The sequence below is a fragment of the Micromys minutus genome (genome assembly GCF_963924665.1).
Source record: "Micromys minutus genome assembly, chromosome: 15".
Classification (NCBI taxonomy): Eukaryota; Metazoa; Chordata; class Mammalia; order Rodentia; family Muridae; genus Micromys; species Micromys minutus.
This window is the reverse complement of record NC_137984.1, coordinates 35225682-35514039: the sequence shown is the minus strand read 5'-3', so window position 1 is coordinate 35514039 and position 288358 is coordinate 35225682. Positions and strand designations below refer to the sequence as shown.

Genomic DNA, 288358 nt, shown 5'->3' with positions numbered 1-288358 from the left:
ATTCAGAAAGGACTTGTGAGAGAGAAGTGTGCCAACTCACAGTCCCCCAGGGGACAGGATCCCTCAGTCCCTCAGACAGAATTCCCCCTCTGTCTCTGAGTATGGAGGGTTCTGAATAAAAATGAGTTGGGGACTTCCTAACCAATAAGCAAGAGTTGGCTAATGGAGAGGCTCCGCGAGTGTTGAAACCAGCGACAAGGCAGGAAGTACAGCCCCCGTCGTGACACTCACATAATAGCATGGCTGTTCCCTCTCCGTGTGTCTGTAAGGCTTATGGTTCATAAAGTTTAGAAACAGGTTCAACAGCTGGACAGTGAGCACCTGATGCTCCAGGGCCGGTCTTACAAAGAGGATCAGGATCCTTAGTTCCTTTTGGACACTCCATCATGCACAAATGCTTGCCTGCCATTGCTGGCCACATAAAGTAGCCACATGGCGTGAGGGAACAAGAAAAGATTCTACTGGTTTTTAAATAGTGAAGTCAACGCATGGTTGTCCTTACCCTGGCTTAAAACTCTGGAGAAGCAAAAGTCATGAAGTTTATTTGCCCTGTAATTTGGGTTGAAATACAGGGACTGGTGGGGAAAAACTACACAACAAAACAACACCCAAATTTCTTCGTATGGCCTTCAAAACTGTGAGCGGCTCCCAGCCCCCTGGCCTTCTACCTGCTTACTGCGGCCTTTTGTATTGTAACCAACACAAAAGGGCTGAGATGGCCAGAAAAGATGGTGCCAGTGGTTAATAGTGCTTGCTGTGTACTCTTGAGGACTGGAGTTTGGATCCCAGCACCCATTCTCACACGTGCTTGTAACCCTAGCTCCAAGTGTGTGGTGGGGCACAGAAACAGAAAGATCCCTGGCCTTGATAGCTTCCAGGCAAACTGAGAAAACTGGAGCCTCGGGTTCGGCAGGAGACTCCGCCTCAAGGAAAAATAGAAGAGTATAAACGAGTCCATCGGACACTCTCATCTGCCATCGGACACCCTCATCTGCCATCGGACACCCTCATCTGCCATCGGACACCCTCATCTGCCATCGGACACCCTCATCTGCCATCGGACACCCTCATCTGCCCTCTGCACTCAGGAGCTGCACACATGCTCCTACACTCATACAGATGTATACACATAGATGAGGGGGAATAGCAATGCGCAGAGTCATCAGAGTACGGTGGAGCTTATCTATAGACAGGAGGAGAAAATTACTGTAAGCCAAATAACGTGGACTGGTCACGGATATGGTGGAAATTCCACCAGTGTTGCTCTGAGTCTTGCCCTTCCTTAAACAAATGCCATAAAATCGGGTGAGGGGTGTGACTGCTTCTGTCAAGTACCAGTGGGTTTAGTCAACAGGAGCAGAAGAGAAAACAACCGTCTGTAAATGCACATTCCTTATTTTGGCACCGCTTGTCACAATGGTAAACACATGCGTGGAGCCTCAGAGCACTGGAGAAGTGGAGCATCCTTGGCAGTGCAAATTCCTACCAAAATATGGGGTTCAATCTAAAAACATTTTATACTCACAGGAGACAGGCTGAAAAGCAGATGTGTCCAGGTCTTAGCCTCCCAGCGGTGATGGTCAGGGGTCTCTCTGTCTCACAAGTTCCTAGGTCTGCCCTGAATCCCCTTTCCTTTAATTTCTGTTTAATAACGTTCTCCGGGTAACTACAGTAATGCTACTTTGCTTATTCTTGGGTTCTTAAAGGCCATTCTGGGCAGCGCGGCCAGTCAACATCACTCTGCTGGACTGGAGTAGATGGTGACAGGGTGACTGACCAGGGATTTAAGAGGCAGCAACCGAGACCGTGACAGCCAACATAATGTAGATCATATTCTGCTTTTACTCCCAGCCCCGGAGAGGCCACCGAGTGTCACCCTTGACATCTGCACTCCTTTCCTGTCCTCATGACCAGAAGTGAGGTTTATTATAGCGATGTTGCCGGAGAGCTTTAGACTACGCTGTACCAGTTTTCTGAGGCAAAAACCATTTTTAGAAAGGTTTTGCCTCTGAGTTTTGAGTATATTTAGAACCATACAGATGCCTTACATAGACATAGCATAAAGACAGGCTCACAGATGGTATTGACGATTCCCATTTGTAAGGGGTTTGGGGAGACTGTCCTCTGCCTGCTGGTTTGTCTTCAGTATTTACAATTTTCATATTGGTATTTGAATATTTCTCTTCCATTCTCTACAAGAGGTTCCTTTTGGTGAGGAGCGTGGTTTTCATTTTTTTTTTTTTTTTTTTTTTTTTTTTTTGGTCATACTCCATCCTACTTAGCTATGAATGTTGGTAGTTCTTTGCATCTAAATAATTTTAGGATTCTTTATTACACGTTTCTATTTCGTATCCCAGGGTATGTGTGCAGCTTACTTTTGAAGCTGCAGAAACATTTTTGCTTTAAAACATTTATCATAGATAATATATGTGTAGAGACAGCATTTATTCACAGAATAATAGAGTTTTATGCTATTAACTGAAGTGATTCCCTTCACTTCAAAGGCTAAGAGTAAAATTCAGTTAGCATCATGCTGGGTTCAATGCCCTGCATGAAAGGGAAAATAAGATTGTTTTTCATTCCATTGTATTTTCACTGCTAAGTGTGTGAACACACGTGTCGTGTGAGGAGGAGAAGGAAGCCTCTACTAGTGAAGAGAGTGCTGTTCAGAATAAAGACAATGCTTGCTTCTGAAAGAGTCCCATGGAGAGAGTAGATAGACCTCTAAGACAGTGGTCTCCTGGCTAAAAGGGCTGCAAGCAGCATACCTCATATGTCAAGACAGCATATGTTTCTGTTTCCTCCAACTGTGTTCTAGTCTGACCTAGCAACCAAAGAACTGTGGGGTACCCAAAGGGCCTCCACATCCTTGTGCATGGCTAAGCACCCATATGTGCCCTGCTAGTCTTACAGATCCTTGGTCCCTGTGCTGAGTCACATCCTTGTGTGCTGTGCTAGTCTCAAACATCCTTGGGTGCTAAGCTAAGCTTCTCACAATCACTAGAACTAAAAAGAGGCAGGGTAACTGATTGCAACGCTAGTGGTCAGTCAGGTTAGGACCTGGATATGGGCTGCCTTACTCCACAGTACTCCTCAGCCTGACCTTAGTCCTATACAGGGATCACATGTTTAAATAACACTATATATGAGAACAGTTCTTAGACATGTGATTTCACAGACTAGATGCACCTCGGAGGGAGAATGCTTGCCAACTCAGTCCCCGGCATGCACACAAGAGAAAAGTATACCTACCTCACCTATATCAGATAACAGGCCTAATATTACCTGGTGGAACGTAGAACACACAGTGCCTTAGGCATTCGTCTCTATCAGCTCTCCAGGACACATGCCTTCCTAGAGCAGGGATTGATCACATCGTGTTGCAACTTGAAACCGGCTATGGCAGCAGTGCAGCAATGCCAGTCACAGAGGTCAGCAAGCACTGTGACGGTGTCTCTTTGATTTCTCAAGGAAGAATGTTCCAGAGATCCGGTTGTCCATTGCCGTCATTAGATGTAGGTCACCAGACCTATATCTGCTCCTGTCTCAAGGTGTATTCCTCATACTGAGAATGTGGGGCACGTTCACCACACCGCATGCACAAGACCCTGTGTTCAATTCCATCACCACAGCTTATGTGATAAATGTATAAATACATACTTATAAATACACACATAAAGAGTATGTATTTTACATAAAAATGTACATACTGTCATTCATTTTTAAACCCTGAAAATCTAAGTGGTAAAGCCAGTTTAATGTTGATATTGGTGTCAGATCACAGCCACTGTTCTATTTGTTTGCTTCAGGACTATTGTGTGTGTTTCATGTGTATATGTGTTTGTGCATGTCTGTGTGTGCATGTCTATATGTGCATGTCTATGTGTGCATGTCTATGTGTGCATGTCTATGTGTGCATGTCTGTGTGTGCATGTCTATGTGTGCATGTCTATGTGTGCATGTCTATATGTGCATGTCTATATGTGCATGTCTGTGTGTGCATGTCTGTGTGTGCATGTCTGTGTGTGCATGTCTGTGTGTGCATGTCTGTGTGTGCATGTCTATGTGTGCATGTCTATGTGTGCATGTCTGTGTGTGCATGTCTATGTGTGCATGTCTATGTGTGCATGTCTATATGTGCATGTCTATGTGTGCATGTCTATATGTGTGCATGTCTATGTGTGCATGACTATATGTGTGCATGTCTGTGTGTGCATGTCTGTGTGTGCATGTCTGTGTGTGCATGTCTATGTGTGCATGTCTATGTGTGCATATCTATATGTGCATGTCTATGTGTGCATGTCTATGTGTGCATATCTATGTGTGCATGTTTATATGTGCATGTCTATATGTGTACATGTCTGTGTGTGCATGTCTATGTGTGCATGTCTATATGTGCATGTCTATGTGTGCATGTTTATATGTGCATGTCTATGTGTGCATGTCTATATGTGCATGTCTATATGTGCATGTCTGTGTGTGCATGTCTGTGTGTGCATGTCTATGTGTGCATGTCTATGTGTGCATGTCTATGGTACATTTACTGATGTGGTTTCTCACCAACCTAGAACTCACCAGCTGCTCAGGAAACTTTAGGGATCCATCTGTATCTTCCCAGCACTAAGATAACACAGGCATGTGTCACCATGCTCAGCTTTTCTGTGTTGCAGTGGGGATCTGAACTTAGGTCCTGTCAGTCTTGCATGGCGAGCACCTTACGAACTTGGTCCCTCAGGATCGCACTTGGCTTATACAGGTTCAATGTCGTTAAGGAGATGATGGCACTAGATTTTCTTTATTTTTCTTTTTTTCCCCTTTCCTTTCTTTTTTCTCAAATAGCTTAGGAAGCTCCTACACCATCTTATTTCCTGGCACCACCTCTCCATATTTACTGCCAGCTGGGCCCAACACAGGACCATTATACCAACTCTTGAGTTAGCATCTTCTATTCACCAATCAGGGATGTAAGAGCATTTACCAATATGCCGTAATGACTCGTCAATATTTTTACCTCAGGAAGAAAGATGACAGAGCTAAAGAGTTTGCACCATGAATTCACAGTATAGAATAGACATTGCAAGACTTACACAGCTTCTAAGTATTATTGATTTAGTAGAAAAATTGAGTAGAATGATTCATAATAAAATATGTACCTTAAAAAAGAACCACCCACCTAACAAAGAGAAAGGAATTTAGATGGGTAAAAAATGTCAGATAGGTTCCTAAAAGTTAAAAATGCACCTTAATTTGTTCAGAGAGGAATTGGTTCATGGTTGCTGAACAGACCAATTTATTTAACCATTTATAAGTACATTACTATTTAAAAATAGCCATTGCTTATTGTGAACAAAAAACAGAAGGGCGCTTTATCCTTACCCTGCAGTTTCATAGAATTTCAGTCACTTTTTAGATATTTAAAGATATTTTAAAAGTTTATATACAACATATTCTGATCATTTACTCCCTCCTTCCCCAAGTCCTCCCAAATCCTCTCCCCTTCCCTGTCCTCTTATCTCATGTTCTTTTGTTCCCTCTTTTTTGCAAAACAAACTAAAAACAAAGAAATAAAATAAAACAAACCCTTCAAAGACAAAAGCCACCAAACTATAACCAAAACAAAGTTCCCCCAAATCGTGCACCTACTTTGTATTAATCCTGAGCGTGAAGCCTGCTCTGGGGTGTGGTTGATAGACCCAGTGTCATTCCCACTGGGGAAAACTGATTTTTCCTCCACCAGCAAATGGCTTCTTGTTTAGGGGTGGGACCTTGTGCCCACTTCCCCTTCTCTGGGATTTTGTCTGGCTTGGATTTGCACAGGCCTTGTACATATGTTGGCTGTGTGAGCTCCTATGTGTCTTATTGTTTGGATGACATTGCCTCCTTGGAGCCATCCACTACCTCTGACTCTTAACAGTGTTGCTCAAATTCAAGAATTGTGTGTTCTGAACAGGGCAACAGACAACCAAGTGACCCAGCAGTAATCCTGAGACCCAATTACCTGTAGAGATATTCATGGCTTCCCGCAGCTCTTGCTCCTCAAGGAGCTGACATTTAAGAAGAAAATATAACTGTATTTAACTTCTTTAGACAAGAAAATACTTAGTATATGCTTTAAAATTTGACCCAGAAACAATTAAGCTAACATTGGTGGTGCTGTAGAATCGGAACAAGATGCAGAAATAGAGAGAGAGGGTAGGGGGAGGAAAAAAGGGACCGAGAGAGGAAAGGAGGGAGGGAGAGAGGGGGGAGAGATATCTGTGTGGGAGTGGGTGAAGGGCACGCCTCCAGGGTGTGAACTGTTGTCTTTAGAACCTCTGTTCTTTCTCATGACCTCTCTGAGAACACACGGCTGTACATCCGTACACCCAGCAACTCCCTGGGTACTTGATGTTAAATAACGAAACTGATGTTCAGAATATGCCGGAAGCTTCCATACTACAGACAAGGAAATAAGTGTGGAAAATAAAGAAACTTTTCTCAGGTCTGCCAGTGTTTAGCTGGGCTGGCTTATGTCACTGAACCTGTGTGATCTGGATTCAGGGTCTGTGCAGCCTCAAATGATACTGGCTCTGCAAGCTAGGCTTCAGAATTGCAGCTGCGCCTAGATCACAACTGTGTTCCTTTGCCCGGCACAAATGGGAAGCCTCGTGCTTGTGAACCTCACTCCACTTGTGTTTGAACAGTCTCTGTTGGATCTTTTCCAGTAATGGGGGAATTTCTGCTCCACGGAGTAGTTAATCGTCTAGTTGGGATGTTTTTAATGATTAGAAAACTCGTTGCTTTAAATAAAAGCCACCTGCCTCCCTACACAAGTTAGCGGCTACGTTCTCTGAACCATGTGTTAGTCTAGAAGAGTCTGCCAGTGGAGACAGAGGTCACATCTGCCCGTGGTCACGTACTTTATAAGATAAGCATCTCCAGTAGCTGTGCACTTTTTTTTTTATATTGCATTAAGACCTTTTATCAGTACCCAGAATCCCTTGTAAAATGCAGGTCCTTAAACAGTATTGGATTTGTTCAGGGAGACCTCCCTTCCTTTGAGTACTGTGTTTCTACCATGCAGCCTAACATATGGATTACATCCCATTTTAACACACAGTTTATTTACATTAAGACCACAAATAGTTTTGTGTTTTGTTTTTATTTTTTATGTAAGATATCATAGAACTGGATCTCTATCATAGGTGAATGCTACATCATTATTCCTGTTAAAATTCATTTTAATAGTTTTTTATTGGCACTGTGCTCTCTAATGGTTACTTTTGATTGTAAGTTAATAGGATATAAAACCACCTAAGAGACTGTGTGGGATAGTTTTATATCAACTTGATGCAAGTTAAAGCCATCTAAGAGGAGAAAACCTCAATTAAGAAAATGCCTTCAGTTGCCTCTCCTCTAGATGTAGGCCACCCCAGTGCACTGGGCTAATAACCCTCTTGATTTTGCATCGATCACTGATCTCTCATCTCATTCATGGGAGCCTCAAATAGATAAGACTCAATTTGGGTCTTACATTCAGTGTGTTGTCTGGGAAATGAGACTCCCTGAAGGGACATGGGAGGCCGGTGAATGGAGGACATAAGCCTCAACAGGCCTCAGGGTCAGGTACCATCCAGTTGTCTTGTCTGATTGTCTATCTCTTGTTCCTTGTTCTTGGTTTTGATTTACTCAAGAGCACCTGTAAGTTGTGACCATGGGGAGTTGTCTGTCTGACTCTGTGTCAGAGTTTGCTGGCAGGGCAGCCTGTTTACCTGTTTTCTGTGCCTATGGCAGGGACAATGTCTATATGTTTGATTGTCTTAGTCTATGTTGATTGTAAGTGTTGACAAGAGCCGACTGAGTCTTGTTCTGTACCTTTGGGGTGAACTGGCTTTGTGTTGCTTGTCTGTGTCGTTCTGTTCACTTTTGGCTTGTTTGAGAACGTCTGTGAATCCTGTGACCTGTCTGTTTGTAGCCAGTAGTGGTGGGCAGACGTGCCTTAACATTGAGGCCACAGAGTATCTGGGGGATGCCTCAGACTTTCGTTAAGTAGGCGTTAACTGTTTGCCATGCCAGAAGGTAAATGCACACCTTTTCTACCTAGGAAAAGGAAAGAGGCCAAGGGGGGAGATAGACATGGTATCTATTGGGAAGTGGACTTTATGGATATTAAGCCAGGAAGATATGGATATAATTATCCATTATTCTTTGTAGATCTTTTTTTTTTCTGGATGGGTAGAAGCCTTCCTAACAAAGAGAGAAACAGTGGTGGTGGTGGCTAAGAAGATTCTAGAAGAGATCATCCCTAGGTTTGGCACCCAGCTTTTGCTGGGTTTGCCCACATAAGTCAGAAATTAACTCGTTTCTTGGGGACCAATAGGAAACTTCATTGTGCTTATCATCCCCTAAGTTCAGGGCAGGTGGAAAGAATGAACAGAACTTTTAAAAAGACCTTAACTAAATTGACCTTGGAGACTGGTGCTGACCACGTGGTGCTCCTTCCCCTGGCCCTGTTCCGAGCCTGGAATACCCCCTACCATTTTAACCTGACCCCTTTTGAGATCCTGTTTGGTACACCAACTCTCTTGATGCTTGCTGGGCCCTCCCTGGAGGTATCCCAACTCATGATTAAAACCTCTTCTTGAGGCTCCAAAGCCTTTCAGTCAATACAACATGAGAATTGGCTCAAATTGTCTGCCTTATATGCTCCAGGAACATCAGAAACCCCTCACTGTTTTCAGACTGGTGACTGGGTCTACGTCTGGAGGCATCTCGCACAGTTTCTGGAACCCTGGTGGAAGGGACCCTTCCTGATGCTGTTAACCACTCCCACAGACCTCAAGGTAGACTCATCCCATGTGAAAACTGCAGATGCCCGCTTCCCAGGAACCTCTGCTTTCCCCATGTGTCCAACCGTCAAACCTAGACTAGGTGTTCACTGTAACTAGAGATGAAATAACCTCCTTCCAAACCCCTCAACACCTGGTGGCCAACCTCAGTTTTGACCTTTGCCAGCTGGTGGCAGGACTTGACATGTGTGACATCCCACCCATGGTGGGAGCTCTGATGGAAGCAAACTGCTCACATGGGAAAAAGAGGGCTCTGGGCTGGGGGTTGGTGATAAAAGGTAAAACCTGTGGGGGACCCCCATATACATTTGCCCTCAAGATGGAAGAAGCCAGCCAGAAATTCACCAAGGGGGAGGGGTCCAGACCAGTTTTAGTGTGCCACCTGGGAGTGTGAGACTACAGGAGACAGGTACTGGAACCCTTCCTCCTCTTGAGACTTGATTATGGTAAAAAGGAAATTACATTACTGGGAGGGAGCTACTAGGGGAACCAAGGGTATTGGGACACCCCCTACGCAAAAGCGACCTGTAACCCGATAATAATCAGATTCACTCAGAAAGGCAAAGAAGCAACAGGATGGCTAAAGGGAAAAACTTGGGGACTCGGGTTGAACAAATTGGGGTACGATGGTGGTCAAGGTGACAGAAGGATGAGCCAAACATTGTTCTGCTATGGTTGACCTTTGGACCTTGCATATTGAACAAGGTTATAGCCTTCATAAAAGAGAGACTAGGTGCAGTACAGCTGATGGTCCTGTGCCAACAATATGAGGCCCTGAGGACAGGACCTAAAGAATATGAGTTAGTCACAAGAGACTCCAAGATTGGAGCTTGTACAAAAAAAGGAGGAAATGAAGGACCCTAGGGGATTTCACCAGCCTTACATTCACCGCCTCAGGCCAAGGCTAGGCCAAGTTCCATTCTCCACCTACAGTCATGGAAGGAGCAGGAACTTTCTTGAAAAACCACAGAACGTACTGACTATTAGTCACCTGACTCTCTGGTTCCAGATAGTGTTCGAATGCCTGTCACATGCTTGTTAGACAATAAATTCAAGGGACAATACACTTTGCCAATAAGTTTAAACTGTAACCTTGGTGATGTAACTTGTATCCCTAAAAAGTATAAAAACTGCTTGTAACAGCCTTTTGGGGTCACCTCTCCTTTGGATGTAGGCCACCCCAGTGAAGTGGACTAATAAACCTCTTGCTTTTGCGTCAAAAAAGAAGAAGAAGAAGAAGAGGAAGAAGAAGAAGAAGAAGAAGAAGAAGAAGAAGAAGAAGAAGAAGAAGAAGAAGAAGAAGAAGAAGAAGAAGAAGAAGAAGAAGAAGAAGAAAAAGAAGAAGAAGAAGAAGAAGAAGAAGAAGAAGAAGAAGAAGAAGAAGAAGAAGAAGAAGAAGAGGAAAGAAAGAAAGAAAAAAAAGACAATGTCTTTATAAGGTCCAACTGTAGGTCATTTCTTAAGTAGTGATTAATGGTGCAGGGTCCAACGCACTGTGGGTGGTGATCCTGGATCCTATAAGAAAACGGATGAGTAAACTTCAAGAATAAGACAGTAAGCATCACCCTTCCATGGAACTCTGCATCAGTTTCTGCTTCCAGGTCCCTGCCCTGTGTGAGTTCCTGTCCTGACTTCCTTCAGTGCTGAACAGTGGTATGGAAGTGTAAGCCAATAAGCCCTTCCCTCCAAGGTTGTTTTAGTCATGGTATCCCATCACAGTAAGGGAAATCCCGACTAGACAGAGTCAAGCATCTGAGCACATCTGACTTTCTAGACGGGGCTAATTGAGTCCATCTTCCTCTGCTCCTGACTGTGTCATGCCGTGTCACCAGCTGCGTTACAGCCCTGAGACTGTTGCTTTCACACCATGATTGATGGCATCATCAAATCCTGAGTCAAGGTAACAACCTCCACTCCCTTAATTGCTTTTGTCAGGCACTTTATTTAGCACAGCAGTAAAAATGTATCGAATGTGGGCATTGTTCTTAATAGTCACTTAAACTAATAATTTAATGGTTTTTAACTTTATTTTTATACATGTGGGTGTTTGTCTCCATGTATACATGTATATCCGAGTGTGCCTGGGAAGGCCACAAGAGGGCTTCGGATCCTCTGGAACTGGAGTTACAGATGCCTGTGAGTTGCTGCCCTGTGGGTGCTGGGTCCTTTGAAAGAGTAGCCAGTGCTCTTAACCACTGAGTCATCTCTCCAGACCCAACTTAATGATGATTAATAATATTTACAATGTTCGAGAATTTCCTGATGTCTCAGAGTTAAGTTTAAAGTTTATTTGCTGGTTTTATGAAACCAGAGTTAGTGAGGTGTGCATGGCATGACAAGTGAAAAATACCTTCATGGATGTGGCTAATTCTCCAGGGGCGTGGTTACTTCCCCAGGGGGTGTGGCTAATTCCCCAGGGGTGTGGTTACATCCCCAGGGGGTGTGGCTAATTTCCCAGGGGTGTGGTTACTTCCCCAGGGGGTGTGGTTACTTCCCCAGGGGGTGTGGTTACTTCCCCAGGGGGCGTGGTTCTTCCAAAGGAGCATTTTCTTAGGTTTTGGTACATGGCTGGAACTCTTGGGAAGAGTCAAAACTGAAGCATCATTATTTCTAAAGGCCTTCACTGAAGGGAGGGAGGGGTAACTTGGGGAACAGGAAGTCGGAACAGGCCTAGTCTGTTTTTTTTTTCATTTTGATAAGAAATTCGGGTGTTAAAGGAAGCCATCCCACACTAGAAAAATATACCTTGTTCTGTGCCATCCCTTTTAACTTCTATTTGAATCTTAGAGAGGTTCTTTTCTGTTTTGTGTGCCATGGGTCACATCAGGAAGAGCTATCAGCCTACATGCTTACTCCTCTTCAGGGCTTTGCAACAAAAGGTAATAATCTGCATTTACACTGGTGTCTGGGTGTGGTATATGGCTGATACTTCTTGGTATAGTCTTTTTCCTTTTGAGAGACACACATTTCACGAAGTAAAAAGAAAATAATTTGATCAATGGTGTCGAAGTCCCTTACTAAAGCACATATATCGTCTATGAACACAGATAGTTAGGACAGACTTCCTAAGATGCTAAGATCTCTGCCTGTGTGTCTGTTCTAGCTGCCTCTTCCTGAGCCTTTCCTGGGACTCCTGCAGAGCCCCTTGACACTCAAAACTGAAGGGTAATGAGTTTAGAAAAAAAGCGAAGAATGGTCTTACTCATTCCCAATGCACTGTGACTTAAATCGTTTTACACCTATTAGGATGATTCATACCGCAGAGTTGACTCAGTAATTCAGAAATGGTGCCTTCTCAACAGCAGTTCAATAATTAATTTCCTACTGCTGAGAATAAATGTTAAAGAATCAATTCCTATTTCCATCTGCTTCTCCAACCAGATTAATCTTGCAGTGCCAGAAGTTTAAGGAAGATACGGTAGCAATGGTAGAAGAACATTTCATGATGTTGGGGTGCAAAAGACCTCTGAGATGATCTAGGGCAGGTCCCTCCCATGGCAGAGAGAGAAGAGGCCAGGAAAGGTGGCAACTGGCCGAGAGAAACCAAAGGTACGCTTGCCACTTTTCCAGAAGTCAGCAAGAATCACAGAGTCAATGCTTATTGTTTCTAGACTAAAAATGTTTATTGTTTAAGACTCTGTCTTAAGAACAGCATATTTATTTACAGTATTTAGGTAAAGTCTGGAACAAATCAGAAAATTCAATTTAACTTTTTTGAAGCTGTTAGGGATTTGATTTAATGGATTCCCAAATTACATGGGGATTCCCATGTCTGCAAGGATGCTGCAGGCCCCTGTCCCTCCAATTGGTTTTGATTGGGAAAAAAAAGTTGCCAGCAGCCAATGGCTCAGGGAGACAGAGGTGGGACTTTTAGGGTTCCTGTGCAAGACATACAGGAAAGGGAGAAGGATTCCGAGTCATGACGGGTTAGGACAGACCATCCTGGAAAGGAGCAGGAGGGAAGGATGGCCAAAATGAAGGTTCAAAGGGGAAATGGGAAGGGTCTAGGACAGCAAAGAAAAATATAAATGTAGTGTCAACTCAGGAATACTGGAGGGGAGTGTGTGCTAGCTGTGGGGAGGTTCGGAAGAGCCCAGCCATTGCACTCATTAAGATATATTAAAATATAAAGGATGTGTTTGTGTGTGTGTGTGTGTGTGTGTGTGTGTGTGTGTGTGTGTGTGTGTGTGTTTCCATCTGGGATCCAGAACATTGGGGCTAGTGTAGAGGACACACATGTAAGAAGAGCCGTATACACACCAGCCTGGAGTACAGAGCAGATTTTTAACTATCACCTCAACATGAAGCTTGGACTATGACTTCATGAGCGATGAATGATGGATTGCTTTCTTATTTCTTGTCATCAGCCTACTTTTGTTACTTTTCTTGTGGCTGTGATGAAAGACCATGAGCAAGGCCACTTACAGAAGGAAATGTTTAAGGGAGCTAACAGTTCCAGAGGGATACAAATCCAGCATGGTGAGAAAGCAAAGCAGCAAGCTACAGGGACGGTGCTGGACCAGAGACGGAGAGATCAAGTTTTACTCTGCACATGAAGCAGAAAAAACGAAAAACAAAACAAAACAAAACAAAACCGGAAATAGGTAGAGACTATAATTTCAAAGCCTCCCCACACACATACTTCCTCCAGCAAGGCTGTGCCTCCTAAGCAGCCCTAAAGAGCATCACCAACTGGGGACCTCATTTTCAAATTCCAGAACCTATGGCAGCATTTCTCATTTAAATTCCCGCAATGTTCATCTGATTTATAATGGATATTCATATGAGTACCGTGCTGTCTAAATACGAGCTGGCCTTTGTGGTCTTCTGTTCGCTACATCCCTACCCAACCTATCTGCAAAACAGTAAATGGAAATGTGCTGTGGGTCTGAGGAGATCCTGAGGACCTAAGGCATGCCCCAGGTTGAGCTTCCCAGAGAAGTCCTCTGAAGCCCAGGACAGCACCTGAGTGAGGGATTGGTAGCCCCACCCCCACCCTCCCTTCTTTTCACCTTCATTTCCTCTTTTGCTCTGATTTCTCTTAGACAGGGTCTCGCTATGTAACTAAGGGTGACCCTGGACTTGTGTCATACCTCAGGCTGCCCTCAGACTTGCAGGAGTCCTTCTGCCTCATCATGCAAGATTCTGGGATTCAGTGTGCTCCATGATGCACAGCTAAACACCTTCTATTGGCCCGTGAAGCCAGTAGGAGAGCAAAGCCTCTCTAGATCAAAGAGGTTGACAGTCCTCATTTCAGACCACCACACATTAGAGAGTCACAGGCAGACGTGGTGTTTTAACTCTCCAGATGTTTTGCGCTTGGCACTCTTGCTTGCTTAAAATTTTTATTTTATTCTTAGCTATGTGTTGGGGGGATATGTGCGTGAAAGTTTCCATACCCGTGGAGGCCAGAAGGGTCCCTGGAGGGCACTGGGTCTCTGGAGCAGGAGTTTTAGGTGGTCATGGTGCTAGATGTGGGTGCTCGGAACTAAAGGCAGAGTCTTTGCGAGAGCAGAAGGCACTCTTAACCTTCTCTCCAGCCCGTTTGACAATCTGTGTCACAACTTCTGAGAGTGGGAAATCTTACCTGTTTATTAATCAATGGAGAACATCTTCCCTTACCCTTGGCTTCTTGTAACATTTTATAGAAATTAAATAAGGCCAAATCATTTTGAACAGAGAGCTAGCAAATAAAAAGTTGTTTATGGGCAACCTCAGATGCTTGGAATAAAATGGGATGTTTCTTTTATTTGCTTGAATTCTAAGGACAATATAAAGAAGCCATAAAATGTCTGAAGATGCCCACAGATGTGCTGAGGTTGAAGCTGGACCCTTGGTACTCCATAATTAGTGCATTTCTCGGCTTGAGTAGACTGGCTCTACAGGACTTCTTTGGGACAAGTAGAGAAATGTTCTCACCTTCCTAAGCTGTGACAATAAAAGAGTGGGCTCTTCTTGGAAACTTTCAACCTTTGTTTCTGAGATATGACCTCTCACTGAGCCTGAAGCTTGTGAGTTCAGATGGGCTGGGTGGCCAGTGAGTTTCTGCCTGACTACCCCAGGCCATAAGCCTAGGGTTCCAGGCACCAGCTGCCATGCCTGGCTTTGTAATTGATTCTAGGGACTTGAACTCAGGTCCTAATGCATGAGTATCAGTCACTTAACTGCCTGAGTCATATCTCTAGCCACCAAGTTATTTTTTTTAAACATCTGATATCTGCAGTGTAACTATGTGTCAATAATTAGATTTGTCTCTCTGTGATTTATTTGGTTTTTGAGACAGAGTCTCATTATAGCTGAACTCCATAAGTACTCAAGGCTGGCTTCAAATTCAGGGAACTGTCTCATGAGTGTAAGGTAAAAAAATATGCTCCACAGTGGCCCACAGAGTAAGAGCTGTTTGCTACATACAGGTGATAAGGCAATTGTTTCTTATTCTATGCTCTCTGCTTGGTCTATGTGTTCTTTTTTTTTTTTTTTTTTTTCAGAATAAAAACGAGGCCCCCTCTGAAAGGACACATCTTTTGTCTATGTGAGTATGCTTTTCCTTCAGGAAACAAGATGGAGGGACTGGAACACGCCGTGAATTGTATGTCTAAAATCGTATGTTATTTCTCAAGTAAACAGCTACTCTGCATGACGAGCTATAAAGCTTTGCACCAAAAGGGCCTTTCCGCCAGGTGTTGCTTGCCTGCTTTAATTCCCAGCTGTCGGGGAGTGAAGAGACCAGTGTGAGCAACATGACAGAATCCGGTCTGAGACAGTGAGGAAGGCAGAGAGAGGCAGGGGAGAGAGATCAATTTCTAATTCTAATTAAATTCCCTGTGTTATTTTCTAACCACTGTCCACAGACAAACTTGAAGCAATCAAAATCATTTTGTTATTGCTAAGATCTGAACCCAAACAAGCGGAAGATTAAAACTTTATTTTACTTAATTTGATGAATTCTAAATGCGTGCCCTTACATTAGGCTGGGATTTAGGGGGAGATGAAGGGGCTGGCAGGGCCCTCTGAAGGAGGCTCTCTCTGAATAATTGAAGTCGGCTAATAGGATTTCCAGCAGGGGGTGATTTCCCTGAGTCTGCGATCTGATTTCCTTTGATGTTTGCATTACAGTAATAACATTAGCAGCATCCCAAACAACACTAATGAAATCTTGGATTTGCCCTACAGCGCTGAGGACACCTCTGTGATCCAACGTGGATATCTTCTGCAGTTTCTCTTAGGTATGCTAGTTCAATGTTGGGAGGAAACCTGAGAGCCAAGTTCAGATTTCATCTGCAAACTCTGGGCCAGTGTTCCTGCTTCCTTTCTTATTCCTGTGTATTTTCCCTACTCAGACAGCAAGAGAAGCCGAGGTGATAAAATGGGGAGCAGATGGGATGAAGACGGTGGAGAACTTAGGTGGGTCCTCATAATGGTGTGGAGTGATGGCCCTTAATGTATAAATGGTCCATGGTCACATTTCCCGAAAACTGCCTAAGAGCAATTTAGAACTAAAACAGTGCCGTCGAGATGAGTCAGGGGCTCCAAACGCTAACTGCAATTCTATCAACAGCAAGTCACTAAGGAAATATTAAACTGTGTCTTTAAAAAGCTTTTCAATGAATAATTAACACCTAGAAGGAGAGAAAGGGAGCGCCATCACCCTGTCTTCAGTGTCATATAAATTTGGAATCTGAAATTTTCATCTCTCCCCAGAAATATTTGAAACATGGGAAGACAGGCTTTGGCTCCCCGTTGATTCATGCCTGGCTTCGACAGCGAGCCTACCGGAGTGGACGGCATGTGAGTACCCCGGTTAAAATCCCGGTCTGAAAGCTACTGTTCGGCCAGGAATGGATTATTCTCAGTGCGTGTCTGGGCTTTGTTTCTAGATCCGATGAGACCATGGGAGGATGGGGAGGACCTGTGTCCAAATGGTGGCCCAAAAGTGCTTTAACTAAGTCTACAACTAAGAAAAGTGCCAGTGAGGCAGGGCAGTTACTGACAACAGCCAATCAAAATAAGGAAGGCTTTGCACCTTGCCGGGTCCTACCAATGGAGTGACAATTCACTCACTGGGCCAGCCCACAGCCTTTCCAAAGCAAGCCAATAAGCGTGCCGTCTTATGGTACTTGTCGCTGCTTACAAGTGTTATTAAAAGTACTTCCAAAAGTACACGGAATAAAAATCAGAGAAATGTTGATGACCCATTGTGGCTGAATGACTTTGAGGTTCAGCAACAGGATTGGAGGTTTCAAAAGACCTAAAGTATTCACGGCAACAGGCCTTTGAAGGGCAGGGTTCCCAGAGCCAATTACAGTGAAGCGGTTCATTTGAAACGTAAAGTTCCGAAAAACATTTTTTCTTTTCCTTCTGTTGAGGTCAATTACCATCTTGTTTTAAAAATGACATTTCTACCTGGATTTGATGGCTGACTCAAAGCGGGAATACAACAGAGATTATGAGAGTTTCAAGTAGAAATCAGCGGATGTAAAGCCTGCTCAGAATTTTCCTATAAAATGTCACACATCTTGGTTAATGTTTGTTGAACTCCTCCTGCCTGTGCTCATGAAGTGTACCTGAAAAGTGTGTTCTCTCTCTCTCTCTCTCTCTCTCTCTCTCTCTCTCTCTCTCTCTCTCTCTCTCTCTGTGTGTGTGTGTGTGTGTGTGTGTGTAAATCACAAAAGAGAGGAAAGCAGATTTTGCCTGCTCCATGATTTTAAGAACTCAGCTTGCTGTTGATTTGCAAATCTGAAAGTATATTACATTAGCAATTTACTATTTTTGCTGAGTCAAGACACATTAATTCTTTAATAAAATTTATTATGTCTTGGAAGAGAAGAAATAGATTTTAACAAGGGATAAAACACAAGAAAACAGACATGGCTCAGGAAGGGAACGCTCCTGGACAGCAGGAGGGGCCAGAACTGAGGGCTTTAATTTGACTTTCAGTTTCTGGCAGCTTAAAAAAGGACAGGAAAAACAAGGAGAGAAACTTAGCTTATTTCTTGTTTTCCTGAGAGAGAGGAGATGCTTATGTTCAACTGCAATGGCAGTGCTGTTGCCAAAGCGAACCCCAATAATCATGGAAAATTTAGTGACAACATCAATTCAACAAAGAGACATTTTACCCTCCCTAACACGAGATGGATTTGGTTCTCCATAATATGCGTATTAACAACAGATTGGGTCCAAGAGTTACCATGTAGAGCAAAGATGATTTTTGTTCTGTCTTATTGTGTAAGCACAGCGCCTAAATCCAGAGTGTTAGAGCTTTCATTAGTTCCAAATCTCTTCCTCTTTCATTATTCTAATCGCTTCCAAACTTATAAAGTAAAGGGATAGAGAAGGGTCTAGGTCGTGGAAAGATGGCTCAGTAGTTAAGAGTGCTTGCTCTGTAAGTATGAGGATCCAAGTTCAAATCTCTGCCACCTACATAAAAAGCTGAGCACAGCCTCCTGTGACCCCACCCAGCATTCTTGCAATAAGGAATGCCCAGAGCGCTGGCCAGCCTTCTCAGCTGAAGAGGAAGCTTTTAGTCAGAACTGCTGTCTCACTGGAATAGAGGGAAAGGAATGGAGGGTTGTACATGCCAGTGTTCATGTGTGGTCACCTACATACTCACGTACACACAATCAAAGGAAAAAGATCCACTTTTCTAAGAGTGAGCTACTGTAACATAGATTCACAAGGAAATATTTTGCAACTACTGATTGCAATATGTTCAAAAAATACCCAGATTTAGTATTGTTAAAAAGTTTCATAAATCAGTTTATTAGCTTTATTTGGTTAGCCACAGAATGACTCACTTGTTTTCCCCTTTATTAAGGGTGTGCTTTAGTGGCTTTTTAGGAGACACCTTTTTCCATATAAGTTATAGTGAAGATAATTTTCTCATTGACAAACTCCTGTGAGCAGCACAAACTGGCATTTTCTTTCCCAGGCTAGCATGGATGATCAGAGCTGTCCCGTGACATGGAGAACATCAGAGGAGAAGCAGGTCTGAGAAGGATGACTAGAACTCAGCTTTGAACATGTTGGCACAGGGGTTCTTTGCGGCATGCAAGTAGTCCTGTCAAGGACACATGCACCTAGAGGGCAGGTCAGGGCTGAACATGCAGGCTAAGGAACAGCAGTGAAGAGTGAGTTGGGTGGCTAAAGGCACCGGTCTGAATGAGACTGGTTGAAAATGGAAGTCTCTTTGCTGACGCAATTTTTAAATGTGTGTTATATTACTCTAGTATAAGAACAATGATTAAACTGTACCATTAAGATGCCATTTTATATGGCCATTTAAAAATTTGATTTGTATTATTTGATTCATTTAATGTAAAAATACAATATCTCATGTTCCTCTTACAGTAGAATTTCCAGTGTGTTCCAGTTCACTTGCATTAGATGGACTAATTGGCAATTCCTGGCTATTTTATTTAAGAATATAATTATTCCACAATCAATAACAGGTTATTGAGGGCCCAAACTTGCAGTTCTTCTCAAGGTTTGAGAAGATGGTCTTGACTAGACTACAACTCTCAAAAATCAGATGTCACCCTTTGCTAAAAGATAGGTACATGAAAGATGTGGCTGAGTATGAAATCCAAAATTCTAATCTTAATCTGTATCTATTTTCAATTAAGGAGCTTTTATTTTTTTCTGAATTATACCCTACCTAGATCTCTAAGAAAATACCAATATCTGATTTGTAGTAGATTTATAAAAAAATCTGATGAAATCTTAGTAGATAAGTTATTAAGGAAAGGAAGGCATTAAGTGCGTAATAGAAGAGACAAAGAAAATACAGGAACATGCAAAAGGTGGGCATCACAAAATCTGATAGAGGGACCGTCACATTCAATATGAGCATGCAGCCTGGTTTAAGGCAGTCTGAATGAAGGAAAGACTGAATGAAGGGAACGCTGGTGCCCTCAGCTTGAGAACACAGCATCTGGTTCAGCAATCAGGAAAAATTAGTGTTGTGTCACGTGACAGAGCACATCTGGAATCCTGCACTTAACCCAGAATTCCCAGGGAGCAACATTTAAACATGTGGTTTAAAGTAGTTTTGCAAAAATAGAGCCTATTACTTTGTTGTCATAATACTAAAGGAAGAAGCAAAAAAAAAGCTGAGGAGAAAGAAAAAAACAAAACAGAATACCATGGGAATAACTTAAAGATGGCAAAGCAAAAAATCCGATGGAACACAAGAAACTAATTTTATTGGCTGAGAGGAGTTGCAGACGCAATCACATCTCTCTCAGAATCCAAAGGTGACAGAGCTTGGGTCAGGCAAAACTGAGCCAAGTAAGAAGAAAAGACGGTTCTTAATGTAGTTTTCAAGTTAAATTTCAGGTCAGTGCGCAGAGTAGTGGGTTTCACTGTGGCGTTTTACACATAATTTTCCTTGCTCCATTCCCATTGGTGTCTCGGGCCCTCGGCTGCCCTCATCCCGTAGTATCCCCTAGCAGCCTCCTCTCCTCCGGTTCTCAGACCACATGCATCCTATTGCCCTTTCTTTCCCCCAAAGATTTCCTCCTACTCATGATTCTTTTTCTCACAAAGACACCCACAGACATACACACACCCACACACACACACTCACACGCACACACACACACACACACACACACACACACACACGCGCGCACACACACCCAATTTTAGAGCTGAGATCCATGTGTAAAATAAATTATGTGGTATTTGTCTTTCTGAGTTTGGCTTACTTTACTTATCACGATACCCAACTCAATCCATTTTTCTGCATGGTTTCACTTTTCTTTATGGTCAAAAAAAAACCTCAATTGTGTATATGTACCACATTTATGCGTTTGTTTGGTTGATCATTGGTTCATTGGAAGCTGGTTTCACTCCTCGCTATTATGAGTAGAGCAATAATAAGCAAGGACCAGCAGGTATCTCTGTGTATGTCGATTCTAAATCAGGTGTTTACTCGGGTGGCCTAGCCAGGTTACATAGTCGTTTTATTTTTCATTTTCTAAAGACCCCCCAGACTGATTTTCATAATGGTGTATCAGTTTATTTTTCTAATAGCCATGAACAAATATGTTCCTGTTGATACTGGAGAGATAGCTCAGTTTTCTTAGTACGTACAATAACCTTGATTTGCTCTTGAGGACCAGATAAGCCAGGCCTGGTGATGGAGGGGGGGTGGAGGTGGAGAGATTCCATTGATGTGGGTGCAGATGCAAATCTCGAATACTATCATTCAAGAGGTAAAAGCAGAAGGACCAGGATTTCAAGGCCATCCTTGGTTGCATATCAGGTTTAAGGCTAGCCTTAATAATAAACATTTTTAATGGGTTTCACTTTCCCTCATCCTTGCTAATGTGTTTTCTTGATTATAACCACTTTGACTGGAGTGACATAGAGTTTCAAGGCAGTTTTAATTTGTAGTAAGCTAAATTTGATGGCTGACCATGTTAAACACTTTTTTTGGTGTTGTTGTAATTTTTTTATTGGATATTTTATGTATTTACATTTCAAATGCTATCCCCTTTCCCTGTCTCCCATGCCCCCTCCCCCTGCTTCTATGAAGACGCTTCCCCTCCCACCCCATTCACTTCCATCTCAACACCCTGGCATTCCCCTACACAGGGGAAATGAGCCTTCACAGGACCAAGGGCTTCTTCTCCTACTGATGGCAGACAAGGTCAATTCCTGCTACATATACGGCTGGAGCCATTGGTCCCCCCATGTGTATATACTCTTTGGTTAGTGGTTTAGTCCCTGGGAGCTCTGTATTTTCTAGATACTTGCATTTCTCTTTTGAGAAATATCTACCCAGTTTATTAAAGACTATTTTTTAATTTCTAAAATATTGTATTACATTACTCTTTGGCTACTGGCACTGGTTTGATTGGTTGATGGATTGATTGATTGATTGATTGATTGTCATTCCTGTATGTTTGGGATATCTGTGTACTGGTGGAAGGTGACAGGCAGGCCATGTCATGCCACACACATTGAGATCAGAGGACAGCTCTGTACCATTGGTTCTTACCCTCTACCTTTGCATGGTCCTGGGGAAATTGAATTCTGATCACCAGGCTTGGGTTGCAAACACTTTACTGCTGATTTATAAAACCACCCACTCGTGAGACGGAGTTGGATTTGTATCCCAGAATGACCCTAAACTTGAGAACTTCCTGTCTCTGCCTCCTGAGTATTGAGTTTACAGGCAGGCACCCAAGCCCAGGTTAAATTTTATTATAACATTTTGTTTGGGTAGGGGGAGCCATGGGAATGGGGACATCTACTATTCTTTGAGATGTTTTAAGTTTCTCATAGAGCCAAACAGAAAATCTGGAAGAGTGGAATGAGGATTCTGAAAGGACATCAGAAAATAGTTAGTGGGCTTCATAGCTCACCCATGTCTATTTTGAAGGGTGCAGAGTGGTCCAGCATGTCCCAAGTGGCTGGAGAGAGAGGATAGCCACTATGTGTCATTTGATACACTATTTCTCAATCCAGCTTCCTTCTGCAGTATTGGGGCTCAAGCTCAAGGTTCAATCACGCTGGGTAATCACTCTACCTTGAACTTTAAACTAGATTTTCCTATTTACTGGATAGCTTTGTGCCAATTTGACACAACTAAAGTCATTTGAGAGGGAGGAACCTCAGTTTCGAAAAGTGAGGTTGGGCTGTAGGCAAGCCTCGAGGACGTTATCTTGAGTAGTGATAGAAGAGGAGCGCCCAGCCCATTGTGGGTGGTACAACCCTGGGCTGGTGGTCCTGGGTTCTAAAAGCAGACTGCACAAGCCAGGTGGAACAGCCCAGTAGGCATCACCTTTCCACGGCCTCTGCATCAGCTCCTGCCTTGTTGAGTTCTTGACTTTCTTCAATGAGGAACAGTGATAGAAAAATAAAAGCCTCTCTAAGTTTCTTTAGTCATGGTGTTTTATCACAGCAATAGTAGCCCAAACCAACATACTCTGTAACCCTCGAATTTGGCCTTGAATTCGCCATCTTGGCCTCAACATTCTGAATAGCTACAATTACGGATGTGTGTCTTAGCAGAACAAGCTTGAAAACTAACCTCGGATAACTGGTGTGTGACATTTGCTCAGTGGATGCCACCTGGGAGGCCTCTGTGGTGGCCTGGGTTTTAATGCAGCTAATCTAGGCTACCTTTGTGTAGGAAGGAGCCAATAAAGTGCACTCCCTCCAGGAATACTGCATTCCAGCAATTCTGCAAAATACGCAACCATTTGATGTTGTTTTCCTATTTCTTTTATTTGATGAGTGCCTGTAGGGTGCTGACTGTATTGTGTGGAGGGCACTGAAGAAACAAGGAATGTTTTCTGTGCGCTTTTGTGCTCAGTAGTGTTTGCTGGGGTGCTATTTAATACCACGAGTTGCTAATGGAGTGCTGTAGACTACAGGCAAAGGCACAGCCCTGCTTCCCGGCTCTCTCTCCCTCTCCTCCAACACCAGCTTGCCATGATTATTATATTTGATTCACTTCCCTTTTCCTGACTACAGGTATCCAGCATGGGCAATTGCTGTGCCCTTTATTCTTTCCTACCTCCGTGATTAGAACAGTAGTCTGTAATTCAGGAGCCCTGCGGCGTTCTATACCTTTGTCCAAGTGCACACTGGTTTTGCTGCCGTCATTTAGAGCAGGGAGAGAGGTCTGGAATACAGTAGCTGACAAACACCGTGATGCCACTGACTTCATTCCACGCTGGCCAGCATTGTGATTTAAGCAGTTCACTTCCCTAGGAAACAAGGTGAAACGTTTCCCTCTGCTACCTAATTCACACTTTGGTTCAGGCTGCTAATATTTTTCTACAAATACCCAGACTGTAAGTTTAACAAGTAAGTTACAGTTCTAAGGAGAAAGAACACATTACAATTCTGTCACTGGCCAGAGTTAAGGGGACTTGACATCTATGAGTCTGCAAAAATGGCTTCAGGATACAAGCACCCAGGGAAGAGGATGGAAGGCCTGAGAGGAGAACTCCAAGGAAAAGGAGTCTTCTAGACACTAGGGGATTAATATGCATATGAACATACAGAGACTATGAGCGGCACACAAAAGACCTTAAAGCAGACAAAATCCCAGCTCTGTGAGAGGGAAGTGGGCACAAATTCCCACCTATAACAAAGGATGAATCTATTTGCAATGGAGCCCTGCTGTGTAAAAGGAAAACCAGATTTCTCCCACATAGTCAGTGGTTATGTCAGCCACATGCCCAGGAGTTGGCCAACACAAGAACTCTGAATTTTTTGTGCACTTCTTTTTGTATTATCAATTAATTTTAGTTTGTTTTGATTTTCTTGCCTCCCTCTCACTCCCTCTTTTCTTTCTCCCCCTCCCTCTCCCCTCCCCCTCCCCCTCCCCCCCTCTCATGAGGTAAAGTAGGTGGGGGAAATGATGCAGACCTGGTAGGAGTTAGGAGAAAAAAACCTTGAAAATACACTGTATATAAAAAAATTAACAAAAAAATTGAAAGAGCCTGTCTCCCTTTTCATGCCCTGTGGAGGCCTCCCATCCAGGAATCAGACCATCTGGCCTCCTGTCCTCCTCTCTGGGTGTTGTGTGCTGAAGCCAGCTTTGCCGACTCACAGATGGCCATGGTCCTTCAACTCAGTGGCCAGTGACAGACATGGTGCAAGGATTTATGCCAAGGAAACTGTCCAACACTCCAAATCAGGCTTTGTCTGCCCATTAGCTTTTATTCTTTAGGCTGTGTGAGTTACTAGCTCAGCACTGCACAGAAGCACACGGAAAGACACCCCACTGTGTGTCCTTAAAGAGCTTTCATAAACCAGTTTGAAATGTGAGCTCTGCAGGCAATGTCAGGGACAGAACTGCATCGGGGGAGTTTTTATTTGCTTCTCTTATTTATTCATGTTTTTTTCTGAAACTGGATCTCCCTGTGTATCTCAGTCTTCCTGCTTCAGCCTCCTGAGTAAAGTGGTTTCTTTAATCTCCTGAGTGTTGCATGCTGTGTGCATTTAATAAGCACTTTCCCCCCACTTTAAGGGAGGGTGTTGACTTGCCTTCTTGCCACAGTGATTCTTTAATGGCATCTACTTGGCCTGTGGAATTTGTGTCTTGCATTTTGAAATACTATTTGAACTTGCTCTGATAGGTAATATCCTCCACCCACCCTCCGTATCAAGCAATTTCATAAGTATTAAAATACTAATGTGTTCTCAGACAACAAAGACCCATCCCAGTGCATGATGGTCTCCTGGGGCCTGTATACTTTTTGGCATTGCCGAGCTCTATGACACAACCCGCCAGCTCATGCTCCCCCACCGGTGAGCCTCTTTTGGAACTTTAGCTTGATGACTTCTATCGTTGAATAAAAGCAAACATTATCCTACTCTGTAAGTAGCCAGCCTAACCCAGAAAGAACGATGTAGTTAAGGATGACCATGGATGTCTGATCCTCTTGTCTGTGTGTCCTAATGCTGTGTGTACCACTGTGCCTGTCTCTGTTGCTGAGAATATTGAGGAAGGACAGGCGGTGCTAGTAAGGAGGCCCATCAAAGTGAAATAAACTCAGACAAGATCAGTAGCAGATTTGAACATGCGTCTCAGCGTTGTAACCTTTTCATATCATTTCTGTAGTTCACCTGTCTGCAGACCATGGTCACTCTTCTTTTAAGTTCTTAGCCTAAAACAAAACTTTCTCTCCTCCCTTTTATCTTCTTCTCCTCCTCCTCTCCAAGGCACTGAGGACCAAACCCAATATATTGTGTTTGATAGGCAGGTAATCTATGAGTAAGCTACAACCCCAGCCCCAGTTTGAGACAGGGTCACTTTACGCAGACCAAGTTTGCCATGAATTCCATCCCCCTGTTTCCACACGTGCTGGGATTATGGTCAAGTACCATCATGCCATGTTTTTGAACCATTTGTTTTATATAAAGTTTGAGCAGACTCTGGTCACAAAACAAGGGCCGCACAACCCTCATTTGATCTCATATATATTCAACAGATTATCTGAGATACAGAATACATGTCTTAGATATAATGTATCCTCCCTTCAGCCCTTAACAGGCTAAAGCTGAGCATGTCAACCCAGAATTGGGAGGCAAGGGCAGAAGGATTTAAATATGAAGCCAGAGTGGACTGACTACCCAGCAAGATCCTGTTTCAAGACTGAAAACAAGCAAGCAAAGGAGGTATGGGAGAAACAGAAATATGTAATTTATTCACCCCCACTTGCCTTCTTTATCTCAACAAGCCATTCCAATAATGCCCAATAGCTTTGCCTATTTTTAATTTTTAAAAATAAAGTTCTCCTTTATTCTAGTAAATAAAAAACAGAAGGTAAATTGTGCCTTTCTCTCTATCCTGGGATGTTTAAAGTCACTCATTGGCCTTCTTTTCTGTCAATCATTTTGGAGGGGGGGGAGACACGGGGTCCTTGCTGATATCCCTGTCCATTGTGTTTCATAGACCATTAAGAAGAAAGACACACTCGTTTCCTGTTGCTGCCTAATCAAAATTCTCCAAACTCAAACCACTTGGCTTGCTTTCATTCTGAAAAGTTCCCTTGAGTTCATTCACTGCCCTCTGCCCTTCCCACTCCCTGGGATGAGGAAGCAATCAAATTTATCCCAATTTTCTTATCCTGTGATTTTAAATTCTCACTCTCAAAGGCGCTGCACAAGTAACATCTTTCTCACTGTGCTGCAGACAGTAAAGATGCCGACAATAAAGACAATAAATAACACCGTGGTGGGCACTCTGCAGGGTCTCACCATGTCTTTTTCTAGATCCAACTTCTGTGCACCTAACAGATCACTTGTATCTGCCTTTCTGCAACTCAAGTTCATGCTGGCTTCTGAGGCATGGTAACTGTCTTAGGACGTAATGTACATATTTTGTATAGTGTACATAATGTGCATAGTGTGTATGGTGTAGATATTTTACATAGTATGCATAGTGTATGTATTATGAATAATGTGTAGTGTGTATAGTGTTCATAGATAGATATTTTACACAGTGTGCACAGTGCATAGTATCTGAAGATACTCTAATACAGCAATTCTACAAGAAACCACATAATAGATATAGGCTCAGCCTATAATCTCTACGCTCAGAGGACTGAGACAGGAAGATCCCGAATTCAAGCCCAGTCTAGACTAACAAGTAAGACAAGTCTCAAGAAACACACAGTTTTAATTAGAACGACTCTGGCAATATGAAACATCATTTGTTCCTATAATGTCATAATTCTTGGCAAAACAAATGAGGAAAGGAAAAAGCAAAAGAACAAAAAGAGCAGAAGAGAAAAATGTCCTCATAAGATTATGAGCTTTAAAAATTCTCTATATAGTCCTGTTCAGTGTGTAACAAATTCTGAGACCTCAGGGTCAGATGAAAACTTTAAAACTACTCACCTCATCCCACTGCCCTGTTCTGAAAACATCCCTGAGCCCATATCCCAAGACATGAATGGCGTCCTCGGGATATGGGTGTGGGAATGTTTTTAGAACAGGGCAGTGGGATGAGGTGAGTAGTACTAAAGTTTAGGAGTATCAGTCCTTGTTGATCCCTGGAACAACAGCGTCACGCTATTGCTCTGAATAAAGATAGGTGGGTTCCACTTCTAGGTCATGGCTCAAATAGTTCTGCCATGGCTTGCCCAACACATCAGTTACTTTTCTCATGGCTATAATAAAATACTTGGCAGATAAAACATAAGGGAAGGAGTTTCTTCTGGCTCAGGGTTTAAGAAGGGATATGGTCCATTATGGTAGAAAGGTACAGCAACATTGGAAGTGTGGGGAGGCTGTTTACTATTTATGGTGGATTGTCCCTCCCTAGTTAAACTTCTCTGGAAACACTCATACAGACATCCACAGAAGGTAATTCCCTAAGAGATTCCAAACCTAGCTAAGGGGACTTTGGAGATTAACCATCACACCTGATGTCAATAGCGACTGCTACCAACCACAATGAGGGAAATTGGTAGCTAGTGTGGTACAGTAACTCAGGAATAGAGGAATAACTGTTAGTGTTGAAAAGTCATGATTGACAGCTGACGTTTAGGACAGCGACTACTACAGAGACAAAGGTGCTCTGGAACATAGGTACATATTAATTAATGATTAATTCATATCATTAATTGTTAAACTTAACAACTAGTAACACAGATGACACAGTTGCTAGTGTTGAACCAACTCTGTAAAGATGCACAGGAAAAAGAAACTAATTTTGACACAGAGCCACATTTAGTCTGAGATAGTCCAACAAGCACAGGACCTAATTTCAGATCAGCACCCACATACAAAGCTGGATGTACTATGTGCCTATTGTCACAGTTCTGGAAGGTAGAGACAAGAGGATTCCTGAGACTCACTGACTGACCATCTAGCTGAATTGATGAACCACAGGTTCTTCAAGAGACCCTGTCTCAAAAGCTAAGGTAGAGAGCAATGGAGGTAGATGCCCAATATAGACTTTTGGCCTCCACATAAATGCACATTTAAGTGCACTTGCACAGAACACGTGCACACATACATACCTTCTAAATTAATTACTTGATAAATGTCAAAGAACAAACATCCTTTTATATGGGGAAAAATCAACAACCAGGACCCTGATTTATTACCAGTTTGCATTACCAGATGGCTTGTCAACCTTTAGCTCTTTCCAAATAGCTAATTCTAAGTGTGAGGTTCCATGACTGACCCCTCCTCACATCTAGCTAAATCTCTCCATCAGCCTCATCACATGACCTATTCCAGCCCCCTCCCAGTCCCTAACCTCAAGAGCATTACATGATCTTCACATGAAATTTCTCAATAAACTGACATCACATCTACATGTTTCATTTGGCTTGTAACCAAGCTTTCAACACTCCATATATGCTAGGATCATTTTGACTACTTTTAGAGAGATATTTTCTAGTTTTTCAAAAACTTCAAGCTCTTTAGATTCTTTTGGTTAAGTCTTTAAGAGGCATATTATTGTTATTTTTGTATGTGCTAATCATCAGTAGCTAACACCATTCATTCTCAGCTGATATCAAAACCACCTTTGCTAAGTAAGTAAAATTGAGGAAATTGACCATTCACCAAATGGCAATCTGTCTTTCAGAGCATCAGTTTGGGGTGCATTGATCTATAGAAGGCAGCTGTAAGTGAGGTTCACGCTACATTGAACAACTACAGAATATAAACATGTATTGATGGTTTTGAAGTATTTTGGATACAAAATGGAAAACATACACATTAGGACATGTCATCTGTGATGTCAGTGATACAGCATAGACCCTTGAAGGATTTAGATGGGAGATGTGTCCTCATCAGGCTCTTATAGAGAACTTATAAATAGCAGAGACAGACCACATGCTGCAAATAGATGCTTTTTCTGTGCTGTTGGGTCTTTACTTTTGCTTCCTTTTCTATGCCATATCATAAGACCTTTGAACCTATGGTCTTAGGTATAGGATTTCTATTGATTATAAGATATAATAGTCATAATTGTTGGGTTTTGGTTTTTGCTTAGTTTGATTTTGTTTTGTTTTGTAGACAAAGTCTCATGTAGTCAGGCTGGCTCTGAACTCGGTTTGTACTAAAGATGACCTTGAACTTTTGATCGTACTGCCTTCACCTCCCAAATGCTGAAATGATAGGCATAAGGCACCACTGTCAGGGTCCAAAAGACTGAGCATAGGTTCAAGCCTCATGTGTGCGAGATGAGGCATTCTACCACTGAGCTACACCCACAGCTATCATAAGAAATTACCATTCATATAATAAATGATACTCCCCAGAACAACACTATATTAATGAGGCCATACGCTAGTCATGGCAGTAGTAAATTTTTAATCAAAAGGAGAATTCTGTAACATAATATAAAAAATATTTAAACACTTGACCTAAAGTTTCTATATATTTCCACATAGATTGTTCAGTCAAGTCAGGAATCTGTGAGAAATTAGCTTGCTACTCAGATTGAGAGTCTCCTGGCCCAGGCCGGTTCCCCAGAGACCTGTGTTCTCACCTCTGGTCCGCTGCCACTGTGCTGTAGCCTCTTCTGAAGCATGGAACAGCAAACTCAGCACAGATGATGTACTTAGCCTTCGATGACAGTCTGATATATCAGAATTTAAACTGACAGCGCCTATGAAATCAAAACATCAGTAACTCCCTTGACAATAAAAAGCAACACCAAAGCTTGCTGGCTACAATGCCAAGTAATAGCATGGCACAGACAGGATCTTCTGTGGAGTATTCATTTAACACTAAATGCCAGACAAGCTTTCCCAACAAGGCTCCATTCTAGTCTAGTGCTAGAAACAATGTAGAGCCATTAACCAATCTTGAGTTAGACTGACCCTGGCGACCAGTGGAGATTCCTATGCTTTGTGAATTGTAGTAACTCCCTTTGGGTTGAACTGCACTTGAAAGGTCATGGTTTATAACAAATCTACAGCTGAAAAAGCAAACTCTTTGGACATTGAAAACAAATATAGCATCTTAACTTCTCTTTCATCTCCCAAAATATAACTCACTACCAGAAATATTATAATAAAACCAATCTCTTGTTTCTGTTGAAATAATTTGAACTATGTTCTGAGAAAAGAAGAATATGAGTTCTAACCTTTGATTTTCATTGCTGATGTCATTTCTCAAACATAAACGATGTCTTATTTTGCATAGATTTAATCCAGCTGTGAGTGTATGACCCAGTGATCATCTGCTTGGACAGTATCAAATACTTAACTCCTCACTTCTCCACTTTGTAATAGGGGATCTTTGTCACACTATACAATTCATAATTGATAGCTATAATTACTTCTGTTTTAACTGTGGAAATATGCCTACACAGGAAGCAGAGATTATACAGTTAAGGCACACTGTTCAGGACTACAGAAATCAATAGCCAAATCCGAGGTGTTAGCAATTTTGCAAAATAAGGATTCTATTAAAACAAATGCTGTTCACATTTCCTTTCTATCTTGTGTTTTGATATTGTCTCTACCTTATCATTGGAAAGCCAGTTCAGAATGTACTGTTTATTGATGAGATTTGGGGCTCTTGTCAATAGAGGAATGATCAAAGACATTGCAAAGACAGCTGGAGAGGTGGAGGAAGATGGATGTAGCAAGATGGATATGTTATGATGCCAAGTAAGGAGAGATATGATTAGGTAGATATGGTGTGATGCTAAGTAAGGAGAAATATGATTGATAGGAATGAACTGTTCTGATTGGCAGTAGCAAGGCTTCCTCATTTCATGAACAGTTGACACAAACTATTCTGTCTGCCAAGGATAAATTGAAGTGGGAGAGAAGGGCCAGCTCAAGAACTATTTGAATGGGGACATGGTTGCTGTGGTAACTGTAGAGTGAGACAGACATAAACAGGAAGGATTGAAGGAATTGAAACAGCTGACTAAGGGGAAAGGTTGAGAACAGGACAAAGTAACTAAAACGGACTCAGGGTTAAGATCCTGAAGTCCCATGGGAATGATAAAACGTGATTAAACAGACCACAAATACACAGAACCCAGATTATTCTTAGAAATACCGAAATAACACACTGCATGACTTCACTTGTGAACAAAGTTGACACACTGGTGACATGAGCCCATGGTGTGACCAGAGAGGGTTTTCCTGAGCTGTGTGTTGAGGTGCTGAGAGGGTGGGAGTCTAGTGGGCTTTGGAGGTGTTGTTTATGTTGTGTCCAGATGCAGAACCTGTGATGGGGCATTCCAAGCCCGTGAAACCTTAACTGTGTGCTAACTGTCCAGGAGCTTCTCTCTCTGTGAACCTTCTACTTTAATACAAAGTGAAATAAAGCTTCAAATGATGGTCACGGGTTAGTCATTGTAGAGTGTAAGCTAAGAGGACAGGATGAAAGGACATTGTCTCTTTGTTTCTCTCCTGCATGTGTGCTGGAAGTTGGCTGCTGGAGGGTCCACTCTCTCCCTTCAAAAAAAAATAAGTAAATGTAAGTGTTCTAATATCTAGGACATCAGAATGGAATATTACTTAAAAGTAGCATTTTGTGGACAAGGTTCTGGGTAACTCTAATCCTATGGAAGACATAGGCACTAGGAACCTGAGTGAGGATGGGGGACCAGGGTGACTCGTAACACCCCAGGAAATGACAGGCTCCCTGAAAGCAACCAGAGTGCAGTACCAGCATCCAGATCTCCCTTCCCATTTTATACAGGGGACATGGCTCTTTTGTGTGTCTCATCTCTATATAGTATACTAAACCTCTGTTGTTTCAAACCACCAAGGCAGTGGTACTTTGTTGGAGCAAACCAGCCCTTACAGATGCTTTAGTGAGAAGCAGCACTAGGAGGCATCACAGCCTGAGCGTAGAGGAGCAACAGATTCACGGATGCTGCAACCATGCCCAGGCCTCTAACTCTCCATCCACATTCTTGAGCTGCTGTCCTTTGTTGCCTCTCAGGCTGGATTTTCTATTTTTCTTTCTGCATGAAGCATGTAGTTGGGACGAAGAAAGAAAGAGTCCCAGCCCTCCATAGTGCATGCTCTGCCTGGTTTGGTGCCAACCTGATATAAGCCAGAGTCATTTTGGAAGAGAAAACCTCAAGTAAAAAAATGTCCCTACCAGGCTAGCCTGTAGGCAGGCCCATGGAGCCTTCTCTTGATTAATAGTTGTTGTAGGAGGGCCCAGATCCCTGTGAGTGGTGCCACCGCTGGGTTGATGGTCCTAGGTGTTAAAAGAATGCAGGCTGAGCAAGCTACAAAGAACAAGAGGGTAAGCAGCACCCCTCCATAGCTTCTGGTTCAGTTCTTGACTTCCAGTTCCTCTCCTGATTAAATTCCTGTGCTGACTTCCCTTGGTTATGGACTGTTACCTGGGAGTGTAGGGTGAAATTAACCCTTTCCTCACCAAGTAGCTTTTGATCATGGTGTTCTATCACAGCAATGTTAAGCCTGAGTCAAACAGTATATGAGAGCTTGGGGGTGTGGTTCTCTTTTACAGAAAGGGAAACTGAGGTAAACTCTGCTACTCTTCTGCAGCAATGAACAACTTAACAGATGTCCAGGTGCTCCTTACCATCATCAACATCATCATCATCACCCAGGACAGTTATAAAGGCCAAAGACTTTCTGATTATAAAGGAAAGAGCACGAAGTTGGAGTCTGAGCACTGCAGCTCCCCTCTGGGCCCATAGTTCAATCCGTGCGATGAACAAATTATTTTTCCCCAAAAAGTTGCTCCAGGGACCTATGACAGAAAGAATGGAACGTCACATGTTACAAGCTGAGAAACACTGAGAGGTCATGGTTACACTACAGCAGTGGATCCGATGTGACCAAGGGGCCTGGTGGCATTTCAGAGCAAAGTGGGAGGTGATAGGAAAAGACAGGCATCTTCAAAAAATAGAAACAGACTTCTGAAAACATATATTTCATACCTCCAGTGATCAATGGAAAATGCTGGCATTGGTGTTGCTTAAAAGACAAAATTAATTGTTGGGGTTTGAAAAATAATATAAAAACAAAAGTGAGTTATCAACAAGCAAGAGAAGAGATGACATGTCAAGTCTTACAATAGAGGGGTCATTGGCAGATGGGCTGGGATGGCTGTGGGTGTGGAACTGCCCTACTCTAAGCAGATATATTGCTCATTTCAATTCTTGGGCATGGGCAGTTTCTAGGTCAGTGATATCCATACCTTAACTTTCAAATACTTGTGGCTCTTGGTAGGTGGACTATTTAACCACACCTTGGTCCTTTGACTAACAGAATTTCAGCTTTAAATATCCAGTCCACTGAAGCAGAAAATTTTGATTTCTTTGGAGACTCGGTTGTGAGTGGATGTTTTGCTGAGGCAGACATGTGGGAAGATGTTTTGTTGAGAACAGACAGGTAGTGGTTTTCTGGAAGGAGCCTGGGAAAGGGTCATGTGATGTTTTGCTAGAGCAGATGCTTGAGAGCACACATGATGTTTGGAAAGGGTATAAATATAACCCAACGTTCAGTGGATGACTCTGTGTGGCATCGGTTCACATTGCCACTCTTTGCGGCTCTTTGTTGGGCTTTGCTGACACTGGTCTTCACTGATGACTCTGTTGCATTGGTGCACCTTGATGTCCTTTGCTGATCATCACGTTTTGTGAGTTTGTAGAGAGAAATGCACCAAAGGACATCTCATGATATTCCAGCAGCTCCTCACTGCTACTGTAGACTTGGGCTGATTGGCAGAGCCTTGCAGAGTCTCCTGCATTGAACAGCTGTTGCTGATTTGTGTGAATTGAATTGCTGCTATCCTGACAATGAAGATTGGAATCACCCCCCCTTTGCCCTATTAACCTTTCTTTTCCACTATCTCTGGTAGGTGCTGGGCTAGAAGGGAGGTTAAAATGTTTAAGAACCCCTATTGAAATAGGCTTTGAAAAATATAAGCCTACAGTCCATGATGAAGACCATGCTGGCCAAGGATTGCAATAATGCACTTGAAGCAACTTGAAGCAACCTTTATAGCCAAACCCAAAACAATTAAGGTTAAATTGCAATGACATAAGGGCTACTCTAACTTGGATTATCAACCATAATCTACAGGAATGAAAACAGGGTCACTAGCCCACAACCTGTGCTTAGGAGAATGTGCACATTATAGAGCTGGAATGTGTGGATGCTGCTTATAGAAAGCAAGATATGCATATCCATGACTTTCCTAAGTCATAAAAAGGCAAACCATGGTGAAGCCTGCATAGAAATGTATTGCCAGTGCAGATGCCTTGTAACCTGGGCCATGTCATCATCCACCTAGGACACAGCTAGGTAGTTCAAGGCAATTACAGAGTTGATGTAGAAGAATAAAGAACTGGTAAGAAATGCTTAATGTTAGTGATATATTACTTCTGTTAGTCTTCTATTTTATATTTCAGAAGGAAGCTCTGTCTTCTATGAGTTTTTGGGTCTCCAGCAGATCTGCTTAGCATGTAGCCTCCTGACCTGCATGCTGTTTTGTGTGAGTGAAGGCATGTGGCCAGGCTGCAGTAGGGCTCCCACTTGAGCCCCATCACAGATGTCACTGGGAAGTGTATGCACTGCACACTTGTGCTTAGTAATCTTGCTTCATGTAATAAACATGTTTCCAGTATGTGTAAACTAGATGCGGGGAACTCACTGTAACTTGTGGTTTCGTGAGTTGTCAGAAGAGTGTTTTACACTCTGACATCAAATAGTTGCAGCAGTTCCATGATATGTTTGCGTAAGGTGCAGTATTATTTTCTGATCGGTCCTAGAAGTTAGTCATTGAAAGCCATCTTATAGTAATTGTTATAGGATAACGTATAAGCATCAGTTGCTTCTTCCATGCATGATAACAAAGAACCTCCTCCTACATCCCTAAGTTCTTAGTAACAAAACTTGTATGACTAGCTGTTCTGTTGAAATATGGAGAATCACAGGAAAAGTCCTTACTGCTGTCTAGTAGAAAAGGTTTGTTGCAGGATAGAAGTCTACAGTTCATAAAGGAGAAAAAGGAGAGGGGGGCAAAATGTTTTTCTCTGCTGTATCTCTTCTCAACACTATTTTCCCATTCAGGACTACTAAGTCTATGCTTGCAGAAGAGAACCACAGGCTGGGCAAGTGGCACACGCCTGTCGCTCTTGTAATCCCAAGGAGGCAGCAGGGTCATGGGCTACATGGTGATATACTGGGCATGTTAGTATCTACCTCTTCTATTAGCACTTTGTAGATAGAGGCGAAAGGATCAGGAGTCCAAGGTCACGTTCTAATATATAGTCAGTCTGAGGATAGCCTGAATTCTATGGCATTGTTTCATAAAACAATATCTCAGGAGAAAGGTGGACTTGATGTGTTAGGACATTTATAAACTCACTGTCTTGGACAGAATGATTGGGACATGAAATAATTGACCTGGCTAGAACTGGTCGGATGAATCAAGATCAAGAGCAGAACAGAGCCCTGAGAATGCGTTGATCCCTAGTCCTACACTCACCTCTTACTTTCTCTCTGTCTCTGCTCCCAATCTGTCTTTCCATGATTTCTATATGCTGCTCAGCCCATCTGCTCCGGGAAGCAGGGGCAGTCCCTATTATGAAACAAATCTCTCACCTCCCCACCAGAGGGAGCCAACCTAGATTCCTAGCCTCTGACAGCAAAGGAGATTATCTCTGGCAGGCCTTGCTTTTCTTGACCCTTCTAGGCCCAAACCTCTTCCAATCAGCTCTTAACAGTATATGCAGGTTAGTTTTAACTGTTAACTTGATGAAACCTGGAGTCACCTGGGAAGAGAATCTCAATGCAAAATTACATCAATCAGGTTGGCTTGTGAACATGCTCACAGAAGATTGTTCTGATGTAGGAAGACCCAGCCTATGTGGGTAGCACCATTCCCTAGGCAAGCAGGACTTGCAGGGTATAAGAACAAAGAAAATGAGCTTAGCATAAGCAAGCAAACATGGGCACATTTACTCTCTTTTCTCACTACTGGATGTGATCTAATTATTTGTTTGAGTTCCTGCCTTGACACAGATGCTGTGGTCCATCGAGGGCCAAAGCTTTATTTTGTGCTGGAAGACAAACTTGGGTGTGGGCTTTGAGACCCTCATAGCTGCCAGAGTGTAGCCTTTTCCTGGTGGCCTTTAAAATAAGGTGTAGAACTTTCAGATCCTCCAGCACCATGCCTGCCTGGATGCTGCCATACTTCCCTCCATGATGATGATGGACTGAACCTCTAAGAGCCAGCCCCAATGAAATGTCTTTTATAAGAGTTGCCTTGGGCGTGGTGTCTCTTTACAGCACTGGGAAATGTAAGACTGTCATGGTGTTATATTACAGCAAGAGAAATCTAAGATAGTTGGGATAAGAATATAGTGCTCTGTGTGTTCCAGAACACGTCTAATGTAATGTCATTTGGCTAAAGTGCCCATCGAAGGAGAACTTGGGCTCTGAGTTGACAAACATGACTTCAGTTCTCAGCTTCACTGTTTATAACCTAAGCAATCTTGGGAAGTTATTTAACCTTGCTTAGTCTCAGTTGTTGTTATATTTAAAGCACTTTACCAAAGAGCATGGTGCACAGTAAGCATTAGACAAATGAAAGGTGTTGTTATTAACAAAACTCACTGAGAAGGTCATATTGTCCTTATCGCATTCATAAAATAATGAAGTGCTTTGGTAGAGGTCTAGTCAGATACATAATATTTTATTTAGGTAAGCTATGATGACAGTCACTTACAGTTGTCCCTGTTCTACCAAACGTTCATCATCTCAGGATGATTTTCTCAGTTTACTGTCACCTTGACCTAAATTTCTGTGTGTCTGGATGCTGTGTCTCTCCCTGTGGTCCCTCTTGTCTCTAGCTCTCTCTGCATTTTCTTCTGACAGGTGTTCTGGACTCTCCTTACTTGCACACTATTACTGAGGTGACCTACTGTGGAGAGTCAGAAGCACGTAGGAAATCGACAGCCATATGACAGAGTGAAACAGAACCTAGGGTGGGGGCCACAGAAAGCCCTTAGAAAAAGAGATGTTTCTCAAGGGTTGGTACACAGTTGCCACAAAGCAGCCTAGTGTTTAGTCCAGCAAAGAGAATAAAGCAGGAAAATGAAGGCATGTACAGGGGAGGAAGGCTGACAGGGTTCACTGGACTGCAAGGCTCAAGGACCAGGCTTGGCAATGGACAGCCAGGTGGATGGCTCAGGGAAGCAGAAAAGTCCTCTGACTAGCTATGGCACCACTGATGGAGTTATAAAGCTTCAGGGTCGTTTATGGTGTACCAAGCCCTGGGAAGATGAAACACAGCTGACTGTCCAATTCTGGGGATCAAAGAGGACATGGCTGTGATTTCCATCACGGAAGCAGGTCTTCCCCTGCCACTAGCATTGCACTTGGTGTGAGACAATTCTCCCTTAGACAGAGGGACTGTTAGAAAAGGGTGACTCTAAGCAGACACACCAGAATAAGTGTCCCGGTGGCATTTTGGTTCTTTCGATGCAGGAAAAACTGAGTTGTGTTGATCGTACTGATGAAGTAAAATGAAGCCTGCATAGACTGGTTCTACCCTTTGGGAGCTCTCTTTCTCTTCCTGTTCTCTCCTCTTCCCTCTCCTCTCTCCTCTTTCATTTCCTTCTCCTCGCTTCTCCCTCCCTTTCTTCTCTCTCCATTTCTTTTCTTCCTCCCTATCTCTCTCAACAAAATCTATTTTAAAGGCGATAAATTGTCTGTAGATATTTTTGAAAGATTTAAAAAAAAATAGCAACTACTGTGTTGGAAGGGGCAGGGGTTAGGCCTCTCATTCTGCCACACGTTTGGCAGCTCTGACATACTTAACCACACGACACTCGTGACTTTGAGAAACACGGCTTGAAAACCTTTGCTGAAGGCTCTCAGGGGTGGCTATTTTTAATAAACTCCAACCACATATCAAAAGGTATTTCTCACTATAGAATTTTCAGGGTGGAAATATATGAAGCAGAATATTTATGTCCTGTCCTGTCCTCTATTCTTGTCAGCCAGAAGTTAAGTTATGGCTTAGTGCCCAAAATAGAAGAAAGACAGGCTCTTCCTGCAATGGTTCCTTGCTTCTCAGATACTTGTGCTGTGCTACGATGTCATTTCAAGTTGTTCTTAAAAGGCTGGAAAATTTACTCTTCATCATTAGTCCATTGTACCGGGAACTTGAAAAGGACAAGACTGAATACTGTGAGTGTTAAAGCCGCTGTTGGAATCAGCAGGGACTGATCCCCATACAAGTGGCCTCAATAAAGAAGAAGCTACAGATTAGGGTGCGTGAACTCTGCAGTTGTAGAAGTACTTTTTTCCCACAGCTCAAAATGAACGTGCAACGGACAGAGAAGCAAACTGTCTGCCCAGAGGTCTCCTGAATGAGCCTAAAGGCACAACGAAGTTGAAGCTGGCTCACTGTGGCAGCAGCAAAAGTCACAGTTTTTCCAGTTCTGCATAATCTCCTGTGTCTCTGAAGAGTAATGCATAAAAATATTAGATCCTGTACTTGAGATCTGATAGTTCTTCAGTCCATCCAAATCCATTTGCTTAATTACAAATTTAGTAGTAAGTATCTAGAGACTGAAAGAAAAACCTTGGCAGGGCCAGTCTTCTATAAAAGGTCAAAAAGAATAGACCTGGGCTATAATGACACATTTTCCATTGTTGTTATCTAAAAAGTGAAGGAAGAAAGAATTGTGCTGAACTTTTAGGCTCCACAAACTAAATGTTGACGAGAGATATATATATCTGCAATATAAGGAATTTTCAAAAAGATCTCACTCTAAATCTTTCCTTTCAGAACTGGGACTTTGTTCACCATGCATTTCTGGGAGATCTACACAAAGCAGTAGCATTAATTAGCCCTTAAGGAAATAAAGCGAATCGAATGTGTTTCTGAGCAACTCATTTATATATAGAAATTAACTTCATCCTCAGAGAATTCCTTGATGTACCTGTGAGCCAGAATTACGGGGGTCAACTTCTTATATTTAGTCCACATTAAAGTCCTGCTATTTTTAGGACATTTAGAAACTTGACTTCTGACTTTCCATTCCTGGTGTGACACCTACACAGGTTGGCGATAATTGCTTTGGGGACTTAATAATAATAATCTTTTCCTGTGGGGGATTTATAATCTAGTTAGACAAATAAACACGTACGTATGCAGGGCACGTGTAAAGTATGAACGGGATGTGGAACAGTTGCCTCTGGAAATGGGAGACGAGGAAGGTCATTATCAGAGATGGTCATCACTGAAAAGCCTAGGATCAAAGATGGCAGCCGGATCCTTAGACACCGGTAGGATTTGGATCACCAAAATCCTAGGGAAAAAAAATTATCCATTTAGGGAAAGAATATTTCCAGACACAATATGAAGGGTGAATTGGGAGTTACCATAACAACCCCCACATCTGTGAGGATTAAAACACGAAGGCTTTGTTCTCTCAGGTCCCTGTGGTACGGCAGCAGTAACAGTAATGGGACAATGAGGGGTTCATTCTTTTGGGTGCTTGCCTCCCCCTCCCAGAGCCCTTTGATGATGTGGTCATTATCTTCAGGTGGTTTCCCAGGTTACCACAGGAGGGAGGGAGTGGATTAGACATGGGAGCAAAGCCTAGCTTCATAGTGGTGCGAATCACTTCTGTCCACTATCCAGACACAGCCTGGCACCCAGCCTGACCACAAGGAAGCTGTTGAGTGGTGTTTATGTGAGAGCAAACTCACACAGTTGGACTCAGCTTTGCTTTTGTTGATGTGATCATATGAGGGACATTATAAGAGGATGTCACAGTGGCAGACTAGGGACTGTTGCTGGTCACTTCACCCAGACTCCAACTCCTCTATAACCCTTTGTCTTTTATTATTATACCTTTTTTTTCACTGCAAGCAATATTGCTTTAAAGACAGCTTTAAAGCACCTTTAAAGAGTTGATCCAAAGGTTTAGACTAGCTTTCATAGGTATTGAGTTGGAAAACATGGTTTTTCATTTTGTTTTGTTCTATAGGTAAATGACATGTTGAAATAGAATCAGTCAGTTAAACAAAGATTGGAAAGAGAGGAGAGACCTGAGAAGAAATACTTTTATGATATTTTAAGTATACACTCATGACTGCTTACTATTACCCGACCGTGAAATTCTTGATTATTGTCCTAGAAAGAAGGAAGGCAAATACTGGCCTAGGGGACAACATGCTAGCATGAAACTTAAGTGCCTGAGATTTTGAATGATTCCCAGGGGAAACTGCATAAAAGTAGGAAGGAAACATTCACAACAGTACATTTAAGTGGTAGGGAGATGGAGAGCCTTCTTAACAGCAAGAACAAAGGTTTGGAAACCTTGCAAAGACTAGTCAGCCCAGATCAGCAGAATGTGCCTTTCTGGTAGGTGTTGGACACATGGATCTGAGTCTCAGTGCTCATGGTTTTGGATGGTGCCACGGGTCTCAAGCAACAGTGATACCCAACTGGATCCCACACCGGTTCATTGATATGTTCGTTGGTTAAGATCGATTTTCAAAAATGAAACCATTGCCAAGGAAAGAATCGTGTGCTTTAATAAGTAATGTGGCTGAAATGTTTTTTAAAGCTACATTCTCCATCACCGCATTTAGTTGTGAAGACGTGTTGGCCTGATGTCCCCAGAACACAGAGAATTGAGACAGAGTTTGCATCCGGGCCATTCATTTTGCGCATCTGTGGCAATCATAGCATGGGGAACCCAGTGAGTAAACCTCTGAGGGAGGAGGAGGTCAACACCACAGTGTGTCATCAGTTGTGCAGCATTATGAGTAGCCAGAGTTGGTGCCAGAGGCACTGTCTTCAGACCATGTGGAATGAGCCTCAGATAGTACGGAAGAGAGGTACATCTTAGTGCCCTGCAGATATACCAGGCTGCAAACCAAAGACCCAGTAGGTTCCCTGGGATTCCATATGGAGGCGCTGGTAACTGGGAAGTCTCTAAGCAGTCAGAGCTACTTGGGTCAACATTGCTGCAAGGTGGCCCTGTGAGGAACAGAGAGAGCAGCTAAGGGTGGAGGTAATGGGTGAGAGGGATGTCAGGAACTCGGGGGTAGTATGATCCAGTCACAGAACGCTGAGCAGGCAGGCTAAAGCACAGCCACAATTGAAGCTGAGGCTTAGGTGTGGCCAATTGGGTAGAGTGCTTACCTAGCATATACAAGGCCTTGGGTTCAAACCTCAGCTGTGGTGGTACACACTTGTAATCCCAGCACTCGAAGGTAGAACCTGGAGAATCAGAAATCCAGAATCACCCTCAGCTACATACTGAGTCCAACGCCAGGCTGGGCTATGTGAGGCCAAGAAAAGAATGGGAGTTGGGACAAGGAGAAAAGTGATGTACCACTGACCTTTTATTGCAGGTCCTTTTAAATAGAGTACGCACCCAGACTTTGAAGGGGAGTGCTACAGTTTTCTCATAAATTTTAATAACATAGACCTCTAAAGAGAAGTAGGAGAAAAGGGCAAAAGCTACCAGTTCCCCTGTTCAAAGAATAAATCTCACTGATAACAAAAGCCAACCAGTTTGTGTGTGAGGCTACCAGCTTCCCTACACAATCTGCCGTGTGTTGTCTTGTCCCAGGGCCTGAGTCCTTGGCTAGTATATTCCATTCAAACTTTCTGGGCAGCCATGTGATGTTTATTTGCCTCTACTGGGAAGAAGAAAAAAAGTCATCTTAAATAGTTTTGCCCCTCACTGGCCTCTTCCACACCGACCACTATAAATACAATGTGTCTGTGCTCATGGTCAGGCAAATGTTTTTTGCCAGATATTGGCCTCTGGGTGCTGGATTTCCTCCCTTTTCAGACCGAGACACTTCCTTTTCCTCTCCCCCCTTTCCTGGCAGCCCTTTTCTGTGTTTTTGTTGTCCTGCTGTGAGTGACAGCACTAAAGCCCATGGCTGATGGAGTTCCAGCTTTACTGCAGGTCCCAAGGGAGAGGAGCCTAGGTGGAATTTTCCCATTAATCATGGCAGGCTCCCATTTTCCTAAGCAAGAGGAAAATTTAGTTAGTGACACCTCTTCTACATGATTACAACTTCAGTTATCCTGATTGAAAGAATCTCCATGCTGAGTACCGGTGGCAGAAAATTACAGCAGGCTGCTTTCCTGGGTTGTATTGCTAATGTAGTCATCTTCAAAGCCCCAGGAGTACAGGGAACTTGGACGTTGGTTTAGATTCGTCTAGCCTTTGATGTTTATTGAGAAGACATATGTACTGGATTGCCAAGGATGCAGATTTGAGGAAGTCCCTTCCCCCAGGAGTTTACAATCTAGCAGGAACGCTTGGGGAATCAACAATTATGTGGCTGTGGAAAATGCTCTAAGAGGAACTTAGAGACAATGTGATTGAGAAGGGGGGTGAGTCTTTAACTTAACTCCGAGTGTGGTGTAGGAGCAGATGGGAAAGAGGTTTCTATAGGGACGTGTCTTAAAAGATGGGTGAAAACTGCTCAGATGAACAAAGATGTGTAGCCTGGTCCATGGTACGGCAGTGGCACTGGTCATGGCCTAGTTGACGAGTTGTATAAGAGTTAACCTGGTCTGTAAGGCACAGCTGGGGGCTTGTGGAGAAGTAAAAGCTAGTTGTGACGGATTCTGGTGTTCTTAAACATCGGACCTCGCACAGAGTGGAAAGATGATCTAGGACTCAAAGCTGACAAGCGACACAATTACATTTGCATTTTAGAAGGCAAACCGTACTACTGGGTGTCCGGAAAGGGGACTTTGGAGGCTAACAGAAAGCTCAGTCAAGAGGTAATGGGGGCCTGATATAGGCAGCAAGGATGGCATGAAGACAAGGGTTTCCTTCTGTGTGGCAGGGGAAGGAGGGATCTGGTTCCATCTAATCAGAGGGCAGAATCCAAGCTGACCACGTTTCTCCTTCTCTTTCCTCAGTCACACCCATTCCTCTTGTCATACTTGCTGCCCACACTCCTACCAGCAAGTCTCCTAACGTGAAAAGAAAGTAAGAGATTAGAAGTAGTGTTCCCTGGGCTGAAATATGACTTGCTAGTAGAGTGCTTGCCCTAGCTTGCACAGAGCCCTAAATTTGATCCCAGCACTGTATAAATCTGGGCATGGTGGCACAAGTCTAGATTCTTAGTCGTCAGGAACTGGAGGCAGAGGGATCAGAAGTTCAAGGTCATCCTGGCTATAGGGAGTTGGAGGCCAGACTGGGCTACAGGAGACCTTCTTTTAAACAGAAATACTAAAACACAGATTCTTTGTTTGAATATGTTCATTGTAGCCTTGCCTTCTTGTACTTAATCTTAGATGCGGGCCATTTTTAAATATCAAGAAGACAGTGATGTTTGCAGTATAACTCCAGAACAAATAACCAGAGTTTATATAAGTCTTGGAGGTTTATAAAACAATTTTACTTTTATCCATCATACTTGGGCTCATAGCAAGGGTACACCAAGTAAAACACAGTGTAACAGAGAGCTCAGTTCACGCTCCACATCCCAGGAAGCAAGAATCTCCTCTCTTTTTCCATAGCGTTACACCACACTTCCTGAGCCTTAAGCTTCAGCTCAGAATCTCATACATTGCCATTGGTTCTAGTTTAATACTATTTGTGTTTGTTAATTAAGTTTGGTGATGATTCTCATGGGGCTAGGAACTGGATGTTCGTGCCTCTGTTACCTCTCTCACACAACAACCAGAAAACCATCAATCAATGGTTATCCGTAAGAATGACTTCTTTCAAAACTGAAGAAAGGCCTAAACCTTTGGGCTATCATTTAAAAATCAGTATTTATACTAAAGGGAAGGGACATGTATGAAGTGTCAGCTGAAATGATGGAGTGATGGAACCATGGAAACGTAGGAACAGAGGCCCACCCCAGCTGTGGAGTCAGCCAGGGATCAAGCATGCTTCTTAACATTTCATCTGGACTGAATATGTGTACAGTTTCTGTAGTTATCCATAAATAACTGTAGTTATCCAGTGATTTATGCAGCATCAGCCTCAGACGTGGTGCCACTCAGGAGACTGGGGAAGGTCGTGTGAGGTCAGGCCAGCCCTACGTAGAAAGACTCTGTCTTTAAAGCACAGCACATAGTTTTTGTGCTGTAGTATGCTAAGTAGAGATTGACAGATAGTTGAGCTTATCTGCCAGTGGGGGGTATACACACCCATACTCGAGGGCACATGGGCTTTGGGCATCACCATTCAGCTTCAGCTTTGACAAGTTACTTGGTGTCTATGTGCATCTACGGTCAGAGAGTACACATGCCCTAGATCTTTTAGTATGTGCCAGTTATTATCACTGCTAATAATGCAGGCATCTGGGGATGTAGCTCAGTTGGCTGAGCACTGACCTAGCATATATGGAGGTCTAGACTCCAACCCCAGTACTGCTTAAACTAAGTGTGGCAGCCTGTATCTATAATATCTGCACTGGCCTAGGGGAGACAGAAGGAACAGACGTTCAAGACCAGGTCCTGTCTCAAACAGAGAAACAAACAAAAACCAACCTACAGTTACTAAGGTCAGAATTTCAGAGCCAATCTTGAGATACACACCTGAGTCAAGTCTTACTCTTCAGAATTCTTGTCTCATGATGTCTTATCTCCATAGCTCTAGTCTGAACTTCCTTGAATGTGGAATTTCCAGGAAGAATTATGCAATTACATTCTTATATGTGGCACACTGTTACTACAATTCCAATGGATGGCAAGAAGGTAGCGTGATATTATTTCTGGGGCCGAAAGTTTAAATGCATCGAGCCCTTCTTATCTGTGGTTTTTACTTTCTCTGGCTTCAGTTATCACTGGTTAATTGTGCTTCAAAAATAGTAAGTGGGAAGTTCCACAGATAATTTGTAAGTATTAGACAGCACACTTTGTGTGGCAAGAGTCTCTGCCCTTCTGCACTATGCACTCGAGATAGAGGCAGTTCCCTGATCAGATCTACACTTAATCCACTGCCTCTGCCAACGTCACCAAATGACTGTTTAGCTCAACATCCTCCATGAGAGCCAATAACATCTCAGCCCTTTTATTCAGGTTTGGTCGTTGCTGCAATTTCACACATGTGTTGGGGGCCTTGTTACCTGTCTCTTGGGCAACAGGAGAATATTGTGCTTGCTGAGCTGCTCTTGAAGAGTCTTGACTACTTCTTCATATGGCTTCCTGCTGTTACTTGGCTCCCACTCTGCCTCCTTTTGCTGCCACAATACCTAGTCTTAATAACAGCTCTTCCTGTTCTTGACAGGACAGAGCACAATCTCTCTGCCCAATCATTATCTCCCAATAAGTGATCTAGCCCTTCTTTTAAAAAGAAAAAAAATGTTATGGGACAAGGTTTAACTCATGCACTTGAGCTAGGTTTGAACTTGTTTTGTAGATTGGGATCTTCTCTCTTCAGCACGGAGCACTATTCTTGGCAGATGCTCCTGCTCCTTAGAATGGCCAGAGACCCTGAGCTATGCTCCTACCCCAGTTCTCACTCTGCCCTTCTCACAAAGCAGTGTTGAGATTTACTTCTCTGCTGACGTGAAATTATGATGTTTCTTCCTTACCAGGGAAAAATATCTGTAGTCAACTTTAGTTTCATAGTGTTGATATTTTCCCCTCTGAGTTAAGTAATACATTACTGTACATCGTGATGACGGATGGGATGTTGGCTCATTAATAAAATGTGAAAAGATGATATTGAATCTTAGAAAACTTAGAGGAGGTTTTGTTGTTGTTTTGTTTTGTTTTGATGTGTCATTGTTTGGTCAAGACCTTAACTCCCATCCCAGACCTAGCTTTGTGCACTTCCTACATTGCATGGTTCATCAAGTGACAACTTAAAATGGACTTTGGTTTACATGAGATGCAAGAAAACTCCCTGAAAAGCCGTTCCATAGTTTTGAATCAGATAAACCACCTCTTACATAGCTAATTTTTCTTCAGCCTTTGGAATAACATGATGTCTCACAATTACATGGTATCTATAAATTACCTCGATGTTTTCAAGGTGCCTCTATTTGAAAGAAAGAATGTCTTGTTATTTTGGGACAAGAAAGTAATGTCTTTGTCTTTGTGCCAGTGAAAATGAGGCATCCTCTAATTCATTCAGAGGGCTGGTTCTTTAAAAGGCAAATCCCTAAATACACATTGCATGAAAGGTCTGTTGGAAATTTAAAGTATGCCTCCTACTTTATGGGAACTCCTTTCAGGACTTTTGCCCAACACTGCAGATCAGTGTCTTGAGACAGGGAGGGTTTGATACATGCTGTGTAACAGAAAGGATGGGGCCCGCACCGTCTAATAATGTGTGATATCAACTCACTGACTAAATCGTCTTTTCTGGAGGCAATCAAAGGCTGGTGTGAACCAAGTCATCGCCGACACCGCCAAAGCTCCTTAGTTGTTGCTTTGATGGGTATAATATGTGTTTGCACCCGGGAGTCCTGCCTTGTCACCAGCTGTCACCTTTGTGACTGGAAACAGTTCAGTGTCTCCAGTTTCAATTTCATCTCCTTTCAATTTATATTTGAGATTTAGACATGTGTGTCTTCATAAATCTCCTTCCATTTAGGAACAAAATTTGCTTTTGAAAATGATAAAAGACCAAGTCTTAAGCCAATTTCCCAAACTCAGCTGTTACAGTATTTTAAAAATCAAAATAAATTTCCACTGATTCAAAATTCTCTGACTTTTGGATAGCATTTGCCTTTTCCTGTAATAGCTGATGTTAATAAAATAAAACATCAGCTCTAATTCATGTTGCTATTTCTCAGTTGTGTCTGTCCAAACTCACCTTCTTGAGAACCTGTGCCTTCTTCCATCTCAGCCCAAGTGTCTGGGGCAGGTTTTTATATCCTGGTACTAGCATGGGCACTGGGGGGAGACCTGCCCCAGAATCAAAAATCTATACTTCTCAGGAATAGAGAGATCCAAGAGAAAAGGGGTTTAATTATTTGGAGCCAGTATCTATCCATCTCAGAACCCAGTTCACCTTAGAGTTTCTGATAAGGTGAGCTTCAGCCAAAATGGTTTTCTACAGTAGAAAAGCCCTGCCCACAACAAATAGTGTCAGGGAATATTTATTTGGTGATCTCCCTTTTTGCTACTAAATTCTTGAACTTGGATGCAAGTCACTCACAGGGTCATTTAAAAGGTAACATGCCAAAGCACATTCAAGGTCTCCTCCTGTTTTCTGGGTTTGGAGGTCTCACTTATATGTGAGCTTTCTGCATTAGTTGGAAGCACTGACAGGTGACCATCAGGGGACTCACTCTGAAACCAGCATTTCTACTACTGAGAACTATTAGAGGAATCATGTCTTCATTTTCCTTACTATGTCTGTTACTTGGCGTCCTATATATAAATTCCACATATCTGCCTTAGCATCTCATAAGAGAGACAAGAGAAAGGAAGTGAACAGTAGGAGCCAGGTTCCTTAGGGGTTGAGGATGGATTCCAGAAGATTCCCCTACCTCCCTTTGCTTCACTTTTGTACCAGCATCTTCTCCTCCTCTTCCTCTTCCTTTTCCTCTTCCTTCTCTCCTCTTCCTCCTCTCCTCCTTCTTGCCTCCTCCTCTCCATTTCTTCTCTTCCTCTCCTCCTTCTCTTCCTCCGTTTCCTCATTTTCTTTCCTTCCTTTTTCCTTCTTTCTTCTTTTCTCCTCTTCCTCCTCCTCATTCATTCCCTCCTCCTTCTCCTCCTCTTCCTCTACCTCTTCCTTCTCCTTACTTATTCTTCTCCCTCTTCCTCCTTCTTCCTTCCTCTTTTTTTCTTCATGTGAGAAATATTCTTACATAAGAGAAATTCTTTGACTACTATAATTACTATAATGTATTAACCTACTTTGAGCTGTAAGTGAAAAAAGAAACCTAAACAAATCTCAACAATAACAAATTCATATACCAAGAATCCTAAGTAGGAGGACTTCAAGGCCAATTAATTCAAGAACTAGTTGGTGTGTGTGTGTGTTTTTTTTTCTTTCCTGTACTGTCTTTAAAGAAAGCATTTTATTTATGTGGTTGGAAATCCAGGCATCATCTCATATAAATAGTGTCCAGGGAAACAAAGGTGTTTCTCCTTGTGTCTCTTTTCATCAATGAAAAAATTCAGTCATATGAGCCATGTGTTCAAAGTAAGAACGGGGTGTGCTCTGTCAGCTTCAGCCTTCTTCTCCAGTTTGGAGATACTGCCAACATCTCCTCAAAGGAAAGGACAGTGTAGAGGAAGGAATGTGTAGGAGGAAGATGAGGAAGGTGGACAAGAACCTTGGCCAGAGCTAGGTCCACTGTTGACTTGTGAAGCTGCACAGAGCCCAGCCCCTTGCTCAGCTGTCATGAAACTCCTCAACTGTGGATGATATGTAAACAGTGTGTCAGTTACCTCCACCAGAGCACTGGAGGTGTGTCATCAGCACCTTCCCCCTTTCCGTCTTTGGAGAAAGGCAAGATAGGACTTAGCTTTGCAGACATGAGGGAAAAAAAAACAAGGAAAGGTGGAGATAGGAAAGGAGCCACCCACACAGGTGTGAGCAGTGGAAGAAATTGGGAGACAGAACAGAGCACAGGGATGGGACAAAGAAAGCAAGAAGGAGGTGTCACATGCCTGAGAGGAGGTGAACCAAGGCAACATTTGTCTCATCACCAGAGGAGTCTGTCCTCCACAGGAGATGGCCCACCAAACACAGTTGGCCTCGCAGCTGCTGAACAACCCTTTCATTCGCTTATAGCTATTTTTGGTTTGAAGTTAGAAAAATAGGGAATTGAAAATAAAACCTATCCTTGGGATGGTGCCCTCTGACTGTTCAGGATTAGGCACAACAGGTGGAGTCAATTCATAAGAACTGTTGGACCCTGGTCATCAGATGACAAGAAGGGAGGTGGCCGCTGGCCATTGTAAGTCAGCAAAACGTGTGGAGACAACGTAGTGAAAGTAAGATGACAACCCATCTTCCCAAGCCAGAAAGGTTTGTTTCCTAAATTTAGGACCTACATATCTGAAGTGCTAAGAATTTAGTAATACTAATATAGTAGATACAATTTATAAACATTTTAACTATTAATATAAATATGAATCTACTCAAAATCATTAGCTACAGACATGGCAGAAATTATTGCAATCAGTGGAAAAGATGAAAAGGCATAGAGAATTTTAATCAGGTTACAAAAATAAAATCTTGATAAGGAGGCAAATTAGAAGACTTGAACTTCTAACTTGGACTGGTGCATACCCTGTACTTAACCTGGCCTCTTCCTGTGAGAATATGTTACCTTGGGACAGAGACAAAGAGCTACCATTATTAATCACCAATGAGGCTAAAGCTTGTGTTTTCACAATGAAAGTTGTGCCCACATCACAGAATCTAAGATTTCTTTTGATAAAGATCTATGTGTTATAAGTAGAAAGAATATAAGTTTTATGTTGCTCTGGACCAACTATAGTCACTGAAACCTTTCCTAAAGGTAGTGATTGCTTGTCTACTAGAAGGCAATTAACCAGGGCTTGGGGTGACTTTCCCCAACATTGCAAGGGAATTTGCTTTGGAAACTGAGCTACATCAGCATCGGCAGGCAGAGCCTTTCTGAAGACAAGCCCAGTATCACATGGAACATGAACCACATTCATCTGAGATTCTGAATCAAGAGGTAGCAGATGAACTTTCTAATTCCAAAAGACAGACCTGCAGAATCAGCCTCTGCCAGAAAACAGTCACAGGCAGCCATGTTTTCAGTTTCGTCCTTTCACTGTCCCTGAATAGGGTTCTTAATGCATCAGTTCCATCAAAGGACTGTCATGTACAAAACCATGTACTAAACACCCTGGCCCACTGCCGATGAAGTCATAGCTCCACCAAAGAGTCTGTAGTCATGGTAAATGATAAAAGACAGAGATGCCAGGAAGATAGGCACATGGAGATAGATGTTAAAAGAAGAGGCTTGAACAAATAAATTTTAGTCTTTTGATAATTAAAAGTACCTGTTAAACCACAGAAATAGTATGTTCTACATCCAAATGATTTTGCAACTTATTCCCTGACCCTTCTTGGATTGAGATGATTTTTTAAATGCACCCTTTTAAACATCAAAGTGCTATTGAATAGACTTTAGATTGTTTATTTCTTCACATAACCTTGTCTGTGATCAATTCATGAATTACTGCCATTGATGTTATATTATGTTTTTATGATGCAAATTTGAATAAATTAATGAGCTCGGCTAAAATGGTAGTTTAACTTACAGTGGAAAAGGAAAATGTTGAGCTTATGTTCTATGAGAAAAGTAAAGGACAATGAAAAACAAGATGATTTTCAAAGTTGGTGCTATGCAGGAAATAATTATTGCGTGATGACAATTATATAGCTAATAATTAGCCAGTCCTTCCACAGGTTGGCACTGTTACATGCCATCCTATAAGGTAGACAATATCATGTGTCTGTGTGTGGGGAGGGGGTGTTCATGTGTGCAGATACTGACATACGAAGGTCACAGAACAAATTCAGGTGTTGGTTCTCTGGCTCCTTCTACCTTTTGTTTGAGACAGGCTCTCTCCGTGACTTGGAGCTTCACCAAGTAAACTAAGCTACTGGGTCACTGAGCTTCCAGAGATCCGTCTGTCATGTCTTCATGCCCACCATGGAATTACAGTCTCCCACCACCGTGCCTGGCTTTTCACGGGAGTTCTGGGAATCCAAACTTACACTCGTAAGGCAGGCAACTTTCCCACTTAGCCATCTATCTCCTCAGTCTATGTGAGTCCTAGCATTACCCTTTCTTTATGAAGGGGAAACTGAGGACAACTTGCCCAAAGCCATGCAGGTTAGTAAAATGTGGACTTGAAGTGAAGCTGTTTCCTCTGTATTTGAATCAATGCCTTTGCTAAATAGTGAAAATATATAATATAAGAAAATAGATATCTTGTGTTTTATAAAAATAAAGAGAGAAGGAATATGTTTGGTGAAGGTGCAGCCAGGTGTGGGGATAGAGGTGTGTCTGCAGGCCCATGCTGAGGCATCCCCCCCCCCCCCCCGGGAGACCAGCCACACAACCCTATAGTACAGAATAGAGTTTATTCAAGGCATGGGGAGGGGGGTTGAAGGAGGAGGGGGAAATAAGGGGTGATAAGGGGCAAGAGGACAGAGCAAGAGCAAAAGAGCAAGAGAGAGGGGGGAAGGGGTAAGCAGCTCCTTTTATGGTGAATCAGGCACACCTGGCTATTGCCAGGTAACTGTGGGGTGGAGCCTAGACTAAATGCCAGTTATATATATATGTATATATATATATATATATATATATATATATATATATATATATATATATATATATATATGAAGTATGTCCAGGACAGCATGACCAGAAGTGAAATACTGAAGAAAATTAAACCTTGGGTTTAATTGCTAGCTCAAGACTTACCCTTAGTTTAAAGTAGAAGCTCAGCAGAAGCAAAAAGCAAACAAAAAGTGAATGTTTTTCATCTTTATGCCTCAGATTGTTTCCCCTAACAAATCTTCAAATGCACGTCTGAGATAAAGAGAACCAGGAACAGGGCCCCCTGCAGAAACAAGAAATGATCAGACCCCAAAAGGTGTCAAAGCAAGCAACAAGAGAAAGCTGAGTTAGACGCAGTAACTGATGTTCCTAGTTCAGGTATAGAAAGAGGCAGGCAGGAGGCCTCTCCAGCCTGGAACAAGGCCAGGTTGGGGGTTGGGGAGGCAATGACCTAGTGTTGAATAAGAAACAAACTAGCAAGAAACTGCTCTGATTCTGTTGCAGAGAGTAAAGATAGTCTTGCAGGCATCTATAGGAAGCAACAAACCTTGAAGCTTGACAAAGTTGATTTTAAAAATACAACTTGTAGAACATATAATAAAGATAACAAAATTGAACAATAACCAATGCACGAATCTGATACCAGATTAAACTGAAAAGTGAATTAATGGTAATAAAGAATACGGGTTTGGGAGAAATTAGAGGATTATATAGGTACACACTAGGCTGAAAAATGCAAAGGAAAAAATGATTCTAACAAGTGTTAAAAAGCAATCCCAAACTACCAGTGAATACCCAGAAACCCGCTTCTAGACAAATCAGAGCAAAACATCAGAATAAAACAAACTTCCGGGCCACGCACCTGGCATACGCCAGTAATTCCAGCACTTGGGAAGCTGAGGCAGTAGGATTATGAGTTCACCACAACAAAAAGTAAAGTAACTTTAAAGTGAAACATAGTAAACTTTAAAATGAAGCAAAGAAGAAAAATCCTTAAAAGTCCACCAGCGGGAACAGCCAAATTATCTTCAAAGAAGTAACACCCCTTCATGTGAACTCCTAGCTGTTAGTCAGCAGCTGCTCCTCTGGTGCTGGGAGGAGGGTGCAGCCCTGCAAGCCGTGATAAGAAAATGTCATTCCAATGAATCAAAGCCATTAAAAAATTGTAAGTAGAGGGATGGCACCCTGTGATTTACGTTTTACAAACGTAAACAGCTCTGGCAGCTTTGGAATGGAGGAACTTAAAAGGAAAACGGGAGGCAGTAGTTAACAAGTCATTTCTGTAATCTATGCAAAGGGTGATACTTAAGACGTATTAGTATACGAATGGACTGCAACTGGGTTTGTCTTAGCTCATTTCCAGTTTTAGGGAAAAAATATTGAAATTTACATATATCAATATAATGTTTGATCAACTCACACCTTATTCTCTCCTCTCCAACTCCTATCCCCTAACTACTTTGCCCTTTCAACCTCACATACTTAAAAAAAAAGCACATTGAGTGTACTGTGTTACCTGTGTGTGCGTGTGTGTGGCCAGCTGCACACAGGAGCCTGTCAGGGGCCTTGTAAGAAAGAAACTGACTCTCCCCGCTGTAACACCCATCAAATGTCCATAGCCCCCCAGCTAGGGGTGGGACTTGTGGACTCCTGTACCATCCACACTGGGGTTTTGGCTGGCTTTGGATGTATGTGGGTCTTGTGCATGCAGTCACATCCATTGTGAGTTTGTGTGTTCAGCATCCCTGTCATACCTGGAAGAGGATGCGCTTCCACTTCTGGCTCTCTACAGCATTTTTACCCCTCTTCCCCAGTGATCCTTGAAACCGTGGAGGAGATGTGACGGACATGTCCTGCTTAGAACCAGGCTGAGCGACAGTCTCCTATTCTCTGTACTGTGATCAGTTGGGAGCCTCTGTCAACTGGTGCAAAAAAGAAACTTCTCATATTTAAGGTGCAGTTTAATACTATGTCCGTTTAGCCAAGTAATACATTGTATGAAATCCTTAATGTCATTATTTTTATAGTTCAGCTATGAAATGTCCTTATTAGGCTTCTAGTTTGAATGCTTACTCTCCTGGTGGTGGCACAGTTTCAAAGGTTCTGAAGGCTTGAGGAGGAGGGGTCAGTGGGAGGAAGTAGACCAGTAGGAGCAACCCTTTATCTCTACCTTGTCTTGGGTTTCCTCCTTCTGGCAACCACCACAATGTAAACTGTCATTTCTTCCCCAACATGGTGGGCTCAAACTGCAAATCAAAGGAAACCATCCTCCTTTAATTTGTTCCCATCAGGTAGCTGGTTGTAACAATAAAAGTAGCTAATGCAAGGATCTAAGACATAGACACATCATATACACCTTATTTGAGATACAATCTAATCAGGGCCCAGAGAGATGGCTCAGCAGTTAAGAGGACTGGCTGCTATGCCAGAGGACTCAGATTCAAGTCCCGGCACCCACGATTCTACAATTCATCTACAATTCTAGTTCCAGGGAATCCAGTGCCCTCCTCTGGCCTCCACGAGTACCAGGCACACATGCAATGCATAGATGTACACCCAGGCGAAACACCTAGACACACAGAAAAAACTAAAAATAATATTAAAGTCTTATCAAATCTGTACATCGTGTGCAGTTGGGAGCAAGAGACATGACTTTAGGTGATAAAAATGAGCACCCCAAAAGACCTTAGCTTTTCTGGTACAGGAAGCATTGAACAGTTTGAGCAGGATAAATTTAACATGGGAAGGGTAGGACTTAGTACAGTGTGCATAAAAAAAAAAAAATAAGGATTTCGTGACAAGGAACTTTAGGTGAGTAAACAGTGATTTCAATTGTGCGCTTTCTAGTTATCCTAACAGTACACGGCTATTTGTGTTGTGTAAGCTGAACCTTGTTAAGGCCATATCTTGGTATTTTGACAAGAAAGTAGGAATGAGAGTGATGAGGAGATCTTAAGATCATAGGAAGTAAGGGACTGAGGAGGACTAGGAAAGTCTAATAATGGAACATCATTTTTATTTCAACAAAAGTTTCTAAACAGTTCTTTATCAAGCTTTCATAAGTAATCAGCATAGTATGACAAATTATACAGATATGTGTGTATGTGTGTACATATGTGTGTGTATGTGTGTGTGTGTGTGTGTTATGTGGTTTCCATTCTCATTCATAATAAACATAACTATCATCAAATAATTTCAGGTTTGTTATTTGAAGGAAGAAGGTATTTTACCCAGATATATCTAGGTAAAAATAATGAGTTGTGAAAATTATAAAATATTATAGCATTTAGTATAATTATTAAATATTTAACTTGAGTGAACCTCCATCTAAAAACTTTAATGCACCCAACAATGTCTTTTTCTTGTATTAATGAATTTCCCATCATTTGAGACAGCTCACATTAGAACAGGAAGTTAAATTATGTGGATATCTTGGGTTCTTCTAATCCTGATATTCTTCACTTTGAAGTATATTGGTTATTCGTGACAAAGTAAGAAACTGTCCCTAGGTCAGTGGCCTGGAACAATAAACAAAGAATAACCAGGGCAGGGGTGTCATCTGGAAGCTGGAAAGGAAGGTATTGACTGGTGGAATTCCAATTCTTTGAGTTCCTGGAGGCTGGGTACTGACTCTCAGCCACTCTGGCTCCTGAGCCATGTCTGTCTCTCTGGTATGGCAATGCCATTCATCCACAGTTCCAAGAATCAGAATTTGTTGATAACACAGAAGTCACTCTCATATCAATCCTAAGTCACAAAAGTATATTCCTTTATTTTTCCATATTCTGATAAAAACAAGTTACAAGTGAGTCCTATCGTCCTCCCTCCCTCCCTTCCTTCTTTCCTTCCTACTTTTATTTCATTTTTAAGGCAAGATCTCACCATATATCTCTAGCTGGCCTTGAACTCACAGAGATCCACCCACCTCTGTATTCCCAGTGCAAAGATTAAAGACATGTGGCACCATGGCCTTGAATGTCACGCCTTAATATTAGATAGCATTATGGATCAACCCTACTATAGATCAGGTGTCTCTGCCAACTAAGAGTCATATTCAAGGTAAGGGATTGCCCAGAGTCATAAGGAAAAGGATGCAGGGTCATTTGGTATCATGTCAAAAGCTTCTTGATACTCTATAGCTGTTTTAAAAGATGTGCTTAGAATCTTAAAAGAGTTGGAAGAAGAGAATCAGGCTGGGCCTAGTGAATAGTAAGGGGATTATAAAACAGAATTTTGAACGTAGCGTGGTATTAGGGAACTGAAGTATAATGTCCTTTGAGAAAGCATCTATTTTATCAGAAAATTTGCCCTGAAGGAGAATTATAACTCTAATAACAAAATCCCACAAATGTAGCATAAAAAGAACTGCCAACCGGTTACAAAGTGATTTTAAAAATTTAATACTAGCAGAGATATTAGTCAGTGCAGAACAGGATTCACCAAGGTGAGGTGAGGATCTATTCAGACATGTATATAGGTCCAATCTCAGTAATATGTCAGGAGAAAATGCTACTCCCTGCCATCTTGTGCAGGCCAAAATAGACAATAAAATTTAATGCTCACCTATTCCTGGATAAAAAGTCTTAAATAGAGGTGAGGGGAAAAGTACTTTTTAACGGCTGTTTCCAAGCGTTAGAAAAGTCTGGCATGTGGCAGCTGACCAGTCAACATTCCAGTTAACAGGATCCTTATCTTTAAGACTTAAAAATAGCCCCCAACCAAGAGGGAGGGTCCATTTCTCGAGGTCTTGAATCTGAGCTAGCTTGATTGCTTGCTTTGGCTAATATCAGGCAACTGGTGTGAACCTTGTGCCAATTTTAAATCTAGCTCTCAAGCACCCTATAACCTTCCTTTTCTGCCTTGGACTCCTGCCTCCACCAAAGAAAGCTCTAGAAGGCAGGCTGGTAAGTAATGGGAGACCTGGCGGAGAGCCAAGTAACCTGGGCGAACAACCAGCCAGGCAGGCCCCAGGAGCAGAGCTACCCAGAAATCACAGAGCTAGGACTAGACCCCTGAGTCCAGTTCAGGCTAGTCTCAACCACCAACTGTTTGCTGTGTGCCCAGCTAAATAAATGGCTGTTTTAAACTATTAACGTGGGATTCTTTGTTATGCAGCAGTAACAGACGGCCAGCACATCCTCGAGCCTCCCCAGTCAATTTCTACAAATGATAACTTCTGATTTCGGTTACTCCTGATTCTCTGTTAAAGCGTTGCACACGACTACTATTAATTGTTAAGTAAAGTACAAAATAATGATTCCCTTCACCTAGGTAAAAGATTTTATCATTGTTTTAGATAAGTGATAAGCTGCTATTCTTCTCATAAGAAAGCTGTTCTTAAGAATGCTTTGATGCATTTAAAAGACAATTGTCAGCCAAGTTCAGCGGTGTGAGCTTGTAGAACATTACCCAAACAGCTGAGGCAGAGTGTGTGAGCCCAGGAATCCCAGGCTAGCCTGGACAACATAATGATACCCCATTTAAAAAAGTCAGTTAATGGATTTTGTAAAAGACAATTTTCTGATTAAGAATTTTAGCTGGTTTGTCTTTTCCCCTTACACCTTGAAACATAGATTTATAGTAATTCCTTGTATGTTTTGCTGACACGTTTGTTGTATGCTGCACCCTGGATCACAGCGGAGACACTGAATTTCTAGAGGTGGAGCACACCAACCACAAGATGCTTCTCACCCAGAGGAGATGGAGCTCAGCAGCTCACTGCCACCTGAGGCTTTGCATCTAACACCCCTTGTCCTTTATTTGTTTCTATTCAGAATTTTATGAGAGAAAAACTATAGCTCAAACATTCTGGATCGGACTTTGGGAATTAATGGTTATTCTGATTACCCTCTTCCCTAAAAACAGAGCCCTGGATTACTTTACACAAAGCATTGTGACTCTGGGTAAATAGACTGTCTGCGGAATAGCTAACATCACAGTTAGGAAGCTGGGACGATCCCTAGACTCTGGAATGAATTTGGGCTCCTTGGAATACCCAATGCTTCTTTAGCCAACATCTCCGAAGCAGCTCAAGAGTGTCAAACCCACTTATCTCTGGAACTGAGGGTTTCGTCCCAAATCTTGCAATGAGTGAACCAATAATCTGGATTAGAAATTTTTTTTTATTTTAGTTTTTCTCTCCTGAAATATCTACTAATTTTTCAATTTACAGAAAGTAACGTGGGGTTTCTTAGAATTATGCTAATGAGAGGTTTTCCTCCTTGGACCTTTTTATTAGAAAAGTTTTTCCTGACATCTATCTTCTAGATGCTTATAGGGCAACTAAAATGGTCAGGACACTATACCCATGAGAAAGAGTGTATGGTTTTTCTCTAGGAGGAAAAGATACCGAATTACTCTCCTTTAATCTCAATACTCTACCTAGGGGACAGAGGCAAATGGACTCTGTGTTCAAGGACAGCATGGGCTACAAATTGAGTTATAATCCAGCCAGGGCTACCTAGTGAGATCCTATCTCGAAATCTACAAAACTACCTTGAAAGATATAATTGCCCATGTCATCAAGAATATCTAGGGCATCTGGAATAAAGGACACATTCACAACACCTTTTCTTGAACACTATAGACAATTACATGGCAGAGAGAAGTTCCAGGCCCATTTTTTGCTGCTTAGGTTGGAAAAATGAATTCCCTCTGATTGATAAGCTGCATCCTGGAAACCATCCCAGGCTGCCTGGCTGCACCCCAGTCCTGGCAGCTCTGATACAAAACTGGGGGGTGGTGATGGAAAATGAGGTCCACGCAGGCCTTGCTTTGCATCCCAATCTCGAGGATGTACAGCTTTCCCCCTGCCCGAGCTGCGCTGCTGTGAACCCCATGAGAGAAAGGAGTGGGTTCCAGGCCACCCCACCCACTCCCTCCTTTTCTTTTACATGTCATAGCTTTTTTGCTCTTTGCTTCATTTTCCTACATATATTATTCTCTAAACAGCCTGCAAATTGGAAATCACTTCACTACCAGGATGATTGTGTAGAAAATGTAACATGATGTGAAAATTATGGAGCTCCGGAACTGGATTCTGTGACGTTGATTTTAATCACAGCAGACTGGCATCCAGCCTGGTGTCAAGTCTGAATCAGGCTCATGTCTAGAAATTCTATCTCCCCGGGCTGTGTACAGCCCTGACTCCAGCCTCACAGTTTCTTCTGTTCTAGGCCTTTCCCTCTGGCTTGCTCTCCCTACTTTTTGTCTCTTGGTTCCTGTTCAAGTTGATGCTAATTTTAACCATCTTGGGGCAGCTGCAGTCACCCCCCCCCACATGCTTCAGATCCTTTCCTTTCTCTGTGTCCTGCAGGATAACTGATGCCTACAGCGCTCGCCTGACTGATAAAATGTCTTCCAACAATTTCTCTCTTCCTCATGCCTCTCGTGCATCCTGTGCCAAACCGAGTGTACCTTTCCCGTGCCCTCTGCCCTTTCCACCTCTTCAGCCTCTGTACTTTTAGCTACTTAGTGTTAGCACCCTCCCCTTCACCCCTCCCCCGTCCTGCACAGATCAAGTCAGATGCCATCCTCCGATGCCTCCCTACAACACAAACTGCAAAGGAGCCGTTTTTCCTCCAGATCCACCAGGTAGTTTCAGTTTCTCACTCACAAGATGCAGAATGGCTTTTCTGCCAGGAGCGTTCTCATGAAGGCAACCCCAGTGCTCTGAGCATGCCTCCTCAACCCCAGTGGGCAAAGCAATTAGTCATGACCAGGAAGAGGGAGGGAGGGAAGGAGGAAGGGAAGAGCCAGAGTGGGAGTGACATACCCACAGGTACCCACTGTACCTCATGGCCCCTTCCTCCCATTAGCCCATAATTCTCATTGTCACTCCATTTCGAGCAAATGCCTCTAGTCTGGCTGTCCCTGTGCAGTGCTTCATGTCCATTACTTTAGAACCTTTGTCACCCTGTACCCACCATCAAAATCCAGTCACCTGCTGTGCTGTGCCATCCTTGTCCTCTGAAGAAAATGCCCAGGGCCAACCATGTTGCTGGATCCTCTCTTCCCCCGGGGAACAAGAGGCACGGTGTCTTTCTCACTGGTCCAGCTGAAGTCTTCACTCCAAACCCCACTTCCTCGCAACCTGCTCTTGGGTTGTTGGGAGCCAAGTGACGCAGGTGGCTCTCCCATCCACACTCCTTCCTTCCCTGCCCCATCTAAACCTCATCCAAAACCCAAGTATCGTGCCTTCCTGCTTTCTGGTATCTGCCACTGTGGGGGGAGGGAGGCCACCTCAACAAAGTGGCCCTGGCAAGAGTGAGAGGTAGTCACCATATCCACTGGAAGAGAGCTTCACTCATGCCGTACACTAGCTGCTCTCTCTGAACCGATGATATGGAAACATCTCATATACATTGATTAGGATCTCAGACAGAGCTGCAGCGTTGCTCGTTCTGTGAATAGCTTTCAAAGCTCACAAACACAATACCCAGCAGAAGCAGCTGCCACAAAAGAGGGCATATATTGCATGATCCCATTTATATAAAGTTCAAAAATACTCTATTGTATTAAAGATAGGAGGAGTAAGGACTGGAAAGGCGTAGACAGGGATTCTGGGGCAAGGTTCTGTTCCTTGATGCATGCAATTCACAAAAGCTCTGCTTGACGAAGCTCATAGATTCATACACATGTATGATCCACACACCGTTGAGGATGTATGTCCTGCTTTGATTAAAAATATGAAAATAAAAATGAGTATGGAGTATTCTGTCAGTTGCCCAGTTACTAAGATAAAGGACACACGGTCCTTTTTGATTCAAGGTACTTTTAGCATGAGTAGAATTATCAGCCTGGTGATTATCGGCTAAGTTAATAACCCTCTGCTATACTGTACCTACATAGGTGCACCAGGATACGAGGTGGAGCATCCAACCAAAGGTGGGCCTGTGCCTGGTAGTGCACTCCCATAGCCCAGCACTTGGGTGAATGAAGCAGGAAAACTGGTTTGGAGACAAGCCTGGCTTCCACAGTGACCTGTATAAAGAACAAACAACAAAACTCGGGTGGAGTGAGCTGCCCCTGCAGTCTGGCTTTGCTTGGGAAGGAAATCCAGTGAAGTGTCAGACCTGAGAGCAGTTCCCTATGGCCAAGTGCCGAAGAGATGCCTGGTAGTCTCTAAGCCCTTCCACATGGTTTCTTTAGATTATGCTCAGGATCGGCAAAGAATAGCACAGACTGCCCACAGCCAAGGTGCTTCTCTGTGTCAAGACACTTGAAACAGCATCTTTGAAGACACTGAGGCAGCTAGGCCTGGTTGAGAGAGACCAGAGAGCAGCTAACTGTCACCCAAGGTGAACATCCACCTCCTCCTCTGACCCACTGAAGATATCAAAAGCCCTGCCTCTCCAGGGTTTGACTTTCCTCACTTAGGTAGTGAAGGGATTGTTCTGGAATCTGCCAAGGTCCCCTCGAGCTCCTTCCAAGAACCTATGCTATAATTAGGGCCCAAATCCTTCATGTGGAGATTAAATGGGGAAAAATACTTTTGTTGTAGTCATTTGTAAATTGAACCGTAAGTTATAAACTGCCTTCACTGATTTTTATACATGAAAGGACAGCCTTTCTGAGTTTTGTTTCTAACTTTTACAGGAAAACTGAACATTATTTAATTATGGAGTAGTAATTATGGAGACCAGGGGTTGTTTTTCTTTCAAATTCAGACCTCTGCATGCTTTTTAAGCACTAATATTAATTTCCATAGAATATCAGTAAAATCGTTGTCACCTGACAGAATAGTGTCTCTAAACACATTAGTATGATGCAGTGCTGTGGTTTGGGTCATTAGGATAGCCATTGTTTTCTCATTCTTTCCTGACTCTTGTGAACTGCACAAGCCCATCCCATCATGCTCCATTTCAGTGAAAATTGAAACCACTACTGGAGGTCCCGGCATCCGGGTGGGTGGGACGGGACTTGGCTTTCTTGTTTTTTGATGGTGACATCGAATGAATACTCAATGACAGTATAATGGCTATTTTTGGTTGTCAACCTGACTATATCTGGAATGAATTCTACAATCCAGAATTAGAGGGCTCACCTGTGATCCAGACCTTGAGGCTGGAAGACACATGTTTCTGACCTGGATCTTGGCATGGAGATCTTGAGGCATAGTGGCCATGAAAAGATTAGGCACAGGCAAGGTAGTACACACATTTAAACCCAGGAGACTAAGCCAAGGAAATCTCTGAGTTCAAAGTCAGCCTAGGACAAAACAAGTCCTAGATTCAGGTGTCATGGTACACACTTTTAATCTGGGCAACACCTTCTGCTAGAGACCTACATAAGGACATTGGAAGAAGGACAATTCACTCTTCTTTACCTGTTTGCATTGACTTGCCAGCACATCTGTTGAAACCTACTTCTACAGAAGACCATCTGAAATAACTAGCCTTGTGGGACTGAGCAACTACTAGATCCTTGGACTTCTCATTCTCAGCTGCCCATTGTTGTGGTAGTTGGACCATAGACTGTGAGTCATCACAATAAGTTCCCTCAATATAGAGAGACATTCCATAAGTTCTGTGACTTCAAAGAGACTAATACAGACAGAAAGCAGAAAGGTTCCTGTGACCTGACTTTCCTGAGAAATGGAATGACTTTGTGACTTACTAGCCCCACCTATGTCTGCCTCCTTTATACTTGAATTCTAGGTACTAAATCTTAAGCATGGTGCTCATGAGGAGGGAGACAGGCTCTGGGGAATGCAATGAGAAGGGAACCTTCACCTTCTCTTGAGATGCTTTGGTGTTGTTAGAGAATGGTTTAAGGGCTGGAAAGATGGTTCAAAGGCTAAGTGCACTACGAATGAAGGATATATTTGAAAGTAAAAAGTGCACCTTTATTTATTTACTGTTGACTGATTTACTATTGATTTGTTTATTTTGGGACTTAGTATATTACCCAAGCTAGACTCAAGCTTGCAATTCTCCTGCCTCGGTCTTAGGGGGTGCTGGGATTACAATATGAATCACGAGCCACCATGCTCAGCAAAAGACAAAAACTTTCAAAAGACAGTTAGATTCATTTTATTTTTTTAACTTGTTTATTTGCTGTGTATGTGAGCACCTGTGCTTGTGTGTATCACTGCACGAGTGGAGATTAAAGAGCAAACTGTGGGAGCCGAGTCTCTCCTCCTACTGTGTGGCTTCCGGGGACAGAACTCAGGTTGTCAAGCTGAAGCGAGTGCGTGTGTTGTCAATGAGCCGTTGTGTAGGCCTAAAAAACATGAACAAAAAAATTTTAAATTAATCACATAGGACATTCACAAAGAAAAGGACTACCTTTCTCTACTTTTTACCTTTTTAATTGCTTTTTCTTTTCTACGCCCTTTTCTCATTTATTCTATGTACATGCATATACACAGACATATTCATGAATATAAATTTATTGTCTATTTCCCCATTTTGACTCTTTAAATGGAAGTACCTCCTCAAGAGGGTAGACTTTTTTTCAAATTATTATTCAGAAATCCAAGAACCTGAAACAACACTGGCCACCCAGTGAAACCCTGAATAATGGCACATAAATGAATGGGACTATACCACAGAGATATGAAGAGGCGAAATATGAAAGATGTTTAGGAACGTGGAGGCTGCCACTTGGAGCCCAAGAAGAACTGAGAGAGGGTGCTCTAACACCAACCTGGCTGGTGGCTCCATCAAGCCTTGCACTTTGAACAGATATTTGTGCACAGGTGAGCAATGGGGTTCCATTCATTCTCATGAGTGTGAGTCCAGTGCCCAGTACCATGTGTTAAAGAGACTGTCTTTTTTCCAGGGTGTATTTTTGACAGCTTTGTCAATGAGCAGGTAGCTACAACTCTGTTGGTGTATTTCTGAGTCCTCTCTTCTTCCAATCCAGTGGTCTACAATCTGCTTTTGTGCAAGTACCACGCTGCTCAACAAACTAGAATTCTGCAAGTGCATCTGAGATCGGAGGTTGTGGTCCCCCACCGTTGTTCTGTCTGCTAAGAACTGCTTTGAGCTATCCCAGGCCTTGTGTGTTTCCATGGGAACTTTAGGATTAAACAGGGTCACTGGGATTTTTATGGGAATGGCACTGAATCTATAGATTGAGTTTGATGACACAGCCATTCCTACAACATTAATTCTACCTACCCATGAGCATGGAAAGTTTCTGTGGACGACTCCTAACAACATGTGGCATGGGGACAGGGAGGACTCAAGTCACAGAAGATTTGACACCAATGCATAAAGCTGAAAAGCAAATCAAGATGTGAGGAACCTTCTATGAAGCAGCAAGGCTGAGGCGCATGGCAGGCAGCGTCTGCTCTGAGGTGGAAGTTCAAATACAGAGCCCATGTGACTTTGACGGGGGAACACATCAACATCGTGTCATCTGTCATTGTGGGTCAACTTGGCCAGCTCGGGGAGGGGGGGATAAAGACATTCTAGTGTGTGGACAGGATGTGAGTTCAAACTAGTGACTTCTTAAAATACCATCCTCCCAGTGAGGTGAGCACTGAAGGCCTGGGGAGCTCAGGAGAAGGGAGCCTCCTTCCCGCTCTGCTGATGAGGACTCCCCATCTCAGCCTCAGACCAGAGCTCACACCCGCAGCTCATCTGACTCTCAGGCTTTGAACCGGAACTGGATTATTCCTTAAGATTTTCCTGTCTTCCGCCTGACTCTCAGCCGTCATAAGTGGATTGAGCCAATCCCTTAAAATAAATTTTTCTAAATGAATGAATTTTTCTCAGTACATATACACACATACACGTCTCCCTTGTTCTGTTTCTCTGGAGAATTTCAACACAAGGGAGAAGGTAAAGGCTCTGTTCTATGATTATTATAACCTATGTACGTTATATATCTACTTTTAATTTATTTTACATTTATATTTATTTTGCTTTGTGTTTACACACAGGGTCTAGTTATGTATCCCAGACTGACCTGAAACTCAAAATCCCTGTTGCAGACGTGTTCACACACTCAGAATCACATTCATTTTTTAAATACAAAATACAGCACAGGTGTTGAGCTGTATCTTGTGAACAGAGTGTTAGCCCACCATACCAAAAGCCCTGGGTTTGATTCTTAGCACCCTCTAGTTCAGGGGAATGGCCCACAGAAGTTCAAGATCATCTTTGGATTTATTTGGAAACAAACTATTTAGGCTACATGAAAATCTATCTCTAATATATAATACAAAAGGGGAAAAAAACCATGGCCTTAATTTTTGCAAGTATGGAGTATATGTATACAGAAGAGCATATAAACTCATCTAACATGATCAATCTAAAATCATTACAGATCCCATAAAGATCATTATTTTTCAAATTTTTTCATTTTCTTAAGAGTGCCATGAGCTTTTTGGCACAAGAAACTTCACATTGCATATGAGATACACTGAAGCACATTCTTCCTGGAATTGAATTAAAATGAAAGAAGAGTAACTTGGACTTTAACCAAGGGACAGCAGACATGCCATCCTGGGGCTCATGGGGGTAATAGCATGTAATGTGGGTGTAAAGATGATACTGGCGGCAGACAATGCACTGAGATAGCAGTTGAAAAGATCTAAAACCTGGGTATCAGAACAATCCAGAACCACAGCAGTAATGAGTCCCGGATCTGTGGGAGGCTGTGAGAGAGGAGAGCAGCTAGGAACCCGGAGGCAGCTCGGAGCCACAGCTGATGGGAGCCTGTGGTGACTGGGGAGGGTCAGGGTGACCTGCTCTCTCACTCAGACAAGTAGGAGGAGAGGAGGCAGGTCAGCGAGGGACATTGAGAGATCCCTCTTTCCTATCTTTCTCCTGACCCTCCTCTGGAACAGAGGTTGCATAAGAAACTCCCTAATAAGCCAGTTCCTCTGTGACTCCAAAGCCTCAGAGACATCCCTTCAAGCCCCCAGCTGTAGCATGGAACCCTCTTTTTCAGATCTGTGTGAGGTGCAAAGACCCCTGCTCACATCATAGACCCCTTTAATCTCACAAGGTTATTTAGGACATCACATTTTTTTTTCAGATTAAAAAAAAAGACAACTTTAAATACTATTCAGTTGGTCAACAATAACAAAGAACAAACAGCTAATATCTCAATAAAAATCTTTAATTCACCTCAGAGCCCTGACTGTGTGTAATACGGTGCACAAGAACAAGTTTGACTGTAAGTATGCAATGTGGTGCATAGGAACAAGTCTGACTGTAAGTGTGTAATACAGTGCACAGGAGTGACTCTGACTATAAGTGTGTAATACAATGCATAGGAACAAGTCTGACTATAAGTGTGTAATACAGTGCACAGAAGTGAGTCTGACTGTAAGTGTGTAATACAATGCATAGGAACAAGTCTGAGTGTAAGTGTGTAATATAGTGCATAGGAACAAGTCTGACTGTAAGTGTGTAATACAGTGCACAGGAGTGAGTCTGACTATAAGTGTGTAATACAGTGCACAGGAACAAGTCTGACTGTAAGTGTGTAATACAGTGCATAGGAACAAGTCTAACTGTAAGTGTGTAATATAATACATAGGAACAAGTCTGACTGTAAGTGTGTAATACAGTGCACAGGAGTGAGTCTGACTGTAAGTGTGTAATACAGTGAGTGCATAGGAACAAGTCTGACTATAAGTGTGTAATACAGTGCACAGGAACAAGTCTGACTGTAAGTGTGTAATACAGTGCACAGGAGTGAGTCTGACTGTAAGTGTGTAATACAGTGAGTGCATAGGAACAAGTCTGACTATAAGTGTGTAATACAGTGCACAGGAACAAGTCTGACTGTAAGTGTGTAATACAGTGCACAGGAGTGAGTCTGACTGTAAGTGTGTAATACAGTGAGTGCATAGGAACAAGTCTGACTATAAGTGTGTAATACAGTGCACAGGAACAAGTCTGACTGTAAGTGTGTAATACAGTGCACAGGAGTGAGTCTGACTGTAAGTGTGTAATACAGTGAGTGCATAGGAACAAGTCTGACTATAAGTGTGTAATACAGTGCACAGGAACAAGTCTGACTGTAAGTGTGTAATACAGTGCACAGGAGTGAGTCTGACTGTAAGTGTGTAATACAGTGAGTGCATAGGAACAAGTCTGACTATAAGTGTGTAATACAGTGCACAGGAACAAGTCTGACTGTAAGTGTGTAATACAGTGCACAGGAGTGAGTCTGACTGTAAGTGTGTAATACAGTGAGTGCATAGGAACAAGTCTGACTATAAGTGTGTAATACAGTGCACAGGAACAAGTCTGACTGTAAGTGTGTAATACAGTGCACAGGAGTGAGTCTGACTGTAAGTGTGTAATACAATGCATAGGAACAAGTCTGATTGTAAGTGTGTAATACAGTGCACAGGAGTGAGTCTGACTATAAGTGTGTAATACAGTGCACAGGAACAAGTCTGACTGTAAGTGTGTAATACAGTGCATAGGAACAAGACTGACTGTAAGTGTGTAATACAATGCATAGGAACAAGTCTGACTATAAGTGTGTAATACAGTGCACAGGAACAAGTCTGACTGTAAGTGTGTAATTTGGCACACAGGAACAACTAGGAGGCAAGAAAGGAGGCATGTCTCATGGAATATTTATCTTTATTCTATCAGTAAATCGAGGAGTAGAATTTCTAGCTTTAAGAACATTTTTATTTTAACTTTATATACTTTATTACTAAAAGACTTGCATATAAATATAAATATCAACACACCATAAACTAGACCCCGAGTCTGTGTAGCTCAATCGATCTCTATACAGTTAGAATGAGCATTTGAAAAGAAGGTGTAGAGTTTCACATTAAGTTTTACACTTTCATTGTTGAATATGTTTATGCACTTATCCACCAACAAAATCAAATCTGTGTCAAAACTAGAACTAGGAAGACAATTAGCCTTACATCCTCTTTCCTAACTTGTGTCATGTAAATTTAGCAGACTCATAATTATTTAGGGCAGAGTATGATATTATAAAGGTATCCTTTCAGATTTTGTTTCAATAGATTGTGAGAGAAAAAAACGCGATCTGGATTATTTTTCACAAAAATATTGCCTGACAAAATCATTCATTGGTTATATTTATATTTATTTTTAATAAAAAAGCTGCATGAGGAACAGAGTCTCGGTTGGCAGGGTGCTTGCTTTGTATGTACAAAGTCCTGAGACTGGTCTCCAGCACCACATAAAACTAGGTGTGGTGCTCATATCTGTATCACAGCACTCAGGAGATGTAACTAGGAGAACCAGGTCATCCTCAGCTACATAGAGAGTGTGAGGCCAGCCTGGGCTCATGAGACTCGGTCTTATAATAGATTTAGTATGTAGCACAGGCTGGCTTTGAACTCACAATCTTTAAACTCTGAGTGCTGAGATGACCAGAGGACTACACCACCCTGCCTGGCTTTCATATAAATTACCTTTATGCTTTCTGGAGGAGCTGGTGTTGGGTGTGGTGTGCATGTGCTGTATGCGTATGCATGTGGTTGTGCTTGCCTGTGCACATATAGAGGCCAGTGGAGAACATCAGGTCCCCTGCTCTATCATTGTCTGCCTCCCTGAACCTGTGGGTCGGCTTATGGGTAGCAAACCCCAGTGATTATCCTAAGCCCTTAGCCTCATCCCCATAGCCTCTGCATCTCAGGCCCTGTAGGTTCTGGGATCCGTCCTAATGCTTGTGCAATAAGGGATTTTACCTGATATTTTGACACAAGCAAGAGTTGTCTGAAAAGAGACACCCTCAATTAAGAAAATGTCCTCCCTAAAACTTGGCTAAAAGACAATACCTGAAAGGGACCAATCCATTGTGGGTAGTACCATCCCTGGGATGGTGGTCCTGGGTTCTATAAGGAAGTAGATTGAGCAAGCCATGGGGAGCAAGCCATAAAGCAGCACCCTTCCATGGCCTCTGCATCAGTTCCTGCCTCCAGGTTCCTGTCCTGAGTTCTTGCCCTGACTCTTTCAGGACTATGATGTGGACTATGATATGGAAATGCAAGCCAAATAAATTTTTCCTCCCCAACTTGCTTTTTGGTCATAATGTTTCTCCACAGATAAAGAACCCTAAGTCATCCACCAAGCCATCTCTCTAGACCCATTTGTAGTGATTTCTTAAAAACTGATTTTTTTTTTTTGTTTTAGTGTACAGCTGCTACTGTTTTTCTTTGAGCAACTTTGTTTCTCTTCATAAATAATGCTTTGTAACTTTTTGGTTAAATCAATGAGAGAAGACACACTTCAGCAGTCTTTGTAGGAATCTAGTTTCTCATATGGATATGTCATTTACTAAAAGAAACAGAGGCAGGAGTGAGTCAATAGAAAAGAGGAAAAATAAAATTTTCATCAAAATTCACATTCTCCACAGCCCTTGTAAATTAAATAAGTATGTGGGGAAATATTTACCCTGCCTCATTCTCACTTCTGGCCCGAGGAAGCATCACAAAGACCCTGTTATCACTTTTACTGAACCATTTTTAAATTTATCCTGTGCTTAAGTCACCACTGGGGGGAAATGCATATTTTCACATGTGGTTTTGAAAATCATTTTGAAGGAATTGTGTGAAAAATCTATATAACATAATGAGGTAAGATGACTCAATAATTATTCTGTTACCTACCCAAAGATGAGACTTAGGGAAAATTAAGTCATCCTTTTCTGATATTAAATGTAATAAACACTGCTTTTTCATTATTGTTGACTCAGTGAACAAATGTTATTAAATTGAGGGAGAGATCAATGATTGTCCTTATTTAAATTTAGGGGATACCCCCCTTATGTGCCATATTCTTTATTTTGCCCCTTCATGGGCTCCCTGTAGCATTGTACTCTGATACCCATGCGTATCTGTGTAGCTCTTGAGAAATACCCATGGGCAAAATGAATTTACTTTACTCCCGTCCATAGCTGAGCTGTAAATGAAAAAGACTTCTCTTCTCCCATCATTCAGCCCCGTGAGGAATCAGGTAGAGAAGGGAGCTTTACAACCTATGACTATAATAAAGTCTTAGGATTTAAAAAGCCAAGGCACTATGAAAATCACTTATGTGTTAGTCGGGTGGTTTGTCATCAAAGCCAGGAAGCTCCAAAACTGGTGATTTACTAAGATACTGACACTGAGCCCAAGAATGGAGTTATCCAAAAATGATGAGGTCATTAAAGAGACAGGGTTTAGTATAAACAGGAAAGAAAAACATGGGCCTCTTAGGGTCCTTCTGGATAAGATTAAAAGTGACCCCCCGGGAAAGCTGTCTATTAAATTAATTGCTCTTTGCAGCTCCTCCTTTGCACTCCTTGTGTTATTGCCTTTTTGATGTTTTAACTTTTTTTTTTCCTTTTCTTTTCCCCTCTTGTTTTTTAAAATACCGGGTCTTGTGCAGCCCAGGCCCAATACATAGATGCAGACGGCCTTAAGGTTCTGATTCTCCTGCCTTCATTCCAGACTTCTGGGATTATAGGCATACTCCGGTATGTCCAGTTTTAGGCAATTCTGGGGAGCATAGCTGGGGACTCATGCAGGGCAGGCGAGCACTCTGCCAACTAAGCACATACATCCTGGAGCTTGTTCTTAACATTTTATTAAAAGACTTTATTTTGTACTTGTGTGTGGGGTGGGGGTGGGAGCTATGTACTTGTGGAAGCCAGAGGAAGGCACCTGACCCTGTAGAAATGAGGTTATAGGGAGTTATGAGCCTCCACATAGGAGGGCTAGGAACTGAACCAATGTTCTGCAAGGAGCAGGGCATGCTGTTAACTGCTGAGCCAACTCCTCAATCATTAACATTTTTTAGTTATATATATATATATATATCTTTTCTAAAATGTAGCTGGAAGCCCCTTGATAGGAAACATTGCTGCTTTAAAATATCTTTCTGGAGGCTGGTGAGATTGCTCAGTCAATAGCGTGCTTGCTTGACCACCAAGTGGACCGGAGTTCAATTTCCAGAGTCTGTGTAAAATAGCCAAGCACGGAAGCAAGCATTGGTAATGTACATGCTGAGGAGCTGAGGAGCCTGCTGCCTAGCCTGCCTGTGAGCTTCTGACCAGCGAGAGACCCTGTCTTAAAGAGCAAGATAGACAGCACCCTGAGGAGACAGTTGAGGCTGCTATCCTCTGGCCCCCATACTTACAAACATGCATTTGATCAGGCACACACGGGAACATGGGCACATAAAATTAAAAAAAAAATAAGCTATGTTCCTATATATCTCTCGCTGGGTTACTATCAGATAAATACTGATTGATCTGGGTAACAAAAATCAAATGAAAGCTAATTGTAATTTGAGACACAGAGCTTCAAAAGTGTTCTATTTACAGAAACAACAGATGACCAGTGTAAAAACTTCGTAAACAACAGAAAATCTATAGGGAGCTTCAGTAAGTCTTCAAAAACCCTAACATCTCTCCTCTTTCCGGATCCGAGAAGTACATACATGTTCTTTTGCTTGTTTGTTTACAGAAGTTCTCAATCCATGGGTCCCGACCCCACAGGGGTTACATGTCAGACATCGTTTTTTACAGATGTTTACAGTACAATCCACAACAGTAGCAAAATTACAGTTATGAAGTAACAACAAAATGATGTTATGGTTGGGGGTCCTCACAACACGAGGAGCTGTATTAACCGGTCATAGCATCAGGACAGTTGACAACCAATGGTTTATAGGGAAAACGACAAAGCTGTTTATGAAACCCATACTGCTGTGCTTACTGACATCACGACCTCCCCACATCAAGGACTATCCCTCTGTAGTGTGGTTTCTCTGTCAGCAGAACATCCCATTGTGTGGGAACACCATGAACCCCTCTAACCACCACCATACCGCCTCCATTCCCCTACTGTAAATTATTCTGCTGTGAATACCGATGGCTGTGTCATATCCAATACACATCACAATTAATAATTCATCAAGTATTTTCTCTGCTAATAGAAGATATTTGATTAACAGGAAACAGAAACTAGAACTAATATTTCTTACAACTGTGTATCGCGTACGTTACACTTTCTCATAGAAAAATTACTCGCCCCCTCAGCTGTGAAGTGGGGCTGAGAAATAAGATACTGAAGTTTTATGGGACAAATAAATGCATTAGTCAACTGACTGATTTATTTTCTGAGCGCATAACACTGTTGTAGAAAAATCACAGTCTTAAGTCACTTCACGATGGAGTAAACAAAAAACTTAGCATTTATTATCTGTGTAACTTAACATATCTTACTAAGTTACTAGCAAGAAGTATGGGAAGAAATTTTGGTGGCTCCGGAAGGTGTACAAGGGCATTCTAGGCATCGTATAAATGCTTGATCCTCCAGTGCATAATCATTGATGAGCTTCAATCTCAGATCTGCCTTATGCAGAGGTCTAGGTGGCTTTTCAAGCTCAAGTGACACAGAGCGTGGTTATATACTTAATTGGGAAGTTCAAGACTATGACATCTGTCACGGGCCAGCATCAATCTTTTACTAAATCCACCACCAAAGCAAAAAGTGAAAAGTTCCAAAACTATCTCAGAATCTGCCATTAAATGAATCGGGTCATGGGCTAATTGTTTCTACTCCCTTTCATTGATGAGGCGTTTTCAGTATCGATATACTTTGTGAACACCAAATGTTTTATAGGTGGTAATATGTGTGGATTGCTGTCTGTAAGCAGGTAAGGTCGGGTGAAATCTTAATTCGTCAGATAAGGCTAGAGCCTGTAATTGGGCAATGGAAAAAGAATGTGGAGCTGCTAGTTTTCGAGAGGGGACAGAGAGACAGAGAGATGGAGAAGGAACAGAGAGAAGATGGAAGAAGAAGATGAACGATATTCTTGTGACCTAAAATAGCCACAGGTAGCTATGGATATCACAGAGGGACAATAGAGTAATGTCAGGCACATTTGTCAATCTAGGTGTGCAGCCTGCATCAATATCAATTGAGGTTTGAGTTCTTCCTGTGGGCGTTTTGGGGGTTGAGGATTTACTGAAATAAATCTGGCTGATAAATTACAAGCCTCTGGATTTTTCTTCATGGGGATAGGAGTTTAGAGGCAGCAGGCTAGCCACAGGGGACCAGTGGCTTGGGAAATGTGAGCGGTGGCAGGCTAACCACTGAAAACTGGGCAGACCACCGCTTTGGGAGCCGTGGGGGCAGGCGAGACAGCAGTTGCAGGCGTGTAGCTGGCATCAGTGTAGATTATTTTTTATTAATTTACATCAAAAGATCAATAAAGAAAGGCTGGGGAGGGCAGCCAACAGCATCATCTGCCTTTCCCAATCTGATCCCCAGCTTCCAGAGCAGCTTTGCAGGGCACAGGGAGAAACATATGGATAATTAAGAAAATAGTCAAAGAAATAAGGTGGATTTAGGCTATGGGGTGGAGAGATTGACAAGGCATCTGAGACTTCTGCTCTAAAGAAAATCACCGTGTTCTCAGAATTTAAAGCTGTAATCCAGACCATGCCTGTGGTAAATGCCTTTAAGTGGATCTCCATGAGTTCAAAGCCTGACCTACATAGTGACTTCCAGGCTGCCTAGTACTTCACAGTCAGACCCCGTCCCAAAAAGAAGCAAATAAAAAACAACTCTAATAAGTCTGTCTATAAATGCATCCAGCTATTGCTTTACAAGGCCACAAAGACTATCTGTCCAAAAGGATGCTGTTTAAATACAAGGCATTTAAGAAATACAAAAGTCCATGACAGTAACATCCGTCCACTACAGCATTTACCAGTTTATCCCAGTACCAATAGTGGAGCAGCATTTTAAATTAGTTCTCAAGTAAGTTTTGAATACTAGTTTTTTTATCCTCAAAAGATGATGTGTGAAAGAAAAACTATTCTGTAAAAACTTGGTGGTTGCCTATAAAGAACACACTCACTTGCACATGTCCTTCTGTAAACTTATAGAGCTAACCTGCTTACGACCCCTCCCCCTTCACGGTATCCACTGTGTCACACGGGTCAGGCAGCACAAAGCTACTTGCTATATTGGTCCTACTGTACTCTTAGATGAAGCAATATCATCCTGGGTTTTCCTCTGGGCCCAGCTGTGCACAGAAAGCAAGGTACAGTGAAATTAATTTTGTTAGGTGAATATAAAGAGAAGGAGACTCAAGAGGGGCCATATTATTGAGAGAACAGTTGTGATGATTTGGAATTTGATCTGGGGAAGAACATGTAGAACAGAAGGGCAAAGCACAGTTTGGAGGGTCTGGGAAGGTGGAGCCATTGCTAGAATTATGGTACCAGAGGGAGTGAATGTTTGTGGCCGTGGGAGGTGGTGAGGTCACATCATAGTCCCAGGCTATGATCAGAAACTACTTCAGTGCAGCACAGGAAGAGGTGAAGGGAAAGGATTCAGGACACAAAGCTGGGGGTATTGGAAAAGCGTCTGCATTTGGAAGCATCAGGGGCTGTCTGCACAAAGACCAAGTCTTCCTCGGTGAGCAACAATGTAACGAGATGGACAGAGTCAGCGGTTAACATCAGAGAGAGTGAAAATACTCTGGAGATGAACAGATAATGGCAATGGCGACAAAGACCAGTGTGTGAGGCCAGTGGGCGCTGACATCAAAGCTGGAGACAAAGGAAAGGGAGCCCAAAGCAAAAAGAGCAAGAAGGTGCCAGGAATTTTCAGAGAAGACGGGAGGCCAGGCAGGTTTGCTGAAAATGGATGTTGAGCTCCAGGGGAGACCACTGCAGAGATCCAGATGTTTTTATAAGACCATGGGGGAGGTAGAAGGCAGGATGGTTAATCCTCACTGTCAATTTGATCGGGTGAGAGGTGTCTAGGAGCTAAATAACCAGCATCCCTGGGCATGTTTACGGTGGTGTCTTATTTCTACAGGTGACTGGTGTAATGAACGATTAGTCTTTTGATGGGGTCACAGTCTGTAATTGTTCAGCATGTCAAGAGGTAAGAGGAAGGAGACAATCACACTGGTTTGTGTGGATTCCTAGTCCATCATCCTAATCCACATTCAATAGTAAGCAATGGTAGAAGAGTATCTGGTGTTGCCGGTGATGGTGATGATGATGATGATGGTAGAAAGGATGACTTAATGTTAGTGGTGGGCAATGATGATGCTGCTTCTGCTGCTGCTACTTCTGATAAAGATGAAAATAATGGTTGTTTGAGGGTCTGGAAAACAGAACACACAGACTCAGATCATCTCTTCCTAGAACGATACACTAGGCTTAGACTTCTTGTTGTCAGATCTTTTAAATCTTCTTAAATTAAGAATGTTTAGATTTTTATTGGATATTTTTAATTTACATTTCAAATGTTATCCCCTTTCCCAGTTTCCTCTTCAGAAATCCCCTATTTCATCCCCTCCCCCTCCTTCTATGAGGGTGTTCCCCTACCTACCCACCCTTCCCCTCCCACCTCCCTGCCCTGACATTCCCCTACACTGGGGCATCAAGACTTGGTAGGACCGAGGTCTTCTCCCACTGATGCCCAACAAGGCCATCTTCTATTACTTACACATCTGGAGCCATGGGTCTGTCCATATGTACTCTTTGGATGGTGGTTTAGTGCCTGGAAGTTCTGGTTGGTTCTTACTGTTTTTCTTATGAGGTTGCAAATACCTTAAGCTCCTTTAGGTTTTTCTCTAACTCCTCCATTAAACTAGGTACACTGAAACTAATAGAAAAGAAAGTGGGGAAGAGCCTTGAACACATGGGCACTGGGGAAATTTTCCTGAACAGAACACCAATAGTTTATGCTCTAAGATCATAAATAGACAAATGGGACCTCATGAAATCACACAGCTTCTGTAAGGCAAAGGGCATTGTCAGTAAGTCAAAATGGAAACCAATAGAATGGAAAAAGATCTTTACCAATCCTACATCTAATAGAGGGCTAATATTCAATATATACAAAGAAATCAAGAAGTTAGACTCCAGAGAATCAAATAATCCTATTAAAATGAGGTACAGAGCTAAACAATTAATTCTCAACTGAGGACTATCAAATGGCTGAGAAGCACCTAAAGAAATGTTCAACATCCTTAGTCATCAGGGAAATGCAAATTAAAACCACTCTGATATTCCACCTCACAGCAGTTAAAATGGCTAAGATCAAAAAACTCAGGTGACAACTGACGCTGGAAAGGATGTAGAGAAAGATGAACTACTGTTGATGGGGTTGTAAGCTGGTACAACCACTCTGGAAATCAGTTTGGAGATTCCTAAAAATATTGCACATAATACTACCTGCAGACCCACCTATACCACTCCTGGGCATATACCCAAAAGATGCTCCAACATATAACAAGGACACATGCTCCACCATGTTCATAGCAGCCTTATTTATAATAGCCAGAAACTGGAAACAACCCAGATGTCCTTCAAAAGAGGAATGGATACAGAAGATGTGGTACATTTATACAATAGAGTACTACTCAGATATTAAAAACAATAACTACATGAAATTCTTAGGCGAATGAATGAATCTAGAAAATATCATCCTGAGTGAGGTAACCCAGTCACAAAACAAACAAACAAACAAACAAACAAAATCCATACATGGCATGCACTCTCTGACAAGTAGATATCAGCCCAAAAACTCATATTACCCAAGATGCAAGTCACAGACCACATGAAGCTCAATTTGTGTGGATGCTTCAGTCCTTCTTAGAAGAGGGGAACAACAATATTCACAGGAAGAAATAGAAAGAGAAAATTTGGAGCAGAGACTGAAGGAAAGGCCATTCAGACACTGCCCCACCTGGGGATCCATCCCATATGCAGCCACCAAACCCAGGAAATATTGCTGATGCCAAGAAGTGCTTGCTGACAGGAGCCTGATATAGCTGTCTCCTGAGAGGCTCTGCCAGACCATGACAAATACAGAGGCAGATGCTCGCAGCCAACCATTGAACTGAGAACAGTGTCCCCAATGGAGACCTCTTAATTTTTGACCACATTTACTGTCTCGGGATTTTTAATTCCTATAGGTACTGATAATGTTTTTCTCGCTCTGCTTAAGTCATTTTATAATTTGCATCTATAGAAAATGGGTTCTGAATGCAGGTCTAAATTTATGAATAAAATTTAATCATAAGTTGTCCCAAGAACTTCCTCCAACTAAACTCCCTCAGGTTTCTTTTTGTCTGTCCCATTCCATAAATCTTCAGCCAACGCTGCTATTCATGGCTCACTTTTATTATTCCTTCCACGTCAAATCACATCAAGATCTTGGCTTGTTGCTGAGTTAGCTCCAGGGCTGTCTAGGTTTTAATGTATTTGGCCAGAGTATGCATCATGTTTCTAGCCAAGGATGAGCTGATTGTTTTGAATGAGGGATTATTGGTGGCAGAGGTTCTTGAATTTGCTTTTTGGTTAAAATCCACCTGTGATTCACTAATCTGTCTTTGCATGAAAATTGGAGCCATTTACGACTTGGGTGCTTGCCACCTTCTTGCAGTTGTGCACGGATGAAGCTTCTCTCCCCTTTGGGGTGTTGGAGCTGTAAGCTTCTGGCTAAAGAGATGAGGGGGAGGATCTTCCTAAAGCAAACAGAAACACCTTACTGAAATGATGGGTTTGGTTGCTGCCCAGAGCCAACGCTGATGCAGCTTTGGTAAGAAATGCTATGGCGTGTGAGAACTGCTGAGTGACTTGGGTTCCCAGGTTCCCGTTGTTCCTGGCTCTGCAGAAGGGCCGTCTTCCCTGGTGTCAACAGAGTACACCAGACACACCTCCATCTCCATGATAAATCACGGAACTAAGGCTCAACACCTCTACTTTCCAGGTACAATTTAGACTATTCTCCTGTTTCGTAGGCAAAGATGAATCTATTGCATGTGTAAATATATATCCTGTCTCCTTTCTGGTTTACTGGAACAGACCCTTATTAATGGCTCTCATTTCCCTCCATACTCGTAAATGCAATGACATCTCTGATGGAGGTATAGAAAAAGCTCGAGTTTAAGGAGCACAGGCTTCTGTGAGGACTGGGGTGTTTACTAAACCGGCTCCTTGTGCCTCCAGTTGCAGGGCCCCAGTTCTCATGCCTACAAGTGGCACTGCAGCTTTCCAGGGATATACAAAGATGTCACTGAAAGTTCCCTTAATCACTGATTCCACCAAGAACAGACACCACAACTCTTTTAAAAAGGCAGTTACAGACTACCCATGACTTATCATGGATGCCTCCCTGAGAATTTTCATTCTGGCATTGAAACCCCTTCTAAGAAAGTATTTAATGTGTTGTATAGCTTAAAGAGTAAAATTATTTATTTATTTCGTATTTATATTTACCTTGTGCAAACACGGTGACACACTGGCAGAGGTCAGGAGGTTACTCCGGTCTTTCCTTCCACGTGTAGATTCCAAGCATTAAATTAAATTTAAGTTGAACTTGGTGGCAAGCCCTTTTTTACCTAAGACCTTTAAGTGGCCTAAACTCAGTGCATTTTAAAAGATATGTAGAGGCAAGCAAAGTCACAATTTAAAAATACTATAAGATGAACACGTGTATGTGTGAATATGAAACCAGACCAGCAGAGATTCAAACACTCACACTCAGATGAGACTGAACGTCCTTTAAAAAAACACTTCAGCCTTACACAATTTATAATTTTCTGTATTTGATCATCTTGTTTTCTTTTATCTGTAAGACCTTTAAAGGCATCATAACTTCATGATAGAAGTATTAACAACTGAGTAGCATCTTTGTATGTTGTGTGAAACGTGACTTCCGTAAGCTTTGTTTGCTTTTTAATTACATGGGTGGTGTCATACCTGTGTGAGGGAGCCCTTGGTTATCAGAAGAGAACATTAGATCAGTCTCTTGGATCTGGAATTCCAGGTGGTCGTAAGCTGCCCAATGGAAGCTTTGGGAAGTGAATTCTGGTCTTCAAGAGGAGTGTGCTCCTAATCACTCCATCATCTCTCCGGTCCTGTGACTTTAATTTTTTAACAAAATTGGCATTAAAAGAACCACTGAGATTCGGTGTGGGTGTATAACTTTAAGATAATTTATGCCATGTAAGTACAGAGAGAAGTAGAAAATGGTTTGTTTGTTTGTTTGTTTGTTTCTGTCCCATTTGTCCTTTGCTTTACTTTGCCCTCAGGTTAAGAGTTACAGGGTAAAGGAGTAACCTAGGAAGATCACCAGTTGTGGGAAGGAAACGCTGTCCTTGTGTGTCCTAAGTGAGGCTGGCTCCACCCACTTCCCAAATCTGTACTGCAGAGACTGGTTACTGCAGTCAAGCACAGGAAGATAACTGTTGAGTCACTTACCTGGCCACATAGAGACAGCAGTGCCACCAGATCCTGTGATGGAGCAATCGAGGGCTAAGACCATGCTTGTGCTGTTTGGGGGTTGTAAGAGGCACCCGTGGGACACAGAATGAATGTGACGCAAAGGAGCTGCATAGGATATGAAACGAATTGCACGTGGATTTTCCAGTGGAATTTCTAATATTCGGAGAATTGGGCTTGAATAAGCTAAACAACTATTCCACAGGACTGAAAAGACCAAGCCCATCTGTGTTCACAGCCTCTCCTCCCAACAGGTGACTTACAGGACCTGCCTCCACCAGTTCCCTGGGTGTAAGCGATTGGAAGACTCATTCGCCCTCAAGGAAGGACAAATATAACTTTGAGGAACGTATCTTTAAATAGCTTTTGGGAGAAGGTCGGCAGGGATCGCAGGGATTAGGATAGAGTAGAGTTGTTTTTAACCTTTCCAAAAATAAGGGCTGGCAAGATTACTTTCCAAATGTTCACGCTGAGTGAGGTCAAGAAATGAATGCAAAGGCTTTACCCACTTTTCCTCACGTCTCTGAGCACAACAGCTTTGGAACGCCGGACTTAGTGACTGGCTTTTTGGTTGGACTGCTTCAGATCATCAGTGAAACACTGGGCTAGTAACAGGTCTCTCTTTTCAGGGGGGAAGCGTTGATTCCTTTGAGCACTAGCTTCACATTTTAAAGGAATGTATTACTAAGTATGTGTGTGGAGAAATGGATTAACAATGGACCTAGCCATGTGGGAAGCTCATGGCAAAGCCCCCTATGAACCTCAGTTATTCTTGCACATTCCGCTCTGTGGAGAGCGTGTTTGTTTGTTTGTTTTAATATGTAGCTATAAAATTCAATAATCCTCCAAAGCGATGAATCATCTCTATTCCCCTTGCTCGCAAGCTAATGAGGGAAAAGCGCACAGTTTCTCAGATGGTGGCACACAGATCAAAGCTCCCAGGCCAGAGATGAAGGACAATTGCCACGGCAACAGCATCAGCCAGGACAGCCGAGGACCAGAGGATCTCTGCACATAAATTGGATGACCCTTTACTTCCTTTGTCACAGAGCTGGGATTTCTACGCTACAGAGGAAAAATGTAAAGCCTTTAGGCATGCATCCATGTGGGCGAGCATCCGTGTGAGCGCGCATCTGTGGAAGATGACTTCCATTTAACCGCTAAGACAGGCCTGCATCCATGGGGCTGCAGAAGCCACCACAAAGCATGAAGCTTCCATGGGACAGAGTTGGCCTGAGACGCAACTCTATGGGAGGATGTAAGTAATATGACATGAGGGAAAGTGGTTAAGAGAGATGGAGAGGAAGAGTGGAGACACACCCTGGAGAAGACTCTGCCCCATTCTCAGATACCAGCTGTGGATGGCTCCATGCCATCTTGCCCTAGTCAGGGAAGGACTGGCTTCCCCCTGCTCCCCAACTTCTAGATCTCTTCTCTCTGCACACTTTGACCAAGTATCTACCGTTCCCGTGGTTATTTGCCACCACTTTTGAACCCTTACCAGCAGCATCTTTCTGAATATACCAGTGTGATATGGTCCAACGGGACATCTGACACCCTGGGTCTCCTTTGGCCTGCAAGAACTTAGAACCTAGTGTGGACCACAGACAAGTGGATGGTGAGCCAACATGGAAATGCATGGAGCTGGGGCTGTAGCTCAGTCTGAAAGCACCTGTCTAGCACACACAATGACCTCTCAGCTTTGTTCCCAGATAAACGGAGTGTATAAACTGAGCCAGCACAAGCCAAAATATATTATGTGAGATATTTGGGGATTTTAATCTTTGTTTTTTGAAACGACATTTTACTGTACTCCTGGCTTGCCTGGAACTTCCTATGTAGACCAGGCTGGCCTCAAACTCACAAAGTTCCACCTGTCTCTGCCTCCCAAATTCTCGGATAAAAGGTAGGCACTACCACACAGCCTGGTGTTGGTTGTTGTTTTTAAGCTGTACATGACAGCACATATAAATAACGCGCTGTGTAAGAAACGTCGGCAGGAGAGTCAGGTATTCAGCATCATTCTTGTTTCCACGGTGAGTGTGAAGCCAACCCGAGCAGCAAACTACAGGGTAGCATTTAAACTCCACAGGGTGGGTCCCGGCTTTAGAACCCACGCTTCAAAACTCTGTTGTTCGGCAGGCCACGGCAGCGGATGGATGGTAGCTAAAGTGTACGTAGTGTGTGCCAGGCAAAATTGGAGGCACAGTCAATACAATATTCTCACTGTGCCTACTGCAAGAACCACTCCTGGGACAGAGGCTTCCTGAGATTCCATAGTCCTCCCCAAGCCCACTGAGTCCTCCCCAAGCCCACTGAGTCCTCCCCAAGCCCACTGAGCCTTGGAATGGTGGAGGTAGAATTTTATTCCAGATCTCTGGCCTATTCTACGTGCTCTTCTATAGTTTCTTTATACAATTATGAGGAAAAGTAAAGTAAGCTAAGTGCCCTGCAGTATAACCGTCATTCATAACTCACTTCTAGAACAAGGTGAATTTTAAGCTCCAGACTTCTGGCTCATGAAGAAATTTGTGAAACACATTTTGAGTGTGCACCTGGTGAGCATCTGGTTGACTTGTCAGAATCGTAAGTATTAGTGACACGCAGTTTACAAGGCCGTAACTTCCACGTAAAGGGCAGTGGGAGAGCAGCTAGTGTCTTAGTCAAGGTTTCTGTTGCTCAACCGAAGCACCATGACCAAGAAGCAAGCAGGGAAGGAAAGCGTTTATTTGGCTTTTGTTTCTTTTTCTTTTTTCTCAACTTAAAGTTTTTTATTTAGAATATAATCTTGTTGGAAGGTTAAAAATTTCTTAACTTTTTAATTCCTGGTACCACTACCACAATGTACAGGGAAATCTACCTGATGTAATGAAAAGGAAAAGAAAAAGACAAAGCTACAATAAATAAAAGACTTAAGTACCCTCTCCCTGCCCCCCAAAAACAGCTCAGAATACCCAAGAAACTATCCACAGAACATATGAAGCTCAAAAAGAAGGAAGACTCAAAAAGAATGTGGATTCCTCAGTCCTTCTTAGAAGAGAACAAAATAGGGGAGGAAATACAAGGTCAAATAGAGGAGCAGAGATTAATGAAAAGATCTACAGAGACTGCCTCACCTGGAGAAACACCCCATATGCAGCCACCAAACCCAAGCACTATTGCTGATGCCAAGAAGTGTTTACTGGCAGGAACCAGACATGGATGTCTCCTCAGAGGCTCTCCCAGAGTCATACAGATTCAGATGAGGATGCTTGCAGCTAATCATCAGACTGAACACGGGGACCCCAATAAAAGAGCCAGAAAAGGGACTGAAAGAGCTGAAGGGCTTGCACCCTCATGGGAAGAACAACATCATCAACAGCCAAGGCACTGAGGTAGAGAGGGTGTTGGGAGAGGGAGCACCTTCATGGAAACAAGTTGAGGGGAAGGAGGGAGGGGAGTGGGAGGGAGGATATAATGTTTGAAATGTAAATACAGAGAATATCCAACAAATTTTTTTAAAGATAAAAAAGAAGGTCACAAAAACAAAAACTATTAACATGTGTGTGTTTAAAGGGCATAAATAAATAAATAAATAAATAAATAAATAAATAAATAAATTGCCTCAGGAATGTCCATCTAACCGACACTACATTGCATTAATCAATAGCTGCAAACTGTGGCTGTGACTGTCCTGAACAAGACAAGTTTCCTGTTTGAGCTGCAGTAACTTTTCTGACTGTGGATCATCGTTCCTCCTGTGGCAGATCGTTACACTTCCTCTAATGCATGTAGGGTGACTGTCTCAGAGTAACCTGCAACTGTCCTAACAATTCCTCACTGTCTCTCCTGCTAAAATATGTAGCCGTTTCTGTTTTATTTTAAACTGTCTGCTTCCATATCCACCACTTCCACCTCCAGATCCATGGCCACCTCCACAGGGACTGCCTGAGCTTCTGCCACCAAAACTGTACCTTTCATGGGTTCATAATTTGATTGTTGCTGTCCACCATAATTTCCAAAGTCATTATAGTTCCCACCACCACCACAGTTACCTCCACCAAACTTTCCTCCTTCACTGTAACCATCATCTCCTCCTCCCCCACCAGATCCACTGCCTTGGTTTCCATGTCCTGGCCCACCACCTCCATAGCCTCCTCTACTGCTGTGACCAGGACAACCACCATAGTTACCACCATCACCTCCAAATCCATTATATCCACCATCACCTCCAAATCCATTATATCCACATCACCACTTCCATAAGCACCTCTGCTGCCACCACCTCCACCACAGCCTCCTCTTCCAACAACGTTTCCTCCATGACCAACGTTTCCTCCACGACCCATAAAGTTGCCAGATCTACCTCCATGACCTCTCTGTGACCCAGCAGACTGCATCTCTTGTTTAGAAAGAAACCTTTTCACTTCACAATTATGCCCATTAACAGTGTGGTATTTCTGAACAACATTGTTATCAACTGTCATAATCATCAAAAGTTACAAAAGCAAATCCTCTCTTTTTCCCACACTGCCTGTCTTCCATAACTTCTATGGTTTCAATCTTGCCAGACTTTTGAAAGTAGTCTCTCAGATTATAGTCTTCCGCATCCTCTTGTTTTCTTCACCGTTAAATGGGCACCTGGCTTCACAGAATCCTCTCAAGAAACAGCTCTCTTTGGTTCCACCACACGCCCATCAACATTACAGCATCCACCTCTTCAATACAAGAGTAGGTCACAAAACCAAAGCCTCTGGAACGTTTTGTTTGAGAATCTCTCATAAACACACAGTTCATAAGTGTGCCCCACTTCTCAAAATGTTCTCTTAGCCTGTCTTCTGTGGTTTCGAAGCTCAGACCACCAATGAACAGCTTCTTCAGCTGCTCTGGTTCCTTTGGATCGTGCCCCCTCCCAATCCCCGGTGGTGGCAGTGATGAGGACAGCTGGAGTCAGGAGTTAGGTTGGGGTCAGCCAGGCACTGGTTTTACCTCCATTTTGAGACCAGACTCCTCTCTTCCAACTCAATTCAATATGGGACTGAGAGGATCTAGAATATAATTTTTAAGACAAAAAGTAGCTCATTTTATTCAGCAAAATAAATTTAACAAGTTCATTACATAAGTTAAACCCTAGACTCTGTAACTTTTTTTTTAAAGCTAATATATATAACTTGAATGGCTCAAATACACCCGTGTTCTCATCTAGTGCATTAAGTGAAGCTGAAGGAAGGGGACACAGGAGAGTGGACTGAGGAGGTGTTTCCCCGCCTGTTCAATGGTAGCCAGGGAGCTCTGGATGGTACATAGGAATTACTACTGAAGGGCAAACAAAAATCATCTCTCATTAAAACTCAAAGGGACATGCAAGCCAATCCCCTTTCCTGGCCAAGCCATCGCTTTACATAGAACTGCATTTAGCTTCCTGTTATTTTGGGTTTGGTTCTTTTTAGTTATATACATTCAAAAAAGCACATTGTGTTAAATAGCACATCAGCAAACAATGAGATATTCAACACTGCACTGAAACATCAAAACAGCCTGGGTACTCGGAGGCAAGGAAGAGCAGATGGAGTTCCCAGAGCAGGTTCAAGGGCCTGGCTTCCTAGTTCGTAATGGATATGTATTCTGAAAGCATGCCTTCTGACCACCAACACTCCACCAGGAGTTGTTTAAACCATTTCTGCGACTCCTCCTCTGTGAGACCCTTCTAGGCTGGGATGAGGTACAGCGTGGTAGGGTCGGAGTGCTTGTTGACCTTGTTGAACTCTAGGATCTCCACCTGGTCCTCTGTGTGGCAGCTTGTGATCTGTGTTGACATGGTCTGTGTGCAACATCTGGCTAAGGATGGAGAAGAAGAAGAAGATGCCTCCTGCCTGATACTCTGAGGGACAGTAGAGGAAATGCCTCAAGAGCTGCCTCCTGGAACTACCCTAGGGACTGGGGAAACTCATCATTCTGGGCTGGGCTCCCGTGGCTGTGGGCACACCTCCTGGGTCCTTGGCATATGTTTCTATATCATGTTTATCATTGAAGGAAATCAGGACAGGAACTAAAGAAGGGCAGGAACTTGAAGGCAGGAGTTGATGCAGAGGCCATGGAGGAGTGTTGCTTACTGGCTTGCTCCTCATGGCTTGTTCAGCTTCCTTTCATACAGAACCACCAGCCCAGAGACAGCACCACCCACTATGAGGGGTCCTCCCTCATCAATTACCAATCAAGAAAATGCCCTGAAGGCTTGAGGACAGCCTGATCTTATGTAGGTATTTTCTTAATTGAAGTCCCATCCTGTCAGATGACTTTAGCTTGTGTCAAGTTGACATAAAACTATCCAATACAATTAGTACATTGTAAGTTCAGAGATTCTGTGTTAGGGGCTAATTGTTCTAATATATAGCATCTCCTAGGGTACTAGTTTGTCCCGCTTTAAAGACTAGTGATATGGAAGCCTGGAGGGTGGCAGGCTAGACTGTTCTGTGTGCACGCTGGCAGGGGTGGGGAGAGAAGGGGCAAGGGGAGGGCAGGTCCTGGTTGTTGTGCCCCTTCCTCCAGTCCTGATTCTTCACTCTGAAAATAAAATACAGACTTCCAAGGAGTTGGAACAGTCAGAGGCAGAGGTACTCAGCTTTAGGAGTTGCCTGATTAGCAGTTGACATAAAACATCCATACATATAAAAATGAATACAAATAAAAACTAAAAAACAAAATACCTTTAAAAAACTAGTGGGGTGAAGTTACTTAAAAGAGAAAGAAAAGTCAATTAGTAAGACTTCTATTCTAATGAATGTAGAAAGACTTTGAAACATTATCCCTGACTCTAAGCCTCTTCCTTGGTGAAGTTGCTAACCTTCATGATTGTTAGCACAAAGTAACCATTAGAGTGTTTTTACTTGGATGTGTTATAAACAACCATGCAAAGAAAGAGTTAGGTTGGGGAGAAGGAATGGAAGACTTCCACGGAGATTTAAAACAATACACATTTTAACTAAGATAGAATTACCTCACATTCTCCCTTCCCTGAGTCATTTTCCACAGTTTGTGTGTACATGGGTTTAGGGCAGACATTTTGTAACAATCAGTAAGGGAGCTAGTCCCTGAGAGAGGCTAACTCTCTCTCTCTCCCAGCAGTCCTTAGTCACCTGTACTCTTTTGTCCCTGTGGGACTGTGAAAATTGCCCACTTTCATGCAGTAGCACAGATCTTAAGGAAAGTATGGGTGTTCTGCCATTAGAGTCCTTTCAGCTTGGTAATTCGTTTACATTTTTCTGTAATAAATCTGTTTACTCTACTCATAAAGAGGGTAGGGAGAAGTACAACGTGCTCTTAGGAATCACGGCACAAACCAGGGAACTGTCACCTGCTACCATTTTTAAAATCACTATTTTATTTGAGATTAGCATTAAACTTATGTTTCACTTATTTTTCAGTGGCTAAGTCTCTGCTTGAAAACTCTGCAGGTTTTGACTATTGATTTTTGGTTTCTCAAAGCAAAAGGTTTTGAATGCACCGCTGGCAAATGTGCACTTTACAGAATCCCTGGGCATCTGACAACACTCACAATGCAGTGAGAAGACCCTCTTCTGCTGATAGAAGAAGCAGGACAAAGCTGACTGTGCCAAGAAAGAACCTCATTTCCTCTTTTCTAGGAACTCTTTTCTTCGAGCTCTCCTCTCCTGGAGTTTTCTGTAAGCTAAAGGCCATAGCTGTTAAAATAATAATAATAATAAAAATGTCAGACTGACTGAGGCTGGAGCTCAGTTAGTCTGTGCTTGCTGAACAAGCACCAAGCTATGGGTTTGGTTCCAGTTCCCTCCTAACCCAGCGGTGGTGGCACTCACTCAGAATGTGGGGGGATCAGAAGAAGATCAATATCAAGTTGGAAGCCAGGCTGGGCTGCATGAAACCCTGTGTCCAAAACAGGATTGTTAGCCCCTGGTGGAATGGGTTCCTTGGCTCACAAGACTCAGCATATACCACAGGCTAAACTGTGTCTGTGCCCCAAACTCACACGTTCAAGTCCTAATCCCCGGGATCTCAGAATATGACACAGTCAGAGATGGTTTTCCAAAGACAGAAAGAAGCTAAAATGTGGCGGCATTATTTTGATCCTTAATCTAATATGAATGATTTCTCTGTAAGAAGAGAAGAACAGTAGACAGGCCAGAGGGAAGGACACATGGGGACACAGGGCAAAGACCTCCCCCACCTCATTCCCCACAAACCAAGAAGAGAGGACACAGAAGATAACTCTGCTCACACTCAGAACTCAGACTTCCAGCCCCTGAAATACGAGACAATGAATACATTTTGGTTGTTTAAATGTTGCTATGGTAGACCTTGTAAACAAATTTTGGGGACTCCTGTAGCCCCAGAGCCTTAGAAAGCCAGGTCATGAATTTGATGTGTACATTTTAGGAACGTGTCAACTCATTCAACATTTTCTGTCTTCATCCTGTGGACAATGGACTCTGTTAAATGCCAAAGACAGAAGGTAGGTTTTCAAATAACAAAAATAAGAAGGAATTGAAAGTTCAAACAGGAGACCAGCACATAAGGAGTTAACTTCAAGTGGATCTCATGCATAGGAGACACTCAGGACCTCCTGGACCTCTGGGGACTCCAGATGGACATCAGAGATTGTCAGACTAGAGGCCACCTCTCTCCAGCTCTTTAGGGGTAAATAACAAGACAGTTCCATGTAGGTAAATGACACAGAGTGAGGGGGACAAGAAAGTGGCCTTGGTGTTGGGTGGCACAGGACAGGAGTTACATAGAGATATGTCTGTTATACAGAGCAAGAGGAGAGGCTAGATATGGTCAGGTCACAGAAGGCTTGCATGCCAAATTTGGATTTATTTAAAAATGAAAGTGGGAGTCACCAGCGGTTGGTTGGTTGTTTTAATGGAGAAAACTCACGATCAGACTTGCTTTGAACAAAATCTTCGTCTTAGGGAAGAGGTATGCTACCGAAGCCGGGAGGACCGTGAGAACCATGGAGGCAGCGTTTCTGAAGTGCACAGGGCAGTCTGCTTTGAAGTCCTTCAAAGATGGACTCAGAGGGGATCTGGTCACTGGGCTGTGGACATCAACACTTCCATATGCAGTAACCCATGAAGGGATCGACACAGGTTCCCATCTTCCTGAAGCACAGGTCAAACTAAGCACCATTACTTCCTTAAACATACGCTTGCTTACTACCAGGACAAGGAATCCACGGTACTTTATGGGCCTTTCAAGAGCTAAGTGGAAGGGATCTGCAGTTCTGTACTTTATGTCTTGAGTTTGGAAGGAACCGTTCCTCCATGCTTACTTGGGGGTAATCCACTCCGTCTATCTGGGCTGTTAGCACCCACATCTGTAAGAGGCATACATGCTGATGAATAACTCAGAGATGCATAAACAAATATGATCAAAATAACGAGACACCTAGGTTCTCTGGCCCGGAAAATTCTCACTCTGTAACTCTCCATCCCAGAAATTTGAGTGACCTTGGATTTTAAAGTGCATTCTTCTTAAGTTTCAAAAATAATTGTGTGTGCGGGTGTGGGGGGTAACGGGGGTGTCCAGTCCCCACACCCTCCTTAAAGCCTACTGTGGTGGAACAAGCTGAAGAGGTAGAGACAGACAGACTTGTGGCTTGCTGGCCTACAACCAAGCCTGTCCTAACCCAGGAGCCCAAGGTCCAAGTGGGAGATTCTGTCTCAAAAAAACAAGGTGGATGACCCAAGGAAGAATACCAGAGTTTGACCTCACACACCCCACACACATATGTGCACATGCAGCTGTAATTTAGGGAGGCTGGAGCCAAAAGATTGCTGTGCGGTGTGGTGTGGACCAGCTGGTGCCAGATTCTAACTTCCATGCCATCCTGAGCCAGAGTGAGTGAGACCTTGTCTCAAACAAACAAACAAACAAAAACTGAACATTTTTCTCCCTTGAAAAATGCTTCTTGAAAAATACAGAACTTGAGTTAGCATCCCGTTTAGAAATCGACCTGCTGTGAGGCCCAGGGACCCAGGAAGCTCACTTAAACCCCTGTGGATTCTGCTAAGTCTGACAACAGGGAACTAGCAATGCTTTCTTTGCTTTGGGAATCTGTATAGCTGAGCGTGCATTAAAAAAAAACTAACAAGTAGAGGATTCCGTTTCCTTCCTTAGGACATTTGTGTCTACAGATGCAAGAGGGTTCTGGGTCTCTGATTTAAAAAAAAAAAAAAAAAAAAAAAAAAAAGGAGGGTGGAGGGAAGTTTCTGCTGTTTCTCGGCTCCCCACCTGCTGGTCTGTCCGATTCCTGCGCAGCGCTGTCTGCGAGGGACTAGTCTCCCCTCCTCCCATCCCTCCTCCCTCCTCCCTCCTCCCTCTCCTCGCTGGGAAGCCGCGCCGTCTCTCCGCGATGCTGTCGGGCCGGCAGACCGCGCACAGCCGGCATCGCGGCCGCGGACCCCGAGCTCCGCTGCAGGTCGCGCGCTCGGCCCGGGCGAACCCCGCGCCGCGGCCCCGGTGCTCGACTCGGGGCGGCTGGGCTGCTGACTGCGGGCGGCAAGGAGCTCGGCCGCTATGTCCACCAAGGTCAAGAAGTGCCGGGAGCCCGCGAGGGTGACCTTGCCCGCGCCGGAGGAGGAGGAGGGCGAGGCCGAGGGAGCCGAGCCGCAGCGCCACCGCCGGGGCTGGAGGGGCGTCAACGGCGGGCTGGAGCCGCCCTGCCCGCGCGCGCCGCCGTCCCCGGGGCCCGACGCGTGAGTACCGGAGCGCGGTCGAGCCGGGCGGGTGGGACCCGCACCGGAATCGGGATCCCGACCGGCTAAGCGCGGCGCTGCTCCTCTTCCCAGGAAGATTCGGGCTCCGCACCCGGGTCCGGCTGAGCCGGGCCCAGCCAGACTCACGAGCACGCTCTGCCCGCGGACCATCACCGACGGCGGGGCTCCGGGGGAGAGAGAGAGTGCCACCCGGGCTAGGATCTCCAGACTCGAACCCGGAGCTCCCCGGAGGTCGTGGGCCGTATCTCCAGTTCGCCAGGGTGGAGGACCGGAGCGGGGCTCAGCGGGGCACAGTGCCGTGCGGAGTGCACTGAGTGGGGCGCAAGCTTCCTTGGCAATGTGCGTGCTCACACCCAAACCTGAGGGCAGCGGCTCTGACAGTCGCGTATGGCCAACTTGGGCGATGGGATTCCCCCAAAGCTCAGGGCCGGTGACTCCCCCTCCCCCTCCAGTTCTGACTTTTCTTTTTTCTTCATGTCTCTGCTTGCTTCTCTTTTCCTCTCTGCAAAAGTAGTTAGCAACGAAATGATTGGGAAAAGAACCTGTTCATTCCAACAACACTGCACCCGGGCAGCTTCCAGAGGCAAAGATGCAGAAGGTGCTGCTCTACTTTCCTCGGCAGTGCGCTGCCCTGTGCGTGCGGGGGGGGGGGGGGGACAGTTTCTGGGAAGAAGGGGTTCAGGCGTAGGGACCCTGGTGTCAGTCCTGGCTTCTCGGCCAGCGGGCAGGTGGCTTTCCTGTCGAGGGACAGGCTCTGCAGCGCCGCCTGCTGCCCGAAGTCTGTCCGCTTGCCGGGTCCGTGGCTTGGGGAGGTTGGACTGGTGGAGAGCTCAGGCCAGGCCAGGCTGGACTTAATAGGCTGGTGGGGCAAACAGCAATCAGTAGGTGGGAGCAGATCATTCGGGAAAATCAGCTATGCATCCAGGAAGAAGCCGGTGACTGGCGAAAGAGCATACCATAGAAATGGCCCAGGAAATGAAGAGAAGGCTCATCCTTTCGGATTACATCCCGGTTGGCTCACTTACACCCTCTAAAGTTTCAGAACATTATCCACTTTTTCATTATGTTTCCATAAAAATCCATGAATTGGGTTTTATGAACTTGTATAGTTTCTTGATTTTTACGGAATTCTTCTATTACCTTAAGTAGCTTGTATACTGGGAACGTAATTATCTGTGGAAGCAAGGCGGATTCGAAATTATGGCTCTCCCTTCTGAAGTTTGAAATCAATTACACAAAGCCCGGGCGTGGGTTCTACCGGAGGCTCACGACCTGACTGCCGAGATCACTCCTATCCCACATCTGCTGACTTTACACCATGTAACAAGTGTGTGTTCCTTATTTTTTAAGGTTGAGAGGACTGGTCACTTCATGGGTCACTCTCTTCCCGTTTACTTGACACTTGGTGACATCAGAGGGTGGCTTGCTACCCGCAGCAGAGAATAGTTCCGTTCCTCCTATAGTGTCGAGTAGAGTAAAGCCACGGTGTTTCTGCATCATTAATTAAAGGTGAGAGGGACAACCTAACTTGGAGTCAGAATGGCATATCCAGCCAGCAGAGCCACCTCAGGGTCACATTCAGTAACCACAGTGACACTGCTGAGCTTAATACTCAGTAGAATCCTAAGAATAGGACCTTTCCAAATCCTGTTGTTAATGTTGTAGGTTACAAGTACTTTGTTTCCTCATAGCATCTTATGTTCTTCATCATCCTCTCCATCGTCCTCTCTTTTGCGCCATCCCCTTCTCCTAGTTTCCCCTCTATGTGTTGAATGTATCTCATTACTATATTTCCCTCTTCTCTGAAGATTTCTCCCTCTCCACTCCTAATCCCTCTTGTAGTTTAGGAGCAGAATCACACACACACACACACACACACACACACACACACACACACACACACACACATTCTGTTGCTTATTCGTTTGGTTCATGTTCCAGACTTTCACTTGGGAATCTGAAGGGGCCGAAGAGGGAAGAATGCCCCTGTTAAGTCACCTATGAGATAGATGTCTCCATCCTTTGATAGGACTCTCGACTCAGCCATTGACACAAACAAAGCAGTTCTGTCTCTATTGCTTGCAGACATGGTACAACAACCCACCAAGATGAGGAGCAAAGCTTTCCTCTGTGAGGGAGAGGGATAAAGATGTTGGGCAGGGACAAAGGATACCATCAATCTGAAGGAAATGAGTATTACTCAAAAACAAGTGAAGTGCCAAGTACAATAGGAGACAAGGTTATTTGTTTGTAAAGAAACCAAACATGAGCTGGAAGGATACTTAGGATGGGACAAAGTGGGTAATTATTTCAAGCTCCAGCCCTCAAAATGCCAGTATGTTTCAGGAACATGTCCGCTGAGTCTGGTTGGGGCTTTGGGTATGAGAAGCAGAGCAATGGGGTTTGAAGGCATTTTGATCCTGGGCACTAGTATGAAATGTCTTGTGTGTCAAGATATAGCAATAAGGAACCTTTGGTTGTTTGTGGACACTGTGACTGAAGTCACTCTGTGTAGCGTGCACTGAAGTGGCAGTTGACAAATATGAAGAAACAAGTTAGAAGGCTGCTGTAGCTGTCAGGGCTGAGTTTGGTTAGAAGGAGCCCAGGATAGAGGACCTGTGAATAAATCTATGGGCTTGGGCTTGTTTGTTTGTTTTTTTAGTGTGCTTTGCCTGAATAGTTTTTAAAAGAAGCTGGATTAGGGAGAGTTGGGGTATTCTAACCAGGATGAGTGAAGGCATTGTTGAGAGGAAAAGGGCTGAGAGAAGATTCTGAGTTGTCAGGTGATTCTCAATATGGTGTCCACCAAGAGATGGAATTCCAGGCTGGAACTCGGGACAAGATGAGACCTCGCTGTCTGGCGGACTTGTTGAGAAGCTGTATGCTCACACTAGTCTGTCCAAAGGACCATTCAAGAGAAACAGAGGAATCTTTGAGGGGAAAGTGTTTTGGTGGAAAAGATGGGGAAAAGGAGTGAGGTCAGGGCGATTTGAACTCTGGGCTGCTTAGAGAATTTCAGGAAAATGGAAAATTGACAGAATCGTGGCAAAACCTAGAGACAATAGATATTTGTGAGTCTACTGTAAAGGCAAGTCAACTCTGGTATATGTGAACGGGTACCGGCAAAGGTATTGCAATTCTCAGAAGGCTTCGTTTAACAGAGGCAGACTTCTAGAAAACAACAGTTTCTGTTTACATATACTCCTGTTAAATCACAGCTCCATAGGACAGGGGTTGTCACTGTCATTGACAAATGAGGAAATCAGCACACACAGCAACATAATTCCCAAAAGTTACTAAACAAGGCAAGGTCAGCTGTTGACGCTCAGCTGTCTGAAAGGGTGGTCTGAGGACACAGTGCTTCAGATCCCAAACTGTCTAGCTGGATGTAGGTTTGTGGGGGCTGGTTTGGCTCTGGGATAAGGACCTATCACATGGACGGGTTTAGATGTCAGATTGTAAGTAAGACCTCCTTTCCACCCCTGGAGAACTCAGTTCTCAAGTGACTGTCAAATCTTTCTAGACTGTCAAGAAGAATCTGACTGGTGTTACAAAGGCAAAGGCAGGTTTCTTTGCAAGGAAAATTCCTTGTTTAATTTTCAAGTAAAGCGCAGAGTGGCACAGAACTCGAGACCCTTAGGAATTTGATACTTTTCATTAAATCATCAGATTCATGCCCCAGGGGCACAGTTTCATCATGTGGGATACAGAGTTGTCATTTCGTTAGTTTGTTTCAAATTATTTTTATACAGTGTCAAAGTAACACACACAGCTTTGGATGTTAGAACACTAAATGCTTTTATGAGCAGCAGGCCCCACCTGTCCCTGTCAGCCCTCATCTTCTCCTGTCTACTCTGTTTCTCTACCTCATTTTCAGCTCTGTCGTGTGATGACACTTTGATACACATATCATTGAGGGACCATCAGAAATCTTGAGAATTTTTGCTCACATTTACCCCTTATTCTCCCCTCATCTTCCACAACATGATTTGTTCTAAATTCTGGCCAACATCTTAAGGTCTTCATTATTTAATCATGTGACCATATTACTTAGAGCTAACCAATAGCCTAATACTGCTCTATTTCTTTTATAATTATGTAGTTTTCTTGAAATAACTAGTTGCCACATTTGGTTTTTTGGTTCTTTAGCTAAGTCTTCTACAGAATGTGTTCCTGAAAATATCCCTTCTAGATTTCTCAGACTTTGCATGTGGCCTTTAAACTTTTCTTTCCTTGGGAAGCTTTTGGAATGCTTCCTTTATCCATTCTCTTCTGAGGCTGGGCACTGGGGGGGGGGTGTTCACTGCTAGAACAGAATGACTGACCTGGAGTTGGTGTCCCTTTCTTCTGGGATAGTTTCGGGCACTACATCCTGAAATGATTCCTTTTTCCTTGTAGTGTTTCCTAATCACTTTTTCCAATCTTCCTTCACTAATTATTTTGAGAATTCCAATGATTTTCTTTTGAAGATGACTATTTTTCAATTTTTTTATTCTTTTGTTTATTGGATATTCTCTGTATTAACATTTCAGATGTTATCCCCTTTTCCCAATCCCATTTTCCCCTCCCCTCCCATTGCCTCCATGAAGGTGCTCCCTCTCCCAAACACCTTTTCCTCCATCATTGCCTTGGCATTTCCCTACAATGGAAAAAAGAGCCTTTGCTGGACCAAAGGCCTCTCCTCCCATTGATGCCAGAAAATGCTATCCTCTGCTGCATATGCACCTGGGGCCATAGGTCTCTCCATGCAGACTCATTGGTTGGTGTTTTAGTTCCTGGGAGCTGTAGTAGGTTTGGTTAGTTGATCATTTTGTTCTATCCGTGGGGTTGCAGATACTTTCACTTCCTTTAGTCCTTTCTCTAGCTCCTTCATTGGGGTCCCTATGTTCAGTCCGATGGTTAGTTGCAAGCATCCTCCTCTGTATCCATATGGCTCTGGCAGAGCCTCTGAGAAGGCATCCATATCCAATTCCTGTCAGTAAGCACTACTTGGCATCAGCAATAGTGTGTGGGTTTAGTGGCAGCATATGGGATTGATCCCCAGGTGAGGCAGTCTCTAGATGGTCTTTTCTCCAATGCCTGCTCCTCTATTTGTCCCATTATTTCCTCCAATGAGTGTTTTGTTCTCCCTTCTAGGAACTGAGGCATCCACTTTCTGGCCTTCCTTCTCTTTGAGCTTCATAATTTCTGCAAATTATTTCTTGGGTGTTCCAAGCCTTTTGGGTTAGAATCCACTTATCAGTGAGTACATACCATGAATGTTCTTTTGTGGCTGGGTTATCTCACTCAGGATGATAGCTTCAAGTTCCATTCATTTGCCTAGGAATTTCATGAAGTCATTGTTTTTAATAGCTGAGTAGTACTCCATTGTGTAAATGTACCACACTTTCTGTATCCATTTCTCTGTTGAAGGACATCTGGGTTTTGTCCGGCTTCTGGATATTATAAATAAGGGTGCTATGAACATGGTGGAGCATGTGTCTTTGTTAGATGTTGGAGCTTTTTTGGGTTATATACCCAGGAGTGGTATAGCTGGGTCCTCAGGTAGTACTTTGTTCAATTTTCTGAGGAACTGCCAGACTGATTTTCAGAGTGGTTGTACCAGCTTACAACCCCACCAACAGTGGAGGAGTATTCCTCTTCCTCCACATCCTCATCAGCATCTGCTGTCACCTGAGTTTTTGATCTTAGCCATTCTGACTAGTGTGAGGTGGAATCTCAGGGTTGTTTTGATTTGCATTTCCCTGATGATTAGTGATGTTGAACATTTCTCTAGGTACTTCTCCACCATTCAATATTCCTCAGTTGAGAATTCTTTGTTTAGCTCTGTACCCCATTTTTAATAGGGTTATTTGTTTCTCTGAGTCTAATTTCTTGGTTTCTTTGTATATATTAGATATTAGCCCTCTATTGGATGTAGGATTGGTAAAGATCTTTTTCCAATATGTTGGTTGCCATTTTGTCCTTTTGACAGCATCCTTTGCCTTACAGAAGCTTTGCAATTCGGGTGACTTTAACATTAGATTTCCTATGCTGATGTGGTTTTCCTGTCTCTACTCTTCTAACTTTCCCTACCTATCTTTCACATTATTCTTCATGAGAAATCCCAGCTACAGGGTCTGGGGAATAAACCAAGGGCCCCGTTCAGGCTAAGGACATACATTTGTATCTGGCTCCATCCCCCAAGGCCTAACTAGCTACTTTAAATAAATAAATTAAATAATTAATAAAACTTTTTTCTTTTTTTTTAATGTTTTGATTTTTATTGAGCAGTTAGTATATCTGTCCCTTCCTCTGATTCTTGTCTTTTTTTCCTAGGCAAACAAACATTTCTACACCCGTAAGCCTTTCACTTCTACATATTTTCTGAAATAAGCCAGTCCTTAGACTAGATACCATGTAGGCTTAGTTCTTTTTTTTTTTTTTTTTAAACGACTTTATTTTACAAAACAAAGATAAATGTACAGATTTTTTCTTATGTGTGTTCCTCTTTTCTTTTTTTTTTTTAAAGGTATATTTCTTTTGTAGCATGTTTTTCATACTTGTGTATTTTTTAAAATTACATTACTTGGTGTAGGGGACTAGAAAATTATAAAACTCCTGTTACTGTTGTAGAAGTGGGCTGAATTTTCCGATAATTGATACCTGCTCTGAAATACCCACAGCTAGTGTGTCTCTGTTTCTGTGTCTCCAGAGAGGCCACATTCTCTCTTTTACAGGAGTGTGTAAGGGGTTTCATTTGATTGTGTTAGGGTTCAGGGTGTACGGGATCACTTCTACCTTATCCAGACTTCAACAAGTCACTTGCTTGAAGATACCACCCGATTTCTAGTTTCCTTAACTTTCAGACCTTCTCTGACAGTGGACAGAGCGACCCTTCCTGCTCCCTGCCATGTTGTTTGGATACCTGCTTTTCTTCTAAGTAATGAGCTATTCTCTGAGCTCTCTCCTTGCTGTCTTCATAGTTCTTGGCTTGGGGTTACAAATGTCTCTTGTTTTTTTTTTTTAAATGGGTTTCAAATTACTATTTTTTGTTCTCCTGACCACAGAGAAATTTTGGAGAGAAGGGGGATAAGAAAGTCATTTATTTATTTATTGGTTTGTTTGTTTGTCTATGTGTTTATTTGCTTATTGCTTGAAACCAAACATCCCTGTGGTCATGTCTTGCTTATTTCCATGGCATCATTTAGAACAGAACTGAGACCAATGGAGGAAGAATGTTCCTGATGGTTTTAAGAGAGAAGATAAATAATTATTTTCACAGTGTAATAAGACCCCCCCAAGTTCCCACCCCCACCACCTCAGAACTACCCAACACAGAGTATTCTGCAGAGGAGTCTCATGTTGGAGAGGGAAGCCATGTCCCTTGTCTTCTTTAGATATCTAAGTCACAGGAGTCCCAGGTCATCTGAAATAGGTTCCCAGGCTGTGCCGTTTGTGCTGTGGCCTCCTTTACTTAACAGATTTATCTCGTTCGCAAAGACATTTTAAAATAAATTTACTCCAGGGAAGAACAATATAGGAAACTATTAATTAGTAGTATTAACTCATTTATGAGATCCAATTAAGTCATCATTGCAACTCAGCTGGTGATGGCAGATCAACTTAAGAACACTTGTGACTAACAGAAGGACCACAGCCAGGGGAAAGGAATGAAGAGGACCTGTCCAAACAAAAGTGTCCCTGCCAAGAGTTACTGCCAACCCTTACCCTGGTACCATAGAGGTGGAGGGTCCCAGCCTGACACTGCCCATCCTTTGAGGATGGAGATATAGGGATTTTTATTCCTGTGATGGGACATCAAGTGCTTCATCCTCTCCTCTTTTATAGAGTTATTCTTATCCATTAAGCTTTCCCATAAACCATAGCTGCAGTTTACAATCAGACAATAAAGCATTATGGGAAATGTGTTGGGGGAAGAAAACTTTTGTCAGAACTCCTGCCCCCTTGGCAGGAAGAAACCCTGACCATCCAGGCTCTGCAGTAATCACCTCGCCTGGGGGTGAGGCCTGCACTGGCATCTGAGAAGGCTTTGGCTTCTCAGCCACCCTCATTTTGCCCTTAACATATGATTGCATTACTCTAAGTAGGGCGGGGGGTCACCAGTGTGTACAGGGTGAACACTGGGGAGTCTGGCCTTCCACAGAGGGGCTGAGGTGTGGACTGGGGGTGGCTAACTTCACACTTGTACAGAAGGGAAGTATTGGGAGAATAATTAGGCCTCTCATAACACTCCGCCTTTAATTTAGCATCTAGGTCAGAGATGTTTAACTACTCTTATCTAGTTAGAAATTTTCCTTTTTCAGAGAAAGCTAAGCTCGGCAGAGTGACTTATACCTGTAATTTCAGCATTCAGGATGCTGAGGCAGGAGACTCACTATGAGTTTGAAGCTGGGGTACATAGGAAATATCATGTCTCAACAACAATCAAACCAACAAACAAGATACATAGAGAGAATCTCCTTTCCTACCGTCTGCATTCAGACATTAAGCATAATGGGTATTTGATGATAGAGGAGTTTTGATGATTTGTAAGTGCCCACAGATCTACATCCTGATAAGACCTTGACCTCAGTGATTTTTTTTAACTCCAGTTTTGCACCTCTAGATGTATCTCGTCAGATAAAAATGATGATTTAGATTCTGTAATGAATCTCGGGGTGCAGGCTGATGAACTGGGACTGACATCTGAGAAGGCTTTAGGCTTTGGACAGTGACATTCATAATAGAAAGCCAGGTCCCTCTGCTTCTCATAAAATAAGAGAATGGGCATATGGAATTAATTGGTGATGATTAATGTTTAAGTGGGCAACTATGAGAGGCTCTTTAGTCAGTAGATTTCCGTCATTTGAGTTCATTTTGTCTCTATTCCTACTCCATTTATACTGATTTCATAAGACAATTTCCTTTATTATCTTGAGTCTGTCTCAAATGCTATCCTGAAAATAAATTTATTTTATAAGAAAATCTAAATTATTAATTATTAGAAATTATTGATCTTATAATATATCCCCTATTTACCCTCTGATTTTCCTGGTAAGACATACTTTATGTAAGATCAAAATCAAAAGGCATCTAACCTGCAAATACTCCTGGGCTGGGGGGTAACTAAGGATCAGATGTAATTAAGCAGAAATCTAAAATTGAAAACTTGGTTGATAGAGTGGTTGTTTATATGACTTTAATGGCTGGTTATTGATTTTCATTAATGCATTCATTGTATCCTTTTTATTAAAAATTTACCATTATTTGTACATGCTGACATATATGGCTAAGGACATTCTTTGATCTGAGGGAAAATTCTCTGTTCCTTGAGTCCGCAGATGTAGCAATTGGTATCAGTGGCATGTGTGCACCCATATTTCAACAGGTGCTCCCCATGGTGTGTGACAGCCAGGCATATGGCCAAAAAGGCAGTCTGTGTTCCTCAGGAAGTTACAGAATCCTTGAGACCGGCATGAAAATGGACAGACATACAGTATTACAAAAGTTGGTTTAATGGCCTTAGGGGCAGATGCATTCCAGGAAACAGATATGTACATTCTGGAATGTGTTGCCCGATGCTTTCATAAGCATATATATTTAAGAAATATCCCCCAAGAGTCAGGCAAGAAATGTCTGGAGCATCCTCTTCTGCCCCCTATGGGCTTTGAAGGGAACAGCAGGCTGCTTAGTTCCTTTTTTGCTTTGTCTAGTTTTAGCCACTAGAGTCCGGATGAACAGCATCATACTTTCAGAAGATGAAGGGGAAGCGAAGGCAGGAGACATGAGCTTCCTTCTCTCGAGTATCCAATAGGTTATTGTCCCTTAAAGTTAACAGGCTTATTATACATTATTAATTCTGAATGTGATAAAGTGGTAGATACACATTTAATCCCAGCACTTGGGAGTTATAGGCAGGTGGATCTATGTTACTTCAAAGCCATCCAGTTCTATACAATGAGCTCTAGACCAGCCAGGGTGACACAGTAAAACCATGTCAAAAATTCTGATGTAATTCAGACAGAACCTTGAGGACCCCCCTCCCACTACATAGGCCCAACTATCTTCTGGGCCTGGTAATCTTAATCTTAATTTTGTGGCATTTTGTAACATTTATGTATTTGGCGGGGAGGGGCTATGGGGGCAAGAAAACAACTCACCAGAGCCAGTTTTCTTCTTTCACTTCATGGGTCCAGAGACTCAAAACCTGTCAGCTTGTCAGCAAGCACCTTTTACCTGCTAAGTCATCTCTTCAACACAACATGGTAATCTTTGTAGATGAAAACTATGCCCTTTTCTTTGTGACATGAAGAATCTTCTATTGCTGTCTGGTCGTTACAGTGATAATGGGCTGTAATGTACAATGTGCATAGGTCCTTGTAGACTTACACGTAACGGGACTAATACCCTTAGGAGTGGCTCCACTGTACTTGCCCTTCAAGATCACAGGCTATGAAGAGATACAAGTTTGGGGTAGTGCTGTTGAGCTCTTTCTTCTTTTCTTTTATGTGTATGTAGGCATGCTGAAAAAAAAAGTTAGATATCCCAGCAGTGTCTAAATTTATTGGCAGGTACTGCTTGCTGGGAATACTGCAGGTCATCTGTTTCTTAACATTTCATTGCTGATTTTTAGTTTGTCAGAGCCTTTCCCACACCACTGTCTCCAGTACCACAAATAGCATAGTGGCTGCTTTACGATGCATTTTTGTGTTGATTGTTGAATATTGTCTAGTGTTGAATATTGACCACACCATTGTAAACTGTTAGAGATGACATAAGCTGAAAATAAGTGTCGAACACACTCTGTCAAACATAAGGACACACGTGCCACCCAGGAAAATGACCCAGTAGACAGAAATCAAAGAAGAAAATAAACTCATCTTTATGAATAAATTCATAAAGTTATTCATATTATAGAGGTTCTGGCTTGGACAGTCAAGAGCAATTGTAGAAAGGTTCAAAGACTTCATATCCCAGAATGAACAGAATCTTGCTGGTCACAGAGGCCCCACCCTTTATCTTAAGACACAATGTGAGCTGGACCGTGGCAGGAGAAAGGATCTAAATTGATGAATGACAGAATTAAGATGTGAAGTAATAGAAACAACAGGGGGAACATTCCAGAAGCTGGTATAGCAGAGTCAAGAAATCAGCAGCTTAGATGAGCAGACCTTTGCCTTCTTCTTCGACCAGATGAATATGAGAGACAAAATAATCCAATATCCAATATGTGGTGTACATTAGTTTTAAGGTTGTTTTGTTTTTGTTGCTTACTAAACAGGTATTTATTCAGGAAGTAAATTAAGCAATCAATAAATCAAGCAATTAAGTTAATTAAGCAATTAAGCAGTTACATGAGCTGACAGGGAGAGATCTGCTCCATCTCACACAGGAATTTGGCCAAGTAGGGCACAGGCTTTCTGAGCCAGAGGTATTCTGAGCCAGAGCATAAGTGCCTTTTACTTCCTGAGTCTCCTTCCAGTCTCTGGAGAGGTTCAAACCTGAATGGTCCTTCTGTGCCCCATCTGTGAGCAAGTGTGGAAGATGCTGGAATGCTGGCCCCATTTAGCTGTTTGGTGCTATAGTAAAAGTGTTCTTTGGATGATTTTCAATACTCCCGGGAAGTCATCTCTTCCCCTGCTGTTGTGGGGATGCCAAGCAGGGGGTGGACTTTTCTGTCTCTTAGATAAATGAAAACTATGCCCTCCACTTTGTTAAATGAAGCACCTTCTCTTGCTGGTTTGGCTGTCACTATGGCAATGGACTGTGCTATCAGATGCCAAGAAGCTGTTGTGAGTGTTGATATCCTTTGACTCTTCCTGATCTCTGGGCCATGTTCAGTACTCACTTGGGTGTTTCTAGTGGAAGGCATTTAATCTTGGCTCATTTGCTTTGTAACAAAAAAGTGCTCCCTCTCTGTTGGAATGTAGCTGATGTCCCTGGTGTTTTCAGCATCCTCTGTCTCAGCACCAGTGGTCCAGCACTCTTGGCACATCATCCTGACTGTGATGCAGTCTCCCTGGCTCTCATCTTACAGCACATACCACACGGGAGTCAGAAATGGCAGGAGAGATCACTTCTCCGCCTTTTGGCTAAGATCAAGGGTAGAATTTTCAGGAGAAAGCTCTATGGAATCTGGTAGGACCCACCCCCCACCCTGACCCCCAGAATCCATATGTCACTTTTGATTCCTGTCAGTCCCTTTGATATTTTTTGCTGTGGCAGTGGGAGAACAGCCAGGTCCATGTGATGAGATCATTCTGTGGTGAGGGTCCTGCAGAATGCATAGATAAGGGAACCATGAAGATTCAGCCAAGAACACCTTCTCTTTCCCCAAATTCTTCTCATAAATCCTACTTTTTCTTGTAAAATCCAGAATGTTCCCTTGATCTTTTTCTTTGTGGCATACTCACTGTCCTGTAAGCAGAAAAGGCACTCACTCAACAAGGCCAAAGACCCTGCATTCGGAAACACAAAATTAAAAAAAAAGAGGGGGAGGATCTTAGCACGTCTTTAGAAAATAGCCTCGGCTGTATAGGAGGGAGAAGGATGTTAACAGGATAGAGGATAGATTTGAAAGCAAGGAGCTGTGGACATTCCTGAAGATGAATTAAAGGAATATTAACTCAGAAGGGGGCTGTAAAAATAGGGCTTGGTAGACCAGTTGTCTGTGAGGAATGCCATTCTGGGAGTGACCATGAGTGTAAAGAGGACAAAGGGTCCCAGTAAACACCAAAGAACATAGACACCACTGGTTCCCAAATCTACACTTGACTGGATACGTGACCTTGGGCTTTTTTTAGGTCAATTTTCATATTTATGAGGCAGGGAAAATAAGTTTGCTTCATAACATTGTTGGGGAGAATTAAGTCCCTGATAGTACCTTGAGAACCCAGCATGCGTCTCAGATGCTCAGCCAGGCTGACCTGCTCTGCCTCCTCTTCACTTGCAAAGCCGCTGAGATAACCCAGCGGTGATTTGATAAAACCCTGGAGGGTGGTGCAGCCAAGGATAGAGAGACAGATTGAATGTGAGGACATTCCCGAAGGGAAATGTCAGGACTTTTTGACTGGCAGGATCAAATCTCGGGCTATAGATGACTTTGAGGTTTCCCAGCCTAACTTGTACTTTGAGCTGTGCATTAGAAATGCTGGTTTGATTTGAGTATTCCAGAGTAACAAAATGGATAGCTGTACTTGGAACCTTAGGTCATGTGGGAAGACAGGTAGCTCTAATGTACAGACCCTTAGCAAGTATCTCTTCTCCTTAGACATGGAAATGTGCTCGACAGATAATAATAAGAAACGATCTCACTGCCCAGGAACGTGTGTAATAGTGACACCAAAGAGGTTTGTTAATGTACTGCCTTCAAATGTAAATAACTTCAATAGTCTTTAAAATACATGGAGTGTAAGAAGACAAGTTCATGCCTAACGGGGCTTCTCAATACACAGGAGTCACTTGGCCTTAGCACCTGAATCCTTATAAAGGCACAATGAATGGTAGAAACAGCAGGCAATGTCTTCAGCTGCTCCATTCAGTAACCCATTTAAAAGCTTCACTTCTTGATCAAGCAAAAATGTGTCATCAAATGGCCAAAGGTAAAAGCATGTCGTAGACTGCTGACAGAAACCTTACGGAAGTCAAATTTTAAATAGTAACAATGATAAAAGAAATAAAATTAATATCAGGTTGTATTTTTCTTAGCCTTTACCACTCAAAGGCATCATTTCGACTCTACTTTTGTCAAAGCCAGTGTGACAAGTGCTGAAAAGCCCCATAACCCAAGGTCACTGATACAGAGTAGTTCTGCTAGCTTGTAGTACAGGCTCCCTTATTTTAGCATACACAGAACTTGCCGATGGTGTTCATTTAAATTTCACACTGCAGGGTCCCACCCTGGGGTGATGTAGAAACAGTTCCTCTGGAGTAAAGTTGGAAATCTGCATTTTAGCACACACTAAGTAGAACTCAGCCGCAGTTGTAGACACGCTATTAGAGAGGTCAGAGGACTCCACAGAAAGTTATGACAGCTAGGGGTGTTGCTTGTATATTTGCCTCTGAGTGGAGCAGAAGGTTCCCAATGGCTGTACAGAAATAGTTTCCAGAGGAATTTTTCATTGGCTTAAATGTTTGACAAATACAGAGATCTCAAGAAGCATTAAAAAAAATCTTTAAACAAATACTAAGTGTCTTGTTCAATTCTGGATATGCCAATAAGACCCTGTAGACTTCGATAGACACCTGGTTTTGACTGTTTTAGAGCCTGGAATTCTGAGGTCAGGTTGCTGACACAGTCAGGTTCTGGTGGGGACTCTTTCTGGCTTGTAAACAGATAGCTGCTTTCCCTACACAGCCTCCCATGGGCCCAGAGGCAAAACTGGGAGGGAGAGAGTTTAGTCTGTAGTCGTGATGCCCTCTGGTTGTCTACGGTAGCAGTAGTGAAGGAACCTAACAGAACCTTGCAGATCGGTTAGCACCACTGTGTGCTTTTGTGAGAATGGAGTTCTTTCAGAGTGCCCTCCGAGTACTAGCTGCGTACAACCATTGGACGAGGGTCAGAAGAGAGGGAAAAACCAAAACTTTATTCTGTTAACATTCTCAGAGTTTGGCATCTTCCTTACTTCCTTCAAACGCTGGAAGAAACATGTCAAGGGCTCTGACGCTGGAGACCGGTTTATCCACTGGGGCCAACTCTGACCATTTCTGCTCTGTAGGAAGTTAGAGGACTCATCTGTAAGCAGGCACCCTCTCATCTCTTTTATTCTCAAGTGACACTGTAAGAAAAATAGTTTGCTTTGAGTTTGTTTTTATTGGGAGATCAGGCCTCACACTGAAGTCTGTGTTAGTCACTGTTCTATTGCTGTGAAGAGACACCATGACAACTCTTATAAAAGCAAGTGTTTAACTAGGGCTGCTTGCAGTGACTGCCCGCTCTCAGCTGGGAAGATGCTTGGGACTCCTGTGTCTAGAGCTTACAGAGCCGAGAAGAGCTGGGTTCTAGCACCCCACTTCCTCTGCTGGGGAAGCTCATTGAGCCAGACCCCCATGGAGGCTTGTGTTTTGTGTTCTCTCTTGTAAATTTTCAAATCCTGGCTCTGTGAATACATGTTCAGTGGCCAGAGATGCTTCTGACACGGATATAAAGCAACTGCTTTCCCAGCCATTCACTTTTAAGTTTCGTTTATTTGCTTCAAAAGCCAGTAACTTGGGGGAAAAAAAAAACTTTATTGGTACCTTTTGATATACTTCATGCTCAAAAAAAAAAGTTCTACAGATTTTTTCTTTAATTAAAGTTATTGAGCCTCTGAATCTGAAAAAAAATCTGGTAAAGTTAAAGATGCAGATTTGTGTAATATTTGCACATTTGGCCACTAAAACCTAAGTCATTGAGCTGTTGTTACAGAAAACCACAATGTCTAAATTATATAATTTATTTTGCAGTGTTTTTCAAAGACTTGGACTATTTGCAAAAGCTTTTATTTATAAACTCATACAATCTCTGGAACTTTTCACTTTTGTTACTATTTTGCAGTCCAGGGGTTTGAAACCAGGGCGGCAAGCACCCTAGACAATACCTTACAGCCCATCTGTATCTCTAGACCTCCTCTTACTTTTGTTTTGAGGCATAGTTCCCTGACTGGCCTTGAACTTGGAGGTCATCCTGCTTTAGAATTCCCTAGTAGCTGAGAAGTCTATGCTGCAAAGCCTGGAATTGTTTATTATTTGAAAGGGGGTTTTGTTTGGTAGCTGTGGTTTTGGTTTTTTGTTTGTCGTCTGTTCGTTTTGTTTTGTTTTTGAGAAGACATGGTCTTGGCCTTCTGAGTACTCATATTAGCAGGAGTGAGCTGAGTACCTTCTGGGCTGTAACTTCTCATTTTACCCAGGCTTATGAAAATTAAGATGTGGATTGAAGTCATTGCACACACCAGTGTATGACGTGACTCCGCTGCAGGTAGATCTCATCTGGTGTGGCTGGTTGTAGGATTTCCCGCTATGTTGTGCTATAGGAGCCATGCCTGTAGCTACAGTCACAAAGTATCACTAGTGGTCTTCAACCCGTGGGTCAAGTCTTTCCTTCTCCAAAAAGCAAATGGGTAATTTTAGTAATGAAAAAAAATCTTTATTATAAAGGGAGTTATTCTCCATAAGGTAAATCTAGATTAATGCTTGGATTCTGCATTTGGTGAATGTTGTCTGGGTCATTGCAAAGATTAATCCTGTAAAAATAGATAGATAGATAGATAGATAGATAGATAGACAGATAAATAAATATTTTAGTTGGAAAAGGCTTGTCCTTGAGAGATTAAAGATTTAAAGCTAAGATGGTACTCAGCCTGAATACTGGGCTACATGTGAAAATTTGGCTTAATGTACAATAACTTGAGACTTCTGTCCTGATGCTTGACAAAAATTAACCTCTATTAAGTATGCCAGCCTGTGGTGTGCATGCCACTAGACACTATTTTAGGATATTTTTCCCTCTGTGGTAGTACAGGTTGAATCCTGGTCCTGACGCATTCCCTGACCAAGTACTCTGTCCCTAGGCTACACAAGAGAACAAGGTTGACCCCGAAGGGTACTTACAGCATCATTGTTACTAGTGGTGGTTTTTAGTTTTCTTTTGTTGTTGTTTTGGTTTTATACCAGAGAGGTATAGGTGCATAAAAATTATCTCGTTATTTTTCTAACTGATGGCAGAAAGAACAGAATCTGCGTTTGGGAAGGGCCATGGGCTCCTCCCTGAGGCTTAGGCAGCCTGTGACAGGTGAGGGATAGTCATGGTGGTTGGTCTTAGCATTTTACCTGACTAGTCCCTGGCCTCGGGTCTGCAGCCGGGTCTGCTGGGGGAGAAAACTGTAGGCCTCGAAGTCCCACGTTGTTTTGTCGCCCCACTGATCAGGTCGTCGGAGGGCAGCCCGTCCAGGTGGCGCACTGCGGGGATGCGTGACAAGGGCCGGCGCCAGGCAGTGCGTGGCCCGGCCTTCATGTTCGGTGCCCGTGGGCCCAGCCTCACAGCCGAGGAGGAGCGCTTCCTGGACGCCGCGGAGTACGGCAACATCCCTGTGGTGCGTAAGATGCTGGAGGAGTCTCGCACGCTCAATGTCAACTGCGTGGACTACATGGGCCAGAACGCGCTGCAGCTGGCAGTAGGCAATGAGCATTTGGAGGTGACCGAGCTGCTGCTGAAGAAGGAGAACCTGGCGCGTATCGGTGATGCGCTGCTGCTAGCCATCAGCAAAGGTTATGTGCGCATCGTGGAAGCCATCCTGGGCCACCCGGGCTTTGCCGCTAGCCGGCGCCTGACCCTCAGCCCTTGCGAGCAAGAACTGCGTGATGACGACTTCTATGCTTACGATGAGGATGGCACACGCTTCTCACCTGACATCACGCCCATCATTCTGGCTGCACATTGCCATAAATACGAGGTGGTGCACCTGCTGCTACTCAAGGGTGCACGCATCGAGCGGCCACACGACTACTTCTGTCGCTGCGCCGACTGTGCTGAGAAGCAAAGGCTCGATGCCTTCAGCCACTCAAGGTCTAGGATCAACGCCTACAAGGGACTGGCCAGCCCAGCATACTTGTCGCTGTCCAGCGAGGATCCTGTGCTCACAGCGCTGGAACTCAGCAATGAGCTGGCCAAGCTGGCCAACATAGAGAAGGAGTTCAAGGTAGGCCTGTGGAAGCCCCTGTCTGCTGTGCCAGAGTCAGTTGTGCCCGGTGCTTGTTAATCTGTTGAGATTTTGTTTGTTTGTTTTCAGATAGATCCTCACTTTATAGCTCAGGCTGGCCTCAAATTCACAGCATTTCTATCTCTGCCTCCCAAATGCTGGGTTTACAGGACCGTACTCACATGCCCAGCTTCTCTCTGGTCCAGACAGGGTCCTAGGTGTCATCATGTTCCATAGCCCTTGATGGACAGAAATTCAGAGCAGTCCTGCGTCAGCCTCTCGGGTGCTGGAGTTTACGGATGTGTGCCATCATTTCTTTTTCCCAGTGCATTTTAAACTCGAAGGAACTGCTCTAGCGGTTTTGCTCATCTCAGACTCACGTTAAAGACAAACATCACAGCTTAGCAAGCAGAGGTATCTATGTCCTAGATAAGGATTAAAAGCCAGAAAGTCGGTGTGCCCTTTTGCTAAAGAGAGGCAGGGGTCGACAAGTCTGCCTCCTTCTCAGGTCCTAGATTCTTTCTGTTCGGCTGCACGGTGTGACGCAGCATGCACGGATTTTCTCTTTGCTCTGAACTTGTCTCCAACGGCTACCCTGCATCGCTGTGAGGTAGGGCTCCTCTTCCTTTTCTCAGGTGGAGTGGTGGTTTCTTTGAAGCCCTATTCGTGGCCACAGGCTTTTCTATATGCTTAGATGTAGCCGAGTCCAATGCATGTATCCCGAGATGACGATGACGTCTAATCTACTCATTTGTAAGGGACAATGTTAGACTGCAGACTCAAGACTGGGTGCCCCTCCCAGAGCCAACACTCAGAGAGCAAATATGGAACACTATTGGAGCTATGTTGTTAATGATAATGTACTTCACTGATGGGACGAGTGTCTCATCTTGAATCCCGTGGACATCTATTTAGAGTGGTGAACTGTGACAGTTGGGTCAATCTACAAAGGACAGAAAAGTCGTCTGTGCATCAGAGAGATTTTCTGCTTCTTAAACGCGACTTGTTTTTGTCAATCAGTATTTTCTTACAGAAACTCTATATTAGTGATGGATCATGTTAAAATTTGACTCCATTGCCAACCCTCCTATGCATTTTAAATGGCTCTAGTCTTAACTCTGAGGAAAAGGAGGTGCTTGACTGGTAAGGTAAAGCTCCATGCGTTCTCTTTAGCAGATTTCTGTCCTGTTTTCTACACAAGGAAGTGGTTGCAAGCACTAGCCCCTCGGCTTCAGACAGCATGAGGACTAAACCTTTTCGGGATAGAATAATACCTCAGAAAGTGTATTTATCCTCTTTCACATCTTAATATAGTTTTTCATAGTTGAGTGGGTTTTTTTTTTCAAGCACAATCTGCAACATAATTCACGTTAAGGAAAGTCTGTTTTCTCTAGGGTTTCAAGAGAACATCACAAGTGAGTTTGCTCACTTTCCTTCCACAACAAATCCCCTCCGTGTTTGTCAACCCTCACTGTGTCTCGGTGAAGCTCTGTCCTCGGTGTAACAATCTTGTCACTCAATTCCTGATTTTTTTTCTGATATAAAACTGCCCCCTTTGTTGTTAAAAAATGAGGGAAAATCAAGAATAAAATGGGGCTGGCTTGATATCTACTGCTATATGCACATCTATAGTGTGCCACTTAAAAAGACGGGGTCTCACGTAGCTCAGGCTAACCTTGAACCTGCTGTGTAGCTGAGGATGACCTTGAACTCCTCACCCTCCCCCACTTTTCGAGTGTTTGAATTACAAAGAGCACCTGTACCCCAGAGCACAGGGAGAGCAAGTTAAAGCTTCAAACTTATCTGGGACAGTAGAAAAGTACTAGAAAAAAATATTTTTCAACATCATTTCTTTATTTCTGAGATCGTCACACGAGCATAATTCTAAATTTATTTGACACTTCAAACATCACAGAGACCTGTTTTTTTTTTTTTTAAATGTACTTCACTTGATATATGTTGAAGCTCTGCAAGAGAAATTCCATAAAAGGAAATATTTTCTAAGATTATGTTTTAATAATTTACTAAAGATGGTGATGTTTGCGGTTCCGCCAGGAGACATCTCCTCGGTGGAGCAGCAGAGGAGAATTTGTTATTCATAGTTTCCCCCCTGATGCCAGCTAAGTCCATATTAGTAATGCTTAGATTAGAATCGCCTTTGCTTGGAGAACCTTCCAGAGGTGAGCAAATACCACAGTGAAAAAAACAGAAGGGTCCTCGAGGTTACTCACGGTAGCCGAGGATAGACCCTAATAACCATCTGTGTCTTGGACGCTCACCTTACAGGGCAAGCTTAAAAGTCACAGAGCCCTCTGTGAACCAGAGCAGGGCAGCTTCTCAGTCTCTGGAGACAGAGCCTCTCTGCCTCGCTGCGTGCCCTTTGTCCCCCATCCTTGGCTACCCTTGTTGGTTCTTCCTTAGTCCATCTCTCCTTTGCCCTCTCGTCCCACACTCCTGTCCGTCTGTCAGCGCTGTACACAGTCTGAGCCCTAACCCAACTCCCGGTGCTGCACCAGAACAGGACAAGCTAAGCTCGGTGCTGAGGGAAGCAGGTAACCTAATTTGCCCTGCTCTGTGCTGTTCACTATCGTCTTTCCAGAGGGACTTTCAGCTCAGAGTCCTGGACTGAAATAAGAAGTAGACAGTGTGCAGCTCCCTGGTGAAGCACAGGAGATGCTTTCCCCTTTCAGACACCCAATCCCAGCATATTATCAATGACCTGGATTGCATACTCTCTCGGCCTCCGCACACTTCCCACAGTCTCTTGGGGCAGACAGAGAACATGTGAAGGTCATTGTCTCAGGAGGCCGAGCGCTCAGGGTCATAGATTTAGATGAATTGATGAAGGACAGCCCAGTGGCATGTTATTAAAGGAACAATCCGGATGTGCAAATGAGCTAGCTGTTCTGAGAAATGAAGGCTTAGATTTGATCATCCTCCCATCAGTGGCAAGGAAGCCTATCAGTTACAAAGATACAAGAAGACAAATTGAAATTTCCAGATTCTAATTGAGTTGGATGCAGGTTTTGTTTTTTTTTTTTTTTTTTTGGTAAATAAATAAACAAACAAACAAGAAATGCTATCAGTCTTCCCTGTGCCTCAGTTTTTCTTTCAAAGTAGAGAGCAATTTCAGTTCCTATCGTAGTGGAGCTAAAAGGAAAAAGCAAAAGCAGTATGACCCAAAGCTAGAAAGCCTTTTATAGCAGGAGGAGATGCTAGGAATCATGGAGTCATGGAGACCCCTTATTTCACAAGTGGGACAGCAGAGGCCAAGGTCACACTGACTAAACTATATCTGAGCATCTTGGATTCCAGTCCCAGGTTTTATTTACTTAAGATTTATTTATTTGTACTTTTATGTGAAGTGTTTTGCCTGTGCACGTATTTGCACCCTGTGTGTGTAACCATGTGTATGAGCACCATGTAAGTATATGTATGCCTTGTGCCCTTAGGCACTGATTTAAGTGCTAGAAACCAAACTCAGGGCCCCTGGCAGAGCAGCCAGTGCTCTAAACCACGGAGCCATCCCTCCAGCCTCAAATCTTGGGCTTTATGTCCAAAATATCATTCGTTTTGACACAGAAGCACTTCAAAGCTTTCTAACATCCACTAAACTTGCTCACAGAATTTAGTCCTCTCAAAACAAAGAGAAAGGAGGATTCTCCTTATGGGGAAAGATGAGAAAATTCCAAAAGGTCACACAGTTGGTACCTGATAGGAGTCTTTCTGGAGCCCAGGACACCAGGGTGCCTGGTCTTCAGATTCCTGCTTTCCCTCTGACTGTCAGTAAAGAGGCCTGGGGCTGCATGTTTGCTTGGCGTTGAATGTCTGTGTTTCTCTTTCACATATAAAAGGGGTCAGGATGGGGACATGTTATAAGGAATGTAGAGAGGCTGAGTTGAAACTGGAGTTAGTTCATTGCTCTGCCTCGGGCTTAACAAGCCCCTGGAGTTGGAGTTTCTGCTCGGGTCACCTATTAACTTGGTAAAGAGGGCCCTTGTGCTGGAGAAGCACCGTGAAGATGATGCAACGGAGCTGAACTGACAGCACCTTGGTTCTCTGATCTGAGTTGTGAAGCCCCGAGAGGCAGGGAGGAGCTCAGGGTGGCTGGGCAGGCAATACCGACTTCAGCAGCAGAGGGAAGGGTGGCTCTGGCCAGGGTTCGCCATCTTTCCCTGAGCACTCTGGATAGATCTAAAAGCTGTGACTGACGTGAGCAAACCACCATTAGCCAGGTAAAATGCTGCATGCCTTTAGTCCGGAGGAGACAGAGAGAAGAGGAGCCCTTGAGCCTCAAGCTGGGAGCCATGGAAATTCAGTCTACCACACTGGATTAAGAAAGGAACTTTATATGGAAACAACATGGATTTAATACTTCTGTAAGCTATAATAAAATATTGCATTAGCTTTCTGGAAGGGAAGGCAGATGGATGTTTAACTGACACCCACCCTGCACAGAAATGAGAGATTTTAGTAATATTCTCAGGAGCATGGTACCAACTTGAATGGAGACGGTGGCCTTATTCATGTCATCTGTTCCCTGGTGAGGCTATAAGGTGAACTGTTACGTCCTTTGTCTCAGTACTGATATCTGAAGTGGGAATGTTCCAGTCTGTGTAGCCTTTAGACAGTCTCTCTCTGTGGTATGGTTTTTGCCTACCAAATCCAAGTATTTAAGGGAAGAAAATCAAATTCCCCAGATCTTACTTTAGAGCCGTGCTTACCAACCTTCCTAAGGCAGCAGCTCTTTAATACAGTTCTTCATGTTGTGGTGACTCCCAATCATGGAATTATTTTGTCCTAACTTTGTAACTGCAATTTTGCTGCTGTTATGATCATAATGTAAATATTTGATATGAGGATCTGATACTCGACCTCCAAAGGAGTTGCCACCCAGAGGTTGGGAACCAGTGCATTAAAGTATGATATATTTTTTGACACCTAGAGGTCTGCTATGTGAGCTATCACTTGGTTATCAAGACAAAGTGTCTCAAAAATCAACAATATAAGAAATTGTGTTTTCATCAAGTGCATCAGTTAAATGATGTGACTAACTTAAAAATCTTTTTTTTTCAGACAGGGTCTAGTTATATATCCCAGACTAGCTTTCAATTTGCCATCCTCCTGCCTCAGCTTCTTGAATTCTGGAATTGTAGAGTGTGTCTGGTTTAACTTTCTCTATAGGCTAAAATTTTAGTCCAAGTCAGCAAAGTAGAAATGGGGTTTTCAAAAGTGAGGGACTTCCCCCAGGAGATGGTCAGTGGTACCTTAACTGAATCCAGTGGGCTAAAAATAGAGCTCTATTCAGAAGGTAGCAGGAAGGCTGCCAACCAACCATCCATCACACCAAATAAATATGCAAATGGAACTAAAGATTCACAGATTATTTTTAGCAAAGTGTTAGTTCCAGTGGCCTGGAAGTGTTCCTCTCAGGTATTGATATTCTGTAACCCTGGAGAATCCAATTCCGTACAACCAGCCATTTCTCTCCTTCCATTTCTGCAAGGAAGATGACATGCCCTTCAGCCAAACCAGAAAGATGTCTCTCCACCGGGCCCAGCCACAGCCTCCTGTTCAGCGGCCAGTCACCAGCAGCCCTCACTTGTATGGAATCGCTTTGTTTCCCTAGTTTGTACTTCAGGCCAGGGCCTACAAACTGTGTTTCTGACAGGTTCTTGGTGCCACTGATGTCGTTGGTATTAGATCTGTGTTTGGGAAGCAATGTTTCCAGAAAGGCCATGGATAGGAAACTGGACAGGATTTCATATGTGGTGGCCTTTCCCTGTCTCCCTGCTGCTTCGGAAAGTTTCCACTATAGAAGCCACCCTACTTTAGGTTCAAAGTAACCATTTTTGTACAAAGACATAAAATTTGTTTTGACTTTGGTGTTCAGCATTGGCACTTATCCAGTCTCTCTTTCTTTTCTTCATAAAACAAAATTTTGTTCAGAAAACAATACCTCTTTCCTGGTCCCCCCTCCACAAATTCTTGACCCCATTCCCCTTCCCCTTTGCTTCTGAGAAGGTGCTCCCCCACCCACCCACCCACTCCCACCTCAACTTGATAGCATTTCCCTTCCCCGGGGCATCAAGTCTCCACAGGATTAAGCACATCCCATGTATGTTCTTTGGTTGGTGGCTTAGCCTCTGGGAGCTCTGAGGGATCCCAGTTAGCTAATATGATTGTTCCTCCTATGGGGTTGACATCCCCTTCAGCTTCTTCAGTTCTTCCCCTAACTCTGCCATAGGGGTCCCTGATCTCAGTCCAGTGGTTGGTTGTAAGTATCTGCATCTGTCTCAGTCAGCTGCTGGTAGAGCCTCTCAGAGGACAGCCATGCTAGGGTTTGGTTTCTGTGCATGGGATGGATCCCAACTTGTGCAGATCACTGGATGGCCTTTGCTTCATTTTTGTCCCTGTATTTCCTTTAGATAGGAACAACTCTGGGTCAAGAATTTGGAAGATGAGTGGGTGTCCCATGCCTTAACTGAGGGCCATATCTATCTACTGGAGGTGGTCTGCTTGGGTTCCATCTCTTCACTGTTGGGCATTTCAGCTAAGGTCACCCCCACTGGGTCCTGGGAGCCTATCACATCCCTGGTATCTGGGACTTTCCAGGGATTCCCCCCAAACAAAATTTTATATAACAGATGAGTCCTTCTTGGGTCTAATTAATTGCCTTTACAAAAGAGGAAGAAAATAGGAAGAAAAGGAGGAAACAGAGAGACAGAGAGACAGATAGAGAGAGAAAGAGATGGGGGGAGGACAAAGTCCCAGTGTTTCAAATCAACTCACAAACTTGCAGCACATTGAGAGGAACCCCCAGTGCCACATGAGCTTCACCTGAGGTACAATCTCAGGCTGAGATCCCAGCATTTCTGTAGATGCCGCAGGTAACAGGAGCACTCATAGCATTAAGATGTTCAACTTTTCTTCAATAGTTTATAATATAAACCAGTGGTTTATATGTGTACTGCATTTTTGTTGGAGCTAATGTGTGTGTGTTTGTTTGTTTGTTTGTACAGGGTCTTAAACAGTAGTCCATGCAGGCCTCAGAGTCGTGGTAGTCCTCATCTTGTGAGCTATCATGCCTGGCTTTTTTGGAACAATTTTTGTTTTTTAAAAGATGGTGTATGGAGCCTGGAGAGATGGCTCAGTGGTTAAATGGTTAACTCACTGACTGCTCTTCCAGTCCTGAGTTCAATTCCCAGCAACCACATGGTGGCTCACAACCATCTGTAATGGGATCTGATGCCCTCTTCTGGTGTGTCTGAAGACAGCTACAATGTACTTATATATAATAAATAAATAAATAAATAAATAAATAAATAAATAAATAAATAAATAAATAAATAAATCTTAAAAAAAAAAAAGATGATGTGATGATATAGAGCTGATGTCACAGTACCAGGTAGGGGGAACCTGGAGGATTTCTAATTTAAGACCTGATGTGGCTATGCAGTGAGTTCTAGAATAGTCTAAACTACACAGCGAGAATTTAAAATAAAGAAATGTAAATAGTAACTGAACATATTATGACATATGGTATACCATATAGTGTGCTGATACAAGTATACAATGCTGAATTGGGGAATCAAGCAAATTAACATTTGGTCCCTTTGACCAGTTTTCTTTGCATCATGGCCTCTGGCTAAGAATCTTTCTATTCATCACTTCTAAGGATTTGACTTTTTAAGATTCCACATATAAGTGAGATCAGGTTCATATAGTTTTCAGAGGTTTAAGGAAATTTAGTGAGGGCTGGAGAATCCATTTGTATCTGCTTTAACCAGCCTTGTATCCAGGAAGGGACTGCATCTTTTTGCCCAACGGCAGGGACACCTTTATCCACACATCCTGTCCCCAGGCACTAGCCACTGGATGAGAGAAATTCTTGGCATTAAACTCAAAACCTTTTGTTTTAGAATGACTATAGGAAACTCTCCATGCAATGCAAAGACTTCGTAGTGGGTGTGCTGGACCTGTGTCGAGACTCAGAGGAGGTGGAAGCCATTCTGAACGGAGATCTGGAGTCAGCCGAGCCCCTGGAGAGACACGGCCACAAAGCATCTCTGAGTCGTGTCAAACTTGCCATTAAGTATGAAGTCAAAAAGGTGAGTGAGCCACTCATCAGCAGACAGGAACTGCTGACGCTGCAATCCAGGGGACACTAGAAAACAGACTAGGCAGACAGACTGACAGGAGCTTTGAGGTAAAGTGGAAGGCCTTCTCAAGTGCTGCCCACTGTAGGACTCAGGACTTCTTTTATTATTGAATATATTTTATTTACATTGTAAATGTTATCCCTTCCCATTTTCCCCTCCATAAACTCCCATCCCACCCTCCTCCCCCTGCTTCTATGAGGCTACTGATTTGTTTGAGTTAATTTTATATCCAGCCACTTTGCTGAAGCTGTAGGAGTTCTCTGGTGGAATTTTTGGGTCACTTAAGTATACTGTCGTATCATCTGCAAATAATGATATTTTGACTTCTTTCTTTCCAATTTTTATCCCTTTGATTTCCTTTTTTGTCTAATTACTCTGGCTAGGACTTAGATTACTATATTGAAAAGTTAGGGAGAGAGTGGGCATCCTGTCTCTGATTTTAGTGGGATTGCTTCAAGTTTCTCTCCATTTAGTTTGATGTTGGCCACTAGTTTGCTGTATATTGCTTTTATTATTGTTTGGGTATGGACCTTGGATTCCCGATCTTTCCAAGACTTTTAACATCAAGGGGTATTGGATTTTATCAAATGCTTGCTCAGAATCTAATGAGATGATAATGTGGTCTTTTTCTTTGTTTGTTTATATAGTGGATAACGTTGATGGATTTCCGTATATTGAACCATCCTTGCATCCCTGAGATGAAATGTACTTGATCATGATGGATGATCATTTTGATGTGTTCTTGGATTCGGTTTGCAAGAATTTTATTGAGTATTTTTGCATCCATATTCATGAAGAAAATTGGTCTAAAGTTTTCTTTCTTTGTTGGATCTTTGTGTAGTTTAGGTATAAGTGTAATTGTGGCTTCACAGAAGTAATTGGGTAGTGTTCCTTCTGTTTCTATTTTGTTGAATAGTTCAGAGAATATTGGCATTAGATCTTCTATGAAGGTCTGATAGAATTCTGCACTAAACCCATCTGGTCCTGAAGCTTTTTTTGTTGGGAGAATTTTAATGACTGCTTCTACTTCTTTAGATGTTATAGGACTGTTTAGATGGTTTATTTGATCCTGATTTAACTTTGGTACCTAGTATCTGTCAAGAAAGTTGTCCATTTCATTCAGATTTTCCAGTTTTGTTGAGTATACGCTTTTGTAGTAGGATCTTATGATGTTTTGAATTTCTTCAGTTTCTGTTATGTCCCCCCTTTTATTTCCTGTTTGACCCAGGACTTCTCGATGTGAAGGATAATGTCCTCTTCATTTTAGTTTCCTCAAATCAGAGGATTCTATCCTTTATGCATCTTAGGGGTTTAGTGTAACTTAAATGGATTAAAATTAACCAAGCACTCTTCAAACTGTGGATTTCTGCACCAGTAACAGTAACAGCATGGTGGCACACTTCTCTAATCCCAGCATTTGGGAAGTAGAGGCAGGAAAGTCAGGAGGTCAAAGCCAGCCTTAGCAAGTCTGGAGCCACCCTGGGATTCATGAGAGCCAGTCTCAGAAATAATAATAATAATAATAATAATAATAATAATAATGTTGATTCTCCTGTTTACGTGCATTTGTGAGATACCATAACATATGTTCTTGTGATAATCCTTACTGTAAGCCGTTATTCATTTTATCTATAAACCAGGGAAGCTACAGAATAAGATTCTACACAGAAGGAAACAGTTACCAAGCTTAAGTAGCAGGTCTGATGAGGTAACATGGATGTGGAGGTAGTCACACCAGGGTCATAAATAAAGATGACAATTGTTTTCAGTATGGTTACTGCAGAAAAAAAAAAACCTGTTGTGTATGTTTTTGTTTGCTAATTTTCATTGAGCCGTTAAATAGTTTGTGAAAATTGTAGTTAAAATATTTCATATGGTATAAGTCTCAGCTTCTGGAATTGGACAGTTTAGGTATGTTATATATGGGGGGAGGTTGTACTTATAAGGAACTGACAGGGTTGGAGATGGGCTTAGTGGCTAGCAGTCTCTATGTCTCTTCCAGAGAACCCAAGTGTGATTCCTATCAACCATGTTGAATGCCTCACCACTAACTGTAACTCCAGTTCCCAAGGATCCAAAGCTGGGTAGCAGCCCTCCACCTCCCCACACATACACATACTTTTCAAATAACCTAAATATTTGATAAAAGGTAGAAGTTGAAAAATCATGAAGCAGCAGCCATTGGAAGGGGCATATCTAGAGTCATCAGTGGACAGCCATGTCTCCTGTGGATTCATCTCCTGTTCTTCCTTTGGTGTGGACTCATGCTTACAAGGATTCAAGTTCTGATGTCACCATGAGTTCTTGACTGGCCCTGGACAGCACCAAAGCCCTGAGCTACTCTTCAGTAAAGTGGGGGTGGGGAAGCAGTTGTTTGAAGACCATATAAAATTATGTAAGTAATTAGCTTGAGAAACTCTTCTGTGATGGCTCACTAAATATTAGTCTACAGTAAGTCCATTACAGAAACTCATATCAGAGTGATGGCTCTTAACCAAACTAAACTATCAAAGACAATTTTGTGTTCCTTGTTCTAAGTCCTGCCCTTAGTATCTGACTGATTTCTCAGAAACGGATTTAGCAAAGGATCCTTGGAAGCTCACAGAATTGCAAGGAAAGACAAAGGGACAAGTTTATATAAACCAAATATCCAGAAATCTTGCCTAGATCCAAGGCCAGAAACATCTGATAAGGGTCATATAAAGGCTCTGCTGTCCAATGTTGTCACTAGCAGGAGGAATGTCCTGAGTCCTTGGCCATTGTCCTAAGACCTCTTGCAAATCAAACCTGCCACTTAACTCTGACCAATGGAACCCAAGACATAGCTTACATTCTAACACAAAGCAAGGGTGTAGAAAGATCTCTCTCCCACACCTTCCTTCTAGGTTCGAGCACACACACACACACACACACACACACACACACACACTTCCACTACAGTACAGATAGCTTTTATGCATAATAACCATGGGAACTGGGGCCAGTCACTAATGACAAGGAAAGATTTTCACTAGAAATCGAAATAAAAGTTGTCAGGGAACAGATCAGCTCTAAGATAATGAAATGCCCCCTTAGAGATTTCTTCCTTGAGGTTTTCCTTGTGTTGGAGGAAAGATAATTTTGAACACGATTGATAGCAAGCCATTTTTAGAAAAGTGTCCAGACAGAGTCACGCTTCTTGCAATACGAATCTCTTTTTCTTGGCACCTGAGAGGAGAAAATTGATTTCAGTTGTCATGGGCTTTTTATCATTCCATTGAAAGTGTCATATTAGCAGAAACAGCTCATCTTCAGAGATGCTTCTGTAGCCAACCCACCCTGCAGAGCAATGCCTGACTTGATTTTAAGCAAGTTGATGTATGGGTTGCAAGGTATGCGGTATCACTATCAATAACTTTGTTCCCAATCAACATATATATAACTATGGATTTAATGCTTATTAGGAAAGCACTTTTTGATCTAATGATATTAGAAATCTTGAAGGACTGGAGAGATGACTCAGAGGTTAAGAGTATTTGCTGCTCTTGCAGAGGACCCAGGTTTGGATACCATTATTGACATACATGGTGGTTCGGATCTATTCATAAGTCTAGTTCCAGGGGACCAATACCTTCTTCTGGTCACTGTGGGTAGACATGTGATACGCATGCATACATGCAGATAAAACACCTATACACATACAATTTTTAAAAGTTGTTTTAAAAATAATTGTTTAAGAAAAGTTACAGATCACTTGACAACATGCACTTTGGAACCTCTGCACACCAGAAACAGCATCAACAGAAACTGAAGGAAAGGGGTTAGAGGGATTCTTCAGTGGTTCAAAGAATTTGCTGTTTCTTGCAGAGGTCCTGGACTGTTCTCAACACATTCATGATGACTTTCAACCATCACATAGGCATCACATGGTGCACATACATATGTGCAGGCAAACCACTCGAACACATAAAATACATAAATCTAAAAGAGTGTTTTTAATTAAAAATAAGCAAAAAAAAATTAAACCCTGTAAAATAAACATACCATCTGGGCATGGCAGAGCATGTCTGTAATCCTAGCACTGAAAAGGCTGATATAGGAAAACCAACAGCCTAAGGCTAGCCTGGGGTCCATATGAAAACTGCCTCACCCTCTCCCAAAATAAATAAATGATAGTTCACAAATCTATTCTCCCATTCCCAAAGAACAGTTACAGTACTTGGTGATGGTGAAATCGGTGATTCTATGCTGTGTCTTTCCTGTCATCGTGATGATGTGCGCCCTTCGAGGTCTAATTCTGACCATACATCTAATTCTGACCATACATCTAATTCTGACCACACATCTAATTCTGACCATACATCTAATTCTGACCATATATCTAATTCTGACCATACATCTTCACTGTTCTGTGATATGAGGCAGAGATTGGTCCCTCCCTCCCCTACACACCTCAAGCTCTACCTACTTCATGGTGGGTGGCGTCTATTATAGGAAATTTGACGATGGGAGATGACAGACTATTTAGTCTGTGAAACTAGGCTACAGAGAAAAGTCGTTTCTGGAGCCCCTCCCCGCCAAGTGCTCCAATTTCATCCCTAACAGAAAAGAAGTGTAAAAATTAGACCCGCCTCGATATGGCCAAGTTCAGTTATCCATCAGTATGGTTCTCTGTAGAAGATATAAGAGGGAGAGAGAGAAACATATATGTAACTAACATAACAATGTTATTAAAGTCAAGAACAAAGGTCCTCAAGGGTTTTTCATAACAGTACCCCACTGGAGGACAGTTCAAAAGATGGTATACATGATCGTTTTTTAAGTACAGGTTTATTTAGTTTTTGGGGGTTCAGCTTACATCCTATTAAACATCTCTCTGTCTGTCTCTGTCTCTGTCTCTCTCTCTTTCTCTGTGTGTGTGTGTGTTCTGTAACACTACTAAAATGTTGATTCCATTAAAAGATTGAAATGTTCTTTTGTGTCAAGCATTCTCTCTTTGAATCAGAAAATCTCAAATCAGGGTATTATTTTTGTAATGACTTCAATTTGCTGGTCCACTGAGGTTGAAAAACAACATAAGAACCCGAGGCAGCCAGCTATGACAGTGTGCTATTACGGGGGTGTTTTTCCAGGAAATAGAGTGGTTTTAGAGATAAAGGTCTCCACCCTATTTTGAAGTTCTCGAAAAGAAGAAGAAAAAAAATTCCATGAATTAGGGTTTTCTGCTCTTGCTTGCTAATATTGGATTGGTTTTATTTTTTTTTAAGATGTGCCTTATGGATTTGTATTAGCCATTTTAAGTTGTTGGGGGAAATCTATTTGTGTGGATTTTTAAAGGATTCGGTAGATGTGATATTACCTCAAGAAGAACATAGGCTGTGCTTCTATTTATGCTGAATTTTATAACAGGTAAAATGCTAGGATTTAGCATAGAATCAGTGTTAGCCAAGTGTGATGTAAGCCACAATGTGATGTGAGGGTCAATGTAGGTCATCCCAGGAGCACTCTGTGGAGAGGGTAATCACTGCCCTAATGCCCACCCTCAGGCTCAAGATGGCCCTGTTGGGAGAAATGTGAGGAAAGGGTCCAAACCAAACCATTAGTTCTGTCCTCAAGTATTGGAGTGGCTCAGACCTATATAATCCTAGCATGAGAAAGACTGAGGCAGGAGGATTGATTTCTGCTCTAGGCCAACTTGGACTATAGAGTTAAGACAAACCAAAACAAGCACAAGCTGGTGTGACAGTTCAGTAAAGGTACTTGTAGCAAAAGCTTGGCCTCCTAAACTCAATCCCCTGTTCCCTGGTTGTTTTCTCAACTTAATACAACCTGGGGTTATTTGGAAAGGGGAACCTCATTAGACAAAATGGCACCACTACCTTCATTGTAGCATCTCTAGTGGGAGGGCCCAGCCCATTGTGGGCAGTGCCACCCCTGGGTTTAAGTGTATATTTATTATTTACATATAGTGTTAAAACTGAGCAAGCTAGGAGGCAGCAAGCCAGGAGGTGGCATTTCTCCATGGCTTCTGCTTCAACTTCTGCTTCCAGGTTCCTGCCTTGAGTTGTTGCCCTGACTTCCCTCAGTGATGGAGTGTGATCTGAGTTTTAAATTCCTTTTGGTTATGGTCTTTATCCCAGTGATAGAAACCCTAAGACACTCCCGGTCCTACATAGAAGTGGAAAAGAACCAACAGGTTGTCTTATAACCTTCATCTTCACTCCATGGTACTCTCATGCTCACACACACATGCACACACAGTGATGATCATGGTGGTGGTGGTGGTGAGGAGGGGGAGGATGATGACGGTGGTGATGGTGAAGATGATGATGGTGATGCTGACACAATTTCTGTGACATTTAAGCCCCAAGAAAAGCAGCATCTTGGTTCGTTTTTGCTGCTGTTATAATAACAGAGGCTGAATGACTTACAGAACAGAAATGTGTCTTCTCATGGTTCAGGGGTGGGTCCAAGTTGAAGGTAGGACTGGATCCTCCAGGGGAACGTAACAGTGCCCTCCTGTGGCAGAAGAATGGCAGTGCAAACTGATAAACACCATGTGACTCATTTATAAACATCTCTATCCTTCAGCACGGGCTATGTCACCTCTTAGCAGGATTGTCGTTTTTATAAGCATAGAGTCTCGAGAAGTTACCAGGCCAGGTAACTAGACTCAAGAGTCGCTCTGCCTCCCTCCAGACCCCTAACTAGCTGCGACTACAAATGGACAGTGCTTGTCTTTCAGCCCTTGCTCTCACCTCCTAAGAACATCCCGTGACAATACCGGGATTTTGGAAGCAATGTTTTCAAGCCATATCAAGCAGATATTCCCAGGGGAACCGAGTTCACGGTGCATTTGTTTCTCTGCAATGCACTACATGCCTCATAGAAACCTTCGGGCTTTACCCTCTCCCTAAGAAAAGTACACGGTTAACTCCAAAGCAGAAATCTGCTACAATGACATTCAATGCTCAACCTGCAGCTCTCCTAGTACCCAGCTCCTCGTCCTCAGCCTGCCTGGCTGCCGACTCCAGAGAGCTTTGCCTTGGGTCTGTGCAGCTTTGATCTTGCCAACAGAGACATTTCCACGAGTGTTTATAAGACGGTTGTGTTTTACTGTCTTGACAAGGATATGGAGTTCAGAGTTTTATTGTAATGGCTTTTATACTGCATCCATTGACAGCCTACTGTGTGCTCTGAAGAATGACTGCTGATGACATAAGGTTGCACCGTTTCTCCTGTCTTTCTCGGTGTACAAAGCACACTGAGAGTGAGTGCTTATGAGAGACAGGAACTGTGGAGGGGAGAGAGAGACGGGGAAGAAATGTTTAAACAGCACAGGGCGGGAGTGGAGATCTCGGGCTCTTGGCGGGATCCACAGGGGCTTCACACAGACCTTGGAACTCTTCCATTTTAATCATGGCTACAACCTTTCCCAGGAGGTTGCCTGATGACTAAGTCAGGATGTGAGACAGTTTCAAAATTTTGAGCCTCCCAGGGTGTGGCGGCCCATATCTTTCATCCTAGCATCCGAGAGCCTGAGGCAGGATCCCAAGTTCAAGACCAGCTGGGCTCATAGTGAGTGAGACCCTGTCTTAAAAAGAAAAAGGAAGCAAGAGAGGAAGTTAGTAAATAAGTGGTTTGGAAAAACGACCTGACATAGATTGGGCAGGCAGCAGTGGTGGGATAATCAGTTTGGGGTACTATAACTAGGCACTATAGTTAACGGTGATTTATAGACAACAGAAATTTATTTCTTATAGCACTAGGGCTGCATGTTTGAGGTTAAGATGGCAGCAGAACTATTTCTGGCCAGGGCCATCTATTGAATTGCAAACTGTTGACTTCACTTGTAGCAGGAACATGGGGGCTGGGGGTTCATTATACACTGGCACCAATATCACCATCTCGTGTGCTCTATCCCCAGGCCCCAAGCATGCTCTGAAGCCCTGCCTCCTAAGACCAGCACACTGAGCTAGGAGTTCAAAATGTGAATTTGAAGAAGACACTGAATTTGATCCAAAGCAATGATGTTTTCACACTAAGTCATCCAAGGAAGCAAGTAATCACTCCTAGGCTAGCCTGGGCTACAACGTGAGACCTTGTATCAGAGAACTGAAAACGTTTTAGAGGCAAGATGTAGCATGTAGAAACCCTGTACAAGGTTTGAAAAACAGGGCTAGCAAGTAAGCTAAGACCAGGGCTGATGTGGGTTATGCATAACACCAGCATAAACCCTGCGCGCATCTTTTCCTATGCAGTACACACAGCTCTTGCGTGCATAATTTACATGTTTTTCAGGCATCTAGTATTTTAGGAGTAACTCGTGTTTCTCTTCTAGTCGGCAGGCAGCACAGTAGCCAGTTTCCTTTCCCATTTAGAAATGAATACAAGGACAATGACAGGCAGTGTGGTGGGGGACATGCTTTTACTAAAGAAATCCAAAGTCACCGTGGCCAGAGGGGAGTCAGTTACCAGCAGGACTGGCAGGAAGGGCAGCAGTAACTTTGTCCTTAGGCGTCCACCTTATAGGAAGCAAGTTTGAACAATGAAGGGAAGACGAGGGTTTAAACAGGCTGTGTTCTGGACAGACATGTGGACAAGGGAATACTAACGTCTCTCTCCCTCTACTCCCAACAGTTCGTGGCTCACCCCAACTGCCAACAGCAGCTTCTGACAATCTGGTATGAGAACCTCTCGGGCCTTCGGGAGCAGACCATCGCTATCAAGTGTCTGGTCGTGTTGGTCGTGGCCTTGGGCCTTCCATTCCTCGCTATCGGCTATTGGATCGCACCTTGTAGCAGGGTACTAGACTCCCCACCTTCCCTCCGTGGTTGGTGAAATGCGTATCTTTGTTGGGAAAATACAAAAGCTAGGGTTCAGGCTCCCACCTTCTTGACTCTGTGTTTTACGTGACTGGAGCAAATGTTCTACTTTTTGGAGGGTGGATCAACTCAAGAATAGAATCAGGGATGATTTGGTGCCAGCAAGACACATTTGCAGGCATGATGTAATAAGGCTATTAGGTAGAAATCCCCGTGGTAGACAGGAAGGACTAAATGACCAGAGTGTAGAAGCAGTTGCACAGTTCTGCTGATGTGTAAAACAGAGAACATGGCCAGAGCTGGCCAGAGGAACAGAGGAGGCAGACGGCCGTACCCAGTGGAACCACAAAACAGCCGACTGCTTTCAGGGCACTCATCTGAGCCTGTTAGAAGCACCTGGGGCTGAATGTGAAAGTCCTGGCTATCAGCAGTGGTATTTAACCTACAGTCATATCCGTGGTGGGTCCTCGAGCCCTTTGTTCTTTCAGAAACTTCCAACGTGTGTAGAATTGGGGTCAGTGTGCTTTGGGTTTCTTTTTTAGCACCGCTCAATTTTGCTTTTGATCACCCTGAGGCCTTTTCCTCTCAACCTGCCCAAGTGGAGCTAACTTGTGATTAAGAAATCCCCTACACAAGATGTGGAAGAGAATACAGGTCATGCTAACAGAATCTGTCCTGCTAATGAAGGGCACGTCTCTGAGAAGGAGCTGCCCTGGGGTCCTTTAATCTCGTGCCCATATCCTCAAATCTGGTTTTCTCTCTGTCAGAATCTGTTTCAGGAAAAACCAGCCAAGGTCATTTACAAATGACCCTGAACGTCTACCATCGCCCTATGGCTCAGCAGTCTCCTCTAGGACTTTATATGTGTGAAAACATTTATTCATTTTACTTCCCTGATGATTTGCCCCCCATACAATAGAAGGTAGAAAGCTTGTCATTCTGACCAAGTTCGATGACTGTTGGATTCTTTGTTATGTATCTTGGAGATAATATTCTACAGTTTTTTAAATATATAAACACTAAAGACTAGAGCACAAATCACAAAAGAGCCTGCAGTGAGCAGAAAATTATAACCCAACCAGTTCCTCTTTCAGGAGAAAATACATTACAAAGTTCTGGCACTCAATAGTCTGTCTCTTCAGGCATCCCAGTCATTTAGAGCAGATTGGGGTTGCAGTGAGCATCTTGGGGTGCACACTTTGCATCATATAAAAATGACAGCTCAATCATCATAAGGAAAACAAAAGGTAGGAGCTTAGCCATTCCCCGGATCCACGCATGCACACGCCTGTGCTATTCACAGAGTAAAGAGAGAACCTGAGGATGACCAGGCTGGGGGACCTTAGTTAGCAGAATGCTTTCCTTGCAAGCATAAGGACCCAAGTTCTGTTCCTAGCATCCACAGCCAGAGCTGGGTAGGAAGCATGTGTCTACAGCCTCAGTGCTGAAAAGCTAGGGACGGAAAGACCCCTGGACCAGCTGGACAGCCAGTCTATGTAGCTGGTGACCTGAGGGTTCCAAATCCAAGATGGAGAGCATTGGAAGAATGACCCTGATGCTGACATCTAGCCTCTGTTGGGAATTCTTAGGCTGGGGACAAAGCTAAGCATTAGAGCATCAATCTAGTGGTGTGCATGAAGTCCTGCTTCCAATACTGTAACACACACACACACACACACACACACACACACACACACAGCTCATTTTAAAGATGTGTATACTACTTTATTTTCATACTACTTAAAGTTTTTTTAAAAAGCAAGCTTTGAGAAAAACAGGCTCAGTAACTCCCAAGAAGCAGCATGTGCCTCAGCCATGATGCCAAACTCGGGCTCTGCTGACTCGGCACCAAGATGTGTAATTGTTCCGTTGCTTGTTTTTCTAAGTCTGGTGTTGAAAGGTAACGACTGTCCATGTACATGCGTGTTCAGATTCAGAAATAACCTGACACTCTGGAGTCATTTGAACCAATTAAAATTCTGGACATTTGCTTGAAGTCATTCTTCTAAATGTCAACCAAATTGTCTTGAGGGTCACAGACTGGGCTAATATTCAAGCTCTGAATGTACAGTCTAGGGAACATATTTGACAAATATGTCCAATATACCTAATCCCTGGACTGCAGATGCCCTGGGGCTAAGAGAATGTTTCTCATTTCTATTAGAACATGGGACTTTTGAGGGCAGTGTGTCACAGAATATTTTTAAGGAACTGCCTTCAAATGCTTGTAGGACAACCATAGAAGTGTCTTTATTATATGGGTCATTTTCAGAATACAGGTTATTATTTTTAAACCAAGCTACCTTATTCAGAAGTTCTAATTATTATATATCTCCTTAAACATGTAGGCAGTAATTGATAAGAAATTTATCTTGATCCTAATATTTTCTTCCTTCTAAAATATGATGCACGGCATGATGATTCTGCATTATCTGGAAATGAGAATTATAAATTGTTTGCATCATAGTAAATTTTTTAATCTCTGAAAAAAGCTTTTAATGCCCTACGTGAGTCTACAAACTCACATCTCTTTTCCAGACTTAAGAACTTGGACTTCATGGTCATTCCTGCAAAAATAAGAATAAGAAGCCTGTCACACACAGGGGCACCCTTCAGGGAAGCACAGGTTACAGCCGAATCTTGGAATCTGGATTTCCAAGACTTTTGAAATTATTTTAGAGGGAAAAAAATTTCCCTAAAAAAGAGTAGTTTTCATGATGCATACCAGTCAGGGGAGTGAAACCTTTTGACACTGTGACTTGACGTCTACAAATGCATTGAGAAACATTCATAAGTATTCTGGGAAACACGTGGCCCAACGGCTGCAGGTTGGACAATCCTGAATAGCTCTTCCAAAGCAAACAGAAAGTGTTCCAACTCCCTGTACTTATTCGTTTTTATCCTATATAGTGATTGTCTACAGTGAAGTAGAGGCCGTATTTTCTAGAACATCTTCTCCCCCTCCCTCCCTTCGCCCTCTCTCTTCCTTCTCCTCCTTTCTTTCCTCTGTCTCACCCCCCACTCCCCCGCTCTGCTGTATTACAGCTGGGGAAAATTCTCCGAAGCCCATTCATGAAGTTCGTGGCACACGCTGCCTCCTTCATCATCTTTCTGGGTCTGCTTGTGTTCAACGCCTCAGACAGGTTTGAAGGCATCACCACGCTGCCAAACATCACTGTTATTGACTACCCCAAGCAAATCTTCAGGGTGAAGACCACCCAGTTCACATGGACGGAAATGCTAATTATGGTCTGGGTTCTTGGTAAGCCAAAATTTATGGTTCCTAATTTCTATCCAAAAAATAGTTACTGAAGTGGTTGCCATTTTCTACTAGGAACTGTTATATCATATATATGACGAGAACACCATCTTTAAGGCTAAATGAGAAAATAACTAAATGGTTAAATAGTATTTAACACCCACGGAAAGGTATAAGTTGGTCCTAAGTCATTAATATGGGCCTAGCTGTTTAATTAAAATACTTGCAACTGAAGAGCCTTTGTTATATATGGCTTTGGTTTCGGGGATTTTAGGAGGCCTTGCATTTTCAGAATGCTTGTTACTTAACTTCTGGTAACTCATTTTGAGAAGCTGCGTTAAAGGAAAAAGTCAAAGTAGAGTGAGAAAAAACATTCTGCTCCATTGACTTCTATCCCAGTCATTCTGTGGTCTGCTCCCAACTGTGAGCTCCTTGCTGCTCTGAGTGAATAGGTTAATTCTTCACTCATTCACCTTACAGCCCCACCTGGAGCAAGCCATTCTTTTATTAGCTTTATTGTATGCTTTATTTTCTTCTTAAAATGTTACAATGTGTCCAGCTGTGGCCCGTGGGTGCATGCCTTCCACACACTGGACTATGAGTGCAGCCCAACACCTTGTAAATGATACCATATCACAAGAGCAAAAGGCTGGATATGCATCCATGTGTACATCCTTAGGACAATTTGTTAGACTGAGTATTTCATCCTTTTTGACTCAGATGACATTTTCCACTAGAACTGGGTCAGTTTCAGATGGTGTACCTGGCCTCCCCTGTAAACTGTGAAAATGGGAAGAGAGGTTAGAAGAGGGCATGTTTCTTAATGATGGGGCTTAGTTCTTGTTAAATGTCTGCACTGACCTTCTCACCCTGAGTTTTATTGTATCCCTACATTACTATGATCTGAATTAATTGACTCCATAGGCTTCATTTCCTCTACTCCTCCAAAAACCTCATGGAGCAAAGCCTTGGACTAGCCGAGTTCCGCTTGCTTCTTTCCTGTCTCCAGTGTTATCAACACACACAGGGTTATATGAGCAGCAATCCGGTGTCACATGTGTTTCTTTAAAGGCTGTCATGATGGAGTCTGTCAGCCCTAAGTTGGAGCTTCCTTTCCACTCAGCTCCGCCAGACCCCAACCGGAAGTCAGTTTTTGCCGGGGTTACTCCTCTCCTGGGTATTGGCTCCTCAGCCCCAACCAGAAGATCTAATCACAGTCTCCGGTTTCCTGCCCAGGGATGATGTGGTCCGAGTGCAAGGAACTGTGGCTGGAGGGGCCCCGGGAGTACATCGTGCAGTTGTGGAATGTGTTAGATTTTGGCATGCTCTCCATCTTCATCGCCGCCTTCACGGCCAGGTTCCTAGCTTTTCTGCAAGCCACGAAAGCTCAGCAGTATGTGGACAGCCACGTGCAGGAGAGCGATCTGAGTGAAGTCACACTCCCGCCTGAGGTTCAGTATTTCACCTATGGTGAGTTGTTAGCTGCGGGGCCTTTTCTTTTGTCAGGAAGGGCATCTTGGAAAGCAACGCCCTTTAAAGATGTGCTCCCCCGTATGAGTTCAGGATGTTCTAAGACCCCCCAAAAGATTCCTGTAACCACTGATGGAATCAAACCTACACACTCTGTGTTCTTTTTCACAAGTAAATATATGCTTGTGATAAAGCTTGTTTTAGAAATTAAAGACCAGCGCATGTAGCAGAGGATGGCCTTATTGGGCATCAACGGGAGGAGAGGCCCTGGGTCCTGTCAAGGCTCCATGCCCTAGTGTAGGGGAATGTCAGTGTGGGGAGGTGGGAGGCAGTGGGTGGGTAGGGGAGCACTCTCATGGAGGTAGGGGGAGGGGGATGGTATAGGGAGTTCCTGGAGGGGAAACTGGGAAACAGGATAACATTTGAAATGTAAGTAAAGAAAATAAATAAAATATCCAATTAAAAAAAAAAGAGGCTGTAAATATTTGTGAAAAAAACTCAAAAATTGTAACAGTATTCTGTAATGAAACTCCCAGAATATACTACAAAAAAATTCTTGAGCTCTGGGGCTATTAGTAAAATGACTTTTTTTTTTTTTTTTTTTTTTTTTTTTTTTTGAGCACAGTCTCTAGTGTATAGAGACGGTCAGTCTGCTAAGCTACATGGCTACTCAGTCACTAAGAGGCAGACAGCCTATACACTGTAGGTGTGCTGGACAGAGGGTGACCCGTACCCTGTGAAGGCTGGAACCGGTAGGAACTGTACTGTTATGCTGAGGAGGCTGGGCAGCTTAAAACGTAAAATGTATTTGCTTCTGGGATTTGCTGTTTGATAGTTTCAAACCACAGTTGGTAGTCAATCACTGAAATTATGAGATGCCAAACATAGACAACCACTGTATGCTCAGCATGAGAAATGCATAGAGTGGGGCTGGAGAGATGCCTCAGTGGTTAAGAGCACTGACTATTCTTCCAAAGGTTCTAAGTTCAATTCCCAGCAACCACATGGTGACTCACAACCATCTGTAATGAGATCTGATGCCTCTTCTGGTGTGTCTCAAGATAACTACAGTGTACTTATATATAATAAATAAATAAATATTTTAAAAAGAGAAATAAATGCATACAGTGTTTGTGGGCAGTGGGGCAAGCATGTACTCCAGACTCTGAGAAACTACATGCTCAGTGGCATGAAATAAGATGAGTGAAAATTCAGCGCAGGCAGGATATTGGAGCTAAAGTTCGTACATATGAGAAGTCAGGCTGAGGAAACTGTGGACACTGGAGAGGATGCTATGCCTTTCTCATGGCAAGGATGTCCAGGGGGAGGACACTGGTGCCAGCTTAGCCAGCACACACCAGTGTTATCCAGCACACACCAGTGTTAGCCAGCACATGCCAATGTTAAGGAGCTGTGATTGGCAATCTCCACTATAGTTGTATGTTAGTCAGCCCTGCAATCCCAGCTATAAAGGAGGCTTAGGCGGAAGGATCACAAGTTCAAAGCCTGCCCAGATTACACAGTTGAAGATCAGCCAGGGCAACTTGATGAGATCCTGCACATGAATAAATATAAAGCAATAGATTAATTGAATAAAGGCACAGAAATATTGTGTAATGCTTGCCTAACCCAAATACCACAATAAATTTATTAAAATGGAATGAATTATTGTCTGACAAGCAGTTTATAGATAAGAAAGACTAAAACACAGACTATAAAGTCTGTGTGATTAGGACTCAATGTTGTGAGGAGTACAGATACTTAAACATTTTTAGGGAGTCCCCAAAATGTAGAAATTGCAATGCATGCAATGTAATGCAAAGTAATGATGACATTATCAGCAAGCAAGAGTCTTAATGTCCTAAATATAACAGGTCAAAGGAGCAGCTAAGCTCCACTTAAAGTCAAAGAAACGAAATCTTGTTTTATGTGTCATAATTTTGACTGTTCTTACAGCCTGTGTATTTAAATTTATTCCTGTGTAGTTAGTAACTGTTGGCTGGACAGGAAGTTATTAATTTGGGCTTCTCTACTTCCTTTATGTATGGTTTTGAAAGTCTCTAAGTCTTGGTTTCTGTTTGTATGAAGAAAGCAGAATAACACTGGGCCATTGAGCGGAGAGTCTAACACGCGGCAGAGAGTCGGCAGATGTTAAGCCTACGGTGCAAATGTCCACAGGACAGCCCTTCTTTTGGAAGTGACTTAATGCGCACAGAATTAACCACTCATTGTTTCACTGGCCTGCCAGCGAACTGAATCTGCTGTAGACAGCTGGGGCCTCACTCCCTGTCTGTATCTAACATATTTATGCTTCCTGGAGCTGCCCCGTGACTCAGATCTCACAGGGTCACAGGGTCAGCACCAGTATGATTTGTGATATTCTCCTGACTGACTGTTGGACATTTTACCTGCATTAATTGATAGATAAAATCCTCTTCAAAATAAGGCTTCACTGAGGCCTTGCTTATAGGATGGCAGAGCAACCAGAAGGTAAAGCTGACACTTGGGGCGGAGGGAGGGTCCCTCACCTCTTGTCCTGAACATGCTCCATGCCCCCCACCTCGCTCCATTCTCTTCCTGTAGCAGGTGAGGCCACCTTAGTGTCTTTGTAATAGGATTGCACCCATTGAAATACCGGTGTTGTTTCTAGTTTTACATTAAAAAAGAAAAAGAATCTGGAGAACAAATGAAATTGCCAGTAGTTTCTACTGAAGCAAGAACCACCTGCCTATATAATAGATGTTTGCAGTATTTAATTTGCATAGTTAGGAATATTTCTTAAAAGCTCATTTGTAATATCTCTCCCCTCCCCCTCCCCCCTCTCCCTTCCCTAGCTAGAGATAAATGGCTGCCTTCTGACCCTCAGATAATATCTGAGGGTCTCTATGCCATAGCTGTGGTGCTCAGCTTCTCCCGGATCGCGTACATCCTCCCTGCAAATGAGAGCTTTGGACCCTTGCAGATCTCTCTTGGAAGGACTGTGAAGGACATATTCAAGTTCATGGTTCTCTTCATCATGGTGTTCCTAGCTTTCATGATTGGCATGTTCATACTTTATTCATACTACCTTGGGGCCAAAGTAAATCCTGCTTTCACCACGTAAGTACGATATCATACTAGAAAGGTATAAAACAAAGAACCGTGATGGGTCCAGCAAATGAAGAATGTCAGCTGTCGTAACGAGGCCGTTCTGAGAGCAGAAAAGCAATCCCATGAAACCGGTGTCTGCAGCCGGTCATGCAGGACGTTAGTCCCCTCTTGGAGTTCAGTGAGCGTGATCAGGGTTTGGAAAAGTACTGGACCAAAATGGCTATTTTAAGAAAATTGGATGGCAAGTGTCTGATAGTGGACAACTCTTTCATCATGTAGAGGGCTAAATTTAGCGGCATCATTTTAAAGTCTGTATTACTTTCCACCAGTAGTGAGCACAAAGATTCAAGCATCAGGACAGCTCCTGAGAAGACAATGCCAACCCCAGCCCTCCCTGAAGTCACCTCCTCCCTGAAGCCTTTCTTGATTAACCCCCATAGTCACTTTCACTGTTAGGTTCCCCTGCTGCCAACGAACTACCCCAGCTGTGAGATCATCCTTCTCACCCCTGGGAGACTGGTTGTCATGGGGATGGGACTCTCCCTGTAGGCAAGAATCTTCCAAATCTCACCACCTTACTTTTGCTTCCATATTACCACATCTGCAAGCCACAGCACAGATGTTCCCTGTAGGTAAAGTACAGAATCGTGGTCTTGGAAACATCTGAATTGTCCTAAAGTAACTCTGAAATAGTCATTGTCTTAAAGGTAAAGGAGGCCAGAGGTTCATTTTATTGTAAAAAATGACAGCAGCAACAACACCCTGTGACTCCACTGGAGAATGAACAGGACCCTGGTCCATTCCTCACAGCAGTTCTGGGGTCCATTACTTTTCTCCTTTTCTCCTTGGAAGGGGCCTGGCAACAAGATACAGTAGAAAGGAGTATTGCTGGAAAGTCTGACCGGCCAGGGTTTTAACATAGCTCTGCTATTTTCTAACTGCACCCTTTGGTTACATTACTGAACATTTTTCCGTGTCATTTTCCTCCTTTTTAAAATAAGCGTCATAGATTTTTAAATAAGGTCGTCGTGAGCATTACATAAGGCTCCTTACGTAAACCCTCTTGCCCACAGTAGGAGCAGCCGTGTCCTTTCCTTTCCAGCTCCCTCTTTTCCCACACATGCCTGGCCGGCAGCATCCGCAGATGCTGCAAGGAAGTTTGTGAAGGCATGGGAGGAAGAGGCAGGGTGGCTCTGTGACAGGTTGGGTAAATGCAGAAATGGGGACTAGAGTGTGCAGTCTCCTGTCTCCACATGCCTAACTTCACACTCTGAGACTTCGTGACAGAGGGAATCTCAATCTCTCCCTCTCCCCTCCTCCTGCCTCTCCCCCCCCTCCTCCCTCTCCCCCTCCCTCCTCCCTCTTCCTCCCTCCTCCCTCTCCCCCTCCCTCTTTCCTCTCCCCCTCCCTCTTCTCTCTCCTCTCCCTCCCTCCTCCCTCTTCCTCTCCCTCTTCCCTCTCCCCCTCCCTCCTCCCTCTTCCTCTCCCTCTTCCCTCTCCCCCTCCCTCTTCCCTCTCCTCTCCCTCCCTCCTCCCTCTTCCTCCCTCCTCCCTCTCCCCTCCCTCCTCCCTCTTCCTCCCTCCAACCTCTCCCCCTCCCTCCTCCCTCTCCCCCTCACTCCTCCCTCTCCCCCTCCCTCCTCCCTCTCCTTTCCCTCCCTCCTCCCTCTCCCCCTCCCTCCTGCCTCTTCCTCCCCCTTCCCCTCCGCTTCCCCCTCTTCTCCCTCTTCCTCTCCCTCTTGTCTTCCTTCCCTTTCCCTCCCTTGCCCTCCCCCTCTCCCCCTCTTCCTCTCTCCCACTCTCTCTCTCTGTCTTTCTAAGCAGAATCATTTGTCCTCAACCCTCTATCCCTATGAACTAACAACATTTCTAGAACATACTAGGCGTTCAGTGTTACTGGCTGAGTGGTTAAATGAATAAGTAAACTAGTGTTTAAACCTGCGGGTCTAAAGACTTCATTATTGTTTAGAATTTGTTACGAATAGTTTAAAGGACTGTTTTTCTAAATCATTTTCTTGGGGGGGCAAAGACTATTTCCCACCTTCATCATGGACTGGGCTGGCGACTGTTCTTTGTTCAGTAACAGATGTGAGGATCCTGTGACCAAATGTGCTAAACGCCCATAGGTAAGAGTCGTATGAGAGATGGAACCTGATGCTGTCTGCTGCGGGCTCCCATTCCTTGTCCTCTACCCCGTGTCTCTCCCAGCTGAGCATTGTTCCCATGGAGGAGATGCAATTGGCTTTCAGAATCTTTACCCCACATGCAACCCACCCTGGTTCAAAGTAGCCTTTTAAAAAATTGTGTCAGTTTTCAGCATGCACATCCTCTTCCTGCCGCTGTTCCCCAAACACTGTAGAGTAATAATTATTTGCACAGCTTTGTGTTACATTTGATATTTTAAGCAACCAAGAGATGGTTTACATACTACAGGAAGTGATCCACTGGTAACCCGGAAATACAGCGCCATTTCTTTGGGATTCTCTTGCACGTTCTCAGATGTTGAATGCCCGTGAGGGCCTCAGGAGCTAATTCCCCACAGATAACACGGCTGACTGTGGACTCTTGTGGTCAGAATTGAAGCCCTGAAGTGGGGTATTTAGAGTGAAAAGACTTTCCTTCACACCCTGACCCTGTATGAGCTGGCTTCCATTCTCGGAAACCACGGTTTCTTTTTAATACTTTCAGAGGGGTTTCCCCTCAAAAAAAAAAAAAAAAAAAAAAAGAATAAATATCCAGTAGCTCTCTCTTTTTATTCAGATGACTAAGTATTTCACAGCTGCTATGTTTACTTTTTGACTTAATGTATCCTTGCTGTCCTTTATATTACAACTGTATGAAGCTAAATCTGCCTCATTAGCCCCAGTGGCTGCACCGCACTTTAGCATCTGGACACACCAAACTCCTTCGCTGGTTGTTGAACGTGGCTTTGTTCTAGGTATAAACTACTTCACTGCAGGCCATGGTGAGGTGCAGATCCTTTTCTGAAGTGGGTGTTTCCTTTTAAACCTAAGCCAGGAAGTCAGATTGAAAATTTCAAACCACCTACAAAATCAGGTTCCAACCTTCCATCCTTCCAGAAGACAAGCATGGAGTTGTAAAGTAACTTCAGCTTTCTCCTGCTGACCAAGTGAATTGACATCAGAATAACTTCAGAAAAGCTGGGCCTTGACACCGGCCCCAGAAACCCCAGGGTAGAATTGCTACTCTGTACCCTAACAATGTGGACACGGTCGCACATACCTGGAATGCTACCTCTTAGAATCTGGATGCAGAAGAATCAATTCACATAGTAAAATACTGTCTCAAAAACAAATTGAAAAAATAATATAACAGAATAATTCTAAAAAGATTTTTAATTCTTAAAATATAACAGAATTTTCATTAGACACGATTATTAGGGTCTAGAAAGCAGTTAAGAGCTCTGGGTGCTCTTGCAGAGGACCTGAGTTCACGTCCCAGCATCCACATGCTTACAACCATCTGTGACTCCAGCCCCTGACTACCTGGCGCCCTCTTCTGGCCCCCACAGGCAGTGCATGCATGCAATGCACAGATACATGCGGACAAAACACAGGAAGTAAATATTATATTTTTAAAGCAATTGGTAGGAATTTATGATGGTAGAATTTTATAATAATATTTACATCTATATAGCACTAGATACTAGTTTGTTTTTACTTTTTAACAATGGAAACTACTCATTACCATGTTTTTATTGCTCAACAGGGTTGAAGAAAGTTTCAAGACTTTGTTTTGGTCCATATTTGGACTGTCTGAAGTAACTTCTGTTGTCCTCAAATATGATCACAAATTCATAGAGAATATTGGATATGTTCTTTATGGAATATACAATGTAACTATGGTGGTTGTTTTGCTCAACATGCTAATTGCTATGATTAATAGCTCATACCAAGAAATTGAGGTGAGTTCCAGCCCTGTGTGTCTCAGAGGTTTTAAGGTTAGAAATATTGGCTGCAGGAGGATTATTACCTGTTAGGCCATCCATCTACCACTTTGGTCCTGGTAGAAACTATGGCACTTTAGTTGACTATGTTCAGTGTCTAGAAACCACTCTGTTTTGGATTTGTTGGTTCCATAGCTTTCTCTGCTCTTTTATACTTTTATATATTTTCTGCTTTCAGATTTAGTATCTTTGCTTAGCTGTGTGTTACCTGCACCAAATAGTGATGCTTGCCTGGGTTTTTGAAGACTAGGTCTTACTCTATAATCATGTAGATTTATGTTAAGGTGATACATGATTTGACAGTGGAGAGGTGGGGGCAGGGGGTTAGGAAACCGGAAGAGGAGGGGGAAAGGGGGAAGAGGGAGAACAAGATGGAACTGGAGAAGGATGAGCTGGATCCAAGTGGACTTAATTGGTATTAGATAGATAAGAATATTTTAAGGGATTCTACAGGTCTTTTTATCTCTTATAGAAGGGCAGTTTGTATCTTTGTCCATTGGATAAAATCTTATTGTGTAGAGGGTTTGTGGATTGAGAATTTAATATATAAAACAACCAGGAAAAGCCATCAGGCTTTAGAGTCATGTTTGTGCCAGGCAATGGAGAGATGGACACACCGTGGGTGCCAATAAAGAGACAAGCCTTCTGTTTTTAATATTTACTGCAACATAACCAGGCTTCCCAGGACATCACTATGCTACCCAGACCTCGGAATCATTGAGCTCCACCTGCTTCATGCTCTCAGATGTTCAGATGACAGGTGTGCAGCACCACGCCCAGCTTCCATGTGCATTTTAGTAATGGATTCCCGTATATAATGTCCCCAGCACCTCCTATACTCCTATACCTGTGGCCCTGCTTCCTGTCCTTTGTCAGTGAGGATGGTTGTACCAATCACCATGGAAACACTGGAAGCAGAAAAAGATGGAGACAGGATTTATGTGACATTAGAAGACATGGGAGACAAGTAGCACAAAGACAGACTCCACAATGTAACTGATCCAGTGAAATGTGTTGGCTTATGCCTGTTATCCAGGACTTAAGAGAAAGTAGCAGTGAGCTAGCCTAAGCTACAGTGTCCCAGGCCAGTCTATGCTAGTGCGGTCTCTTCAAAACAAATTAAGATAAATGAAGCAAAAATCAATTTATCTAAATGCCATTTCCCCTTCTGCCTCTAGAATAAGACATATGACATCTCCAACTTGTTATGGGTGGGTCTGGAAGAGCTCAGAGGGTGACAGAGAAACAATGATGGATTTAGAGATGGTTGGGGTGACAGAGGGAGACTGTGATTAATAATTTTATCCTTCTTTGACCCTGAAATTTTCTTGTTGTTTTCATTACCTGGGAATGAGGAACAGGAAATGCTGGGTACAGTCAGAGACATATGGAAGAGGAAGCATTTGGGTATCAGTATGTGAGCCTGTACTATACAGATATGTAGGAATTATATGCAGATGAATGTGAATATGTTATGCAAGTGTTTAAAACATAATGTAATTGCTATAAGAATGTACATCAGGTCTAGATGTCTGATTTGAAAGTTAGTAATGGTGGGACTGGAGAGATGTCTTGGAAGTTAAGAGTTATTGTTCTTGAGAAGAGCCAGAGTTTAGTTCCCAGCACCCACATCAGGTCGCTTACAACTATGCTGTTGTAACTACAGCTCTAGGGTATCCAATGCCCCTCTTCTGGCCACCACAGGTATATGCACACACAGGCACACACACACACACACAAGCACACATACTTAAAAATAAAGTCTTTTTTACTTTAACAGTGAGTTTTATTTTGTAACAGGATGACAGTGATGTAGAATGGAAGTTTGCTCGTTCCAAACTTTGGCTGTCATACTTCGATGATGGAAAAACATTACCTCCACCTTTCAGTCTGGTCCCTAGTCCAAAATCGTTTGTTTATTTCATCATGAGAATCACTAACTTCTCCAAGTGCAGGAGGAGAAGACTTCAGAAGGATCTGGAACTGGGCATGGGTAACTCAAAGTCCAGGGTATGTATTGAAAAGATGCCAAGATTGTAAAGTAAATGTTCCGTGCCTTTTTCCTGGCCTTTGATATTCGTTCATTAATTGCTGTGTGTGAACTTAGCAGATACTGAACACAGCTACCTATTCCATGGTCTTTCATAGACTAATACTATCTGCAGAGTGTTTCAAATAGTCACTTAGTCTATGCCCTATTTGGAGTCAGCCGCTCATGCAAACTGCCATAATATAAACAAGCAAATGAAGAGCTTGTTAAACACAAGAAGGAAAGTTATTGTCAAAAAATGCTTCGCATCTGTGTGCCCTACGCTTTAAGGCAGTTACTCTGAAGTTAAGTAACTCTAACTTCAGACGTGCCCCTAGGCGCGTGCGTAGTTCACCACCACTACATTTGGAGAGACAACAGAATGACCTTTCCTTGATTGTCATATCACAGATTCGCCTGTGCATATCTCCGAACAGCGATAAACGTCCTTTATAAAGAAAAATGTTTTGAGCTTGAGTTGACCTAGGAATGTAAGTTTCACGGTGGCACTTCACCAGTTTGGACTTAGTTTTTTTCCTGTATATAGACTTGGGGTAGGAGACACAACATTATGGCTGTATTTAAAATAACAGGGAAGGAAGGAGACAGGAGCAAATGTGTGAGACTCAAGTACCGTTTCTGCTAGAATTGTACAGATGGAGTCTGGCACGCTGCCGCCTGCCGGCAGTCCCCACACTTGGTACACTGAGGCAGGAAGATAGCAAGACTGAAGCAGGTTGGGTACGATGCGATTCTGAGACCAGCGAGGACTACAGAGTGAGATCTGGTCCCTTAAAGACGTATGAAAATGGTCTCTAGCTGCAGTGCTCCAGAAGCCCGGGGAAACAATAAAGCTTGGCCTTGTACAAAACTAGAGGTCTCTCCTAGATAGAAGCTGAGGAAAGACAGGGTTGAAGCAGTTTAATTCCTTATTTTTTTTTTAATGTACACCCGTGTTTACAAGACTTTTTAATAACCCTTGAGTCTCACCCTTACAGACAGTGACCCTGTGCTGGGAGTGTGGTTTGGTGGCACTGGGCCTTCTGACAAGCACAAGCCCCCAGTTTGAACCACAGCATCGGAAAATAAGTTTGAAAGCAAGTGGCTTTTTAAGGCTTTTTGTGGGACGTCAATGTGCCACAGCCATTAGACTCCACAGCACTGACCGGCTGCCCATACTTTGTTTAAATACCACACACACACACACACACACACACACACACACACACACACACACACTGAGAAACCATGGGGTGAAAGGAAGGGGCAGCCTCTAGGTTAGACATGGGTCTGAACTGGCTCTTAAGTGTATAGAAAGTTACTGTGTAGTGAGTTACACAGATAAATGGCCTCACTTAAAAGAGGAAAGCCACCCGGCTTCTATGAGGGTTACATAGGATGTATTCCATTTTATATCAGCAAATATCAGGGCCCTTCCTCAGAGTCCACACTGCTTGCTGTGTGTTTAGACCTGGCTAGCAGCCAGGGTGCAGCCTGTGCAGGGTATATGTGGATCAAGGCTTTCTGGAAGTCCATGCTTAGCCCTCCTTACGCACTGGAAATAGCTGGCTCCTGATGTGCTGGGCGCCTCTTGGCTGCCTGTTGTGAAAACTGAGTGTGTTGATAGATGTTTGGACTTTCTAGGAAAGCTTAGCTACTTAAGTCTTTGGCCTCTGAAGCGTGGTCACTGTGCCTTTTGTGCTTCAGAGAAAAAACCTTGAAATTCTCTTTCTCTAGCTGCCTAAGTCAGGGTCTCCACTGCTGTGAGAGATGCCGTGACCAAGGCAACTCTTAAACAGTTAGCATTTCATTGGGGGCTGGCTTACGGTCCATTATCATCATGGCAGGAAGCACGTAGTGTGCAGGCAGACATGGAGAAGGAGCTGAGAGTTCTACATCTTGATCCCAACACAGCCCAGAGGACACACTTCCCATGGTGACACACTTGCTCCAACAAGGACACACTTCCCAATTGTGTTGCTTCCTGTGCCAAGCATATTTGAACCACCGCAGTAAGCAACAAAGTTTATAGACTTTGGACTCCAAATAGTCATAGTGTAGATGGGGGACACCAAAAGCCAGGTGAACAGGGCAAGTGCAGATGTGTAGACCTCTGTGAAGGCACAGCGAGAGCTCTCCACAGGACATCCACTCCTACCTACCCTGTCACATCATTAATAGAAGGACAAAACTCAGAGGGCCTGCCTTGGTTCCCCCCTCTTCTCAGATCCTCCTGAATTGCCCAGCCTGACCTTAAACTTGTGATCCTCCTGCCCAACTCTCCCCAGCATCTGGGCATCCAGGCATGCGCCACTACACCCAGACAAAGCTGCTCGGTCTCACTCGTAGGCATGGACTTCCTTCATGGAATGAGTTGGATGAAAAGTTGAAGAAATGCCAACATTGTTCTGTTTGAGACCTTTCAGCTACTTTTCCTGCTGAGGCTGCTGAGCTCAGTCAGCGGGCTGATACTGCCTCCCAGTGGCAGAGGGAAAAGTAACATCGTCTAGAGCAGCCCTGCCAAACCTGTCACCTCGGCCATGGCCTGCCACACCTTCCTGAATTATCCCAGTGAGGTTCAAGAGGTGGAAAGAATATAATTGGGGTGGGGAACACTTTTGAATCATATACAAACCAGTTTGCCCTTGAATGATGGGGGTTTCTGCTCATGTCTTTGTCAGTCGTGGCTTTCTTTCAGCTTCTGCTCCTGCCCCCTCAAAACTCAAGCTGGGGTGGGAGTGAGGATAGGTAGATAGGTGATAGATATATGATAGATTGTAGACAGATGTCCAATAGATTTGATAGATGATAGATATATAGACAGACATAGATGATGGACAGACAGACAGATATAGATCGTTGATGGACAGACAACTAGATAGAATAAAGCCCCATTCTTCAACCGATTCTCCAAAGTTCTGATCCTTGATCAGCATAAGACAAGATGCTAGAGAAGCCATATTTTTTTAGGTGATATCGTAAGGCTACAAAACACGTGTAAGGCTACCCGCACCTGTGAAATTCTGTTCAATTTAGGAGAGGGGCTAGGACTCAGCAGCCAATCAAACTACTCCGGAGGCACTTGGAGTTCTGGATGGTAAAGGTTGCATGTTTCCAGGGAAACGTATATTAGGTAGGGGCCAATTCCTAAAGTACATTCTTAGGAAACAGCTCGGTTGGTCACACGGCATTGTGCCAGTGCTTTGATGAAGGGGAACATGTCTCTCACAACTGTTCACTTCAAAAATATTCAACCCCCTCATAAAAGCCAACTTGCACAAGACATTCCTCAGAAATGCGGACTCCAGAAATGCCATCCAAGAGAACCAAATAATCTGTATCTCTCATTCCAGATGAATGTATTCTCATTTACTAGGTCAATTGTATTTTTTCCTAGTTAAACCTCTTCACTCAGTCTAACTCGAGAGTTTTTGAATCACACAGTTTCAACAGCTTTCTCAATCAGCCAACACGATATCAGGTAAGCACTTGTTAGCCATTTCTCTATTGTGTGTGACTCCCCGTGTGACTCTCTGTATGTGTGGAGTGCTGCAGTCTCATATACACTCTGAAGTTGTGCAGAGCAGACAGAACGAGGTGCTATCTTGAGGTTGAAGTTTGAACCCAGGGCCTCGCCTGTGTTACAGTCCTAGGCTATTCGAATTTATTTTATTATTTTATTATTGAGGCGGAGTTTTCCTAAGTTTCCTGGCTTGAGTTCCAACTCACTGTTACCCATGGACGGCAGAACATGATTGGATTTTCTTTTCTCCTACCTTGGCCTCTCAAGAAACTGAGAGTGCAGGCTTGTAGCACCAGGCTCAGCAAGAATTGCTTTTGCGATGTTGAAAACAAAGTGTTTCTGTAACGTTTTTATCACATGAATGCTCGGTACCCACAGAGGTTAGAACAGAACATTGGATCCCCTGGAATTGGAAACCACCATGAGGGTACTGGGAATTGAACCTTGATCCTCTGCAAGAGCAATAAGTGCTCTTAACTACTGAGCCATTGCTATAATTACCAAAGGAACACATATTCGCATAAGCTCTGCCCTGTAGGAAGAGTGGGAGAGAGACAGGCCATATGAGAATAAGGGGTCCTCTCAGTATATCTGATATGTTTCACTGGGTTTTATTTCTGAGAAATCTATTTTGCAACTGATTTCGAGGCTCTCTCGTCAGCACAACGTTAAAATGCTCTTTCCATGCTGATGTCATGTGCTGATCTGGATACTGCGTATATATCTAGCACAGATGGTTGGGGTTCTTGGCTCCATCTGGCTTGTCATTTGGGTCTTTAGGCTCTGTTAGGTTCTCTATAGTGTGGAGCGGATCAGGCATTGATACTTTCCCTGGTGTTAGCTAGTGGGCGTGATCCACCTCTGCATACAGTTTCCTTAGAAGAGGAAAACCTGGCAAACTTGACTGACACGCAACGACTGTCGAAGCCTTCCTTTATTTGACAACTTGACAGTCTGCTCGATTATGGTACTTGGTTTATTTCATCCCCTGTCTTCCACTGGTAGAAATAAAGCAAGGATTTTTATTTCAACCTAACAGAAAGAGTCAAGTGCTTTTACTGTGCATTTATCATGAATGAACTTGGCCGTGTATGTTTGATCTATTTAGAAAAATCTCCGTTCGCCTTTCCTTTTTTATTAATCATTTTATTCACTTACACTTCAAATGATATCCCCCCTTATTGGTTACCCCTCCACAAACCCTGCATCCAATCCCTTCTTTCCCCCCCTTGTCTCTACGAGGATGCTCCTCCACCCACTCACCCACTCCAGCTTCACTGTGCTAGCATCCCCCTCTTCTGGGGCATCAAGCCTCCACAGGACCAATGCCCCCCCATTGATGCCAGACAAGGCTATCCTCTGCTACATTTTTATCTGGAGCCATGGGTCCCTCCATGTTTACTCTTTGGTTGATGGTTTAGTTTCTGGGAGCTTTGAGTGGTCTGATTAGCTGATATCGTTCTTCCTCATTTGCCTTTCTTGATGGCTTTCTGTTACCAATTAAGAGAAAGATTTGTTAATTTCAACAGTGATATTCTTATTATTTCTTAACAGTCTAATATCTCATGCACTCAAAAATTTTATAACAGATTCACTATCCACAATGTTTGATTTAAGTTACCAAATATTTAGTTGAACATGAGAGAAGAAATGAGATTTTTCATGCAATTGGCTATTTTTAAGAGTGAAAGTTAATACTGGTATTTAAAAGCCTAAAGTAAGAGGAATGTTAGTAGTTGAAGATGTCAGCCTTTACCTGGGGTCTGAGTTGAGAAGGCTTTTGTAGCTGTGTGTGCCGAATGCCTTGAACTTAGAGCTGTTATTTTCCATCCTGGACTCTTTCATTTTTGCAGTCAACCAAGGCTTTCATGGCTTTGGGATTTATGTGCTATTTTAAAAGACCTATTATGTAATAACTTTTAAACTTATGTGTTTTTAGCTCTTTCAGTTTTCACATGAAATAGTCACCCTGTGTAGAATGCCCTCAAGTGCAGTGACAGATGAAGGTCCAGATTTATTTTTTCCAGATGATTCTGTTCATCTGTGTCCAGTGTGTTGAATATTGTTTTGGTTTTTGTTGACTTTTCATTTATTAAGTTCCTATAGAAAATTGGATTTCTTCCTATTTTTTTCATGTTATGTTCCATTGATCTGTCTATGAACACTATATGACCATATATAGTTTAAAACAAAGTCAAACAAAACCCAGATGCAATTGTCAACCTTACTTTAGTACTTTTATTTTACAAAATTGCCTGGCTATTCTTTTTTATTTTTTTAAGTTTGGAGTTTTAGTTAGCCTGTCTAGTTCACAAAATTTCTGGCTGGTGTTCTTACGAAGATTGGGCTAATGTTTTAAGACTTGACCTTTTTCTGATGTCCTTTCTTTGGTTGGTTGTTGGTTGGTTGGTTGGTTGGTGGCTGGTTGGTTGGTTGGTTGGTTGGTTGATAGGTGATTGGTTGGTTGTTTCGTTTGTGGTTGGTTGATGGTTGATTAGTGCTTGGTTGGTGGTTTGTTGGTTAGATTGTTTGGTGGATTTTTCTGATGTCTGTTTGGTTTAGTTTATCTGCGATAGGGTCTTCTGTAGCCCAGGTTGTCTTCAAACTCAATAAATAGAAGTTGGCCCTAAACTTCTGGTCCTCCTGCCAAAATGCTGAGATTTGCAGGTGTGGGCCATCATACCCAGATTTGTACAGGTCCTTGTGTCTGGTGTCATTATATTTATTCTTTTCAGTTTGCTAAAATGTCTCAGGAACTGCCAGATAGCAATTACTTAATGGCTGAAAGAGATAATCCAGTACTTCTTTCTCCTGTTCAAAAGTTTGGATCACCAGCTCTGGAGTGTGACAGGAGACTTGGGAGCCAGGCCTTCTCTGTCTAGTGCTATCTGTGACAAAGGGCATGTGCCACTAAGCCTGGCTTTAAACACAGCACCTTTGAAGGGGAACGTGGTATATCTGCACACAGAATTTTCCCTGAGAATAAAGAAAGTGAAGGTGCTTGCTTATTTTCCCTTAGGTGAAGTTTTGTTAGTGAGAAACTTAGTCCAGATGTCTTCCAGGGAAATTTGAACTCCAGAGGAAATTTTAAAACAATCTCATTTCCATAATTTTCCCTTCTGGAAATAAGTGAAGGATTACATAGACCTTTTCTAAGCATAGTTTCCAAAGACATGGAAATGTCTTGTGGAGTATTACATGAACATTTGAGTTTCCCAGCTCTATTAAATAATACTACGAGTAGCTAACCTTATCTAAGCAACAACTATGAGTCTACATGTATGTGATTATTTAATCTAAATAATTGTTTATGAGCTGAGTTTTGTGACCTGCCATGGAATCAAAAAAACAGACCCTCATGAGTTCTTTAGGATTGCTCATCTGGTAAAGACCTGTATTCAAATTAGAGATTTTTTTTAAAACTCTCAACATATCTGCCTCACCTTAATTCTTAATTTGTGTATTGCATTGTATGTGTATGTGAATACTGAAGGAAATCTTCCTCCGTCACTTTCCGCATTATCGCTCAATGAACCCAGAGCTTGCAGATTTGTCTGGACTGGCTGCCCAGTGAGCCTGCCAGTCTCTTCTTCCCCAGCAATGTTTTTATAAGATGTATTTACCTGAACTCAGGTCTTCATTACTACTCCTTCTCCCCACCTCCTCTTCCCTTCCCCATCTCCTCTTCCCCCTCCTCTTCCTCCTCCTCCTTCCCCTAGTTCTACCGGCTTCTTTTTCATCTTCCTCTTCTTCCCTCTTTGAGACACAGTTTGCTACATAGCTCTGACCGTCCTGGAACCCGTTATATAGACTAGGCTGGCCTCAAGCTCAGAGCTCTACCTGCCTCTGACACACAGTGCTAGTATTAGTTGTACACACCACCAGTTCTTATACAGCAAGCTCTTTACCAACTGAGCGGTCCCCACACCTTAATTTTTAGGATGTTTTGGGCTGGGCATGGAAGCAAAAATACCTCTGTAATTTCAGTATTTATAAGACTAAAGAAGGAGTTTAGTGGATTTGAGGCTAGCCTGGGCTATATATCCAAGACTTTATCTCAAAAAAAGTTGTATTTAATTTTTTGGTGAGAGAAGGTTTCTACAGAAACCTTCTTACAACAACCCTTTAATGTCAGTCTGATTCTCATTTTCTTTGGCAAATAAAGTGTTTTCATCACTGTGGAAACTGTTTACTCACTGTGACAATATATAAACCACTACATCTTGCTGTAATAAATGCTAGTGTTTTGACATATTCTTTTGGCATTTAGTCACTGATACAAGTAACACACCTCATCCTGTTGTAGTAAATATTAAAAAGTAAAAAATGGCTTAGCTTACCTCTTTATTGGCCCTGAGCCTCAGTTTAGTAAGGGCCCGGTTTTAGTAAGGAGCCATGCACACGTCTGTCGGCTCGGACCAGGCAACACCCGGGTCTCACTCCATTTAAACAACTCCCTTCCACTCCGTTCGCATAACTCCCTTCCCTTCACACCAAAACTCAACACAAACACAACTCTACAGCCCAATAGCTTTTCATACAGGTTTTTGTATTCAATTCTCCATCCACAACCCTCTACACAACAAGATTACATCAAATAGACAAAGATGCAAACTGCCCTTCTATATGAGATACTAGGCCTATAAAATCTGTAATGTTCATAGTTGTTTAATGCCAATTAAGCCCACCTAGATCTAGATGTCTTTTCTGGACATCCATGTTGGGACCTTCCTCTTGTCCTCTGACCCCTCCTCCCTGATCTCTCTCTCCACCTCCTTTCCCCTGCCCAGTCACACTGGCTTTCCTTTATTTTACTAATTAAAATGGGAAGGTTCAGATAAAGTCACCTCTTGAGTACACGACTGGGCAGTCCTTGAGGAAGTGAAATTAACATTAAAATACGAACAGCTTCAGGTCAACCCACACCATCCCACTATATTTTCCTTTTCACTAAATAGGGAGCTTCATCTTCTTGGTGCTTATGTGTGCTTTTCTCAAGCTTACTTGTTTATATTTACCATTACATACATAAATATAAGCATAGCGTTCTTCATTAGCTTTGTGGGGGTGTTTGCCTGCTTGGGCTGGTTTTGAAGGACTTATTATTTCTAATTATGTGGAGGGCTAAGAGTGCATTGAGTACAGTGCCTGCAGAGACTAGAAAAGGGCATCAGGTCACCTGGAGCTACAGCCTGAGTCGCCTAGCATGGGTGTGGGGAACCAGACTTGGTTTCCCTGGAAGAGCAGTGCACAGTTTTAGCTGTAGAGCGGCCTCCCCAACCCAGGGCTTGTGTATTTCCTAAGAATGTAAATAATACATTAAAAGAACTATTACAGATGTTTCTTTCTGCTACCAGGAGTTTTCTGTATTGTTACGTGGGAATCTCACGCCTAATTGTTGTGTTCCATTGTGTCTACAGACCATCTTCATTTTTCTCCACGAATATTTAGTCCATTTTCTACTGACTATTATAAACAGTGCTCGAGTGTCTTAGGACACATTTCTTTTAACGGTATAAGAGGATTTTTCTGATCATGTGCTTGGGGATGGCTGTATTTCCATTTTCAGCAGCAGGTACAGACGAAGATTTCTTGGCTTCCTCACAAGCATTTGAACTCAGATTAATAATAATAAAAATTCCACCAATAAAACTACAGTCTAAAATAAAGGGCCCACGAAAGTCAGGCGTGATGGTGTACAACTATAACCGTAACACTCAGAAGGTTAAGGTGAGAGAGTTCTGGGAGAGACTATCGAGATTGCTCATGGGGGCATCCTGTTGGTGCAGAGGACCTGAGTGTTGTTCTGTGCAGTAAGGTGGCTCATAAATGTATCCGTGAATAGTTAATACCCTCTGAGCTCCCAACGGGCTACAGGTGCTCTGCACCTGCCCAATAGCTCTAGATTCATGAATAAAAGACACACACACACACACACACACACAACCTTTATATTTTGATATACCTTGATTAGCTCAATGATTGGGCACATTCAAACCTCCCAGCAGGCAGCATACCCTCCCCCTTCAGTATTCTTGAATTAATACTTACTAAATCTACATTTTATCTCTGCTACCCCAGACCCAATCAGGAGAGTGTCCCCTGGGGCCGCTTTCCTGGGTTCTTGCGTTTCTGCAGGCCTTTAAGTCTGATGTTTCCACTTCCTTGTCATGGTGATTCTGTTCCTTCTCTCCTCTGTGTTTCTAGCCCAGGAATCCCAAAAGAGCCACCTTTCCCATCCTGCCCAGCCACTGGCCTTCGGATCTTTATTGATTAATCAAAAACCAATTGGGGACAGAGACCTTCAGCATCAGGACATGTAGATTCCCCTATGATTTGGGGAGCAAATTAAGACAAAGCATTGGAACAAATCCCCAAGACATATCCATCTATAATTTCAGATATGGAGACTCTGACTCCGCTTCTGGCTGCTCGCACACATCCCATCATACACAGGCACTTGCAGACACATAGAGTTAAAAATTAAAGTCTTCTTTTTTCTTAGGGAGATTTCATGAATCCTTTACAGAGTGACACAGTATTAGGGGTGGACACTGGGCTGGGAAATGGTTCATCAGATAAAGCACTTGCCACACAAGCATGAATACTTGAGTTTGGATTTCCAGGACTCATGGAACTGAACACAATAGTACGTGGCCATCTGTGATCTCAGACTCCTCCAGTGAGATGTGGAGACAGAGGAGACTCCCCAGAATCTCAGGCCAGCTGCCTTGTTGTCTTTAGTGGCAAACAGAAAGCCTCCTCACAAGGTAGAAGGTAAGGCCTTCCTCTGGCTTCCACATGCACACTGCCACGTGTGCAGGGAGCTGCTTCACACGGGAATATGCACATCACACATACACACATACACACATACACACACAGAGACACGAGGATTGACTTGTCAATTAATTAGTAAGCAAATAAACGATGCATGGTGTCCAAAAAGAACGTTGTCTCACTATAAATTGAAATCTGGCTCCTGTACATGAGAGAAATCTTTAATTTACCATAGTGGTCTCCAGTTCTATTCTTTGCCCTACAAAGGTCAGGATTCCATTCTTCTATAGAGCAGAACAAGGTACCATTCTGTAAGTATGCATCTTCTTTATCCATTGGTCCGTTGATGGACAATTAGGCTGTTTCCTCCCCTGTTGGTTGTGAAGAGGGCATCGGTAAACTTGAATGTGTGGATATCGTTGCTCTGCTGTGCTGATGTGGGACCCTTACACACCGAGAAGAATGGTAGAGCTGAATCATGCATTCTCTTTTAACTCCTGCAGGACCCTCTCATTCCCATAGCGAGCCTAGGTATTTGTCAGATAACAAACACAAGTTAGTTCATGCTTGTTCCTGCCTATCTCTTGGGTCTTTTTCTCTCCGACTTAGTCGCCTGAAGCAAGAGTCCCTAGACCTGCACATTTAGTAGAGAATAGGTCACTGGGCTCCCTTTCTCAGAGACAAGCACAATTTAATAAGCTTTCAGTTCCTCCCCTCCCTCCGCTTCTAGGGAGAGAGGAAGCACTCCGGCCCGTCACGTGGAATGACTGGAGAATGAAGGAGTTTTAGGACCCAGGAATTCTTGTTTCTCAGGCCCTTCCCGGTGGCTGTGTAGAAAGTGGGAGGTAAACTTTGACTCTCAGTGAGCCCTGTGGGAATGCTATGGGCCCAGATGCTAGTGAAAAGCTGTCCTTGGACTGCAACTGGGATACTTGTGACCAGGTCAGAGCTTATCATTAATCTGGGAACAATGGGGAATCTCATTTGATTTAAGATTACATTTCACTGATAATTTTTAGAGCATCAAGAATGTTCTCTTAGAAGTTTTACTTCATGCGTTTATGTCTTCAATCCCACTTGCCTCGTTTGTAAACACTGTATGAGGCAAAGATCTAGTTTTTGACTTTCCTATAGGATAGCTTATGTCTCAGCACTACTTGGTAATGATCTTTGCCTCCATCTCTTTAAAAAAAAAATATTTCCTGCTTGATTTATTATTACCGCCATTAATTATTTTATTTATTTTATGCACATGGATATTTTACTTGAACATGTGTCTGTGAACCATGTGCATGCGTAGATGCCCGAAGCATTAAGAAAAAGGCATCAAATGCTGAGGAATTAGTGCTACAGACAGTTTTGAGTCATCACATGGGTGCTGGCTCCTCTGCTAGAGCAGCCAGGGTTCTTGGTTATTGAGCCATTTCTCCACCCCATTATTTATTTAGTGTGTGGTGTGTGTGTGTGTGTGTGTGTGTGTGTGTGTGTATGTATGTCTGTGTGGCTCTGTGTGGTGTGTGTGTGTATGTATGTATGTGTGGCTCTGTGTGGTGTGTGTGTGTGTGTGTGTGTGTGTGTCTGTGTGGCTCTGTGTGGTGTGTGTGTGTATGTATGTATGTGTGGCTCTGTGTGTGTGTGTGTGTGTGTGTGTGTGTGTGCCTGTGTGTATGTGTGCCTGTGTGTATGTCTGTGTGGCTCTGTGTGGTGTGTGTGTATGTATGTATTGTGGCTCTGAGCGTGGTGTGTGTGTGTGGTGGGTGTGTGTGTATGTGCATGCATATGTGTGTGTGTGTGTGTGTGTGTGTGTGTGTGTGTGTGTGTGTGTGTGTGTGTGTACATGCTGTTGTACAGAACTGACTCTCAATGAGCAGTTGGTGAATGAATCACTGAGCTTAAGATCTGTTGGGTGTTTTTGTTTTGGTTTGGTCTGGTTTCCTTTGCTCGAACAGCCAGTTGGATCCAAGGCTTTCTCAGGAGCTCCAGTGAAAAGACAAAGTGAAGACTAGTTCTGTGTCCTTGCCTGGAAGCACATTTGGGGCAAGGTTGGAGCTGGGGCTACGGCCTGGGGAGCCTCAAAGAAGTTAAGGTTTCAACTCCTGGGAACCGGCTTCTTCTCTGATGTGCTGTAGGCATTATAGTCTTAAGGCAGCTGTGCCTAAGCTATCCTGTGTTCTCTTCACCAACATTGTTTGACTTAGCTTTCTGCTGACCTTGGCCCATTCTCCCCTTGTAAATAATGTATACAGAGCTCTATTCCATAATAAACGTGCTTGACATAAACACTCGGACTACGCAAGACTTCCTGGTCCCAGCTCTCTGTCTTCTGTCTTCTCATCCTTAGTCCTCCACCTTGAAGTTTGGCATGCTTGTTCCTGCAGCCTTGGGTAGGTGTGTAACTGGGAAAATGGGCATTTTAATAACAAGGGCTCTTTGCTGTCACATAGCTCTAGTTTTTCTCCAACAACAGCATTCCAGATTACCCCAGAACCCCTTTTATGTGCTTTGACATCTCTAGACCGCTTAGCTTCAAACGTCTTGCTGCCTTAAAATTGAGGATTTTTTTCCCATTCTCCTTGCAACTACCATTTAATTCCAGCTTTTCCCCCACCTCCTTTCCAAATTATCTTTTAAGTGTCATGTTTATGTATGCACAAAGATATGTGCAGCAACACTGAAGTAGGAAGCAAATCATGATCATACAAAGCCACGCCTGATCATTGGTTTGTAACCTCCAGTCGGCCCTCCTGCTTCCCTCACACCTCTGCCAACATCTAAGAGGCTATTGCTTTCCTGATCCTCTGTGTTTTCAGATGTAGGTTTATGCTGTACATGAATATTCGAGGAATACTCGAGGAATGTTCCAGCTCTATAGGATAGCTCTATATTTTGAGAAGTCCTCTGCAACGGGACATTCTCATTCAGCTTCCTGTTTCTTATTCTGGGTTTGCTTGTTTGTTTTTTGCTTTGCTGCTTTGAGACACCGTCTCACTATGCAGCCCTGGAGTTCACTATGTCGCCCAGGCTGTCCTCAAACTCACAAATGTTCCCAAATGCTGGGATGAAAGGCCTATGCCACCATGCCTGGCTTCAGCACCATGCTTCTAAGATTCATCCCCATGGATGTGTGGCTGTGGTTAACTAATAAGATTAATGAACACAGAGGGATTGCGTTGTGGGAGACTGATTATTTGCCTGTCCATTTTCCTTGTTTTCTGATACTTGTATAGATTATTCCATTTTTGATGTCTAGGACAACATTGCTTCTAACCCCGTTGCCTCTTGGCAATATGTGTAGTTTTGGGGCCCTGTAAGGAGTGAAATTTCTGCCAGTGTTGAACTTTAGAAAATAATGCCAAATTGTTTCCAAAGCAGCTTGTCTATTTGCTCTCAAGCCAGGAAAATATAAGAGTCTCCATTGGCCCATGGCTTTTCCAGCAGGTGTCATTACCAAATGTGTGTCTTGTTCATTTCCTTTACTAAGTGCCAACCTACACCTCATCTCTGTCAGAGTATGTGTGTCCTCAGGAATAGACTTTAAGATTGTTCTATAAGTTGTTACTATTTAATAAGTTCATTTCTGTGAAATACCTAGGTGTCTTTTTCCTGTTTAACAATGCTGGTAATTTTTTTATTATTTTTGAATACTATCTTTATAAGTTTTAAAATCATAATGAAGTTCAATTTATCATTTTTATGTTGTAATTAGGATTTTTATCTTGTCTTTAAAATATAATCTGAAAAAACTATATCCTACTAAAGGATTAAAAAGCTTTGTATTTCACATGAAAGACCAACTGAAATTAATTTTTCATCCATAGTATGAGGTTGGCATCCAAATTTTTTCTTATAAATAAACAACTATTCTGCGAGAACGTTTATTTGGTTTGGAAAAATAGTCACAGTAAAGTTTCTATGGGGACAAACATGTAATTCAACAAAATATATGAAACCCAAAAGACACCAAATGTAACATACATATATACAAAATCTAAAGGAAAACTGCAAAAACAGCCTAAGCCAAAAGAACTACAGTAATTATATTGGATGATGGAGTTATAAGGAATTTTGCTATTTCTCTTGTTATTCTGTTTTCCAAACGTTCTACTCTGATCCCTATATTCATTTTGGTTTCAAATAAAGATGAATAATGATCTGTCTATGGTGACAATGTAGCTCCAAGCACCTTAAGGAGAAGCTATCAGTTTAAACACAACACGGACATCTCCCAACCCAGCTTTTAAGAAAAGCTGTTTCATTCTTGAGATTAAAAACAGAAAAGAAAAGAACATATATGTTGGCTAGGTTCCATCAGAAAGTAAAAGACAGCAAAATTCCACAGCCTGGCTGATTCTTTGTGAACAGTCGTGAGTCACCCCCCCCCACACACACACACACAGGCATGTAAGGCTCTCTGCAGAGTGACTGAGCATCTTCATGGACATCAGTGGTGATTTAATTATTTCTTTTCACCCAACAGCAGATAATGAAAAGACTCATAAAACGGTATGTTTTGAAAGCACAAGTAGACAAAGAAAATGATGAGGTGAATGAAGGTAAGCATCCTCTGCTGAGAAACCCTTCTTCATAGTTAACGCGGTACGCGGTGAACATGGGGAGCTGGGGCGTGGTTATTGCTGCAAGCTCAAGGCTACCTTGGGCTACAAAGTCAGTACTAGGTCAGCCAGAACTACAGAGCAAAAACACTGCCTCAAAAAAAAAAAAGGTTTTTAACTTCCAAACTACATAAATAAATAGTGACTGGAGGGTAACACAACAGCACTGATCTAGGATCTGAAAGAAATAAACCTGTGTCTGGAAAGGAGGCTCAGTGGTTAGGAGCAGGTGCTGCCCTTACAAAGGACTTGAGCTCAATTCCCATCATCCGAGTTGGGCAGCTCACAACTGCATGTAACTCCAGAGGTCAGATGCCTCTGGCCTCTACAGGTACCTGTACTCATGTGCAGACATCTGCACACACACACACACACACACACACACACACACACACACACACACACACACACACGGGGGGGGGGGATTGAAAATAAATGAAAGCTTTTATTAGCCCAGATAAGTTGCCTTCAGATATGTCCGCCTTGATATGAGAAAGGCTAACTTAGCAGATGCTGTTGATGCATGAGCTTTGAAGCCATTTCTTGGTGAGCATAGTGAGTCCCTTTCAGATGTAATCAACCCAGCGGTATGTGTTCATAGAAAAAGATCTATTAATATAGAATGAAGGATCAGGGGAAATCCTATTTGCTGGCCTATAAATAGGCTCAAGAAGATGGTATTGGAATGGAGTTACAATGTAGAAGCAGAAATGGTATCAGCTGTCTCATACCCTCCTTTGGGATCCTGGAGCTCACTAACAGACATGGAAAGAGTCATGTGGTCATAATAGTGCCAAAAACGATCAGCATTTGAACCTGTGCCCCAAGGAGGGAAGTTAGTGAGAATCAAGTTCTTAATACAAAAGTTGGCGGCATAGAATGTAAGCATATTTGATGAGATCATTCTTCTTTATCCAGGAAGTGAAATGCAACGTTGAATCCTACCTTGTCTGTAGTCACAGGATTCAGAAACAAAGAAAGTGAACTAGGGATGAGAACCCTGTGCGAAAACCGCTTAGGCCAAAGTAGCTTACTGTAGAACACCTGTTGAGCAAACGCCAGGTTTAACCCCCAAGCCAAAAAGGGAAATGAACCTATAACCAAAGCTAGACATGTTTCATACTAGAGTACTTCTTTATTCTCTGTTTTCCCATAGACCTCAGGAAGCACGTTTCACTATTTTATTTTGCCACAAAATGAATCCTCAATGGTCGGTGTAGATTCTTGAAGAAGATTTAAGGCTTTCTTAAAATGAAAACATTCTTATGGTGTCTCTAGGTTTTTTAATTTTGGTTTTGGATTGTGTTTATTTTTTTGTGATGCTGAGGATTGAACCCAGGACTCCATATGTGCTAAGCACATACTCCACCATTGAGCTACATTCCAGGTCATTGGTTTGCATATAATAAAAGCATATACATTCTGGAGCCTAGTAACGCAGGCCTGGAACTCTAGAGGCAGTGGTGGAAGTTCAAGGGCAGCCTTAGCCACACAGTGATGTTGAAACCTCAGTTCCTTGAGACCCTATCTTCATAATTACAATAATAAATCATACAAATTATGCTTCAAAAACCATAAAGCTATCATGATAAAGGCCACCCCTATACTGTACCCCATACGCATATACAATTACTATATGTCTATTGTAAAAGATGATTAATACAGAGAACTATCCTAAAAGCTCCTATTATTTGCCTAAAAAGAGGAAGTCTGAGCACCACTAATTTTCAGAATTTATTCTTAGAATCTAGCTAAGGTTTTGCCTCCAGATTTAATCTTCTTTCCAGTGCTTCTCTACAGCAGAGTTAAGTAACTCCCAGAACTGCTGCGCTCTCCCCACAATCTGTGTGCTTGGGGTGCTTCCAAGCTGAATTCTGGGAGCAGATGTGCCTTAAACTCTAAAAGGTTAGAGAGATGAGATATGGGATCTCTTGGAGACATGGGTGTGTTCCCCTCATACTCTGACTCCATACCTGACAGCTCCAGTTCCAAGTTCCTGCCACTGTCTGGAACTCCCTTTATTGCCTTCCTTTCTCTTCGTAAAATTTAACTTAAAATTTACTTCCATATATTTGCACCTTCAATCGATTAATTTTTTTGTAGCGCATCAGAGATAGCATGTAGGTATGTCAACCCTCCGCCAGAAGGGAACCAGAAGGCTCCTGTGTTTAGCAAGGGAACAGTGTGATTATTTGCTGGGGGTGAGGTGGGGGGAGGAGGGTTGTTTATTTTTGGAGATAAGGGTCTCTTAGTGTAGCCCTTGCTGTCCTGGAACTTGCTATGTAGACCAGACTTGTCTCAAACTCACAGAGATCCACCCGCCTCCATCACCTAAGTGTTGGGATTAAAGGTGTACCACCATGTGCTACGAAAATGTGATTTCACTGCTTCATCATTTGAAAATGCATCTTAATTGTTGCTTTAGCACTATTTGCAATGCTGTGGTTGGCTAACCCTATGCCGAGAGCCTGGGCCGTAACTCAGTGGCAGGGTACTTGCTTCAGAAGGCACTGTCTGAAGCTGTTTCACTGCTACAGACACAGCTGAAACGCAGTTAGTGCTTTTTGGAAGGTCAGTGTGCCTCCAAAGGCTGGCTTCAGCATCCTAAGGGAGAATTTGGAATATCCACCTAGAAGACTTGGTGATGCAAACATACTCGGACTGAGTGAGTTTCACTTTGTCATTTTTGTCTAACTATAAAGAGCGAATCACCATTATTTACACATTTTTTAATACAAATACCCTAGGTGAACTGAAAGAAATCAAGCAAGATATCTCCAGCCTTCGTTATGAACTTTTGGAAGACAAGAGCCAAGCAACGGAGGAATTAGCCATCTTGATTCATAAACTCAGTGAGAAGCTGAACCCCAGTGTGCTGAGATGTGAATGAGGCAGCCGCCTGCAGCCAAGCTTCGACTATAGCACAAATGTGGGCAATTATATCCCTAAGTATGAAATACTTGAAAAACTATGTCGTAAAGCTCTAGTGTTAACTACCTTTATCGTGTGAAACTTTAAATTAAGTCAAATGGGTCATGATTCCCATTAGGTGAAAATGATTCCAGCAGTTGGCCTCAGCATTATAAGCAGTGACATGCTATTGTACTTAGAAGCCCAGTATTAATGTCACTGATATTTTATTTATTGTCATTTCTGTCTTTGTGTCACCTGTTGGCCAAGAGTTCCTTGGGGGACAGGGACCACATCAATCTCATCTTTATGTCTCCAAGATTTAGTGCAGTGCCTGATACACACAGTAGGTGCTTGGTAAATGTTGAAACCAACTGGCCTGGACAGCCAGTAGCATCCAAGAGCAGACGAAAGACCACTGCTATGTAGTCTACCTTCTCATCCAAACGCTGAAGCAGTTTCTTTAAAACTAGAAACTGAAGATGTTTTACAACCAGCCATGACTTGTGGAGATCTTTCTTAGACTTTTAGACATCACTGACAATTCTAGGGCCTTTAAAGTGCAAACGAAGAACTTAACAGTGAAAGGAGCTAATTGAAAATACGGCTACACTACATATTTAAGTTTCATAAGGTTGTTCAAAAACAATCATTAAAGATTTTTCTAAAATATATGCCTGGGTCCTTTCTCTTTGTATTTGTGGTGTCTTGATGTAAATTTGGTCAATAAAGAATGTTTTTCTAAGTTGGGTTCTAGTAGGCTATTATTTTTGTTGCAATCTTCTAATGTGCACTTCTGTTTTAATATTAAATAAGATCAAGAAATGACCACTTGTCTTGCCTTCTGGTTCTTTGTGAGTTTTGGATCAGTGTCAACAAAGACAGTGTTAGGACTTTACTGCTGTGAATAGACACCATGACCAAGGCATCTCTTATAAGGACCACATCTATAAAACTAGGACTGGCTTACAGGATCAGAGGTTCAGTCCATCATCATCCAGGCAGGCATGGTGTAGAAGGAGCTGAGAGTTCTACATCTTCATCTGAAGGCTGCTAGTGGAAGACTGACTTCCAGGCAGCTGGGGTGAGGGTCTTAAGCCCATACCCACAGTGACACACCTACTCCAACAGTGCCACACCTCCTAATAGTGCCACTCCCCTGGCCAAGCATATACAAACCACCACAGACACTGTTGTTTTGCTATGAGGAGACATTACAAGGCAACTTTTTACCACTGGAAGCATTTAATTAGGGACTTGCTTACAGGTTCAAAGACAGTGCGCTCACTATGAGCAGAGCAGAACAAGGTAGACATGGTGCTGGAGAAGTAGCTGAAGAGTTCTACATCGTCATCCACAGGCAGCAGTAAGGACCCTGGGCCTGATGTGGGCTTTTTGAAACCTCAAAGCCCACCCCTAGTGACACACTTCCTTCAACAAAGCCAAACCTCCTAATCCTTTCAAATAGTACCACTCCCTGATGACATTCAAATATATAGAGTTCATTCCTGTCAAATCTCACTGGGATGTAAATTGTGATAACACGAATTACAAGTCTTACAAACAAACCGAACAAGCAAAGACGCTGTTGCTATCACACAGCAAGACAAGACACAGGACAAAAGGAACACCAAATGCAGCTCTCGAAGCTCTGATAGACTACTTAATCTCTACCTCAGGGGAGTTATTTTATTTTTTTTTCCATCCTGACACGTCACTCTATTGTTGACAAACACGTTCTACTGTGGATGATGCTTTCACATCATTGTCTGAGGTTCCAAATATGGATGGCTTTGCTTGTAACTAGGGAGCAGAACACAGAGATTAATTTTCCTTATCGAGAAAGTCTCAGGACCCGGAAATGGCAGAGGCATGAGGATAAAGCCGTGACTTCCATACTATTTACATACATGCTTTTTCTTCCTTTCTGAAGTGCCTCCCACGCTGCTATAGAGCCCTTGAGATAAAATTCCCATGAGTTTGCCCCACTTGCATAAAATTGCCATCCTGTTGTTTTATACCTTATGGGTGGCTAGCGCTTAGGTTAGTGGTGGGTTTCGTTGCGTTTGAATAATTATGTCATTATATTTTGCTATCACTTGTTTCCTGCTCACTGCCCTCCACAGTCCCCCACCCCACCCCACCCCTCCTGGGTAGCTCCTTGCAGCACATTGTTTTGGTATTTCTCTTTCTTCTTCATAGTTTTGAGTTACTAGTAGAGGACACAGGTGGGCACTGTCTTTTCCTGTCTGCATCCCCTGTGCCGGGCTCCCAACTCCCTGATAGCAGTTTCTAGCTAGTCTCTCTGCCAAAGGGAAGTAACTTTCCCTGTGGGCACAAAAGGCTGCCCCTCATATCAATGAAAGGTTATTAACCTTTTGGCACAATCCTTGACCTAAGAGCACTCCCAGAGCAGAAGCCAGACTCAAACTGATAGAAATCCTTAACTCTTCACCCTGCCTTTTCTTACTCCATTTTGCCTGGGAGCTTCCTACAAATCACTGCTCCCAAGCCTGATTCAGTTTTACTTTTGGAAATACACCGGAAGGCATAGGTCACCGTGAGGGTTAGTAAAAGGATTACTGTCAGAATTAATATTTCTTCGGGGGTTAAAGAGGACTGTGAGTCAGCAAGCTCTTGTTCTCCCATCTGGTGTACAGGCAGAAGACTCTGCAAAGCAACGCTCGATGATGCGCTGACAAAGTTCAGAGCATATAGTAACGAGACCCAAATCACTCTGTCCAGAAAATGACATTTAGATGCTTAAAGTTGGAGGTTTGACACAGACTTACGACTTCTCTTTTGTCATCTCTTGCTTTTTTGTGTTTGCTTCTGTCCCTTGTTCCTTTCTCAGCCAAAAACAAGATTGATATAACACTTGGATTATGGTTTAAATAGTGTATATATATATACACATATATATATATATCAAATTTGATAATTTGTTAAGAAATGTTGTGTAAGCTTTATTTTGAGAAATTTCTATTCTGATTTTAGAATACATTACTAGGGTCTTTGGTTGAGAAGTGTTTGTTGTTACCGTGTGTGTGTGTGTGTGTGTGTGTGTGTGTGTGTGTGTGTTCTTTATATTGTTGATGCTCTTACCTCAAAGAAAGCATGGCCTAGGACACATGGATTCAGGTTGCTTGGTCTGAAGTTTTCCAACATGGAAGGAATTACATGAACTTGTATGCATCCAGAACTACATAATCATACCATAGATTAAGGCATTTACAAAATGCATTGGTGGGGAGTCAGGTATGCAGTTTTAGATACTGTCTGATGACATCGTTAAATTTGGGGTACTGTTATGATAACACATTGGAAAATATTTTAACTACTAGTTGAAAAGGAATTAGGTCAGTACAAATGTGGGAAGAAATGGCTGATAAGGGGATTGAATAATCACCCCAAGTGATTTTAGTAATGGACCTGTGGTTCTCCACAACTGCTCTTACAATTCCTTACTGTGGCTGTGGGTTTTCCATCTCTCAGTTCACCGTATATTCTGCGTATTAACCCTTTGTCAGATTGATCGTTTACAGATGTCTCCCAGCACTCTGTAAGTTGTTTCTTGTTCCTTTGCTGCCGGAAGCTTCTCAGCCCCGTGCAATCTCATTTGTTGATTTTGCGTTTGTTTCCTAAGCTTTGTGGATTTTGTCCAGAAAGAACATCTTCACCTGTGTCAAAGTCCTGACGTATTTCTCTTATCCCTTTTTCCTGTAGTTTTCCACTCATTTGCGTTGAGATGGAATCTCTATGTACACTTGGCTATCCTGTGTAGCCAAGGCTGGCCTTGAACTACAGGTTTGCCCATTTCTATTTTGAGTGCTGGAATTAAAAGCATTGGTCACTATGCCCTGCCTTTCTCTGTTGTCTTATAGTTTCAAGTATTACATTCAGATCTTTGTTTTCAGTTGGTTTCTGTGTCAGGTTAGAGATGAGTCTGGTTTTGTTCTTGTTTGTACAGGTTTCCCAGAACCATTTATTTGTTTTAAAATTTTAAAAAATTTTATTGGATATTTTCTTTACTTACATTTCAAATATTATCCCCTTTCCCGTTTTCCCCTCTGAAATCCCCCTATCCCTTCCCTCCTTCCCCTGTCTCTATGAGAGTACTCCCCCGCCCACCCACCCACTCTCTCCCATCTCCTGACCCTGGCATTTCCCTACACTTGGGCATTGAGCCTTCACAGGGTCAAGAGCCTCTCTTCTCCTTGATGCCCGATAAGGCCATCTTCTGCTACATATGCGGCTGGAGCCATGGGTCCCTCTGTGTGTACTCTTTGGTTGGTGGTTTAGTCTCTGGGAGCTCTTGGGGAGTCTGGCTGGTTGATATTGTTGTTCTTCCTATGGGGTTGAAAACCCCTTCAGCTCCTTCAGTCCTTTTTCTAACTTCTCCACTGGGGGCTCCGTTTTCAGTCCAATGGTTGGCCAAGAGCATCTGACTCTGTATTTCTCAGGCTCTGGCAGAGCCTCTCAGGAGACAGCTGTATCAGGCTCCTGTCAGGATGCACTTCTTGGCATCAGCAATACTGTCTGGGTTTGGCGTCTGTATATGGGATGGATTTCCCAGGCAAGGAAGTCTCTGGATGGCCTTTTCTTCAGTCTCTACTCCACACTGTCTCTGTATTTCCTCCTGTGAATACTTTGTTCCCTCTTCTAAGAAGAAATGAAGCACCCACTCTTTGGTCTTCCAACTTCTTGAGCCTCATGTGGTCTGTGGATGGTATCGTGGGTAATTTGAGCTTTTGGATTAATATCCATTTCCCAGTGAGACAGCACCATTTATTGAAGAGTTAATTTTCTCTATTGCTGTCTTGGACACTTTTGTTGAGGATCAGTTGGCTGTAGATGCTTTGGATTATTTCTAAGCTTTTTATTTTGTTCCTTCTAAGCTGAACATTTTTTTAGGTAACTTCCCATTACTTGCTATTGGATTACTCATTTTCTGTGTTGTTACTGTTTAGTTTCTTCATTTATTCTATTGTTTCAAACTCCTTTCTTTGGAATTAGTGTTATGTTTTTATTTGATTTGTCTTACCCAGAGTCTTGTACTGAGGCCCTGGTGGCAGCTGGGGTGGTTAGTTCGAGAATGGAAGGAAGGGAATTGGCAAGATGCCCCAGCAGTTGAAAGAACTTGCCACCAAGCCCAAAGACCTGAGTTCTACGCCCTAGATCCACAGGGTGGAGAGAATCGCTCGCTCTCTCTCTCTCTCTCTCTCTCTCTCTCTCTCTCTCTCTCTCTCTCTCTCTCTCAACACACACACACACACACACACACACACACACTAAATACATAAATACAGATTGTGGGTTTTGTTGTTTTCAAATTTGTGTGCCGGGCTGGAAGGTGGCTCTGTGGTTAAGAACACTTGCTGCTCTTGCACAGGACCCAAGATTCTTGGCAAACACAAGGGAGTCCCAAGGCCCTGGAGTCCTTAGAAGGCAGCAAGCGTGTGATGCACATAAACACATCAGACGATATTCATATAGACACAAAATAAAGATGAATCTTTGAGGGGAAATTTTGTATGAGAAACCCTAAGTCGAAGAACCAGGAGCGGAACAAGACACAAAATACTCCCTTCTCCAGAGCTTGTTCAGAGCAGGAGGAACACGCATGCCCAGCCGCGTAGAGCTGGGAGGCGGAGAACGCGCTCTGGTTGCCTTGGAAACCGGCCAGCGTCTGTGGCCCTCCGGGAGAGGGCGGGATTTCACAGTGAGCTAGGGCTGGTCACGTGTGGAGCCCGCGTTGCTGGGCGCCGCTGCCCCGACGGAGGCCGGCTGGGCTGTCTGGTGGCGGGCTCTCCGAGGGAAGGCTTCCACATTGGCACGCCGGTCCGGCTCCTGCTTACGGTCGTCATGGATCTGACGTTAAGCCGGGCAGACTATCTCCAGGTAAACCGGTCGGCGGGCGCCCTGCTGGATGGACGCGGGCCTGGGCAAGCCGGGGTTCCTCCAGGCCCGGGTCCTGGGGATGTCCCAGCGGCTCCCAGTGGACTCGACTGCCCTGTCAGTCCTCCTGGACCTGACCACACCAGCCATATTTCAGTAATCACAGCCCTATTGAGTTTACTAAATCATCACAGAAATTTACCAGTAGGTAGTTAGTGCAAATGAAGAGTCAGGGGCCCAGAGAAGGTAAACACTTTGCCCCGTAGTAACAAATAATGTAGTTGCTCTTTGAATCAAAGCACTGGACTCCAGAGCGGGTATCTCTTTGGTGCATGACTTCTTCCATCCCACTTGACCATCTTTTAAGAGTTCTTGCTGGTATAAACATCCGCTTAGTTCCTCAGGGAGTTGGGCTAGATAGTTCACTTTAGTATCTTATGGAAGCTACATCCTGTTAATATCTCTTGGACCTCTCCAATTAGTCACCATCTCTGTGATACGGTACCGTTTGGGCTCTCACCTTTAGCTTGGATGGAAAGGACCTCCAGTCTCCGTGTTCATCTTCCCCCAAGCTACGGTTCAAAAATCAATTGAAGATGTCGAGCTAAACATATTGCTTAAAACTTTAACAGTGTGCCTAAAAATTCAGAATAAAGTCATTTCTGCACTACATTCGGCTTCCCCATGACTGGTTGTTTTTAAGTTCTGGTGACAGTCACCTCTGCTGAATAAGTCATACTGCTTTCCTTCCCCGAGCCTTGTGTAAAATAGTCGTGGTTAGTAACGCTGGGATTTTATGATGTCAGAAGTTTGTTATCTCAACAGAAGTCCCCTATTTTAAATCACGAATAATTGGAAAGGGCCTCTGAAGATATTTTCTGAAACACCTTGCCAGGAGCGCTACACAATTATTCTTTAACGTTTTGGGTTATTTAACGTTTCTCTGACATATTTCATCAAAATACCAATTTACTGATAAGAATATACATTTCAGTAAAAAATAAAATAAAAAGAACCTAAAACCATGTTCTGGTTTGTTCTTCTTAGTAAGAACTTCAGATTACAGTATGACCAAAAACATCCACTAGCTGGCTGTTCTGTTTCCTCAGGTAGGAGTGACCTCTCAGAAGACTATGAAGTTGCTTCCTACCTCAAGACAAAGAGCTACACAAAAGGTGCGGTAGACACTGCCTTCTCCGCCTTCTCCATCCTTCCGGTAACTTGGTGTCTAACAGGTGCTGGTTAAGATGGAAAGGGACAGGAGCTGGAATGGGAGCAGGTGTTTTCAGAAAGCCGTGTTTTTCGACACTGATGTTACATATTAGTAGTAAGTTGTGTGAGAAAACTTGATAACAATCATACATCATGAACTTCAGAGGTAGTTCAGTGGTAGAGACTTACCATGTTCAAGACCCCAAGGTTAGTCCCTAGAACTGAAAAACAAAAACAAAAACACCACAAAACACTCCATGTTTGGTAATAATTCACTGTGTCCCAGGTTGTATAGGTATATGGTTTCTGTTTTGTTGTTTTGACTTACTTATATTCTGAGGCAGGTTTTGATGTAGCTGAGGCTGGCTCCTCTCAATCTTCCTGCCTTGGCATCAGAAGCTCGGGGCTTATCGACGTGTGTAATCATGCCTGGTTTAAACCTTCTCTTACCGAGTTACTGCTTTAATGTTGAATTTTGTATTAGCTTGACCTCTTATAGACAAAAACTATTTTGTAGAGTAGTCCGGTATTTTAATAGCTGCAATGTAAATATATCTTGATATGTTACCATTTATCAAGATGAATTACAAGATTTTTTTTTCTTGATAAATGGACTTAAAGTCAATTATTTGCCCTTTGGCTACATTTTTGAAGTGATTTGAATAAGGACAGTTCTTACAAATAAGGTGTTTAAATATATGAGAGAAATATGACATTCTAAACAGACTTTCAAGAATAAATCAATATTATTGTTATTAGATTCTAGTGATAATAGCACTTCTCAAAAAGTTCACTCATTTAAATTATGAGGATCTGAAAGAACTTAACTATGTACATGATATCAGTACTTACTATATGAAAATTAAATCTCAGAAACTCCTAAAACATTTAAATTAAATTCATCATGTTCACATGAAAACCCTATTTTTATTAAAGGCATATTTCCAAAATAAGATAGCTTAGAAGTAATACTGATATATTTTTGCAAATTCTTAAATGTGTCTCTAAGCCAAGGTAGGTGGCCTCTTTGTTTTCTCTGCTGTCAGTCTGTTGCGATGTTTTCTTTTGGTAGCAATACACAGGAAAAAGCTCATTAAGTCAGTTTACATGGATATAGAGTTGAAATACAGAAAGAGCTTCAAGTAGCTTTTCCAGATAACTAACTTTTGATGCTATATTTAAATTTGACGGGGTTTCATGGGTATTCCTGTAGTGTGGAATCTGAAGGCACTGGTGCACTTTTTATCATGACATAATTTAGGCTCTGAATCCGTGTTACAGGTGGTTATTGGGGATCAAGATGGGGTAGTGATCTGCTTCAGCGTGAAGAAAGGCGAGGCTGTGGTGAGTGGGGCCGTTTGAGGGCGGCGGTTTTTCCAAAAGACAGGTATGCTACTTGCTGGGCACTCCTAAGTTACTGTCTTCCTAAAATATAGAGCTGGAAAATAAATTATAACATTGTATACGTTTAAAATCATCGCTTTTATAGTACAGGAAAATGTTTACAGTGTAATAACTTGTACACTTAACTGTTTCCCCAATTGATTTTTGCAGTCAGTGTTCAAGACTTTACCAGGGCCGAAGATTTCGAGGCTGGAACTAGGAGGGGCTCTTAACACGCCCCAGGAGAAAATTTTCATTGCTGCTGGGTCGGAGATTAGAGGCTTTACAAAGAGAGGGAAACAGTTTCTTTCTTTTGAAACAAACCTCACCGAAAGCATTAAAGCTATGTATGTTTTGTTCTCTTCTATGTTTCTATATGTATCTATAACACATTGAGTTGGTGTAAAACATCTGATTAAGTTAGTATACATTAGTAGGTTTTCTGGAAAAGAAAATTGGTTACAGGTACTAGTCAGAACCTGGAATCAATACACAGCTGTTGGCTGTTGAAATGTTTTCAACTTAACATTGTATGTGTGTCTGTGTGTCTGTGCACTTACATTCACTGTTTTGCTAGCATTTCTAAAATTATATTTTATATTTTTCACAGATAAGTAGTAATTGTGTGCGTCTGTAAGTCACAGAGTGACTTTAATACTTGTATGTGATGTGTGAAGTCAGATTGGAGTAGATAGCATATTCATCACCTCTGACATAATTTATGCTGGAAACGTTCTCAAACCTCTCTGCTAATTATTTTGAATTATAAAGTTGTTGTATAATTCAGTTTTCACTGTCTAGTTCAGTTATGATTGTGATAATGATAAGGTATATGGAAAAAGTTTAAAAAGCCCTAGGTACACAGACAGGTCCCTGTTCCTCAAGTGTTTTTGGTAGTTTTGGTTTTGAGGTAACAATACTATGTTAAAAAGGGTTATTGGTCCCTGAATGTGGCGGCTCTTGTCTGTAATCCCCATACTTTGGAGACTGAGGCAGGGGGTTGTCACAAATTTGAGGCCAATCTGGGGTGTATAATGAATTCACCATACATGTGGGTGACAGAGTGAGACCTGGTCTTCAGAAACAAAACCTGGCCTTTAAAGTTGATGCCCGCTAATGGTTGTGATTTCTGGTGAACTGGGTAAGACTGTATAAAGATACAAGGCTTCCTGGCATGTGAAATTTCACAGTTAAAAATTTAGACTTTGTTTCCTATTGAGTGGCGGGGAAGAGGAAAAGAGGCAGAGATGGGCCTGTGTTGTGATGGTTTATGGGTAGAGATCAGAAGGCAGCTTCATAAAGTGACTCTCCTACCTTTATGTGAATTCTGAGGAGTGAATTGAGGTCAGCAGGCTTCCCATGGCAAGCTCTTTACCTTCGGAGCCATCTTGTCAGTCCTGAAATTTTAGGTTTTGAGCCATGGGGGCTAGAGAGGCCTTAAAGTTCCCTCTTTTTTCCCCACTTGTATTTATTTATTCATTTTATATGCCAATCGCTGCGCCCCTCCTCCAGGTCCCTCCCACACTGTTCCTCCCCTAGGTCCCCCTCCTTTCTCTTCTCCAAAAACCTGTTAACCCAAGAGCTTCTTGGGAAGACCATCAGCAGTAGCCTCCCTCACACTTGACAAGCAGTAACCAGGAGCAGCTTTTTAAGTTTCTTCCTCTGCTGCGATGCAGCCAAATTGTGCATGTAGCCAGAGGCCTGGTTTGAACACTGCTAGTCAATAGCGTCTCTGTGTCATTGTGCGGTGCATAGCACTTCTCTAGACCGTGAGGACTTTAAAAAGACCCATTTGGTGACGTGAGACGTGAACTCAACAGCAACAAGTGAAAATGATTTCAAATGGTTTTCAAATGGTGTTTGAAATGGCCTTGTAGATCAAGAATTAGAAACTCGCTGTGATTATTAGCTACACTCTGTTAAAACCCATTATAAATGAACTTTGCTGGGATAACATTCTAATGAAAGTATTTCCATCACATTGTCGGATACTTTAAAGTCAGTCAAGATGCCCTTTTCTGGGCACATTAATGGGAAGCTGAGTCTGGAGCTGAAGTTATCCCCACCTGCCGTCTATCACAGTATGAGCCAATAGTCCTGGTAACATTTTGCTATTCAGTTATAAAAGAGATAATTACATTCGATAGGATTCTGAGTCTTAAAATGCCACCTTGGGTATTTGGGTATTGCTTGGTAAATGGTACATATTTTAAAAAGTTTTCTCTTTTGATGTTGTTTTTAAAAAAACAAACCAATTAAGATACCTGTTCTTAGTTTTTTTGAGCCTGTTAGTAAGAAGCCTGACTTATAGTCCTCATTTGCAGTTTTCAGAATCAGAAGTGCCACGTGTATCAAATGGCTAAAAATTAAAGCTGCTTGGTTTGTACCTATAACCCCACACTTGGTGGGAAGAATCAGTGGATAATTGTTTCAAGGTCGTCCTCAGCTATTACAGTGAGATCAAGGATAGCCTAGAACTACTCACAGACCTGTCTTTAAAGAGAGAGGGAGTATAGAGATTGAGTGGGGGAAATGAAAATAAAAAAAGCCTTACCTCTATAAAATGTAAGTAAACTGTTTTCATCTATAAAAGAAGAAAGAAAGTGGGTTGCCTGTGCTTTAAAGTATGAATGTCCTAAATTACTATTTTAATGTCATCAGGTACATATCTGGCTCTGACCTCTTTCTCAGTGCGAGTTACATCTATAATCACTACTGTGACTGCAAAGACCAGAATTATTACCTTTCTGGGGACAAAATCAATGACGTCATCTGCCTTCCTGTGGAAAGGCTGTCACGCATGACACCAGTGTTGGCCTGCCAGGACAGGGTACTCCGAGTCTTACAGGTGATGTCCTTTGAAGTTTTACGGCTCTTCACTATTCAGTAAATCATCCAAAGTGCCATATGCTTTAAGGTTTCTTTAATGTTTCCTGCTGAGTACCCTTTGTAAAGTTGAATGTGAGGAAATATTCTTACATTTGATAATTTCTTTCTTACTGCAGGCAAATGTGTTGAAATCTTTTGAACATTTTTAGAATATATAGAGAGAGGGAAACGGCTACCTTCTGCTCACCCATCCCCAGTCCGAATGGCCCCCATCAGAACAGAGAACTTTGATACGGATAACTGTTGTCATTGCTGTCCCCGCTTGCTCCTTCACCGCTTTTCTAGTCCTCAAAAACTAAAAGGAAAAACTGGGTAGAAGAGGAGGTGACAAATAATTTGACTTTTAAAACCATTTAAACACATAGAGAAGAAAGAAGTCAGTAAATAACTCATGGCATAAATAAATGGCAGAATGTTTGCCTAGCATGCTTGAAACCCAGCGCGACATCAGCTTCATGTTGGGGAACAGGCCTGGAGCCTCAGCCCGCAGGTGCAGGCAGGAGAATCAGAAAAACCACCCATCCTTAGCTTTGTAGGGAGTTGTCCTGTTTCAAAATATACAAAGCAGGAGTGGGCAGGCGTTCATCTGACTTCTAGACTCTGCTTTGTGTCATGAGAGGCTCTCTGCACTCTTACTTATTCGTTTGTTTTATGTTTGTTTGTCATTTTATCGTTTTCTAAACATGGCATGACCTTGTAGTTTCTGTGTGGACCGGAACGTTGTAGGCCAGGATAGCCTCAAACTCACAGAGATCCATCAGTCTCTGCCTCCCAGTGTTGGGGTCAAAGGTGTGTACAATCATGCCTGCCTGCATTCTTACTGTTAAAAATAAATCACCAAGGACCTGTGGAAGGAGGAAACAGAACTTTTTCCTTCTGCTGTGCTCATTTCTCTTTTCCTGCCTTTGAGAATACTCCATCCTCTGACCTTGTCTCTTTTACAACTGTGGGTGTTCCTTTCTTACTTAGAGATATTTATAAATTTTAAAAATGACTAATGGAGGATATGCATAGGCCTTTTCCATGTTCTAAATCTACATAAAAGTCTTATAAGTGGTATAGTGTATTCACTGAAGTATGTAAGTGGCCAAATTAAAACCAAACAAACAAAACAAATACAAGGTCCCAGCTTGTTTTTTTTTTTTTTTTTTGTTTGTTTGTTTTTTAATCTAAGTAGTAGACGATTTTGCCTCTTTGCTGCTGTGAGTTGGGGATACCAAAAAGGAAAGCCAGAAGTTTCTTATGAGCAGCTTTGGGGGGGCTCAGAGTTTTGAAGGTTTTCCATGTTAAATTCCAGTTAATACCAGAGAAGTTAGAAGAAATGACACTTGTTCCTGGAAAGTGTTGAAAAGATTCAGTCTATGGTTTGCAGATAAGCAACATATTAGAACTGAGAACTCCTCTAGAAGTTCATTGATTTGTCTAGTCTTTGGATCTGGTTAATTATGGGTTTTCTTTTCCTGATAAAGTTCAAAGGTAAAAAATGAAAACTATTGAAAGTAGAGAATATATTGTGTATTTTTCTCTATGGCATATATATATTTCATTTCCAGTGTTTTAATATATGCAAAATTATTGACAAACACATTCATATTTATGACCTACTTTCTTAAAGCACTTTTATTTTAAATGTTTTTATGAGTTATATATTTAGATATTGATATTTCTAACATTTCCCATATTCTTTTGAATGTTTTTCAGCTTTCAAAATTCTTGTTTTCCTTCAGGGCTCTGATGTGACGTATGAGATTGAGGTTCCTGGTCCACCCACTGTCTTAGCCCTGCATAATGGAGACGGAGGTAAGCACCCTCGGTGTTCACAGCCAGCCATGCAGAGATGGAGTCAACACAGGGAGTTGTTACTCAGTGTGGTAGTGTGTTCTCTTCCGCTTACCTCCTGCTCAGTTATGAATCACCAGCCATTGATGAAATCAGTTGTAGGGGACATGCTTCACCATGTGACTGCATGGTGACTACTCCGTTCTGAGTTCTACAGTCAGAACCACACAGTGTAGGGAAACACGTTTGGTTCTCTTTGATGACGTTGTTGTCTTACTGGGAGCATAGACGTGAAGGTCATATTGTTAGGATTCCATAGGAACCACCTCAGAGCAGAGGAGTAAGAATAGCCTCGAGTCTACACACTAGACCGCTTTCTTAGAAAAAACGCTAGAGTCATTTTATTTCAGAAAAATTAGATGTAACTAAAAGGTATAGAGTTAACATTCTGGCATATATGGAATCTTTTTCTATCCTATAAGTTTATTTTTCTGATACATAAAATCAAAAACTACATATGAATGGTATCATGATATGTATACATATATGCCTAATATTTTCCCTTTAAAATTTTCCCTTAATGTAGCATTTGAAAAATGTGATTTTTATATTAAAAGGTTTATAAACGGCATTTGCATGCTTTTGCTTGTTTTAATTTTAACTAGGTGACTCTGGAGAAGGTCTTCTGTTTGGCACATCAGATGGAAGACTTGGGCTTATTCAGATCACAGTGTCCAAACCAATACACAAATGGGAAATGCGAAATGACAAAAAGCGGGGAGGTAGGTGTCCACAAAGTTCAGGTTATAAAATGTCAACAATCATTTAATGCAATAGGGTGTGCAATGTATTGTTTGATTTAGTTCTGTTAGACAGCAGGCTTAGTGGTTTACAGAGCCGCCTCTGATTTACCTGTTTGATTATGGCAACTGTTATACTGCAGATGTAATTTTTAAAATAAGAAATGCTACTTGTAGTTTGGGATAGACATACAGGCTAATACCCTTTAGTCCATGTTAAACCCCACTTCAACTGGGATAGAAATTAATTGAAGTCTAGGATATAAAGAAGGCAGTAGTGGGTCAGAAACTATTCCAAGGTTTTCAAGACTTTATAGACTTCCAAGGATTTACACCCAACTTGTCAGCCAGTGAGATGGGATGGCTCTCTATACATACAGGGTATTTGCTCATCTGTTCATTTATCCTTAGCAAACACTTTCCGTGGGAGAGAGAACACACTGTGTGCTCACTGCGCCTGGTCATCGGAGGAGAACACAGTCACAGTGTGAGGTAGAGAGATGGTGGGCACAGCTCCTCTCAGAATCAGTGGTCAGAAGAAGAAGGTGCTTTCAGGAAAGGCAATTTGAGCTGAGACGATTTGGGGAAAGAATATTCTAAAAGGAAGGAAAAAATATCAAAGCCCTTGAGGTGGAGGTGAGCTAGATTCATTGAAGGACACTGGAAAGGCCAGGCTAGCTGAGCAGCAATGTGGCCTGAGGACAATTGCAGGAGCAGGGACAAACTGTAGGTCCTTGATGCCTTGGAGAATGGAATTTCAATTAGAGTGCAGTGGGTAGTCCTGGGAGAATTGTGTGTGGAAGGTGTGTCATGGTTAATGGCGTTGCATAGAGGATGGGTGTGGGAAGAGCCATCCACACTGGAAACAGAGCACTTGGAAGCTGTTGTAGTTACCGTGGTTTATTATAGTTCAGAGCATCCTGGTTCAGCCTTACTATTATGGAAGTAGAAAGGAGAGAAAGTCTGTCTGTATGGGTTTGATACCAAGGGGAAGAGTTTCATCTGTGCAGCCTAGTGGCATAATTTACTGAAAACGGAGGATGGCCAGAGAGTGGGCAGTGCTGAAACAAGCGCTAGAGTAGTAAAGAATTGTGCATGGGGAAGGAAGTGTGAGGTGCCCATGTGCACAGGAAGGTGCCAAAGAGGACGTACAAGCCTGGGGGTTACTGAGTGTCAGAGCCAAAGGGAGATGTACATGTGGGTGCATTGCTGTGAAAAACACCCAATTATGTGCAAAGCTGTTGTTTTGTTTCTTACACTAATGTTTTGGTAACTATGTGGCATGAAGATACATAAGTAAATGTCTACACTGTACTGCATATGCTCCTTCTTACCACTCTCGTGACTTATAACTCCCCCTTTTTATAGGTATCTTGTGTGTTGACAGCTTTGACATCATGGGTGATGGGGTTAAAGATTTACTTGTTGGAAGAGATGATGGAATGGTAGAAGTGTATAGTTTTGAGAATATAAATGAGCCTGTGCTACGATTTGATCAGGTAAGTTAATTTAGAAAGACTTGTGTGGGGACTGGAGTGGTACCTCAGTGTGGAGGGCTTGGCTAGTGTGTATAAAGTCCTGGTTCTGCCCCTAATACTATAAACCAGAAGCAAAAACAAAACAAAGACTATATACCTACTATTGGTTAGTTATTGTAGAGATGGTTGATAGTTTGAATTTTGGTAAGTTAAAAATATAGTACAATATTTTAAAACACAAAAATCAAAACAACAACAAAAAAAAAAAAAACCCAAAATGTTGTTATTTGTGAGGCCTCTAAATCCCAAGAAGAGGCTGAGGCAGAAGGATGGGGAATTTAAGGCCTGCCTGGAAGAGTCATCAACTTTAGTAAGACTCTGTCTGAAAGCAGAAATGAAGAAGGACCAGGACATTGTTCATTGTTGAACACTTTCCTAAAGCACCCAAGGCTCTAGGTCTGACCAGCAGGACAGATAAATAATTACTTGTAAAAATGTTGCCATTATCAAAATTGCTAATCTGTTTTCGTGTTTAGTGGCACTGAAGAATAAATTCCTTTTTTATTATCACTCTTAAATATAATTTTAAATTTATTAGGTGTTAAATATTTTATTCTAGCTACCATAGATGATAACAACACAGTATAGGGAAAACATACGTTTGGTTTTCATTGATGAGATTGTTGTGTAGGATAATAAGAGCATAGACGTGTAGGCCAGAGTGAGGATTCTATAGAAAGTACCTTGCAGCAGGTACTTCCTAATAATGGTTCCGCATCTAGACACTTAAGGACCTGTTTTCTCAGCAAAGAGGAAATACTAGACACAGTCTTTCTAGTTCAGAAGTTTTAAATGCAATTAAAAGGTACAGAGTCAATATATACAGGCATTCTCCATACGTAGAATTTTTATCTATTTTTTATTAATTTATTTCTCTGACACATGAAAACAAAAACTATATATGAATGGTGGTATCATATGATGATACCAAATATTTTCCCTTTAAATATCTTAAATTATGTTTATTTATAAATTTACATATTAATGTTGGTGGAGCGGTATTTGTGCGTATGTTGTGTACCAATGCACACCACTGCACATGTGTGTCAGTGCACCCCACTGCACACATGTGGAGAGCAAAGGATAATTTTCAGCTACTGCTTCTCTCTTTCCACCGTGGGGTTCCCAGGACTCAAACTCAGGCCTCAGTTTTGGCAGTGTGTATCTTTACCCACCGAGTTATCTTGCTGGCCCCCGAGTATAATGTTTAAATGGTGTTAAACATATTTCTTGCGTGAAAATGCTCAAAATTGTTTCTTGTAGCCCTTGGAAACATGACAGATAGTTGCTGCCTTCAGCACCCGTTTTCTTTCTGTGTTTCCTTTCACTCTCAGAACTTCACACGTTTGTAACTATACTGATGCTCAGCTTTCCCTTACCCGCGCTTTCCCTACTCCTCAGCAGCTACAGGACCCACCAACCACTCAGTCCTTAACTCGTGTGAGATGAGGCTGGTGTTCTGCACATGAATGAGACCATGTGTGCTATGTCTGGCTTTCCACATGATTTCCAGTTCCATCCGTGCTGTTTCAAAACACAGGATTTCCTTCCTTTGTGGCTATGTAGTGTTTTGTTTCGTAGACTGTTGTTACGCTAGTGCTTTTGTTACTGTACTAAGGTCTGAGAGGACAGGCCGCTTTAGAACGAGGTTGAGGTTCATATGGCTTTGGGTTTTAGGTGAGAGGAGGTCGTGGTGTCCCTGCTGACGGATTCCCAGCACTGCTCTTGTACACTTTATTCACTGTATGCATTTCAGTGGATCACAACCGCCTGTAACGCTGGCCCTGAGATGTCCTGGTTTGGGTGTAATCATGTGCACGTACCTTACCCACCAAACACATATAAATAGATAAACATGTTAAAGAAATTCCATTTGATTATATTAAAATGCACGAGTATATTACATTAAAATGAAAGTATGAGGGGAAAGTGGAATGAAAATAAAAGTTGACCTGAGAAAGAGAGAGGGGGCGGGGGGGGGGGGGGGGAGGCACGGCCGGGGTGGGGGGGAGTTGACTTTTAAAAGCGGTGGAGCTGGCTAGATGTTTTAGTGCATAGAGGTGCCACCCAAGCCTGGCAGACTCCTTTTGGTCCCCATAGCCATATAAGGTGGAACAGGAGGAACAACTCCTCAGGGTTGTCTGACTCTGCACTCCCACTGGAGCGCACATGCCTACATACTTCAATGAAAGTACCAGTTCAAAGACTAAGGGACAGTATAGCATTTCTCTTACACTCGGTTATTTTCACTCACGTTTCTTACTTTCAGTGTCAATGATTTTTGCATAAGAATTTTCCCTGGTATTTAGAGCCAATGGATACGCTCTTTTGTTTATTTGTTTGATTTTAAAGATTTGTTTATTTTATGTATGTGAGTACTCTATCTGCATCTTTGCCTGCATGCTTGAAGAGGGCAACAGATCCCATGACAGATGGCTGTGAGCCAACATGCGGTTGCCGGGATTTGAACTCAGGACCTCTGGGGAAGCAGCCAGTGCTCTTAACCGCTGAGCCATCTCTCCAGCCCTTGATATGATTTTTAAATGCTGTATCTTTATTTTAGAATATTATGTACAACTTCCATGAGGTAATGATAAGACTCTAGAAGTTAACTTAAGAATATGCAGTGAAGCCATAGATTTTTATCATTAGAGAAAAAGGAAAAAAAATCCTCTGAAGAAATGTACAGACTAGACCAAGCTGTTTTTGTTTATATAATTTTCCAAACCTCTCTTTTTTAAAATCGTTTTGTCACAAATAGACTAGTTACTTTGAATCTTCTTTTCTATATTTAAAAATTCTGGAATTTTCTAGCGTTTGTTCAGGCCTTCCTCAGTGTCTGCACGTGATGAACATGCACTAAGGATGTATTGAATATCTGGAGACAGGAAGAAAAGTTTTGTGGCTTGTTTTGATATGTCTCTGAAATGTTTAAATATTAATGAAGTGGATTTTACGTTTACTTTAGATGCTGTCTGAAAGTGTCACGTCGATCCAGGGCGGCTGTGTAGGGAAGGATGGTTATGATGAAATCGTGTTGGCCACGTATTCAGGTAAGTGAAGAATAAAAAAATAAAATCTAGGTGTGTGTGTGTGTGTGTGAGGGGGAGGGGGAGGGAGAGAGAGATTGAATTGGTGTATGTGTTTACAAAGCCTGACAACTGAGTTCTGTCCTCAGATGCCATGTTGGGAAGAAGGGAACCAATTCCCGCATGCTGTCTGATCTCTTTCATACAGATGTCCTGCTATACTTCCCTTTATGCCTTGCTCCCTATCCAAACAAATGTATTATTTTTAAAAAGTGAAGAAAATTACTGCAGATTTAGCTCAGGGGTTTTATTGCCTAAAATGTGTTAGATCTAAAATTTGAATAATATTTTGAAGGCGGCTTGGCCTGTCACAAGTACCTTTAAAATTAAATTATATTGTTCAATTTAAAGAGGAAATATTTACTAAAATCAGGACTATGTTTTGGCCTAATGCATTTCATATCAAAACTTAATTTTGCAGATTAAAAAACTTCTCACAGTAGCCATGCCAGTCCAAACTTCCATGACAATAATTAGCAACAGCCAAGTCTGCTTTGTCAGCCACGTTTGAATTTGCTAGAATGTACTGACTTATACCATACTTGAAAACTGAAGTTTTTAAGAACTGAAAGATTGTAGCACTTCAAGAAAAACGTAGCATCATGAAATGCTTGAGTGCTTCCTTTATGGTGTGAATATTTTTCAGCTTGAATTTTTTGTTCCAGTTTTTAAGAAGCCCTGGGCTTTTAGGTCAACGGTGGTGGACAAAGGGGGAGTGTAGTTAGGTTCTACCTGCTGTCACACTTGGTGCTAAGTAACTCGTGGCTATAATTCTTCTTCCCAGGCTGGGTGACAGGGCTGACTACGGAGCCCACTCATAAGGAAAGTGGGCCAGGAGAAGAACTAAAACTTAACCAGGAAATGCAGAGTAAGATTTCCTCCTTAAGGTAACGTTTTTTTTTCTTCTTTGCTGTTTCCATCTCATCAACGTTTGCACTTGTTTCTTCTTGTTAACCGAAGGACCACATGCCTCATTTTATTGGTAGGAATGACACATCTCATAAAAGTTATATAGACTTGAGAAAATTCGATATACATGCTGATTAGTATTTTGAGTTTGAAATATACCTTCCCTATGCATTATTCTTTCGGTTTTTGTTCTGTGGGACACTGTCTCACATAGTGACTCATTCTGTAGCTCAGGACGACCTTGAACGCCTGACCCTCTTGTTTCTGCCTGCTGGGTGCTTGATCCCAGGTATGCTGAGCCACACCCATCTGGGGCATTCTGTCCTGCTGATCCAGAACTGCACTGTTTTCATTTACTTAGCTGTAGGTACTTGGAGTGTTTTGCTTCTGTTTTCCAAAAGCATTACAAATGAATGAACAGAAGTGACTAGAGTCTTTTTGTTAACTCTGATGTTGACTTATTCCTGTGAACCATTCTGACCTGTAAAATTCTCTTGCTGAACCTGAATAATGCTGATTCATTCTGAGTTCTGAGGTTCCTTTCATGGACCACTCAAAGTTGACCCCATGCTCACATACAATAAGGAAATGGGAGATGATAAAACTTTTATTGACTGAGCACCCTGTAGCCCTAGCTAACTTGTTAGGGAAGTAAGAGCTCACCCTTTCTTGGCATAGTTGAAGGCTACAAAAACTTTAAGGCAACAGATGCCATGTTACTAGTAGCGTGTTCTTGTTTGTAAAGACCACTGGGAAATCATACAAACTAATATGCCTGATTCTTTCAGGGGATACTAGTTTCTGCCGTAGGAAATAGGGAGATGGTTCAGTAGATAAAACATTTGCCAGGAAACCATAAAATTCAGAATTCAGATCCCGAGAATCAGTGGGCAGGTGTGGTGGCCTACCTGTAATTCCAACACTCAGGAGGCAAGATGGAGGTTTGCAAGTACTGTCTAGCTAGATTAACTGCAGTTACAAATCCAGGTTCAGTGAGAAACCTATTCTCAATAAATAGTGACCAAGAAGGACTTACACCAATTTCCGGTCTCAACACTCTATGACATACATGCATACGCACCCATACACAATGTATCTACATGCATGTAAATGTGTGAACACACATGTACACAACACACATATATAGTGAGAATTCTGCAAATTTTTTCTTTACAAAACGCAGAAATGTTATATAAAAATGTGCTTGCATTTTAATCCCAGGTGTGGGGATGTGAGGTTGCTGTGGACTGACTACAGCAGCTGACTAATGATTTGTCTCGTGCTCTAGCAGAGATGTGGTTTTGCCAACTGCAGATATAGTTTCTGCAGTGTGTGACACTGGGATTCTGGGAACTTTTCAGATAATATATAAATGCTAGGGCCCCAAGAGGTTGGTTGGTGGGAGAGGGGTGTGTGTGTGATTTGTTAGTTGTCATGCTCACAGAAGAGACAAAAGGAAAGAAATTAGATTTGTGGGTCTTTCTCTCTCTCTCACTCTATCCTTCCTACTCTCCAATATAGTGATGGGGTGAAACTGGGGAATAAAGAGTGGGAAGAGGAACCCACCAAGTGACAAAGACCAGCTACACATACTTTCAAGAGCACCAAATAGAGCAGGGACTAGCTATCATTGGTTCCCCAGGGCGACACCTAAAAGCGATTGTCAGATCCCTTGGAACCGGAGTTGGAGTTGTGAGCCGCCCTGTGGGTGCTGGGATTGAACTTGAGTCCTCTGCTAGAGCAGCCAGGGCTCTTCGCAGCTGAGCCATCTCTCCTTTTTTAAATAATGTAGTCTTTCGAATGCTTATGGATTGGAAGGATCAGCATTGTAAAAGTGGCCATTTTGCCAAAAGCAATCTACAGATTCAATGCAATCCTCATCAAAATTCCAACCAAGTTCTTCATTGAGTTGGAAAGAGAAATTTTCTAATTCATTTGGAATAACAAAAAACCTAGGATAGCAAAAGCTATTCTCAACAATAAAAAAACTTCCAGGGAAATCACCATCCCTGACCTCAAGCTATATTACAGATTAATCATGATAAAATCAGCATGATATTGGTACAGAGATAGGTAGGTAGATCATTGGAACAGAATTGAAGACCCAGAAATGAACCCACGTACCTACAGTCACTTGATCTTTGACAAGGGAACTGTAAACATTCAATGGAAAAAAGACAGCCTCTTCAGCAAATGGTGTTGGTCCAACTGGCACTCAGCATGCAGAAGAATGAAAATAGACCCTTACTTATCTCCTTGTACAAAGCTCAAGTGCAAGTGGATCAAAGATCTCCACATAAAACCAGGTACACTGAAACTATTAGAAGAGAAAGTGGAGAAGAGCTTAGAACACATAGGCACAGGGGAAACTTTCTTGAACAGAACACCAATGGCTTATGCTCTAAGATCAAGAATCAACAAAAGGGACCTCATGCAATTGCAAAGTTTCTGTAAGGCACTGTCAAGAAGACAAAACAGCAGCCAAAGGCTGGGAAAGGATCTTTACCAATCCTACATTTGATAGAGAACTAATATCCAATATATACAAAGAACTCAAGAAATTAGACTCCAGAGAATCAAACAATCCTATAAAAAATGGGGTACAGAGCTAAACAAAGAATTCTCAACTGAGGAATACCGAGTGGCGGAGAAGCACCTAAAGAGATGTTCAACATCCCTAGTCATCAGGGAAATGCAAATGAAAACAACCCTAAGATTCCAACTCACATCAGTCAGAATGGCTAAGATCAAAAACTCAGATGACAGCAGATGCTGACAAGGATGTGAAGAAAGAGGAACACTTTTCCAATGTTGGTGGGATTGTAAACTGATACAACCACTCTGGAAATCAGTCTGGCGATTCCTCAGAAAATTGGACATAGTACTACCTGAAGACCCAGTTTTTCCACTCCTGGGCATATACCCAAAAGACGCTCCAACATATAACAAGGGCACATGTTCCACCATGTTCATAGCAGCCTTATTTATAATAGGCAGAAGCTGGAAAGAACCCAGATGTCCTTCAACAGAGGAATGGCTACAGAAAATATGGTACATTTACACAATGGAATACTACTCAGCTATTAGAAACAATGACTTTATGAAATTCCTAGGCAAATGAATGGAAGTAGAGACTATCATCCTGAGTGAGGTAACCCAGTCACAAAAGAACCCACATGGTATGCACTCACTGATAAGAGGATACTAGCACCAGAAAGCTCTGAATACCTAAGAAACAAGTTACAGACCTTATAAAGCTCAAAAAGAAGGAAGGCCAAAATGGGGACGTCTCAGTCCTTCTTAGAAGGGAGAACAAAACACTCATGGGAGGAAATACAAGGTCAAATAAAGGAGAAGGGATTGAAGAAAGGATCATTCAGAGGCTGCCTCACCTGGGGATCCATCCCATATGCAGCCACCAATCCCAAGCACTATTGCTGATGCCAAGAAGTACTTACTGGCAGGAACCAGATATGGATGCCTCCTCAGGGGCTCTGCCAGCGTCATACAGATACAGTTGAACAGGCTTGCAGCTAATCATTGGACTGAACATGGGCACACCAATGAAGGAGCTAGAGAAAGGACTGAAGGAGTTGAAAGGGTTTGCAACCTCATGGGAAGAACAACATTATCAACCAACCAAACCCTCCATAACTCCCGTGGACTAAAACACCAACCATTGAGCACACATGGAGAGAGCCATGGCTCCAGTTGCATATGTAGCAGAAGATAACCTTGTCTGGCATCAGTGTGAGAAGAGGCCTCTGGTCCAGTGAGGGTGCGTTTTCCCAATGTAGGGGAATGCCAAGGCACCGAGGTGGAGATGGTTATTAGGAGAGGGTGTACGTTTGTGGAGACATGCGGATGGGAAGGAGGGATGGGGGGGATAACATTTGAAATGTAAATACAGAGAGAATCTAATAAAAAAATTAGTCTTTTCCTTCTTGATTATACTAGAGTTTAAGTAGTGTTACAAATTTTTATTCTTTTGTTCATTCAACACATGGAACACTGGAGTAAATATGTAATATTGATTAGAAGTATTTCTTGGATAAATCAATATTTTCTTTTGTTTATTGCATACATCCCATTCACTCTCCTTCTCAGAACTCCCCCCCTAAATTTGGGTTAGCTACCTTCATATTGCCCCAACTGTTACTTCATTTGCATGTAACCTTTCCCTTCAACCATAGCACCCCTTGACAGCACTCTCAGAGAATCCGATGCAGTAGTTGATGGACTCTCAGTGGTGCCGCTGGTTCATCATCCTTGTGGTTTCCAACATGTTGATATTTGCTGACCTCCTCCTATTTTGTGTGCCTACTTTAACGACCTATAGAAAAGTGCGTTTAACTGGCTTCATGCCATTAGGTCTCCCGTGTGCATGTTTTAGTTTCTCCTGATCAGTGCTGTGTGCTGCTGCTACCACGGAAATGTGTTGGAGTTGGTAATTTGCAGCCTGCCTTGATACAGCTCTATTAATATTACAGTTATTAGACTGCGTGGATGCTTTAGTTTTTGGATCAGTGATAAATGATGTGGAGTCATTTGGTCAGTCAGAGAAGCAAAAGTGTTCCTGGTGGTGTGGAATAGCTTAGCCTCTAAACCTAGTCTCTCAAAAGGAAGTATCTCACTTTTGTACTCACTGCAAGGATCTCAAATGTCAGTGGGAGATAAGACATGTGTTTTCCTGCAGGACTGAATTAGAACATCTGCAGTTTAAGGTGCTTCAGGAGAGAGAAAATTACCAACAGTCTTCACAGTCAAGCCAAGCAAAGTCAACAGTCCCTTCTTTCAGCATAAATGACAAGTTTACACTGAATAAGGACGATGCTAGCTACAGCCTTGTCTTAGAGGTGCGGACTGCAATAGATAATGTCTTAATACAGGTAAGCACCATGCCCTGTTTCTTACTGTTAAGCTAGATCTGTCTTTTTGGCAAACCAGTCACACACATACTTATTATTAATAAATATTTTAAATTCTAGACAGTAATTTTAGATGTTTACAAATCTTTTGTTAGGTAGTCAGTTTACTTATAGGTTACTTGAGTTACATCTTTACCTTTTATTTATTATATAACCAAGAAAGACACCTACACACACATGAACATACACACATTCAAATACCCACATTTCACTCATATATTCAGAATGGCTCCATGATTAAAGATCATGATAACCTCTTATCACTGACAAAAACAAAAGACAGAAAGATTATTCTTTAAGGAGATAAGCAGGAGTGTTCTGTGATTTCTGATAATCTAAATATTAAAGAGTACATGATTATAAAATAAAATTGATTCTTTATTGAACTTACTTTCTAGAACTATAAACCACTAGCTGGGCATGGTGGTGCACACCTATAATGCCAACACTTAGAAGTGTAAGGAGGGGCCCAAGTTTTAAGGCCAGACTCCCTGGTGAGACCTTTCTTCAAAAACCAGTGGGGAAGCCAGGAGTGAAGCATGCCTTTGGTCCTGGAAATGAAAAGGCAGAGGCAGGCAGATTGGTGCTAACTTCTGTCAGTCCAGCCTGTGCATAGAGTTCTCGTTCATGGTACATGGTGAGAGCTTGTCTCAAACATCACCCACAAACAGGGAAGGAGGAGTGTGAATAAGTTAAGAGTACCCAGACTCTCACACTTGAAGGCATACATAAACTATAACTAGGGAGAATCCCTACAGTAACCATTCTGCGGATACTTTTAGGTTGTCTGTCTGAACCTTTCTGGTTTTATACATTTGCTATAGAGTGATGTTCCAATAGATCTACTTGATGTGGATAAGAATTCTGCCGTCGTGAGCTTTAGCAGCTGTGACACGGAGGTGAGTTAAAGACAAAGCCTCCCTGTCTTGGTTCGGGTTGCCCCACTGACTGAGGTATGTATGTGCTGTCAGGGTTTGAAGCTGCTGCTGGCACCTTTCCCATGCAGGCTTTTCTCTTAGACTCTGCCTGTGTGCTTTCCCCACCCTCAGATGTCCTGACCCTGAGGCCCTGCTCAGGTTCCCCGAGGCTCTTGTCCCTACACTCATGTCCCTGCCCCTCTGGCAACTCACTCTAGGCCCTGCATGTCCTGATACACAGCTTACCTCTCAAGCTTCCCTGCCTCCAGTCTTGCCGCTTACCCCAAGACTGCCACCAGAGGGGTCTTTGTAAAGCTCAAATGTCACTGAATCGTTTCTCAAAACCTTTTAAAAGTCCTGTTTCCTGTTGGGTGTAAGTCTAGATCTTGATTGTGTATAGAAGTATCTGTTTCAGCTCCCAACTGTGTCCCAACTTACCTCTCCTTTCATGCACATCCAAGTTTCTTCTGAAAACACTATGGCTTTGTACTTTCATACATCAGCACCTATCTGTGCCTTCCTCTGTTCTTTCTGGTACACTCCGGGCTTCTTAGACACTAACAGAAGCTGTCGTGCACTGGGCTTTTGTTGAGCCCTCAGTCTCTGGGAAATGCCTGTAACTAGGTGATACTAGTATTGAGGGCATGCCTGCTGTATCTCTTCCTTCCCATTCATTCTGGAAAAAAGCAATGTCAGAGCAGGGCATGAATCCTGAAGAGAACGTAAAGAAGATGACCCAAGAAGAGAGAGTGACCTGTTTGATAGGTAGTATGTGCCTGTTTTAAAGGTAGTAATACAGATGAAGATGGAACTCGGTGGTAGAATGCTTGCTTAGCACGTTTGAGGTCCTGGATATGATCTCAGAACTCCCAAAGGAAATAAGAAAAGAAATTTAAAGCATAGATGAAGAAAAAGTTGAAGACTATATGAAGTATGATGGGTTTATTTTGCTCACTTATTTACTGTTGGGGAAGAATCTCAGCGAATAACATGGCTTTGGTGAAACCATCTATGTAGCTCTGGCTAGCCTCAAACACAGCAAGTCTCTCTGCCTCTGCTTCCCAAGTGTTGGGATTAAAGGTGTGCACTGCCACACACAGCAGATAACCGTTGTTTTTGTTGAGAGAAGAATCTTTAAATCACTCATGTCATTGGTATGAGATTTGTCATATGCTCTAGGTGTGCCTGGCTACAGAGCTGTGCCAATCTAGGGTGCATAGCACCCTGTCTCAAAAAGCAACTAACCAGTTTTATTTACATATCTGCAGAAGTATTTGAAAAGACCATTTTATGCTAATTTAAAACTTGCTTCCTGGACTATGGCTTCTTTTTTTTAACTTTATTTTAAAAAACAAAGATAAATGTACAAATTTTAAGCATTTTTGCATAAAAGTATACGAATGTATTTTTGTAAGGTTGTAATTAAGTATTTGTGGGTACATATACATACACATATGTATATATGTAACAATAATATAGGGAAAGAGGCTATTAATTTGAGGAGATAGGAGAGAAACTGGGAGGGGCTGTAGGAAGGAAAGGGGGATGTGATACAGTTCTATTTTAATTAAAATATATTCTTTTTTTTCCTTGACCTTCACAGTCTGTGAGTTGTTTCTGGGGTATTCAGAGCTTTCTGGGATTAGTATCCCATTATCAGTGACTGTATATAATGTCTGTTCTTTTGTGACTGGGTTACCTCACTCAGGATGATATTCTCTAGATGCATCCATTTTCTTAAGAATTTCATTGAACCATTGTTTCTGATAGCACTCTATACACTTACTCCATTGTGTAAGTGTACCACAATTTTTGTATCCATTCATTTACTGAAGGACATCTGGGTTCTTTCCAGCTCTGGCTATTATAAATAGAGCTGCAATGAACATTGTGGTGCATGTATCTTTGTTGTATGTTGGAGCGTCTTTTGGGTAAATGCCCAGAAGTGGAATAACTGGGTCTTCAGGTAGTACTATGTCCATTTTTCTGAGGAACCGCTAGACTGATTTCCAGAGTGGTTGTATCAGTTTACAACCCCACCAGCAATGGAGAAGTGTTCCTCTTTCTCCACATCCTCGCCAGCATCTGTTGTCATCTGAGTTTTGGATCTTGGCCAATCTGACTGGTGTGAGGTGAAATCTCAGGGTTGTTTTGATTTGCATTTCCCTGATGGCTAAGGATGTTGAGCACTTTCTTAGATGTTTCTCAGCCATTCGATATTCCTCAATTGAGAACTTTTTGTTTACGTCTGTACCCCATTTTTAATAGGGTTGTTTGATTCTCTGGTGTCTAGTTTTTTAGGTTCTTTGTATACCTTGGATATTAGGCTTCTATCTGATGTGGGGTTGGTAAAGATCTTTTCCCACTCTGATGGCTGCTGTTTTGTTTTCATGATAGTGTCTTTAGCCTTACAGAAACTTTGCAGTCTCATTAAGTTCCATTTGTCAATCTTTGACCTTAGAGCTCGAGCTATTGGTGTTCTGTTTAGGAAATTTTCTCCTGTGTCTATGAGTTCTAAGGTTTTCCCTACTTTCTCATCTAATTAACTCAAACAAATCAGTAGCCTTCCTATATTCAAAGGACAAACAGATGGGGAAAGTAATTAGGGAAAAGATACCCTTCACAATAATAAAAAAAAACTATGAAATACCTTGGTGTGACTCTAAGCAAGTGAAGGACCTGTATGACAAGAACTTCAAACCTCTAAAGAAGGAAATCAAGAAAGACCTCAGAAAATGGAAAGATCTCCCATGCTCATGGATTGGAAGGATCAACATTTAAAAAATGGCCATCCTACCAAAAGCAGTCTACAGATTCAATGCAATCCCCATCAAAATTCCAACCCAATTCTTCACTGAGTTGGAAAGAGTAATGTGCAATTTCATTTGGAATAACAAAAGACCTAGAATATCGAAATCCATCCTCAACAACAAGAAAACATCTGCGGGAATCACTATCCCTGACCTCAAGCTGTATTACAAGGCAATTGTGCTGAAAACTGCATGGTACTGGTACATAAATAGGCACGTGGATCAATGGAATAGAATAGAAGATCCAGAAATGAGCCCTCACATATATGGTCACCTGATTTTTGACAAAGGAGCTGTAGACATTCAATGGAAAAAGGACAGCCTATTCAACAAATGGTGCTGGTCCAACTGGCACTCAGTGTGCAGAAGAATGAAAATAGACCCTTTCTTATCTCCTTGTACAAAGCTCAAGTGTAAGTGGATCAAAGATCTCCACATTAAACCAGGTTCACTGGACTATGGGTTCTTAAGAAATTTTGGGAAATTGAACTATTTTTAAAAAGCAAGAAGACAACAGTCATCCCCACATGGCTGTCACTGTCAGTGTGTGCCCTCCTCACCGCCTTCTTCGCTGCTCCCAATTCTTTTTTTAAAGTGAGCATTATTCAAGTAAATAGCAAACGCTTATTAATGGCATTTTGTTGTGTCTTAACTTTAAATTCTTCCAGACAAATGACAACTTTCTTCTTGCCACTTATCGGTGCCAGGCAAATACCACCAGGCTGGAGCTCAAGGTAAAATTGCTAGGAATTTTTTATTTCTTTATTTTTGGTTTTGGTGTTCAAGAACAAGTCTCAGAAGTTTGGGGTATAACTTTGGGTATGTGAGTCTGTGTGTGTGTGTGTGTTTGTGTGTGTGTGTGTGTGTGTGTGTGTGTGTGTGTGTGTGCATGTGTCTGTGTGCATGTGTGTGTCTGTCTGTGTGTCTCTGTGTCTGTGTGTGCATGTGTGTCTCTCTGTGTGTGTCTGTGTGTGTGTGTGTGTGCATGTGTGTGCCATGCACTCACCCACCACTCCAGACTAACTACCTTTATTTCTGAGTGTTTGGACTTCCTTTTCCTTAGGTGTGTCTGTCATATGATGGCATTCCACTGCACTGGAATTCTCTGTGAAATGAGTGTCTGAAGTGACATCTTTGGAATGGTCAGTGGGGTTTTAGTTTATCCTGGGCACTGCCCCTGTTCTCAATGCTCAGTCAGTAACCTCTGGAGCTATTGTTCTGGGAGTCCCCTCCAACAGGAACTTTCTTTTCTAGCTTTCTCTCCTTTTGTCAGGGGATGGGTAATGGGGACTAAGTTTGGTCTCATGTTGTATCCCAGGCTGAGTTTGGACTTTGGCAGTTAGTGTCCAGAGTGCTGGGATTACAGATGTTTGCACCATGCCTGGCTTTGCTGGTTTCTGGAAAGTCCAAGCATGTAAGGCATGGCAATTAAGCCACAGCAATCTTGTTTTACGTCACTTGTCACCTAAAATCATTCTGAAGCAAATACAGTGGATTTATATTTTACTTGTAAATATTTTAGCATATTTTAAAAAGTGAGTGCTCTTTTTAAAAAACATATAATACTATTTTCAATCAAAATTGGACAATTATTATTACTATCAAGTATAATGTTTAAATTCTGATCCACTTCTATATATGCATCTATTTATGGTTTAAGTATAACAGAATTACTGGAATTGTGTAGTCACTGTATTTTCCTAGTGTTTAGATTTTGCTGGTTGGTTTCTAGTTGTTTATTACCTTTATTCCCAGGCCTAGTGACACACACCTTTAATCCTAGTGCTTAGGAGAGAGAGGCAGGAGGATCTCTATGAGTTCAAGGCCAGTCTGATCTGCACAGTGAGTTCCATAACAGCCAGGACCACATAAAAGAGAACCTATATAAGAAACAAAGCGACAACAACACACACAGGAAAATTATTGCCTTCTAGTCTGGTGAAGGCTGTTTTAGTCACCGTCTTATAGTGGGGGACTAAACCAGGGCTTTATGCATGGTAGGATACAAGCTCCGTGGTACATCCCCAGCCGTATACTTTTTCTTGAGTAATATAATGGTATTTTAACAATTAAATACTGAGGATAGCATACACTGGATTATTTTTTAGAGTATGAGACTTTTTTTTTATTTTTTGACACACTATTGAGATCTGAATTAAGGTCTGTATGATCCCTTTCTTGGTATTCCTGATGCTTTGAAGCTCAGAGTTGTTTTGACAAGATGCTGCACACGGGACTTTCCTACTATTTTCAGGAATTCCTTTCCCCTCCAAACATTTGATTTTGCTCTGTGTAAAATTCTGAATGAAAAAATTTTAAATTTATTATTTCTAGAAAAATATATTTATGTAGACATATTTTATAAGTGTCCTAATTAAACAAGATCATATGTCACCAAGCAAGATTCAGTACATTTGAAAAGCAATGTTCTTTTTCAAAAGTTGAGCATAGTAATATTAAATTCAAAAAGGGAAAAATAATGCCTGAAAAGAGCTCCAGGAAAATTATGAAAGAAAAAAAAAATAGAAGCCAGGTGAGTTCAAGGCCATCTTGGGCTACAGAGAGATATCTGGGCTCAAATAATGGGGAATGGAGAGGGAAAAAAGTGGAGGGATGGCAAGAAGAAAAGAAAGGGATAAAGAAGGAAGAAGAAGAAAGGCAGGACCTTTCTATGAATACAGCCCATTTCAAACTTTCATCAGATTTTTATTACTTTTTTGATTTAATATGTTAAAAATTTGTGTTGACACACTGGTTCCATCTAGAAAAAAAATTAAAAACATTAAATGGATTCTTTCTTTCCTTCTTTCTTTTTTTCTTATTTTCTTTCTTTGTAATATGGGGGGGGGGTGGAATCTAGGGCCATGTACATGCAAGGAAAGTGCCTCCAGACCATGTTTTGGTTTTTGGTTAGAGACAAGTTTGTCCTGGCCAGCCTCAAATTCACTCTGTGCTGCAGGCTGGCTTGTAACCTGAGAGCTTTCTGCCTCAGATTCCTGAGTCCTGGAATTTCATGTCTGAGCCACTGGGTTTGACCCTAGTATACGCTTATCCCATGCAATATATAATAAGTAAATATGAACCTAGTTTAGTCATTGATAAATAAGAAAATGTAATTGTTTTCCCGATAATAGATAAAATATAAAGACAATCTCTGTATTGTTATAAAGATCCCTTGTTCAGTGAATAAAAAAAGCACTGCCTCTTTAAGGACTTCTAAGGAGCAATTTCTATTTGTCTAACAGTCTGTCAAAAAATATTACAGAAGGTCATCAGTGGAAACAGGAATGAGTAGAAGTTAGTGGGAAAATAACTGTCGCTACCATGTTGGAGAACATGTAGGAGAATCTAGGTAGCAGCAGTAAAGTCACAGTAGTATACACACAGACATGTATGTAGTAAGCTAAAACAGTGTTTGTGGAGGGGTCAAGGTAGAACCACAGGGAACACTCGTTTGGCGTTGAATCAGTGGATGTTGGCAACTGTTAAAATGGACAAGTTGATCTTTCTCTGCTGGTTAGTTTCTCGTTACCACAACTGAGAGCAATTTTAAAAAGAAGGGTGTATTCTGGTTGACAGTTTCAGAGGCTTCCATGTAGAGAAAGGCATGCTGTGGTGCAGACGCTTACCTCACTGGCCAGGAAGCACAGTGACCAACAGAGACACACACCTGGTATGCTTCTTCCTGTAGTGTGGTACCACCTACAGACATTTCCACTACTTGCCAGTAATTCTGTCAAACTAGGAATCCACCCAGGGATCAATCTTGTTGATTAGTCAGAACTTTTACGATCCAGTCTGTCCTAGGGCTTCTATTGCTGTGAAGAGACAGCACACAGCACTTCTTACAAAGGAATTCATTTAACTGGCACTGGCTCACAGGTTCAGAGGTTTTGTCCATTATCACCATGGTGGGAAGCACGGCAGCGCACAGATAGACATGGTGCTGGAGGAGCTGAGAGCTCTGTATCTTGATCCACAGGGAACAGGAGACTGTGTGTGCTTGAGCATATGATACTTCAAAGCTCGCTCCCACAGTGACAAATTTCCTCCAACAAAACCACACCTACTCAAACTTCTAATAGTGCCACTCCTTATGGGCCAAGCATTCAAACACATGAGTCTGTGAGGGCCATTCCTATTAAAACCACCACACAGTCACTTCCCAGAAGGCCCCCAGTGCCTTTGGGGGACACTTCTTCAATTTATTACAGTGTCTTTTGGCATAGAAGAGATTCAAGAAAAACATAAAATGTGGACACACACACAGAGACACGATGATAGGAGGAAGAAAGGTAAGGAAAGAACTGTGCCATGGCGTGGCAGAGGGCATACAGTGAGGGAGAAGCGTAAGTGAGCAAGAGCAGGAAGGAGATAATAGTAGTTGGAGGAGCACTGAGAAAGGAGAGAGATGTCTAATCTAGCAGAGTCCCATGCATTCGGCTTGTACGTGAATGCAGCCAAACAAATGAACAGTTGTCTAGATGGCTGAGGAGTCAGATTTTAAGGAACTTGCATCTTTGTCCTCCTTTTCATGTTGTAGAATTATTTTTCCTTATTTGTTTGGTCTGGTTTTGTGAGATTGGTCTCTCTGTATAGTCTTGGAACTCACTATGTAGACAAGGCTGGTCTTGAACTCACAGAGATCTGCCTGCCTCCGTCCCCATGTTGTCATGCCACTATAACTTTTTCTGTCTTCTTATTCATCGTCTTTGCTAAAACTGAACCTTTCTCCTTCCCATACTTGCAAAGAATTTTCTTGTAAACATTAATTTATATTTAACACTTAGATAAAAAATTATTTTCTCCATGAAGGAAGATCTCGAGTACAGAAGTTCCTTTTGAGGCATGAGAGGGAGCCGGCAGGACAGGTCACATTACCCTGATAGTCTGTCTTCACAGTTTAGTAAGTCACCCAGCCATATAAAATATCCTGGAAGAATATTCCAGTCCAGGTGTAACTGCTTATAATATGCTCTCTACATTATTTCCTGGAAACATTTATTTCTGTGAACAGACTTGTAACAATGCCTCTGTATAATCCCCAGTTCTGAGAAAAAATGGAGAATTTTAATTTAGTTTTAGTTATTTCAAGAATTTGCTTTTTTATTTGGCAGAAATGCCCAGTTTTTATTACTTTTTCTTGTGAATATTTAAGTATATTGTGCACGCATCCTTCGGACATACAGAATGAATGTCTGACCGTGGAGTGATGAGTGTGGGACCGTGGAGTGATGAGTGTGGGACAGATAAACTGAAGATACCTGGGAGGATGATTGATGCTGTTAAGGACTGCCAAAACCATTTGCGTTTTCCCGTACTCTCATGACAGACTGCACAGAAGCATTCAGTGCCTAAGTGAACATCTGAAAGTATATTTATGCTGCGAACTCATCCTTTTTCCTTTTACGTTATCAGATTCGTTCAATTGAAGGCCAGTATGGCACACTCCAGGCATATGTGACTCCAAGAATCCAACCGAAAACCTGTCAGGTTCGCCAATACCACATCAAACCTCTATCGCTCCATCAAAGATCTCACTTTATTGACCACGACAGGTATAGAGCTGGGAAGAGTGGTGTATTTGTAAGATACTACGTCATTCAGACAAGCCTGCCTTCACTTTTATTTTGGTTCCGTTTTATTAACTGTATTGTGCATGTGCATTGGTATGTGTTGTGTGTGGGTGAGCAGGGGCGAATGTCGAGGTCGGCTGACAGCTTTAGGAAGGTGGCCCTCTCCACTGTGTGAGTCTAAGGGAGTGAACTCAGCTTGTCAGGCTTGGCAGGAGTGTTTTACCTGCTGAACCATCTCACCAACTCATGCCTACATTTGTTTATTTGTTTGTGTGTTTATTATTTTTAAACATTTTTACAAAATTTAATATTTTTATTTTTACTATTTAGAAGTTTTATTTATTCTTTGATAATTTCATACAATATATGTTGGTCATATTTTTCCCTTCTCCCAACTGCCCTCAAATCCTCCACTCCTGCTCTAATCCTTTGTAACACTATTTTATTTCCTCTCCCTTTGAAGATCCCCTCTTCCTGCCCGATCTCTTGCTAGCCATCTGATGTCTGAGTACCAGAGAGAAACATACAGGTCTAACGCATAAAAGTGAACATCCACATATGAGAGAAAATGTCATATTTGTCTTTCTGGATCTGGGTATCTCACTGGAGATGGTTGTTTTCTGGCTCCATCCGTTTACCTGCAGACTTCACAATTCCATTCTTAACAGCTAAATGTTACATTGTATATCTGGTAGTTATGGCAACATTTAAAAGTTTAAAAAAAAACTTATTAGAATGTTTAATAATTAGCTCTGGCTTTAGTATGTCTAATAAATACAAGGTGCTTTGTCTTATCTTGGAAGCTGTGTTGAGTTAGACTTCCCTGTCTGTTGCCATTCTGAGATGGGTGGAATAGCAAGTTTCCTTAGGTGCCTGTGGAGAGCAAACAGTGTTTAGCTTTAGATGGCACAGCGGTCCCCATGAACAGCCGGCATGTGCTAACCTAACACCATCCTCCTGTCTGCTGCACCATGAGTCACCTGGAATAGTTCCTGATATTTCTGATGCCAGCGTCTTCATGCTAGGAGGCTTTGGGGACAACATAGGATTAAGCAAAAGAAAAAGGAAAGGAAAGAGAGATGACTTAATACTTTGTGATGTGTTTTGCCAGGTGCTTGTATATTTTCTATTATTTAAAAAAGCTTTGTTAGCATATATTACTTTAACATATATTTGGGTTTATAGTGAAAGTTTTATAATGTTCCTAATACATTTTAATCATATTTTCCCTTGCCTGCTAGTTCCCCTCCCTTCCCCAACTGCCCCACCTCCTATTCGCATTCTATCCTCTTATCTCTTTGTGTGGTCAGGTTAAGTTCATTAGGGCTGTTTACAGAGCATGGTTACCTTGCTCATTGAACTTAAACTTTTCCTGTATCCTTAGGGAGGGATGGGGCCCGGTTGGGGCCCCGTGAGCAACTCCTTGTTCCTTGACAAGATAGAAATGGCCCCGTTTTGTGCAGGTTGTCATGACTACTGTAAGTGTGAGCATTCAGGAGCCAAGTTATGCCCACAAGCTTACCACTTGATTCCTTTTTTAATATATAATTTATTTTTTGTTCATTGATATTTTGGCTGCATGGATGTCTTTGTGAAGGTATCAGAAGCCCTGGCACTGGAGTTACAGACAGGTGTGAGCTGCCGTGTGGGTGCTGTGAATTGAACCCTGGTCCTCTGGAAGAGCAGCTGGTGCTCTCTTACCTGCTGAGCCACCTCTCCAGCCTCACCACTTGGTTCTTAAAGACAGGTTACATCTCTGTTTTGGAAGTGGGAAGTAGAGGCTTGGGAAAGTAGCCCACTCTTTGATACAAGTACCAGAGTTGTACTGAGAAGCCAAAGCCGTGTTCTTTCTGATGCAGCCTTCATGATAAAGGGTGTACAGTTGGAGTATGATAAGAGGGGAAATTGTATTAGGAATCTTCTGGGAAACATTAAAAAGAATTCCTTTTTCTCTCTCCTTTTTGTTTTTTCTGTTTTATATAAAGCCTGGGGCCTCCTGTGAGGCAGGTAATTATTACTGAGCTGTATCCTGAGACTTTTCATATCTTTTATTTTGAGACAGGGACTCACTTGGTTGCCCTGGCTAGTCTTAAACTTGCAATCCTTCCAGATAGCTGGAATTACATATGTGGCCACCAGGTTTGCTGAGAAATAGATTCTTTTTGGTTGTATTCTTGGTTTAAAAGCCAAGGTTAACATTAATGGACCCAGCATCACCACGGAAGTGTACACTGGCAATCAGAGACTCCGTTCTATTGTATTCCTATGTGATTTGTTCTCTGGGTTGTAGGTTTCCATCTGCAGATGAGAGGATTGCTCTAACAGATCTCGAGAGTCCCTTCTAGCTTTTGATTCCTAGCTTGATTCTGTATCCCATTGAGTTGCTTGTGAACATTCCCTTCCAAAGCTTTGCAATTTTTTAGTTCTTCATAATTATCCTCTTGCCTTTTAAGCTCTTTTTGTTTGATTGACTGATTATTATGTTTTGAAGATAGATTCATAATCTGTAGCCCAGACTGGGTCTTAATCCAGAGCTAACTGGCTCAGCCTTCAAAGTGCTGGGATTACATATGTGGGCTACCACTCCTGGCTCTGATTTATTTTTCAGTTCCTCCTTTACTTCATTATAGTAACTAATAGAAGTTGTTTAAATAAATTCAGGAAAGGTAGAAGGTACTGGTTGGTTCGTAACTTGTCACTGGGTCACAACTAGAAAGAATAAATACTCAAATCTGTGCCTGCCCTACCTCAAGCCCAGCTGCTGGGATTCACAATTAGTTATTTTCCTGAAGTGACTCATACATTTTGTGGTCTGTATAATGCAGATACCAGATGAATTTTCAAACAAGCAAATCAACTTGAATAATCTCAATTTAATCTTTAAAGCATGTTCTGATGAACAGAGAAGCTATTTACATCACCCAACTAGACCCCTATCACAAGCAAGTATAGGAATAGACAGGCATTTAATTTCTAGAAAATTAAAAATGTTCATTTGTTTCATGTGTAGATTAATTTTAGAAAGCTTTTTAAAAAAAGTGTTTATTTAAATCTGACAGTGGTAGCTCATGCCTGTAACTCTGTCTAGCACTTGGGAGATTCATGCAAGAAGACTGACCTGCTTTTTGTTAGCCTGGTGTATGTAGTGAGTTTCTGGGCTATGAGGAGAGCCCCTGCTTAAAAGTTTAAAAATGAATAGGACAAAATGTTTAGCTGTATTTGAAATTCTGCTTATAAATGTATATGTATAGTTTTTCATTGGTCCACACAAACATATGCCTCTACTGTTAACCTGCAGGCCCATGAACACATTGACTCTAACAGGACAGTTCAGCTTTGCTGAAGTTCACTCCTGGGTGGTGTTCTGCCTGCCTGAAGTTCCTGAAAAGCCTCCAGCAGGGGAGTGTGCAACATTTTACTTTCAGAATACCTTCCTGGATACACAACTCGAGTGTGTATACAGGTAAATCAAAGTCATTATTTGTTAAACTGTCATATAAAATACCTACCCTATGCTTTGTTTTAAGACAGGAATAATTTCAAAATAATGTAATTGAAAATCTATAATGTTCAACAGAAGCTATTAAATAAAATTGTGTGTAAAATATTATTAGTAAAGATGAATGTGTAAAGATTAATACTTTCCCAATAATGTCTATAAAATCTGTGGTAAAATTTGAATTATAAATATAATTTCCTAGAGTTTTAGATGGAATGTTCTAAATCTGTGATGTCTCTATTTTCTGCCCTGATGGTCTGTCAGTCAATAAGAATGGGATCTTGAAATCTCCTGCTACTCTTTATGGGGCTAACCTGTGACTTTACCTCTATTAATGTCTGGGTTTTTTTTTTTTTTTTAGATAGAGTTCATGTATGTTTAAAATTATATTGTCCTCTTTACAGATTGTTCCTTTAATGAATATGAAGCTAGGTCTTTTATCTTTTCTGAGTAGTCTTGATTTAAAGCCCATTTTGCCAGATCCATTTTAGTCTCTGGCTGGTGACTGGGAAATTGAAATTAATACTCAGTTCTATAACTAAAGACTGTGTATGACTGCTTGTCCTTCTGCTGATTTTGTGGTATTTTAGTGTTTCCCTTTTCTCTCCTGCTTAACTATTATTACTCAGTTAGAGAATTCGGACAGTTAGCAGTTATTCTTTTTAAAACTTGAAAATTCTAAGTTTTCTAGCTTTTTAAAGTTTTCCTTGAGAAGTCTGCTGTTAGTGACCAGCCTGTATATGTGCTTTGATGATTCTTTCTTGCTTCTTGCAATGAATTTTCTTTGTTCTAAATGTTTAGTGGTTTAACTGTACTGTAAGGGGCTGTTCTTTTCTGGCCTTGTCTGTTTGGCGTTCTGACTGTCTCCGTATCTGCATAGCCATTTCTTGGACTAACTTAGGGACATTTTCTGCTATGATGTTGTTGAAACTGTTTTCTATATCTTTAAAAATTAGTTAATTCTCATAACTCATAGATTTAAATTTTTCATTATGTCTCAAATATCTGAATGTGCAGCTTGAATCTTATGATTTATCCTTATTTTTGGCGGGGTGTTCTGATTCCTGAGATTACCAGTGGGCTCCATTTCCCAGCATGAGAAATAGGGATTCCTAAGCAAACTAAGGGTCCTGAGACCGTATTGTGGCAGTAGATGCTGTTCTTGAAAAATCAGATATCTCAAATAAAGTATATAGAAATACAATTTATTTGTGTGAGTAAAGAAAAATATATGTGTGTATAAAGAAAGAAGCAATTCTATATGCACTTTATATATGAGGTTAATTATTGGCAATATTAATGCCCATGAAGAAAAATGTTTTAGATGAAGTATTTAAAAATTCCCATCTTAAGAGGTGTATGTGTAATAGAATCTCTAGTTTTGAATTCAGAAGCTGACTTGGTATGGCATAGGTCAGAATACATATTTATGCTTTACCTTAATGATAGATACAGATCATGTAAAAGCAAACAAAACCTAAACGATAGCTAAAGATATATACATATGAGGTCACTTGCTCCTACAGTTTTTCTTTAAAAATATATTGATTTTGTAGAAAAGGAGAAGGAGTTTTTAAATCTGACAACATTTCTACAATATCCATCCTAAAAGATGTGCTTTCTAAAGAAGCTACAAAAAGGAAAATTAATCTCAACATATCATACGGTGAGAAAAGGAAACTTGTTCATTCCAGTGTTTTTACAGTTATAAAAGCAGTGTTTTTTGTGAAAGTGACTTAACTGTGCCTAACCAACTTCTTCTAGAGATTAATGAGGTGTCAGTCAAGCATACTCTAAAGCTAATCCACCCGAAGCTGGAGCACCAGTTGCTTCTGGCTAAGAAAGTGCAGTTAATTGATGCCTTGAAGGTAAGGGTGTGTATCAGTGGGATCATGAACATAATGTTACACTACTTATAATCTGGCCACTAAGATGCTTCTATTTTTTTCTTTATTTTAAATAAGGAATTACAGGTTCATGAGGGAAACACAAACTTTCTGATTCCAGAGTACCGCTGTATTCTAGAAGAGGCAGATCATCTACAAGAGGAATACAAAAAGCAGCCTGCACATCTTGAGAGACTCTATGGTGAGAGTACCTGTCTAGAAAACACTGCTGTGCTTCTTTTCAACAGTTCTCTGGGGTGTCTGTCTCTTTTTGCCAAATAGTTGTGAAAGGAACAAGGCAGAGATCACAGCAGCCATGACCCTGTGGCACCAGCTTATTGTACAGAATATTTGTGTATTTTGCCAGGGTGGCCTTACATCTTAACCTTTTTACTTTAAAAGTGAAAATAAATGTGAAAGTGGAATTGTACCATGACAATATATGTATATAGTGAAAAGGTGTTGCAACCCACACAGCCTAGGCATCCTCACTTTCTCACAGTGATTTTCAGGTTCCATTGCTATTATAAAAATCCAGCATTTAATCTATTTGGGCAAAAATTAGTAGGGATATTTATGTGATGTTTGCTTTGGTGATAAGTTGGGTGTGTTACAGATTGTACTGAAAGAAGGAGAAAGGGATCAGGGAAGGGAGGGTCGAGATGGAGAGAGGGAAGACTAAGAAAAGCTTTGATAACAGTCTTTCTCTAAGATCTATTGTGTGTAGCAAACTGCACCATCTTTTATGAGATATTTAACCATTGCAACAGCTCTGCAAGGCAGATGATTTTCATCTATTTTATTTTCAATAATCTTCAGTTGAAATAGGAGAGTAAAGGTTGCTCTCACATACCTAGTTAGCGGCAACGCCTTCATTAGGCCCTTCTCTCTGAAAGGTAGGCCTGCTGCCACCATGATTGGTTTCACCAGCCCACACCGGTCCACTAACCTGCCTTCAGAACTTATTATGCACCCAAGACTTTCTCACTAATGAATAGTGCTGATTCCTTACTGTTCTCTATATGGTGAGCACGGTCTCTTTCACAATATCCTTCCATGGTGGTGTGGCAGATCCGTCATCCCATCTGTGATCCCAAAATCCAGAAAGCGTCTTTAAAAGCTAAAGTTTTACTTTTGTAAATCAGTTACCAGCAAAATCCGTCTTAATCTGATTGACTTCATGACAAAATCTGATTTAAACTGACATGAGGCTTTTCCTCATCTTTTTTTAATTCCACTTAGTGCACATATTCACCTGTATATTTTATTGTAAAAGCGTGGCATTCAGTCCCATTGGACCAATACATCCATGATATATTCCTTGTCTCCTTTTCCTCTTTCTAAAATATACTTTCCTCAAGGGTCTTGTATAAATGATTGACAGCTTGAGTTGTCCCTGTTTTCCATCTGGAAAACTCAAAGGTGAAGTAATTTTCCCTGACCCAGTAAGTAATTTGCACCCAGTAAGGCTATAGGTGGAGTGCCTCAGCTCAGCAGCCTCCTCCTGATGGAACAGCACTTCCTGTGAAGTAGGGTGCACCAACAGAGATTCAAAATGGCTGACAGTGACTTGTCTGAGTCAACAGTTATAACCTGTTGTTAGGAAGGTTATCAAATATTTATATCTTCAGAGTTTTTTCATACCTTCCCCACATACATATCTGTTTTTAAAAGCAATAACCTTTTCTAGGCTTATATGTTAAATAATGGAATTTCAGGTGATAATAGAATGCCACGTTCATTGTTAAAAGAACTAGTCAAGGAGGCTGGAGAGATGGCTCAGTGGTTAAGAGCACTGACTGCTCTTCCAGAGGCCATGTTCAAATCTGAGGAACCACATGGTGCCTCACAACCATCTGTAAGGAGATCTGATGCCCTCTTCTGATGACAGCTACAGTGTACTTATACATTATAAATAAATAAATCATTTAAAAAAGAACTAATCAATGACAAGAAATAATGTTTTTCTTTCTAGGTATGATTACTGATCTTTTCATAGATAAATTTAAGTTCAAAGGCACTAATGTAAAAACCAAAGTACCTGTACTCCTGGAGATTCTTGACAGCTATGACCAGAACACACTGATTTCTTTCTTTGATGCAGCATGAAAGGTAAGCAAGGTAGGCCCAACAGTGCAGCTTGCTTAATTACTACATAAAATATCCATGATATTATAACTGTAAGTGATGTTCCTATTTACTGGAGTTGTCCAACAATGAAGACACTTTTCTTTTTAAAACACAAGTGGAGCTGGGTGTGATGGCTAGTGTCTGAATTCTTGGCCCTCAGATGTCTGAGAGGGGATCAAGCCAGCCTTGGCTACAGCAGAAGACCCTGTCTCAAAAGTCCAAGCAAACCAACATAAGTAGGATGATTATAAGAGTTATTAGTGACATTTTGGCAAGTGGCATTTTAATTTCTATGTTGAGAATTGGAATACATACATATATATGTATATATATAATATTTTCATGCTTCATAATGTATTTTGCCTTTATATTTACATTACTTCATCTTCCTGACTGTTCTGCAAACTCAAAAATCACTTAAGTGAAGCATATATGACTAAGAGACTATGCTAGTATTTTATGAGGCTTGGGCTCTGTGTTATCAGGAAGTAGAAATAACCTACCATGTTCTTTCTAGGATTTCGAATGGATTCCCATTTCTCTTCCTTGGTGACATGATCCTCTTGCAGTCTGAAATATTCGGCTTAGTGCTGTAGCCTGCGGCCAGAGAAGCAAGCAGAGCCTGGTCAGACTGAGGGACCTCGGACAGATGTCCCCCACTAGTATAACAAAAGTCTTTTTTTTTTTTTATCATATACATGATGGGAAAAAGAAGACTTACAAGCAACAGAAGTTTTAATCATTCATTTTAGGGGAATATTGCATTGCATTGAAAGTTTCAAAATACTGTAAAAATAAGCTGTCTTTTGTTTTCAAAGGGTAATTATGAATTTTTCAGAAAACAATATTACATTTTATTATATTTATGTACAATTCTTAAATATTAAATGTGAACATTTAAGGCACATATAGTAAGGTTTTATGTATATTTTTCTCCCTCCCTCCCTCTCTCCTTCCCTCCCTCCCTTTGTGTGTATGTGTGTGTTTTGGTTTAGTTTTCAAGACAGGATTTCTTTTCGTAGCTGACCTGGAACTAGCTCTGTAGTCCAGGCTGGCCTTGAACTCACAAGAGATCCACCAGACTCTTAAGTTGCCTGGATGGATGGCTTGGCCACCACCTCCTGGCTGCCCTGTTTTCTGATGAACACTTTTTTCTTCCTACTTTTTGAGACATCTTCTCGCTACATAGCTGACTTGGAACCAACTTGAATTTGGAGATTCGGAACACTGATTAAAGTTCCACCATGCACTTCATTTCTAAATGTAATATCTATTTGGGTCAGTGGAACTTCATGGTGTACTATTTGTCTGATGTCACAACCAAGGATTAAAAAAATTAATGGACGTTTGTGTTTCTTGTAATACACCACTTGGTATCAACTTGAGCTCAAGTTGGCATTTTAAATTGATCCATCTTTATTAGCGGTGGGGAAAAGTTTACTGCAATGCCAGGCATAGTGACGTGCCTTAATGTCTCGAACAGAACTCATGAGGCCGAGGCTGGCAGATCTCAGTGAGTTGCAGGACAATTGGGACTGCATTATGAGACCCTGTCTCAAAAACAAACAAATAAAAATATATATACAGGAGAGGGAAGCACTAGTAAACAAGAGTTCCCTTGCGTTGTTTGGGCAGCACCAGGAGAGAAAGGAGTGTTCTGGTAGGGTGCCTGATAAGGGAGCAGCTAGTCAGCAGAGTCCCTACGCTCCTGCCTCGGCGCCACCCAGCGACCAGGGGGAGTCGCTACATCCCTTAGCTGAGGGAAATGCTGACACTTGAAGGCCCCGAGGGCTTGCTGGTCCGCCCAGCAACTCTGGCCGGACCCTTTAAGGTTACCGACCCACTGAGGAGCGTAGAGCTGCTGAACGCTGCCGCTCGCCTCGCCCTTCTCTGCGCAGGCGCGTCCTCAGGCTCCCGCCCTGCCAGATTCCCGTCGGGCCTTTGCTCGCGGCGACCGGCGCTTCTGGTGACGTCACGGGTCCCGACCGCTCTCATTGGTCCATTTCAATAGTCGCGGGCTACTTGAACTGCAAGAACAGCCGGCGGGCGGCGCGCAGCTCGCGGCACCTGGGCTCTGCGCTCCTCCCGCCTGCAGCGCCTGCTCCGCGCTTCGGCCGCCAGGCTCCCGCTCAGCCCGGGAGCGGCGGGCGCCGTGCACGCTCTGCCGCCGAAGATCCCGACCAGAGCCGCGATGCCGGGCAACTCGAGACAGTCGGGTCGCGAGGCGGGCTCGGCCCTGCTCTCCCGGCAGCAGGAAGACCAGGAGAATGTCAACCCCGAAAAAGTGGCGCCTGCCCAGCAGCCGCGGGAGCAGGCGGCGCTGAAGGCCGGGAACGTGCGGGGACTCGCGCCACAGCAGAAGCCCAAGACTCGGCGGGTAAAAGGGCGCGGAGGTCTGTCGGGAGGGCCGGGCGGGAGCGGTCCTGGTTAGCAGCCGAGAGGGCCAGAAAGCACGCCGAGCTTTCTAGGAGGAGTCGGGCTGCAGCCTTCGAGGTCCCGGCGTTTCTAGTACCAAATAGCCCCACGAGCCCTGTTGACCCGAGTATACTGCCCTTCTGCACTAGTGGCTTCCTAAAAATGCCCGGGGTCAAAGCTACACCACCTGCGTGTCGACTTCTCCCAGCTGTGTGTGTACCTTTTCCTCCACTTTAAAACCAGGCATTGCCATAGGATGTAGATCCCTTCCCCCTCACCATCTGCTTCGCAGATTACTACTTCAGGGACGGACATAAAGCAAGTATTCTGCTTGGAAAATTCCGCCATTTTACCCAGACTTGCTGTTTTGCTCCACCCTGGGGCTAAAGTTGTGAATCAGTTCTATCCCTTAACTTTAGTCTTTGATTAGTTTGGAATTCCAATTCGTTGTATGTATAGCCTTTGTAGAAATGGCTATGACAAAGAGGTTTCTTCACCTTATATTTTTCTTAAGAGTATTTAAAAATAAAAGCTGATACCTAAAGCAAAGTTGTATTTAAAAAATTCCTCCTCTTTAGGTTGCGCCTCTTAAGGACCTTCCTATAAACGATGAGCAATCCGCTGCTGTTTCTTCATGGAAAGCAGTCAGTAAACAGCCTGCCTTCACCATTCATGTTGATGAAGCAGAAGAGACTCAGAAGAGGCCAACTGAGCATAAAGAAACACAGTGTGAAGATGCCCTGGCTTTTAATGCAGCTATCTCTTTACCCGGAGCAAGAAAGCCACTGGTACCTCTTGATTATCCAATGGATGGCAGTTTTGGTAAGGTGGCTTTTTATTTTACCAGTTGCTCTCTTATTTCCTTCCTATTTCTGACATTTTTATTCCCCATGAGTATCCTCGACTGTTCTGAAACTCACTCTGTAGACAGACTAGGCTGGCCTTGAGTGCTGGGATTAAAGGCATGTGCCACCACCACCAAATCTTTGCCTTCCCTTTTGAGACAGGCTCTCAATCTGTAGCTCAGATTAATTTTGAACTCAAACCATCCTACCTCAGCCTTCAAATTCTAGGTTACAGACCTGTAGCACCGTACCTTGCTTGGCTAAGAAATTAGTTAGTTGATTTGAGTTAGTGATGTTTTGAGTTTTAAGACTGTCTTAACCTGATCATAACACAGTGAGTTAAGATTACTATGGCAGGCTTACAAAGGATATCAGATCTCATGACTAATGACCTATAAAAGGACTCAAATCCTTAACCAGCAGGGAGGGTACTGCAAGCCTACATCAATTTTAATTGGATCATAAATGACTATCCTAATCTGACTTTTATAAATGTTTGGCTGGGAGAATAGACTTCAGTTAAAACCTAGTTTTAAACATTACATCTGCCATTCCTTTAAATGGTCAGACACATGGAAGGCAGAATGGCTGCTGTAGACAACTCTGTAGTTGGTATGATCTCACTGTGTGGAACCAGAAATGTTGGTATCTGTCACTACCTTATGCTATGTGTGTGCCAGGGGAAGGGGTATGCTTGCCTGCGCTGGTACATGTGTCGGCTAGAGTACTTCTATCTCATTTCTTGATTAAAAGGTCTCGTTAGAGCTCACTGATTTGGCTAGACATCAGGCTACAGGGATCTGAGTAGTTCAACCCTATTTCCTCTCCCGGTCGGGGTTTTACAGATGATGCAACAACATCTAGCTTCTATGTGGTCTGGGAATGCAATCCACATCTTCATGCTCATGCAGCAGGCTCTGCACTAAGCCATTTCCCAGCTCCTTTAGTTTACTTAGTTTATTACACAGATTCCCCCATCTCAAGATAAGTTAAATGGTAAAATCTAGAGCTGAGTGTATTAGTGCCTGTAAATAGCACACAGGAGGCAGATTGCTAGCCTAGGCTACAGAGTGAATTTCAGGCCAGTCTGGCCCACGGGATGAGATCCTGTTTTAACAAACACCAAGTGCCTTACAGATTATAGTTAGTCTGTTTGAACATATAACATGGTATCTTTACTAACATTTGTTAATACATGCTATTTACCTGATTCTAGTTACTCCCCTCATTGTGATTTGACTGTGTCAACCTGTGGGATCTGCCATATCTCAAGACAAAAAAACTTTGTTAAGTACTTGTCCTAACAGAAAAAACCATTGTATCATCTACACACCTTGAGGAAGATGACACTTTAAGGCAATTTTCAGTCCTCTTAGGAGCCTATTGGTTACTAAGTATGTACTAATGTATATTCATACATTTATTTCTTTTCTGGGATTAAGATTATCCTAGAGCTATGAGGACAGAAGTCCTAAAACCAGAATAAGATATTCTAAGTTGTTTTGCCATTAGGGTCTTTTTAATTGGAAGAGATAAATACTTTGGCTTCAATATCATACACAGAATCACCACATGCTATGGATATGTCTATTGTCTTGGAAGAAGACGAAAAGCCAGTGAATGTTAATGAAGTACCTGACTATCATGAAGATATTCACACATACCTTAGGGACATGGAGGTAAGACTGTTCGTTAAAAATGGCTAAGTGAAGTGAAGAGACTAATGTTGTGCCTGTTAACTACTAGCAAGTTACTCTAGTGCTAAACTTAAGATTATAGTGTATGTTAATTGCATCTTTGGATGGTGAAGTAACCTAATTACAGTTTTAACACTACTGAGTTTTTCTTCAGGTTAAATGCAAACCTAAAGTGAGTTATATGAAGAGGCAGCCAGACATCACGAACAGTATGCGGGCCATCCTTGTGGACTGGCTAGTTGAAGTGGGAGAAGAATATAAACTCCAGAATGAGACCTTGCATTTGGCTGTGAACTACATTGATAGATTCCTCTCCTCCATGTCTGTGTTAAGAGGAAAGCTTCAGCTTGTGGGCACAGCTGCTATGCTGCTAGCTTCGTAAGTCCTCACTGCCTCTGCCCTCCCCCCTCCCCCCCACTATATTATTAGGTGTTTTGCCTACATGTATATCTGTAGCACGTGTGTGGTACCTGCTGAGGCCAAAAGAGGGCATCTTGGTGTTATATGCAGTTAAGAGCATCATGTGGGTGCTGAGAATTGAACCTGGGTCCCAGCCAGTGCTCTAACCATTTTGCCATCTCTTCAACCTCCCAGTTTTAATACTGACAACTTTAGGGACAGCTGTAGGGTGATTCTGAGTAGAGGGTGGAATTTGTTTTCTAATCTAAAATATAAAGCTTTTTAGATCTGGATTTCACATGCCTTGAATGAGCAGACCAAGCATATTTTATCACACCAGAGTTTGAAAGTGTGGCTCTTTGACAATAAAGTACTTTCTGGAGTATGAGCAATATCTTCCTTCCATAGTGATTTGGGCCTTTGAATTGGTTTTTAATCATCTAGCTAGAGATGACAGTCAACTGTCAGTAGGAATGTGGTTGATGGAAGTAGGTCTATAGTCTATGCAGATTGAGACAAGACCTTTTGAAAAAACTCACTTACAACTTCTTTTGTTATAGAAAGTTTGAAGAAATATACCCCCCAGAAGTAGCGGAATTTGTGTATATTACAGACGATACCTATTCAAAGAAGCAGGTTTTGAGAATGGAGCACCTAGTATTGAAAGTCCTTGCTTTTGACTTGGCTGCACCAACAGTAAACCAGTTCCTTACCCAGTACTTCCTGCACCTGCAGCCTGCAAACTGCAAGGTTGAAAGCTTAGCGATGGTAAGTCCAGTTTGAGGTTTGTTTTTAGGTTGTGATTAGGGGTAAGCCCTGGATTCGCCGTACGGCACTGCTTAAGAGATAAGTATTTTCAAACAGTTATGATCTAATACACAACATCCTATAGCCGTCTATATCTGCGGGCTCTGCACTTAGGAATCAATGAACAAGCATTAAATGTAACTGCCTATGTACTGGATAAACACACAATTATGTGTATTGTCTATTCTGTATTACAAGTGATACTGTAATAGTGACAGTCTATGCACATGGCATTAGCTTATGAAAATGGCATGCAAGAGATTTAAGTATTTGGTGTCCGTCGATAGGGACTGAGAGGTCCAGGAGAGAATTTTCCAATGAATACCCAAAGGTGACCATTCTGGAAAAGCACTAACTAGTGGCTTAAGAGAACATCTTAGTAGATGTTTTAGGTTATTAAGGTGGGGGTGGGGGAATTAAAGTGAAAATGGAGCAGAACATTAATTTTTCCAGGGCTGATAGAGAACCACTGAGTACCCAAGACGGGAAGCAAGGACTCTAAGTCTGAGTCTTATGTGTAATTATAAAGTTTTTTTGGGTTACTGTTTTTCATTGCAGTTTTTGGGAGAATTAAGTTTGATAGATGCTGACCCATACCTCAAGTATTTGCCATCACTTATTGCTGGAGCTGCCTTTCACTTAGCTCTCTATACAGTAACAGGACAAAGTTGGGTATGTATCAACAGTTGCTTTCACAAGTATTGGCCTGCTTTGGGCAGAAAGCTTAGCCATAAACTTGCATTTCAAAGCTCTGCTTCAAGAATCTGGGCCATCCATCTGCTGCTAGCAGTGGAAGTAAACAGTCAAAATAAAAGGAGTGAGCTAAAATGTGGGGGTGGAGGGGTACTCACTCTCTCAGGCAAAGGGGAGGGGAAAGGGTGAAGAATTGGGGGCAACATTTGGAATATAAATGATACTTAAAAATAAAAATTAAACATCATGCCAACATTTAGGTCAAATGTGTGCGTTTATGGTCAGTGCCCTGTGCTGTTAAGAACTCATTTTTCTCTTCTCTGTAGCCTGAGTCATTGGTACAAAAGACTGGATATACCCTAGAAAGTCTTAAGCCTTGTCTCATGGACCTTCACCAGACCTACCTCAGAGCACCACAGCATGCCCAACAGTCAATACGGGAAAAGTACAAGCATTCAAAGTAAGAGAAGTATCCAGAAAAGGCTCATTAGTCTAATAAATAAAAGTAGCATTTCTCCAATCCTGGGGGGGTGGGCAGATGAATTCTTCTGTGATCTTGAATATTTACTAAAAGGTTTTTTTTCCTCTGCTTAACAGATATCACGGTGTTTCCCTTCTCAACCCACCAGAGACACTAAATGTGTGAGAGCGAAAGACTGACTGCCTTTGAAATGGGAGTTGCTCAGAATCCATGCTGTACAGTTTTTATCTTGGGATTTAATTTCACAATCATTCCTGAATGTAGATGGTATATCCACAGACAAATTATGGTATCCATTGCTTTTAAAATGGTTTTAATTTGTATATCTTTTGTACATGCGTCTTAGATATTTGGCTAATTTTAATTGGTTTGTTAACATTGGTGCTGCCAACTGTCAGGATAAGAATAAATTGATTTGGAAATCTTTGCAAGTCAATGTTAATTTGAGGTAAAAATGAGGATGACAAAACTTAAAGCTAATTTATTTTATTGTTCTGTGGGGGGGGACAAATATTTCAGAGAAAGAAACCTTCAAATTTTGATATTGAAATTCAGCTCTCACATGTTTATTCAAAGCATAACGTTAAAGACAACAGTCCAGGAAGTTCAGCTTATAATAGACTTTTCAGATAAAAAAAATATCCAGAGCTGTCAGCACAGTATCCTCAGTAGTTATATATTTTATATATATATACATACAAATCTGCCACCTTAGCTTAATTGGCAGTTCTCTTCTTTTTCCTCCTTTTCCCTTGACTTTTACTTGGTGCCTTCTGGTTTGCACTGGTCTGAGCTCTGTGAATAAAATGACAGCTCACTGTACCCATTGGTCCTGGATTGGGTCATTGGAACTCAAGATGTCCCATTGAAAGACCAGAAATTTGTTACCTTATTTTCTTTGGAATCTTCTCTGGCTCCAAAATGATCATTTCTTCTTCTTCACTGTCTGATAGCACTATGGGGGCACCTTTAAGAAAAATTCAAACATATCAGGTTTTTCTTTCCCCAGATGATACGTAGGTCAGGTAATCTAGTCTTGCTAGCTAGGGCTGACCATGAAAGATGTAGAAAACTGCTTTGTTTGCCATTTCTCTCTTTTATATATGTATGTAAATAAAGCATTCAAATTAACCCTTTGCCCTCTTGGTTGGCTGTGTGTTGTTTCAACTTTCTTTGTTCACATGTCTTAGAAAAGCTCTACCTTCTCCATCATACTTGCTCAGGATTCTTAGAACCAGAAACAAGCCTCTGAAAAGATACATGTGCAAAGATACTTAGCACCTTAATAGTGAGATGACAAGAAATAGCATTACTGGTTAAACCAACTGGATAATTCTCTATGCAGTATAATCTTAATTAGGATCTTTATACCCATTTACCTAATTAAACCAACATTGTTCCCTGTCAAAACAATACCACCAAAGACTGTAAAGTAACAATTAGCAGATGTTCTTCTCTATCAGAGCTCACACAGGGGCAGCTCACCATTGCCAGATCTGGTAGCACAGGTTTAATGAGCTTTAAAAGCATGTATTCATATTTAACTTCAATCATTAAAATTTAGCTTAAATCCTTAAAAAATTTAGCCTTCCAAAGCAGGAAATATCCCCATATTCGATCTGTAATCTCCATACAGATTCCTCTACATATGTACAAAATTTTATCTATAGTTTAAATATCTCAATTGTGGCTGTCTCTGAACATTACCTACCTTGGCTCCCAATATCAGAAACTTCTCCAGTGTCCATCTTTGTATCATCAAGAATGACAGTTTCGTCAATGCCACCTTCCTCCTCAGAATCTTCAAGGTCACCCCAGGAGTTTTCTATTCCGTCTCCAATCTGGGCAGTTCCAGGAGTCCACAGCACAGGTTTAGAAACACTTTAACAAGTTAAGAAAACTGAATATCCAAAACACTGCTATTTAGTGGGCTACTAAGAAGAGATGCTGTGTGTTCCACAAACTCTTAGGAACTAGAACTCCGCTGTGAACTGCTGAATAACAGCTGCACGTGATCTAAAGATTATGTAACAATGCAAACAACATGCCATGTTAATACTGAAGTACCGTCTCAAAGGGAAATGAATGCTGGGTTTCTGTGTTTTCTTACGGTGCTAGAATGGAACCCAGGGCCTTAAACAGCTAGAAAAGTGCAGCACCAATGAGCTACATCTACCAGTTCTAAGTTGGTTCTTAAAATGGAAAAAATGTATGTTTTTTAGAGATAAAGGAAAAGAAGCTAGATGTTACATTCTCAACTTAATTTGGGATATTTTTCTCTTATAGTACGAGCCCCCCCCCAAAATATTTTTAAATATATTTCACTATAGCCTTAAAAAAAACAAAAATTATGACTCTTATTATTGTAAATACCATCCAATAAAGATACACTTCTGGAGGAGGTTCGGCTTCAGCAATTATTTCTTCTGCTTTCTCCTCTATGTTGGAGGTATCAATAGGGGCCTTCTCCATTTTAAAGGCTGTGATTCTTTGATTTGCTATAGACTCTGCAAAGCCAAATTTTCCACCTTCTTTCCTGTAGATGGGTTTTTTTGGAGTAGTTGTTTTGGAGATAAAAAGACAAAAAAAAATTAATATTTTGTCTTTGATAGGTAAGAAACAGACTTGCTTCATTACTAGATTTTTGATAGCTTTAACTAAACTTGTACACAGCCTAGTCACTTGAGAAGGGAGGCCCTAATCAGACCAGCTATCAATGAGGGAGTATCTCGACTGTTAATTATGAAAGAGGGCTCACCCCATTGTGAGGGGCACCATTCCCTAGACAGGTGGTCTTGGAATGTGTAAGAGCATTTCTCTGGATCTGCTGTGCCTCCTTGGCTCTGAGAGTCCTCTGATTAGAGGCAGTGCTCCATGGGTATCGAGGAGGCCTAACTCCAGGTACCTCACCACCACAGAACTGTGATCTGCAAGTTTAAGCCAAATAAATGTTTTCCTCCCCTAAGTTGCTTTTGGTCAGTGTTTTATCACAGCAACAGGAATTAAACGAGAACACCACCATAGTTATCAAGACATGACCATCATCATGATTATTCATTGAGCTTCTGCTGCACATGTGTGAGGTGCTTAAGTCGGTTGTAGCAGAAGGCACCAGGCTCCCACAGAACAAGAACACAGAAGTTGCTTAAGGCAACAGGAGGTTGAGCTGCTAACCAGCATTGTTCTATTAATTTATTAGATTCTTCTTTCATAAGAACAAATTAACCTTTAAAGAAAATACTGTGACTTTTTAGAATAAAGTCTCAACTAAATACTAGGTCATACAACTGAGAGTAACTACGTAAAGAGCAAGTATGAAACTATATGGTTGCCCTTGGGTGAGAAAAACATAGCAAACATGAATTTAAAGAGCACACTGTTTGAAAACATACTTACCTAACTCTCTGGTCATTTTCCAAAGCTTTCTGTATTAGCTCTGTTATTTCTGCTACTTTCACACCAGCTATTTGACTGCATCTGAAAACCTGTTTATAAACAGGGACTGTCACAGATAACACACCAAACAGCTTTTTCTAATGAACTCAAAACCAGGACATCAACTTTCTACCTTTACAGTTTTTTCCCAAATACCAAATTAAAGCACAGTAAATACAACTAAGACAAAAATATAAAAATACTAGAGACTACAGATAAAATGTGCTCAGGAATACAAACTTCCTTTCTGTGAAAATAATCCACAGGACTCAATAGTGGCTTCAATCCTAGTCCCACTGGTGCCGGTGACAATAATGGAAATGACATTCACTGAGCACTTGGTATCCAGACACCTCCACACTAATGCCTCAGTCGATTCTATGGTGCCAGCAATAAAGTAAGTTCCTAATGTACAGGGACAGAGACAAGTCATTCAGGTACAGTATTTAATACTTATAACAGTTGTTACCTGGCACTCTGTTTTCTAATATCCTCGATGTGATCCTGATATGGGTTTCAGTAACACTGCTGGTTGTATCCAAATTCCAAAGTTAAAATTTGTTTTTCTCTTAATTTCTACATTTAATGCTTAAAAATAGTAACATGAATCTTTATTCACTGGCCTAGCTTCCTTATCAGGTCCTAAAACACCAGTTCTCAACCTTGAGTTGCAACTCCTCTGGGGTGTGTGTGTGTGTGTGTGTGTGTGTGTGTGTGTGTGTTTGTGTGTGTTTGTGTGTGTGTGTGTGTGTGCGCGCGCGCGCGCACGCGTGAGAGAGAGAAAGAGAGAGACAGACAGACAGACAGACATATCAGATATCATGCATATCAGATATTTACATCACAATTCATAACAGCAACAAAATCAGTTATGAAGTAGCAACGAAATAATTTTATGGCTGGGTTACCACAATTATGAGGGACTGTTTTAAAGAGTGGCAACATTAAGAAGGTTGAAAACCACTGTTCTAGAAGGACAAATACAGGGAGAGGCAAATAACAAAAGGATACCTCATGGCCACTTTGACATTAGATGGCCATGTAATGACTGCTGAAACCAGATTCTAACATAACTAGGCTTAGTCATCTAAAGTACCCTTGTGGCTTTTAGTTAAAAGATGCTTTTAGCAGACAGGAACCCAGAATATCTTCTCCCTGAGAGGCTTCATCCAGCAGGAGATCCACTGCCAAACATCAGGCAGATTGAAATAAACAAGATGGAGAGGCGAAGGACACCACAGGAAAACCCAGAGTCAACTAACCTGGGATTATGGAAGTTCACAGAGCCTGGGCCACTAATCAGATGTGGTGGTTTGTATATGCTTAGCCCAGAGAGTGACACTATTAGTAGGTGTGGCCATCTTGGAGTAGGTGTGTCACTGTGGGTGTAGGCTTAAGACCCTCACCCTAGCTGCCTGGAAGCCAGTCTTCCACTAGCAGCCTTCAGATGAAGATGTAGAACTCTCAGCTCTGCCTGCATCACACCTGGCCAAGATCCGGCTGTGCTCCCACCTTGATGATGACGGACTGGATCTCTGAACCTGTAAGCCAGCCCCAATTAAATATCTGCTCATAGCAGTAAAACCCTAACAAAGACAAAAGTTGGGACAGGGGTATTGCTGTGATAGGCCTGACCATGCTTTTGTTTGAAAGAATGTGGATTTGGGGACTTTGGATTTGGAAAGCCATGGAATGTTTTAAGTGGGGTTTAATGAGCAATTCTAGTAAGAATATGGAGTACTTTGTTGAGAGTGATTTGGAATGTGAAGATCTGGCCCAAGAGGTTTCAGAGGAGAGGAGTTTCAGACATGGCCTAGAGACTGTTTTTGTGGTATTTTGGTAAAGAATGTGGCTGCTTTTGGCCCTTGTCTAAAGAGTCTGCCTGAGGCCAAGGAAAAGAGATTTATATTAACTGCATTGACAAGGGAAGTCTCAAAAAGCCCAGCAGAGACTTTGCTCTCTGGTAAGTGTCATGACAAGCATTTTGAACAAGCATAGCAAGCTTAGAAAGGAAAAATAAAAAACATTTGGTTCAAGTATTAAAGGGGCACCAGGAAGTCAAATCCTATGTTCTAGGAGATAACAGATTAAGGACTTTGGGGCAAGATCCCACCCAGCTAAATTTAGATCCAGGCTTGGTGGTACACACCTTTAATCCCAGGAGATAAAGCCAGGCAGATCACTTGAGTTCAAGGCTAGCCTGAGAATGAAAGAGCAGGCACTAAAGTGAAGAAGGGCTTATATCCAGGCATGGTGGTACACACCTGTAATCTGGGAGGCAGGCATGCAGATCTCTGAGCTCAACGTCAGTCTACAGAGCAAGATACAGGACAGCCAAGCTTAGGTAGTGAAGGAGTTGGAAAAGAAGTTAGTGATAGTGTAATAGAATAAGGGGCTATGTTCCAGCTCCTGCAAGCAGCAGAACTTGGCAACTTCAACCATGTATCTTGGCTTTAGAGTCAAGAACATAGAATTGATGCTGGTTAGCTGGAGCTAAGAAATTAGTGGAAATTAAAAAAAGACCAGCATTACTGAGGTGAAATCTCCTGGAAAGTGTTTTCTGAGAGCACAAAGAAGCTGTCTTTTAGAGGTTGCCAAGGCTGTACTTCATGCTGCAGCTGAACTTGGTAACGTATAAGAATCACCCAGGTGGTACTATTTTTCAAAGTATGGAGGAGTCATGAAGGGTAGATGAGGCTTGGCACTGAGAGGTCATGGAAGGCCACTGGTGAAGGTGCAGCTTCAGTTGCAGCTAATGACCCAGGACTGAAGGGGTCATACAAAGGATGAAGAGAGCCTATCAGAGGCAACCGGTGAAGTCTAGTTGCAGCTGAAGACCACAGTGTATTGGAGATGCCTGTACCATGATCTCCAACAGCAGCGGCAGTGGAGTAGATTAACCTGAGCTTACAGTGCTACAGAGGGCAGAGATGGAGAAGTGACACCAGCCCTTTGGAGGAGGCCAGAAGTCATGTGTGGATCCCAGACACTGAAACAAGAAACTGTAACAGTGAAGATGCCTTGGAGACCCCAAGGATTTTTTGAAATGTCAGAGCCATAGAATAGGAAAGCTGCTAACAGGGAGTAGAACCAGTCCAGAAGAAAGAAGTTTGTTGCAGTCATGATGAAAAGGAGTTGAAGATCTTAAGACTGCTTTGGCATCAGACATGAGATGCAGAGTTTGGAGTTTGCCCAGTTGGTTTTCTGTCTTGCTTTGGGGATTACAGTCAAGCAATTGGATGAATCTCAAAAGAGACTTTGAACTTTTAACACTGTTGAGACTGGTATTGACTATGGGGACTTTAGTAGTTAATTAAATGTACCTTTTTATTATGCAATGGCATAATAAAACACATTATGTGTTTGAATAAGCCTATGGGAGCCAGGGAGTGGAATGGGATAGTTTGTATATGCTTGGCCCAGGGAGTGACACTATCAGGAGGAAGTGTATCACTGTGGGTGGGTGTGGGTTTAAGACCAACACCCTAGCCGCCTGAAAGCCAGTCTTTCCGCTAGCAGCCTTCAGATGAAGATGAAACTTTCAGCTAGCCCCAAGTAAATGTTGTCCTTTATAAAACTTGCCTTGGTCATTTGGTGTCTGTAACTAAGACAACAGGGAATGTGTAGGCTGGACCTAGGCCCTTACACATTTATAGCAAATATGCAGCTTGTTGTTCACGTGGTTTCCCTAACAAGTGGGATGGGGGCTGTCTCAGTCTCTATTCTCTGCCACTGGGAGTGCTGACTTGTTCTGTCTAATTGGGTCTCAGTGGGAGAGGGTATGCTTAGTTCTGCTGTTCCCACAGAGCTCCTCTTCCCTAGTGAGAAGATGAGGAAGCAATGGGGGAAGGGATATGTGGGGATGAGACTGGAAGAAGGGAGAGGGCTGTGATCAAGACATAAAGTGAATTTAAAATGAATAAATAAATAAAATTTAAAAGTATTTAAGAAACAAAAGAAATACTAATAAAACTTCTGAAAAGAGACCTCTTACAGAGAAACTGTCAAGAAACTAACCTGGTCTTTGAGCAGCATTATCCCACCACTTGACTGAATGGTACAAATTTCTCGATGCTTATTCATGGCAATTACAAGCAAACCATCCATTACTCGTTCTTCACGCTCATTGGGGTCCACCAATAAATATGTTCTGAAACACATGTTAAGTGGTCCTGAACATATCTGAAGCTGAGTGCTGAACAGGAGAACGGGTTTGTCTTATTTTTGAGTTAGCATTCAAAGTCAATACTGAAGGATTTGAGTCACTTCAACTCAGTAACTTCAGTTACATGAGATTTTTCTCTCTGGCCATTACAATGAAGTCACATTATATTAAGCAGGCATGGTACCCATGCCTGTAATCCCAGCACTTGAGAAGTTCAAGGTCAAATCAGATAGAGAGCTGAGCTACAAGACCCAATTTCCAGGTATACTTAAGTTTTCACCCCATGACAAGGTAACACTTACCCTTGCTGGAAGAAAGCAAAACTGACACAAATGGGCATGTGGTGGATGCTCAAGGGCACAGGATCACGTTCCTCAGGGGTATACTGTTTTAGAAGAAAAGGCCAAAGTCTTTTATAGTTACCTATATGACTGTGACAACTGTGTTCCTACTCAGTGTCATGTCTAATCTTCATTCCAATGGCCTTTTTAGGATGGTACATGCCCAGTGCTACATAAGAGCCCTTGAACGTCTCAGGATAAGAAATCTACCTCCATGTAAAACTCATCACATTCTTTTGTTGTTGTTTTTAACTTCTTTATGCTCTCCTTTCTCTGTAGGAGCATTGTTCTTGCCTCCAAGCCTTCAAATTGTTCTGGTAAAATGCCTCAAGAGCATTCTCAATGGCTACTCAGAAAACTTGGGCATTAGGTGGTTCCCTTTGCAACTCAGGGCTCAAACAATACTCTTCCATTCTATCATGCAATATAAATATAATCAAAACTGACCACCCTGGCAAAAAAGAGAACAGCATGGACCGCTGGTTCTCATAGTGATCCCTGGACCAGCATCAGACCAGCTGGGCACTCTGAGTTAGAGGTATAAATTCTTAGGGCCTACCTCTATCCTCCTTTATAGTCAGAGCCTAGTGGTATGTTGCAACAAGCCCTCCAGGCATTTCTCATGAACTTATGTCATCTACTTTGTTTAATGAACAAGGGCCTGAAGAAACATGAGAATATGGCAAGCCTCAGTCCTTTTCAGGTACTATAGGCCTCTCATGCTGACTACAGAGACCCTTTTCTCTAGCAGTCAGTCCAAAGAAAGAGCCACAGTTCTACTATTGAAATCCAAGCTGGGTCATGTCATTACTGATTAACAGTTCTGTGAGAGAACTTGATATTTCTAGAGCAATCTTGACCATTTGCTCACAGGAACGATTCTGATCTGAAACCTGAAAGCTTACCAGTGTTACTTCCTCTCCTTGGACAGAGACATCAGGTCTTCGGAAGTGACACAAGGCTACAATTGCAGCAATGCTAGCAGCATCGATAATATTCCCATCATGATTTAATAAATGTAGGTCTACACGTATCTGCCAAACCTGAAAGTGGATTTAACATTAAAAATAAATCCCAGCTGATCATGACCAATGGGAAAGTGACACTGCACACAATTGTTTTAAATACTCAGTTAATCCTTCCAGCTTACCCAGTAAAAAAAAAAAAATGCAGTTAATTTTAAGAAAAACAAACACTTGAAATACTAATAATTAACTTTTCTATGTGATTCATTTAAAAGACTGAGAATATGTACATAAATGGAAGCATTTCAACATTTGAAACTTAATATGTTTTTAAAAAATATTTATCTTTAGTTTCCATGTATGTGCATCTGCCTGCATGCCCCAGAAGACTGGAAGTCCAGTTACAGATGGTTGTGAACTGCCTGCCACATAAGTGCTGGCAAGTGAACCCAACACCTCTGCCATGTTCCCGGTGTCCTAATTATGGTTTAATTGTGTCTGAATCAACAGTATTCACTGGTAAAATGTCTGAGCATAGTCCCCACCTTTTCCCCAGCGACAACACAGAGAGACTCAGTATCTATACACTTTGAATTTCTTAGACACCTTTCCAAGAGTCGATTCAGCTTCACCAAGAGATCCGACTGCCTATGGAAATAAGAATGAACTAACGTCATAAACTTCAAGTGTGAGCATCAAAACAACAGTTCACTGATGTTCAGTTCTTCTATGGCTAAAGTAGCTTTAAAAAAAAAAAGGGAGATACCTGCCAGGTTCAAAAGCTGGAGCAGCCATCTGAGAAAGCTCAAGGTTAAAGAAGAGGATACCTTCTGTTGCCCTATTGAGTTTTGGAGAAACAAGTTCACAGGAAACCTGTCCAAGGACTCTGCAAAAATAGAGGTGCAAAGCAGTCAACTAAACATTCTTTTTCAATTAAAAAAAAAGGGGGGGGGTGAAGAAGTCTAAAACAGAAAAAACCCTATTCTAAATAACACAATGTGACTTAAGAGGCAGAAGTTACATACAGAATGCCGTACACTGGGGTCAGCAAAGCTGCCTCCACACACAGAATAGTGCACATACACAATAATAAAGTTTTTTTTAATGTAAGTAGATTTCATGCAGAAATAAAAAATATTGGTATATATAAAAGGATGACAGAAAGGAAAGCTCTTCTTACATCACTTGGGAATAAAAGAGAACCTGAAGCTTACTTATGACATGATCGATACACCCCTCACGCTAGAAAATGAGATGCACAGGTAAACTGTGTGATCAATATAGGTTGCCTACATGATTTATAAAGGTCACACGGAACTATGATGCTCACACAGCACAAAGCACTGGTGGTTGAAAGTTGAAGTGTGAGCACAAAACTAAAAAGGCTGGCATTAAAGAAACATACTTCTCAGCAGATATTTTTGTTTAAAGCATGTTTTGGAGCAGCTCAGTAAACAACCGAGTCAGTATGTTGTACTTTTCACACCTCCTGTTGCATTACCTAACTCGAAGACCGTTACCTTGTTTTCCCCAGTTCCACAATACAGCACCCATAATCCGTTCCGAATGAAATCCTGATGTTCCTGTAATCATACGTTTGTCTGCCATCCAGCCGCTGTAAGCAAACATCATTTATTCCTTTAACATAGTTATGAGTAGCAACTGTGTCTGTCCTGTCCTGGTTCCCAACGACCCTACCACTGAAAACTGTTGGCTTGAGACTCAAAGGAGCTGGCCAGGATAAAATACCGGCCTGAAGCTTAGGGAATGGGAAGAGTCCACACTGGGAACTACCCGAATCCACAACACGACCACACCACAGGCCGAAATGATCATGAATCCACGGACAACCCGAGTCTACACCCAAAGCCACCGTGTCCACACCGCAGGCCTCGCACCTTCTTCTCCTCAATTGCGCGGAGCAGGAAGCGGCGCTCACAGTTGGAGAGCGGCGTTTCCTTCATAGTTGCGGACCACGCAGAAGAACCGCACCGAGACAAATCCACACACCGGCTTTTCCCCGGCGCAGAAAACTGACGTCATCCAGGCGCGGGCTCGGGGGCGTGGTGTGGGCGGGACTAAAGATCCGGGACCGCTGCGGCCGGGACAGGCTGAGGAGAGAAATCTAGGAGACTTTCTGGGGTTGGTCCCGCTTGGCATCACAGTGGAGATTAGCATCTGCAATGCAGTCCTGTTCCTACTTTTTATTGGAACAGAATCTCACTCTATCTCAGATTGGGCTAAACCTATCCCTACAACTCGTTACAGTCCTTGCTTTGAGGGTAGGAAGCAAAGATTTCCCCAGCTCTTGGCTCTAGATGTCTACCATCTTCCAGGCTGACCTAAGTATCGGGATTCCTTGGCGCTTCACCACAGAGACAGTCTACAGAGGATGCTGACTTTTGTCAGAGAAAGCTGAAAGGGTGCTGCGAGTCTGTGGAGAATCCTTGCAAGGGCTTGGGATGGATAAGACCAAAAAGACTGGGAGGAGGTAGCTGACTGAAGGTGGTTCACATGGGATCCGAGGACAGAAAAAGAAATGAAGTGTAACTTCACTGACTGGACCTCGTTTGCTGCTTATATCTCATTTTAAATCGACAGGCCTATTTTTACAGGCGGAGACGTGTCCTCCATCTGCTGGCCGGTGTCCTGATCCACCCACATCAAGAGATGGTATTTGGCAGCTTGGGCAACAGTGAGGCAGCAGTAGATGGTCCTTTAATGTCCAGGCCCCCTGTTCTTCCTTGTTTTATTGTTGTTGAATTTTATTTTAATTACAGAGTCTCACTGTGTATCACTAGAACTAACAGAGATCCACCTGTCCCTACAAAGTTGTAACAACTCTTGCATGTGTTTAGGAAGCAGGGATTTCCCCAGCTCTTGGCTATGGCTAGCTAGCAGTTTCTAGGCTGACCTAGTTATTGGGATTTACAGCAACAATGCTTCAGCTCTTGGCCCTGGCCCCAAAAGATTTAACAACTCTCTGAAACTTTCCTGTTGTTAGGACTGCAGTTTCTGGTCTCGCTCTCTGTTCTCTCCAGCTGTCCTTTTACTGAGCTGCCTTTCTTCCAGTCCGGGCTGCTTTTCATCTGTTTTCAGCTGCTATGCCTTGCCATTGCCTCTGCTTGGCCACCAGACTGCACAGCTGCGTCTTTAGCCACCACTCTCTGCTGCCCCAGCTGCTTTTCAGGTTGGCTCCCCAGTTCCCAGAACAGAAAAGACAGGAAAAGCTCACTTGAGAGAAAAGTTTCCTTGGGTCAGATGCTCCAAAACCAGAGAAGACATCCTTTCAAGCAGCTCACTGAGTGACCCCGAGCATGCATTTTCTATTTGTCTGGATTGTTTTCTCTCAGAAACATAATGGTTTAATTATGGAAAACAAAGAATTTAATATTTTTCCACCATTATTCCTCAGCATGTATTAATCAGCATACCTTTGAATTTTAGTGTGTTAAAATGTTGGGTTTGTGGGCTGGAGACATGGCTTAGAGTTAAGAGCAGTTGGTTTTCAGACTGGAGAGATGGCTCAGCGGTTAAGAGCACTCACTATTCTCCCAGAGGTCCTGAGTTCAATTCCCAGCAACTACATGGTGGCTCACAACCATCTGTAATGAGATCAGATGCCCTCTTCTGGTGTGTCTGAAGGCAGATACAGTGTACTCATATACATTAAATGAATAAGTAAATCTTAAAAAAAAGAGAAGAACAGTCGGTTTTCCAGAGGATCTGAGTTACCAAATACAACACTCACATGGGGTGCTGCATAACTATAACTCCATCATCTTGGGATCCTAATCACTCTTCTGGCCTCTGAGGATACCATGCACACATGCATAAACATATAGACGTGCACTCACACACACGTGCAAATTTACCTTTATCCTTATCATTGAGAATTCGTTTCTTGTTTGTTTGTTTCCTCGTGTTTTGTTAAAAGATGAGAACAATGGCCAGGTGGCGATGGCACTTGGGAAGCAGAAGCAGGCAGATTTCTGGGTTGGAGGCCAGCATGCTCTACAAATGAGTCCCGGGACAGATAGGGCTACACTGTGAAACCCTCTCTCGAACCTAAATAAACAAAGAGTTCCCTCAAACTTTGCCATAGATTTTATTCGCATGCCTACTTTGCATGGCTGCATACTTAGGGCTACATAAAAGTGTCTTGGGTGAAAAGAGGGCAAGAGTGGGAAAAGTGGGGTTCACTGTGGCTGGTAATACCAGGAAATCTGTTCCGAACTGTTGCCAACAGCATGGCTGAGCCCAGAAGACTGACAACCAGGTCTAATCAGTGCTGTGTTCTCAGTGTCAGTGGGTTTTCTAGAAGGCTGGTGCTGGTGGAGAAATACAGCTGGCTGATAGTTCTTTTGTTCAGGCAGCAGGAAGAGACTAGGAGCTGCTGAATAGGGAGTCATGTTGTCCAATCCCACTGTTTGCTTATTTCCAAAAACAGAAGGAGCACTTACTATAAGAACAGTAATGACACTAAGGGTGCCTTTCAGAGTTCTGAAGTGCCCAAGAGCATCCAACACTTACTTGTCTGTGCTCCAGGAAGAAGCAGCCCCCCCCCCATTTACTGCACAGAAATTCTGGTGATGCTGTGAGAATTAACATTCGTGGGGCAGGGGTTTGCAATACAAAGTAATTAAAAGCAGGAATTCTAATTTGTTTGGGCTGGAATTTGCCTTTGACTGTTTCTGTGATTCTGGACAATTTATTTAGTGTGCTGGCTAGTTTTACGTCAACCTGACAAACGAGCTATCTGAAAGGAGGGAACCTCAACTGAGAAGATGCCTCCAGAACATCCCGCTGTAAGGCATTTTTAAATTAGTTATTAACATGGAGGACCCAACCTATTGTGAGTGGTGCCATTCCTGGACTGATGGGTTTGACGTCTAGAAGAGAGCAGACTGAGCAAGCCATGGGAAGTAAGCCAGTAAGCAGCATCCCTCCATGGCCTCTGCATCAGCTCCTACTTCCAGGTTCCTGTCCTGTTTGAATTCCTATTCTGACTTCCTTTGGTAATGAACAGCATTATGGAAGTATAAGTTGAATAAACCCTTTCTTCTCCAACTTGCTTTTTGAAATGATGTTCCATCACAGCAATAAAAATCCTAAGAAAGTCAAACTGTTATTAGCATAGTGGGGTATTACTATAACAGACCTGACCATGTGCTTTGGAGGATTGTGGAAGAACTTTGGAACCTTGCACTAGAAAAGCCACCGAGTGTCGTGAGGTCAGTGGAATGTTCTTTTGGAGCTTGGAAGGTAAGAATGTTGAGAGCAGTGCAGAAGATATAGACCTGACCTGTGAAGTTTCAGAGGGAAGTTTAAAGACCGTCAGGGCCATTTGCAATTTTGAATTAATATTCTGTTGTCCTGGTTAGCTGAATTGGCTGCGATTAACAAGAGACCGGTACCATTGAAGGGAAACCTTTTGTAACTAGGACAACTGATGCTGGTTAGCTAAGAAATTAGTGGTGATTAAGAAGAGACCAGCATTACTTAGATGAAGTCTTCTGGAAAGTGTTTCCTAGAGCCCAGTGAAGCTGTGTCCCAGAGACAGCCACAGTTGTACCCCATGTTGGCAGCTGAACTTTGTTGAGTATAAGAGTCACCCAGGGGGTACTTAGCTTTGAAGGGATGAAGGAATTATGGAAAGCAACTGAAGCTTGGCAACTGTTAAGGACCAGGAGAGGCCATTGGTGAATGTGTGGCCTCAGGGGCAACTGAAGGCTTAGTACTGAATGGGGTCATGAAGAGAAGTTGAGGCCTGGTACCAGGAAGAGAGCCTAGGAGGTTATTGGTAAAAGCACAGCCCAGTTGCAGCAAGGGGCCCCAGCACTTTCAGAGATGCCAGTACCATGGGACAACCACCAAGAACAGCAACAGCAGAGGAGAAGTGGAGGTCACCAGAGCCTAGAAGACAAGTTATGTGTGTTACAGAGGGCACAGCTGGAGAAGTGACTCGAGCTCTTTGGAGGAGCCCAGAAGATCTCAAGTGAATCCCAGATCATTGGACATTGAATTATTTATACGGTTAGAATTTGGTTTTGCTTGGTTCAGATGATCTCTATGCCCTGGTTCTTCCCTCTTGAAGAAGGCATGTGATTTAATTTTAATGTTTACAGAAGGCCTTGAACTTTTAAAAGAAGTTTTCGATTTTTAGAGAGACTGGATATTTTAAAGAAACTGAAATTTTAGTGTGTTTGAATCCATGAAGACAATGGGACTTTAAAGTTTTTTTGTGTGTGTGTTTTTAATATGATGTCTTAGGGATGAAGAAAGAAAGGTGTGGCTTAATAGGGATATATTTGTGTGTCAGGTTGACAAGGGGTCAGTTGTGCTGGCTAATCTTATGTCAGCTTGACACACAAAGTTATCTCACAGTAGGGAGCCTCCGTTGAGAAGAGGCCTCTATAAGATCCAGATATAAGGCATTTCTTAATTACCTAGTAACGGGGTGTGTCCTAGCCTATTGTGTGTGGTACCATCCCTGGGCTGGCGGTCCTGGGTTCTATAAGAAAGCAAGGTAAACAAACCACGAAGAACAAGCCAGTAAGCAGCACCCTGACTCAGTCTCCAGTTATCTGGGATTCACTCCAGGTCTTCTGGGCCCCTCCAAAGAGCTTGAGTCACTTCTCCAGCTCTGGTGTCTGTAACATACATGGCTTGTCTTCTAGGCTCTGGCCACCTTGGTGACCTGTGCATCAGTTCCTGCCCTGCTTGAGTTCCTGTCCTCACTTCTTTTGATGATGAACAGTGACACAGAAGTGTAAGCCTTTATAAACTCTTCCCTCCCCAACGTTTTGGTTATGGTGTTTCATTGCAACAATAAAAACCTCTAACTATACGCTTTGCAGTAGGGCTGCAACCTAGGAGTAAAGATGAGATGATAGTGTAGGAAGCTAGACCAATGCCTGGTGGAGGAGGACATACCAAGAAAAGGATTGCATGCTACTATGTTTCCTTTTGTTTTAGAAGTTGTAGGCTGTGCCCACAATGACCCCCCCTTGGTTTCTTTTTCTACCCCCCCCACCCGATACATTGTAGTCTCCATTGTAAAACTTCCAGAATGTATGCACTTATTAAATACTTGAGTTTTTACTGCAAAGCCAGTTTGGTATCCAGTAAGGATTTGTTTCCCAGCTTGCAGTTGGTACTCACCTTGATCCTCACACAGAAATAAAGTATAGGAGTTTGAAGGTCCCTTACAAGCACAGTGTCCCACTCACTAAGTGTCTTCTCCAGTGTCTCAATCATCTTCCCAAGCCCACTTTCTCAAACCATTGAGTTGGGGGTCAGGATTTCAACATACAAGAATTGGCAGATGGGGACATGGGACAACTAATACAAATGGTTCCCCTACAGTAAGCAATAAGTAGAAGGTTTATTGTCAGACACATAAAAGATGTATACTTAAAATGGAATTTCAGATAAATGCATTATTTTGTTAGCGTATCTATCTATCTATCTATCTATCTATCTATCTATCTATCTATCTATCTATCTAGTAATGGTCCCTATACTTAGTTGTTAGGAGCACAGTATGAAGGTCTTTGTGCCCACAGATCTCCAGGGAAAACCAACAGTGTTGGGCAGCCAGGGTTGTCCTCTCAAAGGAATAAATGTGAAACCTGTTCTTCCATCCAAAAGGCTGAGACTTGGAGATGATTCATAGCCTTGTCATCTGTAATATTTATATGTAGAGCCAGACATATCAAGCTCTTACAGCCAGGACTGAAGGCGGCTAGTAATCTAAATCACCTTTAGAGTCAGGGGCTCCCCAAGCTCCAACAACCAGGATCAGAGGTGGCTAACAGTCCAGATGACATCTGCTATCTGTATGACCAAGACCAGGCCAGAACCTTCCCTTAGGCTGTCATGCTAGTACAGGTAACCTATCTCTAGAACCCATCTTCTTGAAGGAAGTGACATGCACCAGAGTTGAGTTTTGATGTTATTTTGAGCCCTTGTGCACCAGAGATTGTATCATACCAGGAATTTTTTTTCCAGATTATACTGTGTTAAATTAATTGGAAATAAACTACCTGAGAGCAGACTTCCCAAAGTCTTGATCCAGGTTAAAGAAGTTGATCTGACCCAATTTGCATTCCCATCTCTTTGCAATTCATTTTTCTTTCTGCCCCGACCATGGGAAGGATTCGGGTTAGTAAGCTGAGATGTTTTATTTTATTTGAAATTCAAATGTAACTGAACTTTTTGTAATATTTTTGCTAACTCTGGAAACCCTGAACTGGTATAATTTGCTTATAGATTAAGTTCTAAATTAATTGTGAGATTTTTTTTTTAAATAACCCCAGATCCCAATCCAGACCAAACTGAATTAGAAACTCTGAGAATGAGACTTAGCAGTCTGACAGTCCTAGCTTTTTATTAAATGTATTCTAGTTATTATAAATCTACTTACTCTAAATATTCTCATTATTCTAGATCAGAACATCTATTCTAAATTTCTTGGCAAAGAGATCCAGCCAGTCTTATGTAGCTCTCCATGCCTGATCTGCTTTGGACAAAATGGTGACAGATGTCACTGTCAGCTCCTCTTTCTCTTCCCAGTGGGAGTTAGCTACTTACAGATTCCCAGAATAAGATAGAATCAGAAAAGCAGGATAAAATTCCCACTGTGTAATAGGAGGGGCGATTATAAAAGGCAAGATAAAGTTCGTACTGTATGGTAGGTGGAGTATCCCAAGGAAAAATGATTTTCTTGGAACATTTCCAATTCACTCTTCATTCATATTTTGTGGCCTTCAGTTACAGATTAATCTTGAAACATATTTAACACTATGATTTTTTTTTAATGCTAAATGCTAGGAGCAACTTTAGGTCTTGACTGATGTGGCTTGAATATGCTTGGCCCAGGAAGTGGCACTATTAGGAGGTGTGGCCTTATAGAGGAAGTATGTCAGTGTGGGGGTGGGCTTTGAGACCTTTCTCCTGGCTGCCTGGAAGCCAGTCTTCCACTGTTGGCCTTTTAGATTAAGATGTAAAACTCTAAGGTCCTCCAGCACCATTCCTGCCTGGACACTGCCATCTTTCCACTATGATGATAATGGACTAAATCTCTGAACCTGTGAGCCAGGTTCTTTTATAAGAGTTGCTTTGGTCATGGTGTCTCTTCACAGCAATGGAAACCCTGACTAAGACAGAAGTTGGTACCAGGGACTGGGTTATTACTGTAATAGGCCTGTCAGGTTTTTCTCTATAGGAATGTAGATTTTGGGACTTTGGATGTGGAAATCCATGGAATACTTTAAGTGGGATTTAACAGGTCATCCTAGGAGGAATGTGGAAGATGTTGTTGCTGAGGGTAATTTGATCTCTGGAAATTGTTCTTAAGATGTTTTGGTGAAGAATGTTTCTGCTTTTTTCCTCTTGTCCAAAAAATTGCCCAAAGAAATTTAATATAAAGAGATTTATATTAATTTATATTAATTACATTGACAAAGAAGTCTCAAAAAAAAAAAAAAAAAAAAAAGCCTAGCATAGACTCTGTCTTTTGGTTTTCTCTTATGAAGAATGTTTTGATCAAGCTTAGCAAGCTTAAAAAAGGAAAACACAAAATATATGGTTAAAAGAGTACAGGGTACCAGGAAGTGGAATGAAGCTAAGCCTGTGTTCATGGATATTAAATAGAATTAAGGGAGTGGTGGCCTTGAGGTAAGATCCCACCCAGCTAGTTAACTCATAAATTTGCAGTTGTACAAGGCAGAGTTAATCATGTTAGGTGTAATTATAACTTGGTTATTGTTTTCATTTGGACATAAGAAAATCTGATTGTGTGTCAAATTGACAAGGGATGGATTCTGATGGCTATTCTAGGTTTTCAACTTGATTAATATCTACAATAGAAAGCTTAGGTCCAGGCATGGTGGTACACATCTTTAATCCCAAGAGTCAGAGGCAAGCAGATCTATGAGTTCAAGGTCAGGTTGGTACAAAGTGCCAGGTAAAGAAAAATTTAGGTCCATGCATGGTGGTACAAGTTGTTAATCCCATGAGTCAGGAGACAGAGCCGAGCAAATCTCTGAGTTCAAGGTCAGTCTACAGAGCAAGTTCTAGGACAGCCAAGGTTAGGCAATGAAGGATTTGAAAAACAAAAGCTGGTAATGAGGTAATAGAACAAGGGGGCCATGTTCCTGCTGAAGCTAAGAAATTAGCAGTGATTAAGAGACCAGCATCACTGAAGTGAAATCTTCTGGGAAGTGTTTTCTGGGAGCACAAAGAAGCTGTGTTCCAGAAATAGCCAAGGTCATAACTTGTGCTGTAGCTGGACTTGGTAGTGTGTAAGAATCAGCCAGGTGGTACTGGTTTTGAAAGTATGAAGGGGTCATGGAGAGAAGGTGAGGCTTGGCACTGTGAGAGGCCAGGGAAGTCCAATGATGAAGGTCCAGCCTCAGTTGCAGTTGACAGCCCAGGATTAAAGGGGTCATGCAAAGAAGTTGAGGCTTTGCACCATGGCAAGAGCCTATGAGAAGCTATTGGTGAAGCCTAGTTATAGTGAAAGAAGTAGCAAATTGAGGATGCCAGTACCTTGGGATGATCACCAGGAATAGCACCAGCAGTGGGATGGAGTCAGCAAGAGCCTAGAATCCTATAGAGGGCAGAGCTGAAGAAGTGACACAAGCCCAGAAGATCATGCATGGATCCCAAACATTAGAACAAGTAGCTATAAGTTGAAGTAGCCTTGGATACCCCAAGTTGTTAGAGATGCCATAGCTATGGGATACCTACTGAGAAAAGCTGCTAACAGGGAGTGAAGCCAGCCCAAGAGACAAAAGTTTGTTTCCTTCAACAAAGGTGAAAAGAGTTAGAGATCTGAAGAGTGATTTGATATCAGACATGGAGGTGCAGAATTCAGAGTTTGCCTGGCTGGTTTTCTAGCTTGCTTTGGTCCAGTATTATATTTCATCATGTTTTGGAATGGTAACGTATATCCTGTATAATGTTGGAAGTATGTGATCTGCTTTTTTATTTTGATTTCTTAGGAGATTACAGTTAAGAGATTGCATGACTCTCAGAAGAGACTTTGAACTATAGACTTTTAATATTGTTTTGACTGCTATAGACTATGGGGACTTTTGAAGTTACACTAAATGTATTTCTCATTATGCTATGGTTAGTTATACCCCCTGCAGAATCATGTATTTGAACAAGCCTAAAAAGGCAATCAAGTGTAATGTGGTGGTTTGAATGTGCTTGGCCCAGGGAAGTGTGGCCTCATTGGAGAAAGTGAAAAAAGCCTGTATTGCTTACAACAAACCAGCATTTGTTACCTGCTTTATGAGTATATACTTCACAAAACACAGAGAACTTGAATATTTTTCCCATTTGTAAAGCTAATGTGTTCAGAACCAATATTTATAACCATATAGCATAATGCCAGCTATATGGCCAGCTACATCCATAGCTATACCACATTGCAGGATATTTGCTCACACTGTGAACCCTGAGACTGTGTTGTTGTCTGGAAAAACCTGTTTCTAATTGTGGTGTGGCTCAGCCTTAGCACACAACTTTAATCCCTCTGGCTGGAATGCAGACACACCCTTAGTACACACTTTTAATACAAACAGTGGAAGTAAAGCTAGTGTGTAAAAGGAAGCACCCATACTTGAAAAGGATGTTTACTTGAATGGCAGACAAAGTGATGAGTCAGAGAAAGAGAAACAAGAAAGCAGCGCAGGAGGAAGAAAGCAGTTTTACCAGGAGAGTTTTACAGGGATAGATTGGAGAGAGAACATGCTAGATGCAGGTGAAGGCAGAATGAACAAGAGAATGAGAAGGAGCCAAAAGCTTAGAACAAATTGCTAAAGAGTTTGAGACCAAGCAGAGCAAGCCAGTCAAAGGCTGAGAGAGAAATCAGATTGAATCAGTCAGCTTGAAGAGGAGTTTGAGCCACAACAGCTGTGTTGAATCAGCCAGCCAGAGTTCAGAAAGAATAAGGGTAAGTTTACTTAGCAGTAAGTCTCAGAAGCTGAAAGCATTCTAGGCCTCAATTAGATCGTACAAAGGCTAGAGGCTTCAAGGACTAGGCCTTGGTTAGCAGATGTAGGCAGCAAGATTAGGAGAAAACAATTACATCAGACAAATAAAAGTAATATATACATATCTCATCTTCCATATTAAAATGGGAATCCATTTTCTGCTAAGTGTGTTTTCAACACCTTTAATATCAAACCAGGTTACTTCCTATCCATCCTGGAAAGTTTTATGTCAACTTGACACAAGCTAGAGTCACCAGAGAGGAGGAAGTCTTAATTGAGAAAATACATAAACAAGTTCCAGCTGCAGGCCAATACCCTGTAGGGCATTATCTCAATTGGTGATTTAAGGTGAAAGGCCTAGCCTATTGTGGATGGTGCCATCCCCGGGCTGGTGGTTTTGGGTTCCATAAGAAAGCAAGTTGAGTAAGCCATGAGGAGCAAGCCAGTCAGCAGCATCCTTCCATGACCTGCGCATCAGCTCCTGTATCCAGGTTCTTGAACTGTTGGAGTTCCTGTCCTTACTTCCCTTGATGACAGACCATGGAATGGAAGTATAAGCCAAATCTTTTCCTTCCTAATTTACTTTTTAATAGGAAGGAAGCAAGAGTAACTCATGGCCTCACAGCAACAGTAACCCTAACTAAGGCACTATCTTTTAATGTGAAGATTTAAGCATCCCTCACGTGATTACTTTGCCTTCTCACAGCTAGGGAGAAAACCAGCTGCTATCATTAGAGTATCACAGAACCTTCACTATAAGGAACAGAAAGAGTGATCTTCAACCCCTCGATGGGACTCTCACAAAAGATGTTACACAATCTTGGTGACTCCATTATTTCTAACCTGTTGGGATGCTAGACCTGTATCATTCATCAACTGGTTGTATAAATTAATGCTGTAGCACTGACTTTGTTTCACTTCTTCTTAAAGTTGCCAAAAAGAAGCTGATGTGCTGATGTGGGTTTGGAAGTTGCAACTTCACTGAAGTGGGACACCATCAGACAATGCAGACTTCCAGAGAATGCCAGTGGCTCACCGAGGGCATAATGTGGGACCATTTTGGTACCATCCTTCAGCAGGCAAAGCAGCACTGTATTGAGAGAGCCTATCAGTGGCTTGTGGCCTTCCTCTAAAAGGGTCCCTGAGACACCTGCCTTTGAGTATTTACGACTAATATCATCTGTTCTTCTAGAGTAACTTTCTGCACCCTTCTGAGGATCCCTTCTTGCTGTTAGCTGAGCAGAGACGTAGTGACTGTCCCAAGGTCACACAGCTCTTTAAGGATCAGTCAGGATTTCAATGCAGGCTCTGAAGCCCTCTCTCCTGTGACTCTTGCTAGTGAGGGTATCCATTTCACAGATAAGTATGTGTCACAAAGAGAGTACATGAGTCCGTGGTATAGCACAAGACACCATATGAGATCTCAAGAAATATTTATTGAATGTTTGATGTTTCAAAATTATATCCTTAGCAAAATTCCTATATTTTTATTATAACTACATAATGATTTGTTTATAATAACTAGTTATTTTATGGTTTTAGGTTTCCTGTGTGTGTTACATCAGCTTGGCAAATTAATTTTCTAAACATAATCTGATTTTACTTGGACATTAGATTATCTGGCAAATTTGGTTTGGACTGAGCCCATGCTGACTTCTCATCCAGTCCGAAGAGCAAGCAGACCATATTTTTGGAAACCTGTTCTAAGATATTCTCCAAACACAGTAAAAGGGTCTTCCCCTTTAGTTTACAGTTTTGATGATTCTGGATATTTGGGGACTTCTCTTTGCCCCTAGACAAAATATGATTTATATCCATAAGCAATGAGGTCACTGGACATTTTCTTCACAACTTTAACTTTTTCTAAGAGGAACAAGATGATTGCACAGCCCTGAAGAACATTTAAATATACAACAATACAACTGATGCCCATTTAAAGCTATAACTCCATCAAACTGTGGGAACGAGCCAACACAAAATTAGATCATCTGTTAACAAGAAAAGTTCCAGCAGGAAAATGTAGGTAGGACATGAGTCATATGACACGACATCCTCTGCCCTGTAAGTAAATCCTATTTAGCTAAACCTATGTTTGGAAGGAGTTATTTATTTTATGTAAAAGTGCCACATATCTAGCCCACTCACCTCTACACCTCTTTCACATTTGACCATCTCAAGGTAATGGACTTTGGGAATAAGTCGATCATCATCCTTGCAGAAGCCTTTGCTACTGCATGTGCTTTCTTTTGACAAGTAATTTATGATCATTTAAAGCCAGCAAAGAATTAAGTCATGCGTGTTTTCCTTTCATTGTGTTCTTGCTATTGTTTGTGTTCAGATGGTATGGTCTGACATGAAGGCTAGTATTAAAGGCTATAAAATATTAAAATGTGGAGCCCTCCTTACTAACACCATCGTTCAGAGGTATCACTTAAATTCCACAATGTCTTCTGGTCAAGCTAATTTTTTTTAATTAATTTTAAATCATTTTTTTAAATGATGGTTTAGCTTAAAATGCTTCCACTGGGCTTTCCGGCCAAAAGCCTGAATTGGGAACCACTGGGAAGGGTCTGGCTTTAGTTATAGAGCTGTGAGTCGAAACCCACACCCTTTTCTACCTCCTCTTCTGCTTTCAGGATGTGGAAAGGTCTCAGCTGAGTCATGGAACAGCTACAAATGGTGGAGTCATCAGGAGGGCAGCAGAAACAGCTCTGGGATCTCAGGCAACGCTAACAAGGCATGATGCTCTTACCATGCTGTGTTCCTGCCGAGTCTGCAGAGCAGACTGATGCTCAACTCTTGCTGTCAGCTAATGAAAACCTGGTATTTCTTACTTGATTTTTCTATATCATTTGCCTTTGATGACACTTCCTCTCCTTCATTCTAGGACATTCTAGTTTCTCTCACTTTCACCCTATCCTTTTGACGTTTCTTTTCTGCATCTTTTGGGGGATTTTCTTCTTCATGAAATGAGAAGGATGCAATACACTTGACCTCTTAGCTGAACGCTGGATGCTTCCAGATGTTTTGTGGGCATTTTTAGTTCTCTCTAGCCATGAATTTTGACATCTCCACAAACTTGTCATCCTTTGTGTCCCATCTTGTGAATGGCAGCCCCCTCAGAAACAGAGTTTATACTTTAATTTTCAGTTTCTCCCTCACTATGCTTCCCTTTTCTCATTAATCTGCTGAGTCCAGCTGATTAGAGCCAGGCTGGTGAACTGAGACTAATTGTTCAAAACTGAGAAATTTCCTACAATATAAACCATCCTAAGATATCTAACCATTCAAAATGTGTTTCAAAAGCTCTTCTATGCAAGTTGTCTTAGACATATTTGTTGCAGTAAATATTTAAGAATATAAAGTGGTTTATCCTTTTACTGGCCCTGAGATCTCACCCTGATACAGAGCCATGCACACCTCTGGTGCCTGGTCTGAGCCACCATGGCCAACTTTTCTGTGCAACTCCCTTCTCTGGCAGTTTACTACCTCCCGTTCTCTGCCTCTGTCTGGGGTTTTTCTGTACCCCAAAATCTAACATAAATACAACTCTACAGCCCGATAGCTTTTCATACAGGTTTATATATTCAACTCTCAATCCACAAACCCTCTACACAACAAGATTACATCAAATAGACAAAGATACAAACTGCCCTTATATACGAGATACTAGACTTGCAAAAATCCTTAATGTTCATAGCTATTTAATGCCAATCAATCCCACCTGAGTCCAGCTAGTTTTTGGGAACCTCTATGTTGCCATGACCTTCACCCTCCTCCCTCTGACCACCTGTGACCTCCTCATACCTGTCAGCCCTCTCCACCTTCCTCGCCCTGCCCAGTCCCTGGCTTTCCTTTATTTTACTGATTAAAATGGGAAGGTTCAATTGGAGTCATGTGACTAGGCAGCCCTTCTTGGGGAAGTAGAATTAACATTAAAATACAAACAGCTTCAGGACAATCTATACATATTAATTAATAAACTGGATTCTACAAAGAAAGGGACCAGGGCTCTCTGATCCTCCCTGTTCCAGAAACAGCCACATCTTTTCATTGTGAAGTATGAGCCTCATCCTATAGACAGGATGGTAGACATGGAAGTGAACAGATTTGGTCGTATTGGGCACCTGGTTACCAAGGCTGCCTTCTGCTTTGCAATTGGAAAAGTGGATATTGCTGCCATCAATTACCCCTTCACTGACCTCAACTACAAAGTCTACAAGTTCCAGTATGACTCTCTTTGTGGCAAGTTCAACGGCATAGTCAAGGCTGAGAATGGGAAACTTGTCATCAACAGGAAGCCATCACCATCTCCGGGAGCAAGAACCCACTAACATTAAATGGGGTGATGCTGGTGATGACTAGGTTGTAGAGTCTACTGGAACCTTCAACACCATGGAGAAGGCCAGGGCCCACTTGAAAGGTGAGGCCAAAAAGTTTATCATCTCTGCTACTTCTGTCAACGGGTATGAATCATGAGAAGTATGACAACTCACTCAAGATTGTCAGAAATGTTTCATGCGCCACCAACTGCTTAGCCCCGCTGGCCAAGGTCATCCATGATAACTTTGGCATCATGGAAGTACTCATGACCACAGTCCATGCCATTATTGTCACTCTGAAGACTGTGAATGACCCCTCTGGAAAGCTCTGGTGTGATGGCCATAGGGAAACCCAGAACATCATCCCTGCATCCACTGGTGCTGCCAAGGCAGTGGACAAGGTCATACCAGAGCTGAACAGGATGCTCAGTCGTATGGCCTTCTGTGTTCCTACCCCCAGTGTATCCATCATGGATCTAACATGCCACCTGGAGAAACCTGTCATCTATGATGACATTAAGAAGGTGATGAAGTCACTGAGGGCCCTCTAAAGAACATCCTGGGCTACACTGAGGACCAGATTGTCTCCTGCGATTTCAACAGTGACTCCCACTCTTCCACCTTTGATGCTGAGGCTGACATTGCTCCTAATGACAACTTTGCAAAAGCTCATTTCCTGGCTTGAATACTCTTCAGCAACAGGGTGGTGGAGCACGTGGCATATATGACCTCCAAGGAGTAAGAAGCCCTTGACCACCCACCCCTGCAAGGACATGAGAGCAAGAGAAGGCCCTCTGCTGCTGAGGAGTCCCTGTCCCAACTCGGTCCCCAACACTGAGCATCTCCCTCACAATTTCCATCCCAGCCCCTCACAATAATGGGAGAGGCCCAAGGATCCCTACTTTCTTGAACACCATCAATAAAGTTTGCTGCGCCCACAAAAAACAAAAACAAAACAACACAAAAGAAGTGGATCGTGTGTACTCATTGCTGAAGTGGTTTTAAATGGAAACGCTGAGATTTTTATCCTGAAAGAAATACATGCTGGTGTATTACCATTGTGTAAGCTAAGCTCATAGCAGTAAGTACAGAGAAGACTGACATATAAAATTCGAACCAGTGAATGCATTAGAGTGGTGAGTTTGTTTGTTTTTGATAATGTGTGCAACAAAGATAAAAATTAGGAAGATGCAAGATCTGCTTAGGAAGACCTTCCTATAGTGACTTGAAGAGAATAGTTGGCTCATTACCTAAGTAAACTCAACAGCCCTAGAAATTGTAGTTGGGTGGCTTCACTTTGTGGTTGCTTCTTGTGAGCTTATACACTCTTTGTGCAGAGGAAAGGTACATGTGTGTATCTGTCTATGAGGTGTGTGTGTGTGTGTGTGTGTGTGTGTAGACCAAAGTCAACCTCAGGTGTTGCTCCTCATGAGTTGTCTACCTTGAGACGCAGTCTCTTCATGGCCTGAGACTCCCTGATTAGGCCAGGCTAGAAGACGAGTGAGCTCCAAGGATCTGCTGTCCTTCACTGTCCCAGCAAAGGGACCACAGTCATGCCACCATACCTACCTTTTCAAAAGTAGGGGCTGAGGGTTGAGCTCAGTCCCTTTGCTTCTCGAGTTTCTACAGACCTGTTCTGACTGTAGACTTACAGCATCGGTTAGCAAGACTTGATTCCGTCCCAAGGCACTGAGCAAACCGTGATGGTTGGCTTACCCTGTAAAGTCCTGTGCTTCACAGTATAGCCACGCACTCACACTCTGTGATACATGCTGGGTATTGAAGAGTCTCCAGGGATCTCGGAAGCACACAGAGGGATGCTTCCTGGGGTTAAGCTCACCCCACTCTCTCTGTGGGTGTCAGGAAACAGCTGGAGAGCCTTGGGGCTATTGGCGATGAGCAAAGTGGATGTCAGAACCCTTTTGGCAGGAAGCATCAGTTGGTCCCTGTATGAGGAGTGCCAAGATTTTTTTTTTTCTGAGCTGCCAAGAACAAATGTGGGTGGGAGAACAGAGGCAAAAAGAACACCACCACTCCATCTTTGACCATGAGTGGGAATAAACAAAGAGATGATGCCCCCAGAGATGAGACACAAGCGTTGATGGCTTTGGTACGCAGGACATGATCCGCAGAGGGCGCACTACAGACAGGGAAGGCAGAAGAATGGTCAGACCATAGAGACACTCAATGGTAAAGTCCCCAAGAAGCCAAGAAGAGCTTCCTCTGACTCCAAGCCAGTTGGGAGAGGGAGGCAGGGCTGCCACAGCATTGCCCACTAAGCAACTGGCCTCTGCAAAAGTGGGGGGTGCTCTTCATGGCTAATCCAAAAATCTCACCAGGACTATTGAGAGGTGTGTAGGGCTGGAGAGATGGCTCGACTGTTAAAGGCTAGGCTCACAACCAAAAATTTAAGAGAAGCTTGTAAAACTGAAGACACCACACATTTTCCTGAGGAAACCAGGGACCCAGCCCAGAGGGCTGACCTTCTCTCCCTTTGCTTCCTTAGGACAGCAGGACCCAGCACTTGGGAACTCAGTGGAACAGCTCTGCACAACTACAGGGAAGTTATTGGAGACAAAAATGACACCCGCTCACCTATGCACTGTCCACTAGGAAAGACAAGACTAGCTGCTGTGAGCCACTGCCCAGTGACAGGGGACCCAGGACCATGAGGTTGAGCTATGTCTTGCAACAAGGAGATGCCAGCAGCTCTTCCCAGGCTTCCAGCTCTACCACTCAGCTGATACCTTCCCACTGTTTCCCAGCTTCAGATCTGAGCGTTGCCTCATGGGCTATGCCCACTGCACGGGCAATCTTCCCTGAACACTGTTGGAATGACTTCCTCAAATGCAGCAAGAGCTTTGACTTTAAAGCAGAATGTGGGGCGCGGTGCTGCCAGCAGATGCCAGGATGCTGATGGTACACACCGTGGAGCTCTGACGGGTTTCCTCAACCAGGTGTCAAAGGGGCTTAGGCTGGGGTTCTTAGGCTACTGCCTGGAGGAGGTGGGAATAGTGTGGCCATCAAGGTGAGGACATTTAAGGTGATAAAACATTTTCATCTGAAGCTGGAAAGGTTTAGAACAGAATGGTGAGGGCCCCTCCCAACCTCCAACTTCCTGAGCCCCCACCTCCCACTCTCAATCCACTAAGTGCTAGCATACTGAAGCAGAAACAGGAGCAGACCAGATTGGCAAATTCACCCTCATTCTACCAAGGATTCTTGGTAGGATGGCTAAGAACCTCCTTAATTTGGGAGCCGACAAAAGCAATGAGTGAGTTATGAAGACAGAGTCTCCCATATATCCTCAAATTTGCAACCTTCCTGCCTCAGTCTCCCAAGTCCTAATATGAGAGGTACAAGTCACTACAACCAGTTGTGTTTTTTAAAAAGTGATTTTATCCCTTCTTGTTGAAGGCTTGAATATCACAGTTTGAAGCCCATTGTTATGTGTTCAAAACGTTAATATACTTTTATTTCGTCTTCTGTTTCAACTGCCATTACTCTTCCCATTTCTCCTTAGCGTTTTATCCTAATGAAATTTACTTGTGCTGAAAATACCTGATTTGTGAATTTTATCATAGTTCATTGTGATCATATCCACTGAACACAGTTGCAAAAACAATTTCTATTGTACTGACTTTCTGTTACAAGTAACTTGCATTTGATTAAAACAGCACAAACTACAATCTTAAGGAGTAAGCATATGGCTGATAGATGGCACGGATAACACAGGAAACACTAAGCAACGCTTCCAGGAAGTCTCAGATCCAAGAACTTGTGCACTGGGACTCTCTCAAGCTTCCCCACAGAAGGAATGTTTAGGTTCACGACCCTATTTATGCAAATCTGAGAAAGGAGGGGACTTTTCTTTGGCCAGGACAGTCAAGCTTGCTGGAGGTGGGTAACTGTCTTAGAACAGGAGGGCAGCCATTGCTTAGTGAGGCTGGCATCAACAAGAAGCACCGCGGCAGTATTTGGGTCGGCACACTGTCGGCACCGGATGTTCAGGGGAAGCATAGTTGTCACATGGCCTCAGCTTAGCCCAATTGGAAGACAGACGTCAGAGAAGGTTTAGGTTTTTGAGGGCATGTCCTTGAAGCAGATCGACGAGCCTTGTCCCTCCTGGTTTTACACCCCAGCTGTGACGTGAGGACTTGGTTCCACCGTGAACGCCTCACTCCAATGCACTGCTGCACCACAGGCCCCAAAGCAGTGGACCCAAGAAACCACGAGCTGTCAACAAAGCCATGACCCAAGATAAAACTTTTTTGTAAACTTTCTTTCATGGGTAAATAAATACCTGAGACATGAAAGGAGGAAAACTGACTTGTGCCTTGTCTGTTCTGCAGACAGGGCAACGAGGTGAAGAGAGTTGGAGCCCCACTTACTAAGAATGAAGCCAAGGCTTCCAGGGCTCAGACATGGAGTCACCACATCCTTTTTTCTTTTTTTAAGATGTATTTATTTATTACATATAAGTCCAGTGTAGCTATCTCAGACACACCAGAAGAGGGCATCAGCTCTCATTACAGATGGTTGTGAGCCACCATGTGGCTTCTAGGAATTGAACTCAGGAAGAACAGTCCAGGCTCTTGACCATTAAGCCATCTTTCCAGCTTCAAGTCACCACATTTTAATGGGAAGCAGAGTCTAATATTATATGTTTCTTGAAAATTCATATTCTGGGGTAACAAAGTTCCCAAAATTGTATCTACAGTAATAAATTTAAACAAATTTCATATTTCTATTATCAACCCTCTAGAAAAACAATTACCTGCAGTAATAAGTCACTTAAAACATATAATTGTTTTACTTTATATGCCTCATAACTGGAGAGTATAACCAGCAGTATTGCAAAATCTATCTCACAACTTGATTTCACATTATAAAAATAATTTATGGTGTAAAGAATAGTCTTGGATATACCATCATTGTGAGTGAGCCAATTTTTACAAATAGCCATCAACAGTCTTATAGAATGGCAGACACAATAATCATTCTTTTATTAATATTCTGTTTATGTTCAAGCTGAGCATAGATATTATTTCTCCATGGCAAAGTGAGTTTGTGAAATTCATTAAAAGCACAGTGTATGGATAATCTAGCAAGTACACCAGCATTCTGATACTTCTGTGAAATGATTATTGTGTTATAAAAGAAAACACAAGTCACAGATAGCCAATTGCTTCATAACATATTTTTCAAGTATTGCTCACTATTTCTAAAAATAATAGATAAAGTGAGATGCATTCATCCTCAATATTATCTGAAGAGTAACTCCTTGGGGTTTGAAAAATGCAGGATTCTTGAACCTTAAGCTGACACTATACATTGGTATGGCCTGAAGACCGTAAGAACTAACTTCCGGCAACTGCAGCTATCTGTACAAGGTCTGGATAAGAACATACCCTTCTTCTTCCCATCATGGATTCCTTCCTTGGGAAGACAGAAACTACATCTACCCCTTCTTCATATATTTCCAAGGACAAACCAAAGTACAATTACCCCAAAGTTTACCCCAGGTAACCAACTGTTTTATTGAGCCTATATCATGGGTGAAGGGTTGTGTGCCAGAGCGTAGGTAACCCCCCAAGCAGCTTCACTTTTTAAAAAAGATTTATTTATTTTACATATGTGAACACACCTTCATTCTTCTCAGACACACCAGAAGAGGGTATTGATCCCATTACAGATGGTTGTGAGCCACCATATGGTTGCAGGGAATTGAACTCAGGTCCTCTAGAAGAGCAGTCAGTGCTCTTAGCTGCTGAGCAGTCTCCAGGCCTCGTTGGAAAGTCCTTACTCAGCACAAATAATGGTTTCCCTCGTAGGTGCAACCCCTTCCCTTAACTTCCCCTAGTGTATGTACTCTTCCATCCACCAAGAACCTGTGGTCACATGTAATTAGGGAAGGATTGTAGACAAATGCCTCAGAGGAGCTGAGAACTCAGGTAAGGGGCCAACAACTTGGCTAAGCCCTCTTTCTTTGAGGGAATGTCACTGGTCAATGAACCTGGTGGTGATGGCCACCATACAATCAGGGATGGCTGATCTGATGTAGACAGCAAAGGAATCCCCTGGAGGGCCAAGGTTTACAGCTACATGGGAGGGGCCCACGAAGCCCCCTGTCTCTCCGAGGGACTAGAAGTTACAGATCACGACAAAGGTATGCTATTCTTCAGTGATGGAGCCATTGACTAGTTGCCTGTGCTCCAGCAGAGAACCTTATAACCATTCCTGTACTGGCAACTCAGTGGGTCACACATAGAAAAAAAAGACATGAAAGTAGGAAGGGAAGAAGGGTTTGGACAGGAGACAGAGGGGGATGGGAAAGGGGAATGGGTGAAACTTATTAAAATCTGTTATATAGATTATGAAACAGAGAGCAGGGCATGGTGGAACACACTTTTGATCCCAGCACTGGGGAGGCAGAGGCAGGCAGAGCTCTGAGAGTTCAAAGTCAGCCTGGTCCACAAAGAGTTCCAGGATAGCCTGGGCTATAATAGAGAAACCCTATTTAAATATACAGTATATATTAAATAGATAAATATTATATTAATATACTAATTATATTATATTGAAACAAAGAATAAAAAAGGCAGAAAACAAAACATCATACAACCCAAACAAACAACAACAAAACACAAGCTAACACTACTGCTCACCTCACTCAGTATCTCATTAACAAGGCAGTCTTTCTCACACCCTTTCCAGGTAGGCAAGGCTCTGGGTTTGCTCAAGGAACTTGAAGAGATCCATGTAAACAGCTAGGAGCCTCTATGGGCAGAGTCCTTTTGATTTGAAAGAGAATCTGATACCTCAGCAACTGGTTCGGGCTGGTTCTCAGTTTTTCTACAAAACAAAACACAAGAGAGAGACATTTTACCACAGAAGAAAGAGTTAAAAAGAAGAGCAGGGCCTGCCCTCCTGGCCTTGTGATTTCCTCTGGGGAACTGCCCTGATGTGCTCAGTCTTGCTTCCTGCTTTGCAGTGAAGTGGCTGGTTAGAAAGAGCTCCTTACATCGAATGACTACATAAAAGCAAAGGGAATGATGCCCTGGCTTGGGAGTGCAGAAGTCTCTGTTATGGGTCAAGGTCATCCCAAGAGCAAATTGCTCTCCAGAAAAAAAGGCACTTTGGGCTTCAAACCGTGCTTATAATCAAAGCAGCTGGGGGGCAATTCACCCGGATAATCTCCTCTTCCACCACCCCTGGTTTTGGCAGAGAGAATGTAAGCCATCTGAGTCTTGGAACTGGAGGATGTGAAGATAATTGTGTGCATGTCCCTAATTTAGGGGGACAGTGACACAAAGAAGCTATCACCATGCCCAGAGTTCAGGACTTGTGCCAGCAAAGACTGTCCAAAATGCTGGCCCCTTAAATGTTGTAGTGTCAGAGTTGATATCCAAACACATAGAGCCACAATGTGCAAGGCAAAGATTTTAACTGAGCCAGGCCACCTGCTATCCTCGGCTTCAAGACTGAGCAAGTGACCCTTGCTCAGCAGCAGCAGGGAGAATCTTCCCTAGGTCTTGGATGACCTTTGCAAGCAAACAAAGCTTAAGAGAAGAAGAATGTTTGTGATTAGCATTTATATAGACAGATGTTATCAGTTTTTAAGTTATTGTAGTCGGCCATTTTCAGATCCTGACTCTCAGGAGGTAACTGTGGTCCCTTGGCTTGAAAAACATCTGCACGATAGAAACATAAATCTCCTTTAACTCGAGAAGTAGAAATAAGACTTTGGAAACAAGTCTGGAAGCTGAACAATAGGGAGACTGGAGACCCCGTTATTATTTAACCCATATTAGTGAAGGCAGAAATGGGGGAGCCAGCTTCCAACGTTAAGCTTCCACGCCCACTTTTTCTACAACCCCTGAGAATCCAAGGGGATTCAGCAGAAGGGAGGTCACGTGGTAAATAACAAAGATGTCAGCAAAGCAAGCTGACGTCTGGCTGCTTTCCTCCTCCAAAACCCCTGCCAGCTGACGAATGGGTGAGGTACAGAGGTGCTGGGCACTGAGTTGAGAGGCTGGCTGTGGTCCAGCTGGGATGGGTGGGCGGAGAAATTCTTGATGGATCCCGAAGTTCAGAGCCTGTAGCTCAGCCCTACAAGCCATGGAGAGATTGATTATAAAGAGCACAGACGGGCGCCAGAGGAGAAGGAACAAGCACCTCTTAGGGTATCGCCAAGTTTCTGTTTCATTATTGAGTAATTGCTGTAATAGTTATGTGTAGTACAACCAAAGATTTCAGATGGAAGGAAACCCACAATGGTGTATTGGTAGTCAGGTACCATTAGGTTTATCAGTACCAAGAGCATTTTCTTTTTACATGTTCTGTGGGTCATAAAAAAATAGGACAGTGTCTTCGTTGTTGAATTTATCACCCCTATGGCTTATGAACTTATGGGAAAAGGAAAAGGGGTTGGAGTCTGTTACACCTCTGAAACTGGACATCTTGTTTAGGGGTTGTCATGTAGTCATCTGAAGGCAGCACGTACAATCGAGTGTGCATAAACACAATCGTAACTTGTAATGCATTTGTTAAGATCTCCAGAGGAAAAGCTCCCAGCGGGGCTGTGTGTATATTTTCTTTGCATGCTTCACACAGTATTCTACTTAGTTACAGTTCAACTACTGGATGTCTTTAAAGTATTTTAGCCTCCTTTGACAGATAAGGAAAGTGATGGTTTCTGCAAAGTCCTCTTAGAAATACCAAATTGTAAAAATGATAGAATGTGGTTTTGTCCAACATAGGATGAAAACAAGGCTTGGGGACTGGTTGGATTGCTAGCCCAAACAATACCACCAGGGCTGCAGGCTTTGTCTGTTTGCTTTGCCATGCGTTTATCAAGTGAGTTTACCCTGTGGCTGTTCTGGAGGATTCAGGCTGACTGCCAGCAGAAACTTGGATGCCATTCTGACTTGCTTATATATGGAGAGAGAGGAGAGAAAGAAAAAAAGGACAGGGATGAAGAGAAGAGAGGACAGAGGGAGGTAAGGAGGGAGGGAGAGATGGAGAGGGAAAGAGAGAGAATCCGTAAGTGTGATTACAGGATCACATTAACCTTCAGGGCAGAAATTCTTTTGGGCTTCCTATGTCTTTTCTCTCCCCTCCAGTAGAACATCTGGACCTCCTGCTGTGGAGGAAACCTCCCTGCCTCCTGGCTTCTTGAGGTACATTGGAAAGAGGCAGATAACTGGCCCTTGGCTCTTGCAGAGGGATTCCACTCCTCCAGCGTGGTGGCCTTTCCAACACAGTGGAAGCAGGCTCTGTAGTACTGATCAGTCTTTGTGCCTCTGGCACCAGGCTGTGGTTCTGTGGTATCTAGACTTCACTGCTTTGCATCTCTCCCCACTCAACAGCCTGTATGCCTACTGACGATGCCTACAGAAGCGTTGTTCAGCTTTTGGGAAGGCTTAGTCATATATTTCCATTAGATTAAGTTAATGTAGGCCACAGGCTCTCTTGTGGACCAAAAATAAGAAATCATTCTATTCTGTGAGTACATTTTTAGACCATTCAGGACCCACTTCTCTGAAACGGTTTTATCTGAGCCGAAAGGGAAGAGGGAGATTCCTGAATCAAGTCAGAATTCTGATTAAGAACAGTGGGTCTTGGTGGTAACTGAAAGTGTCCAGGAGACCCAGCTGGCAGGGTGGATTGCCTAAGTTAACAGCACTTGAAATACCCAGGGCAACTCACGGCACCTTGTCTCATAGAAAACGATAGAGCGTTGGGGGCCAGGGCTGGGATCCAAGTCTAGCTGTCTTAGTGTTCACTGGGGATGTGTGAACAACAGCTTGGAGCACCAGATGTGAGCGCTCAGGCTGAGGCTGTAAGAGTAGCCAGATCCAACAAGCTAGCAACTCACCAGGGCCCTTCCCTTTCATTTTGTTTCCTCTTGGGGTAGCCCACTTTAGCTGTGATGTACCTGCATTTGCTCACAAAATCATCATCTCCTATAGAGTTTGTAGACCTTGTTGGTGTCAGCAGCCTCGCCACTGTTATTAAAACTGGGTTGAATGAAGATTTGTTGCTCAATAATGCTAAGATTCTTCCTTTTGCTCCATGACAGTATTAATCCCAGTCTCAGGTTAACTACAGGTGTATTGACTCCAGTGTTCCTGGCTAACTTACCAGAAAGACTCTAGTGTAAAGAAACCCTGCTCGGGCAGGATTGCACTCTGCTACTTTATGTGTTTCTTCAGTAATGGAAGCATCTTCTGTTGTGTTTACATTCCAAGCCAAGGACAGAATTGAAACTGGTTTTTGTAGAACTATCCTAAGTGATAAATTCTGGGATCATCCTACATTCCTGGGCTGCCTAGTTCTATGTCAACCTGAGTCATCTGGGAAGAGGGAACCTCAGTTGGAAAAATGTCTTAGGATGGGGCTACAGACAGGGAAGCCTGTAGGACATTAGTGGTTGATATGGGAAGACCAGTCTACTGTGGGTGGTGTCATCCCTAGGCTGGTGGCCCTGGATTCTATAAGAAAGCAGGTTGAGTAAGTCATGATGAGCAAGCCAATAAGAAGCACCCCTCCATGGCCTCCATATCAGCTCCTTTTCTCTAGGTTCCTGCCCTGCATGAATTCCTGTCCTGACTTATTTCAATTATGAATTATGATGTGAAATATGAGCCAAACAAACTCCTTCCTCAGAACTTAATTTTGATCCTTTCTTATCTTGATTTTGATCTCATTATAAAGCATTGCATAACCACTTCAGCTATTCCCATGGGATGGAGTGAAGAGGAAGTCTGGAGTGTGGGTACTGCTGTTGGTTAGTTAACTTTATACAATATCTTCAAGTAGAATGACTCACCTTTCTGCCCTCCCACCGAGATGGACATCCTCATGGCTTTCCCAACCCTCCTCTGGCTTGTAACAATCGTGAGTAGGGACAGTTTCAAGAGACTCCAGTTTGGATCATGTAAAAATAGACATGGTGCTATATTGGCGAATGAACCAGAGGCAAGGAAAATGTGTGTGTATATCACAATGTTGTGGGCGGCATGTCTATAATACATCTGAGATATTATTGGTTACAATGACTGGGGCTGACTTCAACCTTTACTGGCTAGGACAGCATGCCCTGGGGCCTGGAGACATCCACAGAGTAAGCATTCCATCCCAGAACATAATGAAGTGCTTTGAAAACCACCTTATCTAATCAGAGCTATCTACATCTAACTCAGTTTCCATGGCCCACAGCAACTAGGGAAATGTGCAGGAGAATCCAGTCCTGTCTGTGGATCCCAGTCAAGCCACCTCTCAAGAATAGATCATGGAGCAGAATATTTCTTTTGTTTCTCTTGTTCATTTCAGACCAAACTGAGCTAGCCTTATAAAGGTTCTGGAAGCCTCCTGCTCCTTTGCCACCACCCCGTCTCACCCCACCCCCCACTACAAAGCTGCCTCCATCCTGTAGAGGCCCCCCCAAAAAATGACCACATTCTATTCTGGTGCCTTTCTGGTTCTGAAGCACAACATTAGCTCTTTCTGTAAATGTCTGTGGTGCTGGTTATGGCACAGGAGGCGCTCTAAAGGGAGCTAAAGGGAGGTAGGGAGTAACCAGGAAGCCAAATAGCTTTTAATGAAGCACCGCAGATGTCATAGGCCAGACCTTGCGATCTGGAACAGCATCCTGTGGGGAGGAGACAAAAGGCTTGAAAAGACACAAATCCTGATGGAAGGGGGAGGGGGCAAGTGGAAGTGTGAGCATAATCCACTTGTGGGTGGTGGCCAGGATTCCAGCATTCCTACCTGTGCATACAAGGGCTCCTTTTAGCTGAGGAATGTGCATAGCTTTAATCTGTAGTGAGCTTCTCTTCCTTTAAAAAAACAGGCTTTCTTTCCACGCCTTTCCACTAATATGCCTACCGAAGAAGAGAAGGATTTGTTCCTCTGAGCTATGTAAATCTTGAACCCAAAATTCAGATGGTCTTAGATAATATAAAATGCTATCATAGCCTGGAGACATGGGGTACATTAAATGCTGTTTTTGTGGTAACGAATTAGTTTGAGTGCAAATTCTATTGACAGTGGACTAAGTATTTATTAATATTTATTAATTTTTTAAAGTTACTGAGATAATGTGTGATCTAAGTAGTTAGGTTTAGAAATGTTGACATGAATCTGAACCTGGCAACATCAGACCGTTCTTCAGGCTGATAGTAGTTCACTTGAAGTTTTGACCTTTGAGATTTTTTTTTTCCCTCTGAGATGGGGTCTCACACAACCCAGGCTGCCTTTGGATTAACGAGCCTCCCACACCCTCTCAAATTCTGGGATCACATGTGTGCGCCACCACATTCACCTCAGCCTTCAAGGTTTCCAGGAGAGGGTCCTTGTCCTTCCTTCCTGGTCTTGCCAGGCATCTATTTGTTCTATGGCAACCTGCCTCCGGGAGTGCCTCCTCCTACCCCACCTCGCCCAGGACCCCATCTCTTGGTGCAGACCCAGGGTCCCCTTAGTTCTTTCTTGCCAGCCCATATCAGTCTATCCTCCATCTTCATTCCTTTGAGTCAGCTACTCATCTGCAGACACACTTCCTACCATGGATGTCCAGTGGCCACTCTGGGCTGGAATGAAAGTAAGGAATTTTACTATCCTTCCTGCCCTCCATTTTGGTCTCTCCAGAACTGCTCTTAATCCTACCTGAACACGATGACTGGGAGTCAGCCTCTTTATGAGAATCCCAGTCCCCACAGCTCTTTCCCTCTGCCCTCTCAGCCATTCCTCCTAGCCCAGCTTCATTCCTTTGTGTCATTTGCTGAGTAGCATAAGCACTCTGTTCCAGGGACCCCACAGCCACTACACTTGCCTGGGTTTCAGAGTAGGCAAAAGCAACCATGGAATAAAACACCTACCCAACAAAGACAAGACCAGATATTTATGCCAAGAAACACTTCAAACACTTCAGATTTCTAGATCCCAGCACAAAAACAGAAACATGAGCAGCCAAGACAATATGCCTCTTTAAAGGCCCAGTCACTCCATTACAATAGGCCTTGAGAAATTCAATTTAGTTGAAGCACAAGACAAGGACATAAAAAGGTAATTATGAATATGTCAAGGACCTAAATGAAGAAATGAAAAATAAAGAAATACTTTAATGAAGACCATGAAAATACAATTTAATGAAATAATGAAAACATTTTAAGACACAAAAGTAGAAATAGAATAAATTCAAACTGAAGAAAAACTTGAAATAAAAAACAAACAAACAAAAATTCCAAAAATCCAGAAAACCTTAAAGATCAGCCTCACCAACCGATCAGAAGACATGGAAAGAAAAGCTCTCAGATGTTGAGGACAAGGAAAGAAATGGTTAACTTGTTAAAGAAGTGTAAAAATATTTTAAAAAGTCTAGGCACAAAGCATCCAGGAAATCTGAAACACTATGCAACTCTTCTTGGATGGGGGCGGCTGCTCCTTTACATGGCCTCTCACAACTGTCTATAACTCCCAGATCTGACACCCTCACACAGACATACTTGCAGGCAAAAACAACAATGCACATAAAATAAAAATAAATAAAATTTTAAGAGGGAAAGAAAAGACCAAATATAAGAATACTAGGAATAGAGGAAGGAGAAAAAAACAGGTCAAAGGCACAGAAAGTATTTTCAACAAAATCATAGAGTAAAACTTCCCTAACCTTAAGCAGATGCCTGCAAAGGGTCAAGAAGCATAGAGAACACCAAATAGATTGGACTAAAAATAGAAAGTCACCTTGGAGCATAATAATCAAAACATTAGACATACAGAACAAAGAATGGCTATTATAAGCCTCAAGGGAAAAAGACCAAGTAACATATAAGGGCAGACTTATTAGAATTACACCCGACTTCCCAATGAAAGTGCTAAAAGCCAGAAGGGCTTGGGTAGATAAGAGACCACAGATGCCAGTCTAGACTACTATACCCATCAAAGCATTCAATCATAGCAGACGAAGAAAATACGACATTCCAAATTTAAAACCAAATTCAAGCAATTTTATCTACCAATGAAACCCTACAGAAGGTGCTTGAAGGTTAACTCCAATCTGAAGAGATTAACTGTATCCAAGGACACACAGCAGGTAGGTAATCAGATCATGGAACCTTTTTGTGCTTCAGTTTTCATCCTTGAAGCCAGTGGATATCTAGCTGGCATATGAGTTTTTTAATCTAACACCTTGTTAACTATGGTGCTTACCTCATGTGCAGTGTGTAAGTAATGCTTTCCTAGTCAGCTAGCATGCTTACGTGCAAGCTGTCTTTAGCCTCCTTCCCTGGCTGGAGGTGGGTAGCAGGAACCACGTCCTGACCCTGAGGTTGTTGATCTCAGAACATCAGAGGGTAGACATATGTTCCTCTCCAATCATTACCCCCGGTCTGTCCTTTCCCAAGTGTGAGTCTGGCATAAAGGATGTTTAGTCGTGTTTCCGGAATGACTCTTCGTGCCCGTTTCTCTGCACTGTGTCAGAGTGGGGTAGAAACTATATCTGATACCCAGGTTTCCATAATAGGATGAGGAAACGGAAACTTAGCTTGGGGATTTGCTCTGGTGCCAAGATTACATAAAACGGAGAAATCTACCCAGATGAACATGTGCTGTTTCCAGCTCTGGGATTCTGGAAAGTCGGAATTCTTAAATATGGATAAGAATTTAGCCTCTACTCAGTAACTGTGACAGCTGATCATTGGTAACACCAGCAATCAGACTTGGTCCTGGTTGGCCATTTTCTGGGGGCAAACACTCTGCCTTGTTTGAGTTTCTGTCCTGACTTTCTTCAGTGATAAACAGTGACATGGAAGTGTAAGCCAAACAAACCTTGTCTTCCCCAAGTTGCTTTTGGTCACAGTGTTTCATCAAAGCATTAGAAGCCCTAACAAAGACAATGCCTTCACTGAGCAAGCATGGTTAGGAAGAATCAAGCAAGAATATGTAGCAGACCCATCTGACAGCAGCATTAATGTATATCACAAGTACATTAATAATGGAGGTGCATAGAAAAAAAATCAATGGGAGGATGAGGCTTGAATATGTAGTCATTTGTTGTTAACATTATTAATTTATATAATTTCTAATAATAGCACTATTTTAGCATTTTTTTCTTGAAACATTTAAGAATAATTCCTAGGAGCCAGTTCCAACATTGATAGCCCTGCCTACAAAGTAGGCTTATATTTCTTTCTCTATATTTCTGTATCTCTATATCTTTATATCTCTATATTCTGTATATATATATATATATATATATATATATATATATATATATATATATATATAGTGTGTGTGTGTGTATAGTGCATATATAGTGTGTGAATAGAGAAAGAGAGAGACAAAGGAATGAGAAGACAGAGATAGATGTGGATTATATCTATCTATCTATCTATCTATCTATCTATCTATCCACTGACTGACTTTGTGCCCAGTAAGATGCTTACATCAAAGACTTGTAAAAATTTAACAGTAGCCTGTAATATTGGAGATCCTAGAAACAGAATGTTGATGCATGACACACATATAGAAAAATGAATTGTTAACATCCCAATCATTTTGACCTTCATAAGCACAACCAAGGAAAAGGTAGGCAAAAGGAACAGAAGGACTGGGAAGCCGTAACCATTGCCAGGTAGAGCCGAGACTAGGACTGAGCCCTGAACTCCCAGCATCCTGTCTGTATGACTTCTGACATCACCGAAATGATGTCACTTACTGTGAGCACTTCCTGTGCTCTAGGCTCAGGCTAGTACATAACCTGGGATATGTTTGTCAGGCCTCGTCCTACAATCTCGGTTTTGGCAGCTCTCAAATCTCTACACATAATGAAATAAAATTGGAGGTCTGGGAAGTAGCTTAGGTAAACTTTAGTGACAGCTGACTTGAAGGCCTCCAGGAAGATTTTCTGTGGCGTTCATGCCCCCAGATCCTAGGGATTTGAGCTGTTTAACCAGTAGGGTTTTGCAGAAGCCCCAAGGATGACCTGTGGTGACTCTCGATTTCTGCAGCTAGTGGGCACAGGCCCTACAGCCTCTGCCTAACACTGGGTGCTGCCTAACCTGTTCTGCCCTATTCTATTGTGTATGGAGGCCCATGGAGAAGCCCATTTCAAAGGGACTGAGGCCTCCTGCCTTAGCCCCCAAGTGCTGGGATTGTGTGGTGTATGTCAGAAAGTAGTTTCAGATTATTCTTGACTCACAGATATTTGGAGACACCAGCAACATTCTTGCTGGTTTTAGCCAGAGTTTGGGGTAACTAGTTACATGGTGTTAGGATGTGGGAATGAGGTGTCCTTCAAAAGTTGCACATGCTGAGGGAGTGGTCCCCAGCTGGAAGTAGCAATCGAGAGGTGGCTGAATCATAAGGATGCCAACTTCAGCGATGGATGAACGGATCCATAAATCAATTCAGGCCAGAATGGGCCCTCAGAAAGGAGGGCGTGGCTGGAGGCATTAACCACTGAGGGTGTGGCTTTGAAGAATGCCTGCTGTCCCTTCCACTTCCGCTGTCTTTTCCTTGGCTGTCATTTTGGGCTGCTTGGATAGTGCAAGAGGCCTAAAAACAGTGGAGTCAAACTCCTGCAATAATGACCCATAATCACCCTGCCCTCCTTAAAGCTGGTTTCTCTCAGATTTCTCTCCTGCCTTTTGTCACATAGATGAAAACTGACTGGCACATTCGATAACAAAGAACTTTGCTTTTCTCAAATACGAAGCTGTCGGGGTCTCTCAAAGCACCTGGAAGACTTCACTCACACACACACACACACACACACACACACACACACACACACACACACAATTTCAACAGAAAGCTTTTGTAAAATATCATTTTTGAAATGCCTTTTGCTGTCAGTGCTCTGTAAGGACCTTTGGCACAGAGGAGGGTGGGGGGAAGTTTTCTGTCAATGCATGTCCTTTGCAATTCTCACAGGCAAGGCAGCTTGAAGTGGGACTGTGGATGAATCTGTAGTCTACCTTACATCAAGGAGCATCTCCCAACCCTTCAGACGGCACCTTCAGGCACCTTTTATTTTTCTATATAAGTCTCTTTGGAAAGGTGCAAGTTGGGTAAATTGTGAAGAACCTTAATCACGAAGGGAGGGGACAGAGGTTTCACTGGCTGTCCCCAATGGGAGTCTTAAAAGACACCTGCAGCCAGCCAGCTGTCAGGGAATACTGGGCTGTTCCTCCTCGTCTCCACCCGCTGAAGTTCGCTCTGGAGAAGCTAGCTCGCATCTCCACACAGAAGACCCGAAGTGCTCGCTCGCAGAATTGGTCCCGGGTCCTGGCGCTCCTGGGGAGTCGCGGAGGCCGGGTGGACCACAGCAAAACTGGGAACCCGGGGGCGAACGTGCGGAGCCTTTCCAGGCGAAACACAGCGTGCACCGCCCGGGCGGCGCCCAGCATGGAGTGGAAGCTGAATCTGCTGCTCTACCTAGCGCTTTTCTTCTTCCTGCTCTTCCTCCTGTTTCTCCTGCTCTTCGTGGTCATCAAGCAGCTGAAGAACTCCGTGGCCAATACGGCCGGGACGCTGCAGCCCGGGCGCCTGTCGCTGCACCGGGAGCCCTGGGGTTTCAATAACGAGCACGCGGTGTGACCCGGCTGGCAGGGTCTCGGCTCCACAGGGATTCAGGTACACCCCTCTACAGCGGCCGGCGGCAAGGGGACACACTCCCTGTTCCTCCCGGGTCTCTAGACCCCCTACAGTGCAGTGGCCCGCGGGAACAGGAGTCTAGTCCGGGACCCGAGTTCTAGAGTAAGCAGAGACTCAGGAAGAGGGGACAGCACTGGGGCTGAGAATGGTGTACACATCTGAGAACTCTTTTTCCCAGACCAACTTCACTTGTATCTAAGGGTGGAAAACTCGACTATCCAGTCAACTCAGCTCAGCCACTTCCAACAAAATCATCTAAATTCTTTAAGAGAGCAAGCTTTGAGGGGCGTTTCAGTGGTGGTGCCCGAGAGAGAAATGATTCAGTGGCCTCTTTGGAGAGTGTGCAGGGGTGGGGGTTTCCTATTTTTTTGATTGCTATTCCTAGTCTAGCCTGAGGTTTGCCAAAGGTGGGCTTAGACTCTGGAAGAACAGAGGGCGAGTATGGGAATGATTCGCTGGAAAATGACCTTTGGATGATGGCTTGGAGGACACACAAAGTGGCTACTTTGCATAGTGTAGGAGGAGCAGAAAGCTGGTGAGAGGGGAGAGGCCTGTTTGTAGTTAACACATCAGACCTTTTGGGAAAGGCTGACTGTCAACAGTAGAACTCACCTGTGCAAGGTGGAACAGCGTTAGTTTGAGAGATCATTTTGTCCATCAGATCCGATTGCTTTTCCTAGATCTATGTCATCTGGACCCAGGCTGGTGCCCTTGAAGGGTGGCACCCAGGACCGAAACTCCTATCACAGCCTTGGAACCCTGCAAAGCTGGGCAGTGGAAGAAATCTTGCAAAAGGTATGTTGGGGCCCCTCACTATGACAGACTGTCTCAAGAGCCGGGGTCTAGCAAGGGAGGGGTCGGGATGCAAGAAATAGGCAGCAGGAAATTAAGGTTTTTTTCCTGAACTGGAGAGCTTCCGCCAGGATCAAGAAGCCAAGGTGGTTTCAGAACCTTTGCAAAAATCAACGAGGAGACTGGCGTTTGTGGGAATTAGAAAAGAGAAGCCAGGAGATTTGCAAATTTAATAGCCACCCCCTTCCATCTTTTTTGAAAATAGTAGATAATGTCATTTGTTTACAGTAGGGAGGGTTTGGGGTTAATTTTCTCAGGACAGGACAAACTACGACCTGGAAAGGCTCATTTCACACACACACACACACACACACACACACACACACAGAGAGAGAGAGAGAGAGAGAGAGAGAGAGAGGCAGAGACAGAGAGAGACAGAGAGAGACAGAGAGTCAGAGAGACAGACAGAGACAAAGACTGAGACTGAAGAGTTAAGACCCTTAACACTAAATTTTGCCTAGGCTGATAACACAGAGAATTGCTGGTAATTTTCCTCTTTTGGAAAAGAGGAAAGCAGGCCTGTCTAGGTGAGCAACGATTTTGGCCTGAGACAGTAAGTTGGCCTCCTACATATTCTATTTCATTTGGACACATAAGCTGGACTCAGATGAAGACAATGGTTTCTTTTAGCTATTATGTCTTGAGTAAATTCTCCTTATCATGTTTTTATCAGAGCTTTAGTAAACCTTGCTTTGGATTTCCAGTCAGAATGTGCATTGTGATTTGCACAATAATCTTCTAATTAGCTGATATCTCTGCAATGATGTTTTGTTACAGGCCTGCGTGGTTAATATGAATGTGGACAATAAACATGGGAGGGATTAATGAGCAATTATAGTTGTTTATGAGGACAGAAAATAATGATTTCATATGTGATAAATAATCAGAATATAGACCATTTAACCACCAACTTGGCTCCTTTACTTTGTCAATTTTTTCATCTTCCTGGCATTCCTGGGGTCCAAGAGTGTAACCACCCCAACACTTCACTGGCTGGAGAGAATAGGAAACGTGGACATCTCAGTGCAGGCCGGACTCTGCTGTTGAATAAACAAGTTGCTAAGAAAGGGCTGGCTGCCTTTCCACGTGGGGCTCAGGGCCATCTTATCACCACCACACTAACTAATTTGTTAATTACTAAGTTCTCATTTACATAGTCTTGCCCAAGGATGCGTATTCTTCTCAACTGGCATTTCCCTGGAACTTATTCTAAAGGACAGGAGTTAGGATGTCTCACATCTGCCAAACATGCTGCTGGCATCTTCTGCCTACCCTCTAGTTAGCAATTCTGCCTTTGAGAAGCTGACATCTGCAGAAGAAATGCCTCTTCTAATTCTTTTATCCCACCACCATTTTCCAAAACACAGCACAAGATTGAGCCCCTAAAGCAGAGATGCTTCTTGTTCATTTCTTTTCCGGAGGCAGAGACTTGCTGTGTAGCATGGGCTAGCCTGGGACTTGCTCTGGAGACCAGATTAACCTTGGGCTTGTGGCAATCATTCTGCATTCTGGTTTTACAGTAATGTTCCACCATGCTTGGCTTAAAATCTTACATTTGAACTAGATCTAATGAGCTGGCACCCACAGTACTCCTTCTCTGTACTGACTACTCAATTCATTGACCACACCTTGGCTCTGGGAGGTCTGTCAGTTCTACTATGTGAATGAGTAAGATAGAGTCTCATTATGGAGTCCATGCTGACCTGGTTCATCCTTCTGGTAAGGATGTACTGCCATGCCTTGTCATATTTTGAACAATGAGGTAAATACGGATTAGGCACCAGAACATTTGGTAAGTAGGAACATTTAAAATAACTCCTCACTTTGTAAATGTAATTTTATTATAAAATATTATTGTTCCATTTTCAACAACACAAAAGGACCTCACAAATGTTAGAATGCAAATTTCCTTCATTATAGGGAAATGGGCCATCATGATAAAATGCATTATTAGTGTTTTATTTTAAATGCTACTGTTTAATAACTAGGTATATATTTAGTTGTTTAAATGGTAATCTTGATTGTTCACTCATTTCCAAGCTTGTAATATAATAAATCTATAGTTCTGACTAGAGAAGATCATTCTGTTGAATGAGAGTGATGTCACAATCCCATTTGCAAAATCTAAACTGCCTGATAAAATAGTCTCTATGCCCACACTTCAACTGCAGGGCACGGGTATAACTGTGGGGCTGATGCCCTCTGGTACAGTCCTACGGCGCGGGGATTTGCCCAGAGCATGCCCCACACTGGCTTCTTGGGAGAAAGGGTTTGTTTTTGGTTCATTGCAGAGGTGGAAACTTGGAATAAGGTATGCAAAAAAAAAAAAAAAAAAAAAAAAAAAAAAAAAAAAAACCCACAACACCCTATTTTTAATGTGACATTCTAATGTTCCCAGTTTTGCCTAGTTTCAGACTAAGTACACTAGAATTCAATTTTATAAACTGTAAGAATTCTGAGCATTGTGAATGGCTAAGCCATTGAAAGAATAGGAAATGAGGTTTCCCCCCCTCTAAACCATATGATCTAGAGAGTTAGAATTCTGCTTATACTAACACAGAACAGAGAACGTATCAGCAGAGCTCCACATATTCAGAATAGCTTTCAGAGCTAGTCTGAACTATTTATGCTGATTTAAGATTAGTTGTAATTAAAACTAAAACCACTGGACTCAGTCCGGTATCTGTGTTATATACAAGGGCAAGTTAAGAACAGAGTTGTTGATGTAGTGGGGTTTAATCCCCCCCCCCCCCGTTGAATCAGTTATGTCAATTCTTCCAATACCCGTTTGCTATTTTCTTTATATTAATAAATAAGGACCCAGATTAAATGCCCCAGTAAGCAGGGTCTTGAACAAATTAGGGGTCTTGTTATGTCTCGTGTAACTCACACTTCATGTGAGGTGGTATTTGTTTTCAGGTTCTTATATGGTCTCCACGACTCCCCACAAGATGGAGAAAGGAGGGAGGAAAGCAGAGCATACCAGTCTGAGTCTGCTTTCTTCTGAAGAGTTTCTCGGTAGCTGGGACTATGTCACGGGCCACTGACTTAACAATATAAATGCTGTTGCCTTCGACCAAAATCCAAGCTCTCTAGATAAGGACAAAGGATCTTGGGTGGACAACCAAAGACCATGCTCTGGTTACAAAGCACAGTTGTGCAGAGAGCAGTGTTCAAGGAGGATGGGTCTCCTGGTTCCCTCAGGCCTCATGGTTCCCTGACAGCCCGGAGTGATGTGGCTGAACCGAGTGACAATGTCTCCCTAGTTCTCAAGAAATGTCTGTCAGGACTGGCTTCCTCTTTGGTCAGCTGACTCCCCTGTACCAGGACTTTCTAAGCAAGTAGTCTGGGAAACTGCACGTTTGTGTGTGTTGAGGGGGGGCATCTGGGGGCTGAGGGGTCTTCATAATCTTTCATGGAGCTTTGCTATAGGATAAATATAGGTTGTTTTCCTTTGTTCCTTTTTGGTCCCCTCTATCATGTTCCAGTTAATTAAATTTTGGCGGTAGCTAAATGTGTGTATTTGATCCCTATAAAGGCTCTCTCTCCCATGCACAAGGGAAGGCTCAGAAAGGCTACCTCTCTTCCTTCTGAGACTCCACCCTCAACCCAGGAATATTCCGGGAGATCGCCTCTCTGCTTCTACTCACAGCCTACGTACTGGCCAAGCCGAGGGAGAAGAAACACTTCCCACACCCAGAGCTGTGCGAAGGAACTTTCTGTGATATGAAACTGTTCTATATTGGTGGTGCCCGATCCGGCAAACTACTAGTCACATGTGTCTAGTAAACACTGAAACATGGCTGGCGGGGCTTAAATTTCACCTGAGACAGCCACATGGGGCTGGTGGCTTTTGTCTGTACAGTTCACACCATTCCCTTGTCCTTGCGTGTGTATTTTAGAGTCAAAGCGGGGAGGTGACAGCTAGCTGTAAACTCCATACCCCACGGTCTTCGTTTTTCTTGTGTTCAGTTTTTCTCCTTGAGGAGAAAGAAAGTATGTTAGATCTAAACTGGGAATATTATCATCTACCTATTGCATGTCTGCTTGTACCAAATGGGACAGGTTTTAGTGGTAATTGATCATGGGAAATAATGGCACTGTTGATCCGCTGTATCGCCAAGTTCCCAGTCCCTGTCCCCGACCAGGTCATCTTGTCTTCTGCACTTCCTTCCATTTCAACTCACTGTTTACCATTGTGAATCCCAAATGATTACTGTGTATGTTTTTCAAAATACCTAATGGTTTATATTTTTTAAGGTTGTGAAATAAAAAGTAACAATTACATATAACTCAGATTTTGTGTGTGTGTGTGTGTGTGTGTGTGTGTGTGTGTGTGTGTGTGTGTTTGATTTTTAGTAACTTATTACCTGGACTTTGTTGTTTTGATTAGGATATGATTAATAAATGGAAAGTGGTATTGATTTTTATCAGATTTCCATTTTAATGAATATATTTATATACCAATGAATGCTGTATTTCAAAGACATTAAATGATCTTCTATTATGGTCAAAGGTCAAAGTTTGAGTAAAGTATGTTGTCACCAAGCCTCCTGTTTGAGCTGTTGTATTGAGTTACAGAAATTATTAGACTGCTCCAGACATATTCCTTTCACACACACACATTCTCCCACCCATGGTTAATCTACAGATTTAATTGGGAATTGTAAAGGTGTATTATTAATTCTGAAGTTTTTAACTTATCTATGTTTTGTGCATTGCTGTGTCCTCTTCAAGCCTACCCTGCCCTCACCTTGGTTACCAAAAAAAGATTTTGCTCTTCTTCCTTCTACACTAGAAGTATAGTTTTAACTCTTGCTAAGTCTAGGACTCCTCTTGCATTGAGTTTTGTACATGGCATAGAGTAAGGAATGCCTTTTCCCTTTTCATATAATTATACCAGTTCTCCTAAAGAATGCCCCCTTTTCTTATTCCTCTGGTCTTCCTTCTCCCTCCTTCCTCCCTCCTCCTCCTTCATTTACTGAACACACTTTTCTTTCCCACTGTCTCGCTGGGCCTCTTTCATCAGCACCCAATGTGTGAATGTTCCATGGGCCCCTCCAAATGCCAACATCTTAGTTGCATAGTAGGTCTTATCATTTACCGTAAATAGCATGGATGGAATTACTAAAGCAAGCTCCCAGTCAAAGGCTGACGGTACAGACTGCAAAGCTTGGATACTTTGAATTGAAATCAGTAAGAAAACTCGAATGGAGACTAGGCTTCCTTCATTTAAATCTGGGTCCTGGTGTGGGATGTTTCTTGGTCAAGAAGGGTGCCTCACTGCCCTGTCGGTCATGGCAAACAAGAAGCGCCCCCTTTACTGTTGGTACAGTCGGAGCTCAGGGATGAAAGCATCTGCACTGTATTTCTCTGTGTCTACACATACACTTCCTTCACCCCATCTATTGACCGGCAGTTTCCCATGCCCGTATCATGCACACTGCTTCCAATCTTTGTGTAGTGTTGTCTTCCTTTGATGACGTGGGGCAGGCTGGGTTAAAGCTACGGGTAGTATCTTCCAACTTACTGCATATAAAAGTGGTTGAGGATCGAATGGTATCCAGGTAGAGGATATGTTTCTGTGTTTCCATGAACAGAGGGAGCGTGCCCATCTCACTACCCACACCAACTCTGCAGTTTGAGGATCTTTTGTCTCTCAGCACGAGCCACTGAAGGATGCTTTGTTGCCATTGGCGTTAAATACATTTCTAGTTGGAGCGTTGATAATGTCTCTGTGTTCTTTCATTAGTTTCCCTCCTCTGGCACAGCATTCTTCAGTTCTTCACTGGTCTTTAATGATACTTCCTCTCTGTTGGAGAATTTTATTTATAAGGAGGAACAAAATAAGAGTAAATCTTTCTCCTTTCCCAAGCTCCCATTAAATTTCTTCATTTTAGCTACCAGATTATATTGGTGGTGGTGGTGATGGTTTGCTTTGCTTTGTTGTTGTTTTAAGATATGGTCTCAGCTGCCTCACCTGGGGATCCATCCCATATGAAGCCACCAAACCCAGTTACTATTGCTGATGCCAAGAAGTGCTTGCTGACAGGAGCCTGATATGAATGTGTCCTGACAGGCTCTGCCAGAGCCTTACTAATACAGATTAAGATGCTTGCAGCTACCCATCAGACCAAGCACGGGGACCCCAATGGAGGAGTTAGAGAAAGGACTGAAGGAGCTGAAGGGGTTTGTAGCGTCATAGGAAGAACAACAATACCAACCAACCAGAACTCCCCAGAGTGCCCAGAGACTAAACCACCAACCAAAGTGTACACATGGAGGGACCCATGGCTCCAACCGCATATGTAGCAGAGGATGGCACTGTCTGCAATCAATAGGAGGAGAAACCCTTGGTCCTGTGAAAGCTCATTTCACCAGTATAGGAGAATGACAGGGTAGTAAGGTGGGAGTGAGTGGGTAGAAGGGGGGGGGGAGATGGGAGAGGAAGGGAGAAGGGGGAACTGGGAAAGGGGATAACATTTGAAATGTAAATACATAAACTATCCAAAAAAGAGATATGGTCTCAGTCTTAGACTATACTCATAGTAATTCTCCTGCTTCAGTGCTGGAATTATAGGCATGACCTACCATACCCTTTCAGACATGAAATATGTGGCTACATACCAATGCACATACTTACATTTTAATTCTACTTACTTAGGCTTGATTCATAAGCAAAAAAAAAAAAAAAAAAAAAAAAAAAAAAAACAAAAAAAGACAACAGTGGGTTGTAGGTATTGAACTCAGGTCCTCAGACTTGGTGGCACATGCCCTGGCCAATGAGCCAGCTCACCAGCCCCCAGTGTTTTCTATTTTTTGAGAGTTAAGCAGGTGTGCAGAAGTGTGTCATTGTTTTAATCTGCAGTTCCCTGGCAACAAAGGACGCCAAGCATCATCCCACACGCTTCCGTGATATCTGTTTACCTTCCTTGCTCTAGTTTATCTTTAGACCGTTATTTAGCCCATTTTAAACTTGACTGTTTTCTTACTGTGAAATCTGAGTTCTTTGTATATTATAACCTTATCAAACTGGTGTTTTGTGAGTATTCCTGCTTTAACACCTCACACTTTTTATTCTCTTTTTCTTGTCTTTTTATTCTAATCTCTCTACAGTGTCTTTTGATGAAGTTTCCCTTTATGATGGAATCCAGTTGATTACCCTTTTCCTCTTGTGGATCATGATTTTGGTATTGCATCTGGGAATCACTGACAAATCCCAGGTTATCTACGTTTTCTCATAAGTCACCTTAGAGAAGTTTATTTGTATTTTTGTTGTTGTTGTTTAGGTCTGTAATCTATTTTGAGTTAAATTTTATAAAAATTATGAACCATGAATCCTGATATTTCTTTTTTATTTTCTAGTTTTGATTGTGGATGTTCATTTATCCCAGAGCCATTTATTGAAAAGAGTAATTGTACCACTGTCACTGTCTTCAGACACACCAGAAGGGGGCATCTGATCTCATTACAGTTGGTTGTGAGCCACCATGTGGTTTCTGGGAATTGAACTTAGGACCTCTGGAAGAGCAGTCAGTGCTCTTAACCACTGAGCCATCTTTTCAGACCCGGTAATTGGATTTTAGAAACAAAATAGGTCATCAAAAAGTAAAACTGGGGCTGAAGAGATGGCTTAGTGTTTAAGAGCTCTAGATGCTCTTCCAGAGAACCCGGGTTCAATCCCAGCACTCATGTGGCAGCTCAGGACTGTCTGTACCTCTGGTTTCGAGGAATCTGACACCCTCACATAGATATGAATGCAGATGAAACATAAACACACATAAAATAAAATGAAATAAATTTAAAATAGCAAATCAGTATCTCTTCATACTCCAAATTGTTATCTATTAATTTGTTCTGTCTCTGTCTCTCTCTGTCTCTCTGTCTCTCTCTCTCTCTCTCTCTCTCTCTCTGTCTCTCTCTCATTTGCTATAGCCTAGGCTTGCTTCAAATCTACAGTACAGTCAAGAAGGACCTTGAAATCTGGACCCACTCATACCCCTAACCCTCCAGGGCTGGAATTTCAGGCCTGCACCTCCCTGCTCAGCTCTGTTTACAATTCTCTTTCTTAACCAAAATGGTGGTCCTGTTTTGAGTCTATTATACTCTTGCTTAGATTCTTGACCTGGCCAGCCACTGTAGGCTGAGACCCGCTTCCCTGTTACTACTGGGTCGCAATTGAGAAGTTCAAACTCAAACTGGGGCAGCAAACACAAGGAAAGGTGCTGACCTGCTCCAGGAAAGACCCCCACGTAGATTTAGCTAAGGCACAGAGTCCTATGTAAAATTATGAGCTGGACATGGTGGAGCTTGCCTTTAATCCCAGTGTAGTCACACTTCTGAGAGCTCACACCCACCTGTGACACTGTCACTACTGCTGTTTGCTGATGAGGAAACTCACTCAAGGCAGAGACTACATCCTTTACCCGGGGTCAAAGTCTAGAAGCTGTGTTAGCAGAAACGGGATTCCACTGGCCTTCTCTCAGGGACCTAGTCCCTGACTACGTCATCTCCTGACAAGGCCAGGTGTGACAGGTATGTGCTACGGATATAAGGCCCCTAGCCACCCCAGATGTCTCTCCACCATCTTCATCATGTCTCTCTCCTCCAGTGTGCCTCTGCCCTTCTCTCTCGTTCCCCTCCTTCCCCTCTCTTTCTCCCTCTCCTCCCTCTCTCTCTTTCTTCCCCTCCCTCCTTCTCCCTCCCCTCCCTGCATCCCCTCCTCCTCTTCCTCCCTCTCTCCCCCCTTTTCCTCCCCTCCCTCCTTCCTCTATCCCGTTCTTTCTTTTTCACTCTGTCTTCCTGTTCCCCTGTCTGCACGTCTGCTTTAATCTGCCTCTATCTTTCCTTCATGTCCCGAGATGTCTTTCGCTCTCCCTTCCCCCAACAAACCTCCCACACCAAATCTGTAGTGTGGTGTAATTTCTCAGAGACACACCTTAACATGGGCCCACCAAGGGTACCCCACCTCTCACTCGCATTTTTATCCTAGGCAGAGGACAGGCATCGTTTTGAACTAAAGTCCTGCACAGATGCCAGGGACTTAGTCAAAGAGAACAGAGACTGGCTCAAGCTGCACACCGCCAAGCTGTAATGAGCCATTCATCTGACGGGGCAAGGCAGCAGCCATGTCTCCCTAGCAGGCCAATTTAAATCAGAACACAAAAGATGCTCTCTCTTCTTGTCTTAATCCTTGCATAAAAGAAACCACATAAAATACCCCATGTGCCTGTCCTCCTATCCCGTCTTCTGTATTACAAGCAGGGTGATTTTGAAACAGCCAGTGTCCCTTTGTCTTGTTTGTTTGTTTCTGTTTCCTTCAAGTTCTTTTCTGTTCCTAGAACCAGACTACTCAGCTCACTGGAGCATTATTCTGTTTTACAGAATGAAGTGTCTGATTCTAGACCTCAAAGTGAAACCATAGCTAGATTCAAATGTCATCAAAATCCAGTTTTCCTCTCAGATCATCCTCCAACTTTGCTTTGGGTAGCTGACTCTCCCTCAGACATATTTATTGAGCACCTGCTTTGTTTCAAGCACTGCTGGAAACACGGGGAAAGCAGTGTAAACAGGTGGGTGAAATGTGTGTGTGCGTGTTAGTTATTTATTTATAGAAGGGATAGAAATGGGTCTATATCTAGATCACTTTAACTGAGAGTGTGCAAGGTTTGAGGCCCACAGAACATCTGGAATGTTGTTGAGAAAAGGCACCCTGCATATTGAGAGACAGTTAATCCCTTTCATTAATATATTTGGGATTACTCAGAAGGCTGAGGTATGAGGATCGCTGTAAATTCGATGCCAGCCTAGGCCCTGTTTCAAAACAAAACAAAAAGAACTAACCCAGAAGTTATCTAATGGGTAGGATGTATTCTGCTAGCCCAGGGCGCTCTTACAGTGTCCACACCCTTGGGCCTCTATGGAAGAAACCACATTTTGTATAGAATGACTCTCTCGACACACAGCCTTTCCTAGCTTCTCTTCTAATAAACCAAACATAGATTGAATTTTCAAAAAGCACCTTCAGGAAGTCTTATCCCTTACAGGAAACACGTGTGATCTGCCTTCCTCCTCCTCCTCCTCACTGAATGATGTGGCTGTGTGGCCTCTGGTGGCTTTGGTCCCAGTACTCCCTTTGGGCCATTTGTCTATAGTTGTGGTGGGAGCTTGTGCCGAGTAAACCAAGCAAGTCCTCTACCACTGAGCTCCCTCGCCCCCCAGTTTTGCAAGTATAAAGTAACATGTTCAGGACTGGAAGATGGCTCAGCAGTGGCTATGTTTCCAGAGGACCCAGGTTTGATTCCTAGCATTCACACAGTGGCTCACAACCATATGTACCTCCTATTCCAGGAGAACTGACACTCTTATCTGGCCTCTGTGGGTTCCAGGCACACACAGTGTACATACACAAATGCAAGCAAACATCCACACACATAAAATATGAAAGGAAAATAAAAGTAACACGAACAAAACCTGTTCCCCTCAATTATTCATGTATTGATTCCTCCTATAAATTATTATTTATTGAAGTATCTGAATGATTACTAATTTAATATTTGAAAAAGATGAGCCTATAATCAGTATGGATGTTAATTAGATATGAATTTATATAAATATTGTATTATCACAGTACTAATTTTTAATATAAGTGTAAGTATTTTTAACAGACACTTCAGAATTATCTATAGAACCATAAGCTGTGAAAAGAGATTTTACTTTGTACAAATCCTAAAACTGTTTTATAGCTCTATTCTTCCTGAGTTCCAGATGTTACAGGCAACATAATAAGGATGGGGTGGCTCAGTGGCTGCTTTGTGCCCCAAGTCTCTGAAAGACACACTCGTTCAAGGGGAAAGACTCCTTTGACATCATCTCAGGAAACAAAGGTGAAATTCTATAGGGCTAGACAGGACCAGAAAGGGTTCTGTGGGAAAGCAAGTTGGGCAATATGATGAGACTCTCTAAAATGTTTCTTTCTTTGATGCTTCATTATAAACCATTGAATGTATCATCTCAGCTTTGTCTTTGTACATTATTTGAATTGTCCTTTTGTTTCTATTCCAGAGCCATATACCACAGATGTGAAGTACTTAAAAAGCTGGAATTGTCCTCAAAAGCCTAATATAATTAGTCTATCAGATTCTTTGTTTTTTTGCCTAGCCTAAGGCAATCTCAAAAAGGGACATAATTTTTGAAACATAACAAATAAAAAATATGACTTTTTACATATTTAAAATATCCACATATCTTAGTCTATATGGTAACAGTCAACTGTTTGTTGCTATGGACAGCGTTAACTTATAAATTTACTCATTGCATATGTACCACAGAGGCCCTTCAGTGGTTCTCCAAATCTTAACACTAGATTGATTAACAGAGGCAACACAAACCCAGACACATTTGCAGGTCAAGTAGATTGTAGAAAGGCATAAGTTTGTGTGTGTGTGTATGTGTCCATGCATTTATTTACATGCATTGTGTGGTAGTGTATATGTGGTTGCCTGTCTGTGTTGTTTGTATAGCTGTGTGTCTATGAGTGCACTTTTGTGTAGCTGAGTTTATGTAATTTTACATGGCTGTGCTGTGTGTTTCCATTTGTGAATCATGTATGTGTGTGTATGTAAGCACATATTCACAAAGCATCTTGGGCTGTGGGGGAGGGCTCTGACTAGCTTGATGGCATCTTTTCTACCTTCAAATGTCCTTCTTCAGAAACCAAACATCATGCAGGCCAGACAGACACAGCAGGGTCACGTTCTCTGGTCAGGTGCCCACGGACGGTCTAGGTTATTTCTAGTAACGGGAAACCTTAAACTGGCGCCCCAGGAACTTCATTTGCTGGAAGATTTCCATGTCAGATTTTGACTGAGATTTTGCAACTTCAATTGTTACATTGTATCCTTCATCTGTCTAATTTTAAAAAACAAAACAACCCTTCCTCTCAAAAATCCCATGAGAATATTAGCCCTACCACAGTTTTAAAATGTGTGAAAGTGGTCTGGTGCTAAAAATATTTTCAACACATCTGTTACTGTAAAATTTTTTAAAAAGTCACTATAGAAACCTTCAGTAAATATTTGACAACAAACTCAATCTGGTGGCTACAGGATGATTAAATACAAAGTAGTTACTCAATGTGATAGCGCGTAGTTACTTAAAAGCAAAACAAAACAGGCTAATTAAATTAGATGGCTCAGCGGCCAAGAACACTTGGCTTTTCCAGAGGACCCAGGCTCAAGTCACAGCAGCCCCAAGGTGCTTCACAACCATCCGTAACTCTAGTCCCAAGGAATCTGACATCCTCTTTTGTCCTTCTGGGACCCCAGGCACGCAAACTGCACAGACACACAGGCAGGCAAAACACCCATGCACACAAATTAATTTCTTAGGAGAAAAATTCAAAGTTGTGAATTTAAAAATACAAGAAAATAAAAATAAACCATATGAAGCCTATCTAGCAACAAAGCAATATTCTGATACATATTATGCTAAAAGTCCTTCCATAAAATTTTGTGTTTACCGTTGCTATAAGTACATAAACCACTCATACAAATGGGACACAGACAAATAAAAATAACTGTGGGCCACAGGATTCTCTGACTTTTTAAGCTTTAAAAATATCTTGCTGCTCTAATACTGGGAAAAGGAAATCATTACTGGCAGGCATTTTCCCTCACTTAGTGATGCAGATACAGGGTAGATTAGATCAGATTAAAAGTAGAGGCAGGTTTATTAGGAGGCAGCTCTTGGGTGAGTTCGCTGATCTCACAGGTGGAGGTCAGTGAAGTCGCACATCTGGGCAGGGAGTGATGATGCGCCAGCTGGGAGCTGGGATTATGCTCATACATGGTCAAAAACTGAGCCCCTGAGCGGGCACTCTTGAGTGGGTTGCTAGGAACTCAGAAAAGAGGAGTGATGATGTGTTTTCTCCAAGCCCGCGGGGGGGGGGGGGGGGGGGCGGGGTTCTCTGTGTGGGCGGGGTTGGAGGAAGGAGGGCATTTGGGGTCTCCCAGGGAGAGGAGCAGGAGTACCAGCCTGACATCTTCAATTTAGTAAACCCACACTGTGGAGCCGTATGTGTGCTTCTAGCCTAAGCCCTGGCATGCTCTCTTAGGATGAGGCTGGAGAACCCAGGGCAGAATTTGTCTGACCCCTTTATTCTGAAAACCTGAGTCTCCAGGACTCTTGAGGTGCAGCGCCTTCTGAATGACTTTAATTCCCTTTTCCCAGAAAATTAATAAGACATGTGTTTACGTTCCTTTTCTGGATCTAAAATTTCACAAAACATATTGAATTATTTTACACCCTTTACAGATTTCTATCTTTGCCCCATGTGTGGTCTAGAAAATCATGAAAAGTTGGGAGATCTGGGGAGATGATTGAAGATAGGATAGGTACTGTGCAAGACTGAGGACCTAAGTCTGGATCCTTGTCGTCCCGGTAAAATATAAAATTCAGGCCATCTATCTAGCCAATTAGTGGCTGGTTAATTGCTAATTAATTAGTGGTCAAATTTCTTAATTTATTCACAAATGTTTGGCACACCTATGCGGCTCAGTGTGTGGAGTGTGAGAATGAACAAAATAGGAGGATCACCTCCTCCTTCTGGGGGGGGTTAGTTTGGGACAGGGAGAAAATGAACACTAGGTATAATTGGAAAGTTACTGCATATATTCAAAGGAGAGAGCGCTGCTAAGAGATAAAGCAGAGCCCCATGGTTAGCAAGCCTGCAAGCAGAGGAGGCCCTGATTGGGCAGCTGAACCTGGTGGGGATGCTGTAGGCAGGAGGGACAGACATGCAGGCTCCCTGCTGTGGCTGGTGCCAAGACTCACCCTAGACTCCCATTGCCAACACATCCGGCCTACTGGGTTGTCTGGTACTCATCACCCCAAAGGGCCAGAAGAGGCTGCTGAAGGACTACAGAATTCCACCTGGAATATCAACCGCCTGGACCCCAACAAAACATACCCGACTTGCTAGTTTTCCTTTGGCTTAGCGGCTATCTGCCGACAGCTATCTTATTGGATTTTGGTGCGAACTGAGACTCAGCTTACCTCACTCAGTCTGAATACCCAGGCTCCTTTGCCTCTGATCACCCTGCCTGATCTTTGAAAGCAAGATCCTTAGCCTGCCCCGTGTGTATGGTACCCATGCCCTTCAGCAAGGTTACTCTGCATTCTTGAGCCATGAGGAGAACTGAGAGGCTTCCACTTCCAACCTCTGTTTCAACACAAGCGGGACACTGGATACGAACTCTCCCGACAGCTATGCCTACTAGTCATGTCAACACTGACTCTGTGTCTGCTGGTCCTTTGAGTTGGACTGCACCGTTATGTCTGGCATCTGGCCTGGATGCCCATTTCATAAGAATTTCTATTTTCTTTCTCATTGTTCCCCAACAGAAAATGACTTCACCATGACTCAGCTCCAGTTCATGGATTCCCCATGTGTATTACTTACTGCCTGATTCTCCCAGTTAGAGAGGCAGCCCTTGAAAAAACATCAGAGCAACTGACATCCTGGATTCATTCCCTCAGTTCCCGTATGAAATATGGAGATGGTATGTTTCTGTGTTGAACCTCTACGAGGCACACACACTAGCCGTGTAATCCCTGAGCAGTTTTGGAGACGGGGTTTCATGTAGCCCAGGCTAGCCTTGAACTTCCTCTGGGATGATGAGCTAAGGATGAGCTTGAACTCTTGGTCCTCCCCAACCTAAATGCTGAGTTTGCAGGCGTGCCCCATCATACTCATCTGTGCAGGTACCCAAGGAGGTCCCATCCCCTGGGACTGGAGTTGCAGTTGATTGTGAGCCAACCAACATGGTGCTGGGAATCAAACTCCATTTCTCTAGAAGAGCAACAAACACTCTGTCCTAGTCAGGGTTTCTATTCTTGCACAAAACATGAAGCAAGTTGGGGAGGAAAGGGTTTATTCAGCTTACACTTCCATATTGCTGTTTATCACCAGAGGAAGTCAGGACTGGAACTCAAGCAGGTCAGGAAGCAGGAGCTGATGCAGAGGCCATGGAGGGATGTCACTTACTGGCTTGCTTCCCCTGGCTTGCTCAACCTGCTTTCTTATAGAACCCAGGTCTACCAGCCCAGGGATGGCACTACCCACAATGGGCTGGGTCCTCCCCCACTTGATCACTAGTTGAGAAAATGCCTTACAGCTGGATCTCATGGAGGCATTTCCTCAACTGAGGCTCCTTTCTCTGTGATAACTCCAGCTTGTGTCAAGATGACACAAAACCAGTCAGTATACACTCCTAACCACTGGACCATCTTTCCAGCTCCCATAACCTTGAACTTTTGACACTACATTTCAGCCTCCCAAGTAGTTTGGATTACAGGCCTGGCCAGCAATAATCATTTGAAGTATATTGAACATATGTGCCCATGTTGTCACATACACAGACGGTTCAATAGTTGTCAGCCAGCATTTTCTCAGGCCAGGTCACCCAGCATTGCTGGCTTCTTACTTCCTACCCTGGCCCGTGTTTCTCTGACAAAGCAGTACTCACCTTTGCTAGTGTTTTAGACCCACTTGGTTTACAGCCTATACTTCATTGGCTTGTACAGAGACAACCTAAGTCCTTGTCCTCTGCCCAGCTGTCTTGGTCTGTTCCTGTGCTATTGACACCTCAGTGTACTAGCTACATTCCTGTTGCTGTGATGAAACACCCTGACCAAGCCAACTGAAGAGAAATGATTTGGCTTCCAATTCCATAATTGTGAGAAGTCAAGACAAGATCTCAAGCAATGACTCATATTACATACACAGCCAAGAAGAGGGAGAAATGAATGCACACACACTACTGGTCTGCTTGCTATTGGCTAGCCATCACTTGTATTGTATTATTCAGAGCTTACTGCCCAAGGGAATGGTGCCGCCTACAATGGGCTGGGTCTTCTTACATCAATTAACAGTCAAGACCACACTTTCACCCCAATATGTCTCTCTCTCTCTCTCTCTCTCTCTCTCTCTCTGTGTGTGTGTGTGTGTGTGTGTGTGTGTGTGTGTGTATTAACCTGTGAGCTAAAATTTGTCAATCACTTTAAACCCATACCCCCTATTTTCTTACAAGGTGTATCTTTCCTGGGAAAGGGGTCAATGCTTAGGATTTTATCTCACTTCAGATTTGTCCACTGTATGTGTCCTTTCCCTGTAGGTTAGGGGAGGGCCTGCTTAGCTTCACCTTGGAGTCTTCAATACTGATTCATGTTAAGTGTTTACTTGGCATGCTCAGGTTGTTGGCTCATCCTGACTCCACCATCTCCCCCCGCCCAAATTCCCCGACAGAGTGTAGTCCTAATGTCTTAACAACTTCCTCTGTGCCTGCCTTTCTTCATACCCTCAGAACATCCTCGGGGCCGAGTGTTGACTGTTCTGACTGGAGGATTCTGCAGACTGCACTTGGGGAACTGTTACATTCTTGATCTGAACTCCACACAGCATGTGGGAGCTTTGCATCTTCGCGGTATTTGGGCCTGGAGAAGATACGACTGATTCTGAGTAGTATACAAGGATACTTACTGCACAGCAGTCACTTGTGATTGATGTTTGTTTGTTTGGTTTTGTCTTGCACATGCTACTTGAACTATGTACCACTGTTTATAAGCTATGGCCCTAGAACATTTATAATTTTATATTTGGTGTGTGAGTATTTGAGTGTGTGTGTGTGTGTGTGTGTGTGTGTGTGTGTGTGTGTGTGTATAATGGAGTATGTGTGTATTCATGTATGTGGATGTGAGGATGTGGATGTGAGTGTGTGTCTGCATGTGCAAACCACAGCCTATACTTATGTGAAGGTCAAACTCTCTTCTTCCACATTATGGGTTCTTGGATGGCACTCGGGCTGTTAGGCCTTGCAGCAAGTACCCTTCCCCACCGAGCCGTCTTCTTGCCTCCCACTTGTGATTTTGATGGTTCAAATAAAGTAAAAATACAGCTCTTGTGAACATTTATCTTTGCTATGGCGTGACACCAGAGAGAAGAATGAAGCCACGGCGAAATATTTGCTTTTACCTTGAATGAATCGAGAAAGCTTGGAGGTGGAAGGGCATAGGGCGAGGCCTCCGTTTTCACAGAATCTTGTGGCCAGTGGCGTGCTGAGAACAAACAGGTGTGGGCCACCACGGGCGCAGAAGCACCATCTGTGAGCACATGTTACAGCCTGACCCAAGATACTCATACTAAACACCCGTAATCCCAGCAGTTGGGAAGCAGAGGCAGGAGGACCAGCAGTTTCAGATCATTTTTGGTTACACAAGAACAGGAGGCCAGCCTGAGACAGAGGAGACACCGTCTCAGAAAACAGAAACAAGCACTTTAAAAGATAATTGTGCTAAGTTAAGACAGTGGCCCTGATTCCCCGACTTGGAGCTTCGAAAGGCACCGTCCCCAATATGTCCCGGGTCAACGCAGCCTCTTAGGATTGTTCAATGTGGCAGATTCAGCAGGAAGGAGCCTAATTCTAGAGCGTACGTTTTGCTCTGCTGATGTGGGATGTGAGAAAGGGTTGTTAAGGGTAGCTTCAAAGCATCTGCAAAGCAGTTCCAGTTGCCACTGACCAAAAGCCAGGATTTGGGGGTTCGTGGGTAACAACAGAGAGGCAGGTGCCAACACAGTGGGTTGAGAATTCTATCTTCAGCAACCACAAACCAGGAAACGGCATTCACGCTGTGGGGGTGGATAAGAGTCCATCACAGTGAGTGTGGGAGGGTGCAGACCCCCACGGGGGAATAGGGGAATCAAGCAACCCACATGAAGCTCAACTCTCAATGCTCAGAATTCGGGCATGAGGAAAAGAGCCAGCCAGGCTGAGAAGGAATGGCAGCTGTCTGAGTGTGTGAGAAACTACACTGCATGAAACCATGTAAAGAGGGTATTTAAGGAGAGACACGGGCTTGGGAGACCCCTGACGTTATGCCCTGGCCTTGATCTTCAGCACCATAAGGAAACCCAAAACTGACAGAAGACACGAAGTGGGAAATGTGAGGTCCTCGGAGCTGTCAGCAGAGGCGGCTCTCGGGGTTGCTTGGGCCCCGGAAGTAGATGACAGTGGGGTTCTTGAGAGCAGTGTTCCCCACACATATCCTGAGCATGGGCCACAAGGACCCAGGTGTCACCTCCATGGCGCATCTGCTGTTCCGGAGGGTCCTGATAGAGAAGACGTGGCAAGCCATCCTGTTGGGACTGTGGTCCTTTTCTTCCTTTCATTTATTTTCTTTTGTTTTTTTAAGACTTGGATTCTCTGTGTAGCCGTGGCTGTCCTGGAACTCACTCTGTAGACCAAGATGGCCTGGATGGAGCTCACAGAGATCCCCCTGCTTCAGCCTCCAGAGTGCTGAGGTGAAAGGCATGCGCCACCACCGCCTGGCTCCTTTCTATCTTTCTTATAACAAGCTGTTTTAGATTTTCACTTGGAAAGTTATAAAAAAAAAAAAAAAAAAAAAAAAAAGAAGAAGAAGAAGAAGAGAAAAGACAGAAGCTGCCTGAGCCCACAGCCTGGCGCAGAACCAGCAGAGCGAATCGAATCCGTGAACATGCTGACTCAGCGTCTGGGACCGCCTGGGCCACGCAGCACAGCTGGCGGGGGGGGGGGGGGGGGGGACTCAGCGCCTGGGCCACGCACGCACAGCTGGCGGGGGGGGGACTCAGCGCCTGGGCCACGCAGCACAGCTGGGGGGGGGGACTCAGCGCCTGGGCCACGCACGCACAGCTGGCGGGGGGGGGGGGGGACTCAGCGCCTGGGCCACTCACCACAGCTGGCGGGGGGGTGGGGGGGGACTCAGCGCCTGGAACCGCCTGGGCCACGCACGCACAGCTGGCCGGGGGGGGGGGGACTCAGCGCCTGGAACCGCCTGGGCCACGCAGCACAGCTGGCGGGGTGGGGGGACTCAGCGCCTGGGCCACGCACGCACAGCTGGCGGGGGGGGGGGGGACTCAGTGCCTGGAACCGCCTGGGCCACGCAGCACAGCTGGGGGGGGGGGGAATCAGCGCCTGGACCGCCTGGGCCACGCAGCACAGCTGGCGGGGGGGGGGGACTCAGCGCCTGGGCCACGCACCACAGCTGGCGGGGGGGGGGGGGGACTCAGCGCCTGGAACCGCCTGGGCCACGCAGCACAGCTGGCGGGGGGGGGGGGACTCAGCGCCTGGGCCACTCACCACAGCTGGCAGGGGGTGGGGGGGACTCAGCGCCTGGAACCGCCTGGGCCACGCACGCACAGCTGGCTGGGGGGGGGGGGGGAGTCAGTAAAAATAATCTAGGTGAACTCTTTGCTTCTTTGTTTTAGGCGGGGTCTCACATAGCCCAAGCTACTTTAATTTCCCATGTAGTCAAAGAGACCCAGAATTGGATTCTCCTGCCTCCACCTCCCCAGAGCTGGGTTTGCAGGCATGAGCTGCCGTGTCCCAAGGATACACTGGCCTCTGTTCCTTAAAGAGGACTTGAAAACCGGGAAGAGACAGTAAGACTTTTAAAATGCAAATATTTAGGAAGACAAAAAGGTTAAATTAATTTGCTATTAGTCCTTTCAGGCACAGGTGTGAATCACTTTTTAAAAATGCACCGGAAACAGGCGGTAGGTATATACAGGCCAAAACCTTTTGGAGCATCTGTAACAGAGTATATGTGATTTGGGTCATTTCAAACAAAGCTTAAGGCAGGAGCAGCACAGAGTAGAATTGTAGTGAAGGAAGGAATAGCCAAAGACGGTTGAAGTAGCAAAGGAAGGAGTGGTTGTTTCACATCAGACGTTTCTCACATGAAGGCTGCCAAGAATTTTGCACTTGTGAACACACGAACTTGTCTTCTTTGTCTGTGTGTTTAGTGTGCATACAGTGTGCATATGCATTAGTATGTGTGCATGGGAGCTGATGCAGGTGTACGTGCCGATTGCATGTGTGCCTCTGTGCACTTGGAGGTCAGAGTTTGATGTCAGGTATCTGCCGCATTCGTTTCTGTCTTAGTTACTTAGGCTTCGTCTCTTATGAGCCCCCGACTCAGCCAGTCTCCTACAGATGGACCATCACACCCACCTGACTTTTGTGTGCAGTCTTTGGGACTCTGACCACCAGCCATCTTGCTTCTGTGGCAAGGGTCTCCCCAGTCACCCCTTCCCTGCCCTTTGAGGCATTTTCAGGGCATCCCTAACTGGCCTAGAACTTGCTATGAAGATCAAGCTGGCCTTAAACTCAGAAATTCTCCTGGCTCTGCTTCTCCCACGATGAGATTAAAGGCGGAGTGACATTGCCAGTTTTCTCTACTTTTAGAGTTCAAAGAAACATGTTGTTGTTTTTTTTCATTTGAATAAGCAACTTTTATTTTCTAGAATAGTGTGGTTAGACAGATACTAGAAAAATTATTTATTATTAATTTCTTTGCTCTTGATTTTAAATGACCAAAAACTACTTGATACTGCTAGATTCCTGCTGTCACATGCTACAGCCTCTGTATGCATTAGAAAGCTCCGCTGGTCTCCACAGAACAAGGGCCGATGAATTAGGAATGTGGTCGGTCCAAAAGGAATCTGAACTCAAGAAGTTAGATTCCAGACAATCAAATATTCTTATTAAAAATGGGGTACAGAGCTAACAAAATAATCCCAACTGAGAAATAACAATAGCTGAGAAGCACCTAAAGAAATGCTCAACATCTCTAGTCATTAGGGAAATGCAAATCAAAACAACCTTGAGATTACACCTCACACCAGTCAGAATGGCTAAGATTAAAAACTCAGGTGACAGCAGATGCTGGAGAGGATGTGGAGAAGAGGAACATTCCTCCATTGCTGGTGGGATTGTAAGCTGGTACAACCACTCTGGAAATCAGTCTGGTGGTTCCTCAGAAAATTGGGCATAGTACTAACTGAAGACCCAGCTATACCACTCCTGGGAATATACCCCAGAGATGCTCCAACATATAATAAGGACACATGTTCCACCATGTTCCTAGAAGCCTTATTTATAACATCCAGAAGCTGGAAAGAACCCAGATGTCCTTCAACAGAGGAATGGATACAGAAAATGTAGTACAGATACACAATGGAGTACTACTCAGCTATTAGAGACAATGACTTTATAAAATTCCTAGGTGAATGGATGGAACTAGAAAATATCATCCTAAGTGAGGTAATCTAGACACAAAAGGACACACATTGTATGTACTCACTGATAAGTGGATACTGGCCCAAAAGCTCAGAATGCCCAAGAAACAATTCACAGACCATATGAAGGTCAAAAATGAAAGAAGACCAACATGTGGATGCTTCAGTTCTTCTTAGGAGGAAGAACAAAATACCCATGGGAGGAAATACAGGGACAAGGAGTGGAATAGGGACTGAAGAAAAGGTCATCCAGAGACTGCCCTACCTGGTGACCCGCCCCATATGCAGTCACCAAACCCAGTCACTATTGCTGATGCCAAGAAGTCTTGCTGACAGGAGCCTGATATGGATGTCTCCTGACAGGCTCTGCCAGAACCTTACTGATACAGATGAAGATGCTTGCAGCTAACCATGGACTCCAATGGAGGAGCTAGAGAAAAAAACTGAAGGAGCTGAAGGGGATTGCAGCCCCATAGGAAGAACAACAACATCAACCAACCAGACCTCCCAGAGCTCCCAGGGACTAAAACACCAACCAGTGAGCACACATGGAGGGACCCATGGCTCCAGCTGCATATGTAGCAGAGGATGGCACTGTCTGGCATCAACAGGAGAAGTGAAGGCTGTTTTCCGCAGTGTAGAGGAATGCCAGGGCGATGAGGTGGAGTGGGAGTGAGAGCATCTTCATAGAAGCATGGAGATGGGGAGGAAGGATGGGAGAGGGGGGATAACATTTGAAATGTAAATACAGAGAATATTCAATTAAAAGAAACCCCGAGACATGACAATATGAAGCCACTTGGGGGCGACATCCTGCTGTCTCTTGTGGACTGGGGCCAAGCAATGGGCCCCAAAGTTGGAAAAGCTCTTCAGAAAGTTTGAGAAGCCTGTTCAGCTCTGGTCCCACTCTTGCTTTGCCTAAGGCTCTTCTGTCCTGGTAAAAGATGTCAGTCCTGAATCCTGGGTCAGAAACAGCTCTCCACAGCAGGGTTTTTCCAAACCTGGGCTGAGGGGTACATCATCAATGCTGTGAACATGGGTAGCTGGCAATGTTCACCAGGATGTAGGAATTCACAAAGGGACAGGTGGCTGAAAGTGGCTACCTACAAAGTCAAGCAGAAAGTCCCAGTATGGAAAGTGTTTTATTTAGTGGCAACAATTGATGCCTCTCCTACCGGGGATCCAGGACTGTCTTTGTTAGGGTTTTACCATTGCGAAGAGACCCATGACCATGACAAGTCTCATAAAGACAACATTTAATTGGGGCTGGCTTACAAAGTTCAGGGGTTCAGTCCAGTATCATCCTGGCAAGACCAGGGCAGCACCCAGGTAGGCATGGTGTAGGAGGAGTTGATAGTTCTCCATCTTCATCTGAAGGCTGCTAATGGAAGACTAACTTCCAGGCAGCTAGGGTGAGGGTCTTAAGCCCATGTCCACAGTGACACACATATTCCAACAAGGCCACATCTCCTAATAGTGCCACTCCCTGGCCCAAGCATATTCAAACCATCTCAAGGACCCAGCTGAAAAATTGTCTCTCTGCCAGGCCAAAACCCACCTGAAGGCTAGAGCTGAGAAAGTTCACTAACCACTGTCCTAGTTGCTCTTCTTGGCACTGGCCTTCTCCACTGGCAACCAAATCTGCCAAGTAAGGCAGGGCTCCCAACAAGAGGCCCAGGACCAAATGCCTTTTCTTAAAGCGTACCCCTCCCCCGGCCCTTGATTCACTGAGAAAAAAAATGGAACATCCAATTCTACCTGGGGCGGGGGGGTCTCTAAATCTGTGCATCCAAGAAGTAGAACAATATAATTTGTTTGTTTTTGCAAATTCCTCGAGGGCAGTGAATGAAACCAGGATATGATCCCTCCTAGGTATGGCTGAAGAGAAAGTTTTTATTATTGATATGAGGGAGAGACAAGCCAGAGAGAAAAGTCCAGCAGAATAGGTCAGACGTGAAGGAGAGAGGGGAGGGAGAACAAGAGAGGAAGAGAAGGGACCAGGAGAGGAAGAAGAACCAAGAGGCCCAGAGTACAAAGAGTAACCAAGAAAGCGAGTGGTCAAAATGGGTAGATTGTATAGGAACCAGATGCTCAGGGGATGGAAAGGTTTGTGGGTGGGGATAGTACTCAAAGATGCTGAGAAAGCCTGGTCACTGGCGTCCGCTTTTGTTAGCTAAATAGGCACTTCAATTAGTCATTTGTCCTGATTTCTTTGGGACCTAGCAGGCAGGAGTCTTCAGAGAACTGCCCCGACCTGACAGACTGCAGGTCCCTTGCACACACTGAACTCAGACTTCCACGAGCGGCCTCTTCTACACACTTCTCACAGAGTCCGCCAGGTGGCGCTGCTTCCTATCAAAAGCGTCGCGTCTCCAGCCAATAGAGGTCACAGCCCTGGAATAACTGCACAAGGCTGAGGTGATTCATATCAGGCAGTTAGCAAATGTCGGGCCATGATTGCTGCTGTTATCATTACCAAGTAAAGATAGCTACTGAATCATTAGCCGTTGACCCCGCGCCACCTCTAGGGACATTACAAATAGCTTAGCTACTCAGAATATTAAATTAGACATTGGTGCAGGATTTCAAAAGTGATACCATTACTTTTCGGCACCCCTGACCTGCCTAGTTTCCGACCAGCCTGACTTTGCCAATATATTGTGAAGCAAAATGGAGGTCACCACCACAAGGCTAGAGCTTCTGATGTAGAAATGTCAGTCACTTTGGTTTGGGTCCAGGGTGAGCCGAGAGAAAGTCTCCAGACATTGCTTGTTGTCTAATGGAAAACGTTGCTTCCCAGATACTCAGCTTTGGCATGGCTGGCATTGAGGCTGGGTACTTCCTTGTTGTCTGGGGCTATCCTGTTCACTGCAGGAATGCTGGCGGCTCCCTCTGCCTCCGCTTACCAGAGGAAGCAACTTCCCCTCAGACAACTCTGATAAAATTTAAAAACACTGGTTACTTTCTTGTCTGTTTAATAATTGATCTGTGACTAATGGAAGGCTATCAGATATTGAAACCCCCCCACTTATGTTCTGTAGCCGGATGTGGCAGAGTTTTGACAGAAACTGCTAGAGGAAATTCCACGCCTCAGTGTTTTATTGCGAGTGTATAATATCTAACAATGGTTTGGTTTATAGTCTTTCTAAGAGAAACTGCATTCTGTTCTGTACCTCACAGAAGTAATTCTAGCGCATCTGCTGATGGAGGGAGGGAACCCTAACAACCGCATGGTTTGGGGAGTCACTGTTTCTGGTCCCTCTGTAGTAATTCAGGCTGAGGATGCCTGGAGCTTTGGTGGCTTAGGACGATGAATTGGGTGCTACTCCAGGAAACTTTTTTTTTAAATTAATTTATTCTCTCATAGATTACATCCCAACCACAATTTCCCCTCCTTCCTCTCCTCCCAGGCCCCCACCCTGCCACCTCCTTCTCCTCACTCACTCCTCCTACATTTCCTTTCAGAAATGGGCAGACCTCCCAGGGGTACCAACCAAACATGGCATATCAAGTTACAACACGTTTGGCACCTCTCTTCATGATAAAGCTAGGCAAGGCAGTTCAGTAGGACAAGGGTCCTAAGAGCAGGCGAAAGCACCAGAAACAGCGCTGCTCCCTCTGTTAGGAGTCCCACAAAAACACCACACCAAACAACTATAACATGTATTTGCAGAAAAGCTAAGTAAGAAGGAGTGCTCAAGAGGAGGACGCATTGGTTCTCCTGGGGATGGAAAAATAAAATGGTGGACTGAGGGCAGGTGGTATGGAAACAGGGGAGTACCTGGATTGGTCTGGCCCAGGTCCTCTAGGAAACACTTACGGATAGTCCCGTGGTTTGTTTGTTCTGTTACAACTTGAAACAAACTTATGGCATCTGTGGCCAGTGACTCACCTACGAGGGCGAGGGCGTAATCCTGGGCAATTTAACCTCTGTCTCGTTTCCCTCCTCTTCAAGAGTGAGAATAATAAGACTAACTTCTCTGGCCCACATATGAAGGTTAAATAAAGTCAAACTCTAAAATATGAAAACGCACACAGTACGAGCTTCCTGGGTAACGGAGCCCTGAAATATCATCCGCTTGTCTAAGCGCCACATGACATAGATCTGGCTGAGTTCTCTTAGAGCTCCGTTTACAAAGGACCCTGATCTCGGGTAGCAGTTCTTCTCCCACTGTGAGTGAAGTCTCAGTGCTGTCTAGCAACAAAGACCACAGCAACAGCAACAGCCTCAGTGAGCGGGCATTTAGCATTAAGAACACACTCACCAACCCTGCGAAGGAGGCTCCATCATTAACTTCCTGGACCGAGATGAAAACAAATGAATTGTTTGTAAAGTGCCTTAGTTGGAACAAGGGCCTCTAACTAATGAAGCCCCACTCTCGATAAACACATACCGAACAGATATTTGCCTCCTATGTGTATGAGACTCTGAGAATTGTGATTAAGATACACTTCAAATACTCAAAAGGCCTGTGATCCAGCAGGTGACACAGACATGCACGGGAGAATGTTCATGGGACGTTAGGAGAACAAAAGAGCAGAGTTTGCTGCAATGGCAACACTGAGGGGGTGATGACAGTTTCCTGGGTACTTTTCTTAGGGAGATAAAGGGACCTTTGAATAAATGAAAAGTGTCCAAGGCTGTTCCAGAATATAGAACGTAGGCCTACAGAGATATGAGTCAAGCTGTCACCAGTCACTCAGCCCATTATTTTATTGCCAGGACTGTCTTTGGGAAAAGAAAGGCAATACCTTACTATTAGACTCGAGGCAAGCTGGTTGTGTGCCTTTGCTGTTATCAGCAAACCCCGAGAAAGTGATAAGCACTACCCTGTTCTGCAAAGACAATGTGCGGGTTTGAAGTTTCTGCTCTGTGGTGACTTGCTGCTTTCAGCATCGGGCTTTAAGATGATGGTCTCGAGTTTCCCTCTGAGCTGGAAGTAATTAGAGCTGTCTGGTGCAGTGCCCTTCCTCCGTGGATCCACTCTCTGTGTTGAATGCTTGTTTTCTGTGTTGTTAGGGAAAATGTGAAGTAGTCGGGTTCCTCCTGGGGCAGGCTGCCCACCAGGCATATGTTTGTGTTTTTCTCCTTTCCACTGATGGGCTGGAAGAGAACTGTGGTTTGGGAGAAGTGCCTTGAGTCTGAAATGCGCTGTGACTTTCGAGCAGGGAATTACTTAAGGGATGGGAACTCAGTTTTCATTTTGATGTTTCAATCCTGTGCCATCTCTAGAAGCTACTATTTCAGTGCTGTATCCTTTGCTTCCCTGCTCAGAAATACAGTTTAATAGAAGCCTCGTATACAGATCTCCTTGGGACCAGTGTTGGGATGTATAGGCAGAGTTGTAAACATTTTAAACAGTTGTTGCAGAATCCAGTAATCATGAGTTCCAAGCCCGCTGGAACAGGCTTCCTCATGAGACTGTTTTGTGTTCTGAGATGAGAGTCGGTAGAGATGTGGTTAATACAATGGAGAAAGGATGAGGGATGGGCCTGGGGGCTTGAGGACTATGAGGGGAGGAAAAACACACAGGTGACACTTCCCGGAAGTCTTCTGTGCATTACACCAGCTGTTTGTCCCCTGGAAGACACCAGATCAACACACATCACATTTGCACCAAAAGCAACTGCAGGCTGAGTACCTGACGCTCTCAGTGCAGTGGGAGAACGGAAGAGGTGGAGAAAAAAGGGAAGGATGAGAAAGAGGATTTCACAGATTGAAAGAAAAAAAAGTAGGTGGAAGGGAATGGGAGAGGCCTTTCCTGCTATGACGTCATTGCTCGAGAGAGTTCGGTTGGCAATGGCTTGCATAGGCTCATACGTTCGACTGTTTGCTCCACTCCTCATGGAACTGTTTGGAAAGAACTGGGGGTACAGCCTTGTTGGATGAGGGGTGTCTCTGGGAGTGGACTTTGAGGGTCAAAAGCCCACACTAGGTTAGTCTCTCTGTCTCCCTCATCCCCCTGTCTCCTCTCTCTGTCTGCTGCCTACAGATCTGGATATAGAGCTCTCAGCTACTGCTCCAGCAGCACGTTTGTCTGCTTCTCACCATAATGGCCGTGGACTAACCCTCTAAAACTATGAGCAAGCCTTCAATGAAATTATTTCTTTTATAGGCATTGCCTTAGCCAGAGAGTCTCTTCACAGCAACAGAGTAATAGCCAAGACACTGACTAACAGCCGTGCTCATGGACATCTCTGACCGATGCTGTTCCTTCCCAAAGGTTAGCTGGGCTGCTTCTTTTCTATCGGCTAAGTTTTTCTTTTTCCTGGAATTTTCCAGAATGTTACTGTTCTCTCTTTCATTCTATTGACCCTCACTTATCAGGAGTCTAAGACTCTTTCCTTCTACCCTTTCCTTACCCACCATTTCCCCTTCCCCACCTCCCTGCACAGCACCAGGGAAAGCCAGGCAAGCTGGGAAACAGGCCTCCAGGCAGGGTCAGTCAGTGGTACTATGTCACTCTCTATAATCACAAGATGGTAAGAATGTCAGGGTCACCTGCACTCAACTCAGGACTTACCCACGAGAAAAAGGGGCTCTTCAGGTCATCTGTCTGCCAGTGCTTTCGTAACAGGACTTCAGTGCAAGTTTCTGGAAACCTGAACTCATGGAGAACGAATCATTCTGCAGGCCCAGGAAACATTCAACAGAGAGCAAGTTAGGGCAGCCTCAGAGAGACTAGGCACAGTGAAGAATCTGACCTATGCCCACACACCCGGCACCTTTTAATCTCACAGAATGGGACGGCCCCAAACCTGGTGAGCTTCGTAAGGTCTCCTCTATCACCAAGGTAATGGATAGTTGTTACTGTGTTGTTGACCAAAGGCTCACAACAGGAAACAAGAAGAGGTTTCTGCTCTCACTTATACATTGTTGCATTTTACCTCAAAATCCAAGTCCCTGAGTGCAACTTGTTTGCAATATTGAAGGATCTTTAGAGACCAACTAAGTAACAAGGTATCACACAACAGTCTGACTGTTAAAACGGAAGAACAGAAGAAATTCAAAACAGAAGCATTTCTGTGAGCATTCTTCCTGGACACAAAGAAATTCTTCAAAGTCATTACAATTCATTACAAGCATCTGCCTTGTGCCTGACACCATCCTAAGCGTCTTGGAGCCTATTTGCATGAAACCCTCAACAGAGTCTGTGAGGTGAATGGCATTATTTTAACCTTTTAACGATTCAAAACCAAACAAACCTATACCAACTCCGTAGTTTGTCTGACAGGCATCATAACAGGTGGATACTTGATTGCGGCAAAACTTCACCGCCCTCCTGCTGTCACAGGTGGATGGAATTGTCATCAATTAGTAGGAAGTGAAGAACAACGACAGCGATTTAAAAGATGCTTGAAGAAATTAAATCTAAAGGCAGGTTTTCTGGGCCAGAAGAAAGCACTGGGAAAGGAAGCTGGGGTGTGTGGGGGGGGGTGATGGGGAGGAGTGGATTCCTGCCTTGAGCTCTCCATCCCTTCACATAAATGTCTTCAGTGTTTATGGTCAGATGGCAGAGGCAGCGTGGGTATCTCTCGGTAAGATAGGTGTATGTCAGTTTTACTTAGGGCAAAGAGTACGCATGCGGTGGAATTCTTCCCAAAGCAAGGACAAATGAACAGGATTTGCCGCTTTACAGCTAAGGACACACAGAGATCACTGATGGAGAAAGGAAACATGTTTATGTTTGCAACGTGACTTAAGAGCTTATGATATTGAGCACATTTTCATGTGTATGCTTCTTTCTGCCATTTTCTATTTTAATCTACTTAACATTAAACATATTTTTTTCCTCAGTCTTTCATAGTCCCAGGCCATTCTAACCCAATAACTATTGGGCAGCACTATTTAAAAAGTTGTGTAGCCTTGTATGGAAGCTAGTAACCTTCCATATTCTCTTGGGGTGAGGGACAAGTGACAGAAAATAGTGACCAAAACCAATACTGTCTTCAATCAAAACTGCATCATCTAGACTGTACTTCCAATATATATTTGGCTTTAAGTAAAGACAGGGTCTATTTTTGTAGCCCTGGTTGTCCTGGAATTCACTCTGTAGACCAGACTGGCCTCGAACTCACAGAGTTGGTGTTTACTGTTTGTACTAGTCAGAGTTCTCCAGAGGAACAGAACCAGCAGAATGAATATGTTTTAAAAGATATTTGTAGATTGGTTGGTTTACGTGTCACAGCCTGGCTAATCCTTCAGTGACACGTCCAGATGACTCTACAGTCTCATTCTGGTGCTGAGGGTTTCTGGAAGACAACTGGTCTTTACTTCACATTGGAAGGCAGAAGAATCTGGGTTACCATGTCAACAAAAGATGGCGGTGGGGGCTGTGGTGACGTTGTGGCAGCAACAGCATAAATAGGTGAACTCAGAAAGTAGATAAAAGGTAAGATCCTACTTTTAGGTTGTGGCTTCCATTTCAAATAACCCAAGGACATTCCTCATGGCTGTGCCGGGAGACTCCTCATGGGTGATTCCACATCTTGTCAAGGTGGCAAAATTAACAGCTGGAGAAAGAAACCAAACTAAAACCACTTTGAATAGGGGTCAAATAAAATTTAAGTTCCCAAGACCTCCCTAGGTAATTGGCATCCTGGTTAGCAAGATGAGACATGAATGCTAGGCAAGCTATCCCACCACAGCTGAATAATCCAGCCAATGGGAACATGATATGCGTACCACAAAGACGTGTTCCTAGTTCTAAATCCTGACTGGTAGAGAAATGTAGTTGTAACTTGGCACAGATATTAGTGGTTTTCAAGCTTAAAGGCTCTGGAACATCCTGCCTGGGGTGGGGATGGGTTACAGTTCTGATCCATCAGTAATGGCTTGATGACAATAAATTTTTGTTATCTGCATTGACCTGGTGTTTGCTTTGTGTTGGATCTAAGCTGACTCCACAACAGCCACACTGCTTATGGTAACAGAATCTCTGGATTAGATGTCTACTCTGTGCTTTCCTCCTTGGTTTTTAGGAATTTCCCCTACTCCTGTCTTCTGGAATTCCCTTTGACTCAGTGCCAGGTGTTGCATCGTAAAGTTACACGAGCTCCACAGCCATAGCTGTCTCCAATGGGAAGGATCTTTTCTGTTAGGGATCTGAGACTCTGAGAGACTGATCCAGCTCCAGGGTGTAGTAAAGGTTGACTGCCTACCTGCCTGTTGCCTATCTTCCTTTCTTCCTCTCTCTCTCCTTCCTTCTTTCCCTTCCCCATCTTCCTTTATTTCTTCTTTCTTTTTCTTTCTAGTTTTCATTTCATAGCATATGTAACAGGGATCTAGACCTTAGCATAACCAACTCCATGATAGAAGCTCCATTCAGGCTGTGAAACTCAGCAATAGAGAGTACTACCTGCCAAAACTGAAACAAAGGTCTAGTCTGTCAGTCCCTAGAGTTCTGGGAAAGTCTCAAAACATGCTGACCTTGCTTCTTAGCTTCTGTGGTTCTGCTTCTGGCTGACTGTTCTTGTTAACTGAAGTATGTCACCCCAGGACATGGTTTTTATGTTTTAAAAGGGCTCACCCTGAGAAAGATTCAGCACTGAACCAGAATTGGAACACCCTGTGTAGTTACTGGTCAGCTAATAAAGACTTTCTATTGGCTTGAACCCATGTATGAGCGAGAGTCTTCTGGGGTGAAGACCCCACAATACATAGTCTTAGAGTCAAAGCACAACTGTGTGTAACTGTAGAGATCTGTCTTCATCCACATAGCCTTCCCCATCTCTGACATCATCCACCACAGTAGTACTGTTGCCATTGGCTGAGCCTGCATTTACACCACAGTCATCTGATGTCCAAAGCTTAGCACCCAGAGCTCACTCTTGATGGTGCATATACTGTGTATTCTTGCAAATGCCCATGGACACACATCACATTAAAACATCAAAAAGAGCAGCTGCCCTTCGCTAACACTCCTTCTGCCCACCGAGACCATCTTCTTTCCCAAACCCTGGAAGCTTCAGTGTTTTCAGTCTCTATAGCTTTGCCAGTCATCATGGATGGAGTCACTGCTATATGAGGTCCCCAGAGGCTCTCTTCTGTGTCAGACTCAGCTGGTTACAGATGAGTTCCATCTAGGGTCTACCAGGACCTGGATGCTCACCATAGCCTTTACCCTGAATTCGTCTTTTTTAGACAAAACAAAAGGCTCAGCTGCTCATGAAATGAAAATGTTTGGTTTCTTTGAGATTCAGCTGTGCCATATATATCTATATCTATATCTATATCTATCTATCTATCTATCTATCTATCTATCTATCTATCTATCTATAGATACTTTTTTTCCCGAGAACTGTCTTATGAGAGGATGTTTTACTGAGGCAGACATGTGGAAGGATGTTTTGCTGAGAGCAGACACTTGGCACTTTTCCTGGAAGCTCCATGGGAAAAGAGCATGTGATGTTAGGAAAAATGTAAAGATAACCCAACAGACGCTGTGTGGCATTGGTTCGCCTTATCATTCCTTGCTCATCATCGTTTGTCATGACTTCATAGAGAGAAGTGTACCAAAGAACTGGCGGTGCTTGGCAGCTCCCTGATGGCTCTGCAGACTCAGGCTGATTGGTAGAGCCCCGAGGGTTCCTCTGTAGCACGCCATCCTTGTTAGCTCATAAATGGTGTCTGCGAGTAGACCGGGCTATCACCGCTGGTTCATGTGACCTGAACTGCCGCTATCCTAACAGTGCAGATCAGATTCACTCCCCAAAACTGTTTCTAAACAGCTCCACATCTTCCTTTTCCCTATTAACCTCTCTTTTCCACTACCTCTGCTGGGGGGTGGGCTAGGTGGGAGGTTAAAACATTTAAGTATGAAAGTAGACTTCGAAAAACATAAGCCTGCATGTTCCCTTTCCAGAGAAGCTTTCTGCTTGATTTTTCATGAAACTCCAGAATTTGGTAAATATTTGAGTAGGAAACCAGGCCGGTCTGAGCTTTACACCTTCTTGTTAGGACCCCCAGAGGTTTCCTTACCCCTAGTGGCTCTCCTGCGATCATTGCCTTGCCTCCTGACCTCTGCCCCAGTGCAGAGTGAGCAACTATCCAAAGGCAAAGCCAGTTTCCAAACATCAGCTTTTGTCTCCAGGGTGCTTCTTTCCCCAGGGTCATCTTGCCCAACTCCCAGAGTCCCAGCAATCCTTCCAAGCTTCTCGACTGACACTGATTGGTGGATCTTAGCCAGTCCTCCCATCAGACCCAGCAAGTCTCTAACCCTAACATTCATCTCAACTGAAGGGTTTTCTCACACACATTTATAGCAGGCGATTTTTCATTTTTCCTGTATTTCTTTCTATTGATTAACAACATGAGCGTGGTGGCAGCAGTTAGGAGGCAAAGGCAGAAAGATCAGGAGTTCAAGGGCAGCCTGAACTACATGAGATTTTGTCTCAAGAAAGAGAAAACCAAACCAACCAACCCAAGAGATTAATAATAATACACTATAAACTTTGGATGAAGAATCTACATGTCTCATTGACTGTGTGTTTAATTGTCCTAAATTAGCATGTTGGTATATCAACACACTTAGTTACTGGCCACTAAAATATTCTTCTATGACTTTTTAATGAAGTAAGTTTTTATCATTTTTATTGGATATTCTATGTATTTACATTTCAAATGTTATACCCTTTCCTGTCTTTCCCATTCACCCTCCCCCATTTGCTTCTATGAAAATGCTCCCACTCTGAAACACCCATGCCCACCTTGGTGCCTTGGCATTCTCCTACAATGGAAAAATGAGCTTCATTGGACCAAAGGCCTCTCCTCCCATGGGTGCCAGGCACTGCCATCCTCTGCTGCATATGCAGCTGGACTCATGGGTCTCTCCATGTGTGCTCACTGGCTGGTGTTTTAGTCCCTGAGAGCTCTGGGAGATTTGGATGGTTGATATTGTTGTTCTTCCCATTCTGACTGGTATAAGGTGGAATGTCAGGGTTGTTTTGATTTGCATTTCCCTGATGACTAAGAATGTTGAACATTTCTCTAAGTGTTTCTCAACCATTCAGTATTCCTCAGTTAAGAATTCTTTGTTTAAAAGATATATGCACCACAATGTTCATAGCGGCTCTATTTATAATAGCCAGAAGCTGGAAGGAACCCAGATGTCCTTCAGAAGACGAATGGATACAAAAATTGTGGTACATATACACAATGGAATACTACTCAGCCACCAGAAACAATGACTTAACCAAATTCTTAAGAAAACGGCTGCATCTAGAGAATATCATCCTGAGTGAGATAACCCAGTCACAAAAGAACAGACATAATATGCAGTCACTGATAGTGGGATGCTAACCCCAGAGGCTTGCACTCCCCCAGAAACAACTCACAGACTGTATGAAGTCCAAGAAATAAAGAAAACAAAAAAATAAAAAAAAGAATTCTTTGTTTAGCTCTGTACATCATTTTTTAATAGGATTGTTTGATTCTCTGGAGTCTCACTTCTAGAGGTTGTTTTTTTTTTTTTTTTTTTTTTTTTGGTATATATTGGATATTAGCCCTCTATTGGATGTAGAATTGGTAAGGATCTTTTCCCAATTTGTTGGTTGTCATTTTGTGCTATTGATAGTGTCCTTTGCCTTACAGAGCTTTGCCATATTATGATGTCCCATTTGTTGATTCTTGATCTTAGAACAAAAGCCATTAGTGTTCTGTTCAGGAAAATTTCCCTTAGCCTATGTGTTCTAAGCTCTTCCCCACTTTATCTTCTAATAGTTTTAGTGTACCTGGTTTTACGTGGAGGTCTTTGATACACTTGGACTTGGAAGTAAAATTTTTTTTATCATATTTGTTTTTATTTGTCTCTGTCTCTCTGTCTCTGTCTGTCTCTGTGTCTCTGCTCCCCCCGTGTGTGTGTGTGTGTGTGTGTGTGTGTGTGTGTGTGTGTTTGTGTGCATGTTCATGTGCCATGTCAACCAAGTATGGAGACCAGATCACAACGTGTCGGAATTAGTTCTTTTCTTCTTTCCATTTGGGTCCAAGAAGTAGAACTCAGATCATCAAGGTTACTAGTAAATACCTTTACTCCTAAGTCATCTTGTCAGCCAAATTTGTATGGGTTTTAAGTTGGCTACTAGGTGATCAGGATCCCCATAGTGGATGGTATGTATGAAATTGAGGCTGGGGATAATAGCACACATCTGAAATCCAGCATTAGAGAGACAGAGGCAGAAGGATCACCATCAGTTTGAGAGTTCGAGACTAGCCTGGTTTACATAATGAATTCCAGGCTAGCCAGACCTACATAGTAGAACCCTGTCCCATAAGAAAAGAATAAAGTAAAATAAAAGAGCTGATCAAGAGATTGGGGAAATATGATGTTTATTACTGAACACCTCGATTCTAAATTTCTACTTTACTTTAGGTGATAAAACATAACCTCAGGAAATTCAGGGTTTGAGGGGCTTGTGTATTAATAGTAAGAAGCTTATAAAGTGCCAAAGCATCAAGACTGGAGTGGGGGATCATCTGTTCAAGATGCACCCCCAAGTGGGCTCTTCCTGTCTCCTCATAGCCTGTGTTCCCTTTAGAGTCTCGCCTTCCTCTGAACCCTTTTCATTCCTGAAGGTCGAAGGAAATGTCCTGCTCCTGATCCAGTCTAAAGAGAAGAAGCTGAGTGTGGCCTAGCAGAAATGTAAACCCCCGTGCACACACGGCCCCGGGTCTATCTCCAGCTCATAAAATGCTCCCGTCTCCTCACACTTGTTAATGATTTTTTTTCCCTTCGAGCTTCACTGTCTCTGGGGTGAGAAGTGTCGCTTGTCTTTCATGTCCATCTTCTGTGTTTCGAGAAGTATCATAATGCAACAATATTAGAATGTTTGACCCGGTATTTTCTTTACATCGTATTTTTGGTTTTACTAAAGATGCAAGCTTTTGAAACCTACACTAGGAATAGCCCTGCGTGATCTCTAAAGAAATAATCAGGTAGACGAAATAAGAGATGTGTAATGCTTCGGAGAAACAGGAAGCCAGGTTACTGTTCGATAAACCCCACTGACGTGGACGCGGGTCCTCACCTGCTCCGCGAGCTCCTACTCTGGGTTAGGGTTTACAGTAGACTGACCTGAGTGCTTAGAGGCCTCACCTCAGCCTACCCCCGATTTAACAAGAAACACTGCTGAGAAAAGACGCGACTTTAAGATTAAAAATGGCAGCATGAATACACGTTCATCACTCTCCCTTCTGAGATTATAAAAAGCGGCAGCGAAGTGATTTTATATAGCTAACCAGGCACGCAGTCGTAAAAATAGGCGCGAAGCATATGTGGCTGTGGAGCTCTGGGAATGAAGAGCTGGGTTAGTTTTTAAACCAATACTGCGAGGCAGGCGGGGCGGAAAACTCAGTCGGAACCCACCAAGGAAATTCAGAAATAGTTTAGAGACGTCAGAATGAAGGTGGAATAAGGGAACGAAAAGGCCTGGCAGCTGAACTTTTACTGGGAAGCAAACCCAGAAGAATCTAACGCGGTTGAAGTGCCCAGCTCACCCTCAGGGATGCGGTCCAACCTCTTTCTTGTTGTTTGTTTCCTTGTTTGTTTCTTTGGAGACAAGGTCTTGCTGCGAGACAGAGGTTGTTCTCCCACTTCCCCCGTCTCTTGAGAGCAGATCCTGCAGGCAGGTATCACCGAGTACAGCCTTTTCTTTTAAATGTGAATCATCAGACATTCAAGATGAACGGATCTGAACAAATAAAATAAATACTCAGAAGCAGCAGCTGAGCTCAGAGAGCTCATCACATACACAGACACACGAACACCTATAATTACCACCATTTCATTGAGTCAGACGAGTCGTGCCCGGGGAGGATGAGAGAAAGCTGTGGTGTAAAACTGTTCAGAGTATAACATGGCCTTCTGACTCTAAATGTAATTCAGTATATCAGACGTTTGGAGGATGAAATTTAGAAAGTTGGCCAGAAAGTCGATAAAAAAAAAAAGTAAGAAACAGAAAAGGGAGATGTTAGAAATCATAAAGCCCAACACTAATGAGAGTTATTCCAGGAATAGAAGATGTATATATGTATATATATATATATATATGTATATATATAAAATATATTCTAATATATTATATATATATTACATAAATTACATATATACGTGTGTATATATATATATATATATAATGGAGTGAAATATTTTCAGGGAAAAGTTGTTCCTTACCATATGAAAAGATCCTACAGAGCCCCAGAGATTAAAAAGAGCAAGGACCAGAGTGGCTTCCCACAGCTGACTGCCTGTTACCACAGGGAAGAACATGACTTCAAGCCTAGAGTCCTTCCCAGGCCAGGGTCCCGAGTAAGCAGGTTCAAGGCATTTCACATATGCAAGGTACAGTTTACTACACTTTCTTCTTTATCAGGGAAAATGCCGGAGAATGGGATCTACAAAGTCAGCAAATGAGCCAGAATAAAGACAAATCGGGTCCAAGAGTTTCTGCGTAGGCAGCCACTCATCCCAGGCTGTGTGAGCCCAGGGGGCTGCTGGATTTGGAGCTCTGCTGGCCAAGAGGTAGCCGGGACAGACAGGAAAGATGTCTCCATGGGATGGCTCCCGCACTGTTATGAGTTTGAATGTTTGCAAGGAATTCCTTAGGGGACAGTTTAAAAATAAGAAAGGTGCAGACACGGATGAAGGTATCGAGGACAATGGGGGAACAGTGGGTGGGGCAAGTAGATTCAGGTTGTTCCCTGGACTCCTCTGACCTAACATTTATTTAGCCATGGTCATGTAAGCGCTGGCTGTTGTTCCAACCAGGATCTGTAATGATGGAAATTCAGTGGGGAGGCTCGCTACACCATTAACTGTGGTGCGTGGGGGGTCAATAGTTAATCTTCTGAAAGTTCTGTATAATTACGGTAGCTGACATAGAAGTTAATTCCACAAGGAAATAAAAGACAATGGGAGAGTCGAAAAATATACATCCAGAGAACAGAAGTTAGCAGGCTCTAGCAAGGCAAAAGGCTTTTTAACTCTAAAGGCAGCAAACATTTTTGACTTTTAAATTGTAGGGCTGGCAAGATGGCTCAGTGGGTAAGGAGCTTGTAGGGAAAGTTCGACAGCCTGAGCTCCGTCCCTAAACCCAGAAGTCTCCCACAGAAGTGGGGAGACTGACTTCACAAAGTTCCTCTGAAATCTCTACGTGACAGCTATGGCATCTAATCCCCCATCAGATACACAAACACACATTAATAAATAAGTTAAATATAATTATCATTATTTGGTGCCATAATATATTTTGGAAAGGGAGGATGTTTTCACAGCTGTGTTCTTTAACTTGAGTTATAGAATAGTTTGACATTCAGAACTTAAAGTCTGTATCTAGTCAGATGTATTCATTTCTTAATTATGTGCTTCTGTGCCCACGCTGTCTTCATTCATATGTCGAGACACAGTGTCGAGTACAAAAATTGTCAAGCATGTATGATAATAGCGATATCAAGCTTACAGATGTCAAACAATGCTATATATCGCTTTTTATTAGCTCTCTTAATTATGAATATGATATATATATATATATATATATATATATATATATATATATATATATATATATATATATCAATCAATAGATTCTGTAGTTTTATTTTCTGGACATAAAATAGACTGGTAAGGCGTGCCATGGAAAGACCCAGGGGGATCTCAGAAGGGTCTTTACCTTGATTAGGAATGCCTCAAGGCAGCCTCGTGACCTGTGAACCAGCCGGCTTGCAGCCTCCTTGAATAGGACACCACATCGGCTGTAACTGGCTCCCCAGGCCTCCTCGCTAACATGGCCATTCCAGCTGCGGCACAGGCGTTCCTTGATGCCTCACACTAAAACTGGGACGGCTTTGTTTGCATGTTTTCCCTCTTCAGTTTCCCTCTGAGCCAAAGTCCTCCTCGGGTGGCCTCTCGAGATTCCTGGACTATGAGTCATTTGTGGCTGGCTGACCCACTGCAGCTGCTGGGCCTTTCGTAACCTGGAGGGCCCTTTCTTGTGCAGCCTACGTTTTCTTTGCCTGGAGGAATGTATCTCAGCTCAGGCACCAGGGGCTTGTCCTTCCCAAGGGCAGTTTCTGAAAGTACTTGGAGACACTGGCTTTGCTGAAGCCTACATTTGAAAAGCACGTCTTAATATTGGAATTGCATGCTATTTTACATGGTCTGTACACATATAATGAAATCAAAATCATGTCTACTTACTAGTAAATTCTGAAAACATTTTTTTGTGACAATCATAAAATCCATAAACCTCCCATCACTTCAAAAACTGTTCTCTTGTGCTTTTAGTCAACTAAGATGTCCTCCCCTAAAATAAGCCAAGGAGCAACCCTTCTGATTTATACTAGAAAAAGGTTTACAGTCCCTAAACTTCATCTAGATGGAGACAGAATGGACCTGTCCTTCTTACGTCTCATTCCTTTTGTTAAACAGTCGTCCCTTCCTTCCTTCCTTCCTTCCTTCCTTCTTTCCTTCCTTCCTTTCTTCCTGCCTGCCTGCCTGTCTTCCTCCTTCCCACTCTTCTTCCTTCATTTCCTCCTTTCTTTTTATTTTTAAAGATTTATTTATTTTATGAATATGAGTACACTGTAGCTGTCTTCAGACTCACCAGATTCCATTACAGATGGTTGTGAGCCACCGTGTGGTTGATGGAAATTGAACTCAGGACCTCAGAAGGGCAGTTGGTGCTCTTAACCACTGAGCCATCTCTCCAGCCCCTACTTTTCTTTCTACTGAGTAAGACTCAGCTACATAGTATTCACCCACTCACCCCGCCTTCTTCTAGGGCAGAAGATCAAAACCACGCCCCGACAGATTATAAAAAATGCAACTCAGATTTCTTGATTTGTTTCCTAGGGACTCTGATAGGATTCGCATGGGTGTATTCCAGAAAGGTGGGAGCTCAGACTGTTTCCTTTTCAGAGTCTTTAAAGCCATGTAAGTGGTGAAAGAAATTTGGAACTGTTCTTTGCATATTATTCTGTGAGCACTGATCAGACAACCTACTCTGGCTATCTCCGGATAACCCACTCAAGCTATCCCCAGATAACCCACCCTAGTTATCCCCAGATAACCCACCCTAGCTATCCCCAGACAACCCACCTTAGCTATTCCCAGATAACCCACCCTAGCTATCCCCAGATAGCTCACTGCGGCTACTCCCATATACCCCATTCAAGCTGCCCCAGATAACTCTCTGTTCCCTGTACAAACCACTCAAGCTGTTCCCTAGGTAACCTGTTGAAACTGTTCTTCATAGCATAATATTTTAAACCATGCCTGAGAGTGAAGAAGTGAGAAAAATAGAGGCCACAGATGTCATTTAAAATCCATGAAGGATGGTGACCATAACCTTGAAAGGTGGCCCTGGAATTTCAGTCATGTCGACCTCCAGGACAGACTGTTTGGACATTAATTATGCCTTTGTAATAGCTAACCCCCAAGGCCAGAGAATCTCACTATGTCTGTAGGTCAGGGATCCAGAACAGGCGTTCTGCGTTGTGTGACACTCAGGGCCTTCCATGGGGCACAGACAAAGTGCTGAGCTATGATTGCCCAGCTGTGGGGCTCCTTGAGGTGCAGGTGACGGTGAGACCTTCTTCATGGGAGCCCGGTGTCCTGCTTTGAGGTACCAGAAACAGCAGGGCAAAGTAAAGCCTTTAACTGCCCATCCAAAGTGCTGGCTCTAAAGGCCCCTCTTTAAGTGGATAGCCCAACACACACGTCTTAGTCATACATACACAATATGTTTCTGTAGTGGAAAGAAACATCAGAATGGTTCCCCCTGCAGCCTCATTCCTTGTTATAGGCTACCAGCACACAAGCAGGGTGGGGCTGAGGTCTCAGGGCCTGCCCCATATCTCCTTCCATCTGTATCTTTTGTAATAGCATTTATAACGAATTGAAAAGTAGATGTAAATCTCTTACTGAGTCTTGTGACTCATTCAATCCTATATGAAACCCGAGGAAGAAGCCGTGGGAAACCTGATACATAGCCATTGTTCAAAACTGTGGATGAAGAGGCTGGAAGTTTGGCTCGGCACTTGCTGCTTTTGCAGAGGATCTGGTTTGAGTCACAGCAGCCATACAGAGACTCAGAAACATCTGTGACTCTGGCTCCTAGGGGATCTGACATTCCCTTCTGACCTCCTTTGGCACCCGACATGCACGTGGTATATACATGATACATGAAGTCAACACACTTAT

General features: G+C 42.8%; 5 protein-coding genes across 6 annotated transcripts; 4 read left to right on the top strand and 1 right to left on the bottom strand.

The window, feature by feature from the left end:
- The first annotated feature begins 89121 nt into the window (after positions 1–89121).
- Positions 89122–156466, top strand: TRPC3 (transient receptor potential cation channel subfamily C member 3). The gene is made up of 12 exons (XM_080929511.1): positions 89122–89436; positions 106343–107114; positions 115037–115225; positions 123896–124060; positions 127126–127342; positions 128576–128809; positions 131644–131908; positions 135629–135824; positions 137667–137876; positions 141293–141376; positions 152676–152751; positions 155559–156466. Exons 1-12 carry the CDS (start codon positions 89258–89260, stop codon positions 155699–155701), a joined length of 2730 nt encoding a protein of 909 aa, XP_080785637.1. The 5' UTR covers positions 89122–89257; the 3' UTR covers positions 155702–156466.
- A 5031-nt stretch (positions 156467–161497) lies between these two features.
- BBS7 (Bardet-Biedl syndrome 7) lies at positions 161498–197942 on the top strand. Its single transcript, XM_080929558.1, has 20 exons — positions 161498–161622; positions 162729–162794; positions 164113–164175; positions 164386–164561; positions 166876–167062; positions 168831–168903; positions 169548–169664; positions 171051–171181; positions 174189–174273; positions 175094–175196; positions 179915–180107; positions 180971–181045; positions 184542–184607; positions 189292–189431; positions 192748–192912; positions 194505–194614; positions 194713–194816; positions 194913–195036; positions 196810–196946; positions 197482–197942. The coding sequence occupies exons 1-19, from the start codon at positions 161587–161589 to the stop codon at positions 196941–196943; spliced, it is 2148 nt and encodes a 715-aa protein (XP_080785684.1). The 5' UTR covers positions 161498–161586; the 3' UTR covers positions 196944–196946; positions 197482–197942.
- A 1213-nt stretch (positions 197943–199155) lies between these two features.
- Positions 199156–204466, top strand: CCNA2 (cyclin A2; the record flags this gene model as incomplete). The annotated part of the gene is made up of 8 exons (XM_080929590.1): positions 199156–199341; positions 199958–200201; positions 201788–201903; positions 202076–202299; positions 202881–203088; positions 203686–203799; positions 204147–204280; positions 204418–204466. 8 exons carry the CDS (start codon positions 199156–199158, stop codon positions 204464–204466), a joined length of 1275 nt encoding a protein of 424 aa, XP_080785716.1.
- A 324-nt stretch (positions 204467–204790) lies between these two features.
- On the bottom strand, positions 204791–215228 carry EXOSC9 (exosome component 9). Of its 2 annotated transcripts, none has more exons than XM_080929356.1 (12): positions 215106–215228; positions 214709–214822; positions 213974–214093; positions 213753–213855; positions 213148–213285; positions 212204–212286; positions 211754–211886; positions 207698–207786; positions 206691–206837; positions 206013–206182; positions 205190–205268; positions 204791–205096 (listed from the first exon to the last, which is right to left on the bottom strand). In XM_080929356.1, the coding sequence occupies exons 2-12, from the start codon at positions 214813–214815 to the stop codon at positions 205018–205020; spliced, it is 1248 nt and encodes a 415-aa protein (XP_080785482.1). In that variant the 5' UTR covers positions 214816–214822; positions 215106–215228; the 3' UTR covers positions 204791–205017. The 2 variants fall into 2 exon arrangements, with proteins under 2 accessions (XP_080785482.1, XP_080785481.1); XM_080929355.1 differs by having other exon boundaries at positions 214728–214822; positions 215106–215222.
- Positions 215229–246946: 31718 nt separating this feature from the next.
- SMIM43 (small integral membrane protein 43) lies at positions 246947–247138 on the top strand (the record flags this gene model as incomplete). Its single annotated transcript, XM_080929206.1, has 1 exon — positions 246947–247138. One exon carries the CDS (start codon positions 246947–246949, stop codon positions 247136–247138), a length of 192 nt encoding a protein of 63 aa, XP_080785332.1.
- Positions 247139–288358: the final 41220 nt, after the last annotated feature.

What these genes read in the sequence shown, in the direction of transcription:
- TRPC3 (XM_080929511.1), top strand. Translation starts at nt 89,258, where the DNA reads ATGTCCACCAAGGTCAAGAAGTGCCGGGAGCCCGCGAGGGTGACCTTG. An exon ending in ACATAGAGAAGGAGTTCAAG is followed by an intron (nt 107,115 to 115,036) that starts GTAGGCCTGTGG and finishes CTTTTGTTTTAG; the next exon opens with AATGACTATAGGAAACTCTC. An exon ending in TGGGTAACTCAAAGTCCAGG is followed by an intron (nt 137,877 to 141,292) that starts GTATGTATTGAA and finishes ATTTTTTCCTAG; the next exon opens with TTAAACCTCTTCACTCAGTC.
- BBS7 (XM_080929558.1), top strand. Translation starts at nt 161,587, where the DNA reads ATGGATCTGACGTTAAGCCGGGCAGACTATCTCCAG. An exon ending in TGAAGAAAGGCGAGGCTGTG is followed by an intron (nt 164,176 to 164,385) that starts GTGAGTGGGGCC and finishes TGATTTTTGCAG; the next exon opens with TCAGTGTTCAAGACTTTACC. An exon ending in CAACTCGAGTGTGTATACAG is followed by an intron (nt 192,913 to 194,504) that starts GTAAATCAAAGT and finishes TTGATTTTGTAG; the next exon opens with AAAAGGAGAAGGAGTTTTTA.
- EXOSC9 (XM_080929355.1), bottom strand. Translation starts at nt 215,171, where the DNA reads ATGAAGGAAACGCCGCTCTCCAACTGTGAGCGCCGCTTCCTGCTCCGC. An exon ending in AAGGAGAGGAAGTAACACTG is followed by an intron (nt 212,287 to 213,147) that starts GTAAGCTTTCAG and finishes CTTCTAAAACAG; the next exon opens with TATACCCCTGAGGAACGTGA. An exon ending in TTTGCTTTCTTCCAGCAAGG is followed by an intron (nt 211,887 to 212,203) that starts GTAAGTGTTACC and finishes CATGTGTTTCAG; the next exon opens with AACATATTTATTGGTGGACC.